This window comes from Haliotis rubra, unplaced genomic scaffold (assembly GCF_003918875.1).
Source record: "Haliotis rubra isolate DU_JTF1 unplaced genomic scaffold, ASM391887v1 Scf804, whole genome shotgun sequence".
Taxonomy (NCBI): Eukaryota; Metazoa; Mollusca; class Gastropoda; order Lepetellida; family Haliotidae; genus Haliotis; species Haliotis rubra.
The window spans coordinates 71371-340169 of NW_025767529.1; the positions used below are offsets into that span (position 1 = coordinate 71371).

General features: G+C 40.9%; 10 protein-coding genes and 6 long non-coding RNA genes across 20 annotated transcripts; 3 read left to right on the forward strand and 13 right to left on the reverse strand.

Annotated features, from left to right (window-relative positions):
* Nucleotides 1–10832: 10832 nt before the first annotated feature.
* Nucleotides 10833–25619, reverse strand: LOC124261695. 2 transcript variants are annotated; one of them, XR_006894395.1, is made up of 2 exons: nucleotides 15116–15192; nucleotides 10833–11407 (listed from the first exon to the last, which is right to left on the reverse strand). XR_006894395.1 is itself a non-coding variant. In XM_046696050.1 (2 exons), exons 1-2 carry the CDS (start codon nucleotides 25606–25608, stop codon nucleotides 11053–11055), a joined length of 375 nt encoding a protein of 124 aa, XP_046552006.1. In that variant the 5' UTR covers nucleotides 25609–25619; the 3' UTR covers nucleotides 10833–11052. The 2 variants fall into 2 exon arrangements, 1 of the variants encoding a protein (XP_046552006.1); XM_046696050.1 differs by lacking the exon at nucleotides 15116–15192 and adding an exon at nucleotides 25589–25619.
* Nucleotides 25620–39546: 13927 nt separating this feature from the next.
* LOC124261708 (proline-rich receptor-like protein kinase PERK2) lies at nucleotides 39547–44686 on the reverse strand. Its single transcript, XM_046696053.1, has 2 exons — nucleotides 44594–44686; nucleotides 39547–40419 (listed from the first exon to the last, which is right to left on the reverse strand). The coding sequence occupies exons 1-2, from the start codon at nucleotides 44684–44686 to the stop codon at nucleotides 39547–39549; spliced, it is 966 nt and encodes a 321-aa protein (XP_046552009.1).
* Nucleotides 44687–57719: 13033 nt separating this feature from the next.
* Nucleotides 57720–97222, reverse strand: LOC124261694 (failed axon connections homolog). Of its 2 annotated transcripts, none has more exons than XM_046696049.1 (3): nucleotides 96995–97222; nucleotides 96302–96418; nucleotides 57720–57859 (listed from the first exon to the last, which is right to left on the reverse strand). In XM_046696049.1, the coding sequence occupies exons 1-3, from the start codon at nucleotides 97179–97181 to the stop codon at nucleotides 57753–57755; spliced, it is 411 nt and encodes a 136-aa protein (XP_046552005.1). In that variant the 5' UTR covers nucleotides 97182–97222; the 3' UTR covers nucleotides 57720–57752. The 2 variants fall into 2 exon arrangements, with proteins under 2 accessions (XP_046552005.1, XP_046552004.1); XM_046696048.1 differs by lacking the exon at nucleotides 57720–57859 and adding an exon at nucleotides 92370–93965.
* On the reverse strand, nucleotides 72390–73987 carry LOC124261685. The gene is made up of 2 exons (XM_046696033.1): nucleotides 73773–73987; nucleotides 72390–73586 (listed from the first exon to the last, which is right to left on the reverse strand). Exons 1-2 carry the CDS (start codon nucleotides 73888–73890, stop codon nucleotides 72445–72447), a joined length of 1260 nt encoding a protein of 419 aa, XP_046551989.1. The 5' UTR covers nucleotides 73891–73987; the 3' UTR covers nucleotides 72390–72444.
* A 974-nt stretch (nucleotides 97223–98196) lies between the features above and the next one.
* Nucleotides 98197–104277, reverse strand: LOC124261702. The gene is made up of 3 exons (XR_006894402.1): nucleotides 104176–104277; nucleotides 102390–102504; nucleotides 98197–98226 (listed from the first exon to the last, which is right to left on the reverse strand). It is a non-coding gene; the product is annotated as an uncharacterized LOC124261702 (long non-coding RNA).
* A 3801-nt stretch (nucleotides 104278–108078) lies between these two features.
* Nucleotides 108079–119880, reverse strand: LOC124261684. Its single transcript, XM_046696032.1, has 2 exons — nucleotides 118768–119880; nucleotides 108079–108992 (listed from the first exon to the last, which is right to left on the reverse strand). Exons 1-2 carry the CDS (start codon nucleotides 119820–119822, stop codon nucleotides 108602–108604), a joined length of 1446 nt encoding a protein of 481 aa, XP_046551988.1. The 5' UTR covers nucleotides 119823–119880; the 3' UTR covers nucleotides 108079–108601.
* Nucleotides 119881–123380: 3500 nt separating this feature from the next.
* Nucleotides 123381–124458, reverse strand: LOC124261701. Its single transcript, XR_006894401.1, has 2 exons — nucleotides 123940–124458; nucleotides 123381–123814 (listed from the first exon to the last, which is right to left on the reverse strand). It is a non-coding gene; the product is annotated as an uncharacterized LOC124261701 (long non-coding RNA).
* A 368-nt stretch (nucleotides 124459–124826) lies between these two features.
* On the reverse strand, nucleotides 124827–127835 carry LOC124261692 (failed axon connections homolog). Of its 2 annotated transcripts, none has more exons than XR_006894394.1 (4): nucleotides 127770–127835; nucleotides 126711–126825; nucleotides 125427–125634; nucleotides 124827–125177 (listed from the first exon to the last, which is right to left on the reverse strand). XR_006894394.1 is itself a non-coding variant. In XM_046696044.1 (4 exons), exons 1-4 carry the CDS (start codon nucleotides 127772–127774, stop codon nucleotides 124952–124954), a joined length of 543 nt encoding a protein of 180 aa, XP_046552000.1. In that variant the 5' UTR covers nucleotides 127775–127835; the 3' UTR covers nucleotides 124827–124951. The 2 variants fall into 2 exon arrangements, 1 of the variants encoding a protein (XP_046552000.1); XM_046696044.1 differs by having other exon boundaries at nucleotides 125427–125623.
* A 2618-nt stretch (nucleotides 127836–130453) lies between these two features.
* On the forward strand, nucleotides 130454–133689 carry LOC124261703. Its single transcript, XR_006894403.1, has 2 exons — nucleotides 130454–130489; nucleotides 133289–133689. It is a non-coding gene; the product is annotated as an uncharacterized LOC124261703 (long non-coding RNA).
* A 3367-nt stretch (nucleotides 133690–137056) lies between these two features.
* LOC124261688 (failed axon connections homolog) lies at nucleotides 137057–143403 on the reverse strand. Its single transcript, XM_046696039.1, is given in 5 exon segments — nucleotides 137057–137970; nucleotides 140063–140179; nucleotides 140755–140945; nucleotides 141844–142040; nucleotides 143274–143403. Coding segments are annotated over 5 exon segments (633 nt in total). The 5' UTR covers nucleotides 143295–143403; the 3' UTR covers nucleotides 137057–137863.
* Nucleotides 143404–151084: 7681 nt separating this feature from the next.
* On the reverse strand, nucleotides 151085–170004 carry LOC124261704. Its single transcript, XR_006894404.1, has 3 exons — nucleotides 169889–170004; nucleotides 162141–162143; nucleotides 151085–151119 (listed from the first exon to the last, which is right to left on the reverse strand). It is a non-coding gene; the product is annotated as an uncharacterized LOC124261704 (long non-coding RNA).
* Nucleotides 164706–190420, forward strand: LOC124261690 (hemagglutinin/amebocyte aggregation factor-like). 2 transcript variants are annotated; one of them, XM_046696041.1, is made up of 5 exons: nucleotides 164706–164808; nucleotides 169884–170079; nucleotides 171260–171391; nucleotides 173599–173722; nucleotides 190331–190420. In XM_046696041.1, the coding sequence occupies exons 1-5, from the start codon at nucleotides 164716–164718 to the stop codon at nucleotides 190368–190370; spliced, it is 585 nt and encodes a 194-aa protein (XP_046551997.1). In that variant the 5' UTR covers nucleotides 164706–164715; the 3' UTR covers nucleotides 190371–190420. The 2 variants fall into 2 exon arrangements, with proteins under 2 accessions (XP_046551997.1, XP_046551996.1); XM_046696040.1 differs by lacking the exon at nucleotides 190331–190420 and adding an exon at nucleotides 187371–187461 and having other exon boundaries at nucleotides 164707–164808.
* Nucleotides 190421–193387: 2967 nt separating this feature from the next.
* On the reverse strand, nucleotides 193388–199794 carry LOC124261686. Its single transcript, XM_046696034.1, has 2 exons — nucleotides 199778–199794; nucleotides 193388–196679 (listed from the first exon to the last, which is right to left on the reverse strand). The coding sequence occupies exon 2, from the start codon at nucleotides 196661–196663 to the stop codon at nucleotides 195707–195709; it is 957 nt and encodes a 318-aa protein (XP_046551990.1). The 5' UTR covers nucleotides 196664–196679; nucleotides 199778–199794; the 3' UTR covers nucleotides 193388–195706.
* A 6298-nt stretch (nucleotides 199795–206092) lies between these two features.
* LOC124261697 lies at nucleotides 206093–207179 on the forward strand. Its single transcript, XR_006894396.1, has 2 exons — nucleotides 206093–206214; nucleotides 206803–207179. It is a non-coding gene; the product is annotated as an uncharacterized LOC124261697 (long non-coding RNA).
* A 2905-nt stretch (nucleotides 207180–210084) lies between these two features.
* Nucleotides 210085–210608, reverse strand: LOC124261700. Its single transcript, XR_006894400.1, has 3 exons — nucleotides 210536–210608; nucleotides 210448–210491; nucleotides 210085–210183 (listed from the first exon to the last, which is right to left on the reverse strand). It is a non-coding gene; the product is annotated as an uncharacterized LOC124261700 (long non-coding RNA).
* A 14756-nt stretch (nucleotides 210609–225364) lies between these two features.
* LOC124261709 (proteoglycan 4-like) lies at nucleotides 225365–241281 on the reverse strand. Its single transcript, XM_046696054.1, has 4 exons — nucleotides 241189–241281; nucleotides 235885–236400; nucleotides 226133–226296; nucleotides 225365–225653 (listed from the first exon to the last, which is right to left on the reverse strand). Exons 1-4 carry the CDS (start codon nucleotides 241279–241281, stop codon nucleotides 225365–225367), a joined length of 1062 nt encoding a protein of 353 aa, XP_046552010.1.
* Nucleotides 241282–268799: the final 27518 nt, after the last annotated feature.

Here is a 268799-nt window from a genome sequence, read left to right on the forward strand (position 1 = left end):
TGTACTCAGCCATTATTTAGTATTAAAACTTATATATTTCATTTATATAACAATGTATGGTAGAAAACTAGATCCTTTCAGAAGATTAAGAGAGCCTCCAGGCGTCAGAGCTGTGCGCCAGTCGGTGACCATCACCAACAATCCCAACAAGATAGACCAGAACCAAACGCTGCTGGTTAGATTCCAAAACCTTGGCGAGAATGACCTCATTGCAAAGCTTAGCAATGCTTAGTAAATGCTTAGCGTTTAGCACTTATCAGTCATAGTTATAGTTATGGTTGTTTTTGAAGTGTTCGTCGCGTGCAACTTAACCTTCATTTCTCTGTGTTTCGTCTATACCATATATTATATAGTTAAAACTAAAACTTACTTATCACATTATAAGATGGAGTGTGATGAACTGCTCGAACAACTGTTGGTGCCAGTGGGCGATGATAAGAGTGATGATAAGCGAGAGAAACTGGTGGCGTTGGCTGTTGGTGGCAAAGCCAAACATTACTTTGGAGACTACACTCCCGATAAAATTCACAAAATGTCAACCGAAGAAATCGATAAGCTGTACGTTAGATACGAGGCTAGACTCGGTGCCGAGATGACGAAGACTATAGGATCGGCTATGACCCAGATATACACTGGTATTTCGTCATACTTCTTTCCCATCCCCCTAGAGCGCCAACTTTACCTGTGGGAGGACCTTGAGAAAGACCCTTTTATCGAACACGCCTTGAGCTCTATCAGCTGCGAGCTGTACCACAAATATGGTATGTTGTTATCCCCGGTGACGGCGTCGATTATCACGGTAAAGCATTGTCAATTTGAGAAGAAAAATAATGATAATAGTATAGATGGATGCTCCACAGGAGGAGACTCCAAGGGAGGAGACCCCACAACTGGAGGAAACCCCACCCCAACCCCCTACAGTCACCAAGCAGAAGAACCCTAAGAGAGTAGCTGCCAGTAAAAAACGGTGGTGTAACCAAAATAAAATTATCACGGTGAACCCAACTCGACTCTTCCAGGTTGTAGGCGTAACTGCTGCCGTGGCTATCTCATGGTTATATACACGACACAGGGATCCCGGGGATTCCGGGGAGCCCCCGGAGAAACCCCCGCAATTAGAGGTCAACCCACATATCATGTTATAATTTAATATTTTTATATCATATACCCTCTGTCTGAGGGGAAAGCGTTCGTCAACGCCACCGTGGTCGCCAGTCTAGCCGTAGGATACGCTCGGTTGACCAAAATGGTGCTTAAACAACCAACTATCAAGCTAGATTTCAACCTGCAGGATATGGGTATGCTTATAATGAACCTTGGTATGGCGATGGCTACAAAAGACATCCTAGTAAAACAAGGATACTACCTGAAAATATTATGAAGTAAATATAGGATGGCTGCGATTGCCATGATGGTTGGTGGTGCGTTAGTAAATGCCCTAGCATTTTCCGGGAGTAATTTCCTCTTCTCGAAACTACGAGAGTCACATGCAGCTGAAATACAGGCAGAGAGGAAGCGACACGACCTCGCTATTAAGAAATTACAGGCGGCACAATCCGAGTACGCTTAAAAACGTCTCCAGAGGATCGATTACATTAACGAACAACTCAGGCATGAGAGCCATGCCGTTAAAACATTCCACGATGTCGACGACGCAGCGAGAGAATACTACCTACTAACAGGTAAACAGTTGGAACCACTCAATAAACCCACACTCGCTCAGTACTACACACCATCCAAGGGGCAAATGGACCGTGAACTGGTCTTTATCGCGCTGGGGATAGCAGCGACTGCGTTGGTTGCAAAACAATTAGACTAAATACTCATATAAGTATAATAAAGAGGAGACCTGCTCCATACCAATGCGAATACATACTTATTGGGAAGAAAGAAGCCTGTGGTAGGAGATGCAGGACTGAGGGGTACTGTTGTTTCCACATGGGAAGCCCTAACTACACGTGTTCTGTGTGTGGTATAGGGGTTAAAGGGCACTACTGCCTATGCAAAGCTCACGGAGCAAACGTAGTCAGACATCACCTCATCTACGAGAATAAAAAGGCCTACATAAAAGAACGTAGGCGCCTTCTTAGGATAGACCCCCAATTAGAGACTGTGCACACCTAGGTATAACTATGTTTGAGGAAATTGAGATCGAATCTCTGGTCAAAAACATACTCAAAGATGAACTGAACCTATGGGGACGCTTTAGATTTCAGGTCATATTGGAAGTGGCATGGATTAAGGAGGGTGTTGAGTATACTCACCCCTTCACATGTGGGCGGGACATCACGACTCAATACCAGATAAATTGTTTTACAAGTATACAGGAATACATGTACAATTTCAAGGAATACTATATACAACAGTGTAAGTACTGGATCGAAACGGTTCATCTAAGTATAGCTGATTGGGGTGACGGAGAGGATATAACCCTCTGAGCGCCTCATTATTTTTTACCTTTACGCTGCCCCGTAAAGATTGATATTTTTAGGTGTGTATGCAACTATGACTACTGTTAGTGAGCTCAAGCAGATCACGAAGCAGCGAGGTGTAATTGGTTATTCCCGAATGACCAAACCAGCATTGTTGAGATTACTTAACATACAAGCCCCTCCTATGGTAAAACAATTAAAAGTCCAAGCAAAACAGCTTGGGCTTGCCGGTTATTCCCACCTTGGGAGAGCCGGGTTAGTCGCATTGTTATCACATGCCCCCGTAGCAAAACCTCCCACTGTAAAACAATTAAAAGCCGAGGTACGCAATTTGGGTTTAGGTGGTTATTCCCGTATCAGGAAACCACAGCTTGTAGAACTATTACGGCAGAATAGAGCTATTGACCTACAGTTCATGCGCACTGAGCGCGCTGTAGGCAACTATTTGAGAGGCTGGCGCTTGCATGTTGATAGGAATATAGACATCACAGATATCAAGCCTCTGATAGCTGATAAAGTCAACCAGGAACTAAACGATCTGGGAAGTATCAAGTTTCAGATAACAGTGAAAATGTCACTCGATAAGCAGGTGGGAGCGGGGGGAACCCCCACTGGGGTCACTGAGTACGTTCAGTCTTACTTCCAAGGTAAACAAGAAATCGCCACACATACAGAGACCATAGACGCATCAATCGATACTAGTTTTCAGCAGACACGAGAATACCTAGAACGCTACACACACTTGGGGTCCGGGTGGGCTGTAGATAAAATCGATAATGTCTATCTAGACATAGCTAACTACGTGCCGTTCAGAGGTGGGTCATACCTAGACTTGCCCCCTACTATAAGAAAAAACAGGCCATGGTCAACGTCAAGAATAGAGGAGACGATTGCCTGAAGTTAGCTATCAGGTCAGCCTTGTTTCCAGCTGACACTCATTCAGACAGGCTTTCTAGCTATCCTGAAGACGATGGGCTCAACTGGGATGGTATAGATGAACCAACCCCCATATCCCAGATCACTAAAGTAGAAAAACAGAATAATCTAGCTATAAATGTCTTTGGGCACGAAGGTAACACAACAATAGTGCACAGAGTAAGCCCAGTGTTGGGGGTCCGCGTTATCAATATATTCATGATCCAGCGAGGTGACAAGTACCACTACGCATGGATAAAACACTTTAGCAGGCTGTTGTATGACCAATCGGCACACAGAGAAAAGAGCCACTTCTGCGAACGGTGCCTACATGGCTTCACACGAGCTGATTTATTAGAATCCCACCGGGAGGATTGCCAAGGTGTGGGGCAGACTGCCATATGAGTCGACGTGCCTAAGGAAGGTGACAATATCCTAAAATTCAGCAACCACAAGAACCAAATGTCTGTGCCTTATGTCATATACGCCGACTTTGAAGCCTTGGTCAAACCTGTTGATATTGGGGGGACCCCAACCACACAGAAAATACAGGAGCATGAGGCTTGTGGGTTTGGATACATTGTCGTCCGTTGTGATGGGCAAACGAAAGCTCCCGTAGTGTATAGAGGTCCCAACGCGGCTGAAAAGTTTCTTAAGTGTTTGCAGGAGGAAGAAAAAATTATTAGGATTGCACTGTATGCAGTCGCTCCCATGCGTATGACCCAAGCCGACCGGCTAGCTCATGCCTGTAGCACTAATTGTCACGTGTGCGACTCACCATTTAACGGTGATTCGGTGAGAGATCACTGTCTCGTCACCGGTAAGTATAGAGGCGCCGCTCACAGCACGTGTAACCTCAAGCTTAGAATCACCCCCAAGACAATAAACATCCCCGTGGTCTTTCACAACTTGAGAGGGTACGACTCTCACTTAATCATGCAGGCCATGGCGAAAATCGATGGCAATATAACGTGCATCCCCAACAACATGGAGAGATACATCTCCTTCAGCTTAAACGGCCTTAGGTTCATTGACTCGGTTCAGTTCCTACTGTCGTCACTCGACAGTCTGGTCAAGGCCAACGATACCTTCCCTATCAGCTCGATACACCGACGCCGAGACTAGACCCCTGCTGATGAGGAAGGGTGTGTACCCCTATGAGTACATGGATGGGTGGTCCAAGTTCGCCAAGACACAACTAACCCCCATCAGAGAATTTTATAGCAATCTGACCGACTCGGCAATATCCCAAGACGATTACTCGCACGCTATTAATGTATGGAATAAACTGGGCTGTAAGAATCTGGGTGACTATCACGACCTGTACTTGAGGACAGATGTACTGCTGTTAGCCGACGTGTTTGAGACGTTTAGGCGGACATGTTTCAAGCAGTATAAACTGGACCCCGCATGTTATTACACCAGCCCAGGTCTGTTGTGGGATGCCTTGCTTTAAAAGACCGGAGTTAAGTTGGAATTGCTCACCGATTACGACATGCACCTATTCATTGAGAAAGGCTTGCGAGGCAGGATCTCCATGGCAACCAAACGATATGCGAAAGCAAATAATCAATACGTGAAGGGCTACGACCCGAGCAAGCCAACCAATCATATTCTCTACCTCGACGCCAACAACCTGTACAGATGGGCTATGAGCCAGTATCTACCCACAGGGGGATTCGAATGGGCGACACATGAGGTCGATGTTATGAGCATCTCACCAGATTCGAACAAAGGTTATATCCTCGAGGTTGACTTGGAATACCCCAAGGCATTACACACATCACACAACAGCTACCCCCTGGCCCCCGAACGTATGGGGATAACCCAGACTAGATGTCTGAGTACCAACATAACTTATTAGGTGGGCGGGTGGCAGACGTTGAAAAACTCGTGCCCAACTTAATGAATAAGACCAAGTATATCGTTCACTATCGCAACCTACAGCTGTACCTGTCGTTGCGTATGAGGCTGACCAAAATAGACAGGTTACTTGTGTTCAACCAGAGCACCTGGATGGAGCCTTACATCAGAATGAAAACAGACCTCCGAAAGCTTGCTACCAGTGACTCTGAGAAAAACCTCTACAAGCTCATGAACAACTCGGTGTTTGGTAAGACTATGGAGAACCTTAGGAAACGCATGACCGTGAAGCTGGTCCGGTTGAATGAGAAAGACAAGCTCAGGAGACTGATATCCAGTCCGGCATTCAACCGTAGTAAGATATTCACCGATGACCTAGTTGCCCTACACATGAGGAAAAGCCACATCAAATTCAACTGGCCTGTTTACGTGGGGATGAGCATCCTCGATTTATCCAAACACCTGATGTACGACTTTTACTACAACGAGCTCAAGAAACAGTACAACGACAGGTGTGAAGTGCTGTACACTGACACGGATTCCCTGCTGATGGAGATTCGAACCGAGGACGTGTACGATGACCTGAAAAAACACCTCGATTTGTACACCAGTGACTACCCCAAAGACCATGCCATACACAGCACGGTAAATAAAAAGGTCCTAGGTAAGATGAAGGACGAGTGTGCTGGCACGCCCATAGCCGAGTACATAGGTTTGAGGCCTAAGATGTACTCCATCCTGAAGGCTGACAATGGTGAGATCCGGAAGGCGAAGGGTGTTAAGAAGTACGTGGTGAAACAACACATCAAACACGCCAGATTCAAGGAAGCCCTGTTCAAGACCCGTACCTTTAGACATAAAATGAACACACTTAGAAGTGATGGGCATAGGATATACGGACTGACTATAAACAAGACGTCCCTGTCGCCAATGGACACTAAACGTTCGATAGCTATTGATGGGATAAACACGTATGCGTACGGGCATGAGAAAATTGAACCAAGGACATAGATGTATATATATCGGGGTGACATGTCACGGAACCAGAGAAAGTTTGAGGCTATTTACTACAGCCCACGTGGGTACTGGAAAGGAGCTAGTGCTGTACATAAGCTGGTTAAAATGGCGCGAGTACCCCCCGAAGGAGGCCAAAGCGTGGCTTGAAAAACAAGCACTTTGGCAAATCTATTTACCGGCACCATGCTACGATCCTAGAAGGAGGTTCGGTATTAACATACCCAATAGCGTCCACCAGGCCAACCTCCTATTCCTACCCCACAACAAGAGGTACAAGTATGCCTTAACCGTCGTGGACGTGGCCAGTCGCTACAAGGAAGCCGAACCCTTGACCGCGAAAGACTCGGCCCAAGTAGCCCGAGGATTCGAACGCATATACAAGCGCAGTCCGCTGACGTGGCCAACAGAGCTGCAAGTTGACCCCAGGTGGGAGTTCATGGGCGCCGTGTCACACCTGCTGGATAAACACGATACAAAGGTCAGGCGTGGCACGGCTGGAGCCCATCGCAGCCAAGCCATAGTTGAGAGATTCAATAGGACTTATTCGGTCATCAGTATGAAGGGAGATGGCCACCCCGGGAAAGCGATCGACTGAATGGGTAGCGAGGTTACCCAAGGTGGTGTCGGCAATCAACAATGAAGCCACCCGGCTCACTGGTAAGAAGCCGGCAGACGCTATCAAACTAAAATCAATAGTGGCAGAGTCGGCTGCTCCATTGTGTGGGAAGGAGAAACAGATACCAGATAGGGCCCTAGTGAGGTATCTATACCAGCCGGGGGAACACGAGGGTGATAGCCGTAAGCAAGCCACTGACCCAATATGGTCAGTCAAAACTTACAACATAGATAAAGTGGACATCAAAGCAGACGAGCCGAACTTGTACTACTTGAGGGACGGGCCAGGGAGAGGGCTTGTTAGAGCGGAATTATTGATCGTACCGTACGGCACAATGCTACCTCCTGCCAACGTGACATAGTGCCACATGGAGCAATCCCAGAATAGACCCGTTAAACCGAGATCATTCTGCCAAGTACCCGGTAGCTCAGTTGGTTAAGTGGTGCGACTGTGAGGTATAACATTAGGCGTTCGTATCCCGCTGGTGTCTCAACTTTTTTTATAGGTCGAGAAAGGAGTAGGGGTAATGGGGCGAGATCTAAGGGCCTGACAAAAGCCTTATTTCATAAATAAGGCTTTGCAGAGGCTTTTGTTGAAAGTGGTTTCGCACCCCCATTGTATATACTACTGATGTATTGCCGAATGTGGTGATAAACTACCAACAAGCAAGCAGTACTCAGTTCTACCATGCCATCAGTGCTGGACTGGTACACAGTGTCAGTAATGGTATATTACCCATCAAAAGTTTAGACTCACTTAAAGAACTCACTATATGTTATGTATATATATATATGTGGTTTCTCTACAACGTTGGGGAACCAACTGCAAACCTTATGCATATGGGTTGCACGAGGATCAATACATCAACTTGCTGAAAAGCATGTGCAAATATCGTGCATGTGAACAGCTGCGTTTTGGTGTTGAGTTTGTTAAGAATTCGCCAATTTTCACTGCGTTTCACCATTTATTGAACTCATGACAATAATCTTTTCAACGTTACAAATTTGTTTTACAAGACATCAGTTCATGTGTAAACAGTACCTTTAAATAGTAAGGAATATTTTGCAAAATCTAGTTTAGAACAGTTGACTGAAGTAAGTGGCTTCATTTACACTAGTGAGTCTAAACTTTTGATGGGTAGTATATATTACGCATATGCTGTATTGGGACCCACCCTCAAAACGATCTTAGCGCTAAGGTGATCGTTACTCAAATGCTTTAGGATTGACTTACTGTTATCATCGTAGAGCTAAGATTCCAGCAGTTTTCCTTCTCTGTTCCTTTGGTATCTTATTATTTCCCTTAACTGTCAATCTTCCTTTGGGTCTATGTCTGATAGTGGCTTGTGATGTAATTTGTTGTAGTAAATATTCTTAAAGAGGGTTTTTCTGAGTTGTAAGAACATGGCCCCATTCCTTTTCTCTTTGTGAACAAATATACTCATGGAAACAAATAGGGGAACACATGAAAGTACAAGTGTTCCTTTATTTTTTCCAGGTTTCTTCACAAGGTATGTATTGCACTGTGCCTGAAAATCTGGAAAATAAAGGAACACTTGTACTTTCATGTGTTCCCTTATTTGGTTCCATGAATATATGTTTGAACCAACATCGTTTTGTGGAACGGGGTTTAGTATTGGTTCGCTACCACTATGATAATGTCGGTCTTGTCACTATTAAGCCAGTTTTTGCCTGACCAAGACAGGTATTTGGAAAGGTATAACTGAGAACAATTATTTCTCTTACGACAAGCATGGATTACTGAAGATCAGTTCTACCCCGGATCGTCCCGGGTCATGCTCCTGGCTTCAGAAGTGTCAAACTGAACAGCACCAAGGCTAATACCACCACATACTACTCACATCTACTGATGAGATACAACAAACTCTCATAATTCACGATTTATTTTTATCACATTAGCACATACAAATGCCACTGCATGTTATTATATCATACAGCAGTGATGAGGGCAAAAGTCCAATGTTCCATGAGAGGGTATTTTCAAACCTACTCAGTCAGGTGGAAACAGGCCGTCCTGTAAAAGCAACACCGCACATACCTACAATATTCTTATACTATTTGACCGCCTCCGTGGTGTAGTAGTTAGAGCGTCCGCCGGGTGAGCGGAAGGTCGCGGGTTCGATCCCCGACCGCGTCATACCAAAAAAAGTTAAAATATGGTACTTGTTGGTCCTGTCTGGCGCTCGGCAATAATGGGTACAACAAGGACAGGTCGGTTGGAGTCAGTATAATGTGTCTGAGTGGGGTATTCATGCTTCACTGTGGCATGGTATCTCAGTGGACTAGCATTCTAAAACCAGCTTAAACCTTCAAGTTTCAAAATTGACGTGGGCGTTGAATAAGAAAACCTCTATCTAAGCAAGTAGTGTCCATTAAAGGTTGTCATCGACAGCATGTTTCAACATTTGACTAATCCCCAAACCCGTTGTTTTATGTTATGGCACAAGTGTTATGGTCTCAGAATTTCTGCCCACAAGGCGTTCAGCCGTCAGTACATAGGATCATATTCAGGCCACGTTTTATTTTCAAGTTTTCGAGCCATTGCATATTGCTCGATTGTGTCGGTTGAGCACGCATCAAAGGGTCTAGTCTGGATGTAACGGAGTCCGTTATTTACACCCAATGTCTGCATAATTAATGATGTAACAACGCCATGCCTTGGCATCCAGTGTCAGTACAGTCAAGTGTCGTATAGTGTGGTGTGTTGGTGTGAAATGTCTGCATAATTAATGATGTTACAACGCCATGCCTTGGCATCCAACGTCAGTACAGTCAAGTGTCGTATAGTGTGGTGTGTTGGTGTGAAATGTCTGCATAATTAATGATGTTACAACGCCATGCCTTGGCATCCAACGTCAGTACAGTCAAGTGTCGTATAGTGTGGTGTGTTGGTGTGAAATGTCTGCATAATTAATGATGTTACAACGCCATGCCTTGGCATCCAGTGTCAGTACAGTCAAGTGTCGTATAGTGTGGTGTGTTGGTGTGAAATGTCTGCATAATTAATGATGTTACAACGCCATGCCTTGGCATCCAGTGTCAGTACAGTCAAGTGTCGTATAGTGTGATGTGTTGGTGTGAAATGTCTGCATAATTAATGATGTTACAACGCCATGCCTTGGCATCCAGTGTCAGTACAGTCAAGTGTCGTATAGTGTGGTGTGTTGGTGTGAAATGTCTGCAAAAATATTTGCTTCGTGGTAAAGTATAACGGCATCCAATGTGAGTACAGTCAAGAGTTGAATAGTATGGTATCATGGTGTGAAATGTCTGCATAGACAGGTGTTTCATAGTAACTTGACTTGGCATCAAAGTCGGTACACTAAGAATCTTAAAATGTCCTTTAGACTGAGCAGATCTGGGTAGATTTAAAGAAATTAGTATAAGTCAGATGGCATCAGAGGTCAGCATAGTTGAGATATCCCTCAAAGTTCAGTACAGAGTTAAGTGTGCTCTCCCCACGACATGACAACGAAAGTCTGTTGAGTTGAGCTTTCTCCAGTATCAGTATCTGACGTGGAATCTTTGGTTAGAAGAAACCTGATTAGCTGCTGATAACATCAATGTATCAGTTAAATGTGACCAGTAAGATCACGTACCCACTGCTTCGCCTCGTTTTCCCCGCTTGTCGGTGCACACAGACATCTAAACATCTGCACGACTTCTTGCCTGCACTCTTCAAACTTGTTCACGTCCCCGCCCTGTTGAAGCCAGTACTGTTTGGCGTACTCGTCCACATACAACTGACCGTTGTTCAGTAAACGAATCAGATCGATGATGCTCCTATCAACGGCAGGACCGGAGTAGAAGTTGTTGGTGTAATAGTCGTACATATAAGTGACCACCATGTCAGAAATCTCTTTGATGGCTGCTCCATAGGCAGTTGCGTTGGCATCAATGTATTGGTCTTCTTCTCGAATATGAGCAACCATCTGGTGGCCGATTGACTGGGTGGTGGCTGCAGGAAGAGGTGTGTGATGCTTTATAAGCTGCTGTGTGTTCTTTATTTTCAAGCAGTTGAGCTGCAGTGCTTCCAATCCTAGCAGCAAATCGGTCAATGATTGTCCGAAACACCTTCAGCACGTTGTTGTTGATGACATGTTCGCCACGATGCGATGGCTTCTTCTGTTCCCCTTTACTGGTCTTTGGGTCTGATGGCTTTTTGGATTTGTTGGTCAATTCTTTGATGTTAATCTGAGTAGCAGCAGGTTTTTTTACCAGCTCCTTTCATGGATTGTGCAGCTCCTCCTTTCCCGGATTTTCCACCTTTACCTTTCATGGCATTCATGACTTCTTTGGGACCAATGCCCTTCATTACGACCTTTTCAGCAACTTTAAGGTGTGCAGAATCCGGGGCACCTGCTGTCCCATATGTGAGGACATCCAGCACAAGACTCAGAGCTGCATCGGCTCCATTTTCCTTTGCAAGGTCATAGGCGCCATGGCAGACGGCTGATATAGCTTCAACCGTGTTCTGGAGAGTACCCACGACTGGGAAGATGTCCAGCCATTCTGTCCATACGCTCATGTTTGTTGTTGCTTGTCTGAAAAAAACAAGAGAACATTGAATGGGTGAGTGAGTGAGTTACGTTTTAAGTCGCACTCGGCAATATTCCAGCTATATGGCTGTCTGTAAATAATTGAGTCTGGACCAGACAATCAAGTGATCAACATCATGAACATCGATCTACACAACTGCGATATGATGACATCACAGTCATTGTTATCGTGACGTGTGTCAACAAAGTCAGCGAGTCTGACCACCCGATTCCGTTAATCGCCTCTTCCGACAAGCATGGGTTACTGATGATCAAATGGGTAATAAATACATTCCATTTAAATGTGATTGGGTGAATATGTTTAAGACCGCTTGTAGCAATACTCGAGCAACTTCCTCTGAGTAGACACCAGGGAGGGTGTTTCACATATTCGAAGCTGGGAATTCCCCTCACAGGGGAAACGTCTAAACGGCTAGACTTCCTGCCGACTCTTAAAGGTCACATGCAACCAAAAAAATCAAACATAATTAAAACACAATTATCACTACTTCATGACATATAATATGCATTGCTGATTATGAAAAAACAAATAAACCAAATTATATGCGTATAATCGCAAATCAAAAGTGCAATATTTTGTACTTGGGTTTACCTCCCTCGAAACGAAGCAGCCGGGATACCGAACCCAGTCAGAGCGGGTGGGTGTGCACTCAAGTGTAACGGCTGGTTCATTAGCAGATGCCGCCTACACGGGTCATTGTGTGTGTGTATATATAGAAAGTTGGGTTTTGTAAATACATGCTCATTTTTTTGTGTATAACATTTTGCAATCAACAGACATCATAACATGTCATATGTTCAAGTATCACACCTGCCTGTCTGTGTAAATACATAATGTGACAGAGACCAAACTCGGGCCATAAATCAATGCGTTTTGTTTATGGTTTATAGCCTGATTGGTGTTAAGTTCAAATTGCATGTGGTCAGTGATCGCAGTTGTGTATTGAATATTGTCATTAGCAGACAGGCAGGCAGACACACTGGTGTCAATAAAACAAGACATTGAGTTTTGTCTGTGACAGCAACATATCTATATCACAGTTAGAAATCGTGTCGACTCTAAATAATGACATTGCTTTTAATTATCGACCTGAGAAAGTGACTCGGTAAGAAGAACGTGTGGTGAAATAGATAAATGAAATTATATAAACAGTTTATTTACTGTCATAACATACAAAAAGCTCGCGCCTGTGAGATATCAACAAAACATTATGAAACTAGCTCACACCAAAGCCTTCACCGAGTATTCACCAGACAGCCCGCTTCCAAGTTGCGCGAACCTATTTCACTGCGCACGTGCTATGAGCGCAGCCAGCTGTTGAAACCCGTATTCCTCAGAAAAGTCTGGGGAAAATTAGTTGAAACGTTTGAACTCCGATTTCGCGCGTTTTTTCATCGCGCTATTTTTAACTTTATAAGTTGAATTTGCATTTTTGACGCTTTTTTTCGGTAAGTCCATACCGAAAGGTATCAGAATCTGCAAAGTTGTGTTTTACGTTGCATGTGACCTTTAACGTTCTTTGTTGTTTAAAACCATATTCCAGATATATATGGCGGCGGTCTGTAAATAATCGAATCCGGACAAGACAATCCAGTGATCTACAGCATGAGCATCAATATACGCATATGGGATACGATGACATCACAGTCATAATAATCAAGATATCATCAATTCAACACTCGTAATGCCAGCAACGTTTTCGGCAACATTTTATTTTTCAAGATAATAATGGACGTGCTCATATTGCTAGGATTCTGACCCGTTTCACCCAATGGCAAAACATTCATGTCATGGCCAGACTGAGTGAGTGAGTTAGCTTTTCAGCTGCTTTTACCAATTTCCGAGCACTATCACAGCGGGGTGGGGGTGGGGGTGGGGGTGGCATTAATGGGCTTTACACGTTGTACCCGTGTGGGGAATCGAACCTGGGTCTTCGACGTGACGAACGAACGCTTTAACTACTTTGCTATCCACCGCCTCGTCATAGCCAGAACTCCCTTGACACCCTTTAAACACGTCTACTGGCAAACAAGGATAAGTTGGACCGGCGCAGAGAAGTAGGCGGTGCATGGCATTGCGCACACCCACGAAACAGGCACTATTAAAAGATAGCACCTGCCACTGTCGAACTCGGAGTTCGCTGAGACAGGCCACGCGCTTCACCCATCGCATTATACTTGATCACGGACAACCTGGGGCCCCTTCGTTCACAATGGCAAGCACCAGTGGGCGGCTCTCATACATGCTAATACGGGTCAATTGTCCAGTCAGTGCCCAACTTATCCTTGTTTGCCAGTAGGACGTCATTGCCAGATGTGTATATCTCTATATGTTGACAGTGCCATTCCAGTGCTCGTGGGTTTCACCACCAAAGTGATAACTGCCTTACACCGGCTTCTTCCTCAGAATAGTGTTCAAATAAATAGAAACATCGAAATAGAAATAATTTTGGTAAGAAATCGCGGTCAAAAGTACGGTCGATTGAAAAGTTTGTTAAACTGACTCAACCAACCAGCGACTGAAACTCACTAAAACCTCTCACTCACTCATATTATGTTCGGGCCGTTAAAAAGTTGAGATTGGATAATTCCTGGAAACCTATGAAAACCTATGAAGAGCGTTACATGTCAATGAGCGGCTCTCCTTCCAGTGAGGGAGGGAGTTTTGCGCAGCACTCAGCAATATTCCAGCTATATGGCACCGGTCTGTAAATAATCGAGTCTGGGAAAGACAATCCAGGGATCAACAGCATGAGCATCGATCTACGCAATTGATATACGATGGCATGTGTCAACCAAGGCAGCGAGCCTGGCCACCCGAACCAGTTTGTCGCGTCTTACGACAAGCATGGGTTACTGAAGATCAGGGGTGGTGGGGTGGCCTAGTGGTTAAAGCGTCCGCCCGTCACGCTTAAGACCCGGGTTCGATTCCCCACATGGGTGTCCCCCGCCGTGATGTTGCTGTAATATTACTAAAGGCGACGTAAAACTATACTCACTCACTACTGAAGATCAGTTCTAACCCGGACCTTCATTGGTCGCTCTTATTTGAAGGTCAGTTTTCCCATGTCACTTTTCATTACAGTGCTATTTGACATGCTACTGTACTGTCGTACCATCTTTTACATATTCAAAACCCTGTCACCTGAAAAAAATACTTGTTTCCATTTTACGCATTGTGATATTTAATTATTTACTACACGTTAAATACATGCTGTTAATCGTAGTATCCTAATTGCGTCGATCGATGCATGTGACAGTGTTTCAGTTGTCTCCCTTTCCTTTTCTTTTCGCTTTTCATGAATCTGTGATTCCATGTGATATGATTTATACTGTGATGATCATATGTATAATGATTATGTTTACAGGTATTCTCTTCATCTGCTAAAAGCTAAATATTGCTGAAAGCCGCGTAAAACCATACTCACTATACAGTCTAGACTAGGACCACGTCACGACTCTCTTCTAGTGCTGTGTGTGGCGTTAAACAACAAACAGACAAAAACAAGAACAAACAAACAAACATAGAACCGTTTTTCAGATGAGCGAATAAAGGAGACCCGCTTATGGCACGAATAATGCACTTCCCTCAAATAGGTCAAATATAAACTAAGTGGGGGCACATTTTGACATGTAACACTTGAGTAATTCAGTGACGTGACACATTAGACATCGAAAACTCTAAGAACTTACGTGTCTGCTCTCAACAAAAGGTCCCGCGACTGATAAAATGTCAAGTCTCAGACTGATTTATTAATCTGACACTGCCCGCAAACTCGATTCATACATCCGCGTTTAGCTGTCAATCATTGAGTCACATCGAGTCACAGAAATTAATTTTCTTCCTTTGCAAATGTCTGCCATTGTCCTACATCTTTGCATGGAGAGTATCATATTACAGTCGACTATGTAAGTGATAGAGCTTAGTTTTACGCCGCACTCAGCAATATTCCAGCGCAATTGGGAACCCATGTCAACCAACCACCCGATCCCTTAAGTCGCCTCTTACGACAAGCATGGGTTACTTAAGATCGATTCTAACCCGGATCTTCTCGGGTGATACACATAAGGAGAGTCTTATTGATATCAAAATAAATCAGTCTGTAAACAATCGAGTCTGGACCAGACAAACTAGTGATGAACAACATGAGCATCGATCTACGCAATTGGGATACGATTGGGAGCCCCCGATCCTGTTGGTCGCTTCTTACGACAAGCATGGGTTTCTGAAAACCACTTCTAACCCGGATCTTCACGCGTCTCATTATCTCTAACTCTCTTCATACCAGTGTATATATGATGTCAATAGGGTGGTCACTTGGAGCCTGACCACACGATCCCGTTAGCATGGGTATCTGAAGACCAGGGTCAAGTAGTTAGGCACGCTGATTTGGTCGGGTGAGTGAGTGAGTATGGTTTTACGCCGACTTGAGCAATATTCCAGCAATATTACGCCGGGGAACACCAGAAATGGGCTATAAACATTGTACCCATGTGGGGAATCGAACTCTGGCCTTCGGCGTGACGACCGAGGGCTTTAACCACTGGGCTACCAAACCGCCACACCTTTCTTACCAAGATGTCAAAGAAGACCATACAGCTCTTGCTCAGAAGTTGTTTCATCAAACACAAAATATATTTTTATAGAAAATAGATGGTTTAGTTGTAGATGCGTGGACAACAATTCCACATGTGACATTAAAGACCACATTCTTCCTGCTTTGGCTTGTACCATATCGTTTAGTGTTTTTAACTGATTAACATTTGACATGCCCTTGCGTTATTGTTTGTGACTGGAACCATTTTCAAGAACTCCTAGAATCAAAACTATTTGATAAAATACATAAACACTTGCTGACGGTACAGAAGGAATGGTACCATCGACTTCGCTTTAGTAAATATTTCTTATAAACATTAAAACGACTTATTATAATGCTAAAAATCAAACTTTGCCACATGAATCCTCTATTTATATCTGGTGGTCAATAGTACAAAGTATAAGATCACCCATGTGCACAAGGGCAGGTGGGACAAATGTTATGCCATCTTAATGCAATGAAAATGTATAGCTTTAAAGATATGGCTTGTCTTCTATTGTAATCCATAAAATATTAATGGAACATTAGTCGACAAGTCTTTGTGCATTAATAGCTAATTATAATTAATATTCTTATGTCAGCTTCCTATATGGTACGATGTGTTTGCAGCATAGTTGCAGATATATTTGTGATATTGAAAATTGGGACAAAACTAAGTATAAATATCTTAAATATCCTGCAAAGGTATAGAGTCCTGGGTGTGGCTTTAATTGTTTCTCTAACATTATAGAAATCTGTAAATTGTGAAAGAATAGTGATGATGATCTGTGTTGTGAAATAAGTAGTTTGGACTGCTTGGTGTTCTTCAATCCAATATTGGTATGCAGATCAGGAGCATGTGGGCCCTTGTATTTATTCACCAGGGCAGGTACGTATAAATATTCCCTACGTTCACTCTCCCTCCATCTGACCAATGGTTTGTAAGATCTTTGGGCTATTGTATCGAGTCTGAGAGTCGAACCCGTGAATCTCGGAACCCGTGAATTGTCTGGTCCGGTTACAGACCCACCGCCATATAGCTGGAATGGTACAATCAAAGTAACGATTCCCCAAGTAGAAATGTAGCACTAATGGGAACAGTCCTGACAGGAAAGTGAAAGAAAGTAGGACAATGAGCCACTGTGGTTATACACTGGTGCAACCGACAGAGCAGGGCTCATTGGATAGGGGCATTGCACAAGGGGATCAGTCAGTGGGTTGAGGAAGGAACATCTCAGGATATGACACTGCAGGATTTCTAGTTGCGCTATCTGCTCGAATGTGGAGTAAACAGGAAGGTCTTCTTCAACTAGGATGTTAAACTGGTTGTGTACAAGCAGCCAATAACCACTGACGCACTTTTCAGATTTCAATGTGACCTGATCCGGCAAGTAGAGGCAAACAGCAGAGCGACGCTCGACTCCGCTGCAATATTTAAATTGGTTTGTTGTCTATCACCAGACTTAGCCATAAGGCGGCGGTCTTTAATAATCAAGTTTGGACCAGACAATCCAGTGATCAACAGCATGCTCATCGATCTGCGCAACTGGGAAACGATGACATTTGTCAACCAAGTCAGCAATTCTGACCATCCGACTCCGTTAGTCGCCTTACGACAGGCATGGGTTATTGAAGACCAATTCTAACCCTATTTTTATGTGTCTTTGGTCTCGACTACAAGTTGTTCGACGTCCATGTTTATGGAAGCCGTGGTGGCTGAGTGGGTAAGACGGCAGATTTTGTGTGCTGGCGATTAGGTGCCTGACTCCAGGTCAGGTCCTGACTGTAGAGTCAAGACTCGATTATTTTCACCACCCCGCCATATAGCTTGAATATTACTGAGTGCAGCGTTAAAACCAACGAACCAACCAGTCCAGACGACAGACTTTGGGTACCCTCTGTTTATATAGGCCTATAATGACTTCTTTGCTCTTTGGTGCGTTGGGGGTAGCCTAGTGGTTAAAGTGTTCGCTCGTTACTCTGAGGATCGGGTTCGATTCCCCACCTGAGTACAATGTGTGAAGCCCATTTGCTGTGTCGCCCGCCGTGATATTGCTGAAATATTGCTAAAAAGGGCGTAAAACTAAACTCACTCACTCATGATGTATGAATGGGCCATTATTACTGTCTCCTGTCTACAGGCCCTATAATGAGGTCTCTGAATTCCAGTATTATAATTATTGGGCCCATGGGTCATGATTGGCTTGTTTATACATGTGTCCAGTGAAGAGTACAATTCATGGGTGGAAACAGGGCGGAAACAGTACACCTCTGCATATCGTACAGACCCGTCTAGGACAGACATAAATATACTGCAATAACTTTTTTTTTTTTACCTTTTGGCAATGAAAATAAGTAGCAACATCCGAAACTAATAAATGGTTTAATAAGATGGCCTATATCCCCTTCAAAAATTGTTCAGACGGTAGGTTTTGGAACATGTACAGACCGATTATTGGGACATGGGTCATGAGCGAGTGAGGTGAGTTTAATTTTACGCCGCTTTCAGCAATATTTCAGCAAAAGAAATGGTCTTCACATTGTACCCATGTGGGAATCGAAGACCAGGTCTTCGGTGTGACGAGCCAACGCTTCAACCACTAGGCTACCCACCGCCCGTCATGACTTGACCATTTGGGACTTGTTTCTTTCAGTACAAGATTCGTTGAGTGAATGACGGCAGACCTGCTCAATTTACCATCATATTAGGCGTGATTGAATTATGCAGCTTTCTATTTTGCAGGGCTCCTCCACTACGCCTTACCCGTAACAGGGCACAAACGTGGGCTGCCAGTTGATTGTGTTATCATATCTCGATAGTGGACTTGATTCTATCAACCACTGGTTTACAAGGCCTAGAATCGATCAGTTACACGTAGCCAACACCGCTGGACCATTCTGACTGTAGGTAAAACACATATTTCTCACACATTCCAGATACGTATTCACACTAGTGTGTGTATGCATGCACACACGCGTGCGCTTGTTATAATCTACTGCGCGTATGGTGTGTGCATGTGTGCGTGCGTGCGTGCGCGCAATGTGTGTGCAGGTGCGTGTTTATGTGTCAAGTGCATGCGAAGGCACTGAGTGAGTGAGTTTGGTTTTACGCCGCTTTTAGCAATATTCCAGCAATATCAGGCGGTAGGTTTGGGGGTATGTACAGACCTATTATTGGGTCATTGGTCATGATATTGTGAGTAAGTCCGTTTAAATTAATGAGACATTTAGCTATATTCCAACAGGGGACACCAGAAAGGGCTTTACACATTGTAGCCATATTGCGAGATCGAACACGACTTCGGCGTGACGAACACATTAACCACTAGACTACCCACCTCCCGGCGAAGGCATTGAGCGACAGCACCTAGCCACCCAGCCACCCAGCCACCCAGCCACCCAGCCATCCAACGCCCCTTCAATTAGCAGTCACTTTCAAAGAAGACTGACTGACTGAGTTTTTAGTTTTACGCCGCTTTTAGCAATATTCCAGCAATATCACGGCGGGGACACCAGAAATGGAAGCAACACATTGTACCCATGTGGGGAATCGAACCCGGGTCTTCGGCGTGACGAGCCAACGCTTTAACCACAAGGCTACCCCACCGCCCGACACTTTCAAGAAGATGATTCACTCAACCATGACACATATAACAGCAGAGTATCTGGGCGGAGTACAGCATACCCGGACACACAGTTCCACAAAATCAGATTCCCTGTATTTTAAAATAACTTTACCGAGAAGCCGCCAACGCAGTGTGCGGTATTTGAAAAGTAAAGGCCAGAAATGCTTGGAAAATGCTTTTGGCAATTATTTGATAATGGTTGATATTTCAGATTCAAAAGTCATATATAGTCATTCATACCACCACGACCTAATATGGCATATGAGTGATCACGGTGTACTATTTCCTTATCATAACGATTACTCATAAATTATCGAAAAATCCATGGCAGAAACACTTCTAAGAAACAAACTATACTGTGACCCACCTGGCAGGCAGAATTCGGCGTGACTCACAATATCATGACCAGCGTTTTGTAATGCAAGGGCGGTACATGTCAGGGACTGTCTCAAAATATCAAGTGTTAGTATCACAGCTGGTGGAGGGACTCTAGCGGAATTAAACAGGACATTTATTGTATTTTTGATCTCATCGTGCATTTTAGCACACGTCTGTGGGGATTTTACGTTCATACAGTTGATTAACTGCACCCGTATGACACCCTTATCAAAACTATCCAGTTTGTATTTCTCATCTGGTTTTGATTTTGACACGACCCTGAGGTAACTGATGTGTTTACAACTTTGTAAACCTGACTATGTCAAATTAAGGGCTTTATACATTCTAAAGTAAACCCTGTCATAGCTGACGAGAGGTTTCTCCCTTTGTTTCTCCAGTATGAACTACTGGTATAAATTTGAAATTAATTGTTCTGCAGAGATATCAAGTCGCATGTTGCCAGTTCAATGCTCATACACGAAGTGAAAACTTCTATGGGTGAACAAGATTATCAATAGGATTTCAATTAAAGGCTTTTTTACGTAATTCGTTTGGATATAACTACTACAAGGGTTCCATCTTTTTTCACATAGAGATGTTCATAAAAAAACCCAACTTTTTACAATCATTTATGTAATTTAGTTGGTTGAGGGCTATATGAATATTTATAGTCTGTATTTCAAAACTACAGTTTGTACTTAGATTATTTACGAATGTTGTTAAAACGTCAAAGTTTCCTCCTGAGGGAAGTCATCCCTCAAGTGCATTTTATCATCTGAGCTTTAATATCAAGGTAGAGTCGTACATGTGTCATGTATGTGCTTTTTATCTTGTGTCAGATTCACCATATTGATATTGAAGCCAATAAGCATTTTCCAAGCATTTCGGGCCTGACTTTTAGTTAAAGAACGCGACCCAACAAAGGTAAGGACAATAGCACTGTCGGGTCGCACTTGAGAGTGGGTAACAAGGACATAAGTTATAGACATCCTGAACGGAGGATGGTGAGGGTTGTTGTTGTTTTGAGGTTAAGGACAGGAGTCTTAACACTTATAACTCAAATAACACTGAGACACTCGCTGCTCAGTACTCAAGATAGTGTGTACGGAGTTGCAGGTAAAGTTTCTTGCGTAAAGTCCAGGTGGGAGGTTTCTAGAAAGGTAGGCGTTCGCTGCCCATATCCCCATTGGTACGGAAGCTTATTAGGGCCATTCGTTTTTCGGATACATATTATGTTTTTAGATACCTACGAGTTGAAATTTCATGAAAATGATCTTGAAATTTCGAGATATAATGTTGAAATTTCAAGATCGTTATCTTAAATTCAAATGAAGAACCCCAAAACAAAACAAAACGAATGGCCCTAAAGGCTTAGGTAGTGTACATCTTAGTTGAGGAAGGATTTACGACCTCCTTTGTGGGACAAGCTGAATTTATGTCTTTAGTTGCCATCAGGTAGATATGTACTCTCATTGCTTTTGTTGTTAGTAGTCGATCTTCGTTTCAGTATTTTGAATTTTAACAAAGCTTACATAGAAGTGAGTGAGTTTAGTTTTAACCCGCCAGAAATGGGGTCATGTGGTGTATCAAACCTGGATTTTTCGTGACGAGGCGAGCAGCCTTAACCACTACACTAACTAGACCACTACATTAATTCCAACCCGGATCTTCATGGGACCTCTGGCGTGTCGTTTCCAGGTTTTGCTAAACGCTGTGTAGAACCCACATTTATTGAAGCCCTTTAAACGTTCTTCCAATAATTACTCCCTTTTGTTCTTTCAGACAAGTAACAGCAAACATGAGTGTATGGACAGTTTGGCTTGACTTCATCCCAGTCGTGGTTACAGTCAAGAACACGGTCGAAGCCATGGGGACTATGACCTTGCGAAGGAGAAAGGAGCCAATGCCGGCTTTGGGTCTTGTGCTGGATGTTCTCACAGGTGGTACCCGAACATGCCGCTGGGACTGCTGCCCCTCAAAGTGGGTCAAAACTCGCTCTTAAGGGCACTCACAGAAAAGTTGTGGTGAATGCCATGACTAAAGCCGGGGCCAGAGCTGGTACAAAAGCAGTTGCTGCTCGGATTCCGATCCACGATTTGGGCAAAATCAAACTGGCCCCAAAGACCCAAAGACCAGTGAGGATGAGAAGAAAAAGCCATCTCAACGTGGCGAACATGTCATCAACAACCTGTACTGAGGGTGTTTTCGGACAATCATTGACCGATTTGCTGCTAAGATTGGAAGCACCGCAGCTCAGCTGTTTGAAAATAAAGAGCACACAGCAGCTTATCAAGCATATTACGACCCCTTCCTGAAGCCACCACCCAGTCTATCAGGTACCACATGGTTGCACACGTTCCGCAACGGCCTATGGGTATAGCCATTGGGAGATATCTGATATGGTGGTCACTTACATGTACGACTATTATGGCAACAACAGCTACAATGCTCCTGTTGTCGATAGGAGTATCACCGAGCTGGATCGTTCACTGAACGAGAAGTCACTTGTATGTGGATGAGTACGCCAAACGGTACTGGTTACATCATGGCGGGATTTAGGCCTTGTTTGAGGAGAGCAGACGACAAGTAGTGCAGATGTTCAGACGTCTGTGTGCACCGACAAAGTGGGGGAGAACGAGGCAAAGCAGTGGGTGCGTGATCTTACTGGCCACACTTAAGTACACATCTCTTGGATGCCAAGACAAGCTATAGTAACCCTCGCCTATACCGACAAAGGATACCAAGACAAGCTGTAGTAACCCTCACCTATACTGACAAAGGATACCAAGACAAGCTATAGTAACCCTCACCTATACTGACATTGGTTGCCAAGACAAGCTACTGTAACCCTCACCTATATACTGACATTGGTTGCCAGGACAAGGTACTATAGCCCTCACCTACACTGACATTGGTTGCCAAGAAAAGCTATTGTAACACTCAACTATACTGACATTGGTTCCCAAGACAGGCTACTGTAACCCTCGCCTATACTGACATTGGTTGCCAAGACAAGATATAGTGACCCTCATCTTTACTGACATTGGATGTCAAGACAAAATGCAGTAACCCTCGCCCTATACTGACATTGGTTGCCAAGACAAGTTATAGTAACCCTCACCTATACAGACATTGGATGCCAAGACAAAATGCAGTAACCCTCGCCTATACTGACATTGGTTGCCAAGACGAAGCTACTGTAACCCTCTGCTGTACTGACACTGGATGCCAAGACAAAATGTAGTAATCCTCACCTATACTGACATTGGATGTTAAGACAAGCTACTTTCACCCTCACCATTACTTACATTGGATGCCAAGACAAGCCACTGTAACCCTCACCTATACTGACATTGGTTTGCCAAGACAGGCTACTGTAACCCTCACCTATACTGACATTGGTTGCCAAGACAAGCCACTGTAACCCCTCACCTATACTGACATTTGATGCCAAGACAAGCTACTGTAACCCTCACCTATACTGACATTAGTTGCCAAGACAAGCTATAGTAACCCTTACCTTTACTGACATTGGATGCCAAGACAAGATGCTGTAACCCTCACCTTTACTGACATTGGATGCCAAGATAAGCTACTGTAACCCTCACCTGTACTGACATTGGTTGCCAAGACAAGCTACTGTAACCCTCACCTATACTGACATAGGTTGCCAAGACAAGCTATAGTAAACCTCACCTATACTGACATTGGTTGCCAAGACAAGCTACTGTTATCCTCACCTTTACTGACATTGGTTGCCAAGACAAGCTACTGTAACCTTCACCTATACTGACATTAGTTGCCAAGACAAGCTACTGTAACCGTCACCTATACTGACATTGGATGCCAAGATAAGATGCTGTAACCCTCACCCATACTGACATTGGTTGCCAGGACAATGTACTGTAACCCTCACCTATACTGACATTAGATGCCAAGACAAGCTACTGTAACCTTCACCTATACTGACATTGGTTGCCAAGACAGGCTACTGTAACCCACTTGCCTATACTGACAACGGATGCCATGCTGAATAGATGCAGTTGTAACTCTGTTCGGAGCCTAATGTATGCAGTCCATTGCTTCCTTTAATGAACACTAGGATCACCCTAGTCAGGATTGGTTCTCTTATTCAACACACTTCTCTATCTGGAATCTTGCAGGATTCGGAAATGAAAGCAGGCAATAACCCACAATAGTTGACAATATTTTCACAAAATGTTACCAGACCAGTGTAGGGCTGTGTAAACAGTTCCCCACTGTATAGAGTGAGTTGTAAAAATATTTCCAAAGGATAGTATATATTGAAGGTCTCCCTTTGTCAATAAACAGGCGTACATCTTTAAACATGAATGTCTGTGAAACCTCCTCTACCTTGTGATTTATCCACTTCACTGCTGTGTCCAGGAACTGCTAACTCTCATAAGATATAAAAATTGCTGTCATTCAAAATAATATTCAGGTGTGTCTAATAAAAGATCAGAATCTAGATGCATGAGTTTGTTTTATTCATCAAGGAAAGTTGTGAGGGCACCCTGCTGTTATATTTTGCCAATAATACACTTATTCTCTATCTTGTAATGTCGTTTTAAGCGATACTAGTATTTTAGCCTAGGCGCTGTGTGCGACGTGCCTCAAAATCCAATAAATTGTCTCCAATTCATGCTCCATGAAATGTGCGAAATAAGGAAAAACACAGTTTCCAAATTTGGAACACAAGTCAAGAAACCATCACGCTATAATTCGCCTGAATATGAAAATTAAACACTTATTCTGCACCTTGTTAGGTCATTTTAAGAGATGCTACTATTGTCTAGGCGCTGTGTGCGACGTGCCACAAAATCAGCTCAAGTTGTCTGAATTCATGCACCATGAAATGTGCGAAAGAATAAAAACACAGTTATCAATTTTGGAATACCTGCCACGCACCCATCATGCTATACCTATCCGGAAGATGAACGTAATACACTGATTCACTATCTAGTTATATAAATGTGCAAAGTTACAACAGCACAGTTACCAATTTCGACACACATCTCAAGAAACCATTATGCGACGTGCCTCAAAATCAGTTAATGTTCTCTCCAATCAAGCTTCATAAAATGTGCGAAATAATATAAACGCAGTTACCAATTTCGGCACTCATCTCAAGAAACCATCCTGCTATAACTAGCCTGATGATGAAAATAATGCGATTATTACCTAATAATTTATAGATTTTAAATCTATACTACTTTTGCCTTAGCGCTGGCATGACTTACCTCAAAATCCGATAAAATTGTATCGATTCATCCTTCATGAAATGGGCGAAATAACAATGAGTGAGTGAGTTAGAATTTAACGTCACATCGGCAATATTTCAGTCATATAGTGACGAGAAATGTTTTACATAAACAATAAATTAAAGTTGCTAAATAATCAGTCATCGAAGGACTGTAAAATAACTAGAGTATCACAGATGGAGTCTAAAACTAGCATGAACATGTAAAACTATTTTATTTACGAAGACAATACAATATAAAAACGGGCTATAGATCGCCGACAACTGAAGGTAGATCACCATACTAGGAACCATGGGGACTTACATTACTTTTGCTACCTGCATGGACCCTAGCTGGATTTACACCATCCCTTCAGCTGTTGGCGATTGTAGGAAAGTGTAGCCACAAATGACAAGAATACTACGTTTAAAAATACAGGACGTGAAAATTTTACTTTGAAAATTTTGGGGACTTACGTACCCTCTCAGGAGGACAATAATTTTACGCTACTTCAACCCCCCTTCGAGGATACAGCCACTAACAATCTAAGCTGATAATGTACACTACCAATCATTAAAACACATATATCTACATAACATATTTATCAAAATTCATTAATTAAATCAATTTCTTTTAAAAGAGCAAGAATTAAATGAAGATGAACAGAATTAAAAAGATCCTTAACAGTTTTAACGTTGAAATATTTATCCCTTATGATGGAGAATTCAACACAGTCAAGCAGGAGATGCTTGACTGTGACTCTCTCATCACAATGGATACAAAACGGAGGATCTTCACCTTTTAACAAATATTTGTGAGTGTACCTTGTATGGCCAATACGACATCGTCGCATGATGACCTCTTCAAACCTGGACTGACAACCCAAGTAGGTGTAATCAATATAGGGTTTTATTTCAAGTAATTTATTAATACCTACTTGGGTGTCCCACTTCTTCTGCATCAGATCACGGATGTAAGTTCTAATGTCAGCTTTGTAATCAGAGTATGGGATAAGAAGTGGTGTCACAGACTTGTTGTGTGCTGCTTTTGCAGCCATATCGGCCATCGTGTTCCCTGAAATGCCAACGTGGCTGGGTAACCAACAAAAGACAATGTCGCATTGGCCAGTAGCAAGCTCAATATACAATTCAATAATTTCTAATAAAAGTGGATGTTTACAAGAAATATTTTTAATAGCCTGAAGACACGAAAGAGAATCGGAAATTATTATGTATTGTTTATATTTACGTCGTTTATTAATATAGTGAAGAGCTGTTAATATGGCCTTAGCTTCTGCTGTGAAAATAGAGCTGTTGTTTGGTAGTCGAGAGAAGATATTGTTCGGGATCAATGACAGTGGCACATACCACCGCGCCACCATCCTTGGACCCATCTGTAAATAAGGATTTGTATGTATTATATGTATTTTTAATTGATTATATTTTTGTTTGTATTGCAATTCAACAGTTTCAGATTTCTTAAACTTTGTCAGAGTGAGGTCAACTTCAGGCCTCACCAGTTTTAAGGAGGAGAAGAAAAGACGGGGAAGGAGCTATATTTTCCAACTCAATGCCGGCAGCAGAAATGAATGGCTTAATTCTGTGCCCAAGAGGCGGAACAAAGAAGACTTTTGTAGTATAAATCCCTCATAAAGAAGATTGAAAAAACAGAGTTAAATGCAGGATTAGACTCGTTAGAATAGAGTTTTGTTATATACTGTAATGATAATTTAATTCGACGTTGGTTGAGGGATGGCTCATCAGCCTCAACATAGAGACTTTCAATAGGAGAGGTTCTAAAGGACCCAAGACAAAGTCTCAGGCCTTGGTGATTGACAGAATCAAGTAGTTTTAGGTTGCTTTTGCTCAAGTTTCGAGCGGACCAATGATCGATATAGGTGGAGGAGGTAGTTTGATCCCTCCCCACTTTGAGTTGGAAACAACTTTCAACGAATCGAGTGCCATCCGGCATTTTAGCTTTAAAGGGATTTAATATGCGGCAGAAACGTTAAATGAGAGTCGAAAATTATACCCAAGAACTTGGCCCCTTGACAACATTGATTGGGGTGCCATTTAAAGATAGTTCCGGGTCTTTATGCGGTGTATATTTTCTACCAAAAGCCTAGACAATTAGTTTAAGACTTGGAGAATTTAAAGCCGTTTTCAAGACACCATTTAGTTATTTTATTTAAACACAACTGCAATTGCCGTTCAATAGTATGCATATTTTTACCACAACAAGAAATATTAAAATCATCCACAAAAAGTGATTCATCGATTGAATCGTTTAAAACCTTTGATAAACTGTTCATCTTGATACTAAATATAGTGACAGACAAAATACTGCCTTGAGGGACACCCTGATCCTGATTGTAATGATCAGACAGGGTTGAACCCACTCGGACTTAAAATTGCCTTTCTTTTAAAACTGTGATATAAAAAAAGGCAAACTGGCCTCTCAAACCAAAATCATGTAAATCCTTCAAAATGACATACTTCCAGGTGGTATCGTACGCTTTCTCAAGGTCAAAGAATATCGATACGGCATGTGTATTTACTATTGCATTTTTAACAAAGGATTCTAGTCGTACCAAATGATCAATGGTACTACGATTTTTCCTGAAACCACACTGAATATTGGTTATAAGGTTATTGGTTTCAAGATGCCATGTTAATCTATTGTTTACCATTCGTTCCATGGTTTTACAGATACAACTCGTTAAAGAGATTGGTCTGTAATTAGATGGATCAGTATGATCCCGGCGAGGCTTTGGAATAGGGACTACAATGGCATTACGCCACGAAGTTGGGAAATTCCCTGAAGTCCATATCATATCAAATATATTTATCAAAATATATTTATCATATCAAATATAGTTAGTATCATGAGCTTGCTCAAGGGCAGTATGGAGCTCATGTAACGAAAATAATTCGTTATAGTCTTCACCATTGCTGAGTTAAAATTGAATCTTTTCTTATCCTGTTGTTTCTGAAACTTTTTTGAAACTCAGGGACATAATTTGATGAAGATGAATGCTTGGCGGAAGTTTCACCAAGTTTATTAGCAATGTCAGTTTTATTAGTTAATAAATTTTCACCACCCTTCAGATGGTGAACAGTAGATTAGAACCTTTGCCCTTTATTCTTTGTATCATTTTCCACACCTTTGACATAGGCGTCGTGAATTAAAGTTGCATTAAAGTAAACAGATGAGTCATGGCGGCTCAATTGGTGATCTTACTTGTGATTGTGAAGAGGATAGGCTGCTCCGCCTGTCCTGTGACGACAGAGTAACTTCCATATCGAGAGGTCCAAATGAGTTTGCAGGAGGTACCTCTGGAGGTGAAGGGACAACAGGTAGTATATCCCTATTAATCTTTTTCCCATTCTTCTTTTTGGATTTAACCACGGCTGGTTGCGAAGCAGATGGTTGTGAAGATGCCTTGGAATCAATTTGATCAGTCTGAGAACCAGACGTAGATTGCGTGACTGGGACAGTAGGTTCAATGGCTGCAAGCTGACAAAGGTTTTGCTGACTTGACCCAAGTCAAGTCAGTTTGACACGCAGTAGAGGACACTGCCACAGAGCGAGTAACTGCAGCAGCGTAGGTCAGGTTTGTTTGAGGAGAAGTTTGACTCGTCAACAGTTTTTTAGCATCGAGGTATGAAATGTTGTTTTGACATTTCGGTTTCATTATCTGTGATTCCCGTTGCCACCCGGGACAGGGCCTGGATGAAGCTGAATGAGCGCCACTACAATTATACACTTATCTTTCTCACAGTCGGAACCTTCATGGCGATCACCACAACGATGGCATACAGTTTCGACAAGATTGTTATCCATGGCCGAAATGTTGACATTTATAACAACGGAGTGGATTGGGGACATACACATCCACTCCGATGTTACAATAACCTGCTTTAAAAGATTGAGGAAGGGAGGAACCAGCAAACGTAAGTAGGTAGGTGCTGGTTTTCGTAATAATGCCCTCGTTCTTAAACGTGAAACGTTTCACTGCAGAAACCCCCTGATCTTCAAGTTCTGATGCAATGTCATCCTCTGACATATCAGAGAGACAACAGGCTCTATCACGGATAATGCCACGGCAAGAGTTCAAAGTTCTGTGCGCAGACACAGCAACCTCAATAGTGGCAAATGTCTTGATTGACAACAGATTGAGAGATTGCTGTCTCCGTGCACACTCTACAAGAAGTGAGCCACTACGGAGACGAGTAACATTTTAACTTCTCCGCAAATGCCGGAGATAGCCTTTGAAATCGCGAAGGGATTCAACTTGATTGGAAGAAAGTCTGCAGCTTCAATTACTACAAATCGAGCCCAGGAGTCACTGTTGGAAGACATATTTCTAGTAGACAGATCTAAATCCTCTAAACGCCTCTTCTTTTCGTTTCTAGATGAACCAGATAGTGGAAGTGCCATGATGATAGGAAAAGATTCAGCAACCCTGCTCCCCACCCACCATGGAGTTTCATCAAGGACAGTGTCAAGATGCACCGGATCTCCAAGATGCTGACACCAGGGATACAGGGGTGTTATACTCCAGAGAAAACGACACAAATAGCTGCATTTATCTACCAATTTCATGCCCGACTGGTTCGGTCCAAGACAAGAAATTAAAGACATACATCATTTGGAGGTCATTATCACCAGATTGGCCCAGGAGCCACCGCCTTCTGGCATGGGACTCTAAGCAAACATATAAAATATAATTTGAAATATAAACATTCAGTGTCAAAAAGTGCAAAAACGTACAGTAATTGCATAAGAATGTTGTCCATGCACAGGGCATGGCGTGACCGGCCGATTGGTAGAACCGAGCCAGTTCTACTACTATAGGTAGTTCAGATGTAGCGCTACGTTGTAAAACGAGTACCAGGACTATAGCATCCTTCAAATGAAAAATACCGATACATGACCCCCTCTTCCACCTACCCCCTCTCCTCGCCTTTATTAGTAATGCTCCTCCACTGAAATTTGTGTGTTGAGAAAGCTCTCTGAAAATGACGCATATAGAACATACGTGTTGCTGTTGTTTGATGCACCGCTCAGCAGTATTCAAACTATATACCGGATGAATTCGAACACATCTTTATTTTGTTTTCACAAATAACTTTGATTTTGTAAATCCAGATGTCTTTATATCAGAGTGATATAAATTAAATTATTCGAGCTAGGTTCCAATATATGACAAACCTGCAATACCTAGCTACCAATCGGAGTGTTTTATTTATTTCTTTGAAGCCAATACACCTAAATGGTTTACAGAATTTGCAAATTTATATGCATAATGCAAACCAAAAATAGCAAGAAATAATATTGGCAGCTCTGATCAATATTCCAAAAGTCTATAAAGAAAGGAAAAAAAATCTCCGGGACCAGACAATCCAGTGATTGACAGTACCACGACAGCACATCGATTGAGCTGCCTACTTCCTACTGCCCTATTTTGATGGGATCAGTTCCTACCCTGCAGCAAGCCTTGGATTCACTTACTTGAGCACAAAAAGGACTACAGTTATATTCACAGTTTATCCATAAAACAAGTATTAAACAAAAACATTAGTCGGTTGGTGTGCCTGCAAATATATTTACATTGTCATATTTTGATACTTTTGCATGTTTGTTTCTTTGCTGTTTAATGCCGCCCTCTCTGTGATGACGACTTGAATCTGGATCAGAAAATTCAGTGATCAACACCATGAAAATCGATCCCGTGAATTTAGATTCAATGGATAGTCAAGACTGGGGAACATTTTGCACTGGCGTTCTTTGCGATATTCAATAAAGTCACATGATGTCACCTCACTCACTCACTCTTTAGACAAGAATGGTTTGCTCAAGTGAGTTTAGGTTTTTGCGGCTTTTAGCAATATTTCAGCCATATATATGTTATGTGTTATTTCTCTCAAACTGCATGAACATACATATTCAGAGACGGACTGCAGTTTATAAAAATAGTGACACAATACCTACAGGGTTTGTTTCAGGTGAACAGTTTACAAGAATTTGCATATAAGGGGCAGGATATGCTCACCTTAGCGCGAATTCCATCGAACACCTGGTATTATGACTATTTGATAGTGACACGATCAATAATAATCAAATGCTGAGTCATCGTATCTCACGACAATCACTGGATCGCCTGGTTCAGGCTCGACTGTTTACACAGGGTGTCGTTCAGCTGTATTACAAATGCCTCGTCACGCCACATAATATATTGTCAGAATTGTACATTGACTCAGCTGTCGGTGGTTGTGGAATGGGGCTTAAAGTCGTGCTTGAGAATATTTCGCTCATATGACGACGTGTGTATGTGTATGTGCGCCTGCTTGTACTAGCCCGGACTGAAGCTGGTTTTATAGTGCTAGCCCACTGAGATACCATGCCGCGGTGAAGCATGAATTCCCCACTCAGACACATTATACTGACTCCGAGACGACCAGTCCTTGTTGTACCCATTAATGCCGAGCACCACCCTGGGGGAACAAGTACCATATTTTAACGTCTTTTGGTATGACGCGGTCGGGGATCGAACTCGCGGCCTTCCGCACTCCGGGCGGACGCTCTAACACCACTACACCACCGGAGGCGGTCGACTCAGCTGTCAGCACAGGTGTTTTAAGAATGTCCACAGGGTTTAATCTATTTTATTTGCATAAACGTGTAACAATGAACAATGACCGGGTTTATCAGATAACGATTTAACAAAGATGTTATATTCTGAAACTGTCGGTTTCTACCATCCATCTGTAGAATGAGAAACTGCCAGCGGAATCCGAAGGTACAATTCCACTTTACTTCCAGCAATCAAATTCACCAAAACAACCCAAGCCACGTTGTATCACAGCCACACAGATGTACTACAGTCTGTCCAAGTTTTACAACCTGACTAAGGCCGCTTCACCATAGGCTGCTCGTTCACCGTGTGTGTCGGGAACTGTAGAGCACGAAATTCACGTTGTTGAAACTGACTTGACACACTGGGAGACACATCAGGGTGCCGTTGTACAAAGCGATCTCAGCGCTAAGGTGACCGCAACTCCCATACCTTAACATAGACTTACAACTAGCGTAGCGCTAAGGTTTACTTTTGTACAACGGCACCCAGGACGACAGAAGCTTGGCTGTTTGTACCAAGGCAGTCTGAATATAATACTAAGAAAGACAGCCAGGTATTTTCAATAATGCTCATGCATGTCCCCTTTCATCTTCCAGTAACATCCTGAAACGGAAATTTGTGAAGCCTCTTCAAAACTTAAATACACCTTTTCAACCTTACACCAGCAACTCAGCTTGTATGCCATGCTTATAAATGACAAAATCTCATGTAGATTTAGTAAATTCTATGGAATTTAAAATTTAGGTTATGTGTAATTAAATATGGGGTCAAATAGATCTCATGTGTGTAATTCCTACAAATCGAGTTTGGAGATAGAAAGTGAGTGAGTGAGTATGGTTTACGCCGCTTTTATCTATATTCCAGCAATATCACGCCGGGGACACCAGAAATGAGTTTCACACATTGTACCCATGTGGGGATTCGAACCCGGGTCTTCGGCGTGACGAGCCAACGCTTTAACCACTAGACTACCCTACCGCCCTGAGATAGAAAGAATTTAGTCCAGCAGACATATAAAGTTTTTACACAATCTACAAACTTGCAGCAAAATGTAAGCACCTAGCTGGACATGGCATAAATAGGCCGCCCTCGGCATATATGGAAAATGTAAATAAATAAAACTGAACCAGACAATCCAGTGATTGATATGACGAGTGAAGACCCACGTCGTGGTTAGGTCAACAAGACAGGTTAGGGGACTTTTGACGGAGTTCCACCATATCCTGTCTCTACCAGCACTGAGTTGATGGGATCAATTCTCACACTAAATCTCGCTGTCGTGACATAACACAACCCAGGCACTGTTAATGCTTGATGAATTTACCGAAACATATACATGACGGCTATGTGCAAGTGATCGAATTTGGATCAGACTATCCAGCGATCGACAGGCATGCCAGACCAACAAATTGTCTCCCAAATGTTGTATTCTATCCGAACTATGTTGACATGCAGTTCACTGCCAATAGAAACAAAATGTGCATATTCCTTGGGAAAAATGTATTTCTGCAGTTGGAAATCAGATCTGGAAACGGTGCATGGTCCTGTATCAAGCTACGTTTTGAGTGAGTGAGTTATAATTGAAAGTCACATTGTCAATATTTCTGCCACATCGTGACTGTAAAAGCTATACAATACTATGTGTTGTGGGTATAACGCCGCACTCAGCAATATCCCCGCTATATGGCGGCGGTCTGTAAATAATCGAGTTGGGACCAGACAATCCAGTGATGGAGACATTTATTAATGTGATGAGTTGGTGTCCACCCAGACTGTCGAAAATTGACATTTTATGAATTCGATGTTTCGGACATTAAGGAAAAACAAAATACGTTATACAGTACATTTTTATTGTGGCCACTTTGTTATACGGGCATGCCCCGGCATATGTTTCCTTTTTGTCGAACCTTTCGGTGGAATTATGGTATTATTGTGTTTTTTTGCTAGATTGTTTGGTATAATTTTGTATGAATGTGATATTTAATGAATGGTTTAATTAATTTGGGGTTTGTGAGAATGTGCTTGGAATTGGTGTTTTGTGCCATATCTTGAAATATTTCGCAGCCATAGAGTAATTTAGATTTGATGAGTAATTTATATAATAGTAGTAATGTTTGCTTGTTGCTACCCCATTTACTACGTGATAGGTATTTAATAATGTTGAGATCTCACTTGCATTTTTCTTGTGTGAATTGAGTGTGTTTGTTCCACGTTAAGTGCTGGTTTTCATTAACCCATATATTGCTCCATCGTCGGCAAACTGGGATTTGTTTATGTTTTTACTGAGGTTGTTGAATATATCATCAGATTTGATGGTCTATGGACACCTTAAAGTCTCTCTGTTAGAAAGGCTGATGCAAAAGTGACAAGTTGGCACTTGACACGCTTCCGTCAGCATTATGAGCGGATGTACTTTTAGTAGGTCTATTAATTAGTGTGCAGGCTCAAGAGACTGGACCCAATAATTGGTCACACTGAAACAAATATTTCATGTGCAGCCCAAGCAAGTGAAATGAGAACTTGTAACTGCTATGTGCAGGGGTTCAATTGCTTTTTTAAAGACTTTCAGAAAGTAACTTGTCCTGACTAATTTTCCACTTGACCTGATTTACATGACATATTCATTACGATAATATTATGAAAGCATAAATCAGTGGTATTTGATGTTAATGTTAAGTGGAATTTATATTTCCGCTTACCATCGCCCACTTGACTTTATATGCTGACACACTCCCCTATCAACGAATGTTTACGTGCGTATGTACATGCTTCTGTTACCCAGTAATAACTGACTCACAGGATATAAGTCATATAATCTCAATTACGTCGACCAATATCAGTTTGGGTAGAGCGTAGCTATAATGTTTCAGCACGGCTGTGCAATTTGTATCAGTGTTTGTCTTGCGGAAGGCTGCCGGCTGTGATGAACTTTATTGTAAATTTGCCTGAAATGTGGTAGGGAAAGATTAAATTGTTTTAAATTTTGTAACTACTATTTTCGATTAACCAAATTGTATGTATGAGCGTGGCAGGAGTATCTTGTTTTGTTTCACGTGCTTGGGTAGGTGCTCAGGCGTGTGCCACCTCGTTATCCGCCAACAGCCAACCACGCTTTTACCTCACTCACTCACTATTTTCTCGCCAATAGCGACCCACACCTCGTTTCCCGCCAACAGCCAATCACGCTTTTACCTCACTCACTCACTATTTTTCTCGCCAATAGCGACCCACACCTCGTTTCCGCCAACAACCAACCACACTTTTACCTCACTCACTCTTCCCGTCAAGAGCAGCAGACACCTCGTTCCCGCCAACAACCGACCTCACCGCGTCCTCCACAACATTGTTAAAAGGGTATTTCTGTCATGGTTATAACTGTATTTGCGATAAGTTTTAACATATTTTAGCATATTGATTGAGACTTGCTGTATCACGGTTACTAGGTGAGGTTTAACGTCACTCAACGTCAATAACGAGTATGCCTCCCGTGAGCATCGATAACTGCTTGGCACCTCCTGCCCATTCTGTGTCCTGCTGAAAAACGTCCTTGACATTCACCATGATGGCTTGCATATGGGGCCTAAGAATCTTGTCAACGTATCGTTGAGCCGTAAGATTCCCTCGGATGTGCACAAGGTCTGTTCTGGCATTGTAGGCGATGGCAGTAGCCCACATCATGACACTACCACCACCACGTCTGTCAACTTCCTGCACACAGTTTGCTACAAAACGTTCACCTCGCCGACGGTAAACACTGGTCCTTCCATCCTGCCTACGAAGCATAAAACGTGATTCATCGCTGAACCAAACTTGCCTCCATCGTAGATGAGGCCATACCCGATGTGCCCGAGACCACTGCAGCCGTGCCTGCCGATGTTGCTGGGTGAGGATGACGCCTCTGGCCGGACGTCGAGGTTGGATTCCTGACATCTCGTAGACGGTTGCGTACGGTCTGATCGGAAATCCTACGCAGCCCTGGTATGGTTGAGGCAGTAGACGTCGCAATGGTGGTCCTATCCCGAAGGTGACGTAACCGGATGTAACGATCTTGTGCGGGCGTGGTCACACGAGGTCTGCCGGATCTGGGACGGTCACGAGTTGATCCATGTTGTTGGTGACGATTCCATAGCCTTGCGATGGTGCTTGTGTGGACATTCACAGCTCTGGCAACATCTGATCGAGCTTCACCTGCTTCCAAGCGACCAATGGCGTTGTTGCGTTGTGTTTCATTCAGTCTGGGCATGACTGTATTGCGTGTCGGTGGTTTAACACTAAGCTATGGAAACCGAAAACCGGTCACCTTTATAGGGATTTTGCTTATGTTGCACGTGCAGAACATGAAGATCTCTCAAACAAATTTATTGGACACGAATGCGTTTTGGCGAAAAAGTTAATGTTTTCGGTGGGCAACTTTTATTGTCGTTTTTTTCTAACAATCAGTGCCTCAACACGTGTAACATCATATACTGTGAGCTTGTAACGTTATTACATATATTTCTCTTTAAAATTTAAAAAAAAATACCCCTTTTGCGTTTCTTTTTTTAAAGAGTATATTATGAACCTATGACTTGTTTTAGTCACAATGTTGCTGAACTATAACCGATGAGACTAAATATTAATTAACTCGGGGGATATTGCGCGATATTACAACTTGATTGAAAATAGAAATATTACACATATTATTACTCCAAGTTATACCTTTATCTGCATTGCTACTACTGCCTTGTCGCCGCGCATGACTTGCCTCAAAATCAGATAAATTTGCTTCATTTCTGGATGTACGAAATGTGAAAAATAATGAAAAAAACCAATGATCATTTTTTAGCATACATCCAAGGACACTATCATTTTATAAACAACCTAAAGATGAAAATAATATACTTATTTTCTGACAAATTATAGCTTTTTAAGTGATACTGCTATTGCCTTGGCGCTTGACAGACTGTGTTTACAGCCCGGCTGACCTCGAAATAGTGAATGTCTGACTCATTTGATGAGTTAATGAGTGCAAAACCGCAAAACCTGGACGTAAAACCATCCTTGGCAACTTTGGAGTGCTTAGACGGGCGGTCTACAAACTTTATGAGAAGAAAAACATACATATTCTAAAGAAGCTACACCAGTGACTTCGTTAAATCTTTGGCCAATGTTCACAACTAGATTAAACTGACCGAATCACATCCATATGTTTTCAATGAAATATACTGTTGACATGCAAAACATTTATTAAAACGTTGCACATTTCTACAATCAATCGATAAAATAACACAAGTGATTGGACTCTTTCCAATGTACAGTAATTCGTATGTTCATTTCAAAACAAACACATACACAAATGATCCCTTACATAACCGATACGTATATGTACACAAGTTCAACATTTTGCAGAAAACATCTATTGAGATGACACCTCGCCCGAGCGTGTGCTCAGGTGTCAATTTCACCTGTCGATACCGTGGATGCTGATGACGTAACACAGGCAATTAATGTTTGTATCAAATAACGTCCCACTACCCCTTATTTTTCTAAGTTTTTGGTATTTTCATCACTAAAAACACATTTTAGGGCATGTCTCAAAATTTATTCTCTCGGTCTGCATTAGGTAGGTAGATGTTTCTTGAAGTGATATTTGTTATTTAAGTAACTGTAATACCTCTGAATTTTAAATATCAGTCAAAAAGCATTTTTCTAGCATTTCCGACAGTACTTTAGTTGGATCGGGTTGTCAGGCTAGCTGACTTAGTTGGCATCGTTACTTATAGCATAGATCGATGCGCCTTATTTATATCACTGGATTGTCTGGTCCAGAGTCGATTAATTACAGATTGCAGCTATTTAGCTTCAATACTGCCGAGTGCACCGTTCAACAAAACAAAACAAAACACGGTTGTTGTTTAACGGCACACTCCATTCATATGAGAGTGGTTTCTAAATAACCGAGAATGGACCAAACAATCCATTGATTTAAAATTAAAAAATACAACAACTCATTTTGCCGCCTCTTTGGACAAGCATAATGCCTCTGATGCTTGGTTGCTGAGGGCCAATTCTAGGACGGATCTCCAGGGGTTCTCAAACATTGTATACGGACTAACAATATTTATGTTTAAGCTAATGAATAACACTGCAGTATGTTACTAAACTCCATTTTAATCCATCCAATCCTGCTTTTAACACCGTTTTTTAACTCCACTTGATCAGACTTTGCTGTGATAAGAAGTTCAACTGCACCACTTGGGATCCTAATCTAACATCATATAACAGATACAAATATGAATTTGTCTGCAATTGCTGAATTCAATTTGCCGGAAGTGCGACCGTGATGTCCAGTGAATACATTTAGTTAAGAATTGAAGTCACATCAGCAAGTATTTCAACCATAACGCGAATAAAACCAGTTGTTCGCTCATAATACACAAAGTTAACTTATAAAAACCTGTCAGTGAAGACAGTGAGAAAAAAAACATCACTCATGTAGAAATAAATCTAGTATGTAAATCCAAAACCTTTAGTCTGATGTCAATTTGGAATTAACCAGACTGAAAAAGGTTGCCAACAAGACCTTGTTCTATCTACAATTTTTGCTGGAACTATAGCGATGGATCAAAGATTGGAGACAGAATGTCAAGAGCATATTTTCAGATAGCTTATCGTGTGCCTGCCGACACTCAGTAAGCGTGAAATTGGCTATCCGTTTATTGCAGAAATTATGAAATGACTTTTGAATCGGTGGCTTTCACTGACATCCTGTTTTGTTGGCTACCCAGTGACTTTGGAACTACGGGAAAGTTTCTGCAGCTAAATCAGCTCTTGCGTGAGTGAGGTATCAATAGGAATTAATTTTAATAATTTCGTCCAAACTTCTGTGAAAGGGATGATGTAAAATACAGCTAATCATACAAACATGTCAACGAAGGACAATGAAATAGCTAGACTATCACAGATAGAGAATTGAAATCTCGCAACTTCAAAAATAAACAAATGATACGGACAATACAATAGAAAAACGGACTGGAGATGGCCAGCAACTGAAGGTAGATGACCCAGCCTGGGACCACGGGGACTTTCTGTATTGACGGTAACTGGATTTAATATGAATGTTTTAACTTGTTTAGTCACGATATCGCCGACGTGACTGTAAATCATAACTCACTCACTCACTGTGGAAATTTGTAGCCTGTCGTGTATCGCCTGTCTGACTTCAGAAATCCACATGGGTGTCACAGGCCACCACACATGTGTACAGTCTGTCCAAGTTTTATAACCTGGTTAGTGCCGCTTCAACCTCGGCTTGTTTTCCACCGTAAGTCGGAGCGACGATAGTGCACGGGCTGCAGGAAATTCACGTAGTTGAAACTGACACGGCACACTGTGGGACAAAGCTGGAGGGCAGAAGGTTTGCTCTGTTCAACACGTTCTCTATGGATAACACAACCAGTCGGAGAAATGAAAAAAGTACACGCGCATGTTCCCCTTACTCTACCAGTAATAGGGAAGGTGGGTAGCCTAGTGGTTAACGCGTTCGCTCGTCACGCTGCCGACACGGGTTCGATTCCCTACTTGGAACCCCATTTCTGCACCTGTTCTTTCCCAGTTTGTTGATAAAGAACATAATCACATAGCTGTAACTTTTATACATTTATCAGATTGTAGGGGCAGGTTGTGCAGGCGTGGTAGGGGACAGGCGTTGTAGGGGGGACAGGCGTGGTAGGGGCAGGTTGTGCAGGCGTGGTAGGGGGACAGGCGTGGTAGGGGTAGGTTGTGCAGGCGTGGTAGGGGCAGGTTGTGTAGGCGTAGTAAGGGGACAGGCGTGGTAGGGGCAGGTTGTGTAGGCGTGGTAGGGGGGACAGGCGTGGTAGGGGCAGGTTGTGCAGGCGTGGTAGGGGACAGGCATGGTAGGGGGTACAGACGTGGGAGGGGACAGACGTGGTAGGGGGGACAGACGTGGGAGGGGACAGGCGTGGGAGGGAGGACAGGCGTGGTAGGGGGACAGGCGTTGGAAGGGGGACATGCGTGGTAGGAAAAAGGTTGTGCAGGCGTGGTAGGGCAGGTTGTGCAGGCGTGTTAGGGGTAGGTAGTGCAGGCGTGTAAGGGGGACAGGCGTTGGAGGGAGGAGAGGCGTTGTAGGGGACAGGCGTGTTAGTGGGGGGGGCAGGCGTGGTAGGGGCAGGTTGTGCAGGCCTGGTAGGAGGGACAGGCGTGGTAGGGGTAGGGTTGTGCAGGCGTGGTAGTGGGGACAGGCGTGGGAGGGAGGAGAGGCGTGGTAGGGGACAGGCGTGTTAGTGGGGGGACAAGCGTGGTAGGGGCAGGTTGTACAGGCCTGGTAGGAGGGACAGGCGTGGTAGGGGTAGGTTGTGCAGGCGTGGTAGTGGGGACAGGCGTGGGAGGGAGGAGAGGCGTGGTAGGGGGACAGGCGTGTTAGTGGTAGGGAGGACAGGCGTGGTAGGGGCAGGTTGTACAGTGACAGTGGCGGATCACATTCAGCCGGCCATACACTGCACTCGTCAAGGGCAACCTTGTGCACAGTGAAAGATATATTTACAAATTTACACACATGTTTTACAGTCACTAAACCAAATATGCAGGACAGCCAACACAAGTCTATGGTATAAAGTAGGTCTGAATTACTACAGTTCTGAATAGAAAATGTCTTGGCTCAAGATAATTAAACAACTGTTGGTTTTCAGTAAGATATATTTCATTCTGAGACTGCCTTCTCTTGTTGCCTCAAATAAATTTGGTAAAACATTAATTAAGTTAAATGCAAAGCCTAGAGTTTGTGATTTTGTAAACTGCCACATCTCATGACATCTTGTAATAGAGCTTCACAACACCCGAGGCTATGGGTTTATATAATAACTAAAAACAAAACCATATCTGACCAACAAATGGCTCGGGACAACTTAGATATTGTTTCCGTAAATGCTCGAAATATAAGAATAGATATTGTCTGAGAAATTCATGTGCGTATGTTCTTCCCGCTATATTCATACGTTCTTTAAATATGAAAAAGTTAAAGTGAGTGAGTTAGTTAAAGTTGAAAGTCACATCGGCATATTTCAGCAATATCACGACTAAAACTAGTTCCAAATTGACAATACATACACATGATATATACAACCCCGTCAACGAAGGGCAGTAAATTTTCCAGGTTATCACAAAATGAGTTAAAACTAGCTAGCGCATATCTTTTAAGGCAGAAAACTATTTCTGGACAATACAATGTACAAATGAGCTATAGATCGCCAACAACTGAAGGTAGATCACCATACCAGGGACCATGGGGACTTACAGTGCCTTTGCTATCTACATGGACCTTAGCTGGAGTTACACCATCCCTTCAGCGACTAGCGATTGTAGTCAAATCTAGCCATAATGTAAAATTACAAAAATACTACGTTGCAAAAATATGGTACCCCCACAGGACAATTATTTTACAATGCGTCAACCCCCTGTGAGGATACAGCCACCTACAATCTAAGTTGTTAATTTAAACTACACATAAGAAAATACTATACAAAACATATCAATCATAATTTATCAAGTAATTCTATTTCTTTTAAAATTCAATAATTACATGATAATTAACATTATAAAAATAGATCATTCAATGTTTTGACATTGAAATATATGTTTTGTCTTGTTTAGCGACAATATGGCTGGACTACTGCTGAGTCACACTACAGGTAATATACAAAGAAGGATTAGTTGATAATATTCTATGCAGGATCCTAGTATTTTATGCATGAATGCAAGGTTTTTGACTTTTAGTTAGGTTTTATATTATCGAGAAGACTAGTCACTATAGTTACAAGCCCATCAACAAATTGTATACCCAGTGATTGATGCATCACACAATGTTTGATGATAATTTAAGTATTTATGTTAGTTTGAAATATATGGATCATTAACAGTTTATCTGTTCAGTGCTTGAAATATCTTGTAAATGTGTAAATGTTTTCTGGCATAGAAATCTGTCTTTCCTGCAACTAAATGTAGAAGTAATTCTCTGCAGCTTGTTCATGTTGTTTTTTTCTTTTGTTTCATTGTCTCTGTAACCAAAGGTATTCAAATCAAATGCTCAGTTCCTGACTTTGTGATACCCTAGTTCCAGAGACTTTTTCTCCTCCAGGGTCGAAGGCAGATATATAATTGTAAATTGAAACCCATAATTTCAAAGCCACAGACGTCTTCGCACAGAGTCCAACATTTAAAATCTTACAGAGGCCGTCAACTGTTTGTCAGGGAAACTGAAGTGCACGTGCTGCACAAAATCCACCTGGTTTTTAAATTGACAAGACACAAAAGAGGACGGCAGAAGCATTGGTCCAAGTCTGTTCACTCAAGTAGTTTTACTAGATGGCAGCATGCTAGGGGAAAGAGAAAAACATTTGCCTGACCCCTACACTCTCCCAGTAATAGGAACTTTAGAAAGCACGTCTTCCACCTTACCCCAGCAACGCGCCTGTATACTCAGTTGTCTGTCCATGCTTTTAAATGACCAAATCTTATTTATAAGGATTTGCTCAATTCTTTTGAACTACTGAGATGAGGCGATACCAAACATTAAAAGTAGGGTCAAATATGTGTCAAACGTGTAATTTGTAAAAAATCCGAAATTCTTAAGTCTGCCCCCAAACCCAAACTTACGGCCGCAAATTAAAACACCAGCTGAAACCACAAACCATACAGAAGCCGGTGACATAAAAAAGATTGTAAGTATGGATGGACCAGACAATCCAATGATTGACATTACCATTGACGACCCAGTCCATATAGCGGGTTATCAAACTTGAAACTCCCACAATCTCAAAACTCATACACGCCTTAATTTGGTCATATCATATACAAGATACAGAATAAGAAAGAAGAAAATTATTCTCTTATTGTGTCACACATTGTAACAATGTACAAGTGAACAGTTAAAAGCGTGGTGAATAGAGGCATATTACAATGTCCGGCCACTTGGCCTATGAGACACACTGGTCGATAAAATAAGTATACATATAAACTATAAAGCAGCCCATTAACGGATTATTACCACTGCATAGTGCATGTAGAGTATTGACATTATCACTGTCAGGCGTGGCAAAGTACAGACTGTTAAACTGCGAGTGACAATGTCACGCCTATGTCATGCACCAGACAGGCTTCTCTTGTAGTGACAATGTCACGCCTATGTCATCCACCAGACAGGCTTCTCTTTTAGTGACAGGTCTAGAAAGTGTAGACAACTATATATGTTTATATATCATGATATATACTGCTTGTTATTGTTGTTTTTATTTGGGAGGTGGGGTAACCTAGTTTATTAAGCGTTCTCTCGCCAAAGACCCGTGTTGGATTTCCGACATGGGTACTATGTGGGAAGCGCATTTCTGGTGTCCCCGCCGTGATATTGCTGAAATATTGCTGAAACTAAACTTACTTGCTGTTCTTGATGTAAACATATATCCCACACACTTTAGTCAGCTCATGATGTACACTTGAAGTCACCTAATAACATCATAGGCGAAGTTGTTTTATGGGTCAGCTCATTGGCGTACTAACACCCAAATGACCACACACCAAAGTGTGTCACAATGACGCCAAAACATATATATCAACTACAACTCAAGCAAGTATATAACATTTGTCAAGTCTAGATTTTATTGCACTGAATCGACATATCTCGGCTCATTTTAATTATATATAATTGTGAGAATTTAACAACTGTTGTTTTCTGTAAGATACTTACATTACAGAGATGTTAGTGTCTAGACCAAATAGAGCGATAGGATATCGAATACCCAAGGAAAAGTATCAATACGTGATAGGTAAGACGCCTTATGAATAACAACTACTTTATATTTCGATAGAGATGCTAATACTGTTGTCAAGGAAAATAGCATGTCAAGCAAGACGGCACTGCTAATGTAATACACACTCCACGTGGTTTTGAAATCGACACGACACACAACAGGACCGCAGAAGCCATGGTCTAGATCTGTTCACCCAAGTATTATTACTATATGACAGCATGTCTGGAGCACATGTTGTACATATGTGATAGGGGACTGTAAATACATCATATAACATTAAGATAAAATAAACTTGTAAAGTTGGTTCATATATCAAACTCAGTTATTTGGATGAATGGTACATATTTCATCTTGCATATCCTTTCTGCAATATATCCGAGACGACAGCACAATTTATTAACTACTAAAGAGAAACATACTAACAATTACTTCATCTTTTGGGGCATTCAGAGCAAAATGTTGACACGGCAAAACCCTCGCGAGACACTTAAAATGTATGTCTATTTCCCATGTGCTCTGATCTGTCAATCATATGGCTAATTTACGGTATAGATACTTACAGAACTGCTTCCAAACATTTTCTGCATTATTTACGGTAATGATTAAGCCGGTTTTCCGTAGACTTTACGGTATAGATACTGGCAGCATGTTAAGGTCTCACAGTGTACGTACCACCTCGTTTGCCGGCAACACCACTTTTCCCTCACTCACTCACTCTTTTCCCCACAACGTGGTTGAAGGTTATTCCTGCCATAATTATCTCTGTATTTGTGGTGACATTGAACATGTTTTAGCATAGTCAGTGAAACATGATTTTGTTTGTTTTATTGTGTAAAACCGCACTTGGCAAGAAGCCAGTTCTATGGAGGGCTACACACGTTTTCGTACTGTGGCACTGAACTGTTTCGATATTTGAATCTCTGTGTCTTTCTGTCTTTGCCGGTCATCTATAGGCCGTTTCTTTATTGCATTGTCCTGCATTATGGTAAAATTTTAAAGTTACATGCTAGTTTTCAATATCTATATGTGATAATCTAGTCGTTTTACTGCCCTCTGTCGATTGTATCACGTAACTATATGTACGATCAATGTATGACTTGTGTTATTGACAATGTGGCTGAATTATCGCTGATGTGACTTACACTCGTACCTCACTAGGTCGTAAATATTGCCTGTAAGGAAATAAATCTTAACTAACTCACTCGGGGCATATTATAACTATCCAGAAGTCAAAAATAACACTCTTATCACTGGATAACTTGTAGTTTTTTTCAGCGATGCTACTGTGCGCAACTTGCCTCTGCAAATGAGGTAAAATTGTCTCATTTCAGGAGAGATGAAATATTCAAAATATTAGGCACACGATAATCACTTTTGGCATACATCTGAAGGAATCATCATTTTATACCTTGCCTAAACTTGAAAATAATACACTTACTACTTCATGCAGCGTCACTACTATTGCCAAGACTCTGTGCATGACTTGCCTCAAAATCATTTGAGTGTAGAAATTGTTTGGTTTCACGCTTGATGAAATGTGCAAAAAAATGAGAAAAGACAATTATCAGCTATGGCACACATCGGTAGAAACCATCATATTATAACGAGCCTGAAAATGAAAATAATACACTTATTACCTAACCTATTACACCTTTTTAAGCGATACTACTGCGTGACTTCCGTCGAAATCAGCTGAAATTGTCTCTTTTCATGCTTCATGAAATGTGCGAAATAATAAAAACACAGTTATCAATTTTGGTATACATTTCAAGAAAATATAATGTTATAACTAGCAGGAAGATGGAAATAATACACTTATTACCTAATAAATTATAGATTTTTAAGCGATACTACTATTGTCTAGGCGCTGTGTGCGACGTGCCTCAAAATCAGTTGAAATTGTTTCTATTCATGCTTCATGAAATATGCGAAATAATAAAGATACCGTAATCACTTTTGACATAGATCTCAAGAAACTAGCCTAAAGATGAAAATAATACACTTAATACTTCATAAGTTACATTTTCAGAAGAAAAGATTATGTTGGATACACAAAACCAATTCTTGGTAATTCTATTAACAAGCCATGTTACCAAAATTATATATTACATTGTCTAATGCAAAGCATGAGGCCACAGCACCATTTTCACTGATCAATGAATATATGGAGAGTTATAAGCTGAAACAGGAATGTTGTCACTCACTCACTCACTCCCCAACACCGGCAACCGCACCTGGGTACAGTCTGTCCAAGTTTTATAACCCGGCTGAGGCCGCTACACCATCAGCTTGTCATCCGCCCGAAGTCGGAGCGACGGCAGTGCACGTGCTGCACGTGGTTGAAAGTGACACCGCTCAACAGGACGGCAGAAATTGAGCCGTTGACACCCACGAAGTTTGTACATCATACAATCTGCCACTGAAACAAATAATATACTCATCATGCATATCCCCGTTTACTCTGCCAGGTATCCTGTTGATCATGTTTTAGTAAGGTGAAAAAGTAAATTCAAGCCTGTAAAACCACCAGTTTACAGAATTTGACATCTTACATACAAATTTCAGAGCTATGACAACTGCCCAAAATAGGAGAAGAATAACAAATTACTGATGGGCAAGACAATCCAGTGATTGATACTACGAGTAAGGAACCACGGTAAAAGCAGGCTATCAACTTTGTTATTGTACCTGACCACCCACCCATTAAGCTGCCTCTGATCATTTCTTGACCAGTTTTGTTGATGTAGAACATAATCCTATAGTTATGTTAAGTTGGTTCCTTTTGGGGGGTTTTATCTGTAGTTACCAACATCCCATCTGTGCAAAGGCCGTCTGTAAATATCTTAATTAATCTGGATCACACATTCCAGTGCATCCTCGATAACTCCAGGGTATATGTTCCGATAACCCTCCACTATATATCGGAACGTATACCCTGGAGTTATCGAGGATGATTCCAGTGATTCACCACATGATACCAAGTCATTCACACGCGTCACATGACCACCAGGTCGATTACGTTGCCTCTCAGACAAGCCCATGTTCTTACCCGGAACCCAGCCGGTCACAGACGTGTCAACAGTAACCGACAGCGGCTAGTAACTATTATATGGCTGGAATAATGCCGATATGACGTAAAGCCCAACTCAACTAATAGCTATTCATGTAGTTCACACACATCAGTAATATGACAGTTTCTAGATACTTTTGGTAAACAAAGATTGTTGCACGGGTTTTCCATGCTCGATGAAGGGTTGGTATGACAATGACACTTTCGACCACATTGAGCTTTGCCTGACTGCTTTTACATGCCGCGTGCAGGTGTGGCAAAGAACAGGTTGTAAGTGACAGAACCATTGTAGATCTAAATAATGCTTGTACCGAGTGAGTGAACTTAAATATGACGTCACGCTGGCATTATTTCACCTAATCGTGATTGTGAAAGTTGTAAATAAATAAAACAAACTTAGACAACAAAGATGTATCCAGACATGACATGTCCACTACAATAAATGTACAATGTAGTTCTATCCTTGGAAAGTAATTCAAGAAGTGAAAACTGTAGACAGCATGAATACACATGTCTGCCACCCATGAAGATCGGGGTTACATGGTGTTTTTCAGCAATCCCGACTAACGGGATCGGGTGGTCTGGCTCGCTGACTTAATGCATAAGGCTCATGCTTATGATAACGGGCCTGTATGGTCTAGATTCCACTATTTATCGCTGGTATATTGCCGAGTGCTGCTTTAAACAACAAACAAACACTTTATGATCTTTGTATTTTATACAATTTCACGTTGGAGGACAACATAAATTCAGCGGATTAATGTTTTGCAGTTTTTTTATGGGCCTGCTTTTTGGGTAACAAATAGACAATACACTAATAATTTGTCATACATACCCTGAAACGGATATATAATGGACAGCCATTGGAAGTCTAGATTACTTAAGAAAAGGAAGCACTCTGGGCTCCCTGTCTATATAACCCTAATACAATTTAACAGCTGCTGGTTTTCAGTGAGATAAAGTCAACTCTGAGACATGTTTGTCTTTAGCAAGGGGTAACATGAACACATACATATATTACTGAGTTATATACTCCTGCCATGTTAATGTAACTCAACGGGGTTTGATAATCTGTTTTCTCGCCTCCTTCACCATGTAGGTTATGAATAGGTATAATGCCACTAAACCTGAACCAGTTATTAATGTCAAAGGTATTAGAGACCCTTCTATAAACTGGAACGAGACAGACAGATAAAGAGCACTTTAGCTTCACTGAAAAGAACAGATTGTGTAGCAATAGAGTGAGTGAGTATGCTTTTACGCCGCATTTTTAGCAATATTCCAACAATATCACGGCGGGGGACGCCAGAAATGGGCTTCACACATTCTATCCATGTTAGGAATCTAACCCGGGTTTTCAGCGTGACGAGCGAACACTTTAACCACCAGACTACCCCCACCACCCCGTGTAGCAGTAGAGGATACTTTAACCATTCTTAAAGAATCGTTTCCAATTTAGAGATTATTAACAAATCAACACTAAAATAACATTCTGATGAAGGTAGAGGTGAATATTTCAGTCAAACACTGTCTCAAGTCAATGAGTCCCTAGTATGGTGATCTACTTTCAGTTGTTGGCGATCTATAGCCTGTTTTTAGCTTGAATTGTCCTAATAGTGCTAGTAGTTTTAACTTTCCACACTAGCTTTAATTCTTGTGATATTCTAGCTGTTTAACTGTCCTTTGATGACAGCTGTTAATAATATACACATATTCCATTTCAATGTCAAATATGTTCTCGTGATGATATGGCTGAAATATTGCCGATGTGACGTTAAATATTAACTCACTCACTTACTCATGTCAATGATCATGATAAAATGTATTAAGTGAGGATATAACTGAGATCTAGTTGACGTTAACTTGGGTAACATGGAGAGTGATAGATTATCAGGGAGTGGTGGTTTGCCATGTGAATTCTATACACTGTTCTGGGAACGAACTAAATAACATTATATATCAGCACTAACCTACCTTGAGGAGAATGATTTGTTTACAGCTCCCAGAGGGGAAGTACTGTAGCTGTACTGCCACCAAGGGTACGGACCATAGTGTGTAAATAATTACACACTTATCACTTGATTCAATTTTGATTACACATGTTTCAATTTTGATTACACATGTTTGGTTACAAATCACCTTAGGCTTGTAATTTATTGTCTGACGGATCAGACACGGACGTGTTTTCTTTAAAACATAGTCATTCATGAAGATATAAGATTTAGTGGTTATAATTGAAATTTGTGACGGAAAAAACATGTCTTGTTCGACTCGGCGGTTTATCTATGTTGCTTTCAGTCAGTTTGGATTTCCATTTAACTTATACGTGTTCATGTATAAACGACAAGCAAAGGAACAGATCATTATCATATCTGCAAAGAAGTTAAGTCCAGAAAGATCTTTATTACATGCTGCAATAATACAAATTACGTTTCGTAGCTTAGGCAAAATGGAAAGTGTAATTATAAATTATAATAATAAAGGAATCAAAGGTATATATTTTTCTCTTGATTCTGCACCAGTTCCCAAAACAGAAAATCAGCTTTTAACACAACTACATACTACAAAAATCAACCCAAATACACAGGCCTGAAAGTATTCATGTTACTAAATCTGTTATCTTGAGTTTAATGTAACAAGGGAACGATACAGATGTTTAGGGTGTTAAACAAACATGACATGGTAACTTTCAGAACTACAAATATTTCGATACAGTGTAGAACAAACGTGATATTGCTGTGTGGAACTGAAACATTAACCCAGAAGGGAACATTTTATAGGAAAGGTTAGATAACTAAAAAATCAGAAATTAAACTATTGACGGTTATACCTATCATGTTGTAACTGAGTGAGTTTAGTTTTACGCCGCATTTATCAACATTCCAGCAATATCACAGCAAGGAACACCAGCAATGGGCTTCACACATTGTAGCCATGTGGGGAATCGAACCCGGGTTTTCAGTGTGATGGGCGAACTGACCCACCACCCCTTCTTTGAATATAAATGTTTTGAGGAAAAATAATTCCTTTAACATCTTCAGATCAGTTTCAACAATAGATACAGTCCTTTACATTTTACCATTACCTCATAGTGATTCTCAACCTGCCCTTAAAACTTTGTCGTCATGAGAATGAAAAATAACGCCCGCTTGACACTGACTCACCTTTCAATGTAACTCTCGCATTTGTGTTATTTCGGCAAGCATCAACATGTACAATCCGACAGCCACTAAGATTTTGCTGGATAATAAAACATTACTTGAATTAAAAATATTCAAACAATATTCACAAGTTTTATAATATTAAGCAATATTAACAAATGCGATGTCGGTCATCAAATTCCCAAGCCACATCTCTATCACAGCCACAGGTGTACTACAGTCTGTCCAAGTTATATAACCTGGCTAAGGCCGCTTCACCATAGGCTGCTCGTCCTCTGTGTGTAGGGGGAACTGTAGTGCACGTGCTGCACGAAATCCACATGGTTGAAACTGACAAGACACATAACAGCAACAATGCTCCATTCACTAAAGTGGTCTATGGAAGGCGGCAAGATGGAGGAAATAAAACTAATAATCTACTTTTGGTTGGTTACTCTCCCATTTAATTTGTGATGGAGTTTTCCTACCTTAGAATATAACTCTACCGCAGCAACGCGCCTTTGCACGCAGTTTGACCTTACTTTTAAATGACAAAATCTTATAAAGATTTAGTAAATGCTTTTGAAATTAAAATTTACATAAGGTGATATTTAATATTTCAAGTAGGAGCAAACCTGTAATTCGGTCAATCTTTTGTAGATTAATGTATTAGGCCCAGCACTTTTTTTTACAAAATCTTCAAGCATACGTACCAAACTGAAAGCATTTGGAACGAATACAAAGCATGTAGCCCGCCCTCAGCAGTAATTGGAAAGTCTAAATAATCACAACTGAACCAGACAATCCAGTGATTAATATCACGAATACAAAACATGAGGACCGCCCTCAGCTGTATTTGGAAAGTCTAAATAATCACATCTGAACCAGACAATCCAGTGATTAGTTTTACCAGTGACGTTCAATGCTGTGGGACATATGGCATGAATACAAAACATGTAGGCCGCCCACAGCTGTATTTGGAAAGTCTAAATAATCACATCTGAACCAGACAATCCAGTGATTAGTTTTACCAGTGACGTTCAATGCTGTGGGACATATGGCATGAATACAAAACATGTAGGCCGCCCACAGCTGTATTTGGAAAGTCTAAATAATCACATCTGAACCAGACAATCAAGTGATTAGTTTTACCAGTGACGTTCAATGCTGTGGGACATATGGCATGAATACAAAACATGTAGGCCGCCCACAGCTGTATTTGGAAAGTCTAAATAAATCACATCTGAACCAGACAATCCAGTGATTAGTTTTACAAGTGACGTTCAATGCTATGGGTTAAAGCGACGAACGTGTGACTGGACCTCTATCGATTGGGATGAATGCTACGGACCTTTGGACCTCATATAAAACATCTAAGGAACAAATGGCTGAAGGCACTGGATATATTACAGGTTGTTTTAAACTCAAGTCATGAGGGGATCAGAAAATCTTCCCCCAGATATACAACAGTGCCCAGATCGTATTAGGAGATTATCACATCAGTGTTAATATCATACAAAAGAAGTGGGATAACTTTTTCAAAAAGAAAAGAGTTTTACACAAAAAGTTTATCCATATGTTTGTACGTAATAAAATATTTCATGTATTAGACAGTTTGACACCTTTGTTTGTAGTTGTATCCTCGAAGGGGCTTGAAGTACTGTAAATTTATTGTCCCTCTGATGGTGTATTGTAAGTCCATATCATTGATTGAAATTTGATTGAAACATATTGTATTCAATTAAGAAACGGATTGGGCACAAGTTGTCCAACTTAAATAAGCCCTCTCCACATAGTTACAAGTGTATATTACAACAAGAGGCAGACAAAGGGTATAGATATGTACAGACAGAGTTATTTAAATCGTTTAGTGTTATGGATGTAGATATGTACACTTTTAAAAACATTTTGATTTTCGCTAAGCGAATGACCTGCATTGCCATTTAAGATGAGATTAATATCAATACATGCTCTATTATTCACTATATTTTCTAAAGAGGTTAACATTTGTTCTCTTTGAATTATATATAATGGACATTCAAGAAAATAATGAAAAGCATTTTCACAATTATGGCCACACTGACAAAGTGCATCATTTCTAACATTAATTATGAATAAATCATAATTAAGTGTACTTGTCATATATCTTAATCTTGTATGCAAAACATTTAGTTTCCTTTTCCCATATGAGAAATATACGGGTGCACATTTTTGTTTCACTTGAACTGCAGTTTTAAAAGACACAACAGATTTACAGTTTCTGATAGCTAAGGTGATGTTATTCCACAGTTTAATTGTTGATGGAAAAAAGGATAGAGTCGAATATCGTAGTCTTGTACAGGGTTGAGTGTAATTACTGGAGTTTCTTAATTCATAATTTGTTCGACTACCTACTACAGGAGGGAGTAAATCATAAAGAAAACTTGGAGCAAGGCCTGTATGTATCTTATAAAATAACGATAATTTTTTCACCCTTCTTCTCTCAGATAGTAAATCTCATCCCATTTCAAAGTATAATGCATAATGCATTTTTGCAATTCTATATTTACATGAAATCAGGGTTGTTGATTTTTTATTTAGTTGGTTTGTATTTTATTTTATTATTTATTTATTTGTTTTTTGTTGTTGTTTTTTTTGTTTTGTTTTTTGGGGGTTGTTGTTGTTGAAGTTGTTCTTTTGTTGTTTTTTCTTTATTTCGGAGTGGGTGGGGGCTCTTTGGTCGCAAAAGGGACAAGGTGAAATTTTGTTTTCGTTTCCGTAGCACCGCTCAAAAAATTTCAAAGACTTTCCATTCCCGCCTAATACATCTAGTATCCAAGGGCTGAAGTGGTGTCATTTGCTATATAGGAATTTTAGTCAGTTGCATTTAGTTCCTGTTTCCATGGCAACAAGTTTTACTATTCATGCTGGTGCGATTGTCAGGACCATCAGGAAAGAGGATTCTTTCACGAAACTATGCACAAACAAAAAACAGGTTTTAAACTGCTGCCTTTTATTATTGGGCATGTATAGACATGACTATTTGGTAAAACCCGAGGATCCTCATCAAAGAATCACGGTCAAGCATGATCACCTTGATTCTGTGGATTTGTTTGGATCACGAGGGACAAATATTTCAAATGATCTTAAATGGAGGATCGTTTTAAGAAAATTTGTTGTCATTTAATTAGTACGAAGAAATCGAATTGATTTAAACATTTTATATATAGGTAGCATATGATTATGACTTTCAATTGGTTGTGGCTAAACCCTTTATGGGGGTTGAAGTACTCGAAACTATTGTAACCCTGAGAATTACATGTAGCCTATCTATCACCGTTTTATAGTAGTATATAGAGAATTGTAGATAATGGCAATCTGCATACAATCGCTATAGCAGCTGAAGGGATGATATAAATCCTACTGGGAGCCCTGCAGGAAGGAGACGTATTGTACGTCCCCACAGGTCCTAGTGTGGTGACCTTACTGTCGTTGCTAGCGATCCTCCCTCAAGCCCCCATTTTTATTGTGTTTGTCAACTGGTCATTTTATATCATAAACCAAACACTTTGTGATAATGTAGTTAGTATACTGTGTCCGACGACAGAATTCTATACTATATGTATATATTTCTCATTGATGTTTGACTTTCTCTGTCACGATATGGCAGAAATACCGCCGATGTGAAAATAAATCTACACTCACTCACTATTAGGCATTTTTTAAAAGTTTATTTTTTCCTTTGCCTTTGATATTGGTGTGTACCTGACAAAGAGGTTACGAATCCCAATTCCATATTATTGTTTTGACAGAACTACTCTCGTTTACGGAAGTACAGACTAGACAGAAATTTCCTCATCAACTTAAGTAACTTTTAGTTAGAAGATTTCTTCTTTCAAATTTTGTGAGGGCCGAGGGGTGTTGCAAAAAGAAATGTATTTTATAAATTGGAGTGAGTGAGTGAGTTTTAACGTCACCTCGGCAATATTTCAGCCATATAGTGACAAGAAATGATGTAGATACACAAATAAAGAAAAGTACTAAAATAACCAGCCATCGACGGACTGCAAACTAACTAGAGTATCACAAAAAGAGTTAAAACTAGCTAGTATTATTTTTAAATGTAGAAAACTATTTTAGACAATACAATGTAAAAATGGGCTAGTGATCGCCAACAACTGAAGGTAGATCACCATACTAGAGACCATGGGGACTTACAGTGCCTTTGCTACCTGCATGGACCCTAGCTTAATTTACAACAAAAAACATCCCTTCAGCCGCTGGCGATTGTAGGCAAATTTAGCCCCAAATTAAAATGACAAGAATACTACGAGTATAAAAGTGGAAGATTAAAATTTTACTTCGAATGTCTAGGGAATTACGTATCTTCATAAATTGGAAGTATGTGATTATTCACAGTTTGTTTGTACCAATGCCCTTGATTGGGGTTGGAGTAGTGTTAAAGTGTTATCCCCCGAGAGGGCATGTAAGCCCATATGTTTCGAAGTGATGCTATGTCTCCTACTGTTATAATAACAGAAAACCTGTCATTTAATGTTCGGCTCAATTTCTCAATAATTGACACTCTAAAAGCAATAGAATCGTTTGAAGTATTTTGATAAATATGTTTTGTAAATATGAATAGCAGAAATCGGCAACGGCTGAAGGGATCGTGTAAATCCAGCTGGGGTCCATGCAGGTAGCAAAGTTACTTTTAGTCCCCATGGTCTTTCTATGGTGATGTATCTTTATTGAACTGTTAGCATTTGTATTTATATCGTATTGTCTGTAATCGTTGTACAGTTTTAATATCACATGACATTTTCTGTGATAATCTATTTATTTTACTGTCCTTCGTTCACAGGTTTAAATAATCAGCTGTATTTATCATGAATTCATAACTCACGATATGGCTGAAATATTGCCCATATGACCGTACATTTTAACTCACTAATAATTAATACAAACGTTATTTTGTGAACTTTCTCTCACCCGCTACCTCTCTTGATGGTCGAACAAACTACACAACGCAGTTCGCAAAGTCTGGGGAGGTGTTTCAGAAAATTGATAACGCCATCAGTTCTATGAAAATAATAATGCAGATTATCACTAAGCTTTCTTTATATATCCCCAGTGTTTGTTGAATCAGATGCATGACGCAAAACGAATATGAGGTTATATAAATTGTTCTCACATAACAGCCAATTTATTTTTTAACAGGAATTTAAAACTTCTGTTTAGTTTTGCCACAGGGATTAAAAGAGGTTTAATAACTTGTCCTACATTATTGCATTTGAAAGTACGTGCATGTTCAGACGTGTATACCAGCATCTGATGCAGGCCAGTGGATGTCGCAGTTTACCCTGGATAAATACACACACTCTGGTTGTTAAACTACAATATTCAAGCTCTCCTAAGTAATCTAGGCTGGACCCTACAATCCAGGGATTCACAACCTGCCACAACTGGTCATGGGATACAATGACATGAACTAAGTCAGCGAGCCTGAACACCGTCTTGCTAGCAACATATATGTTGCTGCCCAATTCTTACACAAAGCGTCAGTTATGTATCCCAGCGACTGATATGTTTGCTGCTTGTCATATTTTCCAAGCAACATCGGAATCACAGCCACCTGGGTACAGTCTGTCCAAGTTTTCAAGTACACCCAAGGTCTTTAGTTTAAATAGCATAGCAACTCGGCAAAAACATATCCGACCAACAACTGGTTTGGGGCGATTTGGATTCCGTTTCGTAAATGATCGAAATACAAAAATAACAATTGTCACATAAATGGTATCCGCTTTGAAACTTTTAAGATTCAATAGCTCATTTTACATTTCTAGATACACAAAGTCAGTTTAGACACTGAGGCAGCCGTATAATTTCATCATCATCGTAAGTGACATTAAATCTGTGCCACATCCTTACACGTTTATGGTTTATTAGCTGAAACAACCACGACACAACACTCGCTGCCTCACCTTTCATGGTGACTTCTATTAGGTGGTATTTCCCTCAACAAATTGCACCAGCATGAACATTAAAGTTTGTGCTTTATGAAAACACAATGCTCTAATAATCACCGGGTTTAATAGCAAATTATTCAGTTGTTATGTTCTGAAACTGCCAGTTCCTCCGATGTAGCCGGGATCGGGTGGTTAGGCTCGGTTGACACATGTCATCGGTTCCCAATTGCGCAGATAGATGCTCATGCTGTTGATCACTGGATTGTCTGGTCCAGACTCACACACTCACTCACTCCGATGTAGCAAAACAATAAGGGAAATTTCCGCGGACACCAAAGCTTTATTGTATACCCCCCTGCTGTCAAATTCTCGTATTTTTCATCAATGTTTCCAAGCCATGTCGGTACCAAAGCCACGCAGATACTGACACCTGTGTACAGTCTGTCCAAGTTTCATAACCTGGCTAAGCGAGCTTTACCTGTGGCTTCTCGTCCGTTGCTTGTCGGAGGAACTGTAGTGCATGTGCTGCACGAACTCCACGTGGTTGAAACTGACACGGCGCACAGGACACACACCATGAAGACAGACACCATGCTCTTTACACCCGTAATACATATTCACTGAAAGGACTTGTTGTTGACGTCATCAAATTGGAATTTGATCAGCTGCACGTTGCCTATCACACTGCACGTTGGTATCGTGATGTGTGTTGCTTGGTGGTGGACTGGTGCCGGATGAAGTTGTTACCCACATAATTATATGTTCAAATGTCGTGGACTCGAACCCAGTACCATTATCACTTAAGGATTCAATTAATTACCCAATTTAAAAACTTTAAACAAAGTATCAATCTGAATGACGTAACTATTAAAGTAAAGAGGTTACATAACATATATGATAATCTGGAATCACAAACGGCAGAGTTGAAATCCGAATTGACAAACATTCACCAGAGTATCGAAGTGGTGAACGCTGATACCGACTAGCTCACTGATAAGATTGATCTGGTGCAGAACCAGGTGACAAGGTTCGACGACGAGTTGGATAAACTAGAGGCTTTAAGTACGAGAGACAATGTTATACTCTATGGCGTAACCGAGGAACCTGGTGAAAGAAATATCCAGTGCCCGGATACATGTCAAGACATGGTCACCCAGTGATATTATTCGTGCTCATCGCCTTGGTACTGAAGGCTCGGGTGCAAGTAGACCGAGACCCCTTACTACCAAGTTCAGAGAATCAGATCCAAGCACTGAAAGCTTGCCCAGTGATGAAGGAAGGAGGGTATGGCATATCCAATGACCTCACTACAAGACAACGTCAGAACTCCGTGACAGTAAGGAACAAGGCTTGTTGGGTACTTCAAGAATGACAGTATGGCATATCGAATGACCTCACTACAAGACAACGTCAGAAACTCCGTGACAGTAAGGAGCAAGGCTTGTTGGGTACTTCAAGAATGACAGGCTTGTTACCGTGCTGCGTACAGATGGGAACAGATCCTCGTATATACCGGCACGATAAGAGCCCCGATCATCAAGAACCACTAGCAACAACAACACGAACTGGAGATTGGAGCTATGGCCGGCCGGACTATTTTGAACCGGGACAAGAAAGCCATATCGCCGGTGTCAATTTTGCCGTGGAAGGTGTGTGGTGTTGCTGGTATACTGGACGATTAATCTTTGATCGAATACTTGAAAACATTTGATATTGTCTGTTCAGTAGAAACATTTACTACTGATTGCCTTGGGTCAGGTTAGTAGTCTGGCTACGATATTTATAATGCAAATGCAGTAAAATTATCATTGTCTGGCAAGTTATCTGGCGGCCTATGTATATGTTTTAAAAGTGTCTTTGGTTTACATTCCATTTATTAAGTTCTCATGTTATTTTGTTGCAGTTTTAGTTCCGTCCGCCGTGATGCAGTCCTCCCAGTCCGGCCAAAATGTCGCCTTCATTCGCTCGCAATACTCCACCAGATTTGTGAACTTGTCTGAAAGAAAACCGAACGAGCATAGTAGTTTAGACCCTTGCCTTTTCTCAATATAAGAAACATAAAATACGTGTTTCTGTCGTAATGTTATACTTAACATTTGTCAAAGACAAACAAACCTTCTAAAGGATATGCCAGATCGATACTTCTCCCTAGAAATGAACTACTTAAATGCGTACATGCTTTGGTAATTCTGGAGAATACGGGGCACTATTAGTTATACTCGAAGGATGACAATGGTGTGCCAATATTACGCTTTGTTTGTTTATCAGTTAATGACGCACTCGGCGATATTCCAGTTATATGCCGGCGGTCTGTTAATTTTCGAGTCACAAGACAAGCCAGTGATTGAGATCATGAGCATCGATCTACGCAGTTGGGATACGATGACATGTTTCAACCAAGTCAGCGAGTCTGACCACACGATCCCGTTAATCACCTTTTACGATAAGCCTGTGTTGCTGAAGACCAATTCAAACCCAGATCCTCTCGGGCGCCGATGTCCTGTAAATATAAATCTTTGGTAGACCCGAAATGGAAACGCATTTAGTCAGTATCATTTACTTCTATTCTATTTATTTGATTGTGATCACTGGTTGAAGGCCCAGTTTGACAAAGTGATCATACTGGTAGGTATATACTTTAACATACCCTTTAATACCGTATGGCTGTGAGAAATGGCTCCCAGTCTTTTTTTGAAAGTTATAACCATGGCACAATGGGAACCACTCGTTTCGTTCTGGTCAACGTTTTATGATCATCTCTGAGCTGTTCAAATATATGAAACGACTAGACGCTCGTACTCGTTAGTTTATCTGTTCCGTGGTTTGACGGGAATGTACAAAGTCAGATTTGACCTGTCTTAGGATTGAAAGCAGAGATAGCCTGAGATTTATCCTGACACTGAAGTTATCAAAGCAATGAAGAATGGCTGCCTAATGATCGACAAATAATAATTCAATTGAATCAATTAAACTCTTCCAGCCTTTTTTGGGAATCACACCATTAAAATCGATGGTATTAAACATTTATTAGCATGTCAATATCGAACGTGGGTTAATGTAAGGGATTCCCCTTAAAATGTCCCATAATTCCCTGACGCAAACAGGTACGCTTTCATTCGTTACCAACTCGTGTTTTTTCCGGGACAAGCCGAATAGCGACTCGTGGCCCACTAGAAGGATTTCATATTGGCGTAGGAACATCAGATCTACTTCAAACAGGAACGATAACTCTATTCCTGTTTGATTCCAGTGGTATTTAATATCACCGAAGTACTCATACGTTGTATTGCCGTTTTCGTTCGTGCCTTTGAATCTCTCACTGTCAATCTCATGATTCATATAAAAACTTCACATTAGACAGCACAGTTCTGTTAGCTACGTTCTTAGTATTTTCAAAATGACGATGTATATTTTTCATGATTTTTTATACAATAATATAATGCCATAAACGATTTAAGTAGTCGGGATTATTTTCATCAAAGCACCGCAACCATTACGCGCGTTCTGATTGGTTGGTCGTATTTTCGCACATAACAAGCATCGAGACGGGGACGAGTCTTCTTGGAGGTTACAGAAAGGGACGAGTGGTGACGAATGGAGTCTTCTTGGAGGTTACGGAAAGGGGCGAGTGGTGACGAATGGAGTCTTCTTGGAGGTTACGGAAAGGGGCGAGTGGTGACGAATGGAGTCTTCTTGGAGGTGACGGAAAGGGGCGAGTGGTGACGAATGGAGTCGGAGGTTACAGAAAGGGGCGAGTGGTGACGAATGGAGTCTTCTTGGAGGTGACGGAAAGGGCGAGTGGTGACGAATGGAGTCTTCTTGGAGGTTACGGAAAGGGGTGAGTGGTGACGAATACGTAACAGGGGTGGTGAGGTAGCAAAGTGGTTAAAGCGCGTTGGTTCGTCAAGTCGAACACCCGGGTTCGATTCCCCACTTAGGTACAATGTTCCCTGTCGTTGTCGGAATTTTGCTAAAAGCAGCGTAAAGCCATACTCACTCATTCACATTATAACCCCCTAAACGTACCAAAGGATGCAAGAATTCAATTTTTAACCGACTACGCAGAAAATTATATGTACATAGGGAATATAACGAAACAAAAGGAAACGGAAAACAGAGAAATAACTTCTAATCCTAACGGTCAAGACACCTGTTAAGATCCGGATTAGAATTGATCTTCAGCAACCCATGCTTGTCGTAAGAGGCGGCTAACGGGATCGGACACGTTGACTTTTTCGACACGTATGATTGTCTGGTCCAGACTCGATTATTTACGGACCGCCGCCTTATAGCTGGAATACTGCTGAGTGCAAACAAACAAACAAACAAACGTTGACGTTCTCATGGGTTGTCAACCTACGACCAAATGAATAATGGACTCTAAGGGCTGAACGACCAGACAACACCACAGAGGTCTTTGTGGCAAGGTATTTACCGTTCACGAGTTGTTCCTGACACAACAGTCCAAACAAAGCAGCATCTGTCTCACATGGTTGATCGCCGAAAAAGAATTTCTTTCTCCCTGTGGACAATACGACACAAGGACAATATGCCAGAGGGACAATACGATACAGGGACAATATGACAGAGGGACAATATGACAGAGGCACAATATGACACAGGGACAATATGGCACAGGGACAATACGACACAAGGACAATATGACAGAGGGGTAATTTGACTCAGGGAAAATACGACATAATGACAATATGGTACAGGGACAATATTACACAGAGGCAGTATATAAAACAGGGACAATATGGCACATAGACACTGTGACACAGGGAAAATACTTCACAGGAACAATATGGCAGAGGGACAATACAAACAGGGACTGTACGACACAGGGACAATACGATACTGAGGACAATATGGTACAGGGACAATACGACACGAAGTCATTACAACACAAGACAGCAGATGGACAATACGACACGAAGTCATTACAACGCAAGACAGTAGATGGACAACACTACATTGCGTCCTCGAAAATTGTCATCCCTCGAAACAAACCAGAATAGGTTTTCCTCCGCCATCTTTCGAAAGGCATGCGCAACAGCCCGTTGTTCCTCGGTCAGGTATCTGTTAAGGTCAATGTTCAACTTCCGGTTCAGATACTCCACGCAGAACTGAGAGTCAGCCACGGCCTCTCCTTCGTATTTCATCCAGGGAATCTTGCCTTTGGACGAGCGCTTGACACTAAAATCATTCTACAAAGAGTGATATGTAATGATTAACTACATATATCTTGGTACTTCCTCCGAGTTGTATGCTCAGATTTAAAAGTGTTGAGACTCAACAATATTACAGCTGTAAGACGGCATCATCAGCAGGGATATAATGGTCATGTTATGATGTGATCAATATGGACATCTTGGGATGTGAGAAATATGGACATGTTATGATGTGATAAATATGGACTTGTTATGATATGATAAATATGCAAATGTTATGATGTGATTAAAATTGGACATGTTATGATGTGATAAATATGGACATGTTATGATGTGATAAATATATACATGTGATGATGTGAAATATAGGGACATGTTATGATGTGATAAATATGGACATGTTTTGATATGATAAATATGCTCAGGTTATGATGTGATAAATATGGACATGTTATGATATGATAAATATGGACATGGTATGATGTGATAAATATGGACATGTTTGATGTGATAAATATGCTAAGGTTATGATGTGATAAATATGGACATGTTATGTTATGATAAATATGGACATGTTATGATATGATAAATATGCTCATGTTATGATGTGATAAATATGGACATGTTATGATACGATAAATATGGACATGTTATGATGTGATAAATATGGACATGTTATAATGCAATAAATATGGACATGTTAAGATGTGATAAATATTCACATGTTATGGTACGATAAATATGGACATGTTATGATATGATATATATGGACATCTTATGATGCGATAAATATGGACATGTTATGATGTGATAAATATGAACATGATGTTTTACCATAAATATGGAGATGCTATAATACGATAAATATGGACATCTTATGATACGATAAATATGGACATGGTATGATATGATGAATATGGACATGTTATGATATGATGAATATGGACATGTTATGATATGATAAATATGGACAGGCTATGATATGATAAACATGGACATGTTATGATAAGATAAATATGGACGTGTTATGATATGATAAATATCTACTTGTTAGGATATGATAAATATGGACATGTTATGATATGGTGAATATGGACATGTTATGATATGATAAATATGGACATGCTATCATATGATAAATATGGACATGCTATTATATGATAAATATGGACATGTTGTGATATGATAAATATGGACATGTTATGATATGATGAATGTGGACATGTTATGATATGATGAATATGGACAAGTTATGATATGATAAATATGGACATGTTATGATATGATGAATATGGACAAGCTATGATAAATATGGACATGTTATGATACGATAAATATGGACATGTTATGATATCATAAATATGGACATGGTATGATGTGATAAATATGGACATGCTATTATATGATAAATATGGACATGCTATGATACGATAAATATGGACATGCTTTGATAAATATGGACATGTTATGATGTGATAAATATGGACATGATACAATACATATGAACATGTTATGATACGATAAATATGGACATGTTATGATGTGATAAATATGGACATGTTATGATATGATAAATATGGACATGGTATGATGTGATAAATATGGACTTGTTTTGATATGATAAATATGCTCAGGTTATGATGTGATAAATATGGACATGTTATGATATGATAAATATGGACATGTTATAATACGATAAATATGGACATGTTATGATTTGATAAATATGGACATGTTATATTATGATAAATATGGACATGTTATGATAAATATGGACATGTTATGATATGATAAATATGCTCATGTTATGATATGATAAATATGGACATGTTATGATACGATCAATATGGACATGTTATGATGCGATAAATATGGACATGTTATGATAAATATGGACATGTTATGATGTGATAAATATGGACATGTTATAATGCGATAAATATGGACATGTTATGATGTGATAAATATGAACATGATATTTTACCATAAATATGGACATGTTATGATAAGATAAATATGGACGTGTTATGATATGATAAATATCTACTTGTTAGGATATGATAAATATGGACATGTTATGATATGGTGAATATGGACATGTTATGATATGATAAATATGGAGATGCTATTATGTGATAAATATGGACATGCTATTATATGATAAATATGGACATGTTATGATATGATGAATATGGACATGTTATGATATGATAAATATGGACATGTTATGATATAATGAATGTGGACATGTTATGATATGATGAATATGGACATGTTATGATATGGTAAATATGGACATGTTATGATATGATGAATATGGACAAGCTATGATAAATATGGACATGTTATGATACGATAAATATGGACATGTTATGATATGATAAATATGGACATGTTATGATATGATAAATATGGACTTGCTATTTTACGATAAATATGGACATGCTATGATACGATAAATATGGACATGTTATGATACGATAAATATGGACATGGTATGATATGATAAATATGGACATGCTATTATATGATAAATATGGACATGCTATGATACGATAAATATGGACATGCTATGATAAATATGGACATGTTATGATGTGGTAAATATGGATATGTTATGATAAATAGGGTGTATTTACACTAGGTGGTATACATAGTGAAGGAGCGATGACATGGTTGCGAATACAGACCTGATCTTCAGCATCCCTGAGGCTACTGACGGGATTGGGTGGTCAGGCTAGCTGACTTAGTTGACACATCTCATGTATGTATGTATGTATGTATGTATGTATGTGTGTGTGTGTGTGCGTGCGTGCGTGTGTGCGTGCGTGCGTGCGTGCGTGCGTGCGTGCATGCATGCATGCATGCATGTATGTATGTGTGTGTATGTATGTTTGTATGTATGAGATAGATTATCTTTCTTTCCTCCAAAAATATGAAGATTGTTTCATGTTACAACAAAGTGTCAAGTTGAATATACAATGACTCAGTAGACAGTTAATTGTGCAGATAGTTTAGAATGACAGACTGACATAAACTCAGCCACTAATAACATAACTTCCGCCCATTCTGGCATATTTAAGTTACCAAGTGTTGTACAAGATCCACCAAGTAAATCAGCAATTATTACATCGTCATCATTTTCCCAGAAGTCAACAAAATCAGATATTGATATAATATCACAAATCCTTTCAAACATATCATTTCTCAAATCATTAAGATGTGTACAGGACATAATAACATGTTTAACAATATCAGAAGCTACTATTCCACGTATACACTCTCTGGATTCAATCTTTTTTACAGCCAATGTGAATAATATGAGAGAGTTTGTAAAATTTAGGCTTTTTTAATCAAGGCTAGTTCCCACAGTCTACTTGGATTAAAAGGCTCTCGGATAAGGCAATATCTGGATAGATCCTCTCTCACTGCTATCTGATGACACAACAAACTCTCGTAAGCATCACAGATTCTGGATTTAACAATATCATTCCATTTTGCTTTAGTACATATAACCCCTGTTGTGATGTATGTATTAACAGCGTCAAACAAGCCATACTTGTTTACGAGCTTAACCATGTACAGGATAGGTGACGGGGATTTACCAATGGTAGTCATACATCTGGATTAAAATAGACGATGAAGAAATAATTGTTTAACAACATAGGCATCATTTAGACGGCAGATTCTACCAAACATAAGCAAACAAGATTTTTCTATATACCCTTGAATTGGCAGTAGGCCCAGGGTATCTAGAACCACAGGAGAAGCAGTGCGTTTAGGCAGACCTTGTACCTTTCTACAGAAATACCTTTGTGTTAACTCCAACACGTCCAATTCTTTTGACGTTAAGCTGCTCCAGACAGTACAACCATATAAAGCACATGGTAAAATGACATTGTTCCATATACGACAAGCACAAATAGGATTGAGTGAACCATAGCACAAGCCAAGGTCATGATACATATTAACCAGTTTACGTGCTTTTTCACATGATGACATTGTTCTATCATACGATTTTTTACATGAAGACAACTGAACTCCAGCGTACGTAACAGATTGCACGAGAGGGATGGCCACAGAACCAAGATACAGACTAACTGGTGTAAGATATCTGTCTGTATTGAATACAAGCAAGGCACTTTTAGTGACGTTATACTTCAATTTCCACTTCAAACCATAATCGTACACAGCTTCTAGAAGAGTCTGAGAATTATGTGGATTGCTGGAGGTTAAAGTAGTATCGTCAGCAAGAAGAATACCTGGACAGTGTCCCCATGGAAGCTGGAGACCTAGACCCGGCTTATCTAAACTCTGCATTAGATCGTTGATGTACAGGCTGAATAGCAAAGCGGAAATGACTCGCCCCTGTCCTACCCCTTGACTGATTCTAAAGCTATCTGACAGGAAACCAGCATAGGAAACACATGATTGCATGGACAAGTATGACATTCGAAGCAGTCTCCAGATTTTACCTCTTATACCGAGATTATACAGTTTGAGAAACAATCCATCCACCCAAACTCGGTCAAAGGCCTTCTCATTATCGAGAAATACACAAAACACTGGGGATTTTCTTTCTCTATAGTATGAATTGGTTTCTATCAAGGTCAGTGCAGTTGTATCAGCTCCAAGATGTTTTCGAAACCCAAACTGGAGGCGATGTGGATAGTTACTTAGCTTAAGTGAAGCCCATCTTTCAATTCTAGACAAAATGAGACTTTCAAATAGTTTGCCTATAGTTGATGTAAGGGTTATACCACGGTAATTTGAGGGGTCGCATTTACTCTTCCCTTTCCCTTTATGTATTGGTATGATATGTATGTATGCTCTGCTTGTTCGCTCCCTCATTCTGTCAAGATTGGACTACTGCAACAATCTGCTTACACGTGCCTCCAAAACCCAGATAAAGCGCCTACAATCTCTCCAAAATAAAGCTGCCCGTCTTGTTAGCCGTTCTAAGCCGTCATGTGACGTACAGTTCATTCTGGATTCCTTACACTGGTTACGGATCCATGAAAGAATTGATTTCAAGGTACTCACTCTCGCTTACCAGTGTGTTAACTCCACGGCTCCCTCATACTTGTGTGATCTTCTCACACCATACACTCCTGCTCGTGCCCTCAGATCCAGTAACCAACACCTGCTGGATCCTCCATCATTCAACCTCAAGACATTTGGTGCCCGTTCTTTTGCTTCAGTTGCAACCGCACTATGGAACTCACTTCCACTTAAATTACGTACAGCTCCATCCCTTCAAGTGTTCAAGCGTAACCTCAAAACACACCTTTTCAGTCGATATAAACAGTAACTCTCTCCAAGCTCATATTTACTACAATACTGATTCATATGACTTTTTGATGTGTTTGTTTTTAAACATTTGTGCGCGCTTTGAGCATGCCCCTTTGTGGTATGGAGTATTGCGCAATATAAGTACCCTTATTATTATTATTATTATTATTATTATATGTGTGTGTGTGTGTGTATATATATTTATAAAAGAAAGATGATGAGAATACCGAGCGTACAGTAGTACATATACAAGAAGTTTCTGAAATAATCACACGGCACGGATCTTCTCCAACATGTTTCACTTTTATCTTCAGGGAGAAGTGATTACAGTTAAACGGATTATGTTATGACGACACTTTGTCAGGACGTCACAATGCAACTGTATACAAATGTTGTGACGTGGCGTTGCATTGGCGGCTTTAAATTGACAGTACTAGTAGCACAATGAAAACAAGTATAATTCAGACACATTGAGTTACCTATTTAACGATGGACACAATTCATTAATGAAAAAGTTTTCTTTAGCTTTACGCTGCATGGCGTCAGCAGTATTAATTTTATAGAAAGGGAATATTTTAAATTTTATTTCCTTTCCTGCTGCGTTATGATTGTGTCACAAATACGACAAGGAACTTACGATGTCATAGTTATGATATCACACACACACACACACACACACACACACGTGTGTGTGTGTAGTTTGTAAGTAAACAACAGTTCCTGTTATACAGGCAAATCGAAAGGCGACCCAGATTAGAACAGCCTTAGAATTATATATATGCTTGTGTTGGAGACTACTGAATAAGAGCAACCGACTATCCTTTTTAGTCAAATCCGAGTTCAGATCATTATTCGTCTTCTCAGAATTCAAACTGTTCACAATTCCAGCAATCAGAGATCACTTACTATATTGTATAATCGGATATTCATGTGAGATATTTTCTATTACGTAATCCTAAACATTGGCATTGTCAATAAATACCAAAAGATATCTTTGATTAACCTCACTGACCTGATATTCTATTTTCGCCATTCGAAGAAAGGTCTCCAACTGAGAGCAAATGGGGAGAAACTTGGCGCCTTGGTCTCTCGATATCTGGTATAGAATCACTTTTGGGGCAGAACTGGAAGACAGGCATGTCGACTCAAATTGGTAATTCTTGAAAATTTGGTTCAAGTCTTCTTGGAGTCACATGTTTTACCTGTTAAATTTGATTGACATCAAGCCAAACTCTTACAGTCATATATGTAGCACGATGATATCCCTTACAGTATTCCATAGTTATGACATCGTGTCTGTGCATCAGCTTCAAACTAGGATCAGGGTCCTGGGCCTAGATTTTCGAAGCTCTCTAAGCGCTAAGACAGTCGTAAGTTAATGTTCATGTATGGCACTTACGACGACCTTAGCGCTAAGAGAGCTTCGAAAATCTAGGCCCTGATCCGTAAAGCGTTTGTATCGGTACGACCTGTCGTAACTGTATAGCTTATCATTGGCTTACGATGTCGTAGCGCTACGAACGTTGTGTGGATCGGGACTCAGGATCTCAGCTTCAGGATCTCAAGGCCTCCCCACGCTAAACTAGAGCGTTACAATCATACTGCTTGTCTCAGTTCACACCGCCGCAGTATGTTTTAGTTGCAAAATGCGATTTTTACTGCTTTAATTCTTAGGATATTCCTTGTTTTTGTAATATCAAAGTAAAAGGAAAACACGTAGTTTGACAAAATTTCATAGAAATACGATTCCCAAATCACATATATACGAAGAATCATATATGTCTTTAAAGACAGCAACATATATATGCCATTGCCCCTAAAGTATTCCAGGGATTGAAACACACAACAATAAATGCACTTTTCAACACATGAATCAACTTCGTCAATATATCTTATTTCCTATATTTCTCTAACAATCTGCCTATATTTGATAACTGACAAGATTACTACATTGAAGAGCTGCCCTCTTGACGTAGTACATGAGAATAGTTAGCTCATATGACGATGGGCATGTATACCATGATAACTGAGAAGATTACTACATTAAGTGAGTGAGTGAGTGAATTTAGTTTTTAGCAGTATTCCAGCAATATCACAGCGGAGGACACCAGAAATGAGCTTCACACATTGTACCCATGTGGGGAATGAACCCGGGTCTTCGGCGTGACGAGCGAACGCTTTAACCACTATTCTACCCCACCGCCCCGACTACATTGAAGAGCTGTCCTATTGTGGGTATAAATTGTGGTCCCGAGTAGGTGAGGTGAGGTGAAATGGGGTTTAACTTCGTAATTGAGACTATTTCGCTCCAGGCGGAGGCTCTAAAACACTACACCACGGAGGCAGTCGCGCGCATACAAACGTGCAAGGTACACACGCACACGTAGCTTTCTCGTGATATAAGTGCACACATCTTGACCCCTACCTTCAATCCCCATTACTAACTGTAAACGTACTTCAGTCTTGTTTTCATGCTCTTATCAGAGAAAACCTTGACATGAGGAATACAAAGTCCATCGTAACTGGGTCGCGTTACACCTGGAGACTCTAACATCATGGGTATTTTAGGACTCATAGGCCAACTGTTTACAGGCTCGTCAGATGGCGCTCATACCTCACTACCTTGACACTCACTAGTGATGTTTGTTGGTTTGTATCCTGACTTTGTCCTAACCAAAACCCCACCTGGATAACGGCTGTCGGTCAATTATCGAGTCTGGACAATGTAATTTAGCTACTGAGCATTCATCCACGCTACTGGGATACGAAGACATCCGTCAACCAATTTAGCCAGTCTGATCTCCAGATACATTTAGTTGCCTCTTATCTATCCATATGGGTTCGTTAGTGCAGTACGTGTAAAATTATGTCTCTGTGGATGAGCTTGTATCACAATATCGACCTACCTCATTGTGGTGCAGGGCGTCTAGCGTGGTCCCTTTTATCAAGTGACGTCAGTTTTACACAGTGTTGGAGCTGAATCAGAGGTTAAGACATATCACTGAAGGGTACAAGTACGTGACACTCATATCTGCTGTAACAGTGGCCACCTGGTGACGGTGGCATGTCTGTGAGTACAGCGGACCTAACTTCGTCCAAACTGGCAGTCCTGCTAAAACCAGTTATGTCACTGAACCACTTCATCTATGTGAGTCAGCCCAACATAAGATAGTTGCCCTGATGTTGTGTGGGTGTTCTCTAACTGTTACATATTTATAGTGAGGTTGTGTCGATGTGACATGCATTTTCCTAAATATCCAGTGAGGTTGTTAGTTGTGACTTTCATGTTACTGAAGTCAAGGGAGGTTGTTGGGTGTAACCTGTATGTTACCGAAGTCAAGGGTGGTTGTTGGGTGTAACCTGTATGTTACCGAAGTCTAGGGAGGTTGTTGGGTGTAACCTGTATGTTACGGAAGTCTAGGGAGGTTGTTGGGTGTGACTCGCATGTTACGGAAGTCTAGGTAGGTTGTTGGGCTTAGACCTTTTGAAACTGATGATCTGAAGTTTATGTCTATTCAATCGATATCTTATTTCCTATATTACTCAAACAATATGTCTGTATTTGATAAATGACAAGATTACTACATCGATCAGCTGCAATAATATGGGTTTAAAATGTGGCCCCAAGCAAATGTCCCCACATCGTTGTTGTAGTGTTGTTGTAATGTGGAGCTCTGAACCGTTGCCTTAATGCTAGGGGTGAAACGGTACGCTCTTACCACGGCACGGTACGGATTGCGGTACTTCGGTTCAGTCCGTTTCGGTTAGGTAAATCACAATAAAATACAGGTACGAAAACCGAAAATACCGAATTTTTGGACTGCATTACGGTATGCCGAATTGAAGGCAAACTAACTCGGTATACCGTTTCACCCCTACTTAATGCAGGAAGACAGTCCCGTTTGTAAAGTTCATGGGACAAGTGAGCGAGTGAGTGAGGACTGCTAACGACAACCAGCAATTGTAAAGCTGCTATTTGCGTCGAGAACTAACTGTGGATCCAGTGGGAAGGCTCAGTGACATGGCTGAATGCATGGCATGGAAACCCTTGACGGCTTTAATCATTTCTCGTGATATCTATCACAGGTTTGTCTGACCCGGAATCGATTATTCACAAGTCACCGTTATAATTATGGCTTGTTCTTTTTTGGGTTTGTTTATCGCCATATCAACAATATTCAAGATATATGTCGGCGGCGGTCTGCAAACAATCGACTCTGGACCAGAAAATCCAGTGATCAACATCATGAGCATCGATCTACATAATCGGGATACGTTTTCATGTATCAACCAAGTCAGCGTGTCTGATCACCTGATCCCGTTAGTTGTCTCGTACGACAAACGTGGATTGCTGAACGCCAATTCTAATCCAGATCTTTACGTGTACAGCGAGAAGTAAATGAAAATACTTCATGTAATGTCTGAATGAACCAGTTTAGTATTGCTGCTAAAAACATAACAAACAACAGACTGCTGAAGAATCTGTACATACAGTGCTTTTAATATGACACATACACCTATACAGACGCATGCGCACACACACTTACAAATATACAGACATGGTTTTCTATGTGTTGACTGTTAATAATGTTCCTCACCGATAGTGGTTTACTGCTGTACGTTTAATCCTATTGCCACCGGGTTTGATATTCCATCAGGTGATAACTAAAGTACTGTCGGAAATGCTAGAAAAATGCTTTTTAGCCTTAATATCTTTATAAAGGTGATAAATGTACTATGTTGTCAATATATCAACTCGCCTATTGTCTACCTAATTTTTATTTCAATCGATATAACATTCCCATGCATTTAAAGGGCAGTTTACAGGAGAGAATTTGGTACCAAAACAGCAACTTAAGATATTTTCAGAGTTCAACAACAGAAATCTGAAATAGTCTTTACATTTATGCTAATAATACAGGTGGTGGAAAACTATGAATTAACGTTTTTCCTAAACAAATAAATATTCAATGTTTGTGTTACTTTACTTAATTATCGTTTCTTTATTGAAGAAATATTATTATAAATGTTAAGTCTTGATAAATAAGTTTCCCGTCATGCATGCACATCTTTATCACAGCGTCCACTCTGGCCAACGATTTGCAGTCGGTTGTTGCAAAGGTTTTTAGTTTTTTCGCTTAAAAAAGACAGAGGTAAACCTTTCATTAGTTTAGAAAGGGTGTATTACAGAACTTGTAGAGCTGTTGGCATGTCTTACCAACAAGTTTACAATATTGTAAACAAATCAGACAAGACAGGGGCCGTCTCAAATGCAAAACCGGGACGTAAAACCATCCTTGGCAACTTTGGAGTGCTTAGACGGGCGGTCTACAAACTTTATGAGAAGAAAAATATACATATTCTAAAGAAGCTACACCAGTGACTTCGTTAAATCTTTGGCCAATGTTCACAACTAGATTAAACTGACCGAATTACATCCATATGTTTTCAATGAAATATACTGTTGACATGCAAAACATTTATTAAAACGTTGCACATTTCTACAATCAATCGATAAAATAACACAAGTGATTGGACTCTTTCCAATGTACAGTAATTCGTATGTTTATTTCAAAACAAACACACATACACAAATGATCCCTTACATAACCGATACGTATACTATACGTACACATATTCAACATTTTGCAGAACACATCTATTGAGATGACCCCTCGCCCGAGCGTGTGCTCAGGTGTCAATTTCACCTGTCGATACCGTGGATGCTGATGACGCAACACAGACAATTAATGTTTGTATCAAATAACATCCCACTACCCCTTATTTTTCTAAGTTTTTGGTATTTTCATCAGTAAAAACACATTTTAGGGCATGTCTCAAAATTTATTCTCTCTGTCTACATTAGGTAGATGTTTCTTGAAGTGATATTTGTTATTTAAGTAACTGTAATACCTCTGAATATTAAATATAAGTCAAAAAGCATTTTCCTAGCATTTCCGACAGTACTTTAATTGTTGAATACAATGGTAAAATACCGCTATACTGAAAGTAACACTATCTCCATTCCAAACTAAAAGCCTATTAGAAACGAAACATTCTATTTTCCGTGGGTGAGATCGGAATATAGAGAGAAAACACGATGCGATTGATACACTTAGGGAATCAAACACATACCGTTGGTACTTGATCCCTTCACACTGACTGACTGGAGAGTATATGCCACAGTGTTATATGTCACATCAACTGCTCCTACAATAGGAGAACCATTGCTACTGTAGTAGATGGTGCCTCTATACAGTCTCATGTTCCAGGGGACGGCGTCCAGTGTGGTCACCTCTGTACTCACATTATTGGACACGGTCATCTTCATCAGTTTCTTCTGTACACCATAATACAACACACCTGCTGTCTGGTCCAGGGTTACAGCATACACTTGGCTTCCTGTGGCTAATGTTGTCAGACCTTGACCATCATATGTCACAGTGAACAGTTTCCCGGTGTTACACCCATATATCCTCCTTCTCTTTGTGTCAAGAGCTATTTGCCTTGGAATACTACCGTACTTGGATAAGTCAATGATGGCAGTGAAGTCTTTCCCCTGTGTAGACATGCGGCTGATTGAGTAACGTGGTTGATAGGTGGATATAAATACGATGTCCCGATCTTCATCCACTGCCATACCGAATGTCTCTACACCTTCTCTTAATACCGTCACGTGACGTGTATCCAGGGTAGATGACACTATCTTATCAGGGTTGTATAATCCTATCAGAAGTTTCCTTGTCTTTGTTATATATGCAATACATTTGACCTGCTTCAGGGTGTGGTACTGATAGACACTCAGGGAGTTACTGTGAATGTTGAGTTGACGGAACTGATGTGGAGTACTTGACCAAATTGGAGCAATCAAAATCCTACTTTTCTCCTCCTCTGGTCTGGGTGTCGTTGTTGACACAGATGTCCTGGAGGTCGATGTAACATTTAGAGGAGCGGGGGTAGAAGGAGACACCGTGACATTTGATGTCAGTTTCGACATTTGTGACTGACACGTCTCCTTCAATGTCGTAATTTGAGATTTGAGATTGGCAGTGTTAGCGTCACACGTCTGTAGTACTTTTTCCAGTTGATGCTTCTCTCTCATACAGATATCACACGAATTCTCTCGATCCGACATACCTGCCTTCTTCAGGAGAGAGTCGTGAAATACGGTCGTCTCGTTCTGGAAATCACTGAGCAATCTTGAGACATGGTGCAACTGTCTCTTCATCTGATGGTAGCCTTGCTTCAGATGCCGCAATTCAGAGACAACCTGACTTTTTACCATGTCTTGAAGAGACTCCCCTTGTAAAATCTCGGCCATGGCTTCTCTCACTTCATCCCGTATGTTTTCCTTTAACTCAGCTCTCAATGATGTCCCCGTGACATCTATGGTGTCAAGTACTCTTTTCTCCGTAAGAAGTATACCCACCTTATTTTCAAGCAGATCCTTTTCAAACTGTTTCAGTTTGTTCAGTACATATCCCATACTGTCCTGGCCATAACAAGAACAGATTAGGGAGGCACATGTCAGCAAGCATGGAAGATACTTAAAGTCGACCATCGTTAGGATTGTACAATATCCTCTGAGATGTCCTTGTCTGTAGGAGTGACTTGAGCGTGTACCTCTCGGTATGGTTCGATGTTTACTGCTACGGACTGGCTGACGCAAGGTACAAATATATATTAACTGTGTTATCACGACCTACTCAGTGTTGCAGGTCACCAGTTGCACAGACTGTGTGAACAGAACAGGTGCAGGTATCACAGTTTGCCTGCGTAACATACACACAGAGACAAATATACCTTCACCAAAAAAAACACGCGTATGCACACGCATACACGTATATGCACATTGCTATATAAATAATGTTCTGAGCGTAATGTTAATCCCTTCTTCACCTCCCCTTACTGCGACATACAGTTTATGTACATTCTGTCCTTCAAGGAGGTTATCAAGTTCCACGTATGGGGAAAATACTGACATGACGAAACAGGCACGCCAGAATTGAAGCCGTGTTGAAGTTTACAATGCAATCTCTGGATAGTTGTTTGTCAAGTCATTCGCGGAAAATAAATAAATTAGGGAACCGTTACCTTTAGAATTAAGATACAGTACTATAAGTATTCCTAACTGACCATGCATATTAAACTGCGACTGAGTTGACTAGGACTATCACACCGGTATTAGTTCGAACTAGTACAAAAAGACACCCACAAGCACGCAGTGGAACGCCCTGCGACCATCAACTCCAATATATCTCACCCCTATCCCATCTACTTCAAACCTGTAGCATACTATAATGGGTGGACCTCCTCCCTACACCATGCTACCCGTGAAGATCCGGGATAGCAACCCATGTCTTCAGCAACCCATGTTGTAAAAGGCGACTAACAAGATCAGGTCAGGGTCAGACTCACTGACTTGGTTGACACGTATCATCGTATACTAATTATGTTGATTGATGCTCATACTGTTGATCACTAGATTGTCTGGTCCAGCAGGAATATTGCTAAACTAGAGTCCGTCGCTAAACAACAAACCGGCCAGCCAGTCAACCAGTCCTACTCCATTCAGATGCATTGATAATTTAACAGACTTTGTCGTATTAAGAGCAAACGGTGCAAAGTCTAGCGTGTTTTGAGTACGTAAAACTCGCTACTTTGTTGAGGGATTGCATGCCTCGATGCTGAAACAGAACTTGTGGAGAGAATAGCAAATGGTACACCTGCAGATTCTCACTTCATCGATATTATACACATCATGGTCAATCTCCTTGGCAGAACCAAAGGTTTAGCTTTGGGTTCGAGTGTTTGTATTAATACAGACAGTTGTCAGGAGATATGTGAACTGCACAATCGTTTCCTTACTAAGGAGCAGGTATGTTACTGGGTTTGTGGACATGTTGTGTAGTTCATTCCAGGGTACGTAAAGCCATGTCTAGGACAATTGCCACCCGCACAATTGCCAACTAGGACATTGCCCCCCGGACAGCATCTGCGTGATCACCTGGTCATTCGGAGCTTCTTCTCGACTCAGGACGTCCAGGAACCTCCAGATGGACGGGTAACAGCCTCACATGTTGGTTAAGAGGTGTCGGTGCCACCCTTCGAGGTGATTGTTGGTTAGGACATCCAGTGTTCTCTGGTGCTGGTTCCAGGATGGGATTGGGAAGAATGGAAGGCGGCGACCTCTGCTCTGTGGACGATGTACGTGTCTTCGAAGTAATCCACTACTGGTTGGAGCTCCTCGGGCTGGTGCTCCAGCCACCTCATGTTCCGGAATGAATGCAAGGACGGGAATCATTCGAGATTGGGTCTGAAGCTGAGGTGATGTGGAGTATTCTGCTTGTAGGCCTGAACTCTCGGTCCGTCTGTAAACATTTTGGCTCAAGTGATAGAACCATCCCTTGATCTCATCATCCGGGAACTCTGCCACAGCAGCAATCCAAATGGCCCTCTCGTAGTCAAGCATGAATAAATCAGGAGCACAATCACGCAAGTCCTTCACCTGTGAAAACACTTCCCGGTAGGTAACCTCCTGCTTGCTAGGCATCAGGGCAACCACACATGGGACAACAGCATCATTACCAACCGTATTCGCATATATTTATCGCTATGCAGTCAATGAGCCAACGTTGCCTTGTTGTTGTGAATGCAAGAGACACAGGCAGCAATGACCGAGCTCCAATACAGATGGGTAGTCCCTGTGAAAATGAAAGTGTGTGTGTGTGGAGGGGGTCCGTCTGTAAACATTTTGGCTCAAGTGATAGAACCATCCCTTGATGGCACACCTTAATGCTTATTCCTGTTTTAGTGTACGCTCATTACGTCCATAAATCGATTTATTCACCAGCAACATACTTTGTTCTATATGAGTATGTTTGGGGCACACTAGTCCCTGTGAAAAGGACAGTCGAGGGGGCACCAAGCACCCCTTAATGCTTAATCCTGTTTTAGTGTACGCTCATTACGTCCATAAATCCATTTATTCACCAGCAACATACTTTGTTCTATATGGGTATGTTTGGGGCACAAACTAACACACGTTAAGTTTCGTTTTGTTTTAGTATAGACGCTTTTCCTGAAATCGAAATAAAAAAGCTACTTAGTTCATGAAATATTATTCAATGTCAGTTAAATAATGATACTCATTCAATGATTGTTTTCTGCTTCTTCAATCATTTTGTTTACATTTGGTGCTAGTTTAGTTCCTATCTAATAACCTTGACTGCTATGGTTGTGGTATCCAAATCAGCATGTACTTCCGACAATATCGGTGAATCCACATTCAGGAAGAAGCATTTCAAGAATGACGTAGCAGAGTTCCTTGTACGTATTTCTTGTCTTTTCTGGAGGACTTGACAGACATAACTTGTATTTGTTGTGACGAAAAGACGAGTGTTCTTTACTGACGAGTGTCAGTTTTGATGAACGTCTTAAATGTGTATATGCTACATGTGTTATATTTGGGATTACACTTTCTTAGTAAAATACAGATTCTACTACTTTCGTTGGGTTGAGTCCCATACGGGATTCGAACCCACAACCTTAGTGTCAGGCACCTTTTCGCCAAAATCAGCCGCCGAATCCGTGGAAGTCGCGATGGCTGAAATATATTTATCCATAACAAACTTTTAAGGACATGACGTTTCAAGAAAGGAAGAATTTTGCCTTTTGAAATTATACATATGTATTTCAGTGCCAAGCAACGAATAAAGATTATGAATAATCACGATGAATATGACTTGCATAAATTAAGTGATCTTTGATTTTTGTCAGTGTCATGGCTGATGAGCGTCAAGTGAAGTTCTTGTTGAAGAGCACATGAATATTTTAAAGTCGGCGCCTTACCTTAAACAGCTGAGAGAACACGGGGTGTCTGATCCATGTACTCTGCACCAGCGTGTGCAGTATGTTTTCGTTAGTTGCGGTTAAATGGGCCTGTCAAGTGCTGGGTTTCGAAACAAATATCCACAGGACTGCAAACGCTACATCTGTAAGCAAGTTGAGATGGAAGTGGTCAACACCAACGTGCGTGTGGCGTTCGAGAAACATCACTACACTTCAACAACGTGCACGCTGGATCCGACAACCTCACTACACTTCAGCATCGTGTATGTCACACCAAACAACCTCACAAGGTTTCAATAACATACATGTCACACCAAACAACCTCACAAGGTTTCAATAACATACATGTCACACCCAACAAACTCACAAGGTTTCAATAACATACATGTCACACCAAACAACCTAACAAGGATTCAATAACATCTATGTCACACCCAACAAACTCACTAGACTTCAATAATATGTATGTCACACCCAACAAACAGACTAGACTTCAGTAATATGCATGTCACACCCAACAACTTCACTAGACATCAATAATATGTATATCACACCCAACAACCTTTCTAGACTTCAATAATAGGTATGTCACACACAACAACTTCACTAGACTTCAATAATATGCATGTCACACACAACAACTTCACTAGACTTCAATAATATGTATGTCACACCCAACAACTTCACTAGACTTTAGTAATATGCATGTCACACCCAACAACTTCACTAGACTTAAAAATATGCATATCACACCCAACAACCTCTCTAGACTTCAATAATAGGTATGTCACACACAACAACTTCACTAGACTTCAATAATATGCATGTCACACCCAACAACTTCACTAGACTTCAATAATATGAATGTCACACCCAACAACTTCACTAGACTTAAAAATATGCATATCACACCCAACAACCTCTCTAGACTTCAATAATATGTATGTCACACCCAAGAAACAGACTAGACTTCAGTAATATGCATGTCACACCCAACACCTTCACTAGACTTCAATAATATGTATATCACACCCAACAACCTTTCTAGACTTCAATAATAGGTATGTCACACACAACAACTTCACTAGACTTCAATAATATGCATGTCACACACAACAACTTCACTAGACTTCAATAATATGTATGTCACACACAACAACTTCACTAGACTTCAATAATAAGCATGTCACACCCAACAACTTCACTAGACTTCAGTAATATGCATGTCACACCCAACAACTTCATTAGACTTAAAAATATGCATATCACACCCAACAACCTCTCTAGACTTCAATAATAGGTATGTCACACACAACAACTTCACTAGACTTCAATAATATGCATGTCACACCAAACAACTTCACTAGACTTCAATAATATGCATGTCACACCCAACAACCTCACTAGACTTCAGTAATATGAATCTCACACCCAACAAACTCACTAGACTTCAGTAATATGCATGTCACACCCAACAACTTCACTAGACTTCAATAATATGCATATCACACCCAACAACCTCTCTAGACTTCAATCATATGCATGTCACACCTACCAACCTCACTAGACTTCAATAATATGCATGTCACACCCAATAACCTCACTAGACTTCAATCATATGCATGTCACACCCAACAACCTCACTAGACTTCAGTAGTACGCATGTCACACCCAACAACCTCACTAGACTTCAGTAGTACGCATGTCACACCCAACAACCTCACTAGACTTCAATAATATGTATGTCACACCTACCAACCTCACTAGACTTCAATAATATGCATGTCACGCCCAACAACTTCACTAGACTTCAATAATATGCAGGTCACACCCAACAAACTCACGAGTCTTCAGTAACATGCATGTCACACCCAACAACCTCACTAGACTTCAATAATATGCATGTCACACCCAACAACCTCACTAGACTTCAATCATATGCATGTCACACCCAACAACCTCACTAGACTTCAGTAGTACGCATGTCACACCCAACAACCTCACTAGACTTCAATAATATGCATGTCACACCTACCAACCTCACTAGACTTCAATAATATGCATGTCACACCCAACAGCCTCACGAGTCTTCAGTAACAGCTATAAAGACTCAGTGCACCTCAGCAATGTGTATGCCACTCCCAAAAACTTCTCCAAACTATATTAACATGAAAGTCAAACCCAACGAGCTCACTAGGTTTACTTATATGCATGTCGCCAAACACCCTCTTAACAGGTTCAGTAATATGCAAGTCACACCGAGCAACCTCCCTAGACTTAGGTAACATGGAGGCCACACCCAGCAACCTCCCTACACTTCAGTAATATGCAAGTCACAAATAACAACCCCCTAGTCTTCAGCAATGTGCAAGTTATATCCAGCAACCTCCAAAGACTTCAGTAACATTGAGGTCACGCCCAGCAACTTCCATACACTTCCGTAACATGCAAGTCACAACTAACAATCTACCTAGACTTCAGCAATATGCATGTGCCGTAGCACCCAAAAACCACCCCTAGACTTCAGCAACATGCAAGTCACAACTAACAACCTTCCTAGATTTCAGTAACATGCAAGTCACAGCTAACAACCTTCCTAGACTTCAGTAACATGCAAGTCACAGCTAACAACCTTCCTAGACTTCAGTAACATGCAAGTCACAGCTAACAACCCCCCTAGACTTCAGTAACATGCTGGGCAAAGCTAACAACCTTCCTAGACTTCAGTAACATGCAAGTCACAGCTAACAACCTTCCTAGACTTCAGTAACATGCAAGTCACAGCTAACCACCTTCCTTGACTTCAGTAACATGCAAGTCACAGCTAACAACCTTCCTAGACTTCAGTAACATGCAAGTCACAGCTAACAACCTTCCTAGACTTCAGTAACATGCAAGTCACAGCTAACAACCTTCCTAGACTTCAGTAACATGCAAGTCACAGCTAACAACCTTCCTAGACCTCAGTAATATGCAAGTTACAACTAACAACCTTCCTAGACTTCAGTAACATGCAAGTTACTCCCAACAACTTCCTTAGACTTCAGTAATATGCAAGTCACAACTAATTTATAACAACCTCCCTAGACTACAGTAACATGCAAGTTTACTCCCAACAACCTCCTTAGACTTCAGTAATATGCAAGTCACAACTAATTTATAACAACCTCCCTAGACTTCAGTAACATGCAAGTTTATTCCCAACAACCTCCTTTGACTTCAGTAATATGCAAGTTACAACTAATTTATAACAACCTCCCTAGACTACAGTAACATGCAAGTTTACTCCCAACAACCTCCTTAGGCTTCAGTAATATGCAAGTCACAACTAATTCATAACAACCTCCCTAGACTTCAGTAACATGCAAGTTTATTCCCAACAACCTCCTTTGACTTCAGTAATATGCAAGTCACAACTAATTTATAGCAACCCCCCTAGACTACAGTAACATGCAAGTTACTCCCAACAACCTCCTTAGACTTCAGTAATATGCAAGTCACAACTAATTCATAACAACCTCCCTAGACTTCAGTAACATGCAAGTTTATTCCCAACAACCTCCTTAGACTTCAGTAATATGCAAGCCACAACTAACAACCTCCCCAGGCTTCAGTAACATAAAAGTCTACACTCGATAACTAACAGCCAGCCGTTACCTCCGTGGGGTAATGGCTAGGATAAAGTCAGGGTCCAAACCAACAACTGACTGACTGAGTTTGGTTTTACGCCGCTTTTAGCAATATTCCAGCAACATCACGGCGGGGGACACCAGAAATGGGCTTCACACATTGTGCCCATGTGGGGATTCGAACCCGGGTCTTCGGCGTGACGAGCCAACGCTTTAACCATTAGGCTACCCCACCGCCCCCAAACCAACAAACCTCACTAATGAGTGTTGAGGTAGTGAGGTATAAACGCCTTCTGACGAGCCTAGGAACAGTTTGACCATGAGTTATGCTACCCAAACCGAGGAGGAGTGTTTTATCCGACTTATGAACCGTCATGAATGTAAAACACATTATTTTCAATTAGTCCAAATGTTTTGTGTACACGTACTGAGCAGAACAACATGGATGGAACAGCCCGGAAATGATGGAACAGCCGGTGTCAACTGGGATGCGACTGGCAGCCAACACCTTACCTTGCACGCGCAATGCACGCTCTACCTGTGTCCTGAAAGTGCGCTGAAAAACCTAGGTTATCAAATGGTCGAAATTTAACCTGATGTACTTCAAAACCTGGGTTTATAAATGATCGATGCAAAGTCACGGCAGGTCTACCCAATGCGAAGATAGTATTATCAAAAAATATCCATGATGTCAGAGTCTCCAGGTGTAACGCGACCCAGTTACACCGGACTTTGTATTCCTCACGTCAAGGTTTGCTTATCACCAAGTCTCTTTGTAAACACGGTGTTGACAGTATCTCAAGACTGAAGTAGGTTTAAAGTTAGGGAGGGGTGTCATGTGTTAGAGTTGAAGGTAGCAGTCTAGATGTGTGCACCTATATCACGTGAAATATACGTGCGTATGCACGTGTAAGTTTGTACTTGCGGGTGTGTCTTTGTGTGTCCGTGTGTGTAGGTGTCTCTGTTCATGTATGTATGTTACTATGTGTATGCTTGCATGTGCGTGTGTGTACATGTGTGCACCTGTGTCTGTGTGACTGTGTCTGTGTGATTGTGTCTGTGTGCACGTGTGTTATTCACATGCATGTACACCCGAGCCTCCCGGTCGTAGTTTGTTCCTTTAAATACTGACAGTACAACAAGCATCGTGGTATTCGTTCTTACCTAGTCACTCACTAAACCATTGTATAGAAGATTGAAGAATGTATCTATATTAGACAACATGCTCTCCTGGTGATATTTACATGAATCATCAAAATAGGAATGCAACGGTCTGTTTTGTACTGACTGACTTCCTAGTATAGTTACACATACAGCCTTTGGATTAACCTATTCACTTCCAAGATTATTGTTCCTAATTTCAATGCAAGGAACCCTGACAGTTAACGCATTTGATGAAGAACTGGTCACTAATCTGAGAGTGATAAACCCTGACCCCGTTTGGTTAGTTTAAGGCACTGCTCCGAAACTCACATAGACTATGGGGATGTGTGTGTACGTGTGAGTGTGTGTCGTTGTGTGTGCGCGTGTTAGTGTGCCTCTGAGTCCCTCTGCCCCCCTCTCTCTCTCCTCCTCCTCCCTCCCTCCCTCCCTCTCCCTCTCTCTCTCCCTCCCTCTCTCTCTCTCTCTCTCTCTCTCTCTCTCCCGATCGATCGATCGATCGCTACGTTGTTTAGGGGTGACCTTGCATGGTTGTTTCACTAACGTGGCTGCATGAGTACATTACTTGTGCAAGGCAACCTGACACGCTTAAATCACTAATGATAGAACTAAGTTGTAGTGAGTAGAACGCTTCGGCTTTAAACGAAATTTAAAGGCCATCAATTCGGTCTAACATTCATCTCATTGCCAAACACAGCATGTTTATCTCCTATATACCATGGTTATGGTCTGTTAATCTCCTATATACCATGGTTATGGTCTGTTAATCTCCTATATACCATGGTTATGGTCTGTTAATCTCATATATACCATGGTTATGGTCTGTTTATCTCCTATTAACCATGGTTATGGTGTGTTAATCTCCTATATACCATGGTTATGGTCTGTTAATCTCCTATATACCATGTTATGGTCTGTTTATCTTCTATGTACCATGGTTATGCTCTGTTTATCTCCTATATACCATGGTTATGGTCTATTAATCTCCTATATACCATGGTTATGGTCTGTTAATCTCCTCTTTACCATGTTATGGTCTGTTTATCTCCTATGTACCATGGTTATGCTCTGTTTATCTCCTATATACCATGGTTATGGTCTGATATCTCCTATATACCATGGTTATGGTCTGTTCATCTCCTATATGCCATGGTTATGATCTGTTTATCTCCTATATACCATGGTTATGGTCTGTTTATCTCCTATATACCATGGTTATGGTCTGTTAATCTCCTATATACCATGGTTATGGTCTGTTTATCTCCTATATACCATGGTTATGGTCTGCTTTATCTTCCTTTCTTTCTTCTTTTCTTTGTTTTCATTGTTTCAATTTAAACCATGTTACAACGTGTAATTTGACCTATATCCACATCAAATTACAACAAACGTGTTTACACGTGTTAGTCATTTTTGTTCAGTCTGTGTGTGTCTACCTCCGTTAACTTACGTACCGTGACCCACTGTCCTACCTGTTATGACTATATTTATGTATGATATTTGATAATGCCTGATATTGAGCAGTACAGACAGGCAGTGGGAACATTTGCTGTAAAAATATATTCAAAATTTGCAGTCCGATTTACGAAATTCATCCACAGTTTTAAGTTCTTGTGTCTCTACAGTCCTCAAGTATCTGTAATTGCCTCTCTCATCCTACTGTGCTGTGGCGACATTCATCCTAATCCAGGGCCGAATTATTTCAGAGACTTTAAAATAATACATTTCAACGTACGCAGTTTGAAAGACAAAACTGATTTACTTGACGCAGAATTTCGATCTTATGACGTTATATTCTAACAGAAACCTGGTTGCATGCAGACATCAGCAGTGTTGATATAGCAATACCTGGATGCCACCTACCATTCAGGAAAGATAGGCAAACTCGTGGTGGCGGTGGCGCGATGTATGTCAAAAGTAATCTATACGCCAAGCATATGGACAATCTTGACACCCCCTGTCTTGAGGCGGTGTGGATACAGATAAAGTGTAAACACCGTTCTTACCTAATCGGATCCGTCTATCGAGCAGATAAGAGCGCGGGGTACTAGGACCTGATTGAGGAATCGTTTTGTAACGCTTGTCGACCTGAACATGTACACTATCGTTGTCGGTGACTTTAATATAGACGTCCTTCGGGAAAATCAAACTAAAATAGATAACCTTCAATTGATGTGTGACCTTAAACAGGTTATATCAGAACCAGCTAGAATTACACCGCATTCAAGTACCCTGATAGATTTGTGTTTTGTTTCGAATATTAAAGCTGTAAATGAATCGGGTGTTCTCGTGCCTATCTGCAGTGACCATTGTCCGATATTGTGACCATCAAAGAACCAATTCCCCTCCCTATAAACTATAAGAGGAAAGTTTATAGCTATTCGTTAGCTGATACAGGAAATATGAACAGGATTGTCGATGATGTTGATGGTGATATTTTATTTTCTTCCAATAATATAGATAAGATTGCAACCGATTTAACATCCGCAACAGCGAAAATCTGCGATCAACTTATACTAAATAAGAATGTCACTATCAGACCTGCAGATCCGCTATGGATGAAGAGTCTATATACGTTCTTTGATTCGGAAACGTAATCGTTTGCAAAGAAATGTAACTATCCAACGAAGTGGGCTAATTTCAGATCAGCAAGAAATAAAGTTACTTCCGCTATCAGAACTGCTAAACAAATATTCGTCTCTATAATTGAAGATTCTGTTAATACCTCGCTCGGTATACAAAACGTGGTGGCGTCTGACTAAAGCGTTCAAAACTCACGCAACAATGACAATCAATTTCGAACAATTATCTTCATCGATACAGTCTATAATGATCCCGAAGAAAGTGCAAATGTTTTAAACAATTACTTTATCGCTCAGTCGACTATTGTAGATCCAAATCGAGATTTGCCCGATACCGAGGTTCCTCGTAACTCAATATTGACCAACATCACTCTAACCCGCGATGACTTCAGATATTTAAGGTCACTGGACACATCAAAAGCGACCGGCCCGGATGGGATTGGATTGGAAATAAAGTACTTAGATACACCGCAAATAGTCTAACATCCATACTTTATTATTCAATTTATCGCTTAGCCAGTCAATTTTTCCCTGCATGGAAAGAAGCATCGGTAATACCTATTCACAAGAAAGATAGCGTTCATGAATGTTCCAACTACCGTCCTGTTGCACTCACATATTGTTTATCGAAAGTCTTTGCGAAATGTGTATTTAAATATGTATTCAACTTCCTAAGAGATAACGACTCACTGACATATGTACAATCAGGGTTCATGCCAGGATTTTCCAGACAAATCAATTAACCTTTTTTGTACAATTTCATAGCCAAAGCTCTTGACAAAGGAAAAGAAGTAAGAGCAGTCCTCTGCGATATAAGTAAAGCCTTTGATATGGTCTGGCATAGAGGAATTATAAATAAACTGAAATTTTATGGTATTCAAGGCGAAGTATTAAAATGGTTTCAAAGTTATTTAAAAAAATAGAGTACACGGGTAGCAACGGTTTTTAAGGGTAGTATATTATATAATATTATTATTAACGGGTATAAATCTGACAAGATAACTGTATCAGCTGGAGTACCTCAGGGCTCTGTCTTTGGACCAATTCTTTTTCTGATATACATCAATGATATTGTATGTAATATTGACAGTAACATTCGTCTCTTTGCGGATGACACTTCATTATATGCTATCATAGAAGATCTATCAGTTGCTGCTACCTAGCAGTCTTAACAATGACCTAGATAAAATGGGCCCGTGAGTGGCAGGTTATATTTCACCCAAATAAAACCGAAACTACTCAGTTCTCACGTAAAGCGAAACCGTCTCTAAAACCGAACCTATTCATGGACGGAACAATCATAAAAGAAGTCAAAAGTCAAAAACATTTAGGATTAACACTCCAAAGCGACTGTACATGGAATGATCACACTAATGATAATGTAGATAAAGTTCGCCCTCTGATCAGTTGTCTGAGGAGTATAAAATACCGGTTATCACGTAAACCGTTGGACATTATGTACAAGTCCTATATCGTGCCAATATTTGACTATTGTTCGCATATTTGGGATAACTGTACGTCTGAGCAATCGTGTACTTTAGAAAACTTACATCTTGATGCTCTGAGGACTATACGTGGTGCCGTTCATGGCACAAGTCATAACACACTTTACAATGAGACCAAATTTCAGTCCTTGCAAGATAGAAGGTACAGCCAAAAGTTGATTCTTTTCTTTAAGATGTACAATAGTCAATTCCAAAAATACCTTTGTGACCTGATCCCAAACTCCAAACTACAAGCTGTAATTTAAGAAATAACTCTGAGATACAAGGAATTTACAGTCGAGCTGCCTCTTATGCCAAATTCTTTTCACCCGACACAATATATTTATGGAATGCCCTTCCAAATTCCAAAGAGTCATGTAGTCTCACAGAATTTAGAGACCTAATTACAAAAATAGAAAATAAGATTTATTTTGACCTTAATTATGGCACTCGTTTTTGTCAAATCGTTCACTGCCGCCTCAGGCTCGGATGTAGCAACCTAAACGCCGATAAGTATAACACACATTTAATAGACAGCCCATGTTGTTCTTGTGGACATCAGAGTGAAAACGCCCTACACTATTTCCTCACTTGCGGTAACTATACTCAGATAAGATTTAATATGTATTTTTACACTACCGGTTGTAACCTGGATACCATTTTGAAGGGAAACAAATAATTTACTCCTTGTGTAAACCAGAAAATAGTTCAATCCGTCCACGATTATATCATCTAGAAACAACGCTTCAAATTTTCTCAGTTTCCAGAAATGCAAACTTACAGTAACGTATCGTTGTTAGTTTCAGAGACCTGAGACGGCCGGAAACCAACAGAGCTAGTTTCCAGAAATGCAAACTTACAGTAACGTATCGTTGTTAGTTTCCATTGCATAAAGCCACTGGAAACCATCTTTTATGGTTTTCATTAGTGAGAACTTGAATGAAACGATCGTAGAAAAATTAAAAATAAATTTGACTTTATATATCCAGAAAACATATAATCTGAAGCGTACACTAACCTACGTTAACCTGCCTATGCATTATATAGGTTTAAGTTTAGTGATCTCAGTGTTTCTGCACACCAGATTTCAAAAAAAAGATATTGTCACATAAAATAAAATCGATTTCAGGAAAAACGGAAACCTAATTGAAAGAATATGGAAACTTAAAGGTCACATGCAACCAAAAAATCAAACATAATTAAAACACAATTATCACTTATTCATGACATATAGTATACATTGCTGGTTATGAAAAAACATATAAACGAAATTATAAGTGTACAATCGCAAATCAAAAGTGTAATATTTTGTACTTGGGTTTACGTCCCTAGAAACGAAGCAGCCGCGATACCGAACCCAGTCAGAGCGGGTGGGTGTGCACTGAGGTGTAACGGCTGGTCCATTTGCCGATGCCCTCGATCACGGCTCATTGTGTGTGTATATTTAGAGATGTTGGGTTTTGTAAATACATGCTCATTTTTTGTGTATAACATTTTGCAATCAACAGACATCATAACATGTCATGTGTTCAAGTATAACACCTGCCTGTCTGTGTGATTACATAATGTGACAGAGACCGAACTCGGGCCATAAATTAATACATTTTGTTTATGGTGTATAGCCTGATAGGTGTTAAGTTCAAATTGCATGTGGTCAGTGATCGAAGTTGTGTATTGAATATTGTCATTAGCAGACGGGCAGGCAGACAAAATAGGTGTCAATAAAACAGACATTGAGTTTTGTCTGTGACAACGACATATCTATATCACAGTTAGAAATTCTGTCAATGCTAAATAATGGCATTGCTTTTGAGTATCGAACTGAGAAAGTGACTCGGTAAGAAGAACGTGTGGTGAAATAGACAAATGAAATTATATAAACAGTTAAAACAGTAATCTACTGTCATAACATATAAAAAGCTCGCGCCTGTGAAATATCAACAAAACATTAGAAAAATAGCTCACAGCAAAGCCTTCACCGAGTATTCACCCGACAATCCGCTTCCAAGCTGCGTGAACCTATTTCACTGCGCATGTGCTATGAGCGCAGCCCAGCTGTTGAAACCACTTCAATTCCCCCAAGCGCTCGGGAAAAATTAGTGAATCGTTTGAACTCCGATTTCGCGCGGTTTTTTTTCATCGCGTTATTTTTCAACTTTATAAGTTGAATTTGCATTTTTGATGATTTGTTTCGGTAAGTCCATACCGAAAGGTATCAGAATCTGCAAAGTTGTGTTTTACGTTGCATGTGACCTTTAAGATTCTACTCAGTCTCCTTTACGTTTTATTTGGTAAACTTACGCAAAATTATAAATTACTAAGAAATCAGTCTAAGTAACTTTGGCTTAGTATTATCCTTTACGCTGCTACATTGAGTCTAACAACCCCTAATAGAAGGTCGCGTCGGCTAACCTTTGAGCGACCTATGACCGTCCAGTGAAACGCGAGACGGCCGAACGGATTTAAAGGGGAATACGAACGAAAACAAAACTTTTGATATGTTGTAAAGGATATTTTAAAACTAACCTTCCGTGATTAAAATTGAGCAAATATATGTAAAATAGCAATAAAAACACAAAAAAACGTACTCGTATTTCCGCATATTACGGAAACACCCGACAGTTAATGAGCACATGTACCTGTTACTGATGGCTTCCTCTTTGATTTTACCTCAAAACTTAACAGTGTCCATGGATTTTGAAGCAGTAATAGATGTTCCTGATGTCATTTCTGAAATGGATGTTAGACCGTATGAATACGATCCGATTTTACATCTTGCAAGACAATCTTCCATTGAAGATGAAGAAGAAGAATCAAGCGAAACGGAGGCCTGCTTGAGGTCAAAATAAATTCAAAAATATACCACATCATTTAACAAGAATACTATTTGTCAGCAAAATGTAATACAGTTCCAACCAGCAAATCCACCCATATAAATATATGACCAGTCCCTAAGAATATTTTTTTGTGAATGAAATGTGATTGCAGTTCCTTTTGTGTCAAATGGGTGACTGTAGGGTGTCTGGGATGTAAAAACAAAATAATTATGCTTCACACGGGGGAAAATAAAAATTATCTCCTACAAAAATGACACTGGAATTATTTTGTTGAAAAAAATTAGGATCCTAGTTCTCATTGATATTGTATCAAGTCTCCATACAAGATTCCCAGAGATAATATTCGCGACACAGATAGGTTATTCCCCGAAAACTGGTGAATTATAGAATACTAGTCAGGACAACGTGTGTTTCCCCAGTGTTTGGTTATGGAAATAGTTATGGTACTCGGTCATAGCCTTAGAATGACATCTTATCAGCCAATGAGAATACAGAACAACTTTCACGGCACACACTACTGACAAATAGCGAGTCTGATGCCCACTGCACGTAATTGGACAAACGGAAAACTATGAAAGCAACAAGTACTTCATGATTTGCCGTTGTATTCGGCAATGTTTCAGGTAGACTGCAGCATTTAAGGCTCCAAACTGAAAAGAACGTTATAGCGAAACATTTTCAAGCTCATGTGATTTTGATAATATATATCTCATGGGTACCAGTTAAATTTATTGAAAATGATTAAATATATAATAATGTGTCCATTTATATAGCGCCAAACTCCACACTAGGTATGCTCATAGCGCTAACACATTATTACCCCGGATGACCCAAGCTGCCTGTTAGGCGCTAGAAAGTTATAGTCATAGTTTTTGTCAAGTTTGGTATTATGTTCTTCATGTAAAAGCTATTAGGAAGTACGCCTAATGTTTCTGATAAATGTTCCATAGTAAACTCATGACTATGTATATACGTTTATATGAAGAACCTAATATCAAAGTTGACAAAACTATGCATTTATGGCCTATATTTAATCAGTTTAAATATACTGGGGCATTTTGACCAGCCCTGGGGCAATTTGACTAAATTTGTTTTGGCAATTTGTAACCGGGGCAATTCGACTGGCAATCGGAGGACTTTAATCCATTTTTTTTTTAAAATACCACTGACACTAGGGAATGATGGAGTTGAGGAAATTTTGCCAAGGTAGACAGCTGCCCAGTCGTTGTGTCCGTAACGGTCGAGGGAGAAATCTAATGGAATTAAGTAAATAACTGAAACCAACTAAAAGTAGAGGATAACGGAAACCCAAATGGAACCTCTTAGGAATCTGGGTAACGGAAACTCACTGGAGCCTTACAGGAATCTGTGTAACGGAAACTCACTGGAGCCTTACAGGAATCTGAGTAACTGAAACTCACTGGAGCCTTACGGGAATCTGGGTTACGGAAACTCACTGGAGCCTTACGGGAATCTGGGTTACGGAAACTCACTGGAGCCTTACAGGAATCTGTGTAACTGAAACTCACTGGAGCCTTATAGGAATCTGTGTTACTGAAACTCACTGGAGCCTTACAGGAATCTGGGTAACGGAAACTCGCTGGAGCCTTACAGGAATCTGGGTAACTGAAACTCACTGGAGCCTTACAGAAATCTGTGTAACGGAAACTCACTGGAGCCTTACAGGAATCTGGGTGACGGAAACTCACTGGAGCCTTACAGGAATCTGTGTAACGGAAACTCACTGGAGCCTTACAGGAATCTGGGTGACGGAAACTCACTGGAGCCTTACGGGAATCTGTGTAACGGAAACTCACTGGAGTCTTACCGGATTCTGGGTAACTTTGTAAGTTTCCGTTTTCCGGAAACTTGAAGGAAATGTAGAGAAACGGTCCAGAAACCTAATTGAAACCTAAGTTTCCATTTACTTTCTTTTAGGTTTCCGGTGTTCAGAAACCAAGATATTTTACTGTGAAAAAGAGCCGGATTGGTAAACAAGCACAAGCTTATGTGAATACCGCTCTGGGGGTACATTAGAAGAGTAATCATGTCATGATGAATGTACAATGTGAATAATAAAAACATGTTACAAAAACGAAAAATAACGCCAATCATTGTTAAAAAATATATGTCATATGAACACATGATTTTGAATCAAATCTGCCTTTTAAATTGAGAAACGAGTGCACTGAAATTAAAGGTTCTATATTTATAATGGTAGACTTCCCGTAGCTTTTGATAGTAAGGTGTGTGTGTTTGACTTTATCAAAATGGGCCTGCAGATTTCATTCCGGACCTGTAGATTTTAAAGTCTGCAGGCGGCAGCAGGCCCTGACGGTCCAATGGCAATTTAAGAGGGCTTGTTCGATTATTGCGAAACTTGTTTGGGTTTCTGAAACGGGTTTCCCCAGTTATAAACGAGTGTCTAGTTTCGGCTACATGGTGTCAAAGTGAAACTAGTTTCTAGTTTTATAAACGAGCAGATGGTCACACCATCCGGTTTCAAAATAGATACCAGAAGAAATGTCTCAGCTACTGTATATGTGGAACAAATTGAATGACAGCATTGCCGAAGATAATATTTAATTTTTTTATCAGTGATTAACAAATAAAAAAAGAGTCAGATGCTTTTGGAGGTAAATATTTGCGTATATGTAATTATACTGTTACAAGTCATTATATATATTCAAGTTACATAAAATAGTCATTGTCAATAGACTGGGGTTTTAGATAATATTTTCCTAGTTCTCAGTTGATTTTTATCATTATTTTGGTCACAGGAACTGCTGCTCTATTTGGCCACCAAGATCAGCTGAACTTAGCGCTTTCGTTTCAGCCATCTTTGTTGTGAGAGAACGCGAAACCGAAACTGCGAAACCTGCCTCGGAGATGGTTTCGAATTTTCAGAAACCAGTGTTAGGTTCGACATAATCGAGTGCATGGTTTTCCCGAAACCCAAACCGGTTTAGCATAATCAAATAGGCCCTAAAATATTGCGAAAACTGTGTGTGAAATACTGAGCCTAACGACACGATCGGACACTGAGGTACTAACTGTGAGTTTAAACAACCTTTAGTGTCCTCAATTTGGAAGATGATATGGTTTAAACATATTTATTCATGAAGATATGAATGGATTGGCCAACAAGCTCCGAGGAGCCTATTTGAAGGCTGCTCCCATAAACAAATACATGTGCAAGTAAAAACAGAAACAGATGACACACTGTTACAAGTCTTATTTATCAGCAATCAAGATAAGGATAATGCATAAATATCGATTGATATCTATTGATCGGATTTTTACAAATCCAAGGGGCACCCAGTTAATTGTTGTTGACAAGAATGTCGTCTACTTACCCGCAGTCAGAGTGAGTGAGTGAGTTTAGCTTTACGCCGCACTCAACGATATTCCAGCTATATGGTGGCGGTCTGTAAATAATCGAGTCTTGACCAGACACTCCAGTGATCAACAGCATGAGCATCGATCTGCGCAATTGAGAACCGATGACATGTGTCAACCAAGTCAGCGAGTCTGACAACCCGATCCCGTTAGTCGCCTCTTACGACAAGCATGAGTTTCTGAAGATCAATATTCTAACCCGGACCTTCACGGGTACCCACAGTCAGATGTTCTGATATTCAATATTGACTCTTATTTGTGCACAGGTGCTCGCTACCACTATCGGAGGGATACGGAGCATCAACATATCTAGCTAACTATATTCACTGAAAGGACTTTTCTGTTTATCTGCCGAAAAAGCCACCATTTCAAACTGCTTTGTTTGTTCACATCATCAAATTGGAATTTGATCAGCTGCACGTTGCCTATCACACTGCACGTGGGTATCGTGATGTGTGTTGCTTGGTGGTGGACCGGTGTCGGATGAAGTTGTTACACACAGAATTATATGTTCAAATGACGTGGACTCGAACCCAGTACCATTATCACTTAAGGATTCAATAGATGAATTAATTACCCAATTTAAAATCGTTAAACAAAGTATCAATAGAAATCTGAATGACGTAGTTAATAAAGTAAAGAGGTAACATAACATAGATGAAAATTGGAATCACAAACGGCAGAGTTGAAATCCGAATTGACAAATATGCACCAGAGTATCGAAGTGGTGAACGCTGATACTGTCTCGCTCAATAAGATGTATTTGGTGCAGGACCAGGTGACAAAGTCGACGACGAGTTGGATAAACTAGAGGCTTTAAGTACGAGAGACAATGTTATACCCTGTGGCGTAGCCGAGAAACCTGGTGAAAGAAATATCCAGTGCCAGGATACTTTCTTCTCCATCCTAAATGAGCATGTACATGTTAAGACATGGTCACCCAGTGATATTATTCGTGCTCATCGCCTTGATACTGAAAGCTCGGATGCTAGTAGACCGAGACCCCTTACTGCTAAGTTCAGAGAATCAGATTGAAGCACTGAAAGCTAGCCCAGTGATGAAGGAAGGAGGGTATGGCATATCGAATGACCTCACTACAAGACAACGTCAGAAACTCCGTGACAGTAAGGAACAAGGCTTGTTGGGTACTTCAAGAATGACAGGCTTGTTACCGTGCCGCGTACAGATGGGAACAGATCCTCGCATACACCGACACGATAAGAGCCCCGATCATCAAGAACCACTAGCAACAACAACACGAACGGGAGATTGGAGCTATGGCCGGCCGGACTATTTTGAACGGGGACAAGAAAGCCATATCGCCGGTGTCAATTTTGCCGTGGAAGGTGTGTGGTGTTGCTGGTATACTGGACGATTAATCTTTGATCGAATACTTGAAAACATTTGATATTGTCTGTTCAGTAGAAACATTTACTACTGATTGCCTTGGGTTAGGTTGGTTGTCTGGCTACGATATTTACTATGCAAATGCAGTAAAATTATCATTGTCCGGTAGGTTATCTGGCGGCCTAGGTATATGTTTTTAAGGTGTCTTTGGGTTACATTCCATTTATTAAGTTCTCATGTTATTTTGTTGCAGTTCTAGTTCCGTCCGCCGTGATGCAGTCCTCCCAGTCCGGCCAAAATGTTGCCTTCATTCGCTCGCAATACTCCACAAGATTTGTGAACTTGTCTGAAAGAAACCCGAACGGCAGCATAGTAGTTAGACCCTTGCCTTTTTCTCAATATAAGTAACATAAAATACGAGTTTCTGTCGTAATGTTATACTTAACATTTGTCAAAGACAAACAAACATTCTAAAGGATATGCCAGATCGTTACTTCTCCCTAGAAATGAACCACTTAAATGCGTACATGTTTTGGTAATTCTGGAGAATACGGGGCACTATTAGTTATACTCGAAGGATGACAATGGTGTGCCAATATTACGCTTTGTTTGTTTATCAGTTAATGACGCACTCGGTAATATTCCAGTTATATGACGGCGGTCTGTTAATTTTCGAGTCACAAGACAAGCCAGTGATTGAGATCATGAGCATCGATCTACGCAGTTGGCATACGATGCCATGTTTCAACCAAGTCAGCGAGTCTGACCACACGATCCCGTTAGTCGCCTTTTACGACAAGCCTGTGTTGCTGAAGACCAATTCCAACCCAGATCCTCTCGGGCGCCGATGTCCCGTAAATATAAATCTATGGTAGATTGAAATGGAAACGCTTTTAGTCAGTATCATTTACTTCTATTCTATTTATTTGATTGTGATCACTGGCTGAAGGCCCAGTTTGACAAAGTGATCATACTGGTAGGTATATACTTTAACATACTGTATGACTGTGAGAAATGTCTCCCAGTCGTTTTTTGAAAGTTATAACCATGGCACTTTGGGAACCACGCACAACGTATCATGATAATCTCTGAACAGTTCAAATGTAACGATTCGACGCTCGTACTCGTTAGTTTATCTGTTCCGTGGTTTAACGGGAATGTACAAAGTCACTAATGGCCTCTCTAAGGAATGAAAGCAGAGATAGCCTAAGATGTCTCCTGACACTGAAGTTATCAAAGCAATGGAGAATGACTGCGTAACGATCGACAAATAATAATTAAATTGAATCAATTAAACTCTTACAGCAATTTTGGGGAATCACACCATTAAAATCGGTGGTATTAAACATTTATTAGCATGTCATTATCGAACGTGTGTTAACATAAGGGATTCCCCTAAAAATGTCCCACAATTCCCTGACACAAACAGGTACGCTTTCATTCGTGACCAACTCGTGTTTTTCCGGGACAAGCCGAATAGCGTCTCGTGGCCCCTAGAAGGATTTCATATTGGCGTAGGAACATCAGATCTACTTCAAACAGGAACGATAACTCCATTCATGTTTGATTCCAGTGGTATTTAATATCACCGAAGTACTCATACATTGCATTGCTGTTTTTGGTTTTGTATTTGAATCTCTCACTGTCAATCTCATGATCCATATAAAAACTTCACATTAGACAGCTACGTTCTTAGTTTTTTCAAAATGACGATGTATCCTTTTTATGATTTTTTCTACAATAATATAATACCATAAACGATTTAAGTAGTCGGGCTTATTTTTATCAAAGCACCGCAACCATTACGCGCGTTCGGATTGGTTTGTCGTATTTTCGCACATAACAAGCATCGAGACGGGGACGAGTCTTCTTGGAGGTTACGGAAAGGGGCGAGTGGTGACGAATTGAGTCTTCTTGGAGGTTACGGAAAGGGGCGAGTGGTGACGAATGGAGTCTTCTTGGAGGTTACGGAAAGGGGCGAGTGGTGACGAATAGAGTCTTCTTGGAGGTTACGGAAAGGGGTGAGTGGTGACGAATACGTAACAGGGGTGGTATGTAGCATAGTGGTTAAAGCGCGTTGGTTCGTCACGTCGAACAGCCGGGTTCGATTCACCACTTGGGTACAATGTTCCCTGTCGTTTTCGGAATATTGCTAAAAGCAGCGTAAAGCCATACTCACTCATTCACATTATAACCCCCTAAACTTACCAAAGGATGCAAGAATTCTTTTCTTAGCCGACCTCGTAGAGAATTATATGTACATAGGGAATATATCGAAACTAAAGTAAACGGAAAACAGAGAAATAACTTCTAATCCTAACGGTCAAGACACCCGTGAAGATCTGGATTAGAATTGATCTTCAGCAACCCATGCTTGTCGTAAGACCCGGCTAACGGGATCGGACACGTTGACTTGTTCGACACGTATGTCATCGTGTCCCAAATACGTAGATCGATGCCCATGATGCTGATCACATGATTGTCTGGTCCAGACTCGATCATTTAAGGACAGCCGCCTTATAGCTGGAATACTGCTGAGTGCAAACAAACAAACAAACAAACAAACAAACAAACAAACGTTGACGTTCTCATGGGTTGTCAACCTACGACCAAATGAATATAGGACTCTAAGGGCTGAACGACCAGACAGCACCACAGAGGTCTTTGTGGCAACGTATTTACCGTTCACGAGTTGTTCCCCTTTGCTTCCTGGACACTGCCAGCAAAACTGGCACAACAGTCCAAACAAAGCAGCATCTGTCTCACATGGTTGATCGCCGAAAAAGAATTTCTTTGTCCCTGTCAATATTAGAAAAGTTGTACAGATGAAAAGAGTTAAAATGTTTGACCACCGATGCTTAATAAACAAAGAAATTTGAGTACTGTTTTGTAGTACATGGATTGTCTTCCATGAGGGCGGAAGTTCGTTGGTTCGAGACCGGGAGGTAGGGTAGCTGAGTGGGTAAAGCGTACGCTATCACACTGAAGACTCGGGTTCGTGTCCCGAAATGGGAACAGTGTGCACAGCCCGTTTCCCGTTTTCCCCGCCGTGATATTTCTGGACTATTGCTGAAAACGGTGTAAGACCATACTCACTCACTCGTTGGCCCGATTCCCTGCTGCCAAAACAAGTAACAGATGACACTTGTTGTTGCCTTGCCTGGTATTAAGGAGATAAAACAAGAACTGGTCACCTGGGAGTCAATGCATGCCCGGTATCCATAGTAAACTCCAACGTTATTGCGCAGAGGGCAGCACAATAGAACCAGTCCAGACTAGTTCAACACGTAATTGCACATTGCTATAGAAGGGCAATAAACTTGAACGTCACATTAAACCTTATTTACAACCATCGCTATTGACGACATCTCTTACCAAGGTAGACCGATAATGATCTCAAATCTTCCTCCATAATGTGCAACACTTCCTCATGGGTGTGTCGGCCGATTCCGTGAGCTTTCGTATTACTCAGGTAAATTCTTGTTCCGATCCAGATTACCAGTTTGTTCAACTTGATGTGTTTCTTCACGTAGTCCAGGTTCTCAGCCCGGGACTGGCCCATACACCTGCAAAGATGCGTAATGGTCAAAACATTGCCGGGGTCAAAACATCAACTGTCTTTGGCACGTCATGGGTTATCACATAAGATGTATATTATGACGATAAATGCATCGTAGTAGTGACCTATGTCCTTTTTCATCTGCTAAATAAAGTGAGGGTATTTCAGCTTACAAAACTCATATGAACCGTACTCCGCGCATAGACATTTGCGAACCCTACCGTTGCCTGACACTAAAACCATACGGAGAGCAGATGGCAACAAGATTGACACACATGCTGTACGCTTTGACAAACCAGAAATGGAGGGACAATACGACACAGGAACAATATGACAGAGGGACAATACGTCACAGGGACAATATGACACAAGGACAATGTGACACAAGGACAATGCCAGAGGGACAATATGACACAGGGACAATATGACAGAGGCACAATATGACGGAGGGACAATACGACACAGGGACAATACGACACAGGGCCATATACGACACAGGGCCAATATGACACAAGGACAATATGCCAGAGGGCCAATATGCCACAATGACAATATGACAGAGGCACAATATGACGGATGGACAATACGACACAGGGACAATACGACACAGGGCCATATACGGCACAGGGACAATATGGCACAAGAACAATATGCCAGAGGGACAATATGTCACAGGGCCATATACGACACAGGGACAATATGGCACAAGGACAATATGACAGAGGGACACTACGACACAAGGACAATATGACATAAGGACAATACGACCCAAGGACAACACGGGACAGGGACAATACGACACAAGGACAATATGACAGAGGGGTAATTTGACTCAGGGACAATACGACACAATGACAATATGGCAGAGGGACAATATTACACAGAGGCAATATGAAACAGGGACAATATGGCACATAGACAATATGACACAGGGAAAATACTTCACAGGAACAATATGGCAGAGGGACAATACAAACAGGGACTGTACGACACAGGTACAGGTACATGGAATGTTGCCTTTGGACGAGCGCTTGACACTAAAATCATTCTACAAAGACTGATATGTAATGATTTACCACATATATCTTGGTACTTCCTCCGAGTTGTATGATAAGATTTAAAAGTGATGAGACTCAACAATATTACAGCTGTAAGACGGCATCATCAGCAGGGATATAATGGTCATGTTTTGATGTAATAAATATGGACATGTTGGGATGTGATAAATATGGACATGTTATGGTATGATAAATATGGACATGTTATGATGTGATAAATATGGACATGTTATGATGTGATAAATATGGACATGTTGGGATGTGATAAATATGGACATGTTATGATATGATAAATATGGACGTGAATGTTCATGATGTTGATCACTGGATTGTTTGGTGCAGGCGTGATTATATACAGATCGTCGCTATATAGCTGTAGGATGGGTTCTTTGTATTATCTGTGTGTGTTGTTTACCTCCTAACTCAGCTTTGTATGTATGTATGTATGTGTGTGTGTGTGTGTGTGTGTGTGTATATATATATATAGAAAGAAAGTGATGAGAATACCGAGCGTACAGTAGTACATATATAGGAAGTTCTGAAATAATCACACGGCACGGATCTTCTCCAACATGTTTCACTTTTATCTTCAGGGAGAAGTGATTACAGTTAACCCCCTGGATGCCACAGGGACCCTCAATTTCAAGTCCAATAAAAAGCAAAATATCCCACGCACACAAATAGTAAATACACTTCATCGTTTCGAATTCTGAGGGAAATTTCCTGTTTCTTGATCATCCACTATTATTTTAGACAAAGTTCAAGTGCTGAAAATGAACTTTCAAAATAGGCTTCATCGAAAATGTCGCCATTTTTGACACAGTACGAAATCGCGATTCACAGCGTTATTTGCTGTATGTTTTGAAATGTGAAAATCTGATAATTACTGAGAGTATTGAATTTCAAAAATAACATATTAATGAACACTGATATCACTTTTACATGAAATCGCTAATGAAAATTCTGAAACGTTGTCGATGAATCTAGAATCGGATGGGATGTTTTCGAAAATACACTTACACGAACGCCGTAGAGCGCTTTCCGCCATATTGGACAGTGTTTACAAAATCACGTATCGCGAAGGCCGGTATTGAGACGCCTATTACATCACGTATATTTCATATTCAGCTTCGAAAAATGCATCACCGAATTTCCCATACCTTTTAGAATCAAATTGCATTTGGTCTTTGTCACCAATACCAACTGTCCAGATAAAATGAGAGGAAACATATTGGGTGTGAAAACGAACGCTGTGCTCGAAAGACTGCGCTGGTTCGAAATGTAAACAAAGACAAATTCCGATTTTACACTGCGTAGCATTTTCTGAAATGTTCCAACATTCATCCGTCTATTCATTGCTTGCAATAGCTCAATACCTTTGGAATATACATGGAAAGAGTATCGTAGTAAGAAATATGAAATTATAAATAGATACAATGCAATGATTTGATAATTCATAAGAAATTGTCAAAGTTTCCGTGCAGCGTGACGCCATGACTGACGCAAAATCACGCAAGTGTAATTATCAGCATTTCTGGCTTCTTCTCTTACTTTCAGTGAAAACGATAAAAATATAACAATACACAGATAGTCAGAATCATTCTGATTACTTACATGTCATAGTTATGCACAAACGATCACTGAATCAATGGAAGGGTCCTCGCAAAGTCCTGTGTATCCTTGTCAGCAAAGCCGCCATTTTGTAAGAAATTGGTCATCGGTAGTGATGCCATAAGTCAACATTGGTGTACATATTAGACAATTTATTTGAGGTGAAGGTCGGTTGAACAAGAGTAAACACAATCGCCAAATCCTTCCGATTACACTGTCAGTATTATGATGCATACTTTTTCATGAAACTGACCTCAGTATCTACATTTAGCCTTGTCCAATATCATATCATACGTGCATATAGGTTTACGGTGTTTTATACTTTGAAAGTTTTTGATTGTTTGAATAATATTTACATAAGAAATTGACACATTTAGTGTAGTACATTATATTCTAAACCTTTACACAAGTGTTAGAAGATCAAACGTAGCCATAACTGCAATTACTTTAGTTCCTATGATGTACACTATTCAATGCATTTGAACTAATATTGCAGTTTCACATGAACAGGTTAATGAACGGCGATTTGATTAAACCTTATAAGTAAAACTGATAGTATTTAATGAAAATGATTTAGGTATGTTACGAAATGTATATGCACACATATTTAAAGGAATTGTCTTGTTCTTTGCACATTTTTGTGTCGTTTTATAGAGAAAACAATGATGTATATTGATTGGCCAGGTGCGCGTTTGTCGGAAACGTTTTATGATTCACTATCATTGTTTTCGATAATATAATCAATTCATATTCGATTTAAAAATATTGTGATGACATGATATCAAACTCTAACTATATTTATACGAAAATTGTTTAAAAATATATAAACCATGTCATGTCTTAATTTGGACAAATCTTACATCCATATTCCAATATATAGTACGTACTAGATCCATATATAAAAAGCTATCTTTTTTGCATCTTCCATTGCATACTTATGAAAAGAAATAGCTACATAATCATAAATAAAGAAAATTCTTATCCTAAACAAAATATTCGGGTGTTGTGAAATGTTATTTTTCATTTACGTTAAATTGATGCCAAACAGGTGCGCGTGTTGCTCATGATAAGATACACAGTCAAACTGTCTAATTGTTGATATATTCAGGACACTGTTTAAATGGAAAAACCAGTCATTTTATGTTTTGTCTAAAGAGAGTTAATTCTGACAAAAAGCCGAGACTTTCACACAATTAATGGAAATTAGGTGAGATATATACTAATCAGCATACCAATGTCGTCTTTTTCCGACGTCGCAAAATGCACAAAACAAGCAATGATGTCAACTAAAATGTTGTATTATTTTCAGAAATTTCATTACGTTTGAAGATATGGCTAGTACTCTGGTAATAACGATGCAAAATTAGTCAAAATACATCTACACAAACAGGACAATATGGGAATCTAAGAACTAACTTATATATCGGAGAAGGCCATCCAAATCGTTATGACGTGCTTTCACATGTAATACGTTGTCATCTTTTTTTATAAATTGTGAAACTACCAAAGCGTATCCTCTCATATTGAGGAACTTTGAATTGGAATAGTTTAGTTCACCGTAAACAAAAAATAACGAAAATATAGCGTCCATATCCACAACAAATTCTCTCCATGTGATCTGAGTTACATTGACCTAGTGTTACGGATAACAGAGTTATGCACCCTTATCATTATATGTGTATGACCTCTCTGTCGTCGTTTGACGTCATAGAAGAAAATCCATTTTTGACATTTATTGCGAGTCATTTTTAATGTTGAGCGCATAATGTTATGCATAAGCACATAAATCCAATTCATATACAATTATGTCGTTCAGATATCAGGCTGTATTTTCTTCGTTCACACTTTCCGTAAATATGCCAAAATAAAATTCGTAGCACAGTGCTTTTATCAGTGCGCGATAAAAAGCGGAGAAATTTACTGTTTTTTAACGCATAACAAAAATTTGGACAACATTTAGCAAGGTCTATTTCTCAAACCGCCGAGGTAGTTGCACTTATATCTATACTAACGGATAGAAAATTTAATATTCTACATTTCTGTGTAATTTTATAGCCTTACGTAGATACAGGACCACGCGAGCGCAATTCTCGCATGACGTTCAATTTTCAAAGCGTATGAAAATGTGCGCCTGAAAAAAAACTATATGGGTTACTTTGTATGTATGTATGTATGTGTGTGTGTGTGTGTGTGTGTGTGTGTGTGTGTGTGTGTGTGTGTGTGTGTGTGTGTGTGTGTGTGTGTGTGTGTGTGTGTGTGTGTGTGTGTGTGTGTGTGTGTGTGTGTGTGTGTGTGTGTGTGTGTGTGTGTGTGTGTGTGTGTGTGTGTGTGTGTGTGTGTGTGTGTGTGTGTGTGTGTGTGTGTGTGTGTGTGTGTGTGGTTTGTAAGTAAACAACAGTCCCTGTTATACAGGCCAATGGAAATGCGACCTAGATTAGAACATATATATATGCTTGTGTTGGAGACTACTGAATAAGAGCAAGCGACTATCCATTTTAGTCTGCCAAACTGCCCAAAAATATCTTTGATTAACCTCACTGACCTGATATTCTATTCTCGCCATTTGAAGAAAGGTCTCCAACTTGAGAGCAAATGGGGAGAAACTTGGCGCCCTTGGTCCTCTCGATATCTGGTACAGAATCACCTTTGGGGCAGAACTGGAAGACAAGCATGTCGACTCAAATTGGTAATTCTTGTAAATTTGGTTCAAGTCTTGTTGGCTTCACATGTTTTACCTGTTAAATTTCATTGACATCAAGCCAAACTCTTACAGTCATATATGTAGCACGATGATATCCCTTACAGTATTTCGTAGTTATGACATCCTGTCTGTGCATCAGCTTCAAACTAGGATCAGGGTCCTGATCCGTAAAGCGTTTGTATCGGTACGACCTGTCGTAACCGTATAGCTTATCATCGGCTTACGATGTCGTAACGCTAAGAGCGTTTTGTGGATCGGGACTCAGGATCTCAGCTTCAGGATCCCAAGGCCTCCCTACGCTAAACTAGAGCGTTACAATCATACTGCTTGTCTCAGTTAACACCGCCGCAGTATGTTTTAGTTGCAAAATGCGATTTTTACTGCTTTAATTCTTGGGATATCCCTTGTTTTTGTAATATCAAAGTAAAAGGAAAACACGTAGTTTGACAAAATTTCATAGCAATACGATTCCCAAATCACATATATACGAATAATCATATATGTCTTTAAAGACAGCAACATATATATGCCATTGCCCCAAAGTATTCCAGAGATTGAAACATGCAACAATAAATGCACTTTTCAACACATAAATCAACTTCGTCAATATATCTTATTTCCTAAATTTCTCCAACAATCTGTCTATATTTGATAACGGACAAGATTACTACATTGAAGAGCTGCCCTCTTGACGTAGTACATGAGAATATTTAGCTCATATGACGATGGGCATGTATACCATGATAACTGAGAAGATTACTACATTAAGTGAGTGAGTGAGTGAGTTAAGTTTTTAGCAGTATTCCAGCAATATCACAGCGGAGGACACCAGAAATGAGCTTCACACATTGTAACCATATGGGGAATGAACCCGGGTCATCGGCGTGACGAGCGAACGCTTTAACCACTATTCTACCCCACCGCCCCGACTACATTGAAGAGCTGTCCTATTGTGGGTATAAATTGTGGTCCCGAGTAGTTGAGGTGAGGTGAAATGGGGTTTAACGTCGTAATTGAGACTATTTCGCTCCAGGCGGAGGCTCTAAAACAGTACACCACGGAGGCGGTCGCGCGCATACAAACGTGCAAGGTACACACGCACACGTAGCTTTCTCGTGATATAAGTGCACACATCTTGACCCCTACCTTCAATCCCCATTACTAACTGTAAACGTACTTCAGTCTTGTTTTCATGCTCTTATCAGAGAAAACCTTGACATGAGGAATACAAAGTCCATCGTAACTGGGTCGCGTTACACCTGGAGACTCTGACATCATGCATATTTTAGGACTCATAGGCCAACTGTTTACAGGCTCGTCAGATGGCGCTCATACCTCACTACCTTGACACTCACTAGTGAGGTTTGTTGGTCTGTACCCTGACTTTGTCCTAACCAATACCCCACCTGGATAACGGCTGTCTGTTAAGTATCGAGTCTGGACAATGTAATTTAGCTACTGATCATTCATCCACGCTACTGGGATACGATGACATCCGTCAACCAAGTCAGCCATCCTGATCTCCAGATACATTTAGTTGCCTCTTATCTATCCATATGGGTTCATTAGTGCAGTACGTGTAAAATTATGTCTCTGTGGATGAGCATGTGGCACAATATAGACCTACCTCATTGTGGTGCAGGGCGTCTAGCGTGGTCCCTTTTATCAAGTGACGTCAGTTTTACACACTGTTGTAGTTGAATCAGAGTTAAGACATATCACTGAAGGGTACAAGACACTCATATCCGTTGTAACAGTGGCCACCTTTCATGTTACTGAAGTCTTGGGAGGTTTTTTGGTGTCACTTACATGTTATGGAAGTCAAGGGAGGTTGTTTGGTGTAACCTGTATGTTACGAAAGTCAAGGAAGGTTGTTGGGGGTAACCTGCATGTAACGGAAGTCAAGGGAGGTCGTTGGGTGTAACCTGCATGTTAAGGAAGTGAAGGGAGGTTGTTGGGTGTAACGTGCATGTTACGGAAGTCAAGGGAGGTTATTGGGTGTAACTTGCATGTTACGGAAGTCAAGGGAGGTTGTTTGGTGTAACCTGTATGTTACGAAAGTCAAGGAAGGTTGTTGGGGGTAACCTGCATGTAACGGAAGTCAAGGGAGGTCGTTGGGTGTAACCTGCATGTTAAGGATGTGAAGGGAGGTTGTTGGGTGTAACGTGCATGTTACGGAAGTCAAGGGAGGTTATTGGGTGTAACTTGCGTGTTACGGAAGTCAAGGGAGGTTGTTGGGTGTAACCTGTACGTTATGGAAGTCAAGGGAGTGTTGTTGGGTGTAACCTGCAGGTTACGAAAGTCAAGGGAGGTTGTTGGGTGTAACCTGCATGTTACGGAAGTCAAACGAGGTTGTTGGGTGTAATGTGTATGTTACGGAATTCAAGGGAGGTTATTGGGTGTAACTTGCATGTAACGAAAGTCAAGGGAGGTTGTTGGGGGTAACGTGTATGTTGTGGAAGTCAAGGGAGGTTGTTGGGTGTAACGTGTATGATACGGAAGTCAAGGGAGGTTGTTGGGTGTGACTTGCATGTAACCGAAGTCTAGGGAGGTTGTTTGGTGTGACTTGCATGTAACCGAAGTCTAGGGAGGTTGTTGGGTGTAATGTATACGTTACGGAAGTGAAGGGAAGTTGTTGGGTGTAACCTGCATGTTACGGAAGTCAAAGGAGGTTGTTGGGTGTAACCTGTATGTTACGGAAGTCAAGGGAGGTTGTTGGGTGTAATTTGCAAGTTACCGAAGTCTGGGGAGGTTGTTGGGTGTGACTTGCATGTTACGGAAGTCAAGGGAGGTTGTTGGGTGTAACGTGTATGTTACGGAATTCAAGGGAGGTTGTTGGGTGTGACTTGCATGTTACGGAATTCAAGGGAGGTTGTTGGGTGTAACGTGTATGTTACGGAAGTCAAGGGAGGTTGTTGGGTGTAACCTGTATGTTACGGAAGTCAAGGGAGGTTGTTGGTCGTGACTTGCATGTTACGGAAGTCAAGGGAGGTTGTTGGGTGTAACGTGTATGTTACGGAAGTCAAGGGAGGTTGTTGGGTGTGACTTGCATGTTACCGAAGTCTAGGGAGGTTGTTCGGTGTAACGTGTATGTTACGGAAGTCAAGGGAGGTTGTTGGGTGTGATTTGCATGTAACTGAAGTCAATTGAGGTTGTTGGGTGTAACCTGTATGTTACGGAAGTCAAGGGAGGTTGTTGGGTGTAACCTGTATGTTACCGAAGTCAAGGGAGGTTGTTGGGTGTAACCTGCATGTTACCAAAGTCTATGGAGGTTGTTGGGTGTAACCTGTATGTTACCGAAGTCAAGGGTGGTTGTTGGGTGTAACCTGTATGTTACTGAAGTCTAGGGAAGTTGTTGGGTGTAACCTGTATGTTACGGAAGTCAAGGGTGGTTGTTGGGTGTAACCTGTATGTTACTGAAGTCTAGGGAAGTTGTTGGGTGTAACCTGTATGTTACGGAAGTCAAAGGTGGTTGTTGGGTGTAACCTGTGTGTTATCGAAGTCTAGGGTGTTTGTTGGGTGTAACCTGTATGTTACTGAAGTCTAGGGAGGTTGTTGGGTGTAACCTGTATGTTACCGAAGTCGAAGGGTGGTTGTTGGGTGTAACCTGTATGTTACTGAAGTCTAGGGAGGTTGTTGGGTGTAACCTCTATGTTACCGAAGTCAAGGGTGGTTGTTGGGTGTAACCTGTATGTTACTGAAGTCTAGGGAAGTTGTTGGGTGTAACCTGTATGTTACGGAAGTCAAGGGTGGTTGTTGGGTGTAACCTGTGTGTTATCGAAGTCTAGGGTGGTTGTTGGGTGTAACCTGTATGTTATCGAAGTCTAGGGAGGTTGTTGGGTGTAACGTGTATGTTACCGAAGTCTAGGGAGGTTGTTGGGTGTGACTCGCATGTTACGGAAGTCTAGGGAGGTTGTTGGGTGTGACTTGCATGTTACCGAAGTCTAGGGAGGTTGTTGGGTGTAACGTGTATGTTACCGAAGTCTAGGGAGGTTGTTGGGTGTAACGTGTATGTTACCGAAGTCTAGGGAGGTTGTTGGGTGTAACCTGCATGTTACGGAAGTCAAGGGAGGTTGTTAGGTGTGACTTGCAAGCCACGGAAGTCAATGGATGTTGTTGGGTGTATCCTGCATGTTACGGAAGTCAAGGGAGGTTGTTGGGTGTAACCTGCATGTTACAGAAGTCCAGGGAGGTTGTTGGGTGTAACCTGCATGTTACGGAAATCCAGGGAGGTTGTTGGGTGTAACGTGTATGTTACGGAAGTCAAGGGAGGTTGTTGGGTGTAACCTGCATGTTACCGAAGTCTAGGGAGGTTGTTGGGTGTAACGTGTATGTTACGGAAGTCAAGGGAGGTTGTTGGGTGTAACCTGCATGTTACCGAAGTCTAGGGAGGTTGTTGGGTGTAACCTGTATGTTACCGAAGTCAAGGGAGGTTGTTGGGTGTAACCTGTGTGTTATCGAAGTCTAGGGAGGTTGTTGGGTGTGACTCGCTTGTTACCGAAGTCTAGGGAGGTTGTTGGGCTTAGACCTTTTGAAACTGATGATCTGAAGTTTATGTCTATTCAATCGATATCTTTTTTCCTATATTACTCAAACAATATGTCTGTATTTGATAGATGACAAGATTACTACATCGATCAGCTGCAATAATATGGGTTTAAAATGTGGCCCCAAGTAAATGTCCCCACATCGCTGTTGTAGTGATCTTGTACGCTCTTACCTCGGCACGGTACGCTCTTACCACGGTACGCTCTTACCGCGGCACGGTGCGGATTGCGGTACTTCGGTTCAGTCCGTTTTGGTTAGGTAAATGAGATAGGATCACAATGCAGATCACAATAAAATAAAGGTACGAAAACTGAAAATACCGAATGTTTGGACTGCATTACGGTATGCCGAATAGAAGGCAAACTACCTCGGTATACCGTTTCACCCCTACTTAATGCAGGAAGACAGTCCCGTTTGTAAGGTTCATGGGACAAGCGAGCGAGTGAGTGAGGACTGCTAACGACAACCAGCAATTGTAAAGCTGCTATTTGCGTCGAGAACTAACTGTGGATCCAGTGGGAAGGCTCAGTGACATGGCTGAATGCATGGCATGGAAAGCCTTGGCGGCTTTAATCATTTCTCGTGATATCTATCACAGGTTTGTCTGGCCCGGAATCGATTATTCACAAGTCACCGTTATAATTATGGCTTGTTCTTTTGTTTGTTTGCTTATTGCGATATCAACAATATTCAAGACATATGTCGGCGGCGTCTGCAAACAATCGACTCTGGACCAGACAATCCAGTGATCAACATCATGAGCATCGATCTACATAATCGGGATACGCTTTCATGTATCAACCAAGTCAGCGTGTCTGATCACCTGATCCCGTTAGTTGTCTCGTACGACAAACGTGGATTGCCGAAGACCAATTCTAATCACGATCTTCACGGGTACAGCGAGAAGTAAATGAAAATACTTCATGTAATGTCTGAATCAACCAGTTGAGTATTGCTGCTAAAAACATAACAAACAACAGGCTGCTGAAGGATCTGTACATACAGTGCTTTTAATACGACACATACACATATACAGACGCATGCTCAAACACACTTACAAATACACACACATGGTTTTCTATGTGTTGACTGTTTATAATGTAGTTGTGTACTGCTGTACGTTTAATCCTATTGCCCACAGGTTTGATATTCCATCAGATGATAACTAACTGTTGAATACACTGGTGAAATACCGCTATACTGAAAGTAACACTATCTCCATTCCAAACTAAAAGCCTATTAGAAACGAAACATTCTATGTTCCGACCCTGCTTCAAGATACATAAAGATTAGCGGATATAATGGATAATGAAGCATTGTTTTTTGTAAGTTGGAAGCAGAGATAGTAGCCATAGAACTGTAACAAGATATTTATTGATGAAACCTACAGCAAATTAATATGGCAACATAGGCTACATGCTGTATGAAATATGTCATCTTAAAATCAGTTTCCCAGGTTGGATGAGATCGGAATATAGAGAGGAAACACGATGCGATAAATACATTTAGGGAATCAAACACATACAGTTAGTACTTGTTCCCTTCATACTGACTGACTGGAGAGTATATGCCACAGTGTTATATGTCACACCAACGGCACCAACAATAGGAGAATCATAGCTACTGTAGTAGATGGTGCCTCTATACAGTCCCAGGTTCCAGGGGACGGCGTACAGTGTGGTCACCTCTGTACTCGCATTATTGGACACAGTCATCTTCATCAGTTTCTTCTCTACACCATAATACAACACACCTGCTGTCTGATCCAGGGTTACAGCATACACTTGGCTTCCTGTGGCTAATGTTGTCAGACCTTGATCATCATATGTCACAGTGAACAGTTTCCCTTCATTACTTCCATATATCCTCCTTCTCTTTGTGTCAGGAGCTAGTTGCCTTGGAGAACCACCATACTTGGATAAGTCAATGATGGCAGTGAAGTCTTTCCCCTGTGTAGACATGCGGCTGATTGAGTACCGTGGGCTGTAGGTGGATATAAATACGATGTCCCGATCTTCATCCACTGTCATGCCATATGTCCGTACTCGTTCTCTTAATACCGTCACGTGACGTGTAAAACTAAACTCAGTCAGTCATTATCCAGGGTAGATGACACTATCTTATCCGGGGTGCGTAGCCCTATGAGAAGTTTCCTTGTCTTTGTTGTATATGCAATACATGTGACCTCCTTCATGGTGTGGTACTGATAGACACTCAGGGAGTTACTGTGAATGTTGACTTGACGGAACTGATGTGAGGTACTTGACCAAATTGGAGCAATCAAAATCCTACTTTTCTCCTCCTCTGGTCTGAGTGTCGTTGTTGACACAGATGTCCTGGAGGCTGGTGTAACATCTAGAGGATGGGGGTAGAAGGAGACACCATGACATTTGATGTCAGCTTTGATATTTGAGACTGATGTGTCTCCTTCAATGTCGTAATTTGAGATTTGAGATTGGCATTGGTAGCGTCACACGTCTGAAGTACTTTTTCCAGTTTATGCTTATCGCTCATACAGATATCTCTGAAATTATCTTGATTCCACACATGTGCCTTCTTCGGGAGAGATTCGTGAAATACGGTCGCCTCGTTCTGGAAATCACTGAGTGATGTTAAGACAATGCTGAACTCACAGGCAGTTCTAATAATCCACAGAAGATGTTTTCTATCCTACACGGTTTACTCGGAAAACAGTCAATTGCAGCACTTCCTCATGGTGCAGATGCTCACCTAGCATCAGAATTTTACAGCTACTTTCTGGACAAGATCAGCAACATCCGCCAACAGTTTGATTCTGATATGGACAACGAACCATCTCCTCAATACACGGGCACCAAGTTTAGTTCATTCCGGGTTGTAACAGAAAATGAAGTCCGCAAAACCATCCTCGAGGCCAAACCAACATCGTGCAGCCTAGATCCTCTACCCACCAAGTTCATGTTGAAGATCCTGGACGTTCTCCTACCCACCATCACAGATATAATCAATGTCAGTATATCCACGGGTGTTGTGCCGGATTATTTTAAAAAAGCCATTGTCAAACCCCTTCTGAAGAAGCCCAATTTAGATCCGCAGCTACTCAAGAACTATAGGCCAGTCTCCAACCTATCGTTCATATCCAAAATCCTGGAGAAAATAGTTAAGAGACAGTTGCTGTACCACCTGACCTCAAATGATCTACTTCACAAGTATCAGTCAGCTTATAGACAGGCCAACAGTACGGAAACAGCATTAAACTGTGTGATGAACAGTGTGCACATGTCTGTTGACAGAGGGGGATATTGCTATGCTGGTATTGCTAGACTTGTCATCCGCCTTTGATACCATAGATCATAGCATAATATTGCATCGTCTCGAAAATACCTTCGGCATCACAGGGATACCGCTTCAGTGGTTTGAGTCGTACCTCACAAACAGGTCACAGACAGTCCTAATTGGTGATGAGATGTCCACTCTAGCCAGATTATTCTGTGGAGTACCACAAGGATCAGTGTTAGGGCCAATACTTTTTTACCCTTTATACAACACCTCTAGGTCAGTGTATTGAAGAACATCATATAACTCATCACTTCTATGCAGATGACTCGCAAGTACAGAACAGCTTTAAGCCAACACCCATCAGTCAATCTGAAGCAAAACATGCAATGCAACAGTGCATTGCTGATGTCAGTACATGGATGGAAAAGAACAAGCTGAAACTCAATTCAGACAAAACGGAGGTGATTTTGTTTGGACCTCTATCCAGGTTACGGAAATGTACTTTGGATCATCTGTCTATCGGGTCAGCTGACATCACCTTCAAGTCATCTGTCAAGAACCTCGGTGTGTACCTTGACTCCTCGCTGTCCATGGAAGATCACGTGAGCCACTGCTGCAAGGTCAGCCATTACCACCTGAGGAACATCAGTGCCATCAGACATTTGCTGACGAAAGACGCAGCTGCCTCCCTCGTGAGATCTCTGATATTCTCTCGATTAGACTATTGCAACAGTTTGCTCCATGGAATCACCAAACAACAAATCAGACGTCTGCGGCACATCCAAAACTATGCTGCCAGATTGGTCACTCGGACGAACATAAAGGCACACATCACACCAGTGCTAAACTCGCTTCACTGGCTTCGCATTCCTGAGCGAATCATTTTCAAAATTCTCTCACTCACTTACCAAGCTGTCCATGGTACTGGACCTGCCTATCTGAGTGATCTGACTGTCTCATACGTCCCTTCAAGAACTCTACGCTGTAGTCAACAACAGCTCCTTCGGGTGCCTGTAACCAAACTTAAAACTTTCGGCTCCAGATCCTTTTCTGTCTCAGCCGCTACTCAGTGGAACTCTCTACCCGAATCACTGAAGTTGATTCCATCTCTTGAAACTTTTAAATCCAGTCTTAAATCCTACCTTTTCAAGCACTATACGTAAAAGATACATAACTCATACCATTGTGGAGAACTCAACTGCCTCTGTTTCCATCGTTTGAGGCAATGCGCTTTGAGCATACCTTCATGGCGTGGATATAGCGCAATATAAGTGCCATTATTATTATTATTATTAAGACATGGTGTAATTACCTCTTCATCTGATGGTAGCCTTGCCTCAGATGCCGCAATTCAGAGACAACCTGACTTTTCAACATGTCCAGTTTGTTTAGGACAGACCCTAATACTGTCCTGACCACTACAAAAACAGATTAGGGAGATAGATGTCAGCAACCATGACATGTATTTGAACTCGGCCATCTTGTGGTCTGTACAAAAGCCTGTGAGATTTCCTTGTCCGTTAGAATAATGTATACATGAAGCCCTCCGTATGGTTCGACGTATCCTGCGAGTGACAGGTTGACGTGAGGTACAGGTTTATATCTACCGTGTAGCCAGAACGTAATCAGGGTTGAAGGTCGGTTGGTTACCACGTGATATGTCAGAACACTCACGCATCTCTATGTATATAATATGTGGAACACAGGTCTATCATTAGTGATTTAAGGATGTCAGGTTGCATTGCACAATCAATGTACTCATGTAGTCACGTTGGTGAAAACAACCATGCAATGTCACCCATAAACAACGTAGAGAGAGAGAGAGAGAGAGAGAGAGAGACAGAGAGACAGAGAGAGAGAGAGAGAGAGAGAGATAGAGAGAGAGAGGGAGGGAGAGAGAGAGAGTGGGAGAGAGAGACAGACACAGCCAAACACACAGACAGACACACACACTCAGAGACACACACATACATACAGACACGCACGCGCACACACATACGAACGCACGCGCGCACACACACATACGAACGCACGCGCGCACACACACATACGAACGCACGCGCGCACACACACATACGAACGCACGCGCGCGCGCATGCACAAACAAACACACACACACACACGTACACATACCTCCCTCACATAGCTCTATCATTAGTACTCATGTAGTTGGTGAAAACAACCATGCCAGGTCACCCCTAAACAACGTAGAGAGAGAGAGAGAGAGAGAGAGAGAGAGAGAGAGAGAGAGAGAGAGAGAGAGAGAGAGAGAGAGAGAGAGAGAGAGAGAGAGAGAGAGAGAGAGAGAGAGAGAGAGAGAGAGAGAGAGAGAGAGAGAGAGAGAGAGAGAGACGCACAAACACACACACACACACGTACACACACCTCCCTCAGGTCCATGCGAGTTTCACAGTAGTGCCTTAAACTAACCATTACGACTCCAAACGGGGTCAGGGTTTATCACTCTCAGTTTAGTGACAAGTTCTTCATCAAATGCGTCATCTGTCAGGGTTCCTTGCATTGAAAAGAGTAACAATAATCAAACCAGGAAGTGAATAGTTATTCCAAAGGCTGTATGTGTAACTATACTATAAAGTCAGTCAGAACATGAAACACTCTTGCATTCCTAGTATCATAACTCATGTAAATATCACCAGGAGAGCATGTTGTCTGATATAGATACATTCTTCCATCTTCTATGCAATGGTTTAGCTAGTGAATAGGCAATACCACGATGCTTAATGTACTCTCAGTATTTAAAGGGATAAAATGGGAATAACACACGTACACACAGAAACACAGACACAATCACACAGACACAGGCACACACATACAGATACCCGCAGACGCACACACACACACACACACGTACACGCATGCACATAATCACATACATACATACATACATACATACATACATACATACATACATACATACATACATACATACATACATACATACATACATACATACATACATACATACATACATACATACATACATACATACATACATACATACATACATACATACATACATGGACAGAGACACCTACACACATGGACACACAAAGACACTCTCGCTAGAACAAACTTACACGTGCATATACACGTATATTTCACGCGCGTGATACATACATACATACATACATACATACATACATACATACATACATACATACATACATACATACATACATACATACATACATACATACATACATACATACATACATACATACATACATACATACATACATACATACATACATACATACATGGACAGAGACACCTACACACATGGACACACAAAGACACTCTCGCTAGAACAAACTTACACGTGCATATACACGTATATTTCACGCGCGTGATACAAGTGCACACATCGTGACTGCTACCTTCAACTCTAATACATGTCACCCCTCCCTAACTGTACACCTACTTCAGCCTTGAGATAGTGTCATTACCGTGTTTACGAATAGCCTTGTGATAAACAAACCTTGGCATGATGAATACAAAGTCCAGCATAACTGGTTCGCGTTACACATGGAGACTCTGACATCATGGGTATTTTATAACTCATGGCCAAACTGTTCGGAAGCTCGTCAGATGGCGCTCTTACCTCACTACCTTAACACTCAGTAGTGAGGTTTGTTGGTTTGTACTCTGACTTTGTCCTACCCAATACGGCACCCGTGAAGAGCGACCTCCTCGTAGTGGGTGCTGGGTAACGCCAAGAGCTCTTCGACCCACCGTTGTGGACCGTTTGCCGTGGTTGCGCCCCTTGTGTCGGTGGAGGACGGGAGTCTGGTGGTTGAGGGCACTGGATCTAGGAACAGTGTTCCTTTGCTCAACACACCACTTCGCCCCTTACTTCACCTAGACGGGTGGTTGAATGGGCCCGATTCAACCAATCGGCTGGTCATGCCGAGCCCTGAGCACTACATTTCGTTGCTCTATAATTTATTGGCTTGGATTTATTTGGACACAATATTGACATGTTTGGTTTTGTGTATATATTGTATGAAATATGAATTTTCAAATTTGATAAAATTTGCCAAGATACTGGTGCCAGAAGGCGGTGGCTCTTGGGCCAATCTGGTAGACTGATTACTTGTTTAATCTTTCTGCTGGAGTATATCATCCGGGTATCCCTGGTGCTGCAAGTTGGAGATCCACTTGTTATTAGCACTATCTTTATGATACTCCGTGGTGGATGGGGAGCTCGGATGATGAAACAATATACATTCAATATGGCTTACGAAACTCACTCTAAAAAACTAAACGTCCACTTGACAACGATGATGAACAGCGACCTTCACAGTCTATTGATTACTGGTTTACAGTGATTGAGACTATGGATCAAATGCCTCTGAAATTAAATCCGTTTGCAGTCTCTAAAGGCATTCATGGCATTGCAGGAGACGTGAAAAACATTAAACGCTTGCGTTCAGGTGCTTTGTTAATCGAATGTAGCAAACGACAGCAAGCATCCAAACTCCTTCCCCTTGAATCACTTGTTGGTATACCTGTTTCAGTTTCTGCGCACCGTACTCTTAACACCAGCAAAGGTATTGTACAACGGGATCGATTGTTCGTTGACATGACAGTACTGGATATAGTCTCAGAAATGTAAAACGGTTTACCACCCGTAAAACTCAAAAATCCATCAAACAAACACCTACCCCTTTTCTTTTTCGTCTCCAAATGCTCCTCAATCAATAAAGGCAGGTTACTGCAATATCAGGGTTGGCACATACACTCCCAACCCTCTCAGATGTTTCAAATGTCAGAAGTTCGGCCACGGTTTGAACACCTGCACATTGTCTGTTACATGCGCTCACTGCAGTGAGAAGACGCATGTGACGAACGATTGTGACAGCAACTTTAAAAAGTGCACCAACTGCTTTGGAACACACTCATCTTCCTCTAAGGAATGCCCGATGTGGAAACAGCAGATGGAGATTAATAAAATTAAATTCACTAAAAACATCAGTTTTGCAGAAGCTAAAACACTCGTACAAACCCCAGAAAGACCGAAACATATGCGTCAATCACCAGAACGTTATCTGATACAACCCCCAAACAGTCCAAAGTCCTAACAACGTCAATAACCTGTCAAACAGATTTGACATGGGTGAAAACTACTACTCCCGAGAAGTTTTCACGGACACCAGAACAATCAACTCAAACAACAGTTATAACTTCATCCCAAATCCAATCTTAGTCTCTGGGTAATCGTGAAACATCTATACCACAGGATAAATCACCATCTCAATCAACTGCAAATGTCCAACAGGCCGTTAAAAGCAAAACGAAACCAAGGCCAGATTCAACTAAAAAACTTCAAAGTGGCAGAGTCTCAAAGGGATCAGACAACCAAGTTCAACTCTATAATAACTATGGTTCACTAGGACATGGAAGTGTCCGAACACTCTCACTCAAGTGCACACAGCTTGTCGCCCACTACAAAAGTGCAGGGTAGAAGCCCAATCATCCCACCTAAAAGATAGTCCATTCCAAAAAATATAGTACAGTGGAACTGTAGAGGATTAATTTTAATGAGTTACAGCTATTAGTCCAAGATTTTGCACCATCAACTTTCTGTCTGCAGGAAACATACCTGAAGCAGACAGATACTTTTAATTTACGTGTATGTTACGGAAGTGAAGGGAGGTTGTTGGGTGTAACCTGTATGTTGCGGAAGTCAAGGGAGCTTGTTGGGTGTAACCTGCATGTTACGGAAGTCAAGGGAGGTTGTAGGGTGTGACTTGCATGTTATCGAAGTCAAGGGAGGTTGTTGGGTGTGACTTGCATGTTACCGAAGTCTAGGGAGGTTGTAGGGTGTGACTTGCATGTTACCGAAGTCAAGGGAGGTTGTTGGGTGTAACCTGTATGTTACGGAAGTCTAGGGAGGTTGTTGGCTGTAACGTGCATCTTACCGAAGTCAAGGGAGGATGTTGGGTGTAACCTATATATTGCGGAAGTCAAGTGAGGTTGTTGGGTTTAACCTGTATGTTGCGGAAGTCAAGGGAGGTTGTTGGGTGTGACTTGCATGTTACGGAAGTCAAGGGAGGTTCTTGGGTGTAACCTGTATGTTACCGAAGTCAAGGGAGGTTGTTTGATGTAACCTGTATGTTACGGAAGTCAAGGGAGGTTGTTGGGTGTAACCTGTATGTTACGGAAGTCAAGGGAGGCTGTTGGGTGTGACTTGCATGTTACCGAAGTCTAGGGAGGTTGTTGGGTGTGACTTGCATGTTACCGAAGTCAAGGGAGGTTGTTGGGTGTAACCTGTACATTACGGAAGTCAAAGGAGGTTGTTGGGTGTAACCTGTATGTTACGGACGTCAAAGGAGGTTGTTGGGTGTGACTCGCTTGTTACCGAAGTCTAGGGAGGTTGTTGGGCTTAGACCTTTTGAAACTGATGATCTGAAGTTTATGTCTATTCAATCGATATCTTTTTTCCTATATTACTCAAACAATATGTCTGTATTTGATAGATGACAAGATTACTACATCGATCAGCTGCAATAATATGGGTTTAAAATGTGGCCCCAAGCAAATGTCCCCACATCGCTGTCGCGGTGTTGTTGTAATGTGGAGCTCTGAACCGTTGCCTTAATGCTAGGGGTGAAACGGTACGCTCTTACCACGGCACGGTACGCTCTTACCACGGTACGCTCTTACCACGGTACGCTCTTACCACGGTACGCTCTTTCCATGGCACGGTATGGATTGCGGTACTTCGGTTCAGTCCGGTTTGGTTAGGTAAATGAGATAGGATCACAATGCAGATCACAATAAAATAAAGGTACGAAAACTGAAAATACCGAATTTTGGACTGCATTACGGTATGCCGAATAGAAGGCAAACTACCTCGGTATACCGTTTCACCCCTACTTAATGTAGGAAGACAGTCCCGTTTGTAAGGTTCATGGGACAAGTGAGCGAGTGAGTGAGGACTGCTAACGACAACCAGCAATTGTAAAACTGCTATTTGCGTCGAGAACTAACTGTGGATCCAGTGGGAAGGCTCAGTGACATGGCTGAATGCATGGCATGGAAAGCCTTGGCGGCTTTAATCATTTCTCGTGATATCTATCAAAGGGTTGTCTGGCCCGGAATCGATTATTCACTAGTCACCGTTATAATTATGGCTTGTTCTTTTTTTGGTTTGTTTATCGCCATATCAGCAATATTCAAGATATATGTCGGCGGCGGTCTGCAAACAATCGGCTCTGGACCAGACAATCCAGTGATCAACATCATGAGCATCGATCTACATAATCGGGATACGCTTTCATGTATCAACCAAGTCAGCGTGTCTGATCACCTGATCCCATTAGTTGTCTCGTACGACAAACATGGATTGCTGAAGGCCAATTCTTATCCCGATCTTCACGGGTACAGCGAGAAGTAAATGAAAATACTTCATGTAATGTCTGAATCAACCAGTTGAGTATTGCTGCTAAAAACATAACAAACAACTGACTGCTGAAGGATCTGTACATACAGTGCTTTTAATATGACACATACACATATACAGACGCATGCGCACACACACTTACAAATATACACACATAGTGTTCTATGTGTTGACTGTTTATAATGTTCCTCACCGATACAGGTTCACGGCTGTACGTTTAATCCTATTGCCCTCAGGTTTGATATTCAATCAGATGATAACTAACTGTTGAATCCACAAGTGAAATACCGCTATACTGAAAGTAACACTATCTCCATTCCAAACTAAAAGCCTATTAGAAACGAAACATTCTATTTTCCTACCCTGTTTCAAGATACATAAAGATTAGCGGAGGTAATGGATAATGAAGCATTGTTTTTTTGTAGGTTGGAAGCAGAGATAGTAGCCATAAAACTGTAACAAGATATTTATTGATGAAACCTACAGCAAACTAACATGGCAACATAGGCTACATGCTGTATGAAATATGTAATCTTAAAATCAGTTTCCCAGGGTGGATGAGATCGGAATATAGAGAGAAAACACGATGCGATTGATACACTTAGGGAATCAAACACATACAGTTAGTACTTGTTCCCTTCATACTGACTGACTGGAGAGTATATGTCACAGTGTTATATGTCACATCAACTGCACCTACAATAGGAGACCGATAGCTACTGTAGTAGATGGTGCCTCTATACAGTCTCAGGTTCCAGGGGACGGCGTTCAGTGTGGTCACCTCTGTACTCACATTATTGGACACAGTCATCTTCATCAGTTTCTTCTGTACACTATAATACAACACACCTGCTGTCTGATCCAGGGTTACAGCATACATTCGGCTTCCTGTGGCTAATGTTGTCAGACCTTGACCATCATATGTCACAGTGAACAGTTTCCCGCTGTTACACCCCATATATCCTCTTTGTGTCAAGAGTTATTTGCCTTGGATCACCACCGTACTTGGATAAGTCAATGATGGCAGTGAAGTCTTTCCCCTGTGTAGACATGCGGCTGATTGAGCGTTGTGGTTGAAAGGTGGCTATAAATACGATGTCCCGATCTTCATCCACTGCCATGCCATATGTCTCTACACGTTCTCTTAATACCGTCACGTGACGTGTGTCCAGGGTAGATGACACTATCTTATCCGTGGTGCGTAGCCCTATGAGAAGTTTCCTTGTCTTTGTTGTATATGCAATACATGTGACCTCCTTCATGGTGTGGTACTGATAGACACTCAGGGAGTTACTGTGAATGTTGACTTGACGGAACTGATGTGGGGTACTTGACCAAATTGGAGCAATCAAAATCCTACTTTTCTCCTCCTCTGGTCTGAGTGTCTTTGTTGACACAGATGTCCTGGAGGTTGGTGTAACATCTAGAGGAGCGGGGGTAGAAGGAGACACCGTGACATTTGATGTCAGCTTTGATATTTGAGACTGATGTGTCTCCTTCAATGTCGTAATTTGAGATTTGAGATTGGCAGTGGTAGCGTCACACGTCTGTAGTACTTTTTCCAGTTTATTCTTCTCTCTGATACAGAAATCACACGAATTCTCTCGATTCGACATACCTGCCTTCTTCAGGAGAGAGTCGTGAAATACGGTCGTCTCGTTCTGGAAATCACTGAGCGACCTTGAGACATGGTGCAACTGTCTCTTCATCTGATGGTAGCCCTGCTTCAGATGCCGCACTTCAGAGACAACCTGACTTTTTACCATGTCTTGAAGAGACTCTCCTGGTAGAATCTCGGCCATGGCTTCTCTCACTTCATCCCGGATGTTTTCCTTTAACTCAGCTCTCAAGGATGCCTTGACAACATCTATGGTGTTTAGTATCCTTTTCTCCATAGCGAGCATGCCCATCTTATTATCAAGCAGATCCCGATCACACTGATCCAGTTTGTTTAGGACAGACACCATACTGTCCTGACCATTACAGAAACAGATTAGGGAGATAGATGTCAGCAACCATGACATGTATTTGAACTCGGCCATCTTGTAAACTGTGCAAAAGCCTGTGAGATTTCCTTGTCCGTTAGAATAATGTATACATGAAGCCTACTCTGTAGTCTGAATGTAAACATGGTTGAAGGTCGGTTGGTAACCACGTGATGTCAGAACACTCACGTATCTCTATGTATATTATATATAGAACCTAGCTCTATCATTAGTGATTTAAGCGTCTCAGGTTGCATTACACAAGTAATGTACTCATGTAGTCACGTTGGTGAAAACAACCATGCAAGGTCACCGAAAGAGAGAGAGAGAGAGAGAGAGAGAGAGAGAGAGAGAGAGAGAGAGAGAGAGAGAGGGAGGGAGGGGGAGAGGGGGAGAAGGGAGAGAGACACAGACACACACACAAACACGTACACACACACTCAGCGACACACACATACACACAGACACGCACGCGCACACATTCGAACGAACACACACACACGTACACACACCTCCCCCACGTCCATGCGAGTTTCAGAGTAGTGTCTTAAACTAACCATTACGACTCCAAACGGGGTCAGGGCTTATCACTCTCAGTTTAGTGACAAGTTCTTCATCAAATGCGTCATCTGTCAGGGCTCCTTGTATTGAAATGAGCAGCAATAATCAAGCCAGGAAGGCTGTATGTGTAACTATACTATGAAATCAGTCAAAACATGAAACACTCTTGCATTCCTAGTATAATAACTCATGCAAATATCACCAGGAGAGCATGTTGTCTGATATAGATACATTCTTCCATCTTCTGTGTAATGGTTTAGCTAGTGGATAGGCAATACCATGATGCTTAATGAACTCTCAGTATTTAAATGGATAAAATGGGAATAACACACGTACACACAGAAACACAGACACAATCACACAGACACAGTCACACACATACAGATACGTACACGCATGTACACACACACGCACGTACACGCATGTACATAATCACATACATACATGCTTACATACATGAACAGAGACACCTACACACATGCACACACAAAGATAAACCCGCTAGAACAAACTTACACGTGCATACACACGTATATTTCACGCGCGTGATATAAGTGCACACATCGTGACTGCTACCTTCAACTCTAATACATGTCACCCCTCCCTAACTGTACACCTACTTCAGTCTTGAGATAGTGTCAACACCGTGTTTACGAAGCCTTGTGATAACGAAACCTTGACATGAGGAATCCAAAGTCCAGCGTATCTAGGTCGTGTTATACCTGGAGTCTCTGACATCATGGGTATTTTATAGCTCATGGCCAAATTGTTTACAGGCTCGTCAGATGGCGCTCATACCTCACTACCTCAACACTCATTAGTGAGGTTTGTTGGTTTGTACCCTGACTTTGTCCCAACCTGGATAACGGCTGTCTGTTAATTATCGAGTCTGGATGTAATTTAGCTACTGAGCATTCATCCACGCTACTGGGATACGAAGACATCCGTCAACCAAGTCAGCCAGCCTGATCTCCAGATACATTTAGTTGCCTCTTATCTATCCATATGGGTTCGTTAGTACAGTACGTGTAAAATTATGTTTCTGTGGATGAGCATGTGGCACAATATCGACCTACCTCATTGTGGTGCAGGGCGTCCCTTTTATCAAGTGACGTCTGATTTACACACTGTTGTAGTTGAATCAGAGTTAAGACATATCACTGAAGGGTACACGTACGTGACACTCATATCTGCTGTAACAGTGACCGCCCGGTGACGGTGGCATGTCTGTAAGTACAGGGAACCTAACTTCGTGCAAACTGGCAGCCCTGCCAAAACCAGTCATGTCACTGAACCACTTCATTTGTGTGATTCCGTCCAACATATGGTAGTTGCCCGGATGTTGTGTGGGTGTACTCTGGATGCTACTTATTTATAGTGAGGTTGTGTGGGTGGGAGATGCATTTTGCTATTTGTCTAGAGAGTTTGTTAGTTGTCACTTGCATGTTTCTGCACTCCAGCGAGGTTGTTGGGTGTGACGTGAATATTGCTGAAGTCCAGGGAGGTTGTTAGTTGTGACTTGCTTGTTACTGAACCTAGTGAGCTCGTTGGGTGTGAGTTCCATGTTACTGATTTCTAGTGAGGTTGTTGGGCATGACTTACTTGTTACTTCTAGGGAAGTTATTGGGTGTGGCATACACGTTGCTGAGGTCTAGTGAACTTGCTGGACATAACATGCACGTTGCTGAAGTCCAGAAAGTATTTAAAGGTGGGATGTAGATGTTACTGACGACTAATTACGTTGTTGGGTGTGACATGCATATTGCTGAAGTCAAGTGAGGTTGCTGGGTTCGGCATACACGTTGCCAAAGTCTTGTGAGGTTGTTGTGATTTGACCTGCATTTTGCTGAAGTCTAGTGTGTCGTAAGAATGGGATGTAGATGATACTGAAGACTCATAATGTTACATATGTCATATCACCACGACTTCCACGAATGGAATTGGTAGTCCAGACTGCGGACTTTGTGTACTCCTCTGATAAGTGTAAATTGGCACGGCTCCCACGGCCGAAGGCAATGATACACAGACTGGAAGTCGCGATAGCTGAGTGGATTAGGCGGCTGACTTTGTGTGTTGGCGATTAGGTGCCTGACTCTGAGGGTGTGGGTTCGAATCCAAGAGTACAAGAAACTGTAATTTACTAAGAAAGTGTAATCCCAAATATAATATATGTTACATTGATCGTTTACTAAATGGCATTGTGTAAGCATAATGTGTTTGGGTGTGGCATGCATATGGCTGAAATTTAATGAGGTCTGATGAGGGAAGCATGTTGCTGAAGTCTAGTGAGGTGGTTGGGTCTAACGTGGAGGTTTCTGAAGTCTAGTGAGGTGGCTGGGTCTGACGTGGAGGTTTCTGAAGTCTAGTGAGATGGTTCGGTCTAACGTGGAGGTTTCTGAAGTCTAGGAAGGTTTTGGGGTGTGAGGTGCATATTATTGAAACCTTGTGAGGTTGTTGAGTGTAACATGCACGTTATTTAAACCTTGAGAGGTTGTTGGGTGTGACATGCATATTATTGAAACCTTGTGAGGTTGTTGGGTGTGACATGCATGTTATTGAAACCTTGAGAGGTTGTTGGGTGTGACATGCGTGTTATTTAAACCTTGTGAGGTTGTTGGGTGTGACATGCATGTTATTGAAACCTTGAGAGGTTATTGCTGAACTCTAGCGAGGAGTAGCATGCACGTAGTGAGGTTCCTCGAACGCCACATGCATATTGGTATAGTGTAGTCAATCTGCTGAAGACGTTTGAAAGTGTTCTTCTTCTGTTGTCACACGCACATGACGTGAACTTATCCAAAAGATGGCACCACGTTCATGTCAGCTTGCTCACGGATGTAGCGTTTGCTGTCATGTGGATATGTGTTCCGAATACCAACACGGGACGGGCCTGTTTCACGGCCACAACACAAATATACTGCACATACTGGTGCAGAGTACATGGATCAGACACCCACGTGTTCTCTCAGCTGTTTACGGTAAGGCGCCGACTTTAACATATCCATGTGCTCTTCAACAAGAACTTCATTTGACGCCATGACACTGACAAAAATATCACAGATCACTTAATTTATACAATCATATTCATCGTGATTATTCATAGTCCTTTATTAGCTTCTAGACACTGACACACACATGTATATTCCAAAAAGGCAAAATTCTTCCATTCTTGAAGCGTCATGTTCTTAAAAGTTTGCTATGGATAAACATAGTTCGTATTCAAAACGTTCGTCCTTTAGAATATCAGCTTGACCTTGAATAAAATTAGGAATTTCAGGTGTAGGTAATTTATTCGATATCACGTATTTATTTACATCTTTCTGGTAACATATTGGACACGTTTCCCCATGTTGGGAATCAAACCCGGACCTCCGGCATGGTGAGTCAACGCTTTAACCACGCTGCTACCGCGTCCTGAGGTTTAAGGTTGAATCAGATGATGAATGTCAACGTCATGTCTCACACGTCTAAACAAATCATGCTTGTGTCTGAAATGCAGAGACCAAATAACTCGTTGGTGTTTTTACAGGCAACGAGAAGGACATCATTTTAATTGAATCTTTTCAAAATGTTAAAGACTGCAACAGAGAAATCCCATTTGGCAAATAATCACCTTTACTCAAAATAATGACGTCACATTATTCATCATCAATAAACGTCATTTACATCAGTTTAGTGTGCATTCTAGTTTGGTGTGGTATCTTCATGCATTCTTTATTTTTACTGACATCTTTTCTTCAGAGGATTACAACGACGTTAGGATCATGCAACGTGGATCATCATTAACTTCCGGTTTAACAACTGACGTTCATCAGGACCATTTAATAAGTTCTCGTGTCATTTTGTTGCAGTTTTAGTTCCTTCCACCGTGATGCAGTCCTCCCAGTCCGGCCAAAATGTCGCTTTCATTCGTTTGCAATACTCCACCAGATTTGTGAACTTTTATGATAGAAAACCGAACGGGAGGATGATATTTCACACGTCTTTTCCCCTTGGTATGAACCACTTAGTTTAAAATGTTAGCACATAGCTTTTCCCTCCTTATGTTCATACATATTCATGCGACTGCCAATGAAATATTCTCAATCAAATTTGAGAATCTTTCTGAAAGAGAACTGTTGTAGAGGGTCTGAACTTACGTAAATGATGTTATCTTATGTTTACATGTCATGATGCATATTCTTATAATTCCGGGTTCAGCATGATATGATAACTGTTCAAGAAAATCCCAGACCATTTATCCCTTTAACCAAAACAAATCAATCAATAAAAAACAATCAATTAAATCATCCATGAAAAACAGGCAATCTATTCATAAATCAATAAATCAATCAATAAATCAATTAATTCATCATTCATTCAATCAATTTCATGACCAGTCAATAAAAAAATGAATCAATCAATAAACAATTAACTCATCAAACAATCTCCACGTAACATCTATTTCGTTAAAAATGATGATACAAAACAGACAACAATTTAAAGCCCCACAGGGCCCGACCCTTCTGTCATGAGTCATCGGGAAACAGAAGTCCTCAACTTTGAGTGGCCTCGTCCTCGTTTAGGCGTATGGGAACACAAACACAAAGCAAATGTTAGCCAACACAAACTTATCTATGCTGAAGTCAAAGACAACTCGCCTTGCATTCCTTACCTAGGTAGACTGACAGTGATCTCAAATCACCCTCCATAATATGCAGGCTTTCTTCATGGGAGTGTGGTCTGATTCCGTGAGCTTTCATCTGGTTCAGATACACGCGTATACCATACCAAATAAATAGTTTGTTGAACCTATTTCCGGGCATACTTGTCATAAACTCCATATTTTCCATTCTAGCCATCCCCATACACCTGGAAAATAACATCTCTCATCAACCATGCGGCAGTAGTAATAATTTTGACTTCCTCCCCATGGCAGAACGCCAGACATGAGTATTTACATATTATATCCACATAAAATCTGTGTTTTTGTAGATCCGGATGCCATAGTATCCCTTCCATATATTACGATCTACAAAAAAACCCATCCCTGCACAAATATTCAGTACATTCACAGAGAAGCTTCATGATGAACAGAGTTCATAGAATGATATAACGTACCAGTATAGATTCACTTCCGCCATCTTCCGAAACGCATGCGCAATAGCTCGTTGTTCCTCGGTCATGTGACTGTTTAGGTTTATGTTTAACTTCCGGTTCAGATACTCGACACAGAACTGAGAGTCCTCTACAGGTTCTCCGTCGTATCGCATCCAGAGGATCTTGCCTTTGGACGACTGTGTCACGCTGAAGTCGTTCTGCAATGTGCCTTGAATGAATGTGTGATGTTTGAACAGTATACCACTCATAATGTCTTCAGCTTAGTAGGGGTGGAAAGTCTGTTCTTAGGACCTTGCTGAAAACCTCGGAGGTTTTGTGTTGTGTTTTCGCCAAGGTTCATACACCTTCATTCGAACCAACTACCAAAGGTTTCTGTCATGATTCAGAAACTATTCACGGCGAATCTCGGATCCCTAGACAAGTCTATGATGGTCATGGGGTACTACAGTGCATTAGCAGGTGCTTGAATATGGCAGTGTTGTCTGTTCCTAAACAATGCTGCAAATGTATGACGTTGCTTCTGTTTAGATTCAGTTCATAGCATCATGTTTTAACCATAATATATCGGAATATGTCGGAATATATTACTGTATAACGTAGCAGTGGTTTGGAATAGTCAGATGTAAAACCCTGGAATAGCATAGACCATAGTATGGAACATTCTGGGAGGCATTTAGCGGTTGTGCGAAGATAATATTTTCACCGCAGATATACTGTCTCGGCATTTAAAAACTTGCCTAATGCAGTGATTAGAGGAACATTAGTTTCGCTGACTTCATGGCTATTATGACTGCTAGTGTTATTTTAATCTCATTATTTAAAATCCAAATCGTGAAGCTATAGCAATAAGAAACGTATATGTATATATAGGTTTTAGGCATCCGCGTAACTAACTATTACCATTTGACAATAATATTATGTGTGGCACCTCTGATGAACATGTCCAACAAGCACAGGGTTGGCTGCCCCCCCCCCCCCATCAATACCCCGCCCCCAGCACGCACGTGCTCCATCCTACTACAATGGACAATTCCCGTTAACTGTGAACAAAATAATTTCAGCCTATGTCATTGACAGTGAATTTCAGGAATTATTTTAAGGACAAATGAAAGAGTTTCCCAATCCATAAGACAAATATGACGTTCCTTGATGTAGTTCAGTGTTACAGCAAAACAGTCTTAAACTTTCATTCATAACTTTAATTTATGTATTCGCGTCACTCACATCAGTGTTGAGTGTATTTAAATATATATTACTTATAGCTGCTTTATTATGAATACTCACTGTGTATTCTATTTTAGCCATTCTGAGGAAAGTATCTAGTTTAACAGCAAACGGAGACGGACTTGGCGCTCGGGGACTTCGGAATAGTTGGTAAAGAATCACTTTGGCTGCAGAGCTTAGAAAAGAAAACTTTATTAGTCAATGTAATGAGAAATGCAAATTATTTATTTGTTTCAAAGGAAGTTGTAAATGTATACTTGCTTATTCCCAAACTGGAGCAAGCAGATGTTTAAACACAAAAATATAAATAACCAACTAAAGAACGGTGAAGGTTAAACAAGATGCCGTGGCCACAACTATGAACTATGAATATATCTCATATCCCAACTTCTCAACTTGCAGGTGAACTGAAAATACTGGTCACTGACACTGGCAGGCACTCGGAATCTCTCGGCTCATTCCGTTAGCTTCATAATACCCGAGAAGGTGTAGTGATACCCTGTGACATCACTGTAATCCGTGTAACACTAGATACCACTGTTGAATATCCATACAACTTGTAAAAGAATTCTAAGGAATTGATCACGAGTGGGAGATATTTATATTTTCATAATGAACAATACTTAAAGAAGGGTTATGATTGCCGCTTAATCTTAATTTGTAATGTGATGGTAAGGTGAACAAGTTAACAAGAGGATCTTTTTCCATTTCGGATTCATTCCACTGCCTGCAATGTGTCGATGGATTGAGAGAAGTTGAGGTCCCCATGCCAGTGTCACGTCCTTGCAAAATTCCTGCTCCAGAATTATGTAATATTAGCCACCATGTTAGCTTGATCTTCAGATGACGAAGGCATGAAAACATATTCCCATGTGGGAGGCCAATGAACACAACCTCGTCCTTGCCGACCGCATGTGGAACAAGGTGACCCAGTCAGGACGACATAGCACAAGTAGGTTATAACTGTGTGATGTTCCCCACAAAAACAAATACATTCAGCAATTGCACAGCAGCGAGATGAAAGTAAGGTTGCGACCTGCTATCATGGATGATAACTGAAACAGGTTTACCTCCCTCACAACGTTCGTTATTCAAAAGACAATTCTGTATTTGCCTTACCCCATGACTGACTGGAGCTAAACCGCCCGATGGTTGTATTAGGTGCGTGCCCCCTTTCTACAGGATGATATGCACTTAGCATTATCCTGCATTTTCTTTGGTATGTAAGTCTTGCCTCTTATCACACATAACATCTCAAGGGGACCAGCATCGTGTGTGATGATTATTATACTATGGATACTTCTGCAGAATACGATGAGCTCAATAAGAAACTGTCAAAGAACGATGACCATTGGATGCTGTTGGTGCCTGTATTTAAATAGGAAGTGTATGTTGGTTGGTTCAAGCTATATGGCGGCGATCTGTAAGTAATCGAGTCTGGACCAGACAATCCACAGATCAACATCAACAACATCGATCTGCACAGTTGATATACGATGACACGTGTCAACCAAGTCGGGAAGTGTATGTACGCAGACTGCTGACGATTGCATGGTAGGTGTGAAACAGTATACCGCGGTATTAGTAGAACCGCGGTATTTTGCCTTCGGTTCGGTATACCAGAATGCAATACAAACATTCGCTATTTTCGGTTTTGGTACCGTCACATTATGAACTTTTTAAAACCTTTTCTAAAATGTCTCGAAATCATTTTGTCAAATCTATGCTTTTCTTTTTTCTTCTCCTTCTGCATTATGATCACATCTCATATACCGAACGGAAACGAACCGAACCGAATGCCTTGTACCGCAATACGTACCGTGGTAAAATTGTACCGTTTCATCCCTAGCGCATAGGACTGTACACATTGCTGGAACGATGCAGTGTTGGAGATGAACATGAGGAGATTACTCCATGGCCTCCATCAACATCAGACCACGTCATGACGGCGCTTCTCGTGCCGCTACATCAAGGTGCCGGATGAGTGAGTTTAGGTTTACGCCACACTCAGCAGTATTCCAATTATATGGCGGCGGTCATCAAGGTACCGAACTATAACTTGTGAGTGTGTGTGGTAAAGTCACTATGGCCATATTTCAGTCATATCGTGTCCATAGCACATCATATTTAGATAATTCATGATGCTAGGTTATGCAATATGTCTGGGAAGGACAGCAGAGCGACTAGAATATCACAGTTAGAGATTTTAAACTAGCGTTTAACTTAAGTTATGTACCATTGAGGACCTTACAATATAAAATCGGATTATAAATCACTAGCAACGGAAGGTAGATCACCATACTAGGAACCATCGGTACTTATAGTACGTTTGCTAACTGCAAGGACCTTTGCTGGATTCACACAATCCCTTCAGATGTTGACGATTATGTGAGATGAAATCCCGTAGTGATATAGATCTCAGACGTTTATCAGTTTGAAACCAACGAGGATGAACACCCACCAAACCTTTCACTTAAATGAACTAGTGGAACAAGCCCATATACCCAACACCCAACCTATCCTTTAGCAGAATGAACTATACAGTTAACCAACAAACCACCTAGGACAATTGCCACCAAATTATTCTAATAATAATAGTGAGTACAATTGCCACCCAAATGTTTATGTAATTTTATTATAGAAAATGTATGCAGGTTGTCAATAAACATAACTTTAGATGATGAAAAGTCAATGTTTTCTTGGTATATTCATATTGTGACTTTGATAAACTTTGAACCTTGAAGTAATTTGGACTTTGATGAAATCTAGGCTTTGATGAAAACCTGGAGGTTCCTGGCCCCGGGATCATGAAAAAGTCTTAAGTCTAAAATTTGCTTAACACAAAAAAATGACAGACTTAAGCAAATTTTAGACTTAAGTCACTTTCATGACCCCGGGGCCTGGACATCTTGAGTCGAGAACAATGAGCAGGTGATCACACACATGCTGTCCGTGTGGCAATTGTGCTGGGTAGCAATTGTCCTGGGAAGCAATTGTCCGGGTGACATTTGTCCTGGGTAGCAATTGTCCTGGGTGTCAATTGTTCGGGTGGCAATTGTCCGGGTGGCAATGGTCCTAGACCCGGCTTTGCGCACCCTGGAATGAACTGTACAACATGTCCTCAACCCAGTAACATCGCTGCTCCTTAGTAAAGAAACCATTCTTCAGTTTACATATCTCCTAACAACTCTCTATATTAACACAAACGCTCGAATCCAAAACCAAACCTTTGTTTCTGCCAAGGAGATTGACCATGTTGTGTATGATATCAATGAAGTGAGAATCTGCATTTGCCCTTCTCACCACAAGTCCTGTTTCAGCATCGAGGCATGCAATCACCCAACAAGGTAGCGAGTTTAACGTAGCGAAACTACGCTGGACTTTGCACCGTTGCTCTTAATCAAGGCATCTGCATGGTGTACGGTTGGCTGGTGTGTTGTTTAATGCCACACTTAGCAATATTCCAGCTGGATCTTAATGGGATAGGGATGAGATATAATGGAGTCTATGGTCGCATGACGTACCACTGCGTGCTTGTGGGTGTCTGCTTGTACTAGTTCGAACTAATACCGGTGTGATAGTCCCAGTCCACTCAAACACTTTGGCACCGTGTAACGTGCATGGTCAATTGAAAATACTGATCTTATTCTAAAGGTAAGGGTTCCCTAATTCATTTATTTTCCCCCGAAAGACTTGACAAACAACTAGTTACAGATGTATTGTAAACTTCAACACGGCTTGAATGTTGGCGTGCCTGTTAAGTCACTATATTCCCCATAAGTAGAACTTGATAACCTCTATGAAGGACGGGATGTACATAACACTTATATCGCCGTAAGGTAAGATGAAAGGGTTTAACGTCACGCTCAGAACTTTCTTTATATAGCAACGTACATATACGTGTATGTGTATGCGTGCGTGTGTGTGTTTGTTTGTATATTTGTGTCTGTGTGTTGCTACACGTCTCTGTGTGTATGTTACGCAGGCAAACTGTGATTCCTGCGTGTTCTGTGCACCTAGGAGATGGCCCCAACTGGTGACCTGCAACGCTGATAACACAGTTAATGTATATTTGTACCTTGCGCCAGCCAATCAGTAGCAGTAAACATCGAACCACACCGAGAGGTACATGCTCACATCACTCTAATGGACAAGGACATCTCAGAGGATATTGTATAATCCTAGCTATGGTCGACTTTAAGTATCTTCCATGGTTGTTGACATTTGCCTCCCTAATCTGTTCTTGTTATGGTCAGGACAGTATGGTGTCTGTCCTGAACAAGCTGAAACAGTTTGAAGAGGATCTGCTCGAAAATAAGATGGATATACTTCGTATGGAGAAAAGAGTACTTGACACCATAGATGTCACGGGGACATCATTGAGAGCTGAGTTAAAGGAAAACATACAGGATGAAGTGAGAGAAGCCATGGCCGAGATTCTACAAGGAGAGTCTCTTCAAGACATGGTAAAAAGTCAGGTTGTCTCTGAAGTGCGGCATCTGAAGCAGGGCTACCATCAGATGAAGAGGCAGTTGTATCATGTGTCAAGGTCGCTCCGAGATTTCCAGAACGAGACGACCGTATTTCACGACTCTCTCCTGAAGAAGGCAGGTATGTGGAATGGAAAGACTTCGTATGATATATGTATCAGGGATAAGCATAAACTGGAAAAAGAACTAAGGGAGAGTAAGGTCTATGCTGCTGATCTCAAGACTCGGAATGAGGAGCTGGAAGATTTAAATGAGACATGTCAGGTCCAATTATCACGACTGAAAATAGCTCTTGCTGCGACTGCTTCTTCCCAAGCAACTCAACATGTTACGTCTACAGTCACGCCACCTGTGTCGACAACGCTGGTGAAGACACCCAGGCAAAAAGAGGAGAAAAGTAGGATTCTCATTGCTCCAGGTTGGTCATCTACCCAACATCAGTTCCGTCAACTCAACATTCACAGTAACTCCCTGAGTGTCTATCAGTACCACACCATGGTGAAGGTCACATGTATTGCATATACAACAAAGAAAAGGAAACTTCTCATAGGGCTACGCAACCTTGATAAGATAGTGTCATCTACCCTGGATACACGTCACGTGACGGTATTAAGAGAACGTGTAAAGACATATGGCATGGCAGTGGATGAAGATCGGGACATCGTATTCATATCCACCGTTGAACCACGACACTCAATCAGCCGCATGTTTACACAGGGGAAAGACTTCACTGCCATCATTGACTTATCCCAGTACGGTGGTTATCCAAGGCAAATAGCTCTTGACACAAAGAGAAGGAGGATATATGGGTGTGATGACAGGAAACTGTTCACTGTGACATATGATGGTCAAGGTCTGACGACATTAGCCACAGGAAGCCAAGTGTATGCTGTAACCCTTGATCAGACAGCCGGTGTGTTGTATTATGGTGCACAGAAGAAACTGATGAAGATGACTGTGTCCAATAATGTGAGATTAGAGGTGACCACACTGAACACCGTCCCCTGGAACCTGGGACTGTATAAAGGCACTATCTACTACAGTAGCCATGGTTCTCCTATTGTAGGTGCAACTGATGTGACATATAACACTGTGGCATATACTCTCCAGTCAGTCAGTATGAAGGGGGCAGGTGCTTTACTCATGTGTTTGGTTCCTTGAATGTTATAATCCATGTGTTACCATCAGTTATGGAAACTTTGCACATTAACAATCTCTGACTGAAGCACTTCTACTGACGACCTCATGATCATGAAGGCGAATATTTAGAGAGAATTGGTATTCACTCATTGTACAATTATACGATACCCCATGCAAAGGTTGGGTACTAATAGTGACGTGCTGTGTACACCTTAACGTTCGAAGGGCCATTCTGTTCATATAGTGTCACGTAATTTTCAGGTCAAACGATGACCTTTGTTGTTCGACGTCAGGCAATATTCATTATCTTAACCATGTTATAAACGGCGGATGTGACTAGATGGACAGGACACGCTTACGCTGTGAACTAATGGAGTCATAACTGATTCCCAATGATCCACTGATATACTCTTCACCACTATTTTACCTTTCAGCCAAATGGAATCTCTTTCTGAGAATAATCGTTAATCTTTTGTGTTGACGTTACTATTTAGGTGCTAGCTTTACGCTAGCTTACTAGCTTCAGTGCCTGAAATATATGCGAGTAAATGTATAATGATGTCAAACACCGCTTATAAGTCTGTGTTGGTGTGTCTCTAATTCAGATGGGAAACCCACTCAAAACACTGTATTGAACCAGTATCTGTCAATTAAATATTTCCGACGGGGGGATATGAACCTTCGGTGTTTTCAATGTAAAGTTAGGTAACCTGTATATGTAGAAGACGTGAATCAGGTCAAATCTACACGTAACCAAGCTGTTCATTATTTTGCAAGACACGTGAATTTATTCTTCCATGTTTATCCATCATATATCAAATGTATTGGCTCGTGACATATGAGCTTGAATTAGCGTCTATATACTACTGAAATAAAGGAACTGTGCATTATTTGATGTTATGCCGTTTGTTAATACAAGAATGATAATAACATTATTTGTGGTGTTTTCCTTAATGACTGTTGAACTGTTGACAGGATAATATTGTAATATGTATGATTTGACTTTAGGTATCATGACACGCCCTTGGAGAGATGTGGTGTCAAAAGTCAGTTCACAAATTCAGTATCGTGCGTGTCCACCATTGACGTTGATGCTGACGTGACAACGACAAAGCATAGACGACACTGAGCAATTGAAAAACGTGGATTTATGGTTCCTTGTTTGTCCATATTGGTCGTGTCATTTGAGGTTGGATTGGCGTCTATATCACAGTACATCCTCGTGTCCCTCGTGTATAGACAACAGGATTTGTGTAATGCAATAGTTGTGATTAAATCAACGACGAATCACATCATTCCTGATAACAAATATATACCACGTACGCCATTCCAACGGCGGATCTTGTCTGACATGATACTTATACGATGAACTCGGGTTGATGTAATCAGTAAATACTTCCTTAACAGTTCTATAGCAACCGCCTTTGTTAACAACTTATTTAAACCAATGCTTCTTTACCCGTTGTTCCGCTGATACGAAGGCACCTGCCAGTTGATCCCCTGAGAGTATTCAGTAGCAGAGCTTACATTCGATAGTACTATATTCCTGAAAACTGACTGTTATGAAAACACAACTTTATGGACTTTACCGAATCCTACAGGAAACAACCTGATAAAATTACAACATTGTTTAACACAAAACATATAACTACTGAGGCCCATTGGTCGTCTGTACATTGTTGACATTTGGTGAGTGTGTTCATCAAACTGGTGGAACGCTGTCTTAAAATAGTCACAGGTAGTACTTGATAATTTTCCAAGGCATCATATTACATTTTGGAATACAAACATAGAAAACAAACGTTGACAGTGAATGCAATGATATCTTGCGTGACTCGTAGATTGTTTTATGTAAGGAAGCATATTGTTTCACGTTGAGAAACACCTCTATTCTTTGGTTGGTCAGGCTCACTGACGTGGTTGAACAACAACAACAACAACATCATCATCATCAAGAACAACAACAACAACATCAACAGCAACAACAATATTCATAGCGTATCTGTTCCGCACATATATCCATGTCTCAGCATGCTCAAAGCGCTACAATCTGCCTATCATTACCCTGGATAACCCAAGCTGAAGGCGGCAGAAGGTGACTACAGCATCCAGTGAACAGCTAGACAAGGCGCTGGAAATGAATTATTATTATTATGAGTATAAATACGCATAGTGCGCTCTGCAGATTCAAATTCCTGCTCCTGACCAACACGTCACATTCCAAATTGTTCACCGCTCATAAAGGTACACATCCAATCATAAATATTGAAATCGAGGAGATGTGTTCATGACTTATATGCATTAAAAGATGCAGTACTTGATTTCAGAAATTATTTATTTTTCATGAACGTTTACATGATGCACACTTACCTTTCTCCGTTAGTGTACACGTGACTTTCACTTTGCAGAAACTGGGCGGTGGAGTATCCTTCCTAGTGTTAAAGCGTTCGCTCATCACGCGGAAGACACGGGTTCGATTCCCCACATAGGTACAATGTGGTAAACCCATTCCTGACATTCCCCTCCGTGATATTGCTAGAATGTTACCAAAAGTCATAAAACAATATTCGCTCACTCACTCACTCACTCATTTACTTTGTAGTAACGGGATTCCCAGTCTGGGCAGCTATCGTGGGCAGTGGGCGTTGTCTCTAGCTCCTATACGGTACTGGTACGTGCCTGTATCATTGTGACTTTTTTTAGTTTGAAAAAGAAACAGTTTGGTCATGTATTTATTCACAATTTTAACCCCTATATAAAGATTATACAATGCAAGTCGAACAATCCACATTTAAGAAGCCTGGTGTGTTTTATCTTATTTGAGCGCCACCATGGGTTGCTGAAGATTAATTCCCACCCGGGTATCCATGGGTCTCCAAGTAAGAAGTACAACATAGGAAAGTGGCCTGAATGTGTCCTAACATGTTCTAATCATATCTGACAGTCTCAAGCAAATAACTGAATGTCTAGTATATTGCAGGATTATGGTACATATTAAGATTATTTTATCATATGAAACAACTTGTAAATACTAGTATACTTAAAGTATTTTCAGTATGGTTAAAGAGATACCGATGTCATTAAAAAGGAAACGTCTTCATTAGGAATTCAAAGCCAGAGGCGAGGTGATTGAGTGAGTGAGTTTGGTTTTACGCCGCTGTTAGCAAAATTCCAGCAACATCACGGCGGGGGACACCAGAAATGGGCTTCACACATTGCACCCATGTGGGGAATCAAACCCGGGTCTTCGGCTTGACGAGCCAACGCTTTAGCCACTAGGCTACCCCGCCGCCCCCCCAGAGACAAGCTAGTGCGTGGAACGTGGTTTTCTCAAACCGGAAGTAGTGACGCAAACCGGAAGTGTTCATTAATTCGTGTTGAAGGTAGTTATATTTGTATGACCTTCTGTTCAATATACTGCATTGGACATGTTCTACCGGAGATGCAAATGACTTGTTTTCACGGGTAGAGGGGGTTACATTTGTGCTGCTTTGGACAAAATTAGGGATCAGAAATGATTCGGAATGAATGTATTGTTTTGTCTACAGTTGATGCCGGTTGTTCCCTGTGCAATACCATTTCCTCGTGTCTCTGTGAACCAATGCAGCTTTTGATTTATTGTAGTATTATCATTTCTTCGTGTCTCTACGAACCAGAACACCACTTGTTTTATTGTAGTAATACCATTTCCTCGTGTGTCTATGAACCAGAACACCACTTGTTTTATTGTAGCATTACCATTTCTTTGTGTCTCTATGAACCAGAACACCACTTGTTTTATTGTAGTAATACCATTTACTCGTGTGTCTACGAACCAGTACACCTCTTGTTTTATTGTATGAATACCATTTCCTCGTGTCTCTATGAAACAAGTACACCTCGTTTTATTTCAGTAATACCATTTCCTCGTGTTTCTATGAACCAGTGAACTTCTCGTCTAATTGTTGTAGCGTCGTGTCCTCGTGTTTCTGTGAACCGGTACACCACTTGTCTACTTGTTGTAGCATCGTGTCCTCGTGTTTCTGTGAACCGGTGCACCACTTGTCTAATTGTTGTAGCATCGTGTCCTCGTGTTTCTGTGAACCGATACACCACTTGTCTAATTGTTGTAGCATCGTGTCCTCACGTTTCTGTGAACCGGTACACCACTTGTCTAATTGTTGTAGCATCGTGTCCTCGTGTTTCTGTGAACCGATACACCACTTGTCTAATTGTTGTAGCATCGTGTCCTCATGTTTCTGTGAACCGGTACACCACTTGTCTAATTGTTGTAGCATCGTGTCCTCGTGTTTCTGTGAACCGGTACACCACTTGTCTAATTGTTGTAGCATCGTGTCCTCGTGTTTCTGTGAACCGATACACCACTTGTCTAATTGTTGTAGCGTCGTGTCCTCGTGTTTCTGTGAACCGGTACACCAATTGTCTAATTGTTGTAGAATCATGTCCCAGTGCCTTGACGGTGGTAGTCAGGGAGGCCATGTTGAAACCATTCCTAGAGGACAGACTCTCTGAAGGACAGAAGGAAGGCTCAAATATGATGTTGTTTTTTATGATTTCTATTCCAGGCTAAACACGAAGCTTAACTTTCAAGATGAACTCTATTTAATAGGCTTCCGAAAGATATTATGTAAATGTATACTACATTTCCAATATTTGCGTTTACAGCAATTTTCAATGCTAATTGGTCAATTGAAGCTCCATTGTTCGTGATGTCACAAATTGACTAAATTACATCATCGGAACGAGACGCCATCCTTGAAAGTTCTCTGAAGAGAAGACATTTCATACGGTTTTATTTCATTTTTATCTTATAATATCAACGAACAACACTTCTCACTTCTCATAACTCGAAAATACGGATTATATGTCCCTGGTGAACGATTGCTGAAAGTCATTCGCCAAAGACTCATGATTAACACGATACAATCTCTCTGGACAGCCTAGTGGTTAAAGCGTTCGCCCGTCACGCTGAAGACCCTGGTTTGATGCACCACGTGAGTACAATGAGTACATGAGTAGACGCACCCTGTCTCCACGATTGTAACTTTGTAATGCTATTTGCTGAACATGTCTGCCGCTCTGTTATGTTTCTAACTGTAACTAAGGCAATCTGTGTTGTATTAAGTACAACATCTCCCCACGAGAAGACGTGTGGACATAGAAATAACCTGTTCATACTACACAACCCACTGACTGACATGTCCGTCAATCAAGGGATTCTATGACATGCATTTAGCTATTTCAGAGAAGCTGATCCCCGATTCATGTAGTCATTGCTGCCAGTACTTAGTGAGTGGAATGGGACAAGAGACGCATGCTGTTGAAGTCTAGTGAGGAGTTCTGCGTTAGTGATAGGAGGCACAAGACGGCATGAAGCAGGCTGTGGATTCATCCAGCAGATAGCCTCCCCACTCTGGCAGCTTGTAGCTAACGCCCTGTGGACCAGGCGTTCGGCCTCCGATGGAAAGGTTCGAATCTCAGCGCGGACTGGAACATTTTAATTCCGTGCAAAAGCATACTGTACATACTGGAGCCAGAGCTAAGGATTCATCAAGGACATGCACCGTTTATAAACTTCTCATTTTATTTTGTTGCAGTTTTAGTTCCGTCCGCCGTGATGCAGTCCTCCCAGTCCGGCCAATATGTTGCCTTCATTCGCTCGCAATACTCCACCAGATTTGTGAACTCTTCTGAAAGAAAACCGAACCGCAGCATAGTATTTTAGACCCTTACCTTTCTCTCAATATAAGTAACTTTCATGAAAAACATGTTCTCATAGAATACATATTCCCGTCGCAATGTTATACTCCCAAGTTATTAACATTTGTCAAAGACAAACAAACCTTCTAAAGGATATGTCAGATCGTTACTTCTCCATTGAAATGAGCCACTTAAATGCGTACATGTTTTGGTCATTCTGGAGAATACGGGGCACTATTAGTTATACTCGAAGGATGAGAATGGTGTGACAATATTACGCTTTGTTTGTTTATCAGTTAATGATGGACTCAGCAATATTCCAACTCGTGTTATTCCGGGACAAGCCGAAGAGCGACTCGTGGCCCTCGAGAAGGATTTCATGTTTGCGTAGGAACATCAGATCTACTTTAAACAGGAACGATAACTCTATTCCTGTTTGATTCCAGTGGTATTTAATATCACCGAAGTACTCATACATTGCATTGCTGTTTTTCTTTTTGCATTTGAATCTCTCACCGTCAATCTCATTATTCATATAAAAACTTCACATTAGACAGGACAGTTCTGTTAGCTACGTTCTTAGTAGTTTCAAAATGACGATGTATATTTTTCATGATTTTTTATACAATAATATAATGCCATAAACGATTAAAGTAGTCGGGATTATTTTTATCAAAGCACTGCAACCATTACGCGCGTTCTGACTGGTTTGTGGTATTTTGGCACATAACAAGCATCGAGACGGGGACGAGTCTTCTTGGAGGTTACGGAAAGGGATGAGTGGTGACTAATGGAGTCTTCTTGGAGGTTACCGAAAGGGGCGAGTGGTGACTAATGGAGTCTTCTTGGAGGTTACGGAAAGGGGTGAGTGGTGACGAATGGAGTCGTCTTGGAGGTTACGGAAAGGGATGAGTGGTGACGAATGGAGTCGTCTTGGAGGTTACGGAAAGGGATGAGTGGTGACGAATGGAGTCGTCTTGGAGGTTACGGAAAGGGATGAGTGGTGACGAATGGAGTCGTCTTGGAGGTTACGGAAAGGGATGAGTGGTGACGAATGGAGTCGTCTTGGAGGTTACGGAAAGGGATGAGTGGTGACGAATGGAGTCGTCTTGGAGGTTACGGAAAGGGATGAGTGGTGACGAATGGAGTCGTCTTGGAGGTTACGGAAAGGGGCGAGTGGTGATGAATGGAGTCTTCTTGGAGGTTACGGATAGGGTTGAGTGGTGATGAATGGAGTCTTCTTGGAGGTTACGGAAAGGGTTGAGTGGTGATGAATGGAGTCTTCTTGGAGGTTACGGAAAGGGTTGAGTGGTGATGAATGGAATCTTCTTGGAGGTTACGGATAGGGTTGAGTGGTGATGAATGGAGTCTTCTTGGAGGTTACGGAAAGGGCCGAGTGGTGACGAATGGAGTCTTCTTGGAGCTTACGGAAAGGGGTGAGTGGTGATGAATACGTAACAGGGGTGGTGAGGTAGCATAGTGGTTAAAGCGCGTTGGCTCGTCACGTCGAACACCCGGGTTCGATTCCCCGCTTGGGTACAATGTTCCCTGTCATTGTTTGAATATTGCTAAAAGCAGCGTAAAGCCATACTCACTCATTCACATTGTAACCCCCTAACTTACCAAAGGATGCAAGAATTCTATTTTTAACCGACTTCGCAGAGAATTATATGTACATAGGGAATATAACGAAACAAAAGGAAACGGAAAACAGAGAAATAACTTCTAATCCTAACGGTCAAGACACCCGTGAAGATCCAGATTAGAATTGATCTTCAGCAACCAATTGCTTGTCGTAAGTGGCGGCTAACGGGATCGGACTCGTTGACTTGTTCGACACGTATGTCATCGTGTCCCAAATACGTAGATGCCCATGATGCTGATCACATGATTGTCTGGTCCAGACTCGATTATTTACGGACCGCCGCCTTATAGCTGGAATACTGCTGAGTGCAAACAAACAAACAAACAAACAAACGTTGACGTTCTCATGGGTTGTCAACCTACGACCAAATGAATAATGGACTCTAAGGGCTGAACGACCAGACAGCACCACAGAGGTCTTTGTGGCAACGTATTTACCGTTCACGAGTTGTTCCCCTTTGCTTCCTGGACACTGCCAGCAAAACTGACACAACAGTCCAAACAAAGCAGCATCTGTCTCACATGGTTGATCGCCGAAAAAGAATTTCTTTGTCCCTGTCAGTGTTAGAAAAGTTGTACAGATGAAAAGAGTTAAACTTTTTGACCACCGATGCTCAATAACAATGAAATTTGAGTACTGTTTTGTAGTACATGGATTGTCTTCCCTGAGGGCGGAAGTTCGTTGGTTCGAGACCGGGAGGTGGGTAGCTTAGTGGTTAAAGCGTACGCTATCACACTGAAGACTCGGGTTCGAGTCCCCAAATAGGAACAGTGTGCACAGCCCGTTTCCCGTTTCCCCCGCCGTGATATTGCTGGACTATTGCTGAAAACGGTGTAAAACCATACTCACTCACTCGTTGGCCCGATTCCCTGCTGCCAAAACAAGTAAAAGATGACACTTGTTGTTGCCCTGCCTGGTATTAAGGAGATAAAACAAGAACTGGTCACCTGGGAGTCCATGCATGCCCGGTATCCATAGTAAACTCCAACGTTATTGCGCAGAGGGCAGCACAATAGAACCAGTCCAAACTAGTTTAAGTACGTATTTGCACATTGCTATATAAGGGCAATAAACTTGAACGTCACATTAAACCCTATTTATAACCATCACAACTGACGACATTCCTTACCAAGGTAGACTGATAATGATCTCAAATCTTCCTCCATAATGTGCAACACTTCCTAATGGGTGTGTCGGCCGATTCCGTGAGCTTTCGTATTACTCAGGTAAATTCTTGTTCCGATCCAGATTACCAGTTTGTTCAACTTGATGTGTTTCTTCATGTAGTCCAGGTTCTCAGCCCGGGACAGGCCCATACACCTGCAAAGATGCATAATGGTCAAAACATTGCCGGGGTCAAAACATCGACTGTCTTTGGCACGTCATGGGTTATCACATAACATGTATATTATAACGATATATGCAGCGCAGTACTGACCTATGCCCTATTTCATCTGCTAAACAAAGTGAGGATATTTCAGCGTACAAAACTCATATGAACCGTACTCCGCGCATAGACATTTGCGATCCTACCGTTGCACTAAAACAATACGGAGAGCAGATGGCAACACGATTGACACACATGCTGTACGCTTTGACAAGCCAGAAATGGAGGGACAATACGACACAAGGACAATATGCCAGAGGGAAAATACGACACAGGGACAATATGACACAAGGACAATATGCCAGAGGGACAATATGACACAAGGACAATATGACAGACGGACAATACGACACAGGGCCATATACGACACAGGGCCAATATGACACAAGGGCAATATGCCAGAGGGACAATATGGCAGGAGGACAATATGACAGAGGGACAATATCACGGATGGGCAATACGACACAGGGAGAATATGGCACAAGGACAATATTACAGAGGGACACTGCGACACAAGGACAATACGACACAAGGACAACACGGGACAGGGACAATACGACACAATGACAACATGGCACAGGGACAATATTACACAGAGGCAATATGAAACAGGGACAATATGGCACATAGACGATATACCACAGGGAAAATACTTCACAGGAATAATATGGCAGAGGGACAATACAAACAGGGACTGTACGACACAGGTACAATACGATACTGAGGACAATATGGCACAGGGACAATACGATACGAAGTCATTACAACACAAGACAGCAGATGGACAACACTACATTGCGTCCTCGAAAATTGTAATCCCTTGAAACCAACCAGAATAGGTTTTCCTCCGCCATCTTTCGAAAGGCATGCGCAACAGCCCGTTGTTCCTCGGTCAGGTGACTGTTAAGATCAATGTTCAACTTCCGATTCAGATACTCCACACAGAACTGAGAGTCAGCCACGGCCTCTCCTTCGTATTTCATCCAGGGAATCTTGCCTTTGGACGAGCGCTTGACACTAAAATCATTCTACAAAGAGTGATATATAAAGCATAACCACATATATCTTGGTACTTCCTCCCAGTTGTATGCTCAGATTTAAAAGTGATGAGACTCAACAATATTACAGCTGTAAGACGGCGTCATCAGCAAGGATATAATGGTCATGTTATGATGTGATAAATATGGACATGCTATGATATGATAAATATGGACATGTTATGATGTGATAAATATGGACATGTTATGATATGGTAAATATGGACATGTTATGATATGATAAATATGGACATGTTATGATGCGATAAATATGGACATGGCATGATGTGATAAATATGGACATGTTATGATGTGATAAATATGGACATGGTATGATGTGATAAATATGGACATGGTATGATATGATAAATATGGACATGTTATGATGTGATAAATATGGACATGTTATGATGCGATAAATATGGACATGTTATGATATGATAAATATGGACATGTTATGATATGATAAATATGGACATGTTATCATCATATTAATATGACATGTTATGATAAGAAAAATACTGACATGTTATGATGTGATAAATATGGACATGTTATGATGCGATAAATATGCACATGTGATGATGTGATAAATAGGGACATGTTATGATGTGATAAATATGGACATGGTATGATAAGATATATATGGACATGTTATGATATGATAAATATTGATATGTTATGATGTGATAAATATGGACATGTTATGATGCGATAAATATGGACATGTTATGATTAATATGGACATGTTATGATGTGATAAATAGGGACATGTTATGATGTGATAAATATGGACATGGTATGAAAAGATAAATATGGACATGTTATGATATGATAAATATGGACATGTTATGATCATATTAATATGACATGTTATGATAAGGAAAATACTGACATGTTATGATGTGATAAATATGGACATGTTATGATGCGATAGATATGCACATGGCATGATAAGATAAATATGGACATGTTATGATATGATAAATATGGACATGTTATGATGTGATAAATATGGACATGTTATGATGTGATAAATATCATTCTTCTTCTTCTCAGAATTCAAACTGTTCACAATTCCAGCAATCAGAGATCACTTGATGTATATATATGTGTGTGTGTGTAAATAATCGGATATTCATGTGAGATATTTTCTATTACGTAATCCTAAAGATTGGCATTGTCAATAACTGCCAAAAGATCTCTTTGATTAACCTCACTGACCTGATATTCTATTTTCGCCATTCGAAGGAAGGTCTCCAACTTGAGAGCAAATGGCGATAAACTTGGCGCCCTTGGTCCTCTCGATATCTGGTACAGAATCACTTTTGGGACAGAACTGGAAGACAAGCTTGTCGACTCAAATTGGTAATTCTTGTAAATTTGGTCCAAGTCTTCTTGGCGTCACATGTTTTACCTGTTAAATTTGATTGACATCAACCCAAACTCTTACAGTCATATATGTAGCACGATGATATCCCTTACAGTATTCCATAGTTATGACATCGTGTCTGTGCATCAGCTTCAAACTAGGATCAGGGTCCTGATCCGTAAAGCGTTTGTATCGTTACGACCTGTCGTAACTGTATAGCTTATCATTGGCTTACGATGTCGTAGCACTACGAGCGTTTTGTGGATCGGGACTCAGGATCTCAGCTTCAGGATCTTAAGGCCCCCCTACACTAATCTAGAGCTACTTGTTTCGGATAATCTCAGTTAACACCGCCGCAGTATGTTTTAGTTGCAAAATGCGATTTTTACTGCTTTATTTCTTGGGATATTCCCTGTTTTTGTAATATCAAAGTAAAAGGAAAACACGTAGTTTGACACAATTTCATAGAAATACGATTCCCAAATCACATATATACGAAGAATCCTGTCTTTAAAGACAGCAACATATATATTCCATTGCCCCAAAGTATTCCAGAGGTTGAAACACACAACAATAAATGCACTTTTCAACACACGAATCAACTTCGTCAATATATCTTATTTCCTATATTTCTCTACTAATCTCTCTATATTTGATAACTGACAAGCTTACTACATTGAAGAGCTGCCCTCTTGACGTCGTACATGAGAATATTTAGCTCATATGACGATGGGCATGTATACCATGATAACTGAGAAGATTACTACATTAAGTGAGTGAGTGAGTGAGTTTAGTTTTTAGCAGTATTCCAGCAATATCACGGCGGAGGACACCAGAAATGAGCTTCACACATTGTAACCAAATGGGGAATGAACCCGGGTCTTCGGCGTGACGAGCGAACGCTTTAACCACTATTCTACCCCACCGCCCCGACTACATTGAAGAGCTGTCCTATTGTGGGTATAAATTGTGCGGAGGCTCTAAAACACTACACCATGGAGGCGGTCGCGCGCATACAAACGTGCAAGGTACACACGCACACGTAGCTTTCTCGTGATATAAGTGCACACATCTTGACCCCTACCTTCAATTCCCATTACTAACTGCAAACGTACTTCAGTCTTGTTTTCATGCTCTTATCTGAGAACACCTTGACATAAGGAATACAAAGTCCAGCGTAACTGGGTCGCGTTACACCTGGAGACTCTGACATCATGCATATTTTAGGACTCATAGGCCAACTGTTTACAGGCACGTCAGATGGCGCTCATGCCTCACTACCTTGACACTCACTAGTGAGGTTTGTTGGTTTGTACCCTGACTTTGTCCTAACCAATACCCCACCTGGATAACGGCTGGCTGTTAATTATCGAGTCTGGACAATGTAAGTTAGCTACTGAGCATTCATCCACGCTACTTGGATAGGAAGACATCCGTCAACCAAGTCAGCCAGCCTGATCTCCAGATACATTTAGTTGCCTCTTATCTATCTATCATGTGACTTGCATGTTACCTAAGTCTAGGGAGGTTGTTGGGTGTACCGTGTATGTTACGAAAGTCAAGGGAGGTTGTTGGGTGTAACCTGCATGTTACAGAAGTCAAGGGAGGTTGTTGGGTGTGACTTGCATGTTACCGAAGTCAAGGAAGGTTGTTGGGTGTAACCTGTATGTTACGGAAGTCAAGGGAGGTTGTTGGGTGTGACTTGCATGTTACCGAAGTCTAGGGAGGTTGTTGGGTGTACCGTGTATGTTACGGAAGTCAAGGTAGGCTGTAGGGTGTAACCTGCATGTTACGGAAGTCAAGGGAGGTTGTTGGGTGTGACTTGCATGTTACCGAAGTCAAGGAAGGTTGTTGGGTGTAACGTGTTTGTTACTGAAGTCAAGGGAGGTTGTTGGGTGTGACCTGTAAGTTACGGAAATCAAGGGAGGTTGTTGGGTGTAACGTGTATGTTACGGAAGTCAAGGAAGGTTGTTGGGTGAAACGTGTATGTTACGGAAGTCTAGGGAGGTTGTTGGGTGTAACGTGTATCATACGGAAGTCAAGGGAGCTTGTTGGGTGTAACCTGTATGTTACCGAAGTCAAGGGAGGTTGTTGGGTGTGACTTGCATGTTACCTTAGTCTAGGGAGGTTGTTGGGTGTAACGTGTATGTTACGGAAGTCAAGGGAGGTTGTTGGGTGTAACCTGCATGTTACCTAAGTCTAGGGAGGTTGTTGGGTGTGACTAGCATGTTACGGAAGTCAAGGGAGGTTGTTGGGTGTAACCTGTATGTTACCTAAGTCAAGGGAGGTTGTTGGGTGTGACTTGCATGTTACGGAAGTCAAGGGAGGTTGTTGGGTGTACCGTGTATGTTACTGAAGTCAAGGGAGGTTGTTGCGTGTGACTTGCATGTTACCGAAGTCAAGGAAGCTTGTTGGGTCTAACCTGTATGTTACGGAAGTCAAGGGAGGTTGTTGGGTGTAACCTGCATGTTACGGAAGTCAAGGGAGGTTGTTGGGTGTGACTAGCATGTTACGGAAGTCAAGGGAGGTTGTTGGGTGTAACCTGTATGTTACCGAAGTCAAGGGAGGTTGTTGGGTGTGACTTGCATGTTACGGAAGTCAAGGGAGGTTGTTGGGTGTACCGTGTATGTTACTGAAGTCAAGGGAGGTTGTTGCGTGTGACTTGCATGTTACCGAAGTCAAGGAAGCTTGTTGGGTCTAACCTGTATGTTACGGAAGTCAAGGGAGGTTGTTGTGCTTAGACCTTTTGAAACTGATGATATGAAGTTTATGTCTATTCAATCGATATCTTATTTCCTATATTACTCAAACAATATGACTGTATTTGATAAATGACAAGATTACTACATCGATCAGTTGCAATAATATGGGTTTAAAATGTGGCCCCAAGCAAATGTCCCCACATCGCTGTTGTAGTGTTGTTGTAATGTGGAGCTCTGAACCGTTGCCTTAATGCTGGGGATGAAACGGTACGCTCCTACCACGGCACGGTACGGATTGCGGTACTTCGGTTCAGTCCGTTTTGGTTAGGTAAATGAGATATGATGACAATGCAGATCACAATAAAATAAAGGTACGAAAACCGAAAATACCGAATGTTTGGACTGCATTACGGTATGCCGAATAGAAGGCAATCTACCTCGGTATACCGTTTCACCCCTACTTAATGCAGGAAGACAGTCCCCTTTGTAAGGTTCATGGGACAAGTGAGTGAGTGAGTGAGGACTGTTAACGACAACCAGCAATTGTAAAGCTGCTATTTGCGTCGAGAACTAACTGTGGATCCAGTGGGAAGGCTCAGTGACATGGCTGAATGCATGGCATGGAAACCCTTGGCGGCTTTAATCACTTCTCGTGATATCTATCACAGGTTTGTCTGGCCCGGAATCGATTATTCACTAGTCACCGTTATAATTATGGCTTGTTCTTTTCGGGGTTTGTTTATCGTCAAATCAACAATATCCAAGATATCTGTCGGCGGCGGTCTGCAAACAATCGACTCTGGACCAGACAATCCAGTGATCAACATCATGAGCATCGATCTACATAATCGGGATACGTTTTCATGTATCAATCAAGTCAGCGTGTCTGATCACCTGATCCCGTTAGTTGTCTCGTACGACAAAAGTGGATTGCTGAACACCAATTCTAATCCAGATCTTCACGGGTACAGCAAGAAGTAAATGAAAATACTTCATGTAATGTCTGAATCAACCAGTTGAGTTTGCTGCTAAAAACATAACAAACAGACTGCTGAAGGATCTGTACATACAGTGCTTTTAATATGACACATACACATATACACACGCATGCGCACACAAACTTACAAATACACAGACATGGTTTTCTATGTGTTGACTGTTTATAATGTTCCTCACCGGTGGTGGTTTACTGCTGTACGTTTAATTCTAATGCCAACAGGTTTGATATTCCATCAGGTGATAACTAATTGTTGAATCAACTGGTAAAATAACGCTATATTGAAAACACAGTATCTCCATTCCAAACTAAAAGCCTATTAGAAACGAAACATTCTATTTTCCGACCCTGCTTCAAGATACAAAAAGATTAGCGGAGGTAATGGATAATGAAGCATTGTTTTTTGTAGGTTGGAAGCAGAGATAGTAGCCATAGAACTGTAACAAGATATTTATTGATGAAACCTACAGCAAATTAACATGGCAACATAGACTACATGCTGTATGAAATATGTAATCTTAAAATCAGTTTCCCAGGGTGGATGAGATCGGAATATAGAGAGAAAACACGATGCGATTGATACATTTAGGGAATCAAACACATACAGTAAGTATGTGCCCCCTTCATACTGACTGACTGGAGAGTATATGCCACAGTGTTATATGTCACATCAACTGCACCTACAATAGGCGACCGATAGGTACTGTAGTAGATGGTGTCTCTATACAGTCCCAGGTTCCAGGGGACGGCGTTCAGTGTGGTCACCTCTGTACTCACATTATTGGACACAGTCATCTTCATCAGTTTCTTCTCTACACCATAATACAACACACCTGCTGTCTGATCCAGGGTTACAGCATACACTTGGCTTCCTGTGGCTAATGTTGTCAGACCTTGACCATCATATGTCACAGTGAACAGTTTCTCTTCATTACACCCATATATCCTCCTTCTCTTTGTGTCAAGAGCTATTTGCCTTGGACTTCTACCGTACTTGGATAAGTCAATGATGGCAGTGAAGTCTTTCCCCTGTGTAGACATGCGGCTGATTGAGTAACGTGGATGATAGGTAGCTATAAATACGATGTCCCGATCTTCATCCACTGCCATGCTGTATGTCCGTACACGTTCTCTTAATACCGTCACGTGACGTGTATCCAGGGTAGATGACACTATCTTATCAGGGTAGCGTAGCCCTATCAGAAGTTTCCTTGTCTTTGTTGTATATGCAATACATCTGACCTCCTTCATGGTGTGGTACTGATAGACACTCAGGGAGTTACTGTGAATGTTGAGTTGACGGAACTGGTGTGGAGTACTTGACCAAATTGGAGCTATCAAAATCCTACTTTTCTCCACCTCTGGTCTGAGCGTCGTTGTTGACACAGATGTCCTGGAGGCTGGTGTAACATCTAGAGGAGCGGGGGTAGAAAGAGACACAGTGGCATTTGTTATAAGCTTCGACATTTGTGACTGACACGTCTCCTTCAATGTCGTTATTCGCTTGATGTCTTCTGTGAGTCTGTCAGTGGTAATATCGGCCTTCTGAAGTTCTATTTCCAGTTTATGCTTATCTCTCATACAGATATAACTTGAATTATCTTGATTCCACACATCTGCCTTCTTCAGGAGAGATTCGTGAAATACGGTCGTCTTGTTCTGAAAATCACTGAGCGACCTTGAGACATGGTGCAACTGTCTCTTCATCTGATGGTAACCCTGTTTCAGATGCCGCACCTCAGAGACAATCTGACTTTTCACCATGTCTTGAAGAGACACTCCTTGTAGAATCTCGGCCATGGCTTCTCTCACTTCATCCCGTATGTTTTCCTTTAACTCAGCTCTCAAGGATGCCCTGACAACATCTATGGTGTTTAGTATCCTTGTCTCCATAGCGATCACACCCAACTTATTATCCAGCAGATCCTGTTCCAGTTTGTTTAGGACAGACACCATCTTGTCATGGCAACTACAGAAACTGACAAGGGAGATAGATGTCAGCAACCATGACATGTATTTGAACTCAGCCATCTTGTGAACTGTAGAGATGTCTTTGTCCGTTAAAGTAATTTATACATGAAACCCTCCGTATGGTTCGACGAATCCTGAGAGTGACAGGTTGACGTGAGGTACAGGTTTATATCTACTGTATAGCCAGAATGTAATCAGGGTTGAAGGTCGGTTGGTTACCACGTGATATGTCAGAACACTCACGTATCTCTATGTATATAATATATAGAACATAGCTCTATCATTAGTGATTTAAGGATGTCAGGTTGCATTGCACAACCAATGCACTCACGTTGGTGAAAACAACCATGAAGGGTCACCCCTGAAGGACGGACGGAGAGAGAGAGAGAGAGAGAGAGGGAGAGAGAGAGAGCGCGCTAGAGAGAGAGAGAGCCGCGAGAGAGAGCGGGAGAGAGAGAGGAGAGAGAGAGCGCTAGAGAGAGAGAGAGAGCGCTAGAGAGAGAGCGCTAGAGAGAGAGCGCTAGAGAGAGAGAGAGAGAGAGAGCGCTAGAGAGAGAGAGAGAGAGAGCTAGAGAGAGAGAGAGCGCTAGAGAGAGAGAGCGCCAGAGAGAGAGAGAGAGAGGAGAGAGAGAGAGAGAGAGAGAGAGAGCGCTAGAGAGAGAGGAGAGAGAGAGAGAGCGCTAGAGAGAGAGAGAGAGCGCTAGAGAGAGAGCGCTAGAGGAGAGCGCAGAGAGCGCTAGAGAGAGAGAGAGAGAGGCGCTAGAGAGAGAGAGAGAGAGAGCTAGAGAGAGCGCTAGAGAGAGAGGGGAGAGAGAGAGAGAAAGAGAGCGCTAGAGAGAGAGAGCGCTAGAGAGAGAGAGAGAGAGAGAGAGAGAGAAAGAGGGAGAGAGAGAGAGAGAGAGATTCAGGAGAATTGACATTTTGAAGCTAGTGGATACAATCAGAGGTGATAATGATTAGCCCGGAAATGCAGGTACTTGCAGCCTTACGGTTTAATGCAACGGGTTCTTTTGTTTCGCGCCTTTTCCCGGTCGAAAATAAAAAAAATAGCACACTGTACCTCGACCTGAATCTGTTAAGTCGGGCGTAGTAACACCTAGGCTTAACCGTCGTTGTGCATGACGTGTAAGAGCAGGGCGCTACTAAGCCCGGCCATACGGCCACAGGTCTTCAAAAATTGCGTCATCTGTCAGGGTTCCTTGTACTGAAAAGAGTAACAATAATCAAGCCAGGAAGCAAATACGATTCCCAAATCACATATATACGAAGAATCATATATGTCTTTAAAGACAGCAACATATATATGCCATTGCCCCAAAGTATTCCAGAGATTGAAACACACAATAATAAATGCACCTTTCAACACATGAATCAACTTCGTCAATATATCTTATTTCCTATATTTCTCTGACAAGACAAGACAAGATTACTACATTGAAGAGCTGCCCTCTTGACGTATTACGTGAGTATATTTAGCTCATATGACGATGGGCATATATACCATGAAAACTGAGAAGATTACTGCATTAAGTGAGTGAGTGAGTTTAGTTTTTAGCAGTATTCCAGCAATATCACAGCGGAGGACACCAGAAATGAGCTTCACACATTGCACCCATGTGGGGAATGAACCCGGGTCTTCGGCGTGACGAGCGAACGCTTTAACCACCAGGCTACCCCACCGCCCCGACTACATTGAAGAGATGTCCTATTGTGGGTATAAATTGTGGTCCCGAGTAGGTGAGGTGAGGTGAAATGGGGTTTAACGTGGTAATTGAGAATATTTCGCTCCAGGCACACGCACACGTAGATTTCTTGTGATATAAGTGCACACCTTCAATCCCCATTACTAACTGTAAACGTACGTCAGTCTTGTTTTCATGCTCTTATCAGAGAAAACCTTGACACGAGGAATACAAAGTCCAGCGTAACTGCGTCGCGTTACACATGGAGACTCTGATATCATGGGTATTTTATAACTCATGACCAAAGTGTTCCTAGGCTCGTCAGATGGCGCTCATGCCTCACTACCTCAACACTCATTAGTGAGGTTTGTTGGTTTGTATCCTGACTTTGTCCTAACCAATACCCCACCTGTCTGTTAATTATCGAGTCTGGACAATGTAATTTAGCGATAGAGCATTCATGAACGCTACTGGGATAGGAAGACATCCGTCAACAAAGTCAGCCAGTCTGATCTCCAGATACATTTAGTTGCCTCTTATCTATCCATATGGGTTCGTTAGTGCAGTGGGGCGGTAGCCTAATGGTTAAAGCGTTGGCTCGTCACGCCGAAGACCCGGGTTCGAATCCCCGCATGGGTACAATGTGTGAAGCCCATTTCTCGTGTCCCCCGTCGTGACGTTGCTGGAATATTGCTAAAAGCGGCGTAAAACCAAACTCAGTCAATCAGTCAGTCGTTAGTGCAGTACGTGTAAAATTATGTCTCTGTGGATGAGCATATGACACAATATCGACCTACCCCATTGTGGTGCAGCGCGTCTAGCTTGGTCCCTTTTATCAAGTGACGTCAGTTTTACACAGTGATGTAGCTGAATCAGAGTTAAGACATATCACTGAAGGGTACACGTACGTGACACTCATATCTGCTGTAACAGTGGCCACCTGGTGACGGTGCCATGTCTGTAAGTACAGGGTACCTACCTTCGTGCAAACTGGCAGCCCTGCCAAAACCAGTCATGTCACTGAACCACTTCATTTGTGTAATTCCGTCCAACATGAGGTAGTTGCCCTGATGTTGTGTGGGTGTTCTCTAACTGTTACATATTTATAGTGAGGTTGTGTCGATGTGACTTTCATGTTACGGAAGTCAAGAGAGGTTGTTGGGTGTAACCTGTATGTTACGGAAGTCCAGGGAGGTTGTTGGGTGTAACCTGCATGTTACAGAAGTCAAGGGAGGTTGTTGGATGTAACCTGCATGTTACGGAAGTCAAGGGAGGTTGTTGGGTGTAACCTGCATGTTACAGAAGTCAAGGGAGGTTGTTGGATGTAACCTGCATGTTACGGAAGTCTAGGGGGGTTGTTGGGTGTAACCTGCATGTTACGGAAGTCAAGGGAGGATGTTGGGTGTAACCTGCATGTTACTGAAGTCAAGGGAGGTTGCTGGGTGTAACCTGTTTGTTACGGAAGTCAAGGGTGGTTGTTGGGTGTAACCTGTATGTTACCGAAGTCAAGGGAGGTTGTTTGGTGTAACCTGTATGTTACGGAAGTCCAGGGAGGTTGTTTGGTGTAACCTGTATGTTACGGAAGTCAAGGGAGGTTGTTGGTTGTAACGTGTATGTTGCGGAAGTCAAGTGAGGTTGTTGGGTGTCACCCTACACTCGTGACAACGTAAATGGGAGTCCACAGATTAACGTTGTAACAACGAATGCATAGCATTGGGACAACGTGAAATTGTTAGCTGGGGCACTGATGTTGTCCCGACGATATTGACTGTGACGTGTATTAAGCGCTCTGTATTGACGTCTCCAAACTCATCCTGGAAGTCAGCCTTGAACTTAGATTCGTTAAAACAGCATTTACCTGTCTGGCATAATGAACTGACTTAAAGGAGAGATGACATGTTGTCAGGGGGAAGGTAAGATCGGACTAACCTAGTCCGTCGAGGGTCGCTCAGTCAAGGAGTGACCAGGCCCCGATTTCTCGCAACAAAATTAAGTCTGAGTTTTTACTCAAATTTGAGAACATGCAGGAAAATGCATTTCCCAGAGTGAACTGAAACCGATATTAAACTCATACATAGTAGACAATTTGAGTTTGGTGGATAGATTACTTGAATTGTTTGGGCTTTTTAATTTTAAAAATGCAGTTGAGTTATAAAATCAGCTGTTTCAAACTGAGTTTGAAATTTGAGCAAAAACTTATGTTTGTTTCAAGAAATCGGGGCCAGGACTCTTAACTGTCTACAACATATTCATGCACTTGCGCACAGACCCGTGAAGATCCGGGTTAGAATTGGTTTTCAGTAACCCACGCTTGCCGTAAGAGGCGACTAACAGGATCAGGTGGTCAGGCTCGCTGACTTGGTGGACAGGTGTCATCGTATCCCAGTTGCGTAGATCGATGTTCATGCTGTTGATCACTGTCGTCGCCATAGAGTTAGCATATAGCTGAGTGCGGGTTAAACAACAAACCAGCCGACCAAGCAATCCATCGAGTTGAAAACGGGACTGGTAGAGTTTGAATTTATATCCGTTTTGCATCTGTACCCTCTCAATGATTCCAACCCAATCAGTACATAACAAATGCTTAATCGAATGGTATATGTGAATAATGTTGTTTCAGGAACCGATTCCTGTATATTATGATAGGGTTGTTAGTGAGACATGTTCAGAATCGGAATCTCATGATCCAAGTGAGTGAGTGTGGTCTTACACCGCGTTATTAGCAAGATTTCAGCAATCACGGCGAGGGCCAGAATTGGCCTTCACACATTGTACCCCTGTAGGGAACGGAACCCAGATCTTAGGCGTTTCCCAGGATTGATCAGTTTGAAATAAGATCGGCGGAAATCCGCGGATCAGCGAAAAATTGCATGGAGAGTAATCAGTAGTTCAGCTTATAGTGAGCAGCACAGATACCGCAGCTACCGGAAGTGTTGACCTAAATAATTCACATAATTCGCCATCTTGGATCGGGTGGTCAGGTTCGCTGACTTGGCTGATGGTTGTCGTCGTATCTCAGTACAATACCCAAGATGTCAAGCACTGGATTGTCTGATCCAGTGGTTTATTTACAGACCTCCATCATATTGCCGGGTATATTGTTACCGAGTGTTGTTGAAAACAAAATCCCACAATAAGCCCTGGCAATAAATTGTAGGCGCGTTTGGAAGTGATTATACGACTGCTTCAGGTTCGTGTTGAGGGTGTTGTTGAGTTAACGGTAACCACAACCTTTCCTTCGTTTAATGAAAAGTAATATTCCTCAGCAAGAGTGTTCCGTTGTTTTCTAACGCTTTGCTGTGAGACTCTTTGACAAGAACCTCCAAAATAAGTCAGCTTTCAGGAAAATCCTCGGTATAAATTTTCACCTGTAAACCTGTACAATTCAAACATCTCACCACCTGAGTTATAATCCCACACAAATGACATTGAATATTATCTTTACTCTGTTTTGTTTTTAAGATGATCAACCAGGAGGGACCTAAAATATGTCGTCGACATAGAAAAATGAAGCAGCCATAAAAGACGTCTACTCAAAACGTAGGTCACAGTATTTCTTTGACATATAATACTCTTAACTGTAAGCTGTGCTTTTATGTTTCATGGGGATGAACTGAAGGATTTCATCATGAAACCAGTTTAATTGTTATGGTTTATATTGGTCATTTCAAACCGCATCGCCATTGTTGCCATAAGACAACCATCTACAAATCATCAATTCACATCTTTGACATTGATCTATGCAATATGGCTACACTGACAGGAATTAACGTATAAGAGAAGAGATCCGTATCACAAGGTCCCTCTAGTTGACAAACATGGAATGCTGAAAATCTATTCCAATCCGGGATATGCAGAATAACGGTGAAGACAATCAAGTAATATTCAGTTGATAGTGTCGTAAGGGTCTTGAGTGGCAAAACACTCGCAGCTGAAAAAAACAACAAATACAAGCAGGATTGTACGGAAGCGTAGTAGGGCAACTATGAATTTTTTTTAGTCTGATTATCTCCTTCGTAGGATATACTAAGTCCTACGTAGGAGATCCTATGTGGTTTCATGTGAGAAATAGTAGACGCTACGTTCCTGTGTGTAGATTAAAAAGGTGTAATTTGACCGCAAAAACGTGTCAGTTAAAGTTTTTTTCCTCGTTGTAATGTATTGCGACAAAGATAAGGTAACTTGATAGCTAAATCAATGGTCCATGAGGCGGAAGTAAATAACAGCTCCCTCAAAGCGCGTGCGTACTTTTACGACATGGCGCCCATGTGCTAGCAAATGTAATTCACGAGTACAGTCAATAAGCCATCATTATACTCACAGTTGAGTATTAGTATTTGACATTCGTTTTTCAGTGATGGAGCAGCAGAACAACAACGTCTTTACATGTAGTAAGCTGTCGCAGCACACACTGAGTCGGAACCAAACCGGAAGTGAGAAGTTTGGCCGTCGCTTAAAACATTTCAAACGGCGAGTTATCACCCTTCAGAACGAAAAGATAGCCCATTTGGCTTCACTCACAAGCTGTAATTGAAAACAATGTCCGATCTGCCCGACGTTGTTCTTTCTTCCATCATAAAGCTGGGCTTTGTTACATGACTATTAAACACATTATATGCGACATTTAACCCTGCACAGATTCTCACGATCTGTTTGTTTTGAACAGCTGTAACAATGTGAGAAATTGAAATGTCGCCTTCTCGCTTTCTTGCGACTTCGTGTTTTTGTGGCCTTCGTTGACATGTTGATCTAGCGAGATTTGACAGCATGTACACATGTCGCATTCTCGCGTTGTCGACATTTAAACAAAAATTTCTATGTACTAAAAACACGAGAATGCGAGATCGCGCGACCGCAAGATTTTGGCCTAATCTCGCGTTCTCGCTATCTGTCATTCTCGCACTTTTGGCATTTTTAGCTTGTTTCCAGAGGTCGAGATCGCCCCTAACAGTATTCCATACAATAGTACATGTTTTTGTGTGAGATACAATTTGTATAGTCTCTGTGGAGAACATACAATTAGAAGAAAATTAAGGAATGCTTTTGGCTAATTTCCAATACATAATATTGTTGTCAAACGAATTCATTTGTTGTTCCATTTTCCATGTAATGTGTTGTATGGTGGAGTGGATAAAGCTGTGCCGTGAATAATGTGAGCCATTGAAAACATTGTTCTTTTATAAAACCCAAAGTACATACTCTAAACGTATTATATTTCGCGCAGGTTTTATTTTCGCGCTATATAAATATAATACAGAATACTATTATTTAACCCAACGAAATTTATACTAGCATTGTGTAATTTTAATTACAGTTTTTGCTATATAAATTAATTAAGATTAAGATTACCGTGTGTATTTGAGTCGGAAATAGCAATCAGCTATGCACACGTTTCCCGGCGAACAAGTTCAAACATGCACAATAATATAACGGTACTTCCTCATGCTATTAAAACAAAAAGTCGAGTTGTGTCTCTTGGTCACACCGAAAATCTTCGAATTACGGTTCGACCCGACAGTGTTTTCCGCCCTTGTCATATGTCCAGATAAATATTTCTGATTCGTTTAAAGTTACATCATTCCATGGTCTCATGGTCTCTTCCTTGATCTATTTCCAAGCAGTGTCAGCATCACTTCTATCACGAAATAACTGCAATTCTCAATAATGGGTTTGTAATACATTTCTTGTATAACATATACATTTTTAACCCTATAACATCCTCCTCCTGTGGAGAAGAGCTGCCTACAGCGCGGAATAAGTAAATATGAGAACATGGAGGCGATTTAGAGAAATACAACGAAATCTACACGAGAAGCAATACAAGAGCACGTAACTCGAATGGAATATGTTGATCAATTTGAAAGAAGTTTTGTGCAAAACGCGAAACTGGCAAACATGCCACCGGTCAAAGCTTTTTAAGACAGAGTACGATACTGACGTACAAATGCTAGGACATTATCTAATTCATACTTGTCATATTCATAACATGGGAATGACATAAAGAGATACAAGATCTAAGTCATAGAGTGAGTGAGTAAGTAACTTTAGTTTTACGCCGCACTCAGCAATATTCCACCTATATGGCGGCGGTCTGTAAATAATCGAGTTTGGACCAGACAATCCAGTGATCAACAGCATGAGCATCGATCTGCGCAATTGGGAACCGATGACATGTGTCAACCAAGACAGCGAGCCTGACCACCCGATCCCGTTAGCCACCTCTTACGACAAGCATAGTCGCCTTTTGTGGCAAGCATGGGTTGCTGAAGACCTATTCTACCCCGGATCTTCACGGATCTCTAAGTCATAGAAAGCATGGACGTAATCTATAATCGTCGACATTAACATAAACAATTAAGGTACAACATTCAGTGAAGCTTTGTGGTGTAAAATACGACAACGGCATCATAGATAAACGTGTGAGGGATTGAGGAAAGCATTGAAACATGGATGAAACTCAGTCCTAGCAAGTAATATGGAAGACACGAAACTGGAGAATAATGTAATGTTAGTAACTGCCGGCTATCCATAATATGTGAGATACATAGTCCGAATACAATTAGTATCCCTAACACAATGTGTATCTATTACAATGTTGTTGCAAGAATGAGTATTAATATATGACTGAATATTCCTCTGCTGACTCGTTCGTGATATTAGAGATAAAAACATAATGGCATTTCATATGAGTGAGTGAGTGAGTGAGTGAGTGAGTGAGTTAAATTTTAAAGTCACATCGGCAATATTTCAGCCATATCGTGACTAAAACTAGTTCTAAATTTATAATACATACAGATAATAGTTAAAACCCTCACAGTATAACCACTAGAGTATCACAAAATGAGTTAACACTAGCTAACATATATCTTTAAAAGTACAAAACTATTTTTGGACAATACAATGTAAAAATGGGCTAGAGATCGCCAACAACTGAAGGTAGATCACCATACTAAGGACCATGGGGACTTACAGTACTTTTGCTACCTGCATTGATCCTAGCTGGATTTACACCATCCCTTCAGCCGCTGGCGATTGTAGGAAAATTTAGCCAACAGTTAAAATAACAAAAATACTACGTTTAAAATGTGATAATTTATATTTTACTTTGAAAGTGTAGGGGCTTACGTACGCATTTCATATGAAAACAGAACACGAAATATTAATGTAACTTACGAACATGGAGTATTTATCGGATACCATCACCTATGAAATCTTACACCACTGTATGTTGTTGTCTCAAATCTCAATGTACCCTACTGACCAGTGCTAATTAATTGTTGCACTTGGTCACAGTAGGAAATATGACGTAGAGAAATATCAACATGGACAAAGAAATTGTGGCCTTTGTCTAAACATGCCAGATGGCAAAGACTGAGAGGTTAAAGTAGCTTTACTTTAATGGACAGGGTGCTGACTGCGATATGGATTATGTCAGAGGTAATGAGAAAGGTGCTCCACAATGTTGGAGGACTATAAATTACTTCGTCTAGTATGAAGAAAAGCTTTTAACCCACTGATATTAATCTTCACAGACATTATGTAGGCTGTGATGTGTGGGAATTTGCCGAGAGGAAAAATCAAAATGTAAGTAGTAAGAATAACATTAACTTTGAATATGAAAATTGGTTAGAGGATTTCTAACTGATAATGTCAAGTCTCAGGGAAAAAGATAGCATTGTGAGACCATAATCTCACTACAAACAGGGTTGGTGGAAGGGAATGTTTCCAGCTCCCATCAATTATAAATTATCATACGCTCTTTCGTACGCTGGGAAATGACGTGTAAATCAAATTTCTTGTCACATTATTATCAAGTCATAAATGTTGAATTTTAAAAGCATAAGTTTCGAAGATAAGTTGTGAAAGTTTTGGTTTCTATACCACTGAAAAGAATAAGGCCTGGTTCGATTTCGAAAGCCATCGATCGAAGGCTATTAAATGTAAATATAACATCACAAGGATTTAATTCCCGGTGCGTCTTAATTTTTTTGTTTAAAGTAGAAAATTCAATATAATGATATTTCGCTTCTGAAACATCCAAATAATCAGGTAAATTCAAAACAGCCGACATTTGACGAACTTGAACTTGGAAAACAAGGAAAATATCAGTTACATACAAAGATAATTGTTTCCCATAATGCGCCAGTCGTTCTACATATTTGACTCCAGTACTAATTGATCCAATACATGAAAGAATTCCTCGTTTTGTACGAGAAACCTTATGAAAAACTTCAATGTGCGGAATTAATATTCCAGTGTCATGAGCTACCACTGTTCCGTACGGGGGAACGTTTGTTCCGCCTGCTTTATGCATCCATCTAGCACATCGATTGAATAATAATTGTAATGAGGACGTACCAAAGGTTTTGGTAATTTGCCCTATCGCGCATTTTATGTTTACAAATCTGTCATTTTGTACTGGAATACATGCACCCATTTGCTTTGAAAAATGTCGAAAATGTATACACAGAATAATTATAATTTTGAATGCTAGCAAGCGGCATACTGGTCGAAGGAGACTAATGAATGCTAAAATTCAAAGAATGGAATTATGAACATAATACTTGAAATTAAGTAAAATATATCTCATCAACATTTTGTACGAAAGGTTTCCATGCATTCTGAAACCGAGCAATGATGAGAATTAATTTATCTCAAGTCTTTTCTTGTAAATAGAAACTGACTGCATCTGAAAATTATGCTACCAATTGTCACAAGTAGGTAATGGTAATCTCACACAAGTAACTGTGCGAATAAGCAACAGACATCAATAGTAGTAGTAAATACTGCATCAACATGTTTAACCAAAACATTTCTCATCATGGAACGTATATTTGTATCCGTACAGTATAATCATTGAACACTGAATTCTCTTGACTTCCTTTCGAGTCGTGTAACCGTAATTCATTGTTCATCTTCGTATTTCATTGAACATCACGGTATTTGTAAGCATATCTTATGCCCATGTGATGCGATATCGTCAGATCTCAGTAGATCGTAGTTCATTTCTTTTTCTCGAAACGCTTTGTAATAGTCCGCGAATATGTACAACGTCTCATATGGACAGCGCGACCTGTAACCTTCCCGTAGTAGTAAGAGGAATATATGCAACCTGACCTACACATTTGTGGTCAGTAACCCGGAAATGTATTCATCAAGTAGTAGTATGCAACGTGACCCAAACCTTCGCAGGGTATAATCCGTGTATTTGACTGTAAGCATCAATATCAACCAGTACGTGACTGTATATAGTCGATGTATTCTGAATATGCACAACAAGACATTTGACAATAAGAAATACACATATCAACATGTATGCACGCTTCTGTTTTCTTGTAACAACTGAATCATGTAACATCGTAAAGAATGATCTATAGCATGGGCTAGCACCATGCGTATAGCATCATATATATAGTTAAAGCCCTGAAATAAAACACATGCCAGAATCAATATTTGGGTGATCAGTCCCCAATATCATATCTGCAGTGTTATAAGTAAAAAGGAAACAAATAAAAAACATCGTCTGAAACAATATTTCAAATATTTTGTTGAAAATTCTAAGCAGACATTTTCGTTTTTTATTAAACGACTTCAGTATCATGTACTCATAGATCTCGTTCAGGGAATTTGTATTTACGTTCATCTGTAAACTCATGTGCAGTGCAGGTCTCCTAATGAATCCTGTAGTATTTGTTTCTACTGAGTATTCTAAGCACTCGAATTCCATGTGCTATACAAAGTAGTCCTGTAAATCCAAGGTGGCATGTTATGCCTGTTCGTGTTTAGGGGTTGAGCAGTGGGGCTTATCATATCTGTATCTTTATTAGATTTGAGTAGTTTATGAATGTGAGGGGACTGAATGACAACTGGAAATGGGTTAGTTGGCCTGTGTGTGTGGTTGACAAACCGTCTAAGACGTCTAGCATGGCCAGGAACGTTTAGTCCTGTTCGCTTGTCATAACGCCGTCGTTTGCAATTGATTGGAATTGTTATATTGCCTGTGTGTTTTGGAGTAATCTCCTGTGGGGACAGAGCTTACATCATACATCAAGTGAGCTATCATCATACAAATCTGATGATATATTTGTTGCAATTGGAATCGATATCTTGTAGTTATCTGAGTAGGGGTGATCATTATCTGAATTTGCTGCGCACGGAAAGCATGACAGAGCATCTATGGCATGCACATGTTTTCCCGGTTGATATTTGTAATGTTTTGGGTTCTTCATGAAAGACAAACAGGCCGATTAAACACACGTGTTTTTAATTGCGACTCATGATAGACAGCTATTAACTCACACAAGTGGAATACTCCATCGGTGCCGTAGGCAAAGGGAAGTAACTCATCCTGTAGTTGGTAATTTGACATATAGCAATATACAACGATATTGAACTGTGACTGTGGGGACTGATTGTTTACAAGCGACAGGTGGTACCATGGTACCATTTGCCCTCATTGGAACAACTGTTGAACCATTTTGGTTAGCCAAAGTATAAGATTGAAAATTCACGACAGCCTCTTAATGTATCAAGAAATCTAAGCCTAAAATCATAGCAGACTCAAAATTTGCAACAATTTGAAAACATTGTTCTGTTTGAAAATCACCTACTGTGAAGTGAAGTACAACTTGTCCTTGTACTGGCATTATGTTTTGACCTATCCCTTGAATAGATGGCACATCTGACTTTTGAATAGGGATTTCGTTCCATAGGCCTGAATCATTGAACATGTCCAGGCTTAAAACACTAGAACCAGCGCCCGAATCCACGCTTGATAAAAGTAACTTTTCTCCCAATACAACATGAATTCTAAACCTATTGTCACCTTTAGACGTAGTCTGCCAAACTTGAGATTTAGGCTGCTTATAACAAGGAGAATTACAAATTTGTGACTTCAAATAAGTATGGTCAAAAGTTTGTTCGGCACAGTGGGGAAACTTCCTGCGTAGTCTTGACTAATTGCTTTTCTGCCAGTTGGGGCACCTGACTAATACCAAGCCCTGCATACTCTTTGAAAATGTCCAATCTTTTGACAAAAATATATATGGCACTGAACATTGCGACACCTATCAGAATGAGAAAACTCATACCACCACCGCATCTGTAACATTGCCTTCCACGGGTCATGTTGTGTCCATGATTCTTATCCGTCCATTGATGGGTGGGCTGCCACGGTCGAGTTGCATACCTGGGGAACTGGGGACGTTGATTCTCTCGGGACTCATAAGTATTGATCTCTGACGATACCGGAGCATGTTGTGCTGAAAGTTCAGCAATCTGTCCTCTCGGAGTATCGATTGCACGCATGACGTCTGTACTGTCTTCAGACTGAGGGATGACCAATCTAGCCAGTCGCGCAAATGAGACTGCCTCGTTAAGCATCCAGGCCCCCAACAACCGCGTCCATTAGGTAAATGTCAGTCTTAGCTAACAGACTTGCTGTCTCGGTCAATTCCGCCAAGTAAGTTTCTATAGTTTCCTTTGGGGATAATTTCCGAGTCAGAAAGGTTTCTAACAGGGCCCACCGATCAGTCGGGTGGACGTATTTGTCCTTGAACAATTTTTCCACTTCGTCAAACAGAAAGAAATCGTTCTCTACTGACTGTAACAAACCTCCATACCACAGAGATGCTGAATGTTTCAAAAAAGAGCGGAAAAAAACTTGATTTTTCTGTGTATCAGTCCATTTAGTTAGTAAAGTGAAGGAAACGATCAAGCCATTCAGCAGTATGAGAACTATCTTTCCTGTGAAATGTTCTGGCATTAAAGTGAAATCGCCCATATTGAAGACAGGGATCAGAATTGGAATTATTGACAGCTGATGACTAATCTAAAGAAGAAAATGATAAGTCTAAATCCTTCTGAGAAACAGATGAAGGGGGGTCCTGGGGAGCAGATGAAGGGGGGTCCCGGGGAGCAGATGTAGGGGGACCGGGGGGGTAGAGGACTGAAACTGTGGTACTGTTATGCCAAGGCGGGCCGGATTAGTAAAACTGTTAGAAGTGATGGGACGAAAGACTGGACTGTCATATGACGTAGATGCATCAGAATCGTCTGTACGAGGTATTACAAGTCCAAATAGCTCGAGGGAAAACTACAGATAACATATCCTGGCTGCGAAAAGGGAACCTAAAACGTCAAACGTCAACGCGAGTGAAAGAAACGGTAGGAACTACCATCAGCAAAATATGATGGGCATCGTCTCAAACATTTTGTTCAAGGAAAACCCGCAAACTCCACCATGTCCCAAATGGGGTTTGGGCGTTAGTAAACCCTACTACCAGTTACTTATTAAGTCGGGCCGTTCCACATAGTACTGGAGTGATGTAAGCTCAAGTTACACACTCGCTTGGTCCATGGGCAATGTTAAGTCTAGGAGTGAGAGGTCAGGTGACTGTAACTCCTCAATAACCACATTTCATTCAGGTGCTGTCACTCTTGCATACCAGGAATAAGTCAACACCAAGTTTTATGCTCACATAGGTTTATTCTATCCCTGTCTTCATTACAAGGTGACTCGGACTAGACAGGGTAGGACAAGCTATCTGTTACTGACAGTTATTGTGTTTTATATCCCATGATGTATTTCCAAGCAGTTATAGCATCACTTCTCTCACGAAATAACCGCGATTCTCAATAATGGGTTTGTGATACATTTCTTGTATAACAGATGCATTTTTAACCTTATAACAGACCTATGTCATCTCATTTGTATTTGTAGATGATATTGGTTTCAAGTACAGTGAATAATTACAAGCCCCATTTAACTACATAATGTTAAGTGGAAACGTAAGAAAGATATTTCATGGAACCTAAGATAGCAGCATTCAGAAGGGAAGGAAACTTTCATACAACCAAACGAGATTTTCAAGGTGAAGGTCTACAGATCACATATTCTAGGAAGTAGGAATGACGCATCTAAAGCAAAGAAATTACTAACTGGTACATTACAATGTTTACAAGGTGTCATGAATATTTTCTGTCCCTTTTTCACAGTATTCTTTTCTAACGTTCCTTTTGAAAGGTATATACATTTTTGGGTTGTGATAGATTGTATTGGAAACAGAGGGTGCAATATCTCGTTTGTAAAACAAATCATTTATACAGGGAGAAAAACATGAAACAATTTATGTGTTATTGTTTTCTACTTTGGAAAAAAACACACAAACAAAGAATGGTGCTTACAGACCATGTACAACAGTGTTGGTGGACCAATACCTTCCGTGAAGATTCGGGGTAGAATTGGTCTTCATCAACCCATGCTTGTCGTAAAAGGCGACTAACTGGATGAAGTGGTCAGGCTCGTTGTCTTCGTATCCCGATTGGGCAGATCGATGCATATGTTGTTGATCACTTGATTGTCTGGTCCAGATTCGATTATTTACAGACTGTCACCATCTAGCTGGAATATTGCTGAGTTCGGCATTAAACATTATACCAACCAAATCAAACCAATACTCAATACGGAATCAATAACTGCTTTCAGTAAATATTCTCTTATGTACAGTGAGAAAGTTAGTGAGTGAAACTTTCTTATATACAGAGATTATGTTAGTCAGTAGCAAAACTAAATATCATATGACACAAAATACTTTGGCATTTGTCAGCGCCAGTCATATTAATTTTGATGCAATCGTCTAAACAGTTGTCTAGGGATTCAAATACCATACGAATTTAATTCGTTAATATATGCCAATGTAAACAACAACAACAAAATAATGTCAGCAATAAATCTAAAATATTCTTCCTGATCGTATTTGTGAGAGCGAATGTGAAACAAATGTTCAAGTGATAGAGTTACGCAAGGTTGTCGTTATTTTTTTTTTTCACACTTTCTCTGTATTGCAACCAGGATGTATTTAAAAGTTAGATATGTTTTCCCCCAATCACTGCAGAGTTGCATAATGATTAGTGGGCGGATTTAGTTAAGATCAATCATAACATGCACAACGTACCTATACATACCTCCTGGTGGGACACCCTGTCGCAGTCCGAGGCGCCCAACACGCACTGCGTGCACACAATGAAACTCACTGTAAGTATAGCAAGGCACGATGTTTCATTTGTATGGAATACAGTTTCAGTTATGTATAGTTCTTTAAAGCTCCTGTGTCTACATCGCAAAATGCGTATAAATGACCCATAAGGAAACTTTTTTTTTTAGTAATTATGAGCTCTTTTTTTTTCATATCCATTGATGAAATCGTATAGTTTGGTTTGGCTGTGCCGCACTCAACAATGTTCCAGCTATATGGCGTCGGTCTGGTCATAATTGAATTGCAGCAGGCAATCCAGTGAACAAACGCATGAGCATCGATGTATACAACTGGGATACGGTGACGTGTCAGCCAAGTCAGTGAGTCTTACCACCCGAATACTTTAGTCGCCTTTTACGACAAGCACGGGTTGCTGACGGTGAATTCTAACCCGGATCTTCACGGGTCCAAAATCGTATAGTAAATGAAGCATTTAGTGGTCATTTCATTGTGTTTGCAACGTAATGCATCGTGTCCATAAAAGTATAAAACTAGAACAAATATTCCATATTTGCATTAGACCTTAAAAATTTAAAGATTACTGATTGATTACAATTTCCAATAGTCGCTACACCATTCAAAAGATGTATTTCAGCTAAGTGCAGAGTGAAATAGGAAAGTGGAAGTAACATCTTGCCAAGAGAAAGGGAATTGTTCCATAGAAATGATTTACAGAATGGGTGTTGTATAGGAAGGTATTAGCAGAAAGAGATGACCATTTTGTTTTTCTTTGGACAGGTGACCTATTTAAAACGGTTCATTCTCGTTAAGGCGACTTTTTTAAAGCATGTATAAACATTGAGCGAATTTCGTTTTCGCCTTCCCGTGAATGCTGTCGCCTTTTCAATTAACATAAACAATGGGCAAGTCCTTTCCATGCATGAACAGGCGATGTCGACAACAAAACAACTAGTTCATTTAGATATTTTATTAAATGTAACATGATTGTGCCTTTTTTCTGACAAACAATAACACATTTATTGTTGTGACGCATCTTCACATATGAAAGACATGCCCTTTCAGCATAATCGATGAAGATCTTGATACATCTTCTTTTTAAAAGGGAGGCGTTGTCCAGCGGTGTATCGAACCAAATGCATTTCTGTTGTCGTATGTTCCTTCATCAGGAATTGAATCAGTTCGAAAATATTCGGGTGGGCTCCAATAATCAACATCATTTGCTTTTCGCTTACTAATACGATGCATATGAATTCCAACAGAGAGACATTTGCCACCTCTACAAGTGTTAAGATTGTACTTGAGTTGTGCATTCGCCATGATGATAGTGATGGTAAACTTCGAAACAGACCCATTTATAAGAAATATTAATTGTCTTGCTATCATAGTTAATTGATATAAGCTCACGATGACACATACTTATCAAACTAAACGTGAAAAAGTTCACTTTTCACCAAAAACATGGATGATTTAAAATGTGTTCACCACTGCAATTTCGACTAGGTACGTCGATAATCCTTTTAATATTTATTCTGGTACTGAAACGGCCTCAGGCCTATAGTACACTATATACACTGCTTTATACACGTTCAAGGATCAATACGCTTTCTATGTACAAATGAGTAGAAAATATACATGGACAGGTTTTCAATTTCTGTAGGATTTGAACTGTTCAGCAGTAGTGAAAACGTAAGCCTGTTTGGATGGACCTAATATTTTTATCTTATATATTTGCTTCGAAGACTACAGTAGTTAGGGCATACAAGAAGAAAATGATATTCGTCTTCAATTGCATTTGTATTACATAATTTACAAGTTCTGTGTTCTCTATCCATATTTACATATCTACCTTTCTCGATTAGAAGTTCATGAGATGAGCATCGGAATCGTGTTAAACTAACTCTATACTTTTTTACATTTAAACATGATAGATAGAATTCGGTATGGATATTGTTTTTAAACATTAGGTAAGTGTCACATTTGCTTGAAATAGATAATTTTTCTTGCCAGTTTTGAAATTTGAAAATGTTGTGATGGCAATACGATTGAGGACGAAGTTCACTTTTTTGTCAGCTGTCCACTATATTCGGATTTACGATATGACTTGTGGGAAAATGTATTCAAATATTAACCCTTTTATTTATCTCTTGCCACCTTCTGACCAGGCCGCATATATGCTGGGTAATGTTAAATTAAAAAAAACACACCCTTAGCTGCATTAGTTACTAAAATGTTTAATAGACGTAAACGCACTTTGTAGTCATGTAATTAAATATACCACACCTCACTGTTGCTTATACAATTGTGATATTCTATTCACTACTATCTGTTTTAGGTAGAATGTAGTGGCTTGTGTCTCATAGGCCAAATGTTATATTGTATATTAAGTGTCTTAAGGTATAATATGTTACACACAAATAATAACACTCTTTCTTCTCCGTAACCATACGCTAACGCAGTTTGTAGTCATGTAATTACATAAATATACCACACTCCATTGTTGCTTACAAAGCTGTGATATTTTATTTACTACTATCTGTTTTAGACATAATATAGTGCCTTGTGTCTCATAGGCCACATGGCCGGATGTTATATTTTATTGAATGTTTTAAAGTCTATGTGTGTTTTATATATACCAGGGGCGGTGGGGTAGCCTAGTGGTTAAAGCGTTGGCTCGTCACGCCGAAGACACTGGTTCGAATTCCCACATGGGTACAATGTGTGAAGCCCATTTCTGGTGTCCCCCGCCATGATGTTGCTGGAATATTGCTAAAAGCGGCGTAAAACCATACTCAGTCAGTCAGTTTATATATAACATTTGACACATAAAAAAATATTTTCTCTTTTCTCTCTCTCTCTGTAGTTGGTTAGAATCGGTGTTGTCTCCGTCTTTGCACGGTGGATTAGCGTGGACTTGAAGGCCTCCACTTCCATCTCGAATTGCACGGGTTGGTGGGTGTGGTGCAACTGTTATTACATAAAATAGTCAAATAAGCCAAACAACAAACGAATTTAAGTCAAACAATTTTAATCAAATCGGATATACACTTAATATTAAAATAATTCATGGTGTTATTTTCATGATAATATTACCTGCAAGACCACTTGAAGGATGTCATTCTGGGTAAGTGCTGGCCCCCTCTCAGTGTGTCAATAAACGTAACTCTGACCTGTGCATTTGCCATTTTGATACAGAAAAATACAGTGAGCTCTTTACATAGGGCATTTCAATCTCAGTTCATCTCAGTTAAAATATTTAATGTTTAATTATCTTAATTGTTTGATCTTCGTTAGACATATGAAAAACCCCGACTTATTCATTTATTGTATTTATAAAAAACAACTTCCATTCAGTTATGTAACTTCCACTCAGCTTACCCAGGTAACAGGAAACTTCATCTAAGTTAAGAGGCTCTCAACCGCGCGCTAATCCGAAGTACGGAATCCGATGTTTTCATAGCAATTCGCTTCACCGGGAATAGGGAATATTGAAATTTCGCTTTCCAGGGCCGACACTTATAAAAATAATCCCCAGTACTTAAATCAGTTATGCCATTATGTGTTTGTTTAAAAAAATCATGAAAAATATATATCGTCATATTGAAAGCACAAAGAACGCAGCTAACAGAACTGTGTTGCCTCATGTAGATGTTAGAAAAGTACATGCGTTTAACGGTGACAGGGCATACTACTGATGTTAGAAAGTCGTGGTCCATGCTGTCCCAATATCGGACCACCTCTTCTTTCATTTCAGCAATATTTGTCAGATGTTTCTTATCGACTCTTTCCTTCATAAGTCCCCAAACATATTCTATTGGATTTTAGAAACTAGGCCAGTGAATGCTTTGAACCATGTTTTGGGTCGTTGCTGGAAAATCCAAAAATTTCCATAGAACACATGAGCAGATGGAAGTAAATGTCCCTCGAGAATACCTGTGTACCGCTCACTGTTCATATTCCCATCAAAAACACACAGGGGCGTTGCCCCTAACACAGATATGCCACCCCACACGTTAAATTTCAGACTGTACTTTAGGCGCTGATACAAAGGTTTTTCAGTGTGTTTGGTCCAGAATTTCAGTGTATTAGGAAAACAGACACACAGAACTTTCATCTGAGAAAATCACATTGTCCCAGTTAAAATTTCTATGCTGTAAGCACCAGTTCAACCTTTTGTTCAGGTTTCATGATCGGTGATGGAATTCCTCGCCTTTGCTGCCAACCAATTGCGTGCAGTTCAGTTCTAATTGTCTCCTTACAGACACCCACAGTTCCTCTATTAATCATATCCAGCCGTAAGTTTTCTAAACTCCTTCGTTTGTTTTTTAGAAACAAGAATACCAAGCCGCCTCCTGTCACCGACAGTCAATTTTCTGGGCCTACCTGCGCCTCCCTGGTGCTCAATGCCATATCCGTTTTGCAATATTTTTCAAAACACGATAAACAGTGAACAAAGGGATGCCTGTTCTACTTGAAATCACTTTAGCTGATCTGATGTCCTTGTTATAATATTCTAAAATCAACTTCCTCTTCTCTAAATCATCCATACTGAGGGTCACTGAAAATGTCCTCTGCTAGCAAGTAAACAAAGGGGGATAACTCTTCACAAACTAATGAAAAGGGATAAACGGAGTTGTCTCTCTTGAATGAAACCAAGCACTTGATAGCTGGTCAAGGTTGTTTATACTAGAAATCCAATTAAACATATTCCTAAAATTCTCAATAATTTCTGGTCATACTATAATTACATTAGAATATGTCTTTAACAAATATGTTTTTCTCCTGCATTTACTTGTATCAAAAAGGTTCAGTTCTTTAAAATAAATAAGTAAAAACCAAAAACAGCAATACAATGTACGAGTACTTTGGTGATATTAAGCAACACTGGCATCAAACAGGAATAGAGTTATCGTTCTTATTTAAAGTAGTTCTGATGTTCATGCGCAATATGAAATCCTTCCAGAGAGGCACGAGTCGCTATTCGGATTGTCCCGGAATAACACGAGTTGGTCTCGAATGAGGTTATTGCTATCAGGAAGTGGGGAATTTTGTTTTTACGAATTCCATTTTTTGTTTGTTTCACGGCTCCCAACTTACGTTACTTTACTGCTTTCAGATTACATTGCTTCTGCTTTCGCTTACCCCTGTCGTGACGTCATACGTCAACGACTTTGACAAGCCTGTGCTGTACCAATGTCCTCGAGGGAATTCCATCGCTTCTTGGGAAAGCTATCACAGCAACCACCACGAAGACAGGCGCCATAGGTTCACCTGTCAGAAGACACCTGAACTTGGGAAATGTCAGTGGTCTGGTAAGTGACCTCAACAAAGCGTCTTGAATGTTAACATAAGATGGGGACCATGCACACAGAAATAACACTTTTGTTGCATCAGTAAGGGAACCATATTGCTCAGCGTTCACATAGAGAGATTGAAAGGGGGATTAGGGAAAGTCAGGCAGGGGAGGAGCAACAATTTCAAAATTACACATAGGAACAGTACAAGGATCTGCACGGCCTTCTGACCTTCATATATCACTGTTTCTCTAAGGTCCTTGCATTTTCTTATCTCTGGAGTGACATCCACAAAGCGCCTTTATTGTTAACATAAGACGGGGGAACCATGCACACGGGAATGACACTTTGGCAATAGTAAGAGAACCTTATTGCTCAGTATTCACATAGAGAGATTGAAATGGGGATTGTTAAAAGTCTGGCAGGGGCAGGCTTTGCAGGGCCCTCGATTTCAAAATTACAAGTAGTAACAGTACCACGACCGTCATGACTAATGACTTCCGACCTTCATACATCCCCTTTTTTCTAGTGTCCGTGTATTTTCTGATCTCTAGAAACATAAATGTTTAATAAGATGCTTTTACGTGTGTTCAATTTATGGTGTTCTGTATTAATGTTCCGACATTGCGATTTAAACACTGCTGAAAGCAAACAACAAAGTGATTTTTCTTTCGATTTACACTGCCTGTAAAAAAAGTAACGGTTATGTTCGTCATAATTTCATTCTGGTATTGAATATCGTAGGTGTAAGAATGCAAAAGGGGGCTGGAAATACTGCAAGTGGAGGTGAAATTTGCTTTTGCTTGTTCGGAGTAATGCCCGTGTAATAGATTTGGTCCCTTGATATACCATGCCACAGTTCAACATTGATACTTCACACAGACACAATATACTGGCTCAGAGCCGAGGCCTTGTTTTATCCTCTTAATGCAAATCGCCAGGCAGGGAAACAACAAGTACTGTCTTTTAACCTCTTTTGTAATGACACCATCGGGGATGGAAGAAGTGACTTTCTGCTCTTTGACAGACACCCTATCCAGTCGTTAAACTAAGTGTATGGTACATCCAATGCGGAATGATATTGTAAAGTAGAACATTGAAGAATTGTATTTCTGATTATTTTATTTGGAATAGGTCCCAAAGAGTTAGGAACTATGTTTATTTAAATTCGGCATAAACTGATAAATCTCTCTTTCAGGCTATGTGAACCAATTTGACAAACCAATATCATTCCAATGCCCCAACAATGGCGTCATTAGCGGCGTCAACAGCTACCATAGCAACCATCACGAAGACCGGCGGTTTAAGTTCTACTGTTGCTCCTTGAAAGGTAAGTCAAGGTCACGTCTTTCAAGCAAAAACATGATATCATTTAAAATGTTCTTAATTTCGTTATCTTATTTCCGTAAAATCTATTAAACAGTTCATACTATCCACTGATCTGGTTCCGTTTCGTTATGAATCGGTAAATGTGATTATTGCAGAGCAAATCACTTCCATCTTCACCAGTGACTTTCATGTCACGGAGATGTCGACAAGAATGAGTGAGTGAGTGAGTGAGTTTAGTTGTACGTTGTGTACGTTGTGATCGGTCTCATCTTATTCCACCCACTAAGCCTTATGTAACTCTGCAGCGATTTGATGGAAAGAATATCTAACTTTTAAATACATCCTGGTTGCAATACTGTGAAAAAGAGTAGGAAAATAATAACAGCTTTGCGTAGCTTTAACATTTCTTTCACATTGGCTCTCACAAATACGACCAGGAAGAATGTTTTAGATTTATTGCTGACATTATTTATTTTTGTAGCTTGTGTTAACATTGACGTATATTAACGAATTAAATACAAATGACATTCGAAGCCACAGACAATTATTTAGAAGGTTGCATCGAAATTAATATGTCTGGCGCTGTGCAAATGTCAGAGTATTTTGTGCCGTATGATATTAAGCTTTGTTACTGGCTAATATACCCTCTGCATAGCACAGTCTCTTTTAAACATGTCGAACAACAAACGCCTTGGTCACAATTCGAGTTGGTGACGATGTTGTTCTGAATGTCCTCCTTGATCGAGCCGCGCACAGTGAACGATTCCCAGGTTTCGGATGAATCTCTGAGTATTGGTCTGAAGCAGCAATACTCTCGTCAGATTGACTTGTAAGGTCTTCTCTGAGGCTCGTGGGCTCAGTAAACTATTCTTAGTAACACAGTTTTGATTTTTAATAAAACCTGAGGCCCTAAACGTCTTGAGAATGTATAGATTGACCTTAACGATCAGCGTATAGAATGTGTATTCAGTTGGTTTCACTCATTTGGTCTACTCCCATTTGTGAGAACTCCCATGTGAGACGCCCAGTTGTGAGACAGTGGAGTAGGTAAGTAGCAAAGAAAATACACCTTACTCCCCTATATGATAGAATGGATTAACCCTAGCTAATTAGGGATTAGATATTTAAATGAATCTTGTGGAGGTAGCTAAAAAGATAAAGTAATTAACCTACTCAGGTAAATGGCTTTAAAAAAACCTACACTTTGTGTAGGCAACTTCGTGATCAATATGAAAAGTGTCAAAATCTCCAAATATGGACCCATGTAAAAAAGTGTTTTATAATGACACACAAACATCATAATAACGCAAATCATCAAAATGTGCGAATCAAAAATCATAATGAAATCTTTAATGAACTATTTCTTCTGTGTAAATATAATGATAATCTTTTTCAGTATTTCAGTATTTAACATTGTTCTTTATTGAAAACAATAAATGCTCTTTAATGCTCATTAATGAACTATGCCTCCTGCGGGTACTCTTCAGCAACAGGGCTGTTCCCACTTTCATCGTAGGGATGGGGAAGCACCACATGTGTGCACTGAACCATTAATTAATGTGTCTCACAACTTGGAGTTCTCACAAATGGGAGGACACCACTCATTTCCTTATCAGGTTATATGTGGCAGGTGATAGAGATGACAAAGGCATTAACAAAGAATATTTACTGACACTCATTTCCTTATCAGGTTATATGTGGCAGGTGATAGAGATGACAAAGGCATTAACAAAGAATATTTACTGACACTCATTTCCTTATCAGGTTATATGTGGTAGGTGATAGATATGACAAAGGCATTACCAAAACAATATTTACTGAAAGCAGTTATTGATTCCGTATTGAGTATTGGTTTGATTTGGATGGTTTGCTGTTTAACGCCGCAGTCAGCAATATTCAAACTGCATGACTGTGATCTGTACATAATCGGGACTGGACCAGACAATCCAGTGACATACGCATGTGTCAACCAAGTCACCTTTTATGACACGCATGGCTACTGAAGATCAATTCTAAGCCGGATCGTCACGGATCGACAAGACTGATGCATGTTTGGGAATTAAATATCAGATATAGATTTCAAGTACTTACTGTATTTACATAGGTGTTAATTATTTGAGACAGGGTCATATTTGGGTTTGAAAAACAGACATAGATGTGATATATACCTATTGTATTTAAATACGTGTTGTAACCTGTCTGTTTCAGGTAAACATTTGGTGCACTGTGGCACAATTGGCTACGTCAACTGTTGGGATGAAAAGATAAAATTCAGAATGCCCGCTGCTCACTTCTTAAAGGGCGTGTTCAGCATTCACCACAACCATTACGAGTATGTACATCCATCTGCCCCTTGCATCTAACTTTAATTCTAATGCATTGTTTGATACAAACTCGAAATAACAAATACTAATCGAAATTAGGAGAAAACAATCAAAGCACCGAGAAAACAAATACAGATGTAGACATTTCATTTTTTTTAAATAACGCGGAACTCAACCCCATTTCGATTTTTTAAACTAATTTTTATCAAAGCCAAAAGGTGCCACTTTTAGCATACCCTGGGATTTGTCTTTATTTTATCTATTTGTATATATTTTAAACTCGAGTTTCTTCACATTAAACATTGGTTTGTTTGTCGTTAAGGTTTCGTCATTTCACTTATTTTCTCCGTATTTCTCTCATTTTACTGGGGTGGTGGGGTAGCCTAGTGGTTAAAGCTTTAGCTCGTCACGCCGAAGACTTGGGTACAATGTGTGAAGCCCATATCTGAGTAGTATGGTAGCAGCACATTTCCGAGGTGACATAACGTGACGCAACCTCGAAAATATGCTGCTACACTGACGTCATACACGTATGACGTCACGACGATAGGTCTCGTGACGTCACGACCTACAAACGAAGGTAGTGACGTCACTTGATGGTGACGCAACCTCGAAAATATACTGCCACACTGACGTCATACATGTATGACAACACGACGATAGGTCTCGTGACGTCACGATCTACAAACGAAGGTAGTGACGTCACTTGATGGTGACGCAACCTCGAAAATATACTGCCACACTGACGTCACGACCTACAACGACGGTATTGACGTCATATGGTCATTCAACCGTCACAAATAAGGGTAATGGTCATTTAGTACGTGTTCGTGCATGTACGTGTGTGTGTGTGTGTGTGTGTGCGCGCGCGCATGTGACACCTACTAATGACGTCACACAAACAAAAATGGCGACCATAAGAATCCATCCGTCAAGCTAAATTCTCAATTGCTCTCAGACGCGCTTTTACCTCATAAATGCACCATTAGCGTGGCAATAATATTTGAGTTTTTGAAGGAGGCTAGGGAATCTCGTGCTGTCTATGTAAAGCTCTCTACAATACTAGACCGCAAGAAACACCTAGACACTCTTAATCACACGACCACCCCGTCTGTGTAAAGCTCTCTACAATACAAGACGTTAAGACGGTGATATTCTACATGAAACAAAATGTGAGGTAGAAAACGGCAAAGCAGCAAGAGTGGTACCGAGTGTTACGTTCTTTACCTCGTATCGTAAACCCAAAGCGGAAACGAATAATAATTTTATTTTGAAGGAGGTCTGTAAATGGCGTACTGCCAATGTAAAGCTCTCTACAATACTAGGCAGCAAAACAAATGTAACAAGACACTCAAAAAATAACACAGCCTCCAGTGTATGTAAAGCTCTCTACAATACAACACGGGAAGGCGGTTATATTCTACCAAATACAACAAAGAAGATATTGAGTCGGGCAGTCTATGTAAAGCTCTCTACAATACTAGACCGCGCGAGCACCGTATCCTTCGTTGTTTAAACCACCCCAAAATATACCCACGAGGTAGACAACGTCAACACTTTTATATAAAACACAACAGAGACTAGAAAAACAACATTTCACAAATTTTATTCGTAAATATGCACAATTACATTTCTACTCACAAAACAGTTGGGAGACCATATTTCCCGTCCACCGACAAGGTGTCTTCGTTTCCAGAGTGCGATGATGGCGATACTTTTCCCTTCTTATTGAAGAAAAGTTTACATCTTTCTTCATCCCTCTGCTCATTATACGATTCGGGAACGTAGCAGCAGGACATCGTGGTACGGAGCACTCAAAATATACAACCTCACTCTCGGGCAGACGGCTTCTAACTAGCTACTGCGTGTCGGTGCTCGTGATACTCTTGTCACCATCAGCGGTTACGTGCGAAAAGAATAGGGGGGGGGTGACCTAAGGGCGCCTCGTCCTGCCATTGGACGGTAAGGGGTCAAATCCCGGTCCTGGACATAATTATACCTATTACATCAAACACGGGCGTTATCGCCGTGGGTACCTAGCTGCGTAAGCGCTAAAAGCCACGCTTAACACCTCTTTGTATGGTTGGCTAGTAAAATCGGTTTGCTTCGAGACGGCAGCGTGGGAAAAAAAATCGAGAACATTCCTACAGCTCTATCAATAACCTATTTTTCCCTCGTCAAAATCCATAGCTCTTAAAGTTCCTGAGTATACTCTTCTTGGTATTATCATGCCATCTGAAAACCATGGAAGCGTATTACTTTTACTGAAATGGTGATCGCAAGCTACCGACGACAGGCTTTGTACACGAACTCTTTTGTAGGAATAATGCAAACGACCGTATTTTGCCACAAAATCGTGAAATTCGGGCCATATTCGTGTGTAATCTATACTGTACGAGTCGTGCATGTGTAATCTACCCGGTTCGCTTTTCCTGTCCGTGTTGCAAATAAACAGTATAGGATATTCCAATCTCTTCACCCCACTACAGTCTATTTTATTACCACACACCTTTACCAAAGTATCTCTGCTACTTATACCGCCATAGTTGTTTTTAAGAAAAGGCTCATTATGTCCAAACTGTACGGATAGCTGTTGACGGTATGGTTTGAGAGTGATATGCACCCCAAAGGTCCCGAAGGGTAATTGAGCGTGTCCGCGTTGTAGACATGACCATACACGTCCGACACGCGCAGCAGGAAGACGAAAATCGCCTCTATTATCTTACGCACCATATGTCCTCGGTTTATCGTATATTCCTGCTGATGGGTCTAACCACCCCTTATTACGCAATCGTTTCGACCACCGCGTGTGCCGAAGCCTTCGAAAATAACCCCTACATACATCGTTAATCGGCCTAACTGCTCCAATCGTCCCTATTATACATGACCGCTAGTGTCCACCCCTTCGTCTCTACACCCTCTCCTTCGAAAATAACCCCTACGTACATCGTTAATTGGCCTAGCTGCTCTAATCGTCCCCTATTATACATGACCGCTAGTGTCCACCCCCGTCGTCTCTACACCCTCTCCTTCGAAAATAACCCCTTACGTACATCTTTAATCGGCCTAACTGCTCTAATCGTCCCTTATTATGCACAGTCGTGAGTGTCCACCGCGTCGTCTCTACACATTTTTCCCTTCACATAGACTTACCTACCGTCTCGAAAATAGCCTCTACGTACATCGTCAACAGGGTTAATTGCCCTAATCGTCTCTAATACACAGTCGTGCGTGTCGTCGCCGTCGTCTCACCAGTTTTCCCCAATAAACTCACGTGAAGTCGCGAAAATTACATCTACTATCTTATACACCATTTCTCTCTGTCGATGTCTTCCATGGTGTGCATTGACGCGATAATCCTTTCAACTGCGGTCGTAAAGCAATGCCACCACGGACGGTTTTAAGAAAAGGGGCAGTATTGCCAAACCATTGCAAATCTCGCCCCGTACAGTATTTTAGATGGAGAGGTAAACTGCCCGTCATCTGCATTAGTGTATAGCAGTACTGCTAAAATGATCACATTGTATTATGTACTGTCCAACTCTCTATAGCCGACTAGTGTCAACCACAACATGCGACACTTTAACAAACCACTTTTTACTGCTGTGTAACCATCGGGAGTGGAACATCTTGACCTCATGTCTAGCAATCAGACACGCTAAGATAGGCAGGTAAACAAGGCTTAGGTGTAGTGTGTCATAGTTTGAAAACACTGTATCGTATTTTTATAAGGGTCGGTGATACTTTTGGAATGGTCTACCCTACTTCTGATACGGTTGGTCATACTTTGAAAACAGCTTATAATATTTTTTATAAGGGTGTGTCATACTTTTGGAACAGAGTGTCATACTTTGAAAACAGCTTATCGTATTTTTATAAGGGTGTGTCATACTTTTGGAACAGTGTGTCATACTTTGAAAACAGCTTATCATATTTTTATAAGGGGGTGTCATACTTTTGGAACAGTGTGTCATACTTTGAAATTTGCGGTTATACATTCTCCCGTCATTTTAGTAGTAAAATCTGTGAGAATTGTACGAGGCTAAGTTACACTTTTGGGAGGATTTGTCATACTTCTGGAACGAATTGTTCCACGTTTGGGACACTGTGTCATACCTTTGGTAGGAGTTATACTTTCTCCCGTCCTTTACTGTAGATACATCTGCAGAAAACGTACAACATGAATGTCGAACGTTTCGAAATGTGTTTAAATTAGATAAGGATTGAATGCTACTGATTAAGAAAGTACGTATTGAAACACACAACCTAGAGGTGTGAGAGACAGCTGTAACATCGGTATGCAATTCATGACCTCAAGAACGGCCATGACTCCTCTGAGAGGACCTCTCTCCTTTTTATGACGTCACAAACAAGGACACGTTGGTGAATTTGTATTAACTCTCGTCATACTTCAACAACGTCATGCTCGATCACGAGGTGATGACGTTGTGTCCTTTGAATGGCTGAGCCCTATTTTATGATGGGGAGGGGACAGGGGCTGTGTTACAACTGATAGGATGGAAGACTGGGAGGCAGAATTATTCTCAATGGCATCAGAAGGGGGCAAGAGTGGAGTCACTGCTGCCAACGTGGAAGAGAATTGGGATTTAGAGCTGATGTCGGTGGAAGCATCAGCACCATCGCCACCATCACCATACCAATCATCATCAGCGTGTCCTGCATGGCAGTGTCGTCAATGTTGGGGGTGTCTACCAGTCTATGCAAACGGGACTATAGACTATAATGGCACATTTCAGTGTGTATATTGTAGTACCATCCTGAAGGACACATACATGAGACGTTTGACGCACGGTAGTAAGTGTCATATCAGGCGAAGGATGACAATTCATCAGTGTCAGTGCACTCTACAGCTGTGAGTCCACCTCACACCACCCAACGGTCCTTTTCAGGACCACCCATCTCTCCTAAAAGAATGCTTTGTACATTGCAAACAACGATAGCATATACTAGTAGCTTGTTTTCTCCAGCGGCGGTAGCACGACCAACGTCGCATTATTCGCGACCCCGTAACCTCTAGGTTGACCTATACCGTGCCTTACGGTTACGAAACCAATGCCTCTTGATTCGTCGATCCGCGTCCCACGGGTAATAGCTCGCTAGACAGTCGCTCTCTACTATAAAAGCCACGAACAGCTCCCTAGTTCGCCTCCAGCTGTATAATAGTCTTTTCCTCACCTCGCTCCATTCACCATTACCTACGGTCATGTCTCTACAGTCAAACGATCATATGTGTAAGAACGACGACGTGTTCCAAATCAGCTACGCCCTGACGAACGCCCTGTCACACGTCATGGTGGCCCTGTCACACGTCAGGGTGGTGTGCGACGCCGTAACAACAGCAGAGGTCAGATAATACCTCCTATACCAATACCCAAGACTGTTCTGAAAAGGAAATAAATAACCATAAATACGAAGATCGTGAGTTTTAGTCTTCATTTTATTGTACACCCTCGGAGTAGAGCGACACCCTTCCCCTGACACGAGTAAATTCACCGAAAATATGCGTCGCTCTAACGGTAAATTAAACTCGACCTCGCGCTGTGGCGTGCGGAAGAGAACACCGTGTGGTAAGAGAAAAGGTGTCGCCAAAGGCGATTCGGTCAACAGGGTTAAAGCCAACGCGGACATTATACACTACCTATGTAGGGCCCCAACCACTGTCAGACGCCGACCCATTAATTGTTTACCCAAAGAAGTCATAGACGCTTTTAGCGAGACAACCGTTAATGTGTATTCCGGCAATTTACCTATGACAGATGATCAGAGACTCGGGTTAAATCGCAAGAAAAGAGCTCTTCATACCCTATGCCAGAGACACAGAGTTTCGCACGCTGGCAAGAGGAAAATATTGGCGCAAAGGGGTGGTATATTACCATTGTTGTTGCCTCTTTTAGCTCCAGTCGTAACAAACCTCATATCGAGTGTGGTAGGGTCAATTACAGGCTCCAAATAACCACGCGATGTCCTCCTTTACTAAGATGGTCGTGCTACCTCAGGCAGCGTATTCCCGACTCGTACATTCCTCTCGCGATGAATGGTCAGGGTCTCGGGCAAGATACTCTCCTCTCCAAGGAAATGCTCTTTAACGAAAGAAAGGCGAGACAATTTAGATGAAATGAGAAATGTTGTGTATGACAACGAGCGGCGAGTAGGGGATGTTGCGAATAGGACGTCATCCGTGCCGGTTAAACTACACGAGAAAATGTTGCGCTATAACGCCCTATTGGAAGACGCCTTAGATTTACAGTCGAGAGCCCGGCGTGTGGAAGGGGTAAATGGGAGTCGAGATGATACACATTTTCCCCGGAAGCCATTAAACGACACTAGCGTAGCAACGACTGTAGCTCCCGTGGTTAAGCCGGGAGTAACAACATCGGGTTTAGATGCCACACTTTCTAAGGTTTTGACCGATTTACCTAAAACGTACAGACGAGATGCTAAAGATATTACCGACTTTATTAAAAACGATCCAGACTTTGGGGTGTCCGACGAAGGAACTTTGAGCTATAAAGGTTCGTCTCTGGGACCAGAGACCTTGCCGGACGTATTACACGAGCTGACGAAAAAAGAGGGGTAGTAAATACAACGAGGTAGCTGCTTTCCTGTCGTTGAGAATGGCAGACACTGGCGCGAGCACTGGCGCTATTAAAAACAGGTTATACACAGAGGGGGGCGACACTCCTAGGAGGTCGCGAAGGAAGAAGAAACGAAGTAATGAGGAAGGCTGGAGCTCGGACAATGCCGGAGGGAAGGAAAAGAAAGGGCGACACGGATGGTCGACAAGTATCGACAATAGCTGGAAAAGCTATTAAGCCTTACTGGCTGAAATGGTTGAAACGCACGTATTATGATGTATCGAGGGGTTTTGATTCACGGGTTGGCCTCTTAAGAAAATTATCGGAGGCTAGGCAACAAAAAGGTTCTGTCAAACCTACTCCTGCTCAGGTGACGGTTTGGTTAAAGAGACAGCCTGCTTACAGTCTACATAGGCCTCGCCCGGCCAAGCGCTTTCCTAGAACACCCTATTCCGCTACCATATGTAGAAAGGATCAGTTGTGGCAGGCTGATTTGTCGGACGTGTCGCGTATTAGCAAAGTCAACGATGGTTACAAATTCATATTATGCGTTATAGACAGGTTCAGTAGATACGCGTTTACCGAACCGCTCAAGGATAAAAAGGCTAAATCGGTGACCGACGGTTTCAAAAGAATTCTGAACCGTGCTAAGCCTCGTATTTTCCATAGCTTAATGACCGATAAAGGTAGCGAATTTGTCAACAGTTGTTTTAAGCATCATATTAGGAACGTTCTGGGAAATGTTTTATACTAGTCAGAACGATGACGTGAAATGTTCCGTCGTGGAAAGATTTCAGAGAACTCTAAAGACCCGCATGTGGAGATACTTCAACACTGTGTCGCAACCTCGATATGTCGGGGTATTGGCTAAAATATTGAAAGCCTACAATAACGCATACCACACATCCATAGGACGTAAGCCTAGCGACGTGATAACTATTCTCGACGAGATAGCTGCATGGAACCACACGCAGCATGAGGCAGCAAACGCAGTCAAAAGATTCCCCAAAACGTGAGAAATACTTATTGCTGCAAACACCAGTCAGAATTTCGATGAGTAAAGGGAATTTTGTTAAAGGTTACGAGGCCAATTGGACCAGGGAAATATTTTACGTGGTCAACAAAGTTAGATATAGGAAACCGAATGTCTATAAAATACGCAACTACAATAGAAACGCTATAAAAGGAACATTTTACCGGGATGAGTTACAAGTCGATTGTCGGAGCCAGAGGCGTCTGAAGTAGAAAAAGTGTTAAAGAGAAGGGTCAATAAGACTACGGGTAAAAGAGAAATACTGGTTCGATGGAAGGGATACCCGAGCAAAGAATTCGACCAATGGCTACCAGAAAGTCACATGGTAGGATTTCCTCAAAAAGGGCTGACATGCATGAGGAAGCTACCACTACACACCATCCTGCTATGCGTGCTGATCGTATGCTACCTGTCGCTGAAAGGTACCACATTGTCCGATCTAACCGAGGATATAAAGAAGGTTGAAGAACCGTTGTTTGAATTACTGAAAGTATCGCTGTCTCACTCGGTTCATACCCCTCCCGGCCCTTTAAGAAGTCGTAACAGCAACAACCCTCGTCTGTCACCGAACGTCAGCGTATGGGAGAACAGCACAGCGCATTATGAATAACGGTACGAAAGCAACAGATTTTACATTACCCTACCAAGCGATGCCAGTCCGAAACTCGACCGGATAATGTACAACACACCTACACCGTAGATTTACCATACCCCTGAAGGTAAACAGAAAGGATAATTGGAGGGTTGGCGTTAGTACTGTGCAGATACCCGTGACATGGCACAATTTACCCGTTCCTCATAACGCTTTCAGCGCGTATATGACTGTCCCCGTCCGTGAGAGAGTGTATAAGAAGGGCATGGTGAGAAAGGATAGATTCGGTTTAGAAACTAAATTTCTGGGGCAGATAATGTTGCATAAAGGAATTATACGATCGCTGAGACTCTTAGATACCATGAATAGTTCCATCAACGCGGTTGCAAGCGTGGGCGTGAAGAATATCATAACCATAGCGATGCAGGGGGTGGTGTGGAAATCGATATAGAATTGATAACGCCTAAAGAGACTAGTTAATATGTGTACTCCCAGGACGATTTAGTCTACATGGCCTCGGGCTTTGTGGAAAGCGATTTCGAGGGGTCCGATGCTGAAGAGGTGAGACATGTTTTAGGCAATTGTGGTCCTAGATTCGACGTGTCTCCTTACTTGGCTTCCATGCTGGGTTTCACAACCGTAGTGCCCGAGGCAAGGGGCGACACCCGTGTATGCGTACTCGACCCCAGAACGACCCCCGTAGCTGATACGTGTTCCAATTTCTCCAAAGAACAACTTTTCCACAATATGTACGTCTATGCCAACATTATAAACGACCAGATAGTTGGTCACGCAATGGCACCTCTGTTGACATTGATACCCGTCAAAAAGAAAATGTTAAAAGATGTAGTATACGTGAGCGAAAAGAACCCTATTCAATATCTGTCTTTAAAATTTGACGAGATACGTTCTGTGACTATTCTTATAAGAGACGATCGCAGACGACCCGTATCATTTGCTAGCGGTCGGTCGGTGGTGATACTCCATTTTAAAAGCGAGGGATAAACGCGTAAGACGTCTGTAAGGGATGTACGGGAATCACATACTGGTGTACGTGGGCAGGCATTATGGTCAAGGTGGTGCTGGACTCGGGAATATTTTAGGCGCTATAGGTAGAATAGCGATGCCCCTGCTAAAGTCAACGGGTAAAATACTATTGAGGGAGGGAGCCAAGGCTGCTGCGGGTGTTGTGGGCGACGTGGTGACGGGTAGTGCAAAAGCGTCAGAAAGTATAAAACGACGTAGTAGCAGGGCGCTTAAAAGCACGATGAAAGGTGTTTTGGGATCATTTCCAATTCCGGCTGTTGGATCCCTCCCGAGCAGAAAGAAGCGTAGGAGAAAGTCTTAGAGGCGTTTGGTATTTTAGTAGAGATATCATAGCATCCATCACGATGTCGAGGGATATGGAACACGCGCAATGCGGTAAAAGCCAACTAGATTTATTTTCATTACTGGGTATGGTTTCCACGATGACGGATTCACACTGGACCAAATATAGCCCCGTTACAGGCCTCGGGCAGTTGGACGGCACCATAAGGTTTGATATCAATAACCCTATAAACAGCTACGTAGACTTGGCCGAATGTTACCTGAGAATTGTATGCGAATTTAAGACGACGGATGGTCGTGCTACAGTCACTGACAATGTGATGAGCGCTGATGGGGAGACGGTGACTAGACGTAGAGACGTGTGCGCCCCCATGACAAATACTCTACATTCTCTATTTCGGGAGGTGAGAGTAATAGCGGGCTCTAATCAACTAGAATTAACAGACAGTTTGGGTACATACCGTACAGAGCCGCACGTAGAAACACTACTGAGCTGCGATAAATCGCAAATAGACAAAAATTTGGTAGCACAAAATTTCAGTAAAGATAAGGCAGGGTGTTTTAATAACTTTTCTCTGGGCAATGAAGATTCCAACCCGCATTCGCGAAACGACGGCAAAATGTGTGCCCAGTAGGCCCTTAGAACTCGTTGGAAAATTACACTCTGATTTGTTCATGCAGCATAGATACCTCATAGGACGGGTACCTTTAAAAATCGAATTGATACGTAGCCGAATAACTTCTATATGTTACACTCCACTACGGACGAGGCCGGTACTTTCGCATACCCGGTTATGCTTGCCATATACTCTCAGCCGAATTTCATGTCAGACAAGTAAACGTAGCACCAGCTATTAGAGATAACCATATTAGATGTTTGACGCGTGGAAGTACGTGAGAAATATCCCATAGCCCAGGTGAAAACTACGGCACACGACATTCCCCAAGGCCTGAGAGAATATAATTCGAACATTTAATAATGGGCCACATTCCTAAAAGAATAGTACTCGGTCTCGTTGACAACGAATCCTTTGCGGGGTTTGAACAAAAATCCTTTTTAATTTCCAGGCTTTTGGATTGACGGAAATAGCCGTTAAAAGTAAACGGTCAGGAGGTAGGCAAAGATGCCATACCGTCAATTTCGAACCCGACTCTACACGGATGTATCAGACATACCTAGAGCTGTTTAGAAATACAGGAGGTTTGGGGAGAAATTCCACGCACACAGTAACTCTCAAAGAGTTTTTAGATGGCACTACATTGTTTGTGTTCGATTTAACGCACGATTTCGGTGCTGACATGTCACACGATGTATCGAAGAGCTCTGGTAAGGTCGGCATAGAATTGAAATTTTTGCAATAACGCCCGAGCTCTGACGTTAGTGTGTTATAGAGAGCTGGACAGCGTAATAGAATTTGACCACTTTAGAAATGCCGCTATACACTGACGTAGGCGAGGGACGAGTTACATATCCTTCTAAAATGTTGTACGGTCGAGATTTGGAATGGTTTGGTCGTAATGAGCCTTTCCTTAAAAACAACTATGGCGGTATAAGTAGCAGAGATACTTTGGAAGATGTGTGTGGTAATAAAATAGTCGGGATGAAGAGACTGAAATATCCTATATTGTTTATTTGCAACACGGACAGAAAAAGCGAACCGGGAAGTCACTGGCTCGCTTTAAGCGTAGAGGCACCCGGTAGATTATACATGCACGACTCGTACGGTATAGATTACACGCGAATATGGCCCGAATTTCACGATTTTGTGACAAAATACGGTCGTTTGCATTATTCCTACAACAGAGTTCGTGTGCAAAGTCTGTCGTCAGTAGCTTGCGGTCACCATTGTCTATATTTCGGTAGCTGGCGATCTTGAGGTATTTCTAACGACGATATAGTTAGTCATTTCAGCAAAAGTAATACGCTCGCAAACGATTCCATGGTTTTCAGATGGTATGATAATGCCAAGAAGAATATACTCGAGAACTTTAAGAGCTATGGATTTTGACAAGGGAAAAATTAGGTTATTGATAGAGCTGTAGGAATGTTGTCAATTTTTTTTCCCACGCCGTCATCTCGTCGCAAAACCGGTCTTACTAGGCAACCATACAAAGAGGTGTCAAGCCCGGTTTTTAGCGCTCACGCTGTCAGGTACTCGCAGCGATAACGACTGTGTTTGATGTAATAGGTATAATAATGTCCAGGGCCGGTATTTGACCCCTTACCGTCCAATGACAGGACGAGGCGCCCTTAGGTCACACCCCCCTATTCTTTTCGCACGTAACCGCTGATGGTGTCGAGAGTATCACGCACCCCAGCACGCAGTAGCTAGTTGGAAGCCATCTGCCCGAGAGCGAGGTTGTATATTTTGAGTGCTCCGTACCACGATGTCCTGCTGCTACGTTCCCGAATCGTATAATGAGCAGAGGGATGGAGAAAGATGTAAACTTTTCTTCAATAAGAAGGGAAAAGTATCGCCATCATCGCACTCTGGAAACGAAGACACCTTGTCGGTGGACGGGAAATATGGTCTCCCAACTGTTTTGTGAGTAGAAATGTAATTGTGCATATTTACGAATAAAATTTGTGAAATGTTGTTTTTCTAGTCTCTGTTGTGTTTTATATAAAAGTGTTGACGTTGTCTACCTCGTGGGTATATTTTGGGGTGGTTTAAACAACGAAGGATACGGCGCTCGCGCGGTCTAGTATTGTAGAGAGCTTTACATAGACTGCCCGACTCAATATCTTCTTTGTTGTATTTGGTAGAATATAACCGCCTTCCCGTGTTGTATTGTAGAGAGCTTTACATACACTGGAGGCTGTGTTATTTTTTGAGTGTCTTGTTACATTTGTTTTGCTGCCTAGTATTGTAGAGAGCTTTACATTGGCAGTACGACATTTACAGACCTCCTTCAAAATTATTATTCGTTCCCGCTTTGGGTTTACGATACGAGGTAAAGAACGTAACACTCGGTACCACTCTTGCTGCTTTGCCGTTTTCTACCTCACACTTTGTTTCATGTAGAATATCACCGTCTTAACGTCTTGTATTGTAGAGAGCTTTACACAGACGGGGTGGTCGTGTGATTAAGAGTGTCTAGGTGTTTCTTGCGGTCTAGTATTGTAGAGAGCTTTACATAGACAGCACGAGATTCCCTAGCCTCCTTATAAAAACTCAAATATTATTGGCACGCTAATGGTGCATTTATGAGGTAAAAACGCGTCTGAGAGCAATTGAGTATTTAGCTTGAGGGATGGATTCTTATGGTGGCCATTTTTGTTTGTGTGACGTCATTAGTAGGTGTCATATGCGCGCGCGCACACACACACACACGTACATGCACGAACACGTACCATTCCCTTATTTGTGACGGTTCAATGACCACGTGACGTCAATACCGTCGTTGTAGGGCGTGATGTCAGTGTGGTAGTATATTTTCGAGGTTGCGTCACCATCAAGTGACGTCACTACCTTCGTTTGTAGGTCGTGACGTCACGAGACCTATGGTCGTGACGTCATACGTGTATGACGTCAGTGTAGCAGTATATTTTCGAGGTTGCGTCACGTTACGTCACCTCGGAAATGTGCTGCTACCATACTACTATCTGGTGTCCCCCGCCGTGATATTGCTGGAATATTGCTAAAACCATACTCACTCACTCTCATATTTCAATCATTTTCTTGAAATTCTGAGTTTTTTCATGTAACATCGATCTCAATATTTGAAGTATTGAGAACAAACGCATATGTAGCAGTGACGGTGGCGGTGGTTGTGGTGAAGGTGCTATACTTTCATCAAAAGGAGCGTAGTGTAAGTGATATTTGTTCATTAAACGTAAAGCATTACCGGTGAAACAAATCCAAAGGATTAACTCTTCATCTGCTTGAGGTAGGGTCAAACAACCAACTTTTCACACCTAATCATGGCAGCTGGTGTGCCGAAGTTGACCACCTGGCACAAGGATGTTGACATTATAACACTAGTTCTGAGAAATTTAGGAGGTGGTGTCATAACCAGTTAGGCATTATATTCAAGGAATGTCAATATGGGACATACGTTCAGGCAACATGGGCGTTATAACCAGTGGCTGTTTTCTATTTCAGAGACAGACGTTGGAAATATGAAACCTGCTTGATCCACTGACGTAAACGTCGCACTCTTATGTAACTAGTCAATAAATGCTGCAGAACAAGACCTTACTTTTGATGTATTTCTTTGACATTTAACTACCCTGAACTGAACCCCTTTGTTTTATAGTATCACAATGCTACCAGAAACCATTGCAAAGGGACTTATCAAAACCTCAATTTAAAGGCACAATGTCACACCACCATCAACAGGAAGGAAGGGTGAATGCATATGCCTCCAATATATAAAATATAGGCCAAAATATATACGAAAATGTGTGACATTGTGCCTTTTAACATATTATCTGGATACATTGACCGTCAAAGAATAATTGGCAATTGAACTGTGGTCGTATGACGTTAATTAGTGCGATTTTCCACATTCTGGTTTACAATCCTCACGAAATCAATTAAGTGTCCATTCATGACCAACTCGGGTTATTTCAGGACAAGCCCAATAGACTCGTGTATGGAATCCTGGAAGGGACATTGAAATATTGAGTATAGTATGTATTATAACATATTGACTTAAACGAGACACGCGACAATGCGACAACGCGACATTTTGATGAAATTGGATTCGTTTCATTGAATATGCAAGTAAATATATGTTTTTCAGCTACAATAAATCCCCAAACAGATGACTTTAAAGTATTTCTCAAACTTAACATTCGTGTAACCTTGCTGCCTTACCACTGGTAGAATTTTACAATGTATACGCTGAAAAATATATGGATGACCCTCCAAAAGTTCCCAGACATGTGAAATAAAAGCCCAAAGTTAGAGATTAAAGTTGATTAGTTATATATAGATGTAACATTATTATTTGGAAACTCGTAGCGTTTTATAAAAGTATATTACCTAAAATGTTGGGAAGTGCACGTGCAACCTCCAAAGTCCGCAAGATCGTCAGAAATACCCTCAGCTGTACCCATAAGAGCCGTTATGTAAACAAGCGCACGTGCGTGTTGTTGAATCACATACCTTCCATGGCATTATCCTTAATAAAAACTTCAAATTAGGAAACACAATTCTGTTAGCACTTAGTTATTTGTACTTTCAATATGACGATATATACTCTTAATGATTTTATTCAGCAATCACATAATGCTTAAACGATTTAAAAACTCGGGATTATATTTATCAAAGCACCCCAATCATTACGCGCGGTCTGATTGGTTTGTCGTATTCTCGCACACTACAAGCATCGAGAGGGGGACAAGTCTTCTTGGAGGGTACAAAAAGGGACGAGAGGTGACGAATCGAATTGCTGATGTTAACTGGCCAATCGGTCGATAGTCGATGAATGACAAGCAGTCGCCCGCAACGACAAACCAGCATTCCCCATACCTATAACCTGCCATCTTTGAACAGTTGGCAGGTGAGGAGGCTCCATATTTGCTTGTCAACAACGAGGTCAATTGATTATCCAAGTTTCCTAACTTGACCAGAACTCCTATTGCACGTGCTGTTTGCCTTTTATCCTCGCACGTACATATCTATATCAATGCATGGTGCGCCCAAAGGGTCAAATTATCATAGTTAATGCGATACCTTTTCCATGTGTATAAAATGTGAACCATTTCACATTTGGTTTGATTTGGAGTGAGTGAGTGGGTTTGGGGGTTGGGCTTTCGCCGAGTAGACAAAATATTCAAGATTATAAGATCATAAAACACACACTTGGAAGGGATTCATCTAAAAAACTACGGTTAAATCATATCATTTAGGTGAGTGAGTGAGTGAGTTCAGCTCTACGAAGTAATCAGCAATATCACTGTGAGGGGCACCAGAAATGGGCTTCACACACTGTAGCCGTGTGGGGAATCGAACCCCAGCCTTCGGCGTGACGAGCGAATGTGTTAACCACTAGGCTCCCCCACCGCCCCAATGTCTTGATAAAAGCTTACTTTGCTTTCGGTCAGGTAAACGTAAAACTATATTAAAATGAATTTTCTTACAGATTTGTCTTGAAGCATCTATTAAGAACAATGTTCGGCCTCCCTGAAGTTGGTCTTCCCTCCATCATTAAGCTGACTGCTCGTTATATAACTGACATACTGTTAAGTCCTGTATTGAACGGGATGCGTCGCTCACAATCTGTTTGGTTGTCATAACATGCATCATTTCCCACTATTGTGTGAGAAACAGTTTACATGATCACTATCATCATACAGCTGTGTCCTGTAGACTAGTACAGACGCGGATGTGATAGGTTCTAATGAGAACGGCTCCTGGTGGTCTATTTAACATTGTTCTGTACAGTCACATTTTAATGCCTAAATACTAGTTTTAGACCTATGTCATGTGATCATCTAGTTATTTTACTGTCCTTAGTTGACAGGATTTAGTTTTAAATGTATTGTTTAGAACTATCGTAAAACTGTATAACTTGATCTAGTCACAATATGGCTGAAATACTCACTCACTCACTATTAATGACGTGGCTCGGAGAGCTTGTGCTTTTGTTTGATTCTCATTACCATAGTTACGAATCTTTTCAGCATAGCAATAACCCCAAAGCTTTGTTGTTAACTGACCCTGGACATTCTTTCATTCAGGACATTTATTGATTTTCATTAATCTTTTCATTAATTGATTTTGGAATTATACACTTACAAGAATTATCGAATAATTGGAATTGAAAGAATTGATACACTGTTTAGCACCTGTGACCATCATGATATGATAGTGAATCATAAACTTCATCAAACATAATATGCTCATGTTATAGTAAATATCGTAAATTGACTTTTTTTCAGAGATTTCTTTTGAATATTGAAAAGGGCTTGTCTTATCTTGTACGGCTGTTTTAAGAAATTGATTTATTAATATTTATTTTTAAGGATTTTTGTTGTTGCAAACACTGACCTGCCTTCTGTTATCAGTGGTACACACATCACACCTATATAATCAATGGTTGTTTTCTATTTCAGAGACAGGCGTTGGAAATTTGAAACCTGCTTGATCGACTGACGTAAACGTCGCACTCTTATGTAACCAGTCAGTAAATGCTGCAGAACAAGGCCTTACTTTTGATGTATTTCTTTGACATTAAACCTCCCTGAACTGAACCCCAATGCTGCCAGTGACCATTGCAAAGGGGTTTATTAAAACCTCAATTTAAAGACCCAATGTCACACCACAATACTCTAAAAATACACAATACATTTCTCTCAATAATACTAACTATCAGCCCTCATGGAAGCTACCATATTTTACAGAATTTGGCATACAATATTCACGAAATCAATTAAGTATCCATTCGTAACCAACTCGTGTTATTCCAAGACAATCCGAATAGCGACTCGTGCCCCTCGGGAAGGATTCTTATGGCGTATGAACATTATATTACCGAAGTACTCGTATATTGCATTGCTGTTTTTGTTGTAATTTGTTTATTCTAAAGAACGAAACTTCTTTGACACAAATAAAGGAAAAATAGATATTTGTTAGACACATATTCTAATGAATTATTACCAGCTGTTCACCTCATATATATTTCCAAACGTAATATGTTTCTAAATAGGGTTTAGGAATCACAAATGGGAGTTGTAAAATTGAATATGCAAATAAATAAAAAAAATTCTCAGCTACAATAAATCCCAAAACATATACTCAAAAAAGTATTTCTCAAACTGAACATTCATGTAACCTTGCTGTCATACCACTGGCGGAATTTCAAAATGAGTACGCTGAAAAATACATAAATGACCCTCAAAAAGTGGGACTATAATATCCCCATATATATGAAATATAAGCCCAAAATTAGATACTAAAGTTGATTTGGTATATATAGATGTAATATAATTGTTTTGAAACTCGTAGCGATACATAAGTATGTTACCTATAATTGTTGGGAAGCGCACGTACAATCAACAGAAATCGTCAGAAATACGCTCAATTGGACCCATGAGAGCTGTTATGCAAACAAACGAAGGTGCGTGTTGTGGAATCTCTCACCTGTAAGTAAACCGGTTGGGGACTACTAGTTCAAAGCCAGCATTTGGCCAGAAAGGGCGGAATATCATGTAGTAACAATGGAAATTACTTGTCAGAATGAAGCAACGTATGTCTGTACATTGGAAGACAAATCTAAACGGATCTGGCTAGCTATTCTCGAAACGTTCGTAGCCCTACGAACTTCTTAAGACCATTGTTAAGACATTGGCTACAATCAAAGTTATGAATTCTTAGGGCTACGAACGTATCGAGAATAAGGTGGTCAGACTCGCTGACTTGATTCAATGCAGAAAAACGTATTTCAATTGCGCGAAGATCGATGCTTTAAATCGTTAATCACTTGATTGTCAGTTCCATATTTTCGATTTGTTAAAGACAACAACCGTTAAGCGGATGTATTGCTGAATGTGGTGGTAAACTACCAACAAACAAGCAGTACTCAGCTCTACCATGCCATCAGTGCTGCACTGGTACACAGTGTCAGTAATGGTATATTACCCATCAAAAGTCTAGACTCACTTAAAGAACTCACTATATGTTATGTATATATATATATACATATTGATTTAGTATATATATATATATATATATATATATATATATATATATATATATATATATATATATATATATATATATATATATATATATATATAACCGCTACAATCTCCCTGAAGAGTAAAGAACGAAACATGTTGGAGAAAAAGGCATTCTGTTTTTATTTATCTATGCAATATTTATGACTGAACACCTGTACTACTTTGGACATTTTGTGCGTATATATATATATATATATATATATGTGGTTTCTCTACAACGTTGGGGAACCAACTGCAAACCTTATGCATATGGGTTGCACGAGGATCAATACATCAAATTGCTGAAAAGCATGTGCAAATATCGTGCATTTGAACAGCTGCGTTTTGGTGTTGAGTTTGTTAAGAATTCGCCAATTTTCACTGAGTTCGAGTTTCACCATTAATTGAACTCATGACAATAATCTTTTCAACGTTACAAATTTGTTTTACAAGACATCAGTTCATGTGTAAACAGTACCTTTAAATAGTATGGAATATTTTGCAAAACCTAGTTTAGAACAGTTGACTGAAGTAAGTGGCTTCATTTACACTAGTGAGTCTAAACTTTTGATGGGTAGTATATATTACCCAAATAACTCAAATGCTTTAGGATTGACTTACTGTTATCATCGTAGAGCTAAGATTCCAGCAGTTTTCCTTCTCTGTTCCTTTGGTATCTTAATATTTCCCTTAACTGTCAATCTTCCTTTGGGTCTATGTCTGAGGGAGCGGTGGGGTAGCCTAGTGGTTAAAGCGTTGGCTCGTCACGCCGAAGGCGTGGGTTCGATTCCCCACATGGGCACAATGTGTTAAGCCCATTTCTGGTGTCCCCCGCCGTGATATTGCTGGAATATTGCTAAAAGCGGCGTTAAACTAAACTCAGTCAGTCAGTCTATGTCTGATAGTGGCTTGTGATGCAATTTGTTGTAGTAAATATTCTTAAAGAGGGTTTTTCTGAGTTGTAAGAACATGGCCCCGTTCCTTTTCACTTTGTGAATAAATATACTCATGGAAACAAATAAGGGAACACATGAAAGTACAAGTGTTCCTTTATTTTTCCAGGTTTCTTCACAAGTTATGTATTGCACTGTGCCTAAAAATCTGGAAAATAAAGGAACACTTGTACTGTCATGTGTTCTCTTATTTGGTTCTATGAATATATGTTTGAACCAACATCGTTTTGTGGAACGGAGCTTAGTATTGGTTCGCTACCACTATGATAATGCCGGTCTTGTCACTATTAAGCCAGTATTTGCCTGAACATGACAGGTATTTTGAAAGGTATAACTGAGAACAATTATTTCTCTTACGACAAGCATGGGTTACTGAAGATCAGTTCTACCCCGGATCGTCTCGGCTCATGCTCCTGGCTTCAGAAGCGTCAAACTGAACAGCACCCCCAAGCCAATACCACCACATACTACTCTCCATGATGAGATACAACAAACTCTCATAATTCACGATTTATTTTTATCACATTAGCACATACAAATGCCACTGCATATTATTATATCATACAGCAGTGATGAGGGCAAAAATCCAATGTTCCATAATAGGGTATTTTCAAACCTACTCAGTCAGGTGGAAACAGGCCGTCCTGTAAAAGCAACACCGCACATACCTACAATATTCTTATACTATTTGACCGCCTGCATGGTGTAGTGGTTAGAGCGCCCGCCCGGAGAGCGGAAGGTCGCAGGTTCGATCCCCGACCGCGTCATACCAAAAGTCGTTAAAATATTGTACTTGTTGGTCCTGTCTGGCGCTCGGCATTAATGGGTACAAGAAGGACTGGTTGGCTCGGAGTCAGTATACTGTGTCTGAGTGGGGTATTCATGCTTCACTGCGGCATGGTATCTCAGTGGGCTAGCATTAGCAATATACACCAGCAATATACACCAGCTTAAGTCTGGGCTAGTACAAGCAGTCACACATACACATACACACGCATGCACGTCGTCATATGAGCGAAATATTCACAAGCACGACGTTAAACCCAATTTCACCTCACTCACCTCACCTCACCTCACCTCACCTCACCCCACCTCACCTCACGCTATTTAAAACCATTTCCGCATGGACCTGGTCCGCCTAATTGCAGCATAATGAGGCAATATACCTACAGCTGTTTCAGGCGCCTTCAAGCTTCAAGACTGACGTGGGCGTTGATTAAGAAAACATCTATCTAAGCAAGTAGTGTCCATTAAAGGTTGTCATCGATAACATGTTTCAACATTTGACTAATCCCCAAACCCGTTGTTTTATGTTATGGCACAAGTGTTATGGTCTCAGAATTTCTGCCCACAGGGCGTTCAGTCGTCAGTACATAGGGTCATATTCAGGCCACGTTTTATTTTCAAGTCCTCGAGCCTTTGCATATTGCTCGATTGTGTCGGTTGAGCACGGCATCGAAGGGTCATGTCTGGATGTACCGGGGTCCCTTATTTACATCTAATGTTTGCATAATTAATGATGTTACAACGCCATGCCTTGGCATCCAATGTCAGCGCAGTCAAGTGTCGTATAGTGTGGTGTGTTGGTGTGAAATGTCTGCATAACCAATGATGTTACAACGCCATGCCTTGGCATCCAATGTCAGTACAGTCAAGTGTCGTATAGTGTGGTGTGTTGGTGTGAAATGTCTGCATAATTAATGATGTTACAACACCATGCCTTGGCATCCAATGTCAGCGCAGTCAAGTGTCGTATAGTGTGGTGTGTTGGTGTGAAATGTCTGCATAACCAATGATGTTACAACGCCATGCCTTGGCATCCAGTGTCAGCGCAGTCAAGTGTCGTATAGTGTGGTGTGTTGGTGTGAAATGTCTGCATAATTAATGATGTTACAACGCCATGCCTTGGCATCCAATGTCAGTACAGTCAAGTGTCGTATAGTGAGGGGTGTTGGTGTGAAATGTCTGCATAATTAATGATGTTACAACGCCATGCCTTGGCATCCAATGTCAGTACAGTCAAGTGTCGTATAGTGTGGTGTGTTGGTGTGAAATGTCTGCATAATTAATGATGTTACAACGCCATGCCTTGGCATCCAATGTCAGTACAGTCAAGTGTCGTATAGTGTGGTGTGTTGGTGTGATATGTCTGCATAATGAATGATGTTACAACGCCATGCCTTGGCATCCAATGTCAGTACAGTCAAGTGTCGTATAGTGTGGTGTGTTGGTGTGATATGTCTGCATAATGAATGATGTTACAACGCCATGCCTTGGCATCCAATGTCAGTACAGTCAAGTGTCGTATAGTGTGGTGTGTTGGTGTGATATGTCTGCATAATGAATGATGTTACAACGCCATGCCTTGGCATCCAATGTCAGTACAGTCAAGTGTCGTATAGTGTGGTGTGTTGGTGTGAAATGTCTGCGAAAATATTTGCTTCGTGGTAAAGTATAACGGCATCCTATGTGAGTACAGTCAAGAGTTGAATAGTATGGTATCATGGTGTGAAATGTCTGCATAGATAGGTGTTTCATAGTAACTTGACTTGGCATCAAAGCCTGTACACTTAGAATCTTAAAATGTCCTTTAGACTGAGCAGATCTGGGTAGATTTAAAGACGTTAGTAAAAGTAACATGGCATCAGAGGTCAGCATAGTTGAGATATCCTCAAAGTTCAGTATAGAGTTAGGTGTGCTCTCCCCACGACATGACAACTAAAGTCTGTTGAGTTGAGCTTTTTCCAGTATCAGTATCTGACGTGGAATCTTTGGTTAGAAGAAACCTGTTTAGCTGGTGATAACATCAATGTAACTGTTAAATGTGACCAGTAAGATCACGCACCCACTGCTTCGCCTCGTTTTCCCCGCTTGTCGGTGCACACAGACATCTAAACATCTGCACGACTTCTTGCCTGCACTCTTCAAACTTGTTCACGTTCCCGCCCTGTTGAAGCCAGTACTGTTTGGCGTACTCGTCCACATACAACTGGCCGTTGTTCAGTAAACGAATCAGATCGATGATGCTCCTATCAACGGCAGGACCGGAGTAAAAGTTGTTGGAGTAATAGTCGTACATATAAGTGACCACCATGTCAGATATCTCCCCAATGGCTATACCATAGGTAGTTGCGTTGGCATCAATGTATTGGTCTTCTTCTCGAATATGAGCAACCATCTGGTGGCCGATTGACTGGGTGGTGGCTGCAGGAAGAGGCGTGTGATATGCTTTATAAGCTGCTGTGTGTTCTTTATTTTCAAGCAGTTGAGCTGCAGTGCTTCCAATCCTAGCAGCAAATCGGTCAATGATTGTCCGAAACACCTTCAGCACGTTGTTGTTGATGACATGTTCGCCACGATGCGATGGCTTCTTCTGTTCCCCTTTACTGGTCTTTGGGTCTGATGGCTTTTTGGATTTGTTGGTCAATTCTTTGATGTTAATCTGAGTAGCAGCAGGTTTTGTACCAGCTCCTTTCATGGATTTTGTAGCTCCTCCTTTCCCGGATTTTCCACCTTTTCCTTTCATGGCATTCATGACTTCTTTGGGCCCAATACCCTTCATTACGACTTTTTCAGCAACTTTAAGGTGTGCAGAATCCGGGGCACCTGCTGTCCCATATGTGAGGACATCCAGCACAAGGCTCAGAGCTGCATCGGCTCCATTTTCCTTTGCAAGGTCATAGGCGCCATGACAGATGGCTGATATAGCTTCAACCGTGTTCTGGAGTGTACCCACGACTGGGAAGATGTCCAGCCAATCTGTCCATACGCTCATGTTTGTTGTAGCTTGTCTGAAAAAAGCAAGAAAACATTGGATGGGTGAGTGAGTGAGTTAAGTTCATGCCGCACTCAGCAATATTCGAGCTATACAGCTGTCTGTAAATTATCGAGTCTGGACCAGACAATCCAGTGATCAACATCATGAACATCGATCTACACAATTTTGATATGATGACATTACAGTCATTGTTATCGTGACATGTGTCAACCAAGTCAGCGAGTCTGACCACCAGATTCCGTTAGTCGCCTCTTCCGACAAGCATGGGTTACTAAAGATCAAATGGGTAATAAATACATTCCAGTTAAATGTGATTGAGTGAATATGTTTTTTAAGACCTCTTGTAGCAATACCCGAGCAACTTCTTCTGAGTAGACACCTACGAAGCTGGGAATTCCCCTCACAGGGGAAACGTCTAAATGACTAGGCTTCCTTCCGACTCTTAACGTTTCTTTGTTGTTTAAGCCATATTCCAAATATATGGCGGCGGTCTGTAAATAATCGAATCTGGACCGGACAATCCAGTAATCAACAGCATGAGCATCAATATACGCAGTTGGGATACGATGACATCACAGTCATTATTATCGATATATCATCAATTCACCACTCGTAATGCCAGCAACGTTTTGGGCAACGTTTTATTTTTCAAGATAATAATGGACGTGCTCATATTGCTAGGTTTCTGACCCGTTTCACCCAACGGCAAAACATTCATGTCATGGCCAGACTGAGTGAGTGAGCTACGTTTTAACCCGCTTTTAGCAATTTCCGAGCAATATCACAGCGGGGGGACGCCAGGGCTTTACACGCTGTACCCGTGTGGGGAATCGAACCCGGGTCTTCGACGTGACGAGCGAACGCTTTAACCACTTTGCTACCCCACCGCCTCATCATAGCCAGAACGCAGCCTTCACACCCTTTAAACACGTCTACTGGCAAACAAGGATAAGTTGGACCGGCGCAGAGAACACGTTTATTACGGGAAGTAGGCGGTGCACGGCAATGAGCAAACCCATTTGGTTTGTGAAAGGTAGAGCAGATGTAGGCTAGTGTTCGTGCAGTAAATGGCGATGAAATTGATTCCGTGCGTAGCTGCACACGCCTTGCTCATAAGACTCTCACGTGGTCGGTGTAGCAAGTCGATAATATTCGGAGGTATAGATATATATTTCGAGAGAATTGAATATGTCAAAGTTAGGTAAGCACTGTCAGATAATACATTCTCAGACCCGAGAAGTGGCATACAATGTTACTAAGTACATGGAGAAAGAATGTACATCTACAGGCACTATTAAAAGATAGCACCTGCCACTGTCGAACTCGGAGTTCGCTGAGACAGGCCACGCGCTTCACCCATCGCATTACACTTGATCGTGGACAACCTGGGGCCCCATCGCTCGCAATGGCAAGCACCAGTGGGCGGCAGTCAGGTTGGTGCTAAACTTATCCTAGTTTGCCAGTAGGACGTCATTGCCAGGTGTGTATGTTTCGATATGTTGACAGTGCCATTCCAGTGCTCGTGGGTTTCACCAAAGTGATAACTGCCTTACACCCTGTTCTTCCTCAGAATAGTGTTCAAATAAATAGAAACATCGAAATAGAAATAATTTTGATAAGAAATCGCGGCCAAAAGTATGGTCGATTGAAAAGTTTGTTAAACTCACTCACCCAACCAGCGACTGAAACTCATTATAACCACTCACTCACTCATATTATGTTGGGGCCGTAAAAAAGTTGAGATTGGAATTTTTGGAAACCTATGAAAACCTATGAAGAGCGTTACATGTCAATGAGCTGCTCTCCTTCCAGTGAGGGAGGGAGTTTAGTTTTGCGCTGCAATCAGCAATATTCCAGCTATATGGCACCGGTCTGTAAATAATCGAGTCGATGCCAGACAATCCAGGGATCAACAGCATGAGCATCGATCTACGCAATTGGGATACGATGGCATGAGTCAACCAAGGCAGCGAGCCTGGCCACCCGAACCTGTCCTCCCGTCACGCTAAAGACCCGGGTTAGATTCCCCACATGGGTACAATGTGTAAAGCCCATTTCTGGTGTCCCCCGCCGTGATATTGCTGTAATATTGCTAAAAGCGGCATAAAACTATACTCACTCACTACTGAAGAACAGTCCTAACCCGGACCTTCATTGGTCGCTCTTATTTAAAGGTCAGTTCATCATATTACAATGCTATTCATAACATGCTACTGTTATTGTTGTACCATCTTTTACATATTCAAAACCCTGTCACCTGAAAAAATACTTGTTTCCATTTTATGCATTGTGATATTTAATTATTTACTACACGTTAGATACATGCTGTCAATCGAAGTATCCTAATTGCGTCGATCGATGCTCGTGCTGTTGATCACCGGATTATCTGGTACAGACTCAATTATTTATAGATCGTCAGTGTATAGCTATAGTAGAGGGACGGTGAGGTAGAGGGACGGTGAGGTAACCTAGTGCTTAAAGCGTTCGCTCAATACGCCGAAGATCCGGTTCGATTCCCCACATGGGTACAATGTGTAAAGGCCATTTCTGGTGTCTCCCGCCGTGATATTGCTGGAATATTGCAAAACAACGGCGTAAAACCCAACTCACTCACTCACTGTTAGTCAATCAATGTAAGTATTATTATTGTTAAATGTGATAGTGTGAAACATGTGTCTCAGTTGTCTCCCTTTCCTTTCTTTTCGCTTTTAATGAATCTGTGATTCTATGTGATATGATTTATACTGTGATAATCATATGTATAATGATAATGTTTACAGGTATTCTCTTCATCTGCTAAAAGCTAAATATTGCTAAAGCTGCGTAAAACCTAACTCACTCACTCACTCACTTACTATACAGTCTAGACTAGGACCACGTCACGACTCTCTTCTAGTGATGTGTGTGGCGTTAAACAACAAACAAACAAAAACACGAACAAACATAGAACCGTTTTTCAGATGAGCGAAGAAAGGAGACCCGCTTATGCCACAAATAATGCACCCCCTCAAATATGGCAAATATAAACAAAGTGGGGGCACATGTTTACATGTAACAATTGAGTAATTCAGTGACCTGACATATTAGACATCGAAAACTCTAAACACTTACGTGTCTGCTGCTCTCAACAAAAGGTCCCGCGACTGATAAAATGTCAAGTCTCAGACTGATTTATTTAACCGATACTGCCCACGCCATCTCTGTTCATACATCCGCGTTTACCTGTCAATCATTAAGTCGCATCGAGTCACAGAAATTAATTTCCTTCCTTGTAAATGTCTGCCATTGTCCTACATCTTTGCATGGAGAGTATCATATTACAGTCGACTATGTAGTGATAGAGTGATAGTTTTTACGCCGCACTCAGCAATATTCCAGCGCAATTGGGAACCGATGTCAACCAACCACCCGATCCCGTAAGTCGCCTCTTACGACAAGCATGGGTTACTGAAGATCGATTCTAACCCGGATCTTCTCGGGTGATACACATAAGGAGAGTCTTATTGATATCAAAATAAATCAGTCTGTAAACAATCGAGTCTGGACCAGACAAACTAGTGATGAACAACATGAGCATCGATCTACGCAATTGGGATACGATTGAGAGCCCCCGATCCTGTTGGTCGCTTCTTACGACAAGCATGGGTTTCTGAAAACCACTTCTAACCCGGATCTTCACGCGTTTCATTATCTCTAACTCTCTTCATACCAGTGTATATATGCTGTCAATAGGGTGGTCACTTGGAGCCTGACCACCCGATCCCGTTAGCATGGGTATCTGAAGACCAGGGTCAAGTAGTTAGGCACGCTGATTTGGTCGGGTGAGTGAGTGAGTATGGTTTTACGCCGCCTTGAGCAATATTCCAGCAACAATACGCCGGGGAACATCAGAAATGGGGACCCGTGAAGATCCGGGGTAGAATAGGTCTTCAGCAACCCATGCTTGCCATAAAAGGCGACTATGCTTGTCGTAAGAGGCGACTAACGGGATCGGGTGGTCAGGCTCGCTGACTTGGTTGACACATGTCATCGGTTACCAGTTGCGCAGATCAATGCTCATGCTGTTGATCACAGGATTGTCTGGTCCAGACTCGATTATTTACAGACCGCCGCCATATACCTGGACTATTGCTGAATGCGGCTTAAAACTAAACTCACTCACTCACTTAGAAATGGGCTATAAACACTGTACCATGTGGAGAATCGAACTCGGGCCTTCGGCGTGACGACCGAGGGCTTTAACCACTGGGCTACCCTACCGCCACACCTTTTTCACCCAGATGTCAAAGATGACCATACAGCTCTTGCTCAGAAGTTGTTTCATCAAGCTTACAAAATATATTTTTATAAAAATTAGATGGTTTAGTTTCAGATGCGTGGATAACAATTCCACGTGTGACACATTAAAGACAACATTCTTCCCTGCTTTGGCTTGTACCATATAGTTTAGTGTTTTTAACTGATTAGCATTTGACATGCCCTTGCGTGTGTTTGTGACTGGAACCATTTTCAAGAACTCCTAGAATCAAAACTATTTCATAATAATACATAAACACCTGCTCACGGTACAGAAGGAATGGTACCATCGACTTCACTTTAGTAAATATTTCTTATAAATATTAAAACGACTTATTATAACGCTAAAATCAAACTTTGCCAGTGAAGTTGTAAGGAAATGAGACCGATTGACACATGAATCCTCTATTTATATCTGGCGGTCAATAGTACAAAGTATAAGATCACCCATGTGCACAAGGGCAGGTGGGACAAATGTTATGCCATCTTAATGCAATGAAAATGTATAGCTTCAAAGATATGGCTTGTCTTCTAATGTAATCCATAAAATAATTAATGAAACATTAGTCGACAAGTCTTTGTGCATTAATAGCTAATTATAATTAATATTCTTATGTCAGATACCCTATATGGTACGATGTGTTGCAGCATAGAGGCAGATATATTTGTGATATTGAAAATTAGGACAAAACTAAGTATAAATATCTTAAAATATCCTGCAAAGGTATAGATCCTCGGTGTGACTTTAATTGTTTCTCTTACAAAATAAAAATCTGTAAATTGTGAAAGCATAGTGATGATGATCTGTGTTGTGAAATAAGTAGTTTGGACTGCTTGGTGTTCTTCAATCCAATATTGTTATGCAGATCAGGAGCATGTGGGCCCTTGTATTTATTCACCAGGGCAGGTACGTATAAATACTCCATACGTTCACTCTCACTCCATCTGACCAATGGTTTGTAAGATCTTTGGGCTATTGTATCGAATCACAGAGTCGAACCCCTGAGTCTCTGGATTGTTACAGATCGCCGCCATATAGCTGGAATAGTACAGTGTGCGGCGTTCAGCAACAAACAAAGAAAAGTAACGATTCCCCAAGTAGAAATGTAGCACTAATGGTAACAATCCTTACCGGAAAGTGAAAGTAGGACAATGAGCCACTGCGGCTATACACTGGTGCACAGAGCAGGGTTCATTGGATAGGGGCATTGCACAAGGGGATTAGTCAGTGGGTTGAGGAAGGAACATCTCAGGATATGACACTGTAGGATTTCTAGATGTGCTATCTGCTCGAATGTGGAGTAAACAGGAAGGTCTTCTTCAGCTAGGATGTTAAACTGGTTGTGTACAAGCAGCCCATAACCGCTGACACACTTCTCAGATTTCAATGTGACCTGATCAGGCAAGTAGAGCAAACAGCAGAGCGACGCTCGACTCCGCTGCAATATTCAAATTGGTTTGTTGTCTGTCGCCATACTCAGCTATATGGCGCCGGTCTTTAATAATCAAGTCTGGACCAGACAACCCAGTGATCAACAGCATGATCATCGATCTGCGTAACTGGGATAATATGACATTTGTCAACCAAGTCAGCAATTCTGACAACCCGACCCCGTTAGTCGCCTTACGACGGGCATGGGTTATTGAAGACCAATTCTAACCCATATTTTTATGTGGCTATGGTCTCGACTACAAGTTGTTCGACTTCCATTTTTATGGAAGCCGTGGTGGCTGAGTGGGTTAGACGGTTGATTTTGTGTGCAGGCGATTAGGTGCCTGACTCGAGGTCAGGTCCTGACTGTCAAGACTCGATTATTTTCACACATCCGCCATATAGTTGAATATTACTGAGTGCGGCGTTAAAAACCAACCAACCAACCAGTCCAGACGACAGACTTTGGGTACCCCTCTGTTTATATAGGCCTATAATGACTTCTTTGCTCTTTGGTGCGGTGGGGTAGCCTAGTGGTTAAAGTGTTCGCTCGTTACTCTGAGGATCCGGGTTCGATTCCCCTCATGAGTACAATGTGTGAAGCCCATTTGCTGTGTCGCCCGCCGTGATATTGCTGGAATATTGCTTAAAAAGGGCATAAAACTAAACTCATTCACTCATGATGTATGAATGGACCATTATTACTGTCTCCTGTCTACAGGCCCTATATTGACGTCTTTGAATTCCAGTATAATTAATGGGCCCATGGGTCATGATTGGCTTGTTTATACATGTGTCCAGTGAAGAGTACAATTCATGGGTGGAAACAGGGCGGAAACAGTACACCTCTGCATATCGTACAGACCCGTCCAGGGCAGACATAAATATACTGCAATAACATTTTTTTTTTTACCTTTTGGCAATGAAAATAAGTAACAACATCCGAAACTAATAAATGGTTCAATAAGATGGCCTATATCCCCTTCAAGAATTGTTCAGATTGTAGGTTTTGGAACATGTACAGACCTATTATTGGGACATGGGTCATGAGCGAGTGAGTGATTTTAATTTTACGCCGCTTTCAGCAATATTCCAGCAAAAGAAATGGTCTTCACACATTGTACCCATTTGGGGAATCGAACCCGTGTCTTCGGTGTTACGAGCGAACGCTTCAACCACTAGGCTACCCCACCGCCCGTCATGATTGGACTATTTGGGACTTGTTTCTTTCAGTACAAGATTCGTTGAGAGAATGAAGGCAGACCTGCTCAGTTTACCATCATATTAGGCGTGATTGTATTATGCAGCTTTCTATTTTGCAGGGCTCCACCACTACGCCTTACCCGTAACATGGCACAAACGTGAGCTGCCAGTTGATTGTGTTATCATATCTCGATAGTGGACTTGATTCTATCAACCATTGGTTTACAAGACCTAGAATCGATCAGTTACACGTAGCCAATACCGCTGGATCATTCTGACTGCAGGCAAAACACATATTACTCACACATTCCAGATACGTATTCACACTAGTGTGTGTATGCATGCACACACCCGTGCGCTTGTTATAATATACTGCGCGTGTGTGTGTGTGTGTGTGCATGTGTGCGTGCGCGCAATGTGTGTGCGTGTGCGTGTTTATGTGTCAAGTGCCTGCCAAGGCACTGAGTGAGTGAGTTTGGTTTTACGCCGCTTTTAGCAATATTCCAGCAATATCAGGCGGTAGGTTTGGGGATATGTACAGACCTATTATTGGGTCATTGGTCATGATATTGTGAGTACGTCCGTTTAATTTAATGAGGCATTTAGCTATATTCCAGCAATATTACGGCGGGGGACACCAAAAATGGGCTTTACACATTGTAGCCATGTGGGGAATCGAACACGGGACTTCGGCGTGACGAACGCATTAACCTAGAGACTACCCCACCTCCCGGCGAAGGCATTGAGCGACAGCACCCAGCCACCCAGCCACCCGGCCACCCGGCCACCCCGCCACCCAGCCATCCGCCGCCCAGCCACCCAGCCACCCAGCCTCCCAGTCATCCAGCCACCCAGCCACCCAGCCATCTGCCGCCCCTTCAGTCATCAGTCACTTTCAAGAAGATGATTTACTCAACCATGACACATATAACAGCAGAGTATCCTGAGCGGAGTACAGCATACCCGGACACACAGTTCCCACTAAATCAGATACCCTGTATTTTAAATAAGTTTACCGAGAAGCCGCAAAAGCAGTGTGCAGTATTTGAAAAAAGTAAGGCCAGAAATGCTTGGAAAATGTTATTTTGCAATTTTTTGATAATGGTTGATATTTCAGATTCAAAACTCATATATAGTCATTCATACCACCACGACCTAATATGGCATATGAGTAATCATGGTGTACCATTCCCTAATCATAACGATTACTCATAAATTATCGAAAAATCCATGGCAGAAACACTTCTAAGAAACAAACTATGCTGTGACCCACCTGGCAGGCAGACTTCGGCGTGACTCACAATATCATGACCAGCGTTTTGTAATGCAAGGGCAGTACATGTCAGGGACTGTCTCAAAATATCAAGTGTTAGTATCACAGCTGGTGGCGGACTCAAGCGGAATTACACACGACATTTATTGTATCTTTGATCTCATCTTGCATTTTAGCACACGTCTGTGGGATTTTACGTTCATACAATTGATAAAAAGGGAACCCCGTATGACGACCCTTATCAAAACTATCCAGTTTTTTGTTTCTTATCTGGTTTTGATTTTGACACGACCCCTGAGGTAACTGATGTGTTTACAACTTTCTAAAACTTTGTTTCTCCAGTATGAAATACTGGTATAAATTTGAAATTAATTGTTCTGTTGAGATATCAAGTAGCATGTTGCCAGTTCAATGCTCATACACGAAGTGAAACTTCTATGGGTGAACAAGATTATCAATAGGATTTAATTTAAGGCTTTTTTACGTAATTCGTTTGGATATAACTACTACAAGAGTTCCATCTTTTTCTCATATAGATGTTCATAAAAAAACAAAACTTTTTACAATCATTTCTGTAATTAAATTTGTTGAGGATTTATGAATATTTATAGTCTGTATTTCAAAACGACAGTTTGTACTTAGAATATTTACGAATGTTGTTAAAACGTCAAAATTTCCTCCTGAGAAGTCATCCCTCAAGTGCATCTTTTCATCTGAGCTTTAATATCCAAGGTAGAGTCACACATGTGTCATGTATGTGCTTTTATCTTGTGTCAGATTCACTATATTGATATTGAAGCCAATAAGCATTTCCCAAGGATTTCGGGCCTTACTTTAGTTAAGAACGCGACCCAACAAAGGTAAGGACAATAGCACTGTCGGGTCGCACTTGAGAGTGGGTAACAAGGACGTAAGTTATAGACATCCTTAACGGAGGATAACGCCCATTGAGAGGTTCGAGCACTGTAATATATAATGCTTACCTCACCACTTATCATTCCCTGGAAATGGCCACAATGATCACGATATGCTCGCCTGTTTCGCGAAAATCCTTGTGTCACCCGGATCTAGCCTCAGCACACCCACCTCTTATGAAAGTACAATAGACGATAAACATTTCCTTGAGAGAGTTATGCGTGATCTGGAGAATAACAATTGTGTTGTGAATGGCGATCATAAAACCCACAGGGGTACTACAGGGGGAGGGGGAGGGGAGGTTAAGGACAAGTGTAACACTTATAACTCAAATAGCACTGACACTCGCTGCTCAGTACTCAAGATAGTGTGTACGGAGTTGCAGGTAAAGTTTCTTGCGTAAAGTCAGGTGGGAGGTTTCTAGAAAAGGTAGGCGTTCGCTCATATCCCCATTGGTACGGAAGCCTATTAGGGCCATTCGTTTTTTCGGATACATATTATGTTTTTAGATACTTACGAAGTTGAAATTTCATGAAAATGATCGTTATCTTAAATTCAAATGAAGAAAACCCCCCAAAACAAAACAAAAACGAATGGCCCTAAAGGCTTAGGTAGTGTACATATTAGTGAGAAGGATTTATGACCTCCCTTTGTGGGACAACTGAATGTATGTCTTTAGTTGCCATCAGGTAGATATGTACTCTCATTGCTTTTGTTGTTAGTAGTCAATCTTCGTTTCAGTATTTTGAATTTTAACAATGCTTACATAGAAGTGAGTGAGTTTAGTTTTAACCCGCCAGAAATGGGCTCATGTGGTGTATCAAACCTGGATCTTCGGCGTGACGAGCGAACGCCTTCACCACTAGACTAACTAGACCACTAGATAAATTCCAACCCGGATCTTCATGGGACCTCTGGCGTGTCGTTTCCAGGTTTTTGCTAAAAGCTGTGTAGAACCACATTTACTGAAGCCCTTTAAACGTTCTTCCAATAATTACTCCCTTTTCGCTCTTTCAGACAAGAAACAGCAAACATGAGTGTATGGACAGATTGGCTAGACTTTACCCCGGTCGTGGGTACAGTCAAGAACACGGTTGAAGCTGTAACAGCCGTCTGCCATGGGGACTATGACCTTGCGAAGTAAAAAGGAGCCAGTGCCGCTTTGGGTCTTGTGCTGGATGTTCTCACAAGTGGTACCGAACATGCCGCTGGGACTGCCGCCTTCAAAGTGGGTCAAAAACTCGCTCTTAAGGGCACTACAGAAAAAGTTGTTGTGAATGCCATGACTAAAGCCAGGGCCAGAGCTGGTACAAAAGCAGTTGCTGCTCGGATTCCGATCCACGATTTGGGCAAAAAATCTAACAGACCCAAAGACCCAAAGACCAGTGAGGATGTTTCGGACAATCATTGACCGATTTGCTCCTAAGGTTAGAAGCACCGCAGCTCAACTGCTTGAAAAAAAAGAGCACACAGCAGCTTATCAAGCATATTACGCACCCCTTCCTGAAAACACCACCCAGTCTATCAGGTACCACATGGTTGCACATATTCCGGAAGTGGAACAATACATCGATGCCAACGGAACGGCCTATGGTATAGCCATTGGGGCGATATCTGACATGGTGGTCACTTACATGTACGATTATTATGGCAACAACAGCTATAATGCTCCGGTTGTCGATAGGAGTATCACCGAGCTGGTTCGTTTACTGAACGAAAGTCACTTGTATGTGGATGAGTACGCCAAACAGTACTGGCTACATCATGGCGGGAGTGAAGCCTTGTTTGAGGAGAGCAGACGACAAGTGGTGCAGATGTTCAGACGTCTGTGTGCACCGACAAGTGGGGAGAACGAGGCAAAGCAGTGGGTGCGTGATCTTACTGGCCACACTTAAGTACACCGCCATTGGATGCCAAGACAAGCTATAGTAACCCTCACCTATACTGACATTGGCTGCCAAGACAAGCTATAGTAACCCTCACCTATACTGACATTGGTTCCCAAGACAAGCTACTGTAAGACTCACCTATACTGACATTGGTTGCCAAGACAAGCTACTGTAAGATTCGCCTATACTGACATTGGTTGCCAAGCCAAGCTATAGTAACCCTCATCTATACTGACATTGGTTGCCAATACAAGCTACTGTAAGATTCGCCTATACTGACATTGGATGCCAAGACAAGCTACTGTAACCCTCACCTAAACTGACATTGGTTGCCAAGACAAGCTACAGTAACTCTCACCTATACTGACATTGGATGCCAAGACAAGCTACTGTAACACTCACCTATACTGACATTGGTTGCCAAGACAAGCTACTGTAACCCTCACCTATACTGACATTGGATGCCAGGACAAGCTATAGTAACCCTCACCTATACTGACATTGGATGCCAAGACAAGCTATAGTAACTCTCGCCTATACTGACATTGGTTCCCAAGACAAGCTACTGTAACCCTCACCTATACTGACATTGGATGCCAAGACAAGCTATAGTAACACTCACCTCTACTGACATTGGTTGCCAAGACAAGCTACTGTAACCCTCACCTATACTGACATTAGATGCCAAGACAAGCTACTGTAACCCTCACCTATACTGATATTGGTTGCCAAGACAAGCTACTGTAAGACTCACCTATACTGATATTGGCTGCCAAGACAAGCTACTGTAAGATTCGCCTATACTGACATTGGTTGCCAAGACAAGCTATAGTAACCCCATCTATACTGACATTGGTTGCCAAGACAAGCTACTGTAAGATGCGCCTATACTGACATTGGATGCCAAGACAAGCTACTGTAACCCTCACCTATACTGACATTGGTTGCCAAGACAAGCTACAGTAACTCTCACCTATACTGACATTGGATGCCAAGACAAGCTACTGTAACCCTCACCTATACTGACATTGGTTGCCAAGACAAGCTAATGTAACCCTCACCTATACTGACATTGGATGCCAGGACAAGCTACTGTAACCCTCACCTTTACTGACATTGGATGCCAAGACAAGCTATAGTAACCCTCACCTCTACTGACATCGGTTGCCAAAACAAGCTATAGTAACCCTCACCTCTACTGACATTGGTTGCCAAGACAAGCTATAGTAACCCTCACCTCTACTGACATTGGATGCCAAGACAAGCTATAGTAACCCTCACCTATACTGACATTGGATGCCAAGACAAGCTATAGTAACCCTCACCTATACTGACATTGGTTCCCAAGACAAGCTACTGTAACCCTCACCTATACTGACATTGGATGCCAAGACAAGCTATAGTAACCCTCACCTCTACTGACATTGGTTGCCAAGACAAGCTACTGTAACCCTCACCTATACTGACATTAGATGCCAAGACAAGCTACTGTAACCCTCACCTATACTGACATTGGTTGCCAAGACAAGCTTCTGTAACCCTCACCTATACTGACATTGGATGCCAAGACAGACTACTGTAACCCTCACCTATACTGACATTCGTTGCCAAGACAGACTACTGTAACCCTCACCTATACTGACATTGGATGCCAAGACAAGACACTGTAACCCTCACCTATACTGACATTGGTTGCCAAGACAGGCTACTGTAACCCTCACCTACACTGACATTGGTTGTCAAGATAAGATATTGTAACCCTCAACAATACTGACATTGGTTGCCAAGAGAAGCTACTATAACACTCACCTATACTGACATTGGTTGCCAAGACAGGCTACTGTAACCCTCACCTTTACTGACATTGGGTTGCCAAGACAGGCTACTGTAAGCCTCATCTTTACTGACATAGGTTGTCAAGACAGGCTACTGTAACCCTCACCTTTATTGACATTAGGTGCCAAGACAAGATACTGTAACCCTCACCTTTACTGACATTGGCTGCCAAGACAAGCTACTGTAACCTTCACCTATACTGACATTGATTGTCAAGACAGGCTACTGTAACCCTCACCTACACTGACATTGGTTGTGAAGACAAGATATTGTAACCCTCAACAATACTGACATTGGTTGCCAGGACAAGCTACTATAACACTCACCTATACTGACATTGGTTTCCAGGACAAGCTACTATAACACTCACCTATACTGACATTGGTTGCCAGGACAGGGTACTGTAACCCTCACCTTTACTGACATTGGTTGCCAAGACAAGCTACTGTAACCCTCACCTTTACTGACATAGGTTGTCAAGACAGGCTACTGTAACCCTCACCTTTACTGACATTGGGTTGCCAAGACAGGCTACTGTAAGCCTCACCTTTACTGACATAGGTTGTCAAGACAGGCTACTGTAACCCTCACCTTTATTGACATTAGGTGCCAAGACAAGATACTGTAACCCTCACCTTTACTGACATTGGTTGCCAAGACAAGCTACTGTAACCTTCACCTATACTGACATTGATTGTCAAGACAGGCTACTGTAACCCTCACCTACACTGACATTGGTTGTCAAGACAAGATATTGTAACCCTCAACAATACTGACATTGGTTGCCAGGACAAGCTACTATAACACTCACCTATACTGACATTGGTTGCTAGGACAGGCTACTGTAACCCTCACCTTTACTGACATTGGTTGCCAAGACAAGCTACTGTAACCCTCACCTAAACTGACATAGGTTGTCAAGACAGGCTACTGTAACCCTCACCTTTACTGACATTGGATGCCAAGACAGGCTACTGTAACCTTCACCTACACTGACATTGTTTGCCAAGACAGGTTACTGTAACCCTCACCTTTATTGACATTAGGTGCCAAGACAAGCTACTGTAACCCTCACCTTTACTGACATTGGATGCCAAGACAAGCTATAGTAACCCTCACCTCTACTGACATTGGATGCCAAGACAAGCTATAGTAACCCTCACCTTTACTGACATTGGTTGCCAAGACAAGCTACTGTAACCCTCACCTCTACTGTCATTTGTTGCCAAGACAGACTTCTGTAACCCTCACCTTTACTGACATTGGATTCCAAGACAAAATGCTGTAACCCTCACCTATACTGATATTGGTTGCCAAGACAAGCTACTGTAACCCTCACCTATACTGTCATTGGTTGCCAAGACAAGCTATAGTAACCCTCACCTTTACTGACATTGGATGCCAAGAGAAGATGCTGTAACCCTACCTTTACTGACATTGGTTGCCAAGACAAGCTACTGTAACCTTCACCTATAGTGACATTGGTTGTCAAGACAGGCTACTGTAACCCTCACCTATACTGACATTGGTTGCCAAGACAAGATGCTGTAACCCTCACCCATACTGACATTAGTTGCCAAGACAAGCTACTGTAACCTTCACCTATACTGACATTAGATGCCAAGACAAGCTACTGTAACCTTCACCTATACTGACATTGGTTGCCAAGACAAGCTTTTAACTCACTTGCCTATACTGACAACGGATGCCATGCTGAATAGATGCAGTTGTAACTCTGTTCGGAGCCTTATGTATGCAGTCCATTGCTCTCTTTAATGAACACTAGGATCACCCTAGTCAGGATTGGTTCTCTTATTCAACACACTTCTCTATCTGGAATCTTGCAGGATTCGGAAACGCAAGTAGGCAATAACCCACCATAGTTAACAATATTTTCACAAATGTTAGCAGACAAGTGTAGGGCTGTGTAAACAGTTCCCACTGTATAGAGTGGGTTGTAAAATATTTCCAAAGGATAGTATATATTGAAGGTCTCCCTGTGTCAATAAACAGAGTGTACATCTTTAAATGTGAATGTCTGTGAAACACTCCTCTACCTTGTGATTTATCCACTTCACTGCTGTGTCCAGGAACTGCTAACTCTCATAAGATATAAAAGTTGCTGTCATTCAAAATAATATTCAGTTGTGTCTAATAAAAATATCAGAATCTAGATGCATGAGTTTGTTTTATTCATCAAGGAAATTGGTGAGGGCACCCTGCTGTTATATTTTGCCAATAATACACTTATTCTCTACCTTTTAATGTCGTTTTAAGTGATACTAGTAGAGCCTAGGCGCTGTGTGCGACGTGCCTCAAAATCCAATAAATTGTCTCAATTCATGCTCCATGAAATGTGCGAAATAAGAAAAAACACAGTTTCCAAATTCGGAACACAAGTCAAGAAACTATTACGCTATAATTCGCCTGAATATGAAAATTATACACTTATTCTGCACCTTGTTATGTCATTTTAAGCGATGCTACTATTGTCTAGGCGCTGTGTGCGACGTGCCACAAAATCAGCTAAAGTTGTCTGAATTCATGCACCATGAAATGTGCGAAATAAAAAAAAAACAGTTATCAATTTTGGAATACTTGCCACGCACCCATCAAGCTATACCTATCCGGAAGATGAAAGTAATACACTGATTCACTATCTAGTTATATAAATGTGCGAAGTTACAACAGCACAGTTACCAATTTCGACACACATCTCAAGAAACCATTATGCTATAACTAACCTGAAGATGAAAATAATACACTTATTCCGTACCTTGTTATGTCTTCTAAGCGATACTAGTAGTGCCTAGGCGCTGTGTGCGACGTGCCTCAAAATCAGTTAATGTTCTCTCCATTCAAACTTCATGAAATGTGCGAAATAATAAAAACGCAGTTACCAATTTCTGCACACATCTCAAGAAACCATCCTGCTGTAACTGGCCTGAAGATGAAAATAATGCGATTATTACCTAATAATTTATAGATTTTTAATCTATACTACTATTGCCTTGGCGCTGGCATGACTTACCTCAAAATCCGATAAAATTGTCTCTATTCATGCTTCATGAAATGTGCGAAATAACAAAAAAAGATAGTTACCAATTTCGGTACACGTCTCAAGAAACCATCACGCTATAAGTAGCCGCCTGAACATGACAATTATGCACTTATTCTGTACCTTGTTATGTCATTTTAAGCTATACTACTAGTGCCTAGGCGCTGTGTGCGACGTGCCTCAAACTCAGCTCAAGTTGTCTCAATCCATGCGTTATGAAAAGTGCGAAATAATAAAAACACACTCATCAATTCGGGCATACTTGTCTCGCACCCATCATGCTATACCTATCCGGAAGATGAAAATAGTACACTGATTCCCTAACTAGTTATACATTTCTAAGTGATACTACCAATGTCTAGGCGTTGTGTGCGAATTGCTTGAAAGTCAACTAAAATTGTCTCGATTCATGCTTCATAAAATGTGCGAAATAATACAAACACAGTTATCAATTATGGCAAACTTTTCAAGCAACCATCATGCTATAACTAGCCTGAAGATCAAAATAATACACTTATTAACAAACCAGATATGTTATTTTAAGCGGTGCCACTATTGCCTAGGCGCTGTGTGCGACTTGTGTCAAAATCCGATAAAATTGTCTCGATATATGCTTCATGAGCGAACGCTTTAACCACTAGGCTACCCCACCGGCCCACAAGCCAGAAAAATAGGGTAATAACACCGAGGCATGTCCACCACCTCCACCACCCCTTCTCTCTACCAGTAATACTCTGACACTGAAAATTGCTGGAGTCTATGAAGCTTTCTGGAAATGACGCCTGTAGATAAATATATGTTTTCAGATTTATCTATATCTTTGGTAAATCTGTGTTACACTATAGATAGTTCAGATGTAGCGCTACGTTGTAAAACGGGTACCAGGACTATAGCATCCTTCAAATGAAATAAATACCGATACATGACCCCCTCTTCCACCTACCCCCACCCCCACCCCTTTATTAGTAATACTCCTCCTCTGAAATTTGTGTGTTGAGAAAGCTCTCTGAAAATGACGCATATAGAACATACGTGTTGCTGTTGTTTGATGCACCGCTCAGCAGTATTCAAACTATATAGGCTACCGGATGAATTCGAACATATCTTTATTTTTGTTTTTCACAAATAACTTTGATTTTGTAAATCCAGATGTCCTTATATCAGAGTGATATAAATTAAATTATTCGAGCTAGGTTCCAATATATGACAAACCTGCAATACCCAGCTACCAATCAGAGTGTTTTATTTATTTCTTTGAAGCCAATACACCTAAATAGTTTACAGTATTTGCAAATTTATATACATCATGCAAACCCAAAATAGCAAGAAATAATATTGGCAGCTCTGATCGATATTCCAAAAGTCCATAAAGAAAGGAAAATAATCTCCGGGACCAGACAATCCAGTGATTGACAGTACCACGACAGCCCATCCATTGAGCTGCCTACTTCCTACTGCCCTGTTTTGATGGGATCAGTTCCTACCCTGCAGCAAGCCTTGGATTAACTAACTTGAACACAAAAAAGACTACAGTTATATTCACAGTTTATCCATAAAACAAGTATTAAACAAAAACATTAGTCGGTTGGTGTGCCTGAAAATATATTTACATTGTCATATTTTGATACTTTTGCATGTTTGTTTCTTTGCTGTTTAATGCCGTCCTCTCTGTGATGACGACTTGAATCTGGATCAGAACATTCAGTGATCAACCCCATTAAAATCGATCCCGTGAATTTAGATTCTATGGATAGTCAAGACTGGGTAACATTTTGCACTGGCGTTCTATGCGATATTCAATAAAGTCACATGATGTCACCTCACTCACTCGATCGTTAGACAAGCATGGTTTGCTCAAGTGAGTTTAGTTTTTTTGCGTCTTTCAGCAGTATTTCAGCCATATCTATCATGGCGGGGAACACCAGAAATGGGCTTCACACATTGCACGAATCGAAACCCGGTCTTCGGGGTGACGAGCGGTTGATGTTGACCTCTGTTCCTAACCTGACTTGACTGGGTCCAAGAAGTTTCAACATCATTTAATAGCATAACGTAATATTCATGTAGTTCACTCACATTTGGACAGTTTCAAGATATTTCTGGTAATACATACTGTGTTACACAGGTTTTAAATGTGTGATCACAGGATGATGGGACATACTGATACTGTCAGCCACGTAGGGCCAGGCCTGATAGTTGTACAGGCCGCATGGCAAGGCTGTGTGAGACTTGCATTCTGTCTCGGTAAATGCTAGGGATAAGAAACAATGTTCGTTATTCCCACAGTTATTCCCACAATAATTACATCATCTCTGAAACTTAATTAAAGTATCAACGGCGTTTATATGTCAAGATGTTCGATGTCAGTTTTAAGAACCTATGCAGTAGTATATATTTCATTACCAGTAAGTAATACTATCACCTGTACAACGCCCTACACTGTTGTCGTTTGAGGACTGAACTAACACCCCTCACTCACTTACATTTCAAGTGAACTCTCACTTCATGTGTTATTTCTCTCAAACTGCATGAACATACATATTCAGAGACTGACTGCAGTTTATCAAAATAGTAAAACAATACCATCCGGATTTGTTTCAGGTGAACAGTTCACAAGAATTTGCATATAAGGGGCAGGATATGCTCACCTTAGCGCGAATTCCATCGAACACCTGGTGTTATGACTATTTGATAGTGACACGATCAATAATAAACACATGCCGAGTCATCGTATCTCACGACAATCACTGGATCGCCTGGTTCAGGCTCGACTGTTTACACAGGGTGTCGTTCAGCTGTATTACAAATGCCTCGTCACATACATAATATATTGTCAGAATTGTACATTGACTCAGCTGTCGGTGGTGGTGGAATGGGGTTTAAAGTCGTGCTTGAGAATATTTCGCTCATATGACGACGTGTGTATGTGTATGTGCGGCTGCTTGTACTAGCCCAGACTGAAGCTGGTTTTATAGTGCTAGCCCACTGAGATACCATGCCGCAGTGAAGCATGAATACCCCACTCAGACACATTATACTGACTCCGAGCCGACCAGTCCTTGTTGTACCCATTGATGCCGAGCGCCAGGCAGGGACCAACAAGTGCCATATTTTAACGTCTTTTGATATGACGCGGTCGGGGATCGAACCCGTGACCTTCCGCACTCCGGGCGGACGCTCTAATCACTACACCACGGAGGCGGTCGACTCAGCTGTCAGCACAGGTGTTTTAAGAATGTGCACAGGGTTTAATCTATTTTATTTGGATAAACGTGTAACAATGAACAATGACCGGGTTTATCAGATAACGATTTAACAAAGATGTTATATTCTGAAACTGTCAGTTTCTACCATCCACCTGTTGAATGAGGAAACTGCCAGCGGAATCCGAAGGTACAATTCCACTTTACCTCCAGCAATCAAATTCACCAAAACAACCCAAGCCACGTTGTATCACAGCCACACAGATGTACTACAGTCTGTCCAAGTTTTACAACCTGACTAAGGCCGCTTCACCATAGGCTGCTCGTTCACTGTGTGTCGGGGGAACTGTAGAGCACGAAATTCACGTTGTTGAAACTGACACGACACACTGGGAGACACATCAGGGTGTCGTTGTACAAAGCGATCTCAGCCCTAAGGTGACCGTAACTCCCATACCTTAACATAGACTTACAACTAGCGTAGTGCTAAGGTTGCTTTGTACAACGGCACCCAGGACGACAGAAGCTTAGCTGTTTGTACCCAGGCAGTCTGAATATAATACTAAGAAAGACAGCCAGATATTTTCAATAATACTCATGCATGTCCCCTTTCATCTTCCAGTAACATCCTGAAACAGAAATTTGTGAAGCCTCTTCAAAAACTTAAATACACCTTTTCAACCTTACACCAGCAACTCGCTTGTATGCCATGCTTATAAATGACAAAATCTCATGTAGATTTAGTAAATTCTATTGAACTTAAAATTTAGGTTATGTGTAATTAAATATGGGGTCAAACAGATCTCACGTGTGTAATTCCTACAAATCGAGTTTGGAGATAGAAAGTGAGTGAGTGAGTATGGTTTTACGCCGGTTTTAGCTATATTCCAGCAATATCACGGCGGGGTACACCAGAAATGAGCTTCACACATGTGGGGAATCGAACTCGGGTCTTCGGCGTGACGAGCCAACGCTACCCCACCACCCCTGGAGATAGAAAGAATTTAGTCCAGCAGACATATAAAGTTTAGGTCAGCAAGACAGGTTAGGGGACTTGTGACGGAGTTCCACCACACCCTGTCTCTACCAGCACAGGTTGATAGGATCAATTCTCACTAAATCTCGCTGTCGTGACATAACACAACCCAGGCACTGTTAATGCTTGATGACTTTACGGAAACATATACATGACGGCTATGTGCAAGTGATCGAATTTGGATCAGACTATCCAGTGATCGACAGGCATGCCAGACCAACAAATTGTCTCCCAAATGTTGTATTCTATCCGAACTATGTTGACATGCAGTTCACTGCCAATAGAAACAAAAGGGCATATTCCTTGGGAAAAATGTATTTCTGCAGTTGGAAATCAGATCTGGAAACGGTGCATGGTCCTGTATCAAGCTACGCTTTGAGTGAGTGAGTTATAATTGAAAGTCACATTGTCAATATTTCTGCCACATCGTGACTGAAAAGGCATACATTACTATGTGTCGTGTGTATAACGCCGCACTCAGCAATATCCCCGCTATATGGCGGCGGTCTGTAAGTCATCGAGTTGGGACCAGACAATCCAGTGATGGAGACATATATTAATGTGATGAGTTGGTGTCCGCCCGGACTGTCGAAAATTGACATTTTATGAATTCGATGTTTCGGGCATTACGTAAGGAGGTAATTAGGCGTTACCACTATAGAATTCCATGTTTCGGGCATTACGTAAGGAGGTAATTAGGCGTTACCACTATAGAATTCCATGTTTCGGGCATTACGTAAGGAGGTAATTAGGCGTTACCACTATAGAATTCCATGTTTCGGGCATTACGTAAGGAGGTAATTAGGCGTTACCACTATAGAATTCCATGTTTCGGGCATTACGTAAGGAGGTAATTAGGCGTTTCCACTATAGAATTCCATGTTTCGGGCATTACATAAGAAGGTAATTAGGCGTTACCACTATAGAATTCCATGTTTCGGGCATTACATAAGGAGGTAATTAGGCGTTACCACTAAAGAATTCGATGTTTCGGGCATTACATAAGGAGGTAATTAGGCGTGACCACTATAGAATTCCATGCTTCGGGCATTACGTAAGGAGGTATTTAGGCGTTACCACTATAGAATTCGATGTTGCGGGCATTACGTAAGGAGGTAATTAGGCGTTACCACTATAGAATTCCATGTTTCGGGCATTACGTAAGGAGGTAATTAGGCGTTACCACTATAGAATTCCATGTTTCGGGCATTACATAAGGAGGTAATTAGGCGTGACCACTATAGAATTCGATGTTTCGGGGAATTACGTAAGGAGGTGATTAGGCGTTACCACTATAGAATTCGATGTTTCGGGTATTACGTAAGGAGGAGGTGATTAGGTGTTACCACTATAGAATTCGATGTTGCGGGCATTACACGTAAAGGAGGTGATTAGGTGTTACCACTATAGAATTCCATGTTTCGGGCATTACGTAAGGAGGTAATTAGGCGTTACCACTATAGAATTCGATGCTTGGGGCATTACATAAGGAGGTAATTAGGCGTTACCACTATAGAATTCCATGCTTCGGGCATTACGTAAGGAGGTGATTAGGCGTTACCACTATAGAATTCGATGTTTCGGGCATTACGTAAGGAGGTGATTAGGCGTTACCACTATAGAATTAGATGTTTAGGGCACACGTAAGGAGGTGATTAAATCGTTACCACTATAGAATTCGATGTTTCGGGCATTACGTGGGAGGTAATTAGGCGTTACCACTATAGAATTGATGTTTCGGGCATTACGTAAGGAGGTGATTAGAAATTAGTTACCTATAGAATTGATGTTGCGGGCATTACGTGGGAGAGGTAATTAGGCGTTACCACTATAGAATTCGATGTTCGGGCATTACGTAAGGAGGTAATTAAGTTACCACTATAGAATTCGATGTTTAGGGCATTCGTAAGGAGGTAATTAGGGTTACCACTATAGAATTCGATGTTTAGGGCATTACGTAAGGAGGTGATTAGCGTTACCACTATAGAATTCGATGTTTAGGGCATTACGTAAGGAGGTGATTAAGAAGTACCACTATAGAATTCGATGTTTCGGGCATTCACGTAAGGAGGTGATTAAGTTACCACTATAGAATTCGATGTTTGGGCATTACGTAAGGAGGTGATTAAGTTACCACTATAGAATTGATGTTTAGGGCATTACGTAAGGAGGTAATTAGGTGCCACCACTATAGAATTAGATGTTTTAGGGCATTACGTAAGGAGGTGATTAGGCGTTACCACTATAGAATCCGATGTTTTCGGCATTCACGTAAGGAGGTGATTAGACGTTACCACTATAGAATTCGATGTTTAGGGCATTCGTAAGGAGGTAATTAAAGCGTTACCACTATAGAATTCGATGTTGCGGGCATTCACGTAAAGGAGGTAATTAAGTTACCACTATAGAATTCCATGTTTCGGGCATTACATAAGGAGGTAATTAAGTGACCACTATAGAATTCGATGTTTTGAGGGAATTCGTAAGGGAGGCGATTAAGTTACCACTATAGAATCGATGTTTCGGGCATTACGTAAGGAGGTGATTAGGCCGTTACCACTATAGAATTCGATGTTGCAGGCATTACGTAAGGAGGTGATTAGGCGATACCACTATAGAATTCCATGTTTTCGGCATTACGTAAGGAGGTAATTAGGCGTTACCACTATAGAATTCGATGTCTTGGGGCATTACATAAGGAGGTAATTAAGTGACCACTATAGAATTCCATGCTTCGGGCATCACGTAAGGAGGTGATTAAAGCGTTACCACTATAGAATTAGATGTTTAGGGCATTACGTAAGGAGGTGATTAGAAGTTACCACTATAGAATTCGATGTTCGGGCATTACGTAAGGAGGTAATTAAAACGTTACCACTATAGAATTCGATGTTTAGGGCATTACGTAAGGAGGTAATTAAGTTACCACTATAGAATTCGATGTTTAGGGCATCACGTAAGGAGGTGATTAAAGTTACCACTATAGAATTAGATGTTCGCGGGCATTCACGAAGGAGGTAATTAGGCGTGACCACTATAGAATTCGATGTTCGGGCATTACGTAAGGAGGTAATTAAAGTTACCACTATAGAATTCGATGTTTCGGGCATTCACCATTCAAGGAGGTAATTAGGCGTTACCACTATAGAATTCGATGTTTCGGGTATTACGTAAGGAGGTGATTAGGTGTTACCACTATAGAATTCGATGTTGCGGGCATTACGTAAGGAGGTGATTAGGTGTTACCACTATAGAATTCCATGTTTCGGGCATTACGTAAGGAGGTAATTAGGCGTTACCACTATAGAATTCGATGCTTGGGCATTACATAAGGAGGTAATTAGGCGTTACCACTATAGAATCCGGGCATTCACGTAAGGAGGCATTACGTACTAGGATGTTTAGGGGAGGTGATTAAGTTACCACTATAGAATTCGATGTTTCGGGCATTACGTAAGGAGGTGATTAGGCGTTACCACTATAGAATTCGATGTTTCGGGCATTACGTAAGGAGGTAATTAGGCGTTACCACTATAGAATTGATGTTTGGGCATTACGTAAGGAGGTAATTAGGCGTTACCACTATAGAATTCGATGTTGCGGGCATTACGTAAGGAGGTAATTAGGCGTTACCACTATAGAATTCGATGTTTCGGGCATTACGTAAGGAGGTAATTAGGCGTTACCACTATAGAATTCGATGTTTCGGGCATTACGTAAGGAGGTAATTAGGCGTTACCACTATAGAATTCGATGTTTCGGGCATTACGTAAGGAGGTGATTAGCGTTACCACTATAGAATTCGATGTTTTAGGGCATTACGTAAGGAGGTGATTAGGCGTTACCACTATAGAATTGATGTTTCCGGGCATACGTAAAGGAGGTGATTAGGCGCCACCACTATAGAATTCGATGTTTAGGGCATTACGTAAGGAGGTGATTAAGTTACCACTATAGAATTCGATGTTTCGGGCATTACGTAAGGAGGTAATTAGAAGCTACCACTATAGAATTCGATGTTTCGGGCATTACGTAAGGAGGTGATTAGGCGTTACCACTATAGAATTCGATGTTCGGGCATTACGTAAGGAGGTAATTAGGCGCTACCACTATAGAATTCGATGTTTAGGGCATTACGTAAGGAGGTAATTAGCGCTACCACTATAGAATTCGATGTTGCGGGCATTACGTAAAAAGGGGAGGTAATTAGGAAGCTACCACTATAGAATTCCATGTTTCGGGCATTACATAAGGAGGTAATTAAGTGACCACTATAGAATTCGATGTTTCGGGAATTCACGTAAGGAGGTGATTAGGCGTTACCACTATAGAATTCGATGTTTCGGTATTACATGAAGGAGGTGATTAAGTTACCACTATAGAATTCGATGTTGCAGGCATTACGTAAGGAGGTGATTAGGATACCACTATAGAATTCCATGTTTCGGGCATCACGTAAGGAGGTAATTAGGCTGTTACCACTATAGAATTCGATGCTTGGGGCATTACATAAGGAGGTAATTAGCGTGACCACTATAGAATTCCATGCTTGGGCACACGTATGAGGTGATTAGGCGCTACCACTATAGAAATTCGATGTTTCGGGCATTACGTAAGGAGGCGGATTAGCGTACCACTATAGAATTCGATGTTTTCGGGCATTACGTAAGGAGGTAATTAGGCGTTACCACTATAGAATTCGATGTTTGGGCATTACGTAAGGAGGTAATTAGAGCGTTACCACTATAGAATTCGATGCTCGGGCATTCGTAAGGAGGTGATTAGGCGTTACCACTATAGAATTCGATGTTGCGGGCATTACGTAAGGAGGTCATTAGGCGCGACCACTATAGAATTCGATGTTTCGGGCATTACGTAAGGAGGTAATTAGCGTTACCACTATAGAATTCGATGTTTCGGGCATTCACGTAAGGAGGTAATTAGGCGTTACCACTATAGAATTCGATGTTTCGGGCAATACGTAAGGAGGTGATTAGGCGTTACCACTATAGAATTCGATGTTTAGGGCATTACGTAAGGAGGTGATTAGGCCGTTACCACTATAGAATTCGATGTTTCGGGCATTACGAAGGAGGTGATTAGAAGCGTTACCACTATAGAATTGATGTTTCGGGCATTCGTAAAGGAGGTGATTAGGCGTTACCACTATAGAATTCGATGTTTTCGGGCATTACGTAAGGAGGTAATTAAAGCTACCACTGTAGAATTCGGCGTTTCGGGCATTACGTAAGGAGGTAATTAGGCGTTACCACTATAGAATTCGATGTTGCAGGCATTACGTAAGGAGGTAATTAGGCGTTACCACTATAGAATTCGATGTTGCGGGCATTACGTAAGGAGGTAATTAGGCGCTACCACTATAGAATTCGATGTTTCGGGCATTACGTAAGGAGGTGATTAGGCGTTACCACTATAGAATTCGATGTTTCGGGCATTACGTAAGGAGGTAATTAGGCGTTACCACTATAGAATTCGATGTTTCGGGCATTACGTAAGGAGGTGATTAGGCGTTACCACTATAGAATTCGATGTTTCGGGCATTACGTAAGGAGGTAATTAGGCGTTACCACTATAGAATTCGATGTTTCGGGCATTACGTAAGGAGGTGATTAGGCGTTACCACTATAGAATTCGATGTTCATGGCATTACGTAAGGAGGTAATTAGGCATTACCACTAGGTAAGGTAATTAGGCGTTACCACTATAGAATTCGATGTTTCGGGCATTACGTAAGGAGGTGATTAGGCGTTACCACTATAGAATTCGATGTTCATTACGTAAGGAGGTGATTAGGCCGTTACCACATAGAATTCGATGTTTCGGGCATTACGTAAGGAGGTAATTAGGCGTTACCACTATAGAATTCGATGTTTCGGGCATTACGTAAGGAGGTGATTAGGCGTTACCACTATAGAATTCGATGTTTCGGGCATTACGTAAGGAGGTAATTAGGCGTTACCACTATAGAATTCGATGTTTCGGGCATTACGTAAGGAGGTAATTAGGCGTTACCACTATAGAATTCGATGTTGCGGGCATTACGTAAGGAGGTGATTAGGCGTTACCACTATAGAATTCGATGTTTCGGGCATTACGTAAGGAGGTAATTAGGCGTTACCACTATAGAATTCGATGTTTCGGGCATTACGTAAGGAGGTGATTAGGCGTTACCACTATAGAATTCGATGTTTCGGGCATTACGTAAGGAGGTAATTAGGCGTTACCACTATAGAATTCGATGTTTCGGGCATTACATAAGGAGGTAATTAGGCGTTACCACTATAGAATTCGATGTTTCGGGGAATTACGTAAGGAGGTGATTAGGCGTTACCACTATAGAATTCGATGTTTCGGGTATTACGTAAGGAGGTAATTAGGCGTTACCACTATAGAATTCGATGTTGCGGGCATTACGTAAGGAGGTGATTAGGCGTTACCACTATAGAATTCGATGTTTCGGGTATTGCGTAAGGAGGTAATTAGGCGTTACCACTATAGAATTCGACGCTCCGGGCATTAAGGAAAACAAAATACGTTATACAGTACATTTTATATTGTGGCCACTTTGTTATACGGGCATGCCCCGGCATGTGTTTCCTTTTTTTGTCGAACCTTTCGGTGGAATTATGGTATTATTGTGGTTTTGGGGGTTTGTTAGAATGTGCCTGGAATTGGTGTTTGTGCCATATCTTGAAATATTTCGCAGCCACAGAGTAATTTAGATTTGATGAGTAATTTATATAATAGTAGTAATGTTTGTTTGTTGCTACCCCATTTACTACGTGATAGGTATTTAATAATGTTGAGATCTGACTTTCTGGTTTTCATTAACCCATATATTGCTCCATCGCCGGCAAACTGGGATGTGTTTATGGTTTTACTGAGGTTGTTCAATATATAATCAGATTTGATGGTCTATGGAGACCTTAAAGTCTCTCTGTTAGAAAGGCTGATGCAAAAGTGATGAGTTGGCACTTGACACGCTTCCGTCAGTATTATGAGCGGACGTACTTTTAGTAGGTCTGTTAATTGGCGTATAGGCTCAAGAGACTGGACCCAATAGTTGGTCACACTGAAACAAAAATATCATGTGCAGCCCAAGCAAGTCTATCACATTTGGCATGTCAAGAATACCGCAGTTAGTAAATATCATCTCTGTAGTTTTTGTTGTTGTATGTAATTATTTAATTAAGATAATTTGACAACTGTTTTCTGTAAAATATCTACATTGTACAGTAACTGTTGTTAAACCAGAGAGAGCAATATTTATATCATGTTGCTTGGCAACGGTATGAGAATATCTACTGAAACGTCAAATAATAAGGAAGTCGTCATAATTGAAGTTGTATTTTTTCTTCTATTACTCAACAACTTTTAAAATTGTAGCTGGTGCGGTGGGGTAGCCTAGTGGTTGATGCGTTGGCTCGTCACGCCGAAGACCCGGGTTCGAATCCCCACATGGGTACAATGTGTGAAGCCCATTTCTGGTGTTCCCCGCCGTGATGTTGCTGGAATATTGGTAAAAGCAGCGTAAAACCAAACTCAGACAGTCAGTAAAATGACAGCTAAAAGCACCATCAATCCAGCATGTGAAATGAGAACTTGTTACTGCTATGTGCAGGGGTTCAATTGTTTTTTTTTTAAAGACTTTCAGAAAGTTACTTGTCCTGACTAATTTTCCACTTGCCCTGATTAATATGACATATTCATTATGATGTTATTATGAAAGCATAAATCACAGTGGTATTTGATGTAAATGTTAAGTGGAATTTATATTTCCGCTTACCATCGCCCACTTGACATTATATGTTGACACACTCCCCTATCAACGAATGTTTACGTGCGTATGTACATGCTTGTGTTACCAGTAATAACTGACTCACAGGATATAAGTCATATAATCTCAACTACGTCGACCAATATTAGCTATAATGTTTCAGCACGGCTGTGCAATTTGTATCAGTGTTTGTCTTGCGGAAGGCTGCCGGCTGTGATGAACTTTATTCTAAATTTGCCTGAAATTGGGTAGTGAAAGATTAAATTGTTTGAAATTTTGTAACTACTATTTTCGATTAACCAAATTGTATGCATGAGCGTGGCAGGAGTATCTTGTTTTGTTTCACGTGCTTGGGTAGGTGCTCAGGCGTGTGCCACCTCGTTATCCGCCAACAACCAACCACGCTTTTACCTCACTCACTCACTATTTCCCCGCCAATAGCGACCCACACCTCGTTTCCCGCCAACAGCCAATCACGCTTTTACCTCACTCACTCACTATTTTCTGGCCAATAGCGACCCACACCTCGTTTCCCGCCAACAACCAACCACACTTTTACCTCACTCACTCTTCCCGTCAAGAGCAGCAGACACTTCGTTTCCCGCCAACAACCGACTTCACCGCGTCCTCCACAACATTGTTAAAGGGTATTTCTGTCATGGTTATAACTGTATTTGCGATAAGGTTTAACATATTTTAGCATATTGATTGAGACTTGCTGTATCACGGTTACTAGGTGAGGTTTAACGTCACTCAACGTCAATAACCAGTATGCCTCCCGTGAGCATCGATAACTGCTTGGCATCTCCTGCCCATGGAAGCGATGAGATGACGAATCACATTCTGTGTAATGGAAGTCCACTCAGCCTGCAAAGCTGCTGCAAGCTGAGGTAGAGTCTGCGGTTGAGGTTGTCGCCGTCGCAGACGTCGGTCCAACTCGTCCCAAAGATGTTCAATGGGATTTAAATCTGGTGATTTGGAGGGCCAGGGAAGAACGATGATGTTGTGGTTTCTCAAGAAGGCAGTGGTGAGGACGGTCGTTGTCCTGCTGAAAAAGGTCCTTGACATTCACCATGATGTGTTGCATATGGGGCTTAAGAATCTTGTCAACGTATCGTTGAGCCGTAAGATTCCCTCGAATGTGCACAAGGTCTGTTCTGGCATTGTAGGCGAATCAGCCCACATCATGACATTATCACCACCATATCTGTCAACTTCCTGCACACAGTTTGCTGCAAAACGTTCACCTCGCCGACGGTAAACACGGGTCCTTCCATCCTGCCTACGAAGCATAAAACGTGATTCATCGCTGAACCAAACTTGCCTCCACCGTAGATGAGGCCATACCCGATGTGTTCGAGACCACTGCAGCCGTGCTTGACGATGTTGCTGGGTGAGGATGACGCCTCTGACCAGACGTAGAGGTTGGATTCCTGACATCTCGTAGACGGTTGCGTACGGTCTGATCGGAAATCCTACGCAGCCCTGGTATGGTTGAGGCAGTAGACGTCTCAGTGGTGGTCCTACCCCGAAGGTGACGTAACCGGATGTAGCGATCTTGGGTGGACATTCACAGCTCTGGCAACATCTGATCGAGATTCACTTGCTTCCAAGCGACCAATGGCGTTGTTGCGTTGTGCTTCATTCAGTCTGGGCATGACTGTATTGCGTGTCGGTGGTTTTACACTAAGCTATGGAAACCGAAAACCGGTCACCTTTATAGGGATTTTGCTTATGTTGCACGTGCAGAACGTGAAGATCTCTCAAACAAATTTATTGGACACGAATGGGTTTTGGCGAAAAAGTCAATGTTTTCACAGTGGTCAACTTTTATTGTCGTTCTTTTCTAACAATCAGTGCCTCAACACGTGTAAAATCATATACTGTGAGCTTGTAACGTTATTACATATATTTCTCTTTAAAATTTAAAAAAAATACCCCTTTTGCGTTTCTTTTTTTTATAAACCTATGACTTGTTTTAGTCACAATATTGCTGAACTATTACCGATGAGACTATAAATATTAATTCACTCGGGGGATATTGCGCGATATTACAACTTGATTGAGGGTAAAATTTTACACATATTATTACTCCAAGTTATACCTTCATCTGCATTGCTACTACTGCCTTGTCGCCGCGCATGACTTGCCTCAAAATCAGATAAAATTTGCTTCATTTCAGGATGTACGAAATGTGAAAAATAATGAAAAAACCCAATGATCATTTTTTAGCATACATCCAAGGAAACTATCATTTTATAAACAACCTAAAGATGAAAATAATATACTTATTTCCTGACAAATTATAGCTTTGTAAGTGATACTGCTATTGCCTTGGCGCTTGACAGACTGTTTACAGCCCGGCTGACCTCGAAATAGTGAATGTCTGACTCATTTGATGATTTAATGAGTGCAGAATAACAGACACACATTAATCACTCTTTGTATATTGCAGAATAACAGACACACATTAATCACTCTTTGTATATTGCAGAATAACAGACACACATTAATCACTCTTTGTATATTGCAGAATAACAGACACACATTAATCACTCTTTGTATATTGCAGAATAACAGACACACATTAATCACTCTTTGTATATTGCAGAATAACAGACACACATTAATCACTCTTTGTATATTGCAGAATAACAGACACACATTAATCACTCTTTGTATATTGCAGAATAACAGACACAATAACAGACACACATTAAATCACTCTTTGTATATTGCAGAATAACAGACACACATTAATCACTCTTTGTATATTGCAGAATAACAGACACACATTAATCACTCTTTGTATATTGCAGAATAACAGACACACATTAATCACTCTTTGTATATTGCAGAATAACAGACACACATTAATCACTCTTTGTATACATTAATCACTCTTTGTATATTGCAGAATAACAGACACACATTAATCACTCTTTGTATATTGCAGAATAACAGACACACATTAATCACTCTTTGTATATTGCAGAATAACAGACACACATTAATCACTCTTTGTATATTGCAGAATAACAGACACACATTAATCACTCTTTGTATATTGCAGAATAACAGACACACATTAATCACTCTTTGTATATTGCAGAATAACAGACATACATTAATCACTCTTTGTATATTGCAGAATAACAGACACACATTAATCACTCTTTGTATATTGCAGAATAACAGACACACATTAATCACTCTTTGTATATTGCAGAATAACAGACACACATTAATCACTCTTTGTATATTGCAGAATAACAGACACATTAATCACTCTTTGTATATTGCAGAATCACTCACATTATCACTCTTTTGCAGAATAACAGACACACATTAATCACTCTTTGTATATTGCAGAATAACAGACACACATTAATCACTCTTAATCACTTTGTATATTGCAGAATAACAGACACACATTAATCACTCTTTGTATATTGCAGAATAACAGACACACATTAATCACTCTTGTATATTGCAGAATTGCAGACACACATTAATCACTCTTTGTATATTGCAGAATAACAGACACACATTAATCACTCTTTGTATATTGCAGAATAACAGACACACATTAATCACTCTTTGTATATTGCAGAATAACAGACACACATTAATCACTCTTTGTATATTGCAGAATAACAGACACACATTAATCACTCTTTGTATATTGCAGAATAACAGACACACATTAATCACTCTTTGTATATTAATCACACATTAATCACTCTTTGTATATTGCAGAATAACAGACACACATTAATCACTCTTTGTATATTGCAGAATAACAGACACACATTAATCACTCTTTGTATATTGCAGAATAACAGACACACATTAATCACTCTTTGTATATTGCAGAATAACAGACACACATTAATCACTCTTTGTATATTGCAGAATAACAGACACACATTAATCACTCTTTGTATATTGCAGAATAACAGACACACATTAATCACTCTTTGTATATTGCAGAATAACAGACACACATTAATCACTCTTTGTATATTGCAGAATAACAGACACACATTAATCACTCTTTGTATATTGCAGAATAACAGACACACATTAATCACTCTTTGTATATTGCAGAATAACAGACACACATTAATCACTCTTTGTATATTGCAGAATAACATTAATTAATCACTCTTTGTATATTGCAGAATAACAGACACACATTAATCACTCTTTGTATATTGCAGAATAACAGACACACATTAATCACTCTTTGTATATTGCAGAATAACAGACACACATTAATCACTCTTTGTATATTGCAGAATAACAGACACACATTAATCACACTTTGTATATTGCAGAATAACAGACACACATTAATATAGGTCAAAGCCGACAAAGAGTGATTAAACAGCAGAACCATTCTAAAACCTTCATTTTTACAGACTCTCTGTCCTGCCTTCAAGCACAAAATGTCACTTCGAGTCACCCTATCATCCTAGACACTTTAGAACTTTACAACGATATTTCAACTGGCCAATGTGACATCGCTCTCTGCTTGTTACTGGGTCACGTCGGCATAGCAGATAACACAAAAGCCGATGCTGCAGCTAAGGTAGCTCTTTACAAACCTTTACCCTCAAAACTGATCCCGTAGTGATTTTAAGCCCACTATCAAACGTTTTACTCCAGACCTCATGCAAAGAAGGTTGGACACCCAGGTAGGAAAACATAAACTTCACAAATTGAAACCACAAATCGGTTATACCTACCTACTTGGGTTGTCAATCAAGAAGTGATGAGGTAATTTTACAATGATGTCGTATTGGCCACAGTCGGTTTACCCATGATTATCTGCCGAAAACGGAGGCTGATGGACCTCCTATGTGTACATGTGTCACTTGTGACGAAGTGTTCACCATCAAGCATATTCTGCTTGTCAGTGTGGACTTTTCAACAGCGAGGGGCTCCCATTATGAACCAAGGAATTAGAAAGATCTGTTTTCCCGCGTCAGAGGGCATATAAATCATACTATGTAATGTGAATGACGGATTGCTTTTTTTTTAATTTGCTGTTATGATATACTAGTATTCGGTAAATAACAATGAAAGGGGTATATATTGTTTTCAAGAAGTCCATTTTTACTTTGTACTTAAAATGTGGGTGAATGCAGGCTTGGTATCGTCGCTCTATGGCTGGAATAATGCCGTTGTGACTTAAAACCCAACTCAACTCAGGTACATAAAACTGTCCATACTTTGTATTTCTTGTGACAAGCCAGTTTACCAGAAAACAGATATAACACGGTGTAATACAAAGCACGATGATACATCACCAGCTGCACTGATGAATTAATATACGTTGAAGTTGAAGTAGGAATATTTATGGAAAACTCACTCACTCCAAGACTGCTGAGCTTGTCAGTTTCACTATACAATTCCTTGGGCTGACAAGAAAACAGCCTTGTCTTTAACCAACACCCTGAAGCACATTAGAATTGTGTTGTTCCTTCATGTATTGGTAAATAATACGGAAGTTGATTGTAACTATGAAAAAACGGTCTCTGAAGCATTCTAAAGCCGGGGCCGGGGCGGGGCGGGGCGGTGGGGTAGCCTAATGGTTAAAGCGTTGGCTCGTCACGCCGAAGACCCGGGTTTGAATCCCCACATGGGCACAATGTGTGAAACCCATTTGTGGTGTCCCCCGCCGTGATGTTGCTGGAATATTGCTAAAAGCGGCGTAAAACCACACTCAGTCAGTCAGTCAGTATTTGAGCCATATCGTGGCGAGGAATAGACATCAATCACAAATATATATTGTATACATTCTTATCTGACTTACACATCCTAAAACCACAGTTGCTAATGCGGAATACAATCAATTTAATGAGGATATTTTTCTTCCCATTGAATCTGAAAGTAAAGCACAGTTATAATACATATGAGTAAGGTCATTATACAGAGCAGATGCAAATTATTCCGTGATAATATGTTACACACTACCACAACATTTTACAATACTGCCACTGAATTGTTGCCACTTGTGCCGGTGACTCATATATAGATTTATATAGAGAGATATAGATTCTTAACCCACTTCATCGGAACATTTCCGACAGGCCAAAACATCACTTGACGTGAAACGTATTTTCCATGCTATCGTCAGTAGGTTGGTTTGTTGTTTAACGCCACACTCAGCAATATTACAGCTGTATGGCAGCAGTCTGGACCAGACAATCCAGTGATCAACAGCATGAGCATCGATCTATATATCGATAAAGAAATGGTGACAACCCAAAATTACATACTCATGGTTCAGTGTTGGTTACAGCAGAGTTCATAGAATAGTACACTTACAAAGTAGGTGAATGAGGGTGTGTGCGTGTCTGTCTGTCTGTCCGTCTGTAGCTGTTTGTACCAGCCCTGACCAGTGACCAGACACTGAAATACCAATCTTCCCGAGGCAAGGGCGGCCCTGGCCTATAAAAAAGTCTTGCGAATACCGGAATCTCAAGAAACCAGTGAATAGCACAATTGCTGACAGCTGAACAGATGGTGAAAATCCAGCTAGGGTCCATGCAGAGCAATTTAAGTAACTCCCCATCGTCCTTAGTATGGTGATCTGTTGTCGATGATTTGCAGCCAGTTATATATTGCATTGTCTATAGTTTTATATTCACATGAAAGTATTTACATCTGTATTTGTGATATTGTTTGTAATGTAGTTCACAACAGGTGATAATATTCTCGATTTATGTGTCATGAATATATATCTTGGGCTTTTTAAGTCACTGTATGACTGAAATACATGATACATTGTATGACCAGAAATTATTGAGAATTTCAGGAATATGTTTAATTGGATTTCTAGTATAAACAACCTTGACCAGCTATCAAGCGCTTGGTTTCATTCCAGAGAGACAACTCCGTTAATCCTTTTTCATTAGTTTGTGAAGAGTTATCCCCCTTTGTTTACTTGCTCACAGACGACATTTTCAGTGATCCTCAGTATGGATGATTTACGTACATACATACAAACATGTGTATAGAGCCGATATCCAGTACAACTGCTCAAAGGCGCTTTGTGTTCCCTCGATCATTGGATGTCCATCACAACGGCACATCGTATTTTCAATCTCAACTCCCTGGGGATCATACAACTCTTGCTGCCTACTAGGTGCACCGAGTTAATGTGGCTTTCCCATCCTTACGAGGTACCCATTCACAGCTGGGTGGACTGGGACACATAGTCACAGTACTTTGTCCAAATTTACTGCACGTTGATATACCCACAACTAGGTGTTTGCACGTATTTATGTGGCCACCATCTGGTCATCAACCAACAGATTCGTGGGTTCTTTTAAGTGCACAGGGCTGTGTACTGTACACTAGGGGTTGTAACATCACTGAAAGAGTCTGCACACAAAGTTGACTCCAAGGTTTTTTACACCCGGTCACAGGTGGGTTCGATCCCGGCACCTCCAAGCTCGCTGGATTACTAGCCTGACGCCTTAGACAGCTCGCCCACCTCGCCCACCATTTAGAGAAGAGGAAGTTGATTTTAGAGTATTATATCAAGGACATCAGATCAGTTAAAGTGATTTCAAGAAGAACAGGCATCCCTTTGTCCACTGTTTATCGTGTTTTGAAAAATATTGCAAATGGATATGGCATTGAGCACCAGGGAGGCGCAGGTAGGCCCAGAAAATTGACTGTCGGTGACAGGAGGCGGCTTGGTATTCTTGTTTCTAAAAACAAACGAAGGAGTTTAGAAACCTTAAGGCTGGATATGATTGATAGAGGAACTGTGGCTGTCTGTAAGGAGAGCTGAGCTGCATGCAATGGGTTGGCAGAAACGTCGAGGAATTCCATCACCGATCATGAAACCTGAACAAAAGGAGCGAAGGTTAGAAATGGTGCTTACAGCATAGAAATTTTAACTGGGACAATGTGATTTTCTCAGATGAAAGTTCTGTGTGGCTGTTTCCTAATACACTGGAATTCTAGACCAAACACACTGAAAAACCTTTGTATCAGAGCCCAAAGTACAGTCCGAAATTTAACGTGTGGGGTGGCATATCATTGTTAAGGGCAACGCCCCTGTGTGCATTTGAAGGGAATATGAACAGTGAGCGGTACACAGATATTCTCGAAGGACATTTACTTTCATCTGCTCACGTGTTCTATGAACAATTGTGGATTTTCCAGCAGGACAACTACCCAAAACATCGTTCAAAGCCTTCACAGGTCTGGTTTCGGACCCAAAATATGACATTATTAGATTGGCCAAGCTATAGCTCTGACCTAAATCCAATAGAAAATGTTTGGGGACTTATGAAGGAAAGTGTCAATAAGAAAATTCTAACAAATATTGCTGGAATGAAAGAAGAGTTGGTCTTATATTGGGACAGCATGGACCACGACTTTCTAACTTCTTTGATCAGTAGTATGCCCCGCCGCATTGAAGCCTGCATTGCTGCCCATGGTGACTTGACAACATACTAACTGTTCACTGTCTTTGAATTTGGAGTTATGTTCTGCTAATATTCACATACGTGATTAATGAGTGAATATTTTTTTAAAAATTACAATCTTAAATTCTCAATAATTTCTGGTTGTACTGTATATCTTCTATCACTTACTCCTTGCCGGGGTGAAGCCGTTGTTTACACAGTTTATATCCAGGTAACATGTTGATCTTCAGCAACCCTTGCTTGTCGTGAGAGCCGACTAGTTGGATCGGGTGGTCAGGCTAGCTGACTTAGTTGGCATCGTAACTAATAGCATAGATCGATGCGCCTTATTTATATCACTGGATTGTCTTGTCCAGAGTCGATTAATTACAGATTGCGGCTATATAGCTTCAATACCGCCGAGTGCAACGTTCAACAAAACAAAACAAAACACGGTTGCTGTTTAACGGCACACTCCATTCATATGAGAGTGGTTACTAAATAACCGAGAATGGACCAAACAATCCATTGATTTAAAATTAAAAAAACAACAACTCATTTTGCCGCCTCTTAGGACAAGCATAATGCCTCTGATGCTTGGTTGCTGAGGGCCAGTTCTAGGACGGATCTCCAGGGGTTCTCAAACATTGTATACGGACTAACAATATTTATGTTTAATCTAATGAATAACACTGCAGTATGTTACTAAACTCCATTTTAATCCATCCAATCCTGCCTTTAACACCGTTTTTTAAATCCACTTGATCAGACTTTGCTGTGATAAGAAATTCAACTGCACCACTTGGGATCCTAATCTAGCATCATATAACAGATACAAATATGAATTTGTCTGCAATTGCTGAATTCAATTTGCCGGAAGTGCGACCGTGACAGTGAATACATTTAGTTAAGATTTGAAGTCACATCAGCAAGTATTTCAGCCATAACGCGAATGAAACCAGTTGTCCGCTCATAATACACAAAGTTAACTTATAAAAACCTGTCAATGAAGACAGTGAAAAGAAAACATCACTCAGGTAGAAATAAATCTAGTATGTATATCCAAAATCTTTAGTCTGATGTCAATTTGGAAACTGACAATTAACCAAACTGAAAAAGGTTGCCAACAAGCCCTTGTTCTATCTACAATAATTGCTGGAACTATAGCGATGGATCAAATATTGGAGAAAGGATGTCAAGAACATATTTTCAGATAGCTTATCGTGTGCCTGCCGACACTCAGTAAGCGTGAAATTGGCTATCCGTTTATTGCAGAAATTATGAAATGACTTTTGAATCTGTGGCTTCTACTGACATCCTGTCTTGTTGGCTACCCAGTGACTTTGGAATTACGGGAAAGTTTCTGCAGCTAAATCAGCTCTTGCGTGAGTGAGGTATCAATAGGAATTAATTTTAATGATACGGACAATACAATAGAAAAACGGACTGGAGATGGCCAGCAACTGAAGGTAGATGACCCAGCCTGGGACCACGGGGACTATCTTTATTGACGGTAACTGGATTTAATATGAATGTTTTAAGTTGTTGAGTCACGATATCGCCGACGTGACTGTAAATCATAACTCACTCGTCGTGTCGTGTATCGCCTGTCTGACTTCAGAAATCCACATGGGTGTCACAAACCACCACACATGTGTACAGTCTGTCCAAGTTTTATAACCTGGTTAGTGCCGCTTCAACCTCGGATTGTTGTCCACCGTAAGTCGGAGCGACGATAGTGCACGGGCTGCAGGAAATTCACGTAGTTGAAACTGACACGGCACACTTCGAGACAAAGCTGGAGGGCAGAATATTTGCTCTGTACAACACATTCTCTATGGATAACACAACCAGTCGGAGAAATGAAAAAAGTACACACGCATGTCCCCCTTACTCCATCAGTAATAGGGAAGAAGGGGTAGCATAGTGGTTAACGCGTGATATGATTTGAGTAGAGTGACATCATCAGAAGGATATATTTTTCAGTATGTTAAGATACAATTAAAGAAACATGTTAAAACTAATCTTTATCACATGAGGAATATATATTCAGGTGATATGATTTGAGTAGAGTGAAATGTAAGGGGAAATACGGGCTGATGTCTTTCCAATAACAAAATACTTGGTTGTATAGGCTACAGGCTACCAACCTTGTCACTCTGCCTGACCAACCTAGCCATTAAGCTACCCCTGTTCTTTCCGGTTTGTTGATAGAGAACATAATCACATAGCTCTAACTTTTATAAATTTATCTTGCGTGTTTGTTGTTTGGCGACACTTACACATTCTACCCATACAAGAGCCGTCTGTAAATAGCGAATCTTGATCATACAATCCAGTGATCGACACCATGATAATCGATCTGCTGAATTTACATTCAGTTCATGAGTCTTATGACCACCATATCCGTTGTGATGCCTTTAGACAACCATGGGCTGATGGGCATCATTATTCTTACCAGGAAGCGAATGGGTCCAAGAAGTTTCAACATTAGCATATAGAAAAGTTATTATTCCCGTTGTTCAAAAACATCTGCCACCTGAGAGTTGTAAGCTACAACGTTGTTGTTGTTGTTGTTGTTGTTGTTTAACGCCGCACTCGGTAATTTTTCACTACGTGACTGGTTTGTAAATAATCGAGCCTGGATCAGAAAACCCAGTGATCAACTGCAAAATCCAGTGATTAACTGCATGAGCATCGATCTAATGAATCAGGCGGCGGTCCGGGCAGTGATTATCTGGTTCAGACTGTGCTACACAGGCTTTCAATGTGGGATCAAACATTGGTACTATACTAATACCGTCAGCCACAATGAGCCGTGCCCGATATATATTACACGCCACGTACAGGCGTGGTAGGGGCAGGTTGTGCAGGCGTGGTAAGAAGGGGAGAGAGAGGGGAGGGGACAGACGTGGGGAGGGGCAGGCGTGGGAGGGGGACAGGCGTTGGAGGGGGACATGCGTGGTAGGAGAAAGGTTGTGCAGGCGTGGTAGGGGCAGGTTGTGCAGGCCTGGTAGGAGGGACAGGCGTCGTAGAGGGGGACAGGCGTGGTAGGGGGACAGGCGTGGTAGGGGCAGGTTGTGCAGGAGTGGTAGGGGCAGGTTGTGCAGGCCTAGGAGAGGCAGGGAGGAGGGACAGGCGTCGTAGGGGGACAGGCGTGGGAGGGGGACAGGCGTGGTAGGGGGACAGGCGTGGTAGGGGCAGGTTGCGCAGGTCTGGTAGGAGGGACAGGCGTCCTAGGGGGGACAGGCGTGGTAGGGGGGACAGGCCTGGTAGGGGGGACAGGCGTGGTAGGGGCAGGTTGTACAGTGACAGCGGCGGATCACATTCAGCCGGCCATTCACTGCACTCGTCAAGGGCAACCTTGTGCACAGGGAAAGATATATTTACAAATTTACACACGTTTTACAGTCAATAAACCAAATATATCCAGGACAGCCAACACAAGTCTATCGTATAAAGTAAGTCTGAATTACTACAGCTCTGAATAGAAAATGTCTTGGCTCAAGATAATTATACAACTGTTGGTTTTCAGTAAGATATATTTCATTCTGAGACTGCCTTCTCTTGTTGCCTCAAATACATTTTATGAAACATTAATTAAGTTAAATGCAAGCCTGGAGTTTGTGATTTTGTAAACTGCCGCATCTCATGACATTTTGTAATAGAGCTTCACAACACCCGAGGCTATGGGTTTATACAATAACTTTAACAAAACCATATCTGACCAACAAATGGGTGGGGACAACTTAGATATTGTTTCCGTAAATGCTCGAAATATAAGAACAGATATTGTCTGAGAAATTCATGTGCGTATGTTCTTCCCGCTATAATCATACGTTCTTTAAATATGAAAAAGTTAAAGTGAGTGAGTTAGTTAAAGTTTAAAGTCACATCGGCAATATTTCAGCAATATCATGACTAAAACTAGTTCCAAATTGACAATACATACACATGATATATAAAACCCCGTCAACGAAGGGCAGTAAATTTTCCAGATTATCACAAAATGAGTTAAAACTAGCTAGCGCATATCTTTAAAAGCAGAAAACTATTTCTGGACAATACAATGTACAAATGGGCTATAGATCGCCAACAACTGAAGGTAGATCACCATACCAGGGACCATGGGGACTTACAGTGCCTTTGCTATCTACATGGACCTTAGCTGGAGTTACACCATCCCTTCAGCGACTAGCGATTGTAGTCAAATCTAGCCATAATGTAAAATTACAAAAATACTACGTTACAAAAATGTGGTAAGGTAGGTATCAATATACCTTGAATGATTTGGGACTTACGTACCCCCACAGGACAATTATTTTACAATGCGTCAACCCCCTGTGAGGATACAGCCACTTACAATCTAAGTTGTTAATTTAAACTACCCATGATAAAATACTATACAAAACATATCAATCATAATTTATCAAGTAATTCTATTTCTTTTAAAATTCAATAATTACATGATAATTAACATTATAAAAATAGATCCTTCAATGTTTTGACATTAATATAGGTATAGTCTTGTTTAGCGACAATATGGCTGGACTACTGCTGAGTCATACTACAGGTAATATACAAAGAAGGATTAGTTGATAATATTCTATGCAGGATCCTAGTATTTTACGCATGAATGAAAGGTTTTTTACTTTTAGTTAGGTTTTATATTATCGAGAAGACTAGTCACTATAGTTACAAGCCCATCAATAAATTGAATACCCTGTGATTGATGTATCACAATGTTTGATGATAATTTAATTATTTATGTTAGTTTGAAATATATGTATCATTAACAGTTTATCTGTTCAGTGCTTGAAATATCTTGTAAATGTGTAAATGGAGTATATGTTTTCTGGCATAGAATCAGTCTCTCCTGTTACTAAATTTAGAAGTAATTCTCTGTAGCTTGTTCATGTTGTTTTTTTCTTTTGTTTCATTGTCTCTGTCACCAAAGGTATTCAAATCAAATGCTCAGTTCCTGACTTTGTGATACCCTGGTTCCAGAGACTTTTTCTCCTCCAGGGTGGAAGGCAGATATATAAATGTAAATTGAAACCCTTAATTTCAAAGCCACACACGTCTTCGCAGTGTCCAGCAATTAAAATCTGACAGAGGCCGTCAACTGTTTGTCAGGGAAACTGAAGTGCACGTGCTGCACAAAATCCACCTGGTTTTGAAATTGACACGACACACAACAGGACGGCAGAAGCATTGGTCCAAATCTGTTCACTCAAGTAGTTTTACTATATGGCAGCATGCCAGGGGAAAGAGAAAAACATTTGCCTGACCCCTACACTCTCCCAGTAATAGGAACTTTAGAAAGCACCTCTTCCACCCTACCCCAGCAACGCGCCTGTATACTCAGTTGTCTGACCATGCTTTTAAATGACCAAATCTTATTTATATGGATTTGGTAAATTCTTTTGAACTACCGAGATGAGGCGATACCAAACATTAAAAGTAGGGTCAAATATGTGTCAAAAAATTCAAAATTCTTAGGATTATATTGTAAAAACCCATCAAGTCCAGCCCCACCTTAAGTCTGCCCCCAAACCCAAACTTACGGCCGCAAATTAAAACACCAGGTGAAACCACAAACCATACAGAAGTCGGTGGCTTAAATAATTTGAAAAGATTATAAGTATGCATGGACCAGACAATCCAATGATTGACATTACAATTAACCCACAACATATAGCGGGTTATCAAACTTGAGACTACCACAATCTCAAAACTCATACACGCCTTGATTTGGCCTTATCTTATACAAGATACAGAATGAGAAAGAAGACATTTATTCTCTTATTGTGTCCCACATTGTAACAATGTACACGTGAACAGTTAAAAGCGTGGTGAATAGAGGTATATTACAATGTCCGGCCAGTTGGCCTATGAGACACATGGGTTGATAAAATAACTGCACATATAAAATATAAAGCAGCCCATTAACGGATTATTACCAATGCATGGTGCATGTAGAGTACTGACATTATCACCGTGGGCCGGGTAGTGTTGTTTACATGCCGCCAGTAGGCGTGGCAAGGTACAGACTGTTAAACTGGGAGTGACAATGTCACGTGTATGTCATGCCCCAGACAGGCTTCTAGTGTGGAGACAATGTCACGTCTATGTCATGCACCAGACAGGTTTCTAGTGTGGAGACAATGTCACGCCTATGTCATGCACCAGACAGGCTTCTCGTGTAGTGACAATGTCACGCCTATGTCATGCACCAGACAGGCTTCTCGTGTAGTGACAATGTCACGCCTATGTCATGCACCAGACAGGCTTCTAGTGTAGTGACAATGTCACGCCTATGTCATGCACCAGACAGGCTTCTAGTGTAGTGACAATGTGACGCCTATGTCATGCACCAGACAGGCTTCTAGTGTGAAGACAATGTCACGCCTATGTCATGCACCAGACAGGCTTCTAGTGTAGTGACAATGTCAATGTCTTTGTCATGCACCAGACAGGCTTCTCGCGTGAAGACAATGTCACGCCTATGTCATGCACCAGACAGGCTTCTCGTGTAGTGACAATGTCACGCCTATGTCATGCACCAGACAGGTTTCTAGTGTAGTGACAATGTCACGCCTATGTCATGCACCAGACAGGTTTCCAGTGAAGTAACAGGTCTGGAAACTGTAGACAACTACATATGTGTATATATCATGATATATACTGATTGTTATTATTTATGTTGTGGTTTTTATTTGGGAGGTGGGGTAGCCTAGTTTTTTAAGCGTTCGCTCGTCACGCCAAAGACCCGGGTTGGATTTCCCACATGGGTACAATGTGTGAAGCGCATTTCTGGTTTCCCCGCAGTGATATTGCTGAAATATTGTTGAAACTAAACTTACTTGCTGTTCACGATGTAAACATATATCTCACACACTTCAGTCAGCTCATGATGTACACTTGAAGTCACCTAATAACATCATAGGCGAAGTTGTTCACACCCAAATGACCACACACCAAAGTGTGTCACAATGACGCCAAAACATATATATCAAGTACAACTCAAGCAAGTATATAACATTTGTCAAGTCTAGATTTTACTGCACTGAATCGACATATCTCGGCTCATTTTAATTATATATAATATTGAGAATTTAACAACTGTTGTTTTCTGAAAGATACTTACATTACAGAGATGTTAGTGTCTAGACCAAATAGAGCGACAGGATATCGAATACCCAAGGAAAAGTATCAATACGTGATAGGTAAGACGCCTTATGAATAACAACTACTTTATATTTCGATTGAGATGCTAATACTGTTGTCAAGGAAAATATCATGTCAAGCAAGACGTCACTGCTAATCTAATATCATGTCAAGCAAGACGGCACTGCTAATCTAATATCATGTCAAGCAAGACGTCATCACTGCTAATCTTATATCATGTCAAGCAAGACGGCACTGCTAATCTAATATCATGTGGCTCCGTAGCATGTCTGGAGCACATGTTGTACATATATGATAGGGGACTGTAAATACATCATATAACATTAAGATAAAATAAACTTGTAAAGTTGTTTCATACATAAAACTCAGTTATTGGGATGAATGGTACATATTTCATCTTGCATATCGTTTCTGCAATATATCCGAGACGACAGCACAATATTAACTACTAAAAAGAAACATGCCAACAATTACTTCATCTTTTGGGGCATTCAGAGCAAAATGTTGACATGGCAAAACCCTCGCGAGACACTTAAAATGTATGTCTATTTCCCATGTGCTCTGATCTGTCAATCATATGGCTAATTTACGGTATAGATACTTACAGAACTGCTGCCAAACATTTACTGCATTATTTACGGTAATGATTAAGACGGTTTTACGTAGACTTTACGGTATAGATACTGGCAGCATGTTAAGGTCTCACAGTGTACGTTCCACCTCGTTTGCCGCCAACACCACTTTTCCCTCACTCACTCACTCTTTTCCCGCCAACAACTGACCACACAGAGTCTCCCACAACGTGGTTGAAGATTATTCCTGCCATAATTATCTCTGTATTTGTGGTCACATTGAACATGTTTTAGCATAGTCAGTGAAACATGATTTTGTTTGTTTTATTGTGTAAAACCGCACTTGGCAAGAAGCCAGCTCTATGGAGGGCTACACACGTTTTCGTACTGTGGCACTGAACTGTTTCCATATTTGAATCTCTGTGTCTTTCTGTCTTCGCCGGTCATCTATAGTCCGTTTCCTTATTGCATTGTCCTGCATTATGGTATAATTTTAAAGTTACATGCTAGTTTTCAATATCTATATGTGATAATCTAGTCGTTTTACTGCCCTCTGTCGATTGTATCACGTAACTATATGTACGATCAATGTATGACTTGTGTTATTGACAATGTGGCTGAATTATCGCTGATGTGACTTACACTCGTACCTCACTAGGTCGTAAATATTGCCTGTAAGAAAATAAATCTTAACTAACTCACTCGGGGCATATTATAACTATCCAGAAGACAAAAATAATACTCTTATCACTGGATAACTTGTAGTTGTTTCAGCGATGCTACTGTGCGCAACTTGCCTCTGCAAATGAGGTAAAAAAATAATACACTTACTACTTCATGCAGCGTCACTACTATTGCCAAGACTCTGTGCATGACTTGCCTCAAAATCATTTGAGTGTAGAAATTGTTTGGTTTCACGCTTGATGAAATGTGCAAAAAATGAGAAAAGACAATTATCAGCTATGGCACACATCGGTAGAAACCATCATATTATAACGAGCCTGAAAATGAAAATAATACACTTATTACCTAACCTATTACACCTTTTTAAGCGATACTACTGCGTGACTTCCGTCGAAATCAGCTGCAATTGTCTCTTTTCATGCTTCATGAAATGTGCGAAATAATAAAAACACAGTTATCAATTTTGGTATACATTTCAAGAAAATATAATGTTATAACTAGCAGGAAGATGGAAATAATACACTTATTACCTAATAAATAATAGATTTTTAAGCGATACTACTATTGTCTAGGCGCTGTGTGCGACGTGCCTCAAAATCAGTTGAAATTGTTTCTATTCATGCTTCATGAAATATGCGAAATAATAAAGATACCGTAGTCACATTTGACATAGATCTCAAGAAACTAGCCTAAAGATGAAAATAATACATCATAAGTTACATTTTCAGAAGAAAAGATTATGTTGGATACACAAAACCAATTCTTGGTAATTCTATTAACAAGCCATGTTACCAAAATTATATATTACATTGTCTAATGCAAAGCATGAGGCCACAGCACCATTTTCACTGATCAATGAATATATGGAGAGTTATAAGCTGAAACAGGAATGTTGTCACTCACTCACTCACTCACTCCCCAACACCGGCAACCGCACCTGGGTACAGTCTGTCCAAGTTTTATAACCCGGCTGAGGTCGCTACACCATCAGCTTGTCATCCGCCCGAAGTCGGAGCGACGGCAGTGCACGTGCTGCACGTGGTTGAAAGTGACACCGCTCAACAGGACGTCAGAAATTGAGCCGTTGACACCCACGAAGTTTGTACATCATACAATCTGCCACTGAAACAAATAATATACTCATCATGCATATCCCCGTTTACTCTGCCAGGTATCCTGTTGATCATGTTTTAGTAAGGTGAAAAAGTAAATTCAAGCCTGTAAAACCAACAAATCAGTTTACAGAATTTGACAGTTTACATACAAATTTCAGAGCTATGACAACTGCCCAAAATTGGAGAAGAATAACAAATTACCGATGGGCCAGACAATCCAGTGATTGATACTACGAGAAAGGAACCACGGTAAAGGCAGGCTATCAACTTTGTTATTGTGCCTGACCACCCGTCCGCCCGGAGAGCGGAAGGTCGCGGGTTCGATTCCCGACGGCGTCATACCAAAAGACGTTAAAATATGGTACTTGTTGGTCCCTGCCTGGCGCTCGGCATTAATGGGTAAAACAAGGACTGTATAATGTCAGCTGGAGTCAGTATAATGAGTCTGAGTGGGGTATTCATGCTTCGCTGCGGCATGGTATCTCAGTGGGCTAGCACTATAAAACCAGCTTAAGTCTGGGCTAGTACAAGTAGCCGCACATACCCATACACACGCATGCACGTCGTCATATGAGCGAAATATTCTCAAGCACGAGGTTAACCCGATTTCACCTCACCTCACCTCACCTGACAACCAACCCATTAAGCTGCCTCTGATCATTTCTTAATCAGTTTTGTTGATGAAGAACATAATCATATAATTATGTTAAATTGGTTCCTTTGGGGTTCTTTTTAATCCGTAGCTACCAACATCCCATCCATGCGAAGGCCGTCTGTAAATATCTGAATCTGGATCACACATTCCAGTGCATCCTCGATAACTCCAGGGTATATGTTCCGATAACCCTCCACTATATATCGGAACGTATACCCTGGAGTTATCGAGGATGATTCCAGTGATTCACCACATGATACCAATTCATTCACACGCAGCACATGACCACCAGGTCGATTACGTTGCCTCTCAGACAAGCCCATGTTCTTACCCGGAACCCAGCCGGTCACAGACGTGTCAACAGTAACCAACAGCGGCTAGTAACTATTATATGGCTGGAATAATGCCGATATGACGTAAAGCCCAACTCAACTAATACCTATCCATGTAGTTCACACACATCAGTAATATAACAGTTTCTAGATATGTTTGGTAAACATAGATTGTTGCACGGGTTTTCCATGCTCGATGAAGGGTTGGTATGACAATGACACTTTCGACCATATTGAGCTTTGCCTGATTGCTTTTACATGTCGCGTGCAGGTGTGGCAAAGACCAGGCCCCGATTTCTCGAAACAAACTTAAGTTTTTTACTCAAATCTCAAACTGAGTTTGACAATTTTAAACAGCTAAAGTTTTAACTCAACTGCATTTTTAAAATAAAAAAGCCCAAACAACTTAAGTAATCTATCCACCAAACTCAAATTGCCAACTATGTTTGAGTTTAATATCAATTTCAGTTCATTATGGGAAATGCATTTTCTCAAATTTGAGTAAAAAACTTTAACTTATGTCAAAACTCAGACTTAAGTTTGTTTCGAGAAATCGGGGCCAGGTTGTGTGGAAACAAAGTGACAGAACTATTTTAGAGCTAAATAATGCTTGTACCGAGTGAGTGAACTTAAATATGACGTCACGCTGGCATTATTTCACCTATATCGTGATTGTGAAAGTTGTAAATAAATAAAACAAACAAAGACAACAAAGATGTATCCAGACATGACATGTCCACCTCAATAAATATACAATGCATTTCTATCCTTGGAAAGTAATTCAAGAAGTGAAAAAAATGAAGACCACATGAATATACATGTCTGCCACCCATGAAGATCGGGGTTACAAGGTGTTTTTCAGCAATCCCGACTAACGGGATCGGTTGGTTTGGCTCGCTGACTTAATGCATAAGGTTCATGAAAACGGGACTGTATGGTCCAGATTCCACTATTTATAGCTGGTATATTGCCGAGTCCTGCTTTAAACAACAAACAAACACTTTATGCTTTTTGTATTTTAAACAATTTCACGTTGGAGGACAACATAAATTCAGCGGATTAATGTTTTGCGGGTTTTTTATGGGCCTGCTTTTTGGGTAACAAATAGACAATACACTAATAATTTGTCATACATACCCTGAAACGGATATATAATGGACAGCCATTGGAAGTCTAGATTACTTAAGAAAAGGAAGCACTCTGGGCTCCCTGTCTATATAACCCTAATACAATTTAACAGCTGCTGGTTTTCAGTGAGATAAAGTCAACTCTGAGACATGTTTGTCTTTAGCAAGGGGTAACATGAACACATACATATATGACTGAGTTCTATACTCCTGCCATGTTAATGTAACTCAACGGTGTTTGATAATCTGGTTTCTCGCCTCCTTCACCATGTAGGTTATGAATATGTATAATGCCACTAAACCTGAACCAGTTAATGTCAAAGGTATTAGAGACCCTTCTATAATCTGGAACGAGACAGACAGATAAAGAGCACTTTAGCTTCACTGAAAAGAACAGATTGTGTAGCAATAGAGTGAGTGAGTATGCTTTTACGCCGCATTTTTAGCAATATTCCAACAATATCACGGCGGGGGTCGCCAGAAATGGGCTTCACACATTCTATCCATGTTAGGAATCGAACCCGGGTTTTCAGCGTGACGAGCGAACACTTTAACCACCAGACTACCCCCACCACCCCGTGTAGCAGTAGAGGATACTTTAACCATTCTTAAAGAATCGTTTCCAATTTAGAGATTATTAACAAATCAACACTAAAATAACATTCTGATGAAGGTACAGGTGAATATTTCAGTCAAACACTGTCTCAAGTCAATGAGTCCCTAGTGTAGTGATCTACTTTCAGTTGTTGGCGATCTATAGCCTGTTTTTAGCTTGAATTGTCCTAATAGTGCTAGTAGTTTTAACTTTCCACACTAGCTTTTATTCTTGTGATATTCTAGCTGTTTAACTGTCCTTTGATGACAGATGTTTATAATATACACATATTCCATTTCAATGTCAAATATGTTCTCGTGATGATATGGCTGAAATATTGCCGATGTGACGTTAAATATTAACTCACTCACTTACTCATGTCAATGATCATGATAAAATGTATTAAGTGAGGATATAACTGAGATCTAGTTGACGTTAACTTGGGTAGCATGGAGAGTGATAGATTATCAGGGAGTGGTGGTTTGCCATGTGAATTCTATACACTGTTCTGGGAACGAACTAAATAACATTATATATCAGCACTAACCTACCTTGAGAAGAATGATTTGTTTACAGCTCCCAGAGGAGAAGTACTGTAGTTGTACTGCCACCAAGGGTACGGACCGCAGTGTGTAAATAATTACACACTTATCACTTGATTCAATTTTGATTACACATGTTTCAATTTTGATTACACATGTTTGGTTAAAAATCACCTTAGGCTTGTAATTTATTGTCTGACGGATCAGACACAGACCTGTTTTCTTTGAAACATAGTCATTCATGAAGATATAAGATTTAGTGGTTATAATTGAAATTTGTGACGAAAAAAACATGTCTTGTTCGACTCGGCGGTTTATCTATGTTGCTTTCAGTCAGTTTGGATTTCCATTTAACTTATACGTGTTCATGTATAAACGACAAGCAAAGGAACAGATCATTATCATATCTGCAAAGAAGTTAAGTCCAGAAAGATCTTTATTACATGCTGCAATAATACAAATTACGTTTCGTAGCTTAGGCAAAATGGAAAGTGTAATTATAAATTATAATAATAAAGGAATCAAAGGTATATATTTTTCTCTTGATTCTGCACCAGTTCCCAAAACAGAAAATCAGCTTTTAACACAACTACATACTACAAAATCAACTAAATACACAGGCCTGAAAGTATTCATGTTACTAAATCTGTTATCTTGAGTTTAATGTAACAAAGGAACGATACAGATGTTTAGGGTGTTAAACAAACATGACATGGTAACTTTCAGAACTACAAATATTTCGATACAGTGTAGAACAAACGTGATATTGCTGTGTGGAACTGAAACATTAACCCAGAAGGGAACATTTTATTGGAAAGGTTAGATAACTAAAAAATCAGAAATTAAACTATTGACGGTTATACCTATCATGTTGTAACTGAGTGAGTTTAGTTTTACGCCGCATTTATCAACATTCCAGCAATATCACAGCAAGGAACACCAGCAATGGGCTTCACACATTGTAGCCATGTGGGGAATCGAACCTGGTTTTCAGTGTGATGGGCGAACTGACCCACCACCCCTTCTTTGAATATAAATGTTTTGAGGAAAAATAATTCCTTTAACATCTTCAGATCAGTTTCAACAATAGATACAGTCCTTTACATTTTACCATTACCTCATAGTGATTCTCAACCTGCCCTTAAAACTTTGTCGTCATGAGAATGAAAAATAACGCCCGCTTGACACTGACTCACCTTTCAATGTAACTCTCGCATTTGTGTTATTTCGGCAAGCATCAACATGTACAATCCGACAGCCACTAAGATTTTGCTGGATAATAAAACATTACTTGAATTAAAAATATTCAAACAATATTCACAAGTTTTATAATATTAAGCAATATTAACAAATGCGATGTCGGTCATCAAATTCCCAAGCCACATCTCTATCACAGCCACAGGTGTACTACAGTCTGTCCAAGTTATATAACCTGGCTAAGGCCGCTTCACCATAGGCTGCTCGTCCTCTGTGTGTAGGGGGAACTGTAGTGCACGTGCTGCACGAAATCCACATGGTTGAAACTGACAAGACACATAACAGCAACAATGCTCCATTCACTAAAGTGGTCTATGGAAGGCGGCAAGATGGAGGAAATAAAACTAATAATCTACTTTTGGTTGGTTACTCTCCCATTTAATTTGTGATGGAGTTTTCCTACCTTAGAATATAACTCTACCGCAGCAACGCGCCTTTGCACGCAGTTTGACGCCACTTTTAAATGACAAAATCTTATAAAGATTTAGTAAATGCTTTTGAAATTAAAATTTACATAAGGTGATATTTAATATTTCAAGTAGGAGCAAACCTGTAATTCGCTCAATCTTTTGTAGATTAATGTATTAGGCCCAGCACTTTTTTTTACAAAATCTTCAAGCATACGTACCAAACTGAAAGCATTTGGAACGAATACAAAGCATGTAGCCCGCCCTCAGCAGAAATTGGAAAGTCTAAATAATCACAACTGAACCAGACAATCCAGTGATTAATATCACGAATACAAAACATGAGGACCGCCCTCAGCTGTATTTGGAAAGTCTAAATAATCACATCTGAACCAGACAATCCAGTGATTAGTTTTACCAGTGATGTTCATTTCTATGGGACATGTGGCATAAATACAAAATATGGAGACAGCCCACAGTTGTATTTGTGAAGTCTAAATAAATCACATCTGAACCAGACAATCCAGTGATTAGTTTTACCAGTGACGTTCAATGCTGTGGGACATATGGCATGAATACAAAACATGTAGGCCGCCCACAGCTGTATTTGGAAAGTCTAAATAATCACATCTGAACCAGACAGTCCAGTGATTAGTTTTACCAGTGACGTTCAATGCTGTGGGACATATGGCATGAATACAAAACATGTAGGCCGCCCACAGCTGTATTTGGAAAGTCTAAATAAATCACATCTGAACCAGACAATCCAGTGATTAGTTTTACAAGTGACGTTCAATGCTATGGGTTAAAGCGACGAACGTGTGACTGGACCTCTATCGATTGGGATGAATGCTACGGACCTTTGGACCTCATATAAAACATCTAAGGAACAAATGGCTGAAGGCACTGGATATATTACAGGTTGTTTTAAACTCAAGTCATGAGGGGATCAGAAAATCTTCCCCCAGATATACAACAGTGCCCAGATCGTATTAGGAGATTATCACATCAGTGTTATCATACAAAAGAAGTGGGATAACTTTTTCAAAAAGAAAAGAGTTTTACACAAAAAGTTTATCCATATGTTTGTACGTAATAAAATATTTCATGTATTAGACAGTTTGACACCTTTGTTTGTAGTTGTATCCTCGAAGGGGCTTGAAGTACTGTAAATTTATTGTCCCTCTGATGGTGTATTGTAAGTCCATATCATTGATTGAAATTTGATTGAAACATATTGTATTCAATTAAGAAACGGATTGGGCACAAGTTGTCCAACTTAAATAAGCCCCTCCACATAGTTACAAGTGTATATTACAACAAGAGGCAGACAAAAGGGTATAGATATGTACAGACAGAGTTATTTTAAATCGTATAGTGTTATGGATGTAGATATGTACACTTTTAAAAACATTTTGATTTTCGCTAAGCGAATGACCTGCATTGCCATTTAAGATGAGATTAATATCAATACATGCTCTATTATTCACTATATTTTCTAAAGAGGTTAACATTTGTTCTCTTTGAATTATATATAATGGACATTCAAGAAAATAATGAAAAGCATTTTCACAATTATGGCCACACTGACAAAGTGCATCATTTCTAACATTAATTATGAATAAATCATAATTAAGTGTACTTGTCATATATCTTAATCTTGTATGCAAAACATTTAGTTTCCTTTTCCCATATGAGAAATATACGGGTGCACATTTTGGTGTCACTTGAACTGCAGTTTTAAAAGACACAACAGATTTACAGTTTCTGATAGCTAAGGTGATGTTATTCCACAGTTTAATTGTTGATGGAAAAAAGGATAGAGTCGAATATCGTAGTCTTGTACAGGGTTGAGTGTAATTACTGGAGTTTCTTAATTCATAATTTGTTCGACTACCTACTACAGGAGGGAGTAAATCATAAAGAAAACTTGGAGCAAGGCCTGTATGTATCTTATAAAATAACGATAATTTTTTCACCCTTCTTCTCTCAGATAGTAAATCTCATCCCATTTCAAAGTATAATGCATAATGCATTTTTGCAATTCTATATTTACATGAAATCAGGGTTGTTGATTTTTTATTTAGTTGGTTTGTATTTTATTTTATTATTTATTTATTTGTTTTTTTTTGTTTTGTTTTTTGTTTTGTTTTTTGGGGGTTGTTGTTGTTGAAGTTGTTGTTTTGTTGTTTTTTCTTTATTTCGGAGTGGGTGGGGGCTCTTTGGTCGCAAAAGGGACAAGGTGAAATTTTGTTTTCGTTTCCGTAGCACCGCTCAAAAAATTTCAAAGACTTTCCATTCCCGCCTAATACATCTAGTATCCAAGGGCTGAAGTGGTGTCATTTGCTATATAGGAATTTTAGTCAGTTGCATTTAGTTCCTGTTTCCATGGCAACAAGTTTTACTTTGACTCTATTCATGCTGGTGCGATTGTCAGGACCATCAGGAAAGAGGATTCTTTCACGAAACTATGCACAAACAAAAAACAGGTTTTCAACTGCTGCCTTTTATTATTGGGCATGTATAGACATGACTATTTGGTAAAACCCGAGGATCCTCATCAAAGAATCACGGTCAAGCATGATCACCTTGATTCTGTGGATTTGTTTGGATCACGAGGGACAAATATTTCAAATGATCTTAAATGGAGGATCGTTTTAAGAAAATTTGTTGTCATTTAATTAGTACCAAGAAATCGAATTGATTTAAACATTTTATATATAGGTAGCATATGATTATGACTTTCAATTGGTTGTGGCTAAACCCTTTATGGGGGTTGAAGTACTCGAAACTATTGTAACCCTGAGAATTACATGTAGCCTATCGAAGAATATCCCCCATATCTATCACCGTTTTATAGTAGTATATAGAGAATTGTAGATAATGGCAATCTGCATACAATCGCTATAGCAGCTGAAGGGATGATATAAATCCTACTGGGAGCCCTGCAGGAAGGAGACGTATTGTACGTCCCCACAGGTCCTAGTGTGGTGACCTTACTGTCGTTGCTAGCGATCCTCCTCAAGCCCCCCCCCCCATTTTTATTGTGTTTGTCAACTGGTCATTTTATATCATAAACCAAACACTTTGTGATAATGTAGTTAGTATACTGTGCTCCGACGACAGAATTCTATACTATATGTATATATTTCTCATTGATGTTTGACTTTCTCTGTCACGATATGGCAGAAATACCGCCGATGTGAAAATAAATCTATACTCACTCACTATTAGGCATTTTTTAAAAGTTTATTTTTTCCTTTGCCTTTGATATTGGTGTGTACCTGACAAAGAGGTTACGAATCCCAATTCCATATTATTGTTTTGACAGAACTACTCTCGTTTACGGAAGTACAGACTAGACAGAAATTTCCTCATCAACTTAAGTAACTTTTAGTTAGAAGATTTCTTCTTTCAAATTTTGTGAGGGCCGAGGGGTGTTGCAAAAGAAATGTATTTTATAAATTGGGTGAGTGAGTGAGTTTTAACGTCACCTCGGCAATATTTCAGCCATATAGTGACAAGAAATGATGTAGATACACAAATAAAGAAAAGATACTAAAATAACCAGCCATCGACGGACTGCAAACTAACTAGAGTATCACAAAAAGAGTTAAAACTAGCTAGTATTATTTTTAAATGTAGAAAACTATTTGAGACAATACAATGTAAAATGGGCTAGTGATCGCCAACAACTGAAGGTAGATCACCATACTAGAGACCATGGGGACTTACAGTGCCTTTGCTACCTGCATGGACCCTAGCTGAATTTACAACAAAAACATCCTTCAGCCGCTGGCGATTGTAGGCAAATTTAGCCCCAAATTAAAATGACAAGAATACTACGAGTATAAAAGTGGAAGATTAAAATTTTACTTCGAATGTCTAGGGAATTACGTATCTTCATAAATTGGAAGTATGTGATTATTCACAGTTTGCTTGTACCAATGCCCTTGATTGGGGTTGGAGTAGTGTTAAAGTGTTATCCCCCGAGAGGGCATGTAAGCCCATATGTTTCGAAGTGATGCTATGTCTCCTACTGTTATAATAACAGAAAACCTGTCATTTAATGTTCGGCTCAATTTCTCAATAATTGACACTCTAAAAGCAATAGAATCGTTTGAAGTATTTTGATAAATATGTTTTGTAAATATGAATAGCAGAATCGGCAACGGCTGAAGGGATCGTGTAAATCCAGCTGGGGTCCATGCAGGTAGCAAAGTTACTTTTAGTCCCCATGGTCTTTCTATGGTGATGTATCTTTATTGAACTGTTAGCATTTGTATTTATATCGTATTGTCTGTAATCGTTGTACAGTTTTAATATCACATGACATTTTCTGTGATAATCTATTTATTTTACTGTCCTTCGTTCACAGGTTTAAATAATCAGCTGTATTTATCATGATTTTATAACTCACGATATGGCTGAAATATTGCCCATATGACCGTACATTTTAACTCACTAATAATTAATACAAACGTTATTTTGTTAACTTTCTCTCACCCGCTAGCTCTCTTGATGGTCGAACAAACTACACAACGCAGTTCGCAAAGTCTGGGGAGGTGTTTCAGAAAATTGATAACGCCATCAGTTCTATGAAAATAATAATGCAGATTATCACTAAGCCTTCTTTATATATCACCAGCGTTTGTTGAATCAGATGCATGACGCAAAACGAATATGAGGTTATATAAATTGTTCTCACATAACAGCCAATTTATTTTTTCAACAGGAATTTAAAACTTCTGTTTAGTTTTGCCCCAGGGATTAAAAGAGGTTTAATAACTTGTCCTACATTATTGCATTTGAAAGTACGTGCATGTTCAGACGTGTATACCAGCATCTGATGCAGGCCAGTGGATATCGCAGTTTACCCTGGATATATACACACACTCTGGTTGTTAAACTGCAATATTCAAGCTCTCCTTGGCTGTAATCTAGGCTGGACCCCACAATCCAGTGATTCACAACCTGCCACAACTGGCCATGGGATACAATGACATGAACTAAGTCAGTGAGCCTGAACACTGTCTCGCTAGCAACATATATGTTGCTACCCAATTCTAACACAAAGTCTCAGTTATGTATCCCAGCGACTGATATGTTTGCTGCTTGTCAAATTTTCCAAGCAACATCGGAATCACAGCCACCTGGGTACAGTCTGTCCAAGTTTTATAACCTGGCTACGGCCGCTTCACCTTCAACTTCTCGTCCGCCGCAAGTCGGAGCGACGGTAGTGGACGAAATTTACGTGGTTGAAACTGACACGACACACTGTGAGGCGTTACCTTTGTAACTAACGCAGTCTGTACACAATACAAGCAAGCAGTCTGACAAATCGAAAACATAGCCCAAACAAATACACGCATGCATAGAAGACTCTTATACTGACAATTGTGATGTCTTTTGAAGCTTTCACTTCACATCTTCTGTCGTACCTCCAGCAAGGGACCGCCTCCGTGGTGTAGTGGTTAGAGCGTCCGCCCGGAGAGCGGAAGGTCGCGGGTTCAATCCCCGACCGCGTCATACCCACAGACGTTAAAATATGGTACATGTTGGTCCCTGCCTGGCGCTTGGCTTTAATTGGTACATCAAGGACAGGTCGGCTCGGAGTCAGTATAATGTGTCTGAGTGGAGTATTCATGCTTCACGGCGGCATGGTATTTCAGTGGGCTAGCACTATAAAACCAGCTTAAGTCTGGGCTAGTACAAGCAGCCGCACATACACATACACACGCACGCACGTCGTCATATGAGCGAAATATTCTCAAGCACGACGTTAAACCCATTATTACCTCACCCCCAGCAAGGGACATGTAGATCTGTTGTCAGATTTACCTTGATATTGTTTACCTCTTTCCTGATTAGATACCTCCTGCACCAGACAATCAAGTGATGAATATTGAGTAACAACCCACGCGTTCAGGGTAAACACGGGTTAATCAATCCATTAAGCTGCCTGGCAAAGGTAGATGGGATCAATTATTATCCTGAACGACAAACTTTTAATATACGGGATGAGTAGATTAGAACAAGACTCTCCCATTCATACACAGTTTGCTAATAAAGAACATTCAATAATGAGTGCATTCTACGGTTGGTGTGCCTCCCAACATAGTCACATAGATCTTCCCTAACTTTATTTGAAGAGGTAAAAAGATGCACACTAATCTATGTCATTTTGTCAAATATGCGTGGAAAAAGATCAAAGTCAATTAAAAGTTGAACATCATGTCAGAAGATACCTGGGGTGAGCGAGATAAAATTTTGCATCTCACTGGGAATTTACATCGATAGCGCAATGGGAGCAAGTGATCATTTTAAAAAGTCTGTCAACAAAAGACAGAAAAACAGTAGGTTGAGTATCACAGTTTAGGTATAAAAGACATTTCGATGTTAAAAAATATTTAAAAGTACTTTCTCAGACTATTATGATCTAGCAACATCAAAACTAGTTTATATGTTACCCGGCTCGTTATGGGATAACAAGTTTAAATCCTTAAAATAGAATGTAGAATTCCGTAAGTCAATGATCAGTCAGGGAGATGTTTCATCATTTATTGTGAGGTCAAGTGTGCCGATCGGAAATCACTGACCTCTTTTTATAGCCGAAAACATCACTGATCAATGTTGGAATTCTTTGCGATTGGCCAAAACATATAATACGGTAATTACGATTTTGGTTGGTTGACATAGATCAAACAGTTACTGATTGGACAAGCCGAAACGAGTTTTGGAAGGGTAGTCACGTGACCGTGACAGGATAATTGCATCAGTTTAATTACGGTTTGTTTTACAACCCTTGTCGGGATTAGTGTTTATAGCTGGCGCCACATGACCGTGTCACAATAGTAATTGGCGTCAATTAGGTCAGATTTATTGCAGTTTGTTTCTACAGTTGTTCGCCTGGACATCTGCACGGTGGTCATTAAGACATTTACTGGTGCAATAAACAATGGATTAAGTTTTAAGTTGACACTTTCAATGGTATATGGCTTATGTTAATTATCTTTGCGAAGTGCGTTACATCAGCTGGAGCCATGACATGAAGTGACGTTTCAATATTACAACTCTTCAAAATGAAAGTGAAATTTGTGGCAAATATATATAAAATACATACATTCAGAAAAATATACAAATATGAAGAATATAATGATAAATTGTGCACTGTCACAATACCCTCGGTGACAACAAGCTTTTGTCCTCAAAAGCAAAACAAATGAGGTTCAAAGAATGCAAAACATGTGACAATGAATGTTTACACTAATCAGTGGTTGGTGCCCTTGTTTGCCCTTCTAACTTTAAAATAACTGTGGTCATTTGTCATCTATATATGACTGTTGTAGGGGTGAAGAATATTGTACAGACCATGATGGGATATAAAAATAGTAGCAGAATAAGGATGTTTTAAAATTGTACGAATGCGTCTGGCTTTAAGGCAGTTCACGCGGAATTTGTTTGGGATATTGATAGGTTGGCATGAATATTTATTTTTAATTGTAAGTCCTGGCCATTGAATATGAACAGTAGGAAAGATATAACCATCTACATAAATATCATACGTCGTAGTTAGCAAGGTAGCATCCCAGTTGGATGGACATGTACTTAAACTAAGTATGGGGAGGAGTTCACATTGAAATCCTGTTGTAAACTCAAGTGAGATTAAGGTACAGTGTGCCTTCTTGGACTTGAGTTGGTATACGATTACAATAAGCAACATTATGATAATGACGTGAAGCATTATGGGAAGATTGTCCAGGAATGTTGATGTTACCATAGATAGACTTATTATGGGGGTAGGGGTAGTTGGGTTGTGATACTCAAATGAGGGTTGTTCTGATTTAACCAAAGAAGGTTGTGAAACCAAACAAAGAGTGGCAGCTAGTGTTCTATACTTGAAGAAGAGCCAAACAAATGCTGTTGACAATACAATAGATATACTATATGATCCAAGAGTAAACCAAAAGTTGAAATCAAAAGTTGATTGTGGAACACTTATTTGTCCCGCAAAGAAGAGAATCAGTTAAAAGTTTATATACGTTTTCATCATTTTTGACACTTTTCACCATTCGTGTTAAGCTTAAGTGATCATGCTGATCTTTAGCAATAATTTCGTTAAACTGATGACTGTAGATTTTGAATTGAGGAATATGAACTTTGACAGGCTTGGCAAATAACGTGTCACCAAGAATGTTATTTACGGAATCATCGTCAAAAGAAATGTTGAATTAATGCCAAATTAACTGTATGGGAATATGTTACTTTGGAGTCCGTTTTGTTTTGACATTTACCAAGATGTGATGTAATAAGAAGATTTTCAGTTTTGATAGTACACAGGCATGGTATATTAACTACACACATAGAACAACCTTTAACGTAACTGGAGCCGTCAGGGCAATGAAGAAGTGTGAAATGGTGTGTTATAAACAAGTATAGAGTGAGGTGTTAGTGGGATTAGCATAGACTTTGGTTATCTGGAAGAAATCTAAAGTTACAGAGTTTCTTGATGTTAGTTTTGTCATTATTAAAAATGGCAATTTCACACGATGGTTTAGACATTGCAAAGAGGGTTGGCTTGAATGGACAGTGTAATGTCGCGTGACCATAGCATTGTGTAAGAAGGGCTTCTGATAACATTGTAAAAATATTTCTCACTTGTAGAGATTGCTACATGTGGCGCAAAGTCTAATAGCTGTGTGGCTTGTTTGGAAGTTGCATTGATTGGGACAGGGTATGAATTAATATGAAAAAGTTTAAAAGTATAATGTGATGAAGCAACAGGAAATTTGATAGTAAGATAGAGTTTGTCGGATTTGGTGCGAGCAAACATAAAATTTCCATGTTCATAATAGAAATTAGGGTTCTTTCCAACAGAGAAAATCCAACATATTCCTTTTGTAGGAGCTTCTGAATGTGGTGACAAGTTGTAGTGAGCAAATCGGGACTAATCAGAAGGGGCGATAACTTACCACTTACCAAAGATTGAATTCGAGTTTGAATTCTTGTAAATTGTGTTCAATGAGTGAAGCCTGTTGAATTTGGTGAGTTAAAACTGATGTTAATGAACTAAACGCTTCCCTTAATGTGTTAAATGAATGTGTGATGCTCATAGTTGCTTGTCTAATAGCTTCATGGTTCAATTTGATTCCACTGAGAGCATTGTTAAACCTGTGATCCATTGCTGTCATATATGACGAAAAGTGAGTAGAGAATCTTTTGAGGGTGTTGGCTACTTTCAGGTCTCTAAGTGTGAGAGCATTAATGTGTCTGGCTATCACATTGATGTCGTCCATTGTGGCAGTTCGAAGAGTGATTTGGAAAACTTCCCAATGAATCCAAGAATAGCTCGTTTGGATCGTCCTTTAGATGGATGGGTGTCTAATGGAACGAGCTTGTTGATTTGCTGAATTGTCAAGTTCATCATCGTTGCCGTCCGAGTCTTGATAGAGTTCAGATTGGCCTGAACAAGGTTCACAATGTTACATGTCGCATTGTTTCGATGGCATCCTGTTGTGATTGGCAGATGCAGTGGTTTGGGTAATTCAATTTCATATGTATGAAGCCAATACTCATCTGCAAACTGTACCTTGACTGATGGGGTGTAGACTACGCCATAATTCATACGCTGAATGATATCGTCTGTAGCTTTCTCTCCAGAAACGGGATGCAAGAGAAGTCCAAATAGGATGCATCCAAAGAGGAACAAGAGTCCTGAGAAATAAGGAAATCACAGTTAGATGGGAATAAGTCTGGGGGTGAGAAGTGTAAGACGTCTCTTACATATCCCTAGCACTTTGTAGACACATATTTACTATGCAAATTGTTGAGGCTTATTCTCATCATTGTGTTAGAAGGGTGACAGGAAAGACGTGAAAGAAAAGAGAGGTTACCAAGGTGGAGAATTGAATATTGCTACATCTGATACCGTATGTATGAACATATTTATGAGGCAGCCTTGAAGAAACGTGGCTTCTTCTTACGTCCTGTGGCAGTCGTGGTGGCATGGAATCTATCCAACATGTGCTTGGGAATGTTTTCAGCAGGTTCCCATGTAGTTGGGGAGGAGTCTTTCCATTTGACTCTGTACATTTTCATGCCATTTCGCCAGCGGTACCGCATGATTTTCTCTACAGGATAGAGGGTGTCATCCTTGTTTGGATCTGGGTTTGAGGATGGCTGTGGTTGAGAAGACGGTAGAGCTGTGTGGTTTTGGGATGGAACCTGTGGAGGATTGTTGATCCTTGGTAGTGGTGCAGTTGGTTGCTGTAGGATTGGATCTGGGTCTTGGGTGGGTTGTGACGGTGATGCAAATGTTTGATTCGGTTTGCATGGACCAATGATTTGTGGTCCTTAAGGGTCTGGCCATGACGAAGTTTATAAGTATGATTGGGTCCTAGTTTAGTGATGTACCATGGACCAATCCACTTTTGTGTCAGCTTTGGACTGTGACCTTTCTGCACCTTAGGGTTGTACAGCAGAACTGTGTCCCCAACCTGAAATGAGGGTTGTGCTGCTTGCTGGTCATGTCTTGCTTTGTATTGCTGCTGTGTAGCCTCTGTACTGTCTTGAGAGAGTTCTTTGGCAGCTTTCAGCTTATCCATGATTTGTTGAAGGTGATGAGCAGCGTTCTTTGGAAGGTTATCTTTTGGCAACAGGCTGGTGTCAATAGGAAGAAGCATGTCATGACCAAAGAGAAGATAGTGAGGTGAAAATCCAGTACTTTGGCATGGCATGCTCCGGAGTGACATCATGATGTATGGTATAAGAACATCCCAGTCATCTGGCTGCTGGTTGGTATAGGCTCTGAGTGCTTGCTCGATGACACTGTTGCGTCGTTCACAAATTCCATTTGTTTGTGGATGGTAGGAGGATGTGGTAACATGCTTGACTTCTAGCATCTCACAGAGTGCATTAACAAGCTTTGACGTGAATTGTCGTCCACGATCCGTTAGTAGGGTTCTTGGGGCACCGTACCTGCAGAAAACTTCTGTGAAGGAGATGTGCCACTTCTGAAGCTTCTTGGGTTTTCATTGGGAAAGCTTCAGTCCATCGTGTCGTGGAATCTATTGCCAATAAGATATACTTATTTCCCTTTTCGGACTTTGGAAGAGGTCCAAGGATGTCGACGTGAAGTCTTTGAAAGGTATCCTCAATTGGCATGGGTACCATTGGGGCTGGTCTAAGATGCTTAGGAGGCTTTGATCTTTGGCATACTTCACATGTCTGGATGTATTTGTTGATGTCTTCATACATACCTGGCCAGTAGTACTTGCGCTGAATTGCTTGCAGTGTGGCATCCCGACCAAAATGGCATCCTCCTGCCTTTGAGTCATGATACGCTTTTAAAGAGAGGGTCTGTCAACTTTGGGGACTGCGAGCTGTGTGATGACTGGATGACGATTGGGTTTGGAACCCTGAATTTCATCTTGTAAAAGTGGTAGAGAGTTCCATCTCTGATGTCATATTCCATCGCTCTGCCCATGAGTCCTCTGATCTGTGGCTCTGTATATGTTGCTGGAATTTCTTGTTTTTCTTGTAGTTGAAGATGTCTACAAAATCTGTGCATTGCCTTTGACGATCGCTTACTTCTGTGATTTGAGGTACATCAATGGAAGCAAGGACAGGAGTGTCTTTGGAATAGTCAAATTTGACCTGTAATGGCTCACTTGGTTCCATGATGTCTGGCGTTGAGGGACTGACAACTGGCATGACAGAGTTGTAGGCAGGTATGTCATCGGTGTCTGGCAGTTGTGCAGGTGTTGGATAAGAGCGTCTAGAAAGGGCATCTGCATTTTCATTCTTCTTACCTGCTCGATGTGCAATATCAAAGGTGTATCCTTGAGGTTTGTAAGCCCAACGAGAAAGTCTACCAGATGCATTGTGTTTACAAGTTTGGATGTAAGTTAATGCCTTATGATCTGTGTAGATTTTGAATTTACGATGTGCCAGATAAACATGAAATGTTCTTATGCCCTCTAAGACTGCAAGACCTTCCTGGTCAGTGATTGACCATTTCTTTTCAAATGGATGAAGAGATCGTCCTGCATAAGATATGACATGTTCGCATAGCATCATCAAGTTGACCAAGGATGTATCCTATAGCTTCTGAGGAGGCATCAGTTGTTAAGATAAATGGCTTATCAAAATTAGGATACACTAGAACTGGTGATGTAGTTAAGGCAGTTTTGAGAGAACTGAATGAATGCTCACATTGAGGAGTCCATTCAAAGTTTGATTCTTTTTGCAAGAGTTTATTTAATGGTGCAGCAATTTTTGAAAAGTTTTTGAAAATTTCGATAATAACCTGCAAGGCCCAAGAATTGTCGAACATTTTGTTGTGATTTTGGCTGAGGAAATGACACAATTGCATCAATTTTGAGAGGGTCTGCTTTTTATACCTTCCCTGGTAAAAATGTGGCCTAAATAAACAACTTCCTTTGCTGCAAATCTACATTTACTTGGCTTGAGAGTGAGACCTGCTTCCTGAAGTTTTGAAAGACGGATCTGAGATGGCCTAAATGTTCATCAAATGTTTGCTGAAGACAATGATATCATCAACATAGATTAGCACAATTTTCCAATTTAACTTTGCTAAGGCTTTTGCAATGGTGGCTTGAAATGCCATTGGAGCATTCTTTAAACCAAAGGGAGCCTGTTCCACTCAAAAATACCTTCTTGACAAATGAATGCAGACTTATGTTTTGTTGTAGGATCCAGTGGTATTTGCCAAAAGCCACTGGCACAATCTAGCACTGAAAAGAATTTTGCTTGGGCATGAGCTACTGTGTCGACAACATCGTCAAAGCGTGGGATCGGAAAAATTCTGACCGTGTGACTGCATTGAGCTTCCTGTAATCTATGGCAAATCTGAAAGTACCGTCTTTCTTTCTTACCATGACAACAGGTGACCTCCAGTCAGATTGGCTTGGTTCAATAAATCCAGCATCCAGCATTTCCTGAACTTGTTTGGCTGTCTCGTTGGACGTGCACGGACTGTCTGTAGAATGGCATCCGAACAGGAGGTGCATCACCGGTATCAATTTTATGGTGATGCAAATTTGTCTTGCCAAACTCAGTCCAGTCTTTAGCAAAGACTGAACGATGTGACTTGAGGAAATACTGAAGTTTAACCTTTTGATCTGAATTTAAATCCGATTCAGTGAGATCAAGTGACAGATCAGAAGTGTCACTTGCTTCTGAAGATGCAGTGGTATCAGGACATGAATGGGAGGTGTCATCAATGTATGTACCTGATCTGTGTTCAGAGTGGGATGCAATAGCTAGCACTTTTCTTGGAGGAATAGAAATTGGGTTATCTGTACAGTTGAAGATTCTCATGGTTGACTTGTTACCTCTGGTTTCTATTAGGCACTTGGCACCGAGGAGGTTGATCTTGGAAAGTTGGGCTACTGGTTCCAATAATAGCACTTGATTGTTCATAACATGTGAGAGTGTTACAGGGATATTACCTTCAGTGTTTGGAGGGATTACCTGATACCTGGTGTTTCTGGCTACACCGAGGTTGTTTCAACTAAACTAACATGAATTTCACCGTCATAAAATTGAACTAAACGACGACTACCATCAATGATGACCTTGTGGTTTGTGATGAAGTCCATGCCAAGAGTTAGTGAATAGTGCAAATGTGCAAAAACATGAAATGTGTGCTCAATAATGAGGTGTCCTACAGAGATTGGTAATTTGATACATCCTAAAACAGGGACATGATCACCACCTACACCTACAATTTGGCTATGTGCAGATTTTTGAAGATTGGCCAAGGAAATGCCTGCGTTTTGGAGAACTTTCTTGGTGACACATGATATAGCTGCACCCGTATCAACTAAAGCACTTTGTTTGGTTTTGCTGATATCAACATTTATGGTGTTTTTGATTAAAGGGACCTGTAAACTAATGATTTCAGGGACTAATGAATCAACTGAGTCTGGGGAATTTTGATATTGAGATTTGGGGATAGTAAAACATTTTTGTTCTGTTTGAGTGGTGATTGAAATAGCACTTTCTGTTTTGGAGTTGGTTTTAAACTCCTTGGCTTTACTTTGGTACCTGGCCTTACGAGAAGACACAGGTGCCTTATCTATTTTGACCTCGTATGCAAGCCTCACTGGCGTGACCAGAGGTAACCATCATAATTACAAACTGTACAAATATGATTTTTGTATGGGCAAACACTGAGAAGGGCACCAACCTTTACATCCTCTGCATCTCTGCTGTCCTTGGGACTTTGCCATTGTGGTGAGGGTTGCTGTTGGCGTTGCCTAGGATGTTGGTTGGGCCACTGTTGTTGGTTGTAACCTTGGTGTCGAGGTCTGTGCTGTCGGGTTTGTTGCCTGTGGGGATGCTGTTGTTGGTCAAATGCCTGGGCCTGTGGGTGTCGAGGATATGCTGCTGCTTGCATGACTGGGGCTTGTTTCTCTGCCAGTAATTGTTTTAGCAAGGCCTCGATAGAAGATTCTGTTGTGGAGCTGGCTTGGACTGTTGGTGCTGCAAAATTGAGGTCTTCAGCGAGTTGTCCAAACCTCCGAATGTCCATTAGAGTCTTGGGCTCACGATTGCCCACAGTTTGCTGTATGGTTGATTTAAGTCCTTTCAGAGCAATCTTGACCTTGATTGGATCAGGAATGTCTTGCCCTGCTGCGATGGACTGGAATCTATCCATATAGTCTTGAACCCTCTCTGACTCCATTTGGGCTACAGAGTACAGAGCAGTATCAAAGGTTGCAGGTCCAAACCTTTCTCTCAGACACTCCAACTGGTCTTCTATGGGTGTGTCCACTGGAAGAGCTTGTGAGTTGAAGAACTTTTTGGCTTTGCCTTCCAAGAACATAGGCAGGTATTGTCTTTGTTGTTCTTCATTAAGTTTGTGTAGCTGGAAGGCATTTTTCAGGCGGTCAATAAACAGGTTGACGTTGTCCTCACCATCAAACCTGTGAACTCCCAGGTGTTTGATCTTGAAGGCCATTGTGGGTGAAACTTGTGGAACAGTTGGCGGGGGGAGTTGTGGGTCTGATGGTTGCTGTTGGCTCTCTGGGTGGAGGTTGTGGAACAGCTAGTGGTGGTGTACTGGGCCTGACTTGACCTTGTTCAATTTGGGAGCTGCTCCGGAGTCCGTAGGCATTGAAGGACGGCGTTGTTCCTTTCTGTTTTGGCATGTGAGAGGTTTTTAGGGAAACCCTTTTTCCACCATTTGTTACCCGGCTCGTTATGGGATAACAAGTTTAAATCCTTAAAATAGAATGTAGAATTCCGTAAGTCAATGATCAGTCAGGGAGATGTTTCATCATTTATTGTGAGGTCAAGTGTGCCGATCGGAAATCACTGACCTCTTTTTATAGCCGAAAACATCACTGATCAATGTTGGAATTCTTTGCGATTGGCCAAAACATATAATACGGTAATTACGATTTTGGTTGGTTGACATAGATCAAACAGTTACTGATTGGACAAGCCGAAACGAGTTTTGGAAGGGTAGTCACGTGACCGTGACAGGATAATTGCATCAGTTTAATTACGGTTTGTTTTACAACCCTTGTCGGGATTAGTTTTTTATAGCTGGCGCCACATGACCGTGTCACAATAGTAATTGGCGTCAATTAGGTCAGATTTATTGCAGTTTGTTTCTACAGTTGTTCGCCTGGACATCTGCACGGTGGTCATTAAGACATTTACTGGTGCAATAAACAATGGATTAAGTTTTAAGTTGACACTTTCAATGGTATATGGCTTATGTTAATTATCTTTGCGAAGTGCGTTACATCAGCTGGAGTGACGTTTCAATATTACAACTCTTCAAAATGAAAGTGAAATTTGTGGCAAATATATATAAAATACATACATTCAGAAAAATATACAAATATGAAGAATATAATGATAAATTGTGCACTGTCACATATAGACCAAGAACGACCAAAGTTAGTCCACCTTCCTGAGAATTAAGGGGAGTCATTCTGCTTCCAACACGATTTCAGGAGGATTTACGCCATCACTTTGGCCACTAGTTGCTGTATGCCAGGCTAACCAACATTTACATACGTACCTACAATGGAGCAATTATATTGACGTTAAATACTTTAATTACTATGCACGCACGTGTAATCTAATTTTCAGTAGACAAATCTATAAGAATAAATGTGTATTGTCGTTTCTAGAAGAGGATTGGTGGATCCTCTCCTTTCAACAAATACTCGCTAGTAGAATGTGTTTGACCAATGCAACATCTTCTGAGTACGACTGCATCCTGCCTTGACGAATTGGAGGAGATCATTAAGTGACGATATCGCATGGGCCACACAATATAGACTCATGATATTTATAAAAAAGGTGAATATAATCCGTTTTCCATACTTCGCGATGAAAGAATCACGGTCAAGAATCACTTGCTCGACTGTATTGACCTTTTCATCACAAGGGATAAGTATTTCAATCAATAAACAATTCAGGATATTTTAACCATGTTGATTATTGTTTACTAGTTTTTATTTTAAAGAAACATAGTTGTTGGATACAGTTTGATACAGGTATTGTAAATAAATAATGTTTTATTGACGGTAGTATAAATAAACAACTGAGATTGTTGGTGGCTCTATGCTGGCGAGGGCTAAATGTTTCAGTGGGAAAAGAACAAGGGATCTTTGTAGTAATGTTAACTACCATTTAATAATTGGACAGTTAAGCTTACAAGATTTTAAAACGTGATATATTTGTGATTTTAAATGTGACCTATTTTGGCTACAATCGCCAGCAGCTGGTGGGATGACGTACATCCATCAAGGGTCCATGCAGGTAGCTAAGTTATGTTTTTATAATTTAACTGTATTTGTCATGAATTTATAAGTTGTTCTAGTGACGATATGGCTAAATATTGGCGATGTGACTGTCGATCTTCACTCACTACCTCTTTTGATTGAATCCCCAAGTAGGTATAACCTAAGGACTGTTTTATTTCATGAAGTTTGTTTACACCTTCTTGGAAGGCTCCAATGCCGTATCAGTTATAGAACAACCAATAAAGACTTGTTTAAATACAAGATCGTAACTTCTTCTTCATGTAATTTCTTCAATGTTAAAACTGAAAATATCCTCCATTGTTATTTCAGTGTACACGTATGAAAATGCTGTGGTACAGTCAGTGGGTTGATATTTAACGTCACATCGGCGATATTGCAGTTCTCTGACGAGAACAATCTATATTTCACCAAAATAAATCTACACCGTAAAAACCTGTAGACAAAGCACAGTAAAAACACCAGAGTATCATAGATGTTGTGGGGTAGCCTAGTGGTTAAAGCGCTCGCCCGTCACGCTGGGGTCTCGGGTTCGATTCCCCATATGGCTTCACAAATTGTACTCGTATAGGGAATCGAACCCGGGTCTTCGGCGTGACGAGCGAATGCTTTAACCACTAGGCCACCCCACCGCCCCAACTTAATAATACATATTAGCACTAGGACCGTCTTCATCATCATGATTTGTGGAATCAGATGTATCAAGCCAAACGAATATGAGGTTATATATATTGTTCTCACATGACAGCCAATTTCTTGTTTTGTGAGTGAGTTAATTTTCAATGTCAGTCTCTTTCTACACATTCAACGAACATGATATCACTGTGGCAAAAATAGGATCACCGTTGTGATGTGCTAGATAGTGTGTCTGTTTGGAGAGTTGAAGCTTGGTAGAATATCATTCTGTGTAAAAAAAGAAGCATATCTTGATTTCCTGAACTTGAGCTCCTTTTTAATTAAATATGTTTTTTGTTACTGTCAAAGTGATATATATTGAGTGACTAAAATCCGGGACGGTGGGGAAGCCTAGTGGTGAAAGCGTTCGCTCCTCATGCTGAAGGCCCAGGTTCGATTTCCCCTATGGGTACAATTTGTGAAGCGTATTTCTGGTGTCCCACGCCGTGATATTGCCGGAATATTACTACAAGCGGTGTAAAACAAAACTCACTCACTAATAGCTGTCGTTTTAAACTAGCAGGTTATGTTATTATGTATCACTACAAAAATCAAATGCAACATAACAGAGGGCTACAGATCGCCAGCAACTGAAAGTAGATCACCATACTAGGGACCAAGGACACTTACACTACTCTTGCTTCCTGCATGGACCCTAGCTGGATATACACCATATCGTCAGGCGATGATTATTGAGAAACATAGCTGAACATGAAAAACAGATATCCTACTATTAAACCGATGGTAAATATAAAAATACTTCAAATGAAATGGGATTTACGTACCCTCTCAGGAGGACAATAATTTTACGGCTCTTCAACAACCATAATACCCTTGAAGATCCGGGTTAGAATTGATCTTCAGCAACCCATGTATGTCGTAAGAGGCGACTAACGGGATCGGGTGGTCAGGCTCTCTGACTTGGTTGACACATGTCATCGTATCCCAAATGCGTAGATCAATGCTCATGCTGTTGATCATTGGATTGTCTGGCCCAGATCCGATCATTTACAGACCATATAGCTGGAATAGTGCAGCGTAAAACTAAACTCACTCACACAACAACCATAATCCATCTCTGTTGATACTTATATCCTACCAAGTTGTAAAAGGTATCGCTTTGTTCATCAGAACTTGTGAATAGAATATATTTATTTTAAAAAATCCAAGAACAGATGAGAATGAAGGTAATTAAACATGTCGTTTACTGTGCACAACCGATGACATGGGTAGAGAATATAAACGGTACTATGCTGAATGCAGATACGAATCACATTATTTTAGCAGATCCAGCTACAGATTTGCCTTAGAAGTTCCCTCAGAGCCAGCAGGACTTGATATGAAAAAACACAGGATGCAATGTTAGCCACAGATAAATATAGATGATATTTTACAATTTTAACTAAAAAGAGATGATCACTTTTACGACTGGTTGCCTGCAAGCAAATATACTTTGTTGCTTCAAATGCACCGTGTGAAAAAAAAAGAATTTCATATTAGCTACTGAACTTGTTTAAAATTTTGTGATTTCCATGAGTCAGATCCGTTTTCAAGTACGCCCAAGGTCTTTAGTTTACATTACATAGCAACTCGGCAAAAAACATATCCGACCAACAACTGGTTTGGAGCGAGTTGGATTCCGTTTCGTAAATGATCGAAATACAAGAATAACAATTGTCACATAAATGGTATCAGCTTTGAAACTTTTAAGTTTCAATAGCTCATTTTACATTTCTAGATATTCAGTTTAAACACTGACGCAGCCGTATAATTTCATCATCATCGTAAGTGAGATTAAATCTGTGCCATGTTCTTACACGTTTATGGCTTATTAGCTGAAACAACCACGACACAACACTCGCTCCCTCTATTAGGTGGTGTTTCCTTAACAAATTGCACTTGATGATAACACAATGCTCTAATAATCACCGGGTTTAATAGCAAATTATTCAGTTGTTATGTTCTGAAACTGCCAGTTCCTCCGATGTAGCCAGGATCAGGTGGTTAGGCTCGGTTGACACATGTCATCGGTTCCCAATTGCGCAGATAGATGCTCATGCTGTTGATCACTGGATTGTCTGGTCCAGACTCACACACTCACTCACTCCGATGTAGCAAAACAATGATGGAAATTTCCGCGGACACCAAAGCTTTATTGTATACCCCCTGCTGTCAAATTCTCGTATTTTTCATCAATGTTTCCAAGCCATGTCGGTACCAAAGCCACGCAGATACTAACACCTGGGTACAGTCTGTCCAAGTTTCATAACCTGGCTAAGCGAGCTTTACCTGCGGCTTCTCGTCCGCTGCTTGTCGGAGGAACTGTAATGCATGTGATGCACGAACTCCACGTGGTTGAAACTGACACGACGCACAGGACACACACCATGAAGACAGACACCATGCTCTTTACAGCCGTCAATGAACTCCGGCAAAACTGTGGTGTATACGAGCACAGATCTCGGTTTGAAATGATCTAACTAATACATATTCACTGAAAGGACTTGTTGTTGACGTCATCAAATTGGAATTTGATCAGCTGCACGTTGCCTATCACACTGCACGTGGGTTTCGTGATGTGTGTTGCTTGGTGGTGGACTGGTGCCAGATGAAGTTGTTACCCACAGAATTATATGTTCAAATGACGTGGACTCGAACCCAGTACCATTATCACTTAAGGATTCAATTAATTACCCAATTTAAAAACTTTAAACAAAGTATCAATCTGAATGACGTAACTATTAAAGCAAAGAGGTTACATAACATATATGATAACCTGGAATCACAAACGGCAGAGTTGAAATCCGAATTGACAAACATGCACCAGAGTATCGAAGTGGTGAACGCTGATACTGACTCGCTCACTGATAAGATTGATCTGGTGCAGGACCAGGTGACAAGGTTCGACGACGTGTTTGATAAACTAGAGGCTTTAAGTACGAGAGACAATGTTATACTCTATGGCGTAACCGAGGAACCTGGTGAAAGAAATATCCAGTGCCAGGATACCTTTTTCTCCATCCTAAATGATCATGTACATGTTAAGACATGGTCACCCAGTGATATTATTCGTGCTCATCGCCTTGGTACTGAAAGCTCGGATGCTAGTAGACCGAGACCCCTTACTGCCAAGTTCAGAGAATCAGATTGAAGCACTGAAAGCTTGCCCAGTGATGAAGGAAGGAGGGTATGGCATATCGAATGACCTCACTACATGACAACGTCAGAAACTCCGTGACAGTAAGGAACAAGGCTTGTTGGGTACTTCAAGAATGGCAGTATGGCATATCGAATGACCTCACTACAAGACAACGTCAGAAACTCCGTGACAGTAAGGAACAAGGCTTGTTGGGTACTTCAAGAATGACAGTATGGCATATCGAATGACCTCACTACAAGACAACGTCAGAAACTCCGTGACAGTAAGGAACAAGGCTTGTTGGGTAATTTCAAGAATGACAGTATGGCATATCGAATGACCTCACTACAAGACAACGTCAGAAACTCCGTGACAGTAAGGAACAAGGCTTGTTGGGTACTTCAAGAATGACAGTATGGCATATCGAATGACCTCACTACAAGACAACGTCAGAAACTCCGTGACAGTAAGGAACAAGGCTTGTTGGGTACTTCAAGAATGACAGTATGGCATATCGAATGACCTCACTACAAGACAACGTCAGAAACTCCGTGACAGTAAGGAACAAGGCTTGTTGGGTACTTCAAGAATGACAGTATGGCATATCGAATGACCTCACTACAAGACAACGTCAGAAACTCCGTGACAGTAAGGAACAAAGGC

Bases quoted from the DNA above. Each gene is read 5' to 3' on its own strand.
- LOC124261708 (XM_046696053.1), bottom strand. From the start codon at position 44,686: ATGCAGGACAATGCAATAAAGAAACGGCCTATAGATGACCGGCAAAGA. The intron at 40,420-44,593 runs GTACGAAAACGT...ACTGTGCACAAG, and splicing joins CGAAACAGTTCAGTGCCACA to GTTGCCCTTGACGAGTGCAG.
- LOC124261695 (XM_046696050.1), bottom strand. From the start codon at position 25,608: ATGCAGGTAGCAAAAGTAAT. The intron at 11,408-25,588 runs GTAAGTCCCCAT...TGTTTTTTTCAG, and splicing joins ATGCAGGTAGCAAAAGTAAT to ACAAGCAACAACAAACATGA.
- LOC124261690 (XM_046696041.1), top strand. From the start codon at position 164,716: ATGCACAACGTACCTATACATACCTCCTGGTGGGACACCCTGTCGCAG. The intron at 170,080-171,259 runs GTAAGTGACCTC...TCTCTCTTTCAG, and splicing joins TGGGAAATGTCAGTGGTCTG to GCTATGTGAACCAATTTGAC. The intron at 171,392-173,598 runs GTAAGTCAAGGT...TGTCTGTTTCAG, and splicing joins CTACTGTTGCTCCTTGAAAG to GTAAACATTTGGTGCACTGT.
- LOC124261694 (XM_046696049.1), bottom strand. From the start codon at position 97,181: ATGGGCCAGTCCCGGGCTGAGAACCTGGACTACGTGAAGAAACACATC. The intron at 96,419-96,994 runs GTAAGAGATGTC...TAATATTGACAG, and splicing joins ATCATTATCGGTCTACCTTG to GGACAAAGAAATTCTTTTTC. The intron at 57,860-96,301 runs GTAAATACGTTG...GTTTTCTTTCAG, and splicing joins AGGGGAACAACTCGTGAACG to ACAAGTTCACAAATCTGGTG.
- LOC124261684 (XM_046696032.1), bottom strand. From the start codon at position 119,822: ATGGCCGAGTTCAAATACATGTCATGGTTGCTGACATCTATCTCCCTA. The intron at 108,993-118,767 runs GCAAATAACTCT...TGGTTCTCCAAG, and splicing joins AAGTACGGTGGTGATCCAAG to GCAACTAGCTCCTGACACAA.
- LOC124261709 (XM_046696054.1), bottom strand. From the start codon at position 241,281: ATGCAGGACAATGCAATAAGGAAACGGACTATAGATGACCGGCGAAGA. The intron at 226,297-235,884 runs GTACGTGGCGTG...CGGTTTCCATAG, and splicing joins AACCTGCCCCTACCACGCCT to CTTAGTGTAAAACCACCGAC. The intron at 225,654-226,132 runs GTAGGACCACCA...GACCTTTTTCAG, and splicing joins CCGGTTACGTCACCTTCGGG to CAGGACAACGACCGTCCTCA.
- LOC124261692 (XM_046696044.1), bottom strand. The intron at 125,624-126,710 runs GTGAGTATTCAT...GGCACATTGCAG, and splicing joins TGGCTAAAATAGAATACACA to AACGACTTCAGCGTGACACA. The intron at 125,178-125,426 runs GTACGTTATATC...GTTATTTTCCAG, and splicing joins GCGGAAGTGAATCTATACTG to GTGTATGGGGATGGCTAGAA.
- LOC124261686 (XM_046696034.1), bottom strand. From the start codon at position 196,663: ATGAGCGTATGGACAGATTGGCTGGACATCTTCCCAGTCGTGGGTACA.
- LOC124261685 (XM_046696033.1), bottom strand. From the start codon at position 73,890: ATGGTCGACTTTAAGTATCTTCCATGCTTGCTGACATGTGCCTCCCTA. The intron at 73,587-73,772 runs TGCTTGAAAATA...TTGTCTCTGAAT, and splicing joins GAAACAGTTTGAAAAGGATC to TGCGGCATCTGAAGCAAGGC.